The sequence below is a fragment of the Melopsittacus undulatus genome, chromosome 2 (assembly GCF_012275295.1).
Source record: "Melopsittacus undulatus isolate bMelUnd1 chromosome 2, bMelUnd1.mat.Z, whole genome shotgun sequence".
Taxonomy (NCBI): Eukaryota; Metazoa; Chordata; class Aves; order Psittaciformes; family Psittaculidae; genus Melopsittacus; species Melopsittacus undulatus.
In genome coordinates, this window is record NC_047528.1 from 90,660,101 (window position 1) to 90,948,458 (window position 288,358).

At 41.7% G+C, this 288,358-nt stretch overlaps 6 protein-coding genes across 6 annotated transcripts; 4 read left to right on the forward strand and 2 right to left on the reverse strand.

The window, feature by feature from the left end:
* Nucleotides 1–21,296: 21,296 nt before the first annotated feature.
* SH3BGR (SH3 domain binding glutamate rich protein) lies at nucleotides 21,297–51,127 on the reverse strand. Its single transcript, XM_034071048.1, has 7 exons — nucleotides 51,039–51,127; nucleotides 41,969–42,154; nucleotides 36,276–36,356; nucleotides 30,446–30,559; nucleotides 25,241–25,270; nucleotides 22,688–22,826; nucleotides 21,297–21,803 (listed from the first exon to the last, which is right to left on the reverse strand). Exons 1-6 carry the CDS (start codon nucleotides 51,081–51,083, stop codon nucleotides 22,725–22,727), a joined length of 558 nt encoding a protein of 185 aa, XP_033926939.1. The 5' UTR covers nucleotides 51,084–51,127; the 3' UTR covers nucleotides 21,297–21,803; nucleotides 22,688–22,724.
* Nucleotides 51,128–53,442: 2,315 nt separating this feature from the next.
* Nucleotides 53,443–70,743, forward strand: LCA5L (lebercilin LCA5 like). Its single transcript, XM_005151804.4, is given in 9 exon segments — nucleotides 53,443–53,516; nucleotides 56,447–56,628; nucleotides 60,079–60,614; nucleotides 62,060–62,197; nucleotides 64,071–64,164; nucleotides 67,716–67,825; nucleotides 68,117–68,249; nucleotides 70,058–70,546; nucleotides 70,549–70,743. Coding segments are annotated over 9 exon segments (1,800 nt in total). The 3' UTR covers nucleotides 70,593–70,743.
* A 1,505-nt stretch (nucleotides 70,744–72,248) lies between these two features.
* On the reverse strand, nucleotides 72,249–80,907 carry GET1 (guided entry of tail-anchored proteins factor 1). Its single transcript, XM_005151687.3, has 5 exons — nucleotides 80,676–80,907; nucleotides 78,254–78,419; nucleotides 76,651–76,718; nucleotides 75,646–75,760; nucleotides 72,249–73,903 (listed from the first exon to the last, which is right to left on the reverse strand). The coding sequence occupies exons 1-5, from the start codon at nucleotides 80,763–80,765 to the stop codon at nucleotides 73,830–73,832; spliced, it is 513 nt and encodes a 170-aa protein (XP_005151744.3). The 5' UTR covers nucleotides 80,766–80,907; the 3' UTR covers nucleotides 72,249–73,829.
* A 110-nt stretch (nucleotides 80,908–81,017) lies between these two features.
* Nucleotides 81,018–88,287, forward strand: HMGN1 (high mobility group nucleosome binding domain 1). Its single transcript, XM_034071035.1, has 6 exons — nucleotides 81,018–81,260; nucleotides 81,680–81,712; nucleotides 81,811–81,840; nucleotides 81,933–81,983; nucleotides 84,758–84,889; nucleotides 87,389–88,287. The coding sequence occupies exons 1-6, from the start codon at nucleotides 81,246–81,248 to the stop codon at nucleotides 87,434–87,436; spliced, it is 309 nt and encodes a 102-aa protein (XP_033926926.1). The 5' UTR covers nucleotides 81,018–81,245; the 3' UTR covers nucleotides 87,437–88,287.
* Nucleotides 88,288–94,295: 6,008 nt separating this feature from the next.
* BRWD1 (bromodomain and WD repeat domain containing 1) lies at nucleotides 94,296–149,589 on the forward strand. The gene is made up of 41 exons (XM_013129681.3): nucleotides 94,296–94,438; nucleotides 94,615–94,673; nucleotides 94,866–94,895; nucleotides 95,093–95,152; nucleotides 98,247–98,397; nucleotides 99,547–99,645; nucleotides 100,204–100,364; nucleotides 100,966–101,187; nucleotides 103,139–103,239; nucleotides 104,745–104,815; nucleotides 105,609–105,709; nucleotides 107,201–107,241; nucleotides 108,114–108,212; nucleotides 110,162–110,312; nucleotides 110,913–111,047; nucleotides 112,424–112,552; nucleotides 114,288–114,513; nucleotides 114,928–115,113; nucleotides 115,881–116,064; nucleotides 116,808–116,898; nucleotides 117,805–117,945; nucleotides 120,013–120,098; nucleotides 120,960–121,155; nucleotides 122,094–122,210; nucleotides 122,310–122,417; nucleotides 122,772–122,896; nucleotides 123,041–123,123; nucleotides 123,579–123,690; nucleotides 129,601–129,662; nucleotides 133,580–133,735; nucleotides 134,011–134,131; nucleotides 135,125–135,250; nucleotides 135,889–135,964; nucleotides 137,188–137,232; nucleotides 137,850–137,996; nucleotides 139,088–139,240; nucleotides 139,510–139,679; nucleotides 141,331–141,566; nucleotides 142,720–142,899; nucleotides 143,375–144,355; nucleotides 147,643–149,589. Exons 1-41 carry the CDS (start codon nucleotides 94,366–94,368, stop codon nucleotides 148,779–148,781), a joined length of 6,930 nt encoding a protein of 2,309 aa, XP_012985135.3. The 5' UTR covers nucleotides 94,296–94,365; the 3' UTR covers nucleotides 148,782–149,589.
* Nucleotides 149,590–151,882: 2,293 nt separating this feature from the next.
* PSMG1 (proteasome assembly chaperone 1) lies at nucleotides 151,883–159,879 on the forward strand. The gene is made up of 7 exons (XM_005151685.2): nucleotides 151,883–152,037; nucleotides 152,190–152,299; nucleotides 153,857–154,008; nucleotides 154,400–154,462; nucleotides 157,056–157,254; nucleotides 158,529–158,665; nucleotides 159,683–159,879. Exons 1-7 carry the CDS (start codon nucleotides 151,907–151,909, stop codon nucleotides 159,755–159,757), a joined length of 867 nt encoding a protein of 288 aa, XP_005151742.1. The 5' UTR covers nucleotides 151,883–151,906; the 3' UTR covers nucleotides 159,758–159,879.
* The last annotated feature ends 128,479 nt before the right edge of the window (nucleotides 159,880–288,358 follow it).

A 288,358-nucleotide genomic window follows, 5' to 3' on the forward strand; every position in this document is an offset into this window, starting at 1 on the left:
ACGAGCGACACTGCTTTGATTTGCACAGTGGGAGAGAAATCTCCCCCTGTTAAAAAGCCTGCATTGAGGCACCCTGGGGGTAACAGGATTTTCCCTGATGAGGAATGACAACCTGGGGGAAAAGGCAACGGGGAGCAAACAGCACACTCTGTGTTCCCCCAGCAGTCCTCAGTCTCCTCTTTCTGCTCCATCACTTCATTGCCCCTCTCCTCATATCCCCCTTTTTCCTTGAACACTGACACTTTGCTGTTTGGGCACCTGCCTGTGTTCAGGACAGCACTCAAGACTTTGCTCTAGGTCTGTTTGAGCCCAGGCAAAACATTTGATCCCTTTCCTGGGCCACTTCCAATACTTCTTGGTGCAAGTGGAGAAGTGCAGCATTTACCTTTGTATATATGCCAGCTCTCCCCTGGGGATAGCAATCAATGACAGTTTCACATGACAACAATTATTGAAGCAAATGGCTTCAGGGAAATACATTTCTCTCCTAAGGGTTTCAAGCTCAAGCAAAAAAGAACACTTCTGAATCAATGTTATGAATAAAGCAGCTCATTTAATAGCAAAATACCTATTAAATATTCACGGAGTTTTAATTTCTAGCAAGAAGTATTCGCTTTAATTTGTGATTGTCATTTTTGAAACAGGTTGTTCTAGCGCAGCATAAAAAACAAGAGCTGAATCAATCACTACGGGCTGCTGGCAGCTCACTTTCTCCTCCCCCTCCACGCAAAGGCTAGAGATGGATAGGTGTAGTTAAGGAGACATACAAAATGCTGTTTGCTTGTTCGACTTTGCAGGAGAAATACAAGAAAGAAGTGAGTTTCAGATCCACTTCCAGATTTGCTGCAGAGGTCTGCTCAAAAAAAGCTGCTGCACATCCCATCACTCACCCACTTCCCTCTGGGCATTCCTAGCCAAGGAGCATACTGAAATGGGATTGCTAAGGCAATCATATAAAATCTATTTCCACTCCCTTCAGCCATGGCAGAGAGAGCTTACTGCTCCCAGCTTGCTCCGTGGGTTTTAGCAGTTTGCTTCTTCCAAGCTCTTAGCCTGCCCAGCTGTTATTAAAGCCACGGAAATCTGGGAGTATTCAGCACACTGAAACGCACATACTGTGCTCAGAGATTACACAGGCTAATGTCTGGGAGGGCCGCAAGAGGAAGAAAATTCGACTCTGGAATACTTAGCCTTTGTCCTGAAAAACACCCCAACCAACTAACCAACAAAAAAAAACCCAGGCAAAATCTACTTCTTGGTACCTCTGATTCAGGACTGTGCTTGCAGCATAAGCCCACCCCTACACCAGCAAAACATTTAAGCAGAGTAATGTAAACATATGCCTATATTTCATTAGCAGTAAGTTTAAGTCAACATATTTCTACATGAAGTCAGGCCTCAAAGAGTGAGTCAGGGCCTAAATCAGTGTTATAATTGAACTAAAATAATCTGAGCCTTCTCTAAATGCACATAGCTTTAACCTGTCACATCAAATGAAAATTATATACTTAAACTATAATCTTCCTGTTCCCTTAGTCATCAAAAGAGGCTAGATAAATTAATGGATGCTGTTCAGCTGGCTGTGGAGGAGGTGGGGTTCACAAAGCAGGATATTCTGCTTGAAACAAGGGGTATTTCTGCCTTCTGAACCAGAATCACCCCCAAACTCAGCATTCCCCATCCACATCGCTCCTTTCTCCTTCAAGCAGGAAACTGGCAGCTCAAAACACCGATTGAGTTGGTGGCTCTGTCCTGTCATTTCCCCTGACAAGTAACATCGGTTGGACGTGGCCTCACTAAGTGACAATTAATATTTCCACATGAGAGCTTGTTAAGCATAAGGCAGGCAGAGATGAGGTCAGACTTCAAACACCCATCAAAAGATGCCATTGTTTGGGTTTGCGTTTGGGTTTAGGTTTGCTGCATTTTGTTTTATAGCAATATGAAAAATGTGAATAGGAGCTCTGTCCTTGGGCTTTTCTGAATGCTTGTGCTGATAAGACAGCTGTGGGGGTAGGCAGAGAAGCACTTGCAGCTGAAGAGGGTGATTCTCAAGCTGTATGCTTAGTGTGCATATAGGATGTTTAAACAGGTTCTTTACCTGACTGCACTGGAAGTTTCAAGGCTATTCATTTTAATGCAAAATTAAATCCAATTTTCATATAAAAGTTTTCAAGATTTTTCTACAGTGAATCTACACTGATTTACTTCAGTCAGGAGGACTTTTGTTGAAGTAACAGGGTCATCCCTGCAGTAAGCACAGTTTATGCTATAAAGACAGTAATAGCCACACAGGTTAATCCAATATGAGGAAAACTGTCACCCATAAAACCTACTTGTATAGTAGCAAAATACTTTCTACCCTCAGATTTACAGTATTATGATTTTGATGATGCAAAAACGTATCTTTGGTAGACAGTGCAAGCTCTGTTGGTAAAGCAGGCACACCAGATACCTCGCTATGCATGAAGCTTTATCTACATAATAGCATCCCTGCTAGGGACAAAGTGGGAATAGTGATCACTGAATTACATCAAAATATGTCCTAGAGAAGGGCAACAAAGCTGGTTAAGGACCTAGAGCCGAAGTCTTATGAGGAACGGCCGAAGGAACTGGAGTTGTTTATTCTGGAGAAGGCTCAGGGGGGACCTTATTGCTCTCTACAACAACCTGAAAGGAGGGTGGAGAGGGGAGGTGGCTGGTCTCTTTTCTCAAGTAACAAGTGATAGGACAAGAGGTAACGGCCTCAAGCTGTGCCAGGGGAGGTTTAGACTGGATATTAGGAAAATTTTTTCACAAAGAGGGTGCTCAGGCATTGGAACAGGCTGCTCAGGGCAGTGGTGGAATCACCATCCCTGGAAGTGTTCACAAACCATGTAGATGAGGCCCTCAGTGACATGGTTTGGTGGTGATCTTGGCAGTCCTGGGTAAAGGTTGGACTTGATTATCTTAAAGGTCTTTTCCAACCTAGCTGATTCTATGATTCTATGTGAAGTTCTACAATAACCTGTACAAGCAAGGCTTAAAAACCTCCTAGCATCAGCAGCTAACAGAAAGCCAGTGCTGTGTGCTATTCCCCACAGCTGACTCCTATATTTGTCAGAACTCTCAGGGCAGCATCTTGCCCTATTTTAATTTCTCAGAGCACAGAAGGGATTCTCCTACTGACATTCACACACCCTGTGACCTGTGTTTCCTCCTTACCCTACCCTACCTTACCCTACCCTACTCTACCTTACCCTACCCTACCCTACCCTACCCTACTTTACCCTACCCTACCCTACCCTACACTACCTTACCCTACCCTACCTTACCCTACCCTACCCTACACATTTCTCTGTTGTTCTTACATGAATCAGCAGGTGGGGTTTTAAACCGTATGTAGGTAAACATATTACCATTTTTTTAATCTAGAGATACTTTTTTAACCATGGCCTAAAGAGCAAAGGAAGATGAATTTGCCTGTCTTTGCACCCTGCTTCCATTCGCACAACACACTGAAGGGTGCCACTGCCCTGGGGTAGGGTCATGCCTGAGTTCACATGCAGAGGACTGGGACAAGGACAGGGATGGGGTTAGCAAAGGAGGAGACTGTTCCCTCCCTTGGCGGGGTTGGGTTTAACGCTACAATAGCAACTGCATCACCAGTCTACTGCACACCACTGAAACCAAAAAGTATTAACTGCATTTTAAAGGAAGTTTATGGAAAGCAATGCTCCCACTGGAAAAATTCATGCATGCTGGTAATGTGACTCAAGTGTTAAACTCACTTGGCTGCTTCATATTCTTCTTCACAGCAGATTGCACCTGGTTGGTGAACCTCAGTGTAGCTCACTACCTCCCAGCAAGAAGCCACTTATGAAAATGCTGGAGACCAAACGGTCATGAAAAAAGCCTCTTTGACAAACAGTTTCCCACAATAATTTCATGGGGAGGGAAAAATCTTAAGCTGCCCATAGCTGTTCACACCCTAACTTTGCATACCTGAATAAAGCCAATCAGTAAAAGGACATAAAAGTCAGTTAATGGAACCACTTAAATACACCCATCTGGCTTTAAAAGCTTCCTTAATTGATATTCACAAAGGATATGGTGTTCTTAATATTAGTTTTGTTTATTGATGCCTAATACCAGCTTCTAGCCTTCACTGGTAAAAAAACATGTTAGTAATACAGGAATAAAATTTTATTCAGAGGTTTCAAAGTGTTCTGATTTTCTTTAAGGTACATTGCTAATGATTTTTTGCTAGCTAAGCCAAACTCTTATAGTTTCTGTATACATACAATTGTAGTATAGTATGTATATAGTATTTATGCCTACTATTTTTGCTTGGGGCTATGAACAGGCCTTGCAAACTGTGAAGAACTACAATGAGCCCAGGAGTGTCTCCACTCCTGAAGATGTGAATGTATACCTTAACAAATCACAGCAGCACTAAGTCAGTGCAAGACCTGAGATGTATGCTCCGTGACTTTCCATTTCATCATGTATAAAACCTTCAAGCTATCCTCAGCCTTTTCTCATCCCAGTCATTATTATTTCCAATGCTTATTACTAATGGAGCCTGGAGCATTCCATCTGCTGAGAAAAGCCAAAGCTTCACCTTACAGTGCAGTCTCCTAAGGATGGGAGCAGAGCAGTGCACATAGCAACAGGCTCCTGGTTTGCTTCTTCCTTGGAAACTTGATGCTGTGGGCTGGGTGGATGCTGGTTGTGTGGTTGGGCTTTGAGCCATTGAGGCTTTAACTAAGATGGTAGCTTATTTAAATAAATAGTGCAGGTTATGGAACACAGGAGCCATCAGGAAGGTACAGCACAGCCTCCATCTTGCTGCCTGTGGCATTTTGCATCTCTCCTAGAAGGAGCCTATGGCACATCTCCATGGGGAAAGGCTGGGGGGGGGGGGGGGAGTGATGACCACAATTGGGGGTCACTATGTCTGCTGCAGAGACCAGTGACCCCCTGAGCTGCCCTGAAATGTCCTTTTTCACAGCAGGCACCGAGCACAGCCTTTTGACAATGATGATAATCAAATCACATGCTCCAGGGCTTCAGTCTGCAGGAATAAGGAAAACAGAGTTTTGGTCCCTGCCCACCGCACAGTTAACTGGAAGTATTTGGAAGCTTTTCAGTTTTTTGTGCTTCTTTCCCTTGTTCCTCATTTTGAAGAAAGAAAAAGAAAAAGAAAAAGAAAAAGAAAAAGAAAAAGAAAAAGAAAAAGAAAAAGAAAAAGAAAAAGAAAAAGAAAAAGAAAAAGAAAAAGAAAAAGAAAAAGAAAAAGAAAAAGAAAAAGAAAAAGAAAAAGAAAAAGAAAAAGAAAAAGAAAAAGAAAAAGAAAAAGAAAAAGAAAAAGAAAAAGAAAAAGAAAAAGAAAAAGAAAAAGAAGAAAAACAAGTACAAAAAGAAGAAAAAGAAAAAGAAAGCAAAAAGAAAAAGAAAAAGAAAGGAAAAGAAAAAGAAAAAATAGAAAAAGAAAAAGAAAAGGTAAAAAAGAAAAAAGAAAAAGAAAAAAGAAAAAGAAATAAAAGAAATAGAAAAAAGGAAAAGGAAAAGAAAAAGAAGAAAAGGAAAAAGAAAAAGAAAAAGAAAAAGGAGAAGGAAAAGGAAAAGGAAAAGCACTCACAATTGTGTGCAGGTCCCTGGGCCACAATGGCTGCAAAGCTACAAAACGTGTGCCCTGTTCATATGCCTTCATTTAGCTTCAAGAAGGGTTTTCTGCTCCGCAGCTCAGCAGCCTGACCTGGGAGAAGGAAACACGCGGGGCAGACACAGAGGGCTTGCTTTCATCCTGTACCAGGGTTTGTGGCTCAGCCACTGCCTCTGGACCCACACTTTTGAAAAAACACCAATATTTCTTAGAGAGAAAACAGTTCCCAAAACACTTCTAGCACATTAACAGAAAGCTTGCAGAATGCTTTCCCCCAGAGCATCAGCAAAGGAGAGATCTGGAGCCACCTACCCAAATTCTCCTGAGAGCACACAGCCCAGGGTCACCTCCGCAAGGCCAGTGAGGACCAGGGTAAGGGATGGCGATGCGCTGCCCTGCGTGGCAGTGTGTGCCTGCAGCAAGGCTTCACCCTGCCTCAGTGGGACCCAGGCTGGCAGATGCACCCTCAGGAGCAATGGGAGGTCCATCTTGCAAACACAGCCCTCAGTGGCAGCCTGGGTGAGCGAGATAGGCCTTACCTTGTGGGCAATTGCCTGTGCTGCCCAGCACATGTCCTGCAGAGTCCTGTGTGAAGCCAGCAAAGGCATATAACATTGTTAGACAAATTTAAAGTTCACTGATACACGCGATGCGTTGTTAAACACTCATCTTGATGGGTAAAGTGCACCTCAGCAGATAGCTCTGGCTCAAGCCTGGGGCTGCTCACTGCGGTTATGATGGATGGCTTGATTTCACCAGCCTATGAGACCACATCTGCGAGCAGAATTGCACCAGTGAAACGGAAATGAAAACCAAGCAGAGCTGCATCTCTACAAGTGTATTGTGGCTGATACAGGCTGTGGCAGCAGCTCTTAGCCCTGGTTTTTAAGAAGCATTTTCGGCACTATAACTCCAGCAGGAACAGCTCCTACACTGTTTTCTTCTTGAGCAGAAGTGCTCCAAATCCAGCTGAACACAACAAGCGCATCTGCTGTCGGGCACAGCGTGGGTATAAAATGGGATGCAGAGGAAATCTGATGTGATATTACCTACAAATAGATTGAAAATTCCAAAAAGTTCTCCTAAAAGCTCAACAGAAATACAGAAGTGAAACAATTTTTACATCCTTCCTCTTTGAAACATTTCCACTCTGTTTCAAGATGAATTCCAGGAAGTGACACATTTTTCACTAAAGAAAGGCCAATCAGTGAATGTTTATTTCCTTTGTGAAATATGAACTCACTCCTCTAAACAAAATAACAAGGTTTTATTGAGGGACAAAGTCAATAAAGCAAAACCAAACAGCGCTGGGGCGCATGACCGTAGCCAGAGGCACAAATGATTAGTATTTGTTACAGGTTTATATACTTTCAGTATTGCATTAGTCATATACATATTCATAATCCCCTTGTATAGGGGGAGAATATTATAACTAGGTCCAGGAACTTACTATCATAAGTCTCCTCCTTTTGGTGCCTGCACACTGGTCTCCGATGATTGTGGGCAGGGGTCTTGAGGATGAAGCAAGCAGTCTTCCTCTTGTGAGTAGGGGTCTTCAAGATGAAGTAAGCAGTCTTCCTCACAGTGTACTTTTCACCTTTGGCACAGTTGGACGCCCCAGTAATCACACAACTCGCTAAAACCAGCCATAGCTGTAATTATTCTGATAACTAGCAAAGATTTAAAACAGTGTGACCTTCCTGCAAAATTTATAGCAGGACGAGCAGACAAGGAGTATCCCAAGCTAGCAGAGGCTCTGTCTCTAACTGGTAAGTAGAAGGATGGTGTGAAATAACTCATTCATGTTTAGTGAGGTCACTAAATCCTGTTACCTCACCACAGACCTACAATGCAAACATTGTTCTTTAAAGCTAAAGATACTTTAGAAGACTAGTGTGACACAATTAACTCATGTTTAGTGGGGCCACTAAATTCCACAGACTTACAACATAAATTGTTCTCTTTCTACAACCTAAGTTAATCTAAAAGTACTTTAACTGTGTATTTTCCAGGCACAGCTTTTCTTATATCAAGCCCCTCCCCCTCTTTCTTTACCTTTACAGATTCTTTTACTGTGACTCCATTTTGCTCAAGAGTTCTGACCCTTTTCTTAACTTGTTGTCTAATCTTGTGTCTTTATCGAGCTTTGTTTTTGTTACTGTAAACTCATATAGTTATATCCACATAACCACACCTATGATTTGTGAAAGCCAATACATTTATGTGTTTATCACACCTTAAAAACCTTGAACTTCTGTATAACACATTGCTATGTCAGCATCTGAAATAACTATTTTACTTATGTCTTTTTCTTCCCAGGAAAACCTTGTTTATCAGTACAGTCCTCTACCCCCTGCCTGCAACCCCTCTCTACTACATGATTTTCTGTTACCTAAAAGTATTATTTGCAGTGATTTAGTAAATTGAGCGAAACCACTGATTCCACCAATATTTGTCAATGCCTTTTATACTTTCAAAAATGTACAGGGTTCTTTCCCTGTTGGGTTTTGGGGTGGGTTTGTTGGGCTTTTTTCCAGGTGAATGACAATGGATACTGGTAACCAGAAGTTCATCTTCCCCATGATTTCCTGTCTACCTAATCACATGACATCTCCTATATGGACAGCTTCCAGCTTTTCTTCTTTGGTGCTTGAGGGCTTGTCCCGCATGTGGGACAGGGAACTCATGGATGAAGATCAATTCTCTAGAGCAGGGTTTGTAAGTCCCTGCTCCCACTGGGGGGAGGCAGCTCCCCTGGGACCACCTTGCATCCTCCTGAATGCCCCCGATGCCAGTGGGTGCCCCCAGTCTGACTGGCTGAGGTTTGACCTCCCTTATTTGTGTATGCTAGGCTGGTGCTCACAGTCCCACCTTTGATACGGGGCTCCCTGAGTGTATTTAAGAGTCACTAAACAATATAAGTAGCTGTTGGGACAGGGAGCAGACCCTGCTCAAGATCCAAGCTGAAAAAGACCTCATCTTTGTCCTCTGACCTCTCAGCAGAAGCAGCTTGGCTCTGCCCAGTGGCAGCCTGGTCTCTCCGCAGCCAGGACTGACTTGTGTGTCACGTCATGACGCACTTTCTTAGATGTCTAAGGAGATTTGTAATGACCGCATATTTCAAAAATAGGCAGCTCAGCAGCTTTAAATAGGTACATACTGCACTTTTCTGCTATATTTTGAATGCTAACCCATATCCTTTGCAATGTACTTAATACACAGCACATTAATATGAAGTGACTTTTTAGGACCATCTGTCACTTTCCACCCCACTCTGCAAGGCAGCTGTTTCACTGTCTATGCTTACCTTATTCAAAACACAGCCATCCATCTTACTTTCTTATTTCCCTTGGTTTCTACCAAAAAAAATCATAGGCAGCAAGCTTTCATAGGATTACAGTCAGCCACAAAATCAAGACAGACAGAACGAGGTCTCAGGGCAGTCCCAGTGAGTTACGGGATCAGGGTACAGCAACAAACTCCAGACCAACAGCTTCAGAGATAATCTATCTCTAATAATGGTAGCGTGACAAACATAGATCAGCAGCATTATTATCCAGGCTGAAACAACAACAAACCCAGTAATTCATCAACTCTGGGTTTAAACTTTGCATTCAGGAGCGCAAAGACTTACAAGGGAGATGAAGGTGGGCACCAAGCACGGCAGGGCAGAGCAGCTCTTATGGTTTGGAGCAGGGCAGCTCAAATGGTTCGGAGGAGCCAATGGGCTCAGGGAATCCCAAATTCCCTGTCAGACAGTCCTCTTCCACTGCTGAGCTGCAGAAGTGCCATGGGGCTACATTTGGCAGCTCAGGTGCGCAGCCTTGCTTCCACTGCTATCCTGGCTGCACACAGGTGGCCCAAAATATCCCACAGGACAAAACCCACTCCACAATACAGTTAGGGTTAGAAGTTCCCAAATAATTTCTCCCAAGTAACAAGTGATAAGACAAGAGGGAAGGGCCTCAAGCTGCTCCAGGGAAGGTTTAGACCGGATATTAGGAACAAATTCTTCACTGAGAGCACACTCAGGCATCAGAACAGGCTGCCCAGGGAAGTGGTGGAATTACCAGCCCTGGAAGTGTTCACAAACCATGTAGATGAGAGCCTCAGCACATGGTATAGTGGTGGACTTGACAGTCCTGGGGTAAAGGCTGGACTTGATGATCTCAAAGGTCTTTTTCAACCTAGCTGGTTCTATTATTCCTTTTTCAAGCAGAGGGTGTCTCCAGGTTCCTGCCCACAAAGGAAAGAGAGGAAACTGTCCCGTTCAACAAAATTTCAGGCAAAATTTGCGGAAGTCACCAAGGTTTGCTTTTGGAGAACGTTTGTTTTATTAATCAAACGCCTTTGGAGGAAATGACTCATACAAAAAAAAATCATCCAACTCGTGGAACAGAATTGCTGGAGGCATTATTTTTGCTCAATAGGCAGCTAGTGGGTTTTATTCCTGCAAGCGAGCCATGTCACCAAGAGACAAAAGCCTCCCCCTGCTCCTCTGGCTATGCCATTTATGGGTAATTCCTTCTGCCAGGCTCTTGCTCTCCAGTGCCCTGCCATCTTCCATCCCAACCTAACCAGTCCCAGCAGGGTGCAGTGTTTTATGTCATTGAGTTGAGCATCTTATTGAGCTTTTCTCTTTACTGATCTCGGTGAGGTTAGGGACAGTTTACTGGGTGACACACAGTTCGAGAGTGATTTTCCATTATCCCAGTTTGAGGCATTAGCAACCATACACCCTCAGTGTCAGCAGCTGGTGGATGAGGCCTTGGAGAGAGCAACCATGCCCTGCCACCTTCCAGTATCATGAGAAAGCAAGCAGTCACAAGGCCCTGTCCTCACCCTCCAGAAGCTGTTTGTTCGGCAAAGGCTTACCCAAAGATAAGAGATAAGTGAAGCCATCTGTCTGGTAAGTCATGTCCTCATGCCATGTTGCACCAATATTTCCAAACCCGTTTCCTTCGATGCGTATATCTGCAACAGAGCCTAATTTCAACAGGTGACAAACGAGCTTCCTCCCCACTACACCCCATGACCTCTTGGTGAATAAAACATGCAAAACCAGGTATTTTACTGTTGACTTCTTGCTAGTGAGCAGAAGATGCCTTTAAGCTCACAGAGGTACTCGCTGCTGTTTCGGCACAATAGGCTGAGAAAGCCATCGGCATCACATCTAATTTGGAAGTGAAAAATACAGCCTGACAGGACACCCTGTAGAAGTCTCTGACCTTCACCTGTGGCATGTCGATAAGCCTCGCTGCCAGCTTTTGGGACTTGGATGCAGCCCACGGGTAACTGTTGGTGGGCTTGTCTGTAACCCAAAGAGGCTTCATCACCTCCCAGGGGATTATCTCAGCACATTTCTGAGTCCTGCCCGCTGACGCAGATGGGAATCAGATGTCTGCCAGGCTCTCGTGACGTTTGAATAGTAGTGGACAAGGCTTCAACACTCACCCTTAAGACACTGTGCACCAGAACACCTGTGTTTGTAGCATTAGTCATTTGAGAGAAGATGTTGATGCTGGCCTGGGGAACAGTTAACAGTCAGGCAAAGATCACTACAGATTAAAATGTACTGTGAAGAACAGGAATGCACAATACTTTGCTGAAGATAAATAGCACTGGTTGAATTCACTCTCTTCAACTATCTCTAATATACTACAGGCACCCCTAGATAGCAGATTTCCACCAGTGAAGCCCTGGTTGCTAACAGCAGACAGTTTCTCAGAGGGAAGTTCCCAACTTCCTTGTGAAGTTCTGCAAAGTCTCAGCTGTGTCACCACAGGGAAAAGCCTCACAGCAGTGTGAAGGGGACCTGCCACTCCCTCTGCTTCCTCTCTTCAGGTGAGAGACATTCCCAGATCCTGGAAATATTCCTGCTGCTGTCCTGCTTCTCAGTGTGCTCAGCAGCCTGTCCTGTACATTCAATATATGCTGCCATACAGTCATGGTCTCTCCTTGCTTTATTTTTCATGCAGTTCCTCATGGCACATAAAGTAAAACATGCAGTGTGCATCTGCTGAAGAGACATTATTTCCCCTTCCTCTGGAGTAACTTCCTTCTCCAGCTTCGTGTTTTCTCTATTTCTGAGTACAAAACAACTGTCAATTTTGGGGGAATTTTGGGAGATTTCAAGTTTGGGAATTTTGCTGGACTACACCAACCAAGGTCCTGTCACTTCCTTTTGTAAATTGGACAGTGCAAGACCTTGATACCTGGAATATTTCCATTATATCTCAGTGTGAATGCGTCCTTTTGACCAGAGGTTCAAACATTACACAGTACCTGCCCCAAAGGAGGTGCCACTGCAGTGCTTTGCAATGTTACTCGGTATTCCCTTCACTTCTGAAAATAGCTCCTTGGCACATCTACTCATCACATGTCTCTTTGCTACCAGTGCTTCACATTACAGCTCCTTGTGGCTTGGAAGCAAACCTGTGCACACAAGCCTTTCTCCCTCTGTGCCATTCCTAGGAGGATGGGATCCAAGCTTGCAGCAGAAATTCTCATTTGTCCCCAAAGCACGCAATGCTGTTACCCCATACACCAAATTTTACCTCACTTCTGTGTTTTGAGTCCTTCACTTTTTTTCTGGGACACCATTCCATTCTCCTCCACACTGGAAATGTTCCCCAGTTCTTTGACAGTGCAGAACTTCATCAGCACATACATCCTGTGCTGGGGCCACTGGTTAAACATGGTACTCAGGACCCATCCTTGGAGGTCTTCACTACCTTGGGCACAGCCCTGCCAGCGCTGTGTCTCCTTCCTCACTGCCTTCTCCTCTCCCAGTGCTGGGCATCAGGTGGAGGTGTTCTCACCACCTCCAGAGACAGCCAGGCAATACCTCACCCACCACCACAGTCAGCATGGCTGGTGTCTCCCAGTCCAGATTTCTGTCACCAGAGCCCATTCCTCTGTCCCCTGCATTGTCTGCAATGGGCTCCACCAGCAGCTGTGTTGAAACCAGCCCAAGGCTGGCCAGAAACCCAATGTAATTTTCTATTATTGCCTGTAGCTTTCATCAGAATCTGATTAGGAGCACATGGATGCCAGTATCAGATCAATTTAAGCTGGATGTAGCCAATATTAATGCAGTATGCTACATCATTAAAATCCAGCAATGCTATAATCCTTACAGAAAAATACTGGAGCACACAGAAAGCCAAAACTTCTCTAACACACTATACTCCATCACTGACTGCTGAGAAATGCTCATGTGCAACCATCAGAAGATGTTTTCTGGTCCGAAGGGGGTTTTTGCCCCCATTTTCTTTCTCACTTTTCTTGCTTTTCCTTCCCTTCACTCCAGCCTGGGTAAGGAACCAGTGAGTTAGTGCCAAGATTTCACACCTGATATGCTGCTGCTAAATTGGCTGGAAGGGCTGGAACACACCCCTTGTTGGGGAGCCCAGGAGAAGCACCCATCAGCATCCTGGCCCTTTCCAGCTGCACCCCATGCACATCCCTGCTGCCTGCGACTTGCTGTGCCTAGCACATCACCCAGGGCTGCCACTGCAGAGGTTGTTGGGCAGGGCATGGCAGGGCAGGGAAGGGAAGGGAATATAGGCTGAGCAGCAAGAAAAAGAAGGCACCTCATGTGCTTTGTGCTGCCTGGCAAGCCCTAGGGCTGCTAACTATCAGGCTAATGTGATCTTGAAGGCTAAGGCTGGCAATAGCAGGGCTCACCATTGCTCCGCATGCTGCTCTGGCTGTGCAACAAGAGAGCTCCCTGTGACCCTCTGTTACTGTGCACCTGCAGACCCCACCTCTGACAGTGTTCAAGGCCAGGTTGTATTGGGCTTTGAGCAACATAGTGGAAGGTGTCCCTGCCCATTGTAGGGGGGTTGGAGCTGGATGATCTTAATGACCTTCCAGCCCAAACCATTCTGTGATTCTATGCGGTGGGCTGACAGTGGGCCCACCCTCGCAAGCGAAGTTTCTCTCTTCCCACTCAGGTGCTAAGTTAATTAGAAGAAAACCAAAACAAAAAACAGTTCTTCTAGGTTCTTGAATTATTTTCTGCTTCTGTAGACATGGTGCTTAGGGACAAGGGTTAGTGGTAGAGTGGCAGTGTTAGGCTTACGGTTGGACTTGATGATCTGAATGGTTTTTTCCAGCCTGAGCAATCCAAAATATTCATTGATATAAAGTCATTACCACATGCAAACCCATGGTCAGTATGTTCTGAAGCAGGGGAATGCACAGCAGGTAGCCCACATCTAATCTGGATTCTAGGTGCCCTTGGTTTGTGGTATTAAGCATGTCATCCAGCCTCTGCACCTTACATCCCCATGCAAAACATGGAGACAGTAACACACTGAGAATGATTCTCAGCTGAGAATTGTTGTTTCCTCTATTCACTTTATGCATGTGTCACCCAACCACAGTCTCACTCTCACCGCCCATCCCCCTTTCTTTCCTTCCCCTCACTGCCCCCCACTCCGTGCTCCTGAAGGGATGAGGAGGAGAATCGAAAGAATGTAACTCCCATGGGTTGAGATAAGAACAGTCCAATAACTAAGGTGTAACACAAATCACTGCTGCTACCACCAATAATAATAGCAATAAGGGAAATAACAAGGGAAGAGAATACGATACCACCGGCCGAAACGAGCCTGACCCAGAAGAGAGCAAGCCCTTCCGGGTAACTCCCACTTACCTCCCCGGGCATGACGTGCTGTGGTATAGAATACCCCTTTGGCTAGCTTGGGTCAGGTGTCCTGTCGCTGCTTCCTCCCGGCCTCCCCTCCTCCCTGGCAGAACATGAGACTCACAAAGTCCTTGATCAGAGTAAACATTACTTAGCAACAACTAAAAAGCATTGGTGTTATCAGCTCTGTTCCCAGGCTGAAAGTCAAAACACAGCACTGCTCCAGCTACTGAGAAGGAGAAAAATTGACTGCTACTGGTAAACCCAGGACAGCATGGCAGTGACCTTGCAACTGGAGAAACAGAAAGCATCTTTCACGATATTTGACATCAGACCACAAACTTCCAATCTGCCTCCTAAAGAAATTACTGTCTTGAATTTTCAGCTTCCCAATGTTCCATCAAGCGTATTTCCAGCCTTCTGAAGTTGTCAGAGGACACATGTAAATAGTCTAGTCCTTTAACACTGATATTCTTGCAGTTAACAGAAGACTACTAGCAAGTTTTATTATTTGAAAGGCAGGCGAACAGATGCAGTGGCTGGAAAGGTGACCAGGAACATGGACTGGAGGCTAGCGCTTTACTGGGAAAACTACAGAACGGTTTAACTTCTCTCAATTATTTTTCCTTAGAGCTTTCTTAGGAGAAACCCTCTTATACAATTTTTTAGCTCAGACATGCTCTCATGTATGAGACAGCATGTCCCAAGTCGCCTTCTTGGACCTGTTATTCAAACCCCTGTATTAGTAGCAACTGAATAAATCTCTAGTATTTATTTTCCTAGAAAACAAAGCATTGCCTAGCCTTATCTACTTAGTTGCTTCTTTTACACATCAGCAGCCTTTTCAACTTGGCAATCAATCACTTTAAAAGTGCAAACATTCACCATCCTATGACATACATGGATCTGTAGGAAGCATAGTTTGAAGCCTTTCTACTTTTAGCTTGTGTCAGTATAGTAGAAGTTTCTAGCATCAATCACCCAAGGAAGATACTTCACATACCAGAGTGTCACAGAAAGCAACATGCTGCTTTGTGTTTAATGGGGGTGCAACCGAATGATTCTGCATCCATAGCTTCCTGAAGCTATGAAACACCGTGTACCAGGCATGCCATGTTTAACAACTTGCATATACTCTGTCCCACTAAAATATAACTTATATAAAAATGCAGACAGTATGTTTTCAAATTTAAGTCAATAGCTCACATATCTGTGTTACTGATTTTCATTCAGCTGTAATCCAAAAAGCGTTTGCCTAGTTGCACTAAATTACTGCAGAAAGTATTAAGCTTATGTAAGCAGAATTAGCATTATGGTTAAAACCATCGAGCAGCCATCAGTTTATCCTTTTGTCCTGTGTTCAGTAGTAGCAGTCAATTTTTCTCCTTCTTAGTAGCAGGAGCACAGCTGTTTTGACTTTCAGCCTGTGAACATGGCTGATAACACTGATATTTACCCTGAGAAGCAGGACCTGCTCACCCTTTAATAGCCCCATATGGCCAGTGCGAAAGTCTAACGGAGAGTGGAGACTAACAGTAGACTACTGTGGCCTGAATGAAGTCACACCACCATTGAGTGCTGCCGTACAGGACATGCTAGAACTTCAGTATGAATGAGAGTCAAAGGCAGCCAAGTGGTATGCCATGATTGATATTGCCAATGCATTTTTCTCAATTCCTTTGTCAGCAGAGTGCAGGCTACAGTTTGCTCTTACTTGGAGGGGTGTCCAGTTCACTTGGAACTGACTGCCCCAGGGGTGGAAACACAGCCCTACCATCTGCCATGGACTGATCCAGACTGCACTGGAACAGGGGAAAGCTCCAGAACGCCTGCAATACATTGATGACATTATTGTGTGGGGTGATACAGCAGAAGAAGTCTTTGAGAAAGGGAAGGAATCCAAATCCTCCTGAAAGCCGGTTTTGCCATAAAACAGAGTAAGGTCAAGGGACCTGCACAGGAGATTCAATTTTTGGGAATAAAATGGCAAGATGGACGTAGAGAGATCCCCACAGATGTGATCATCAGGATAACAGCAATGTTTCCACCAACTAATAAGAAGGAAACACAAGATTTCTTGGGTGCTGTGGGATTCTGGAGAATGCACATCCCAATTTACAGTTCAATCGTAAGTCCTCTCTAGTATGTGACCCGGAAGAAGAATGATTTCAAATGGGGTCCTGAGCAACAACAAGCCTTTGAACAAATTAAACAAGAGATAGTTCATGCAGTGGCCCTTGGACCAGTTCAGATCGGCCCAGATGTAAAAAATGTGCTCTACACCTCAGCTGGGGGAGAATGGTCCTACCTGGAGCCTCTGGCAGAAAACTCCAGAGGAGACTCGAGGTCGACCCCTCGGCTTTTGGAGTTGGGGATACAAAGGCTCGGAGGCCAGCTATATCCCAACGGAGAAAGAGATACTGGCATCCTATGAAGGGGTTTGAGCTGTTTTGGAAGTGATTGGCACTGAAGCACAGTTCCTCCTAGCACCCCAGTTGCCTGTGCTGGGCTGGATGTTTAAATTAAGGTCTCCTCTACACACCATGCAACTGATGCTACTTGGAGTAAATGGGCTGCACTAATTACACAACAAGCTCGAATAGCAAATCCCAGTCATCCAGGCATTCTAGAAGTCATCATGGACTGGCCAGAGGGCAAAGATTTTGGAATGCCACCAGAGGAGGAAGTGATGTGTGCTGAAGAGGCCTCACCATATAATAAACTGTCAGGAAGTGAAAAGCAGTATGCCTTGTTCACTGATGGGTCCTGCCGTATTGTGGGAAAGCATTGGAGATGGAAGGCAGCTGTATGGTGTCCTCAAAGACAAGTTGCAGAAGCTGCTGAAGGAGAGAGCAAATCGAGTCAGTTTGTCGAGGTGAAAGCCATCCAGCTGGCCCTGGACATTGCTGAAGGAAAAAAGTGGCTGATACTTTATACTGACTCATGGATGGTGGCAAATGCCCTGTGGGGGTGGTTGCAGCAATGGAAGCAGAACAACTGGCAATGCAAAGGTAAACCCATCTGGGCTGCTGCACTGTGGCAAGATATCGCTGCCCAGGTGCAGAACCTAGTGGTGAAGGTACGCCATGTAGATGCCCACGTACCTAAGAGTTGGGCCACTGAGAAACACCAGAACAACCAACACATGGATAAAGCTGCTGAGATTGAAGTGGCTCAGATGGACTTAGATTGGCAACATAAAGGTGAATTATTTTTGGCCTGGTGGGCCCATGACATTCAGGCCATCAGGGCAGAGATGTAACCTACAGATGGGCTCATGATTGAGGGGTGGACTTAAATGGACACTATTGCCCAGGTTATTCACGAATGTGAAACATATGCTGCCATTAAACAAGCCAAATGGTTAAAGCCTCTTTGGTATGGAGGACAATGGTTGAAGTATAAATATGGGGAGGCCTGGCAGATTGACTATATCACACTCCCAGCAATCCGCCAAGGAAAGCGCCATGTGCTTACCATGGTGGAAGCAACCACCGGATGTCTGGAAACATACACTGTGCCCCACACCACTGCCCAGAACACTGTCCTGGGCCTTGAGAAACAGATTTTGTGGCGACATGGCACACCAGAGAGAACTGAATCAGACAATGGGACTCATTTCTGGAACAATCTTATAGACACTTGGGCCAAAGAACATGGCATTGAGTGGGTATATCACATCCCCTACCATGCACCAGCCTCTGGGAAAATCGAATGGTACAATGGGCTGTTAAAAACTACACTGAGAGCAATGGGTGGGGGAACTTTCAAGCATTGGGATACACATTTACCAAAGGCCACCTGGTTGGTCAACACCAGAGGATCTGCCAACAGGGCTGGCCCAGCCCAGTCAGAACTTTTACGTATTGTAGAAGAGGACAAAGTTCCTATGGTGCACATGAAGAATTTGCTGGGGAAGACAGTCTGGGTTATTCTTGCTTCAGGTAAAGGTAAACCCACTCGTGGGATTGCTTCTGCTCAGGGACCCGGATATACCTGGTGGGTACTGCGGGAAGATGGGGAAGTCCGATGTGTACCTCAAGGGGATTTGATTTTAGGGGAAAACAGCCAATGAACTTAATTGTGTGCTGCTGCCTGCTGTGTAATACTTTTATAGCACATCAACTTCACTCCAACCATCATCCCAACAAAGAATGAACTTTGATAGAACCAGACGAGTTCTGCGGTAAAGGAACGATCAGCATCAGCAGGCAATGATCCAACACTGCACACAGCCTCTCCTGCTCCAAAAGACTTACAAGGGATGGAACCTCACATCATGGACCGAATGGACTCAGCAGCATTATAGGGATTGGTCCATGCACTAAGAAATTATCTCTTTCTCTCTGTCTGTGTGTATGTATATGTATAAGAGCGATGGTATATTGAAAATGTGGGATCTGAGCATGATGTGAATGGTATGGAATAAGGGATGGATACTGTCCTGGGTTTAGCAGTAGCAGTCAATTTTTCTCCTTCTCAGTAGCTGGAGCAGTGCTGTGTTTTGACTTTTAGCCTGGGAACAGAGCTGATAACACCAATGCTTTTTAGTTGTTGCTAAGTAATGTTCACTCTGATCAAGGACTTTGTGAGTCTCATGTTCTGCCAGGGAGGAGGGAAGGCCGGGAGGAAGCAGCGACAGGACACCTGGCCCAAGCTAGCCAAAGGGGTATTCCGTACCACAGCACGTCATGCCCGTGGAGATTACTGGGAGTTACCCGGAAGGGCTTGCTCTCTTCTGGGTCAGGCTCGTTTCGGCAGGTAGTATTGTATTCTCTTCCCTTGTTATTTCCCTTATTGTTATTATTATTGGTGTAGTGATTTGTGTTACACCTTAGTTATTGGACTGTCCTTATCTTAACCCATGGGAGTTACATTCTTCCAATTTTCCTCCCCATCCCTTCAGGAGCAGGAGTTGGGGGGGAGGAGGAGGAAAGAAAGAGGGGCAGGGTGAGAGAGAGACTGTGTGGTTGGGTTTAAACCATGACATCTTTGCATACTCCCAACCTCCTTTTGGTCCGGCAGAGTTGATGATAGGCACATGCTAAAAGAACATTATCCCAAGGAACATACCAAAGAGCTGTGTTGTGAGGACAACCATCCACCATCCTGTTTACTTTTTCACTACACACTGAGTATAACTCAGTCACCAGCTGAAGAGCAGGGGAGTGTGTCACTCCAGTACAGTGAGCATTCCTCACATTCCCTGACAGGCTTTCCAGATTATACCCTCTTGAGAAGACAGTTGCCATATTTCTGCCTTAATGAATAATACCTGAATACACAAGGTGTGGTGGTTTTGTCTCAAACTCAAAGCCCATGGCCCTGCCTGATATACTGAGTACACTTAGGCTCTTTGCTCTGTACATCAGCAGGGGGGAAAGTGGAGTCTGTGGTTCATCAGCCATTCAGAGCTCTGGCATCCCATGAATAAGTCAAGGTAACCAAAAACATGCCAGCTCTTGCACAACACATACTCCCTGCCCTGGATTTACCGCATTTCCAGAGTAATTAACAGTTCTGTTTTCGTTTTGGTTACCATACTCCCAAGTCCAGCATTTTGCTCAGAACTACTGCAGCAACAATTGGCATCCCAGTTCAGCTGCTGGTGAGATGGAGAACAGGAAATCACCTGCAGGCACATAAGAAATGGCCAGATCATTGGCTCACCTAACCTGGCACTCAGTCTGAAAGTGGAAGTAGGCAATGATCTTCAGGGGCAGCAAGCCTTCTCTGTTCAGTTTTTCTGGTCCTGGTCAAATTTTCTGCACCCACAATTCATCGGAGTAGGGATATTGGTAGATACATCCCAGGCCATAGTATCCACTTACAAGCCTTCCATTCCTGACATTGCCTCATACCTTCTTGGCCCTGTTAACGTTGTCAGTCTCCATAACATCCTGTGACAACAAATTCGAGAGGTTCCCAACTTACCTTATAAAAAAGTACTCTCTTTTACTGCTGTTAATCTGCTCTACTAATTTCATTGTGTATACTGTGTATACTAATTTTCATTATACTATTGCAGGATTTTTTGACCAACAGCTCTGCATTCATCCTATTCACTGCCTTTATGATCTTTGTAAATGCCTTTGCTTCCTCTCCAAATCAAAGAGTCTTTTCAGTCTCGTGGAGCAGCTGCTTCATCCTCTCTTTTGTTTTCTCTGTACCTATCTTTATGCCACTAAGTCTTCCATAAGGTGCAAAGACAGAACTGCACAAAGTGCTCAAGACGTTACCTCAGCAAGTCTTTACATGGCAGCAAAGTCCTGACAGTGCCCAGCATTTTCTTGGGTCTGCATGTGACCTGTGAGTGAGGACTCCAAGGTTCTTCCCCTAGCTGGACCTGCCAGCTCTGAACTCAGCAGCACCTAAGAGTGTAAGAACAGCGCAGATAGCCCTGCTTCCCCATCCATCCCCTCCCAACAACTGCAACTTCAGATGTACCCACTCAGGACATTCCAGAAGCCTCCACAAATTTTTTGTCCACTTTACCTATTCAGCCACTGTTCAAGCACTTGTGGTATAGGAGATCTCAGTTTAAAAAGCCAACCTCTTCCCGATCAGAGTTGAACATAAACTTGTAGCTGCTTTGGAAATTGTTTAGTTTATGAAGCTATGGGCTATTTTCACAATAAGCATTTTTTATCCCCTCCTTTCCTCTACAAGGAGCTTTTATAAGTGACTGAAATCCAAGCTTCTTCCTCCTCAGCGAACCTCTAACCAGCAGTTGCAGTGTGAATGTGGATTAGTTTTCTCCACTTTCCTGTCCCAGTGAATATGTACATATCCATGAAGGCTGAAAAGGCTTCAGCAGAAGGGACTGGGACATCTCTTTCCCTTAATGAAGATTGTCATCTTTAATGCAGAAACATCAGCAGAAACATAAGGCAAGGAAAAGGACTTTGCACAGCCTCTGTAATTATGGAGACAACAGAAACTGAGAAAACTTTATAGATCTAGGGTTGAATTAATGCTTTTAAAGACAAAGAAGAAATATGACAGGAAATGCATTTATTTAAACTGCTATACAATGGAAATCCCAACCATTTTCAAAAGCCAGCTGAAGGAGAAGTGACTCACACAGCTTGCACACAGGAAGCCTCTTTGCAGTTTTCAACACTGAATTTCTTTTTCTCTAAATAGGTCACTTGTGTGAGTGCAGTTATCTGCTAAGTGGCAGCAATGTGTTTGGCAGTACATAAACATGGAGAAAGACATGGTTCCTGCCCTGAGGAGCTTACAGTCTAGAACGTGACATAGACAATACTATTCCAACATACAACAATCAACTGAAATATCATCAGTCAGATATAAGAAGACCCATTCTAACAAGCAAATGGAATACCAAATATATATATAAAGGCAACACATAGTGCAGAGTGGTATCTTGTTCTGTTATGTATTTATATGTTCATAAGCCTACAGGCGTGAAAGGTAGTGATGATTTGCTCAAAAGATCAATTTTATTTTCTTTGTCAGGGTTACTCCAGCTTTTGCTTCCTGAACAAAAATAAGGAAAATTAGATTAGAATTTAGCACTCCTTTTGTGATTTTACATGTCTGAACACTGAGCACCCTCTCTGTGAAAAATTTTTTCCTAATACCCAACCTAAACCTCCCCTAGTGCAGCTTGAGGCCATTTCCTTTTGTCCTATCACTTGTTACTCAGGAGAAGAGACCGATCCCCACCTCACTACAACCTCCTTTCAGGCTGTTGTAGAAAGCGACAAGGCTACCCCTGAGCATTCTCTTGTCCAGACTAAACAACCCCAGTTCCCTCAGCCATTGCTCATAAGACTTGGGCTCCAGACCCTTCACCAGGGTTGCTGTCCTTTTCTAGACCCGCTCCAGCACCTCCACATCTTTCTTGTAGTGAGAAGGCCAGAACTGAACATAGTATTTGAGATGCTGCCTCACCAGTCCAGAGTACTGGGGGATGATCATTGTGCTGGCCCATGCCAGGAGAGCCCTGGTCCATTCACAGAGCATGCTGCTCTCTGCATTGCTCATACTTAGGGCACACAGCACAGGAAGATGTTAAGGAATATGCCCAAAGCAGCTATCAGAAGCCTGGTACAGAAGTGAATGTTGTAAGAGCAATGGTGAATGGATGGAAGAGCCTGCAAAATATGGTGAATATTAGGGATGACAGAGACAGCTGTGCAGGAAAGTCAGATACACTGATGCCAGAGAAATGGGAAAAGTAATGGACACAATAAAGGCAATAGTTCTTACTAACTGTTATGCTTCAAATGTAAACCTTTTTGGGTTTGGTACATACCTTCCATTCTTGTCATTGCATATAACAACAATATGTACAAATTTTTCAAGTTTGTGTTACTTTAAGAACATTTAGAAACTGTGCTGAACATCTTAATGGTTACCTGAAAACCTGTTCAAGGAAGAATGTGTCACAGTGTACTAAGACTCTTCTTGCTCCTCCACCTTATCCTTTTCTTCTTCATCTTCCTTTTCTTCTCTCTCTTCCTGCTTTTCTTCTCCCTCTTCCTGCTTTACTTCTTCCTCTTCCTGCTTTTCTTCTCCCTCTTCCTGCTTTACTTCTTCCTCCTTTTTTATAGAAAACAGTTGCAATTATCGTATAGGAATTGAATAAAAAATAAACAGTCTTGAAATGCAGAGCTCTGCTTTTGCAACTTTTCTGTTTCTAGTAAATGCAATATTATTTGAGCTTTAAAAAAAAAAAAACAGAACAAAGAAGTAATGTATAGAGCTTTTAATCTTATCATGCCAGGGCTCTAGCTTTCTGGAGTTAATAGGCAAGTGCTGGAATATAAGACCCTTCTTAGAGAGGCTAGAATATGGTACATGGTTAAGTTGTAAAAAAATATTCAAGATCAAAATGAGGATATGAAATATATGCAAATATGAAAAAAGTTTAGTATTTTTAATAATACATTTTCTTGGAGAAGTAAACAAGTCAAGATTCATGGCACGTGAACTAGGCTCCTGAATAATCAAAAGATCATTCAGAATCAGATAATACAGCCTTGTCTCTGTTTCAAAGTTTTTATTTCTCTCTTTTATAGAGAAAAAAATGGTGCAATTTAAAGACAATAGCCCTTTTCTTCAATCAACCAAATGAACAGTTATCTGAAAGCTAGCATTTATGTAAGACAGACAACAATCTGCGTTTCTTGTCTTTTAAGAGCTAGTAAATGAAGCTTTGAAGTGTAGTCCTACTGTGAAAAAGAACTCAAAATTGCATTGTAAGCTTCTCTGTTCCTTCTCTTCCAGGAAATTCTTGTTCAAAGGCATTCTTTCCATGTGTATAAACAAGCTTTATCTCAAAATGTCGTAACTTCATACACTACCTAGACTACAAAAATTATGATAGTTTCTTCCTGGCATAATCAAACAGTCAATCAAAGACTATATAATTAGTATTTAGTCAGGACTGCAGGTAGTATGAGTAGCACAGCCCTTTGGTTTTCCTTTCAGATGCATACTGTTTGTACAAAAGCCACATCTGAGCCGTTGAAGTAAAATCGTGCTTAAATATGTGCTGGGGAATGGACCTGTTGTAACCAGATTCTTGGTTTGAATCATTTTTCAGAGAAAAATCATTGCACTAAGGGATCATCCCTGCAAAACCAGGAAGGTAATATGAATGTCCACACAGGTCAGCTGGATTAGAAGTTCTTGTGTCAAAGGAATATTGCCTCTTTTGGCATCATCCCTCAGGAAAGGGGTCTTTCATTAGCAGTATTTGAAACAGAGCCAGGCAAATCCACAGACAAGCAACATCTTTCAGATATTAACAACTTCAGTTCAAAATTCAAGTAAATTACCTCTTACAGAAAAAAAAATGTGTATTTTGCTTGCTTGAAGCATTAGCTAGTGGTGCCAGGGTGCACTAAGCAGCCTTAACAGCCTTTGCCAGCCTCACCAGGAGCCCCCCACACTTTGCCCATGGAGCTCCATTCCAGCTGCTAGGCCCATACTGCATAACTGACTGTGGGCATGTATATGTGTTCACATGTATGTATGCATATATATATACATATATATTGCAGTTTGGACGTGGGAAGATGTGAATGTGTTCTCTTACTAATCACTGGCCTGTAGTGGAAAATAGTCTAATCATTAGTTTTCCTGGGAATCATAGAATCATAGAATAGTTAGGGGTGGAAAGGACCTTAAGATCACCTAGTTCCAATCCCCTTGTCATGGGCAGGGACACCTCACACTAAACCATATCACCCAAGGCTCTGTCCAACCTAGCCTTGAACACTGCCAGGGATGGAGCATTCAGAATTTCCCTGGCAGCCCACTCCAATGCCTCACCACCCTTACAGTAAAGAACTTCTTACTTATAACCAATCTAAACTTCCCCTGTTTAAGTTTTAACCCATTACCCCTTGTCCTATCACTACTGTCCCTAATGAAGGGTCCCTCCCCAGCATCTTTATAGCCCCCCTTCAGATACTGGAAGGCTGTTATGAGGACTCCAATACTGAAGAAATATTCAAGACACAAACTTGAAATGCCAGGAAAAGGAGAAAACTGCGTAAGAATTTGCACCTGGGTCTTTCAAATTCTGGCAAGGAAAATATTTCCTTTACAGGCAGAACTGCCTAAATTATCAGAATGGCTCTTTTGCAATCACAACACTGAAAATGCAATCAGCGTAGTGTCAGTTAGCAATTGTTAAAGATATAGTTGTCTTGGAAATCCTTGGCACATTTTATTAAAGAATCTGTGAAAGACAATTTCTCTTCCATTTGCATTTTTTAATTATTAGAGGCCTATCTTTGTTCCCAAACAATAAGACTATGATATCACCAATAATTATCTCTAGCTGAACAGAACACTAGTATTTTTAGTTTCATGAATAAGAATTTATTAACTTTTGAGTGAAGCAGTGAGACTGAAAAGGAATTAAATGCATGCAAAGATGAAGGCAAATTATACTATACCCCTGTTGTTGCATGTTCTTCCTTGCTTTCCTACATAAGAGATAGAAAAGAACATGTTTAAAAGACAGATCGAAGAAAGAATATCAGAGGTCATGCAGGTAAAACAGCAGAAATTAAACACTGGATTTAGGAACATTATGTGGAATTCAGTGGATTTATTTTGAGATAATGTCTTTCAGATTAACTCACAATGCACATTTATCCTGAACTTTTACTCTGAAAAAGGGCTATAAAATCATTAAATACAGCTCCCTTTTTCTCAGTTACTTCCAATTAAATCTGCTTCATTGATGAGAAAGCATTGGAGGGGTTTGTTTGCTTTTCCAGGTGGGGTTTGGAGGTTGGTGTTTGTTGTGGCTTTTTTTCTTTTTTTTCTTCTTAATTAGGTGGTCTGCAAAATGAAAGTTAGATCAGAATTATGCAGAGTCTTATCTATGTTACACATCATCGCTCAGAATCTGGCTTGCAATTCTGTTAACTGTTGTAGGCTGGAACAGATGTCTTGGCTCAGCAATACTGGGGAATAAGAAATAATACAAGATGGTTTTAGACTATAGATCAAGCAAAAGTGATGAAGAGAGATAAAAGAGAAAAAATATATAAATATAAAGTGAATAGAATTTAATGTTAGATACCAAGCTGGTTATTGGAGAGAAGAGCTAATCTTATGCAAAATCACAAAGAGAAAAGGCAGATGGAATAGTACCATGCAGAAGGCATGAGTGGTTGATATGAGTTTGCATAGAATGCATTGAGATAAGGAAGTGAACTGAAGTGGCAGGGTTAAACGCGGCCTGGGGAATTGCTGAGACAGGATACAGACTTGCATTCTAATATGATTTTTGAGCATGTTTCGAAAAGAATTCTGCCCTGAAGTGAGCCTAATCTGTACTGCAAACTGACTTAACTGGGACACCACTTAAAATATTCTAAGCCACAAGCTAAAACCTGAAGTTAAAATCAGGCAGGAAAATAAAGAAAAACTATTACCAACATATCTAGTGACCAGCAGAAACCTTGCTTTTCCATATGCAGAGAAGATCACAGCCTTTTCCTCAAAAAGCTCAAAGACAAAGGGACAGACAAAGCAAGAAAAAGGGACACTATACCCCAACAAAATGGTTCCTCAACCTTATCCATCAGAGGATAGGGATTAGAATGGAAAAAAAGATTAGATAAGCCTGATGAAGTGATTAGGGAAGGAAAGTATGCAACAGGTTTAAGGTGAAAAAAAATCATAATCTAAAGAAATCTTAGCGCAGCTGTTCCTTGGTGACCAGGCTGAAAGCTATTCTGTTACTTACTACTGCATCTGTGTAAGAGACTTTCTATTTCAATATCTGCTCTGAGGTTTCCTAGGTGCTTGTTTGAATGAGGGGCTGCAGCTGCTGAAGCCTAGGCGCTCTAATGTGAGGTGCATGAAGAACAACCTTTTGCACTGCCACTTATACCCACCACTTTCAGGAGGCAGCTGCTGACTTAAGAGTTTTGTTTTTCAGAGGATTGGGGTCTCTCACTGGTTTCCTCAGGCTCACACCAGCCTGAGACAAAAAGCTGGAGCTTCTGGACTCCTGCATCTCCTAGTAAGTGTAAAAGAAGAAGTACAGGAGGGCTGCAGCCTCCACAAGTACCCATATTGACCATCAGATGCCATCCTTGCTGCTGAGGCATTAAGGAGCCTTCTGAAATCTGGGAGCCTTCATGCAGCTCCACAACTGAGACAGTCACAGTTTATTTTGTTACCTGTCATATGCTCATTGGCAAAGACTGAGATATCTTTATCTTGCCCAGACTCTTCTAGAATTTTTCCATAGCACTGGCATTTCTCCTGCAGAGTCACTGGAGAAAAGCCAGCTGGGTTACACCCGGCATGAGAGAGTAATTTTTAAGCTGGTACGAAACTGACTGCTAAACACGGCCAAAATGCCAATACTGGATTCCCACTGGTATATTAATTCAAAAATAGAACATAAAACTGTGGTGCTTAAGTTATTGTATTTTGGTTTGAGGGTCTGTCAAAAGAGTAAGTTGACACTCCAAAAGGGACATGACTACTGTTCAAAAGATGCAACTGTTCAGCTGCAAAACTAGGTGGGCCACTGATACAAAGGTCACCCTTTCAGAACTCAGTATACAGAGACCAGCTCTTACTAAGCTAGATGGAAAAAAAAACACATGGGTGGGGAGAGCACACAGAAAACATCTATACAGTATGGAAAGCAGTCAAACAAGATGTGCTGGGCTGCAGAATGAGAGGAAGAAAGGGGAATACTGAAAATACTGTGCTGATACTACATGTACCCTTCAGGATCTAACACCCAGGGGAGATACTACAACGGCAATCTGACAGTCTTCAAATGTATTTAACTTCATAAACGCCTAGCCAGGTAATGAAATGTCATTCAAGCTTTCTTTTTTTAAAGGTAAATTGGGATACAGAAACATAAAGTGGAATTCATCTCACTGGACCTGCTTCAAAGTTATTCATCCTCTGTGTGCTGTTTGTTGTGAATGAGAATAACAGGATTTCTACAGAATTAGTCATGCCATCCCAACAGAAGTGATAACTGGGATAAACTGTGGCAAGGCAGACAGATGCCACATCACCAAAGTGATTTGTCATAGGTGACAAGGGAAGAGGGTGATGGAACAGGGTGAGAAATGGGTTTTGTGCATCCGTGGCAGGAGACATTGTCACCTTGCTGCTTGCAGTGGGAAGTACCCTATATAAAAGTAAGACAGGAACAGAAACAGTGCTTTTTATACTTCCCCTAGTATACACCTGGCATGATGAAGGTGGGTATCAGAGTTGGACAATTTCAGGATGACTCTTACTCCTTAGGTAAGACCATTTCAATGTTGCCAAGATTGTGCAGGTGAAAGGGAAGGGTTCGTAAAACTAACCATATTTTATACCCTTATAACCACAGAACAATCTGTTCAAACACAGTCTTGCCTTGTGCTCTCTCCTCTGCCACTCCCCTCTCAGAAAAACTAAAGGAGAATACATTTTCCATTTACAGTTCCAGTCCAGCCAGTGAGAAATGGATCAAGGTGCTTGTTGTACAGGACTGGTATTGCATTATGTCATTATAAAACCTCTCACTCACAGCTGCTTGAAACATTTGCAGACATGTTTCAGCATTCTGCATTTAAAAAGACATTAGAGTACTCTGCCAGCCAGAATGGCAAGGTAACCTAGCCAGCCAGGGGATGCACTGCAGTTTTATGCTGGTCTTAAGAGCCAAGGAAAATGGTATTTGATGGCACTCATGTGCCAGCTGAAATTCTGAGACATTAGAAGTGTTTGGATAGAATTTAATGTGAAATTTCACTTCCCACTGAGAACTATCTCTTTTCATTGCCATTTTGAAATTTTAAATGGGACTTCCCAGCACCTGAGACTTGCATGAGGCTATGTAAAAGGGTGCTTTTCCAGCCTAACAATGACTACAGTCATTGCTAAAAAGGGTAATGGGGAAAAGTTTACAGAGAGGTGCTTCCTCTGAAAAACATTGCAGCTAGATGGAAAACAACAAAACAATGAAAATGCATCTGTTTTCCTCTTTAGTGAAAGGAATGATGCATTTGTGACAGATATTTCACTGGGACCATCTGATTTCCAAACCACAAAAAACCCAGCAAGTGTTTGATCCAGCAGTAGGCATGCCTCTTGGGGATGAGTATCACTTGACACTGTGTAAAGAACATGAGAATGATTCGTGTCAAGGACTTAGGAATCATTGTTACCAATGTACCCGTGACCAATGTACCACATGTGGAATGTATAAAAACGACTTTTATTATAATAAAAGTTGCTGTCAATGTAATGAAGGGAAAGAAGAAGAAACAAGGGAGTAGACTAGTTCCCTCTTTAATAATTTTTGACTGTTAAAATAATAAGGGTGCTTAATGGCTTTATTTTATTGCTTGAGTGCTTTAAGGAAGGGATTGGGCAACCCAGAGATACATCCTGTTACAGGGGTTTATGAAACCTATGTATTGAATAAATAACCACATAAGGAATGGAACCTATGGTAGTTAAGCTTGTGATAGACATCTTCTTGAGTTATTCCTTTTGTGTTACTGAGAAAGATTGATAACCTTTTGTAAGAAGTTTTTCAACCAAAGACAAGACACCAGCAACTATATCGACATAAAGGAGAAGAAATGATTGGCTGAGACCCAGGACCACAAACGTATAAGAGACTGAGCCCCAAAGACCCCAGCGTGCATCCTTGGTGGAGCAGAGACTCCCTGGCTTATTGCCTCTTGATATTAATTGTAAATAAAATAATTAAATCAGACCATGGCTAAGATGGAATTTTTATAACAACTGCAACATCAAAATAAACACGTCCTTAAATGCCAAACTCTCAGAGCAGCAGGAGAAATGAAGGAGCATAATCCCTGTCTCATATCTCCAGACACAGGATCCATTTCTTCTTAGTCTCCACTGGGTCTAGAACCTGGCCAGTAATATGAACACCCCCCTGAGGAAGATAGCACACAGCAGAATGGTCCCTTTTTGCAAGATTCATCTACTGTCAACCACAAGTACTTTACTGATGTTAGCTAACAGCAGGATATTATCCTAGGGAATTGAAGGAACTCAGGTGGCGTCTTCCAAGAACATTTAGCACTGCAGCTTGAGATCTGCCCATGTGACTGTAACATCAGATCATGATGCAGCAAAAGGATAACAAAGTCTCAATTTCTGCATTGCCCAGGGGTTTCTGCCTGGCCTGGAGAAGACACTGCCAGATATGGTTTGCTGCAACAGCAGTCAATACTGATACATGACAACAAACATTAACAGCTAGATTTATGAGCCCTGCAGACACTGGCCATTGATAGCAGCAATTTTTTCCACACAGACAGGACTCAGATGTCTAGTCCTAAATTATTCTCCAAAAGCAGGGTCTGGTTCAAAATGAGCATTAAAAACCAAGAGCTTACAGTAAGAATATTTAAAAGGAAACTTCAAGACAAGCACTGTTACTCAAGATTCAGAGCAAGTTCCTCAGAATTTTATCTAGGTTTCGTATCACCATGTCAAAGAAAATGCACCCAAAACTAAAACAGGACCACTCTGCAATCAGTTTTTCCATCCTGAGGCATAATAGGAAGGCCTGTGGGTTTATGCTTCATGCGCTTGGCACAGGTAAAACCCTCATTATCACAAAGGGAAAAAGGAAAAATTACCTGTTGATCTTCTGATTCTGACTGAGCAGACTGAGCCTCTTCATGAGCCCCTTCGTCTGCCTTGTCTTCTGTTTGTGCCTCAGTTCCATCCGTGGCATCAGACTTTTCAGTCTCCTGGCAGCAAAGACAACATTGTTAGTTTTGTGGCACATAATCAACAATTTCTATAACTTGACTTTATAGTTTTGGGAGGTGCTTTTCTGATTTTACTTCAGCACACAAATGAAAATATACCCTTCCGGACATTTTCCTGTGAAAGGAACACTTGTTGGCATGTTAATCTTTTGGTAAAAACATGGTGTTTGTGTAGGGAAAACATGAATTCAAGCACTTCTCCCTCTTCAGAGCATAGCAGAGTCTCTCACTTTTCTGTGGAAAGTCTAATAGAAACTGATGCTCACCCTGATTGCACATTCTAGATTCAGGAAAAAAAAAAAAAAGCCTTTCTCCAGCATGCATTCCAATTAAACTACATCAAGAAGCTACAGGAAAACAGGAGTAATGAAGGATTTCATATATAGTCTCTTAACTTTCTCATTTAAAATCATCAGGGAAACTATTCCTCAGTTCACACACTGATCTATCAAATCTATTTATTCCAGCACCATGAACAAGCACCTCTTAGAAGGCTCTTTATTTTAAGTCCTGTGGTACTTTCAGCTAGGTAACTGTGAAAGGTCACACTGAATCACACGCTGTGTCAGATAAAAGGAGAACTGTATGACCTCAACTGGAATAAGAAAAATAAGATTAAATTAAATAACATGAAGTGCAAAGTCACACTCTTTGGGACAGGCAGTTCTGGGACAGAGCTTAGAAACAGATGTTTCTACTGTACTTTGGGAGCTTGTTAGCTGATAATCATCAAAGAAGAGAAAGACAGATGTATTTAAATAATCACAGAATAACTGAGCCACGAATATGATGTATTAGTGAAAGAGGTAATAAATGTCATCCTCAAATGTATGAAGTGAGGGATAGCTGGTGGAGCTGAAAGCGAATATTAATGTCATTGTACAAGACCAAGGCACAACCTCCTCTGGATCGCTCTGTACTGTTCCAGTTACTCAGGCTCAAGAAAGAGAAATTCAGACTGGAACAGGTGCAGAGGAGGGCTTGGGAATATCTGAGGGAGTGGAGAGCCTGTCTTAGGGAAGGGTGACAAAAAAAGATTCATTACTTCAATCTATTGAAAGCAATGCTGTGAGGGGATATGATGGCTCTCTAAAAATAGATCAGAGTAAACATCAGGGAGTGGTAGGATAAGGAAGAACACTGAGATAGATGCAAAATAAGTACAAACCTGCTGTAAATAAGAATTCTAATCAGCAGCAATATGGAATTTTGGAAGAGCTTCCTAGCAGAGAAGCAGAGGAAAAGGACCTAATATGTTAAAAGGGAATTTGACCACTTCTTCAAGGTCTTATCTACTGTGGTTGCCTCCAGCAAGAGAGAATTGGGCTTAGGAAAGGTCCTGTCCTGTGTCATCCTAAATTCTACATTCTTTGGGCAGAGCAGCATGCCCCAGTAGACAACCAGATCTTTTGTCATCTCTGCCACCAAGCGCTTACAACTCATCTATCTGATTGGTTTGGGTTTTTATGTTTTTCCACATTTTCATTTTTGCTACAGTTAAACAAAAGCCCCTGTCATGACCTCCTGCACTTTAAGCTTCACAAGCCCTCCGCCAGTGTCCTCATCCATATATGCTTTCTTCAGCCAGTGTACTTAGCCTGCAGAAGCAAAACATAAGCATAGCTATCTGGCTTTTAGCCCCAGAGCAGACTTGGGAGAGTACTGATTTACGGATCTTTGTCCCATGATGTGCCCTCCTGCTGAGATGCTCTGCTGGATGGGGACAAAAGTTACAGAAGAGTGGTTATCAAGACAAAGTCAAAATGGACAAAATAATTCTGTAGTTTTATCTTTTTCCTGAAACTTCACTGTGTAAGTTTTGATGCCTTTCTGGCAATTTGCTCCTGAACCATGGAAAATATGTTTTACATCTAAGGAGCTTGCAATGACAAGAAAGGAGGCACATAAGCTCCTAAATTCCCCTTCCTCTCTGCAGAAAAAAACAACAGCAGCAAAACTATCAGCAGCAAGCCTTGCCCTCCCTGCAGTTCTTCCCAGTGCTGTGTTGCCCCTGCCCTCCTGGCAGCAAAAGCCCTTCCAGGGCTGCATGGTGAACTGGAACAGAAGGCTGATCAAGAGTAATGCTTTAAAAAGTAAAACATTTCTCTCACACACAGTTTGTGCACACTGTTACACAGCTGCATGAATATTTTTCCCAGCACATGGGGGATGCTTGAGGAGAGGAATGAGCAGCTGGGAGTAAGCAGAAGAAGCCAGAAGAAGGAGGAAGGATAAAAGACTATTTCTTCTTCTGACAGTATTGTCTCATTTCAAGCACACATAAAACTGTGGGCTCACTGCACTCTCATGCTGGTGGCATTGTTATTAAAAATGGTGATTGATTGTTAAGATCATTGTTATTAAAATCAAATCTACAGAGACATTTGGTTGGCTTAATTTATCTTGTACTTTTCCCCCACAAGCTAACAAAATATTTGAAGAATAAAATAGGTAGTAACACAGCATATATTGACATTCTCTAGTGCAACACTGTCAATACATTGTTTTCTCAAGCAAGTGATAACTTCCTTACAGATACATTCTTTGTAGCAGTTTCTAAAATGAAAAGGATAGTGTTAAAGGAAAACTAAATTGGTCATATACTTATTTTCAGCATGTATATCAGCATGTCATTTTAAAATCTATGTACTCAATATTTTTTGGAGATATATAAATTACATAAAGACTGAAGATGGCATTCTAATTAAAATTAACCTATTGTGTAAAACTCTCTCAGATGGATCCTACACCTACTCAGAACATAAGGCAAATAAAAGTTGTAGCTGAAAGAACTAAACTCTAGAAGCAGCATTTTATCAGCCAGAACACACACACACACACACAGAGTTCTTGTTAATTATATGGAGAACTGTGCTGCTTGGAATATCATCATTATGCTAGCTCTCCATAGAAACAGAAAATTTAATTTTTAACTAATTTAAAATGAAGTACCATTTATGAAGATTGGCTGACAGGCAATTTTCTCTTTAAATAAAAGGCACATACTGTAGATTTGTAATTCAAAGCAGTCTTAGTAGAAGTCTTCAACTAAAAGACTAAAGCTCAAGTATCTACAGATTTCAGGTTGTCAAGATTATGGATATTAAGAGCAATAATACTGAGATTAAGGATTAAAGTATATACAAGATTTGAAAACAGACCTTCAGCTCAAGCAAATGAGCTTCACTGAGTTCACAGAGCAATTCCAAACCTAGGTGATCTTGCTACAAGCTACAGGCTCTCTGGACTTCTGGACATACCAGACTCACCCTGTAAATGTAGATCAGCTCTTACATTAGGCTCTGGCACCATCAGAGCTCCAATACCTACCAGTATTGTTCAATGTAAATGACGAATGGGTCTGGTGAAAAATTGTAGCCACCTAACCCAGAGAGGTCAGGCCTACAAAAAACAAGAATCTGCAGAACTAAAACATGTATTTTGCACTCAGTGGGCTGATGTGACAATGGAGGCAATGGATTTAACTACAAGATTTTTGTTGGGAAGATATAATTTTTTGAGGGAATAGCAAGAAGTTCCTGTACTTGCTCTAGAAAATAGTCTCAAAACAGTCCTAGATCAGGATCCTAACAGACTGTGTTATGAAACAGAATCATGGCCATTAAAAAACTGCTCTACTTCTAATGCAATGTGAGACAAAAGATGGACGGAAAAGACACCTTCTGGGGCAAGTGTATAATACATGTATTGGCTTTATATTAATCTTTGCAATGTCTCAGTGAGGTGAAAATCCCTAGAAAGTAAATGCTTACTGGCTGTTTCATGGCATTTCCATGCTTTGTAAACTATCACCATATTCCAGAAAACAAACAAACAAAAAACAAACCACAAAAAAAAAAAACAAACAAAAAAACCCCCAACCAAACAAAAAAACAACCAACTAAACAAAAAGAAAAAAAACAACACAACCCCCCCTCCCCACCCAATTATTTAAGAAGGAATTAGTAAGAAACCCTGTCATATGTGTCATCATCACCATCTCTTCCACATGACTTATTATTCCAGTTTCACACTGCTGGAAATCAATGTCACAAGCCATCCACTGTAATTCATGCTAAGGTTGTATTGACAGCCTAATGAAAGGAAAGCAGGAGCAGTGCAGCAAGGTTATTTGTATGACAAAGCACAGCCAGACTATCATGCAGTGAAGATGCTGAGAAATTAACCCCTGCAACAAATGCTAAAACACTTGTATATGTCTCTTTCAAATTCAGGAACAGATTTTGACAGGGAGACAATGCAACTATATGTCCAGTATTTTTATGGATTTTTAAAAAACACTCTGTTATTACCACTTTCTGGGCTGAAACGATCACCACCTCCACCAATGCAGCAGCTAATAGCCATACACAGTACTTGCTTGCTACTAAATAGCACTAACACTAACCTGCTCAGCAGAACGTACAGAACATACTATTTTCAATGTTTACAAAGTTGTCACAAGCAGAAACTGCAATAGCCTCTGCTAACAGCTGGAAATTAATGAATTCTCTTGTGTTACTTCACTTCACAGACATGCTACCTAACAGAACCATGCATGAAAAAGCAGATAATATAGGAAGTGTAAAGATGGAAAAATGCAATTTTATTTATCTCATTGATTTTCCACATATCTTTTATAATGATTATAATACTTAATACCTGCAGTTCTTTAAGCCTTTCATGGCTTTGTGGATGTTAATTAAATGAATTCTCACAGACTCTTGTGAGGTAGGCGAGTAATTTTTATTTCCCTTGGTGGGAGATGGCACAGCTAAAGCAGAAAGTTTAAATCACTTGGTCTCTATCACACAGAGACTCTGTGTCAAAGACATTCATAGCAACTGTGGCTCTCCCCTGGGTATCTCATCATCTCTAGCTTTTAAAGATGAGCCTCCTTTTTATCTTTACCTTTACAGAAGAGGAAAACCAGAGATATGTATAACAGAGTCTCACTCAGTTGCTACACAGTTGGCAGCAGAGTTGGACCAGAAAGCAGATCTTATGCACCAGGGCAGTTCTTCAGCCAGGTCACAGCAATGCAGCAGAGTTCTGTCACTCTGGCTCATCACTCTCTTGATTCATTTCTTTTGTTGAACCACCCACGTTAAAGATGGTGACATTTTATTATGATCTAACATGATCTCAGGATAAGACAGGTGTAATGCTCTCAGTTATCAAACTTCTAATTAGAAATAGACTTTATCTCCTCAAGGCAGAGAGAGCGCACCCCATAATGCCAGTCTGTGTGTACACACAGAGGATGGGCTGGGTCCACACCCCAGCCCCTCTGTTGGTGGGCTACACAAACCCTGTTTGTTCAAGGCTTGATGCAATCTGGGGGAAGTGAAGGTGTCATGTAATTAATTCAACCTATAAAATGCACTAGGAAATTCTGCATAATTTAAAATCTAAACATGATAAAATACTGCTTTGTGTAAACAACATCTACCAAAAAAAATCATCAGCTGGAGGCATGGTAACAAGTCTGCAGTGAAAGAAGGGAACAGAGAAGTATTTTCTAGTATTTACTGAACCAACCACTTCCTTTTTTCCCCCTTAAGAACATTTTGCTGGACAAGCATCTATGTAATGTTTTGTCACTGCCCCTTATTTGACATGCTGAGTCACTGCCTCCCTTCATCTTTTATTAAAATCAAATAAATGCCCCCCCTGGAAGTACAGTAGCTCATACCTTTGTGCCTGGAGGAGGAGCAAGACCCAGGAATGAATAAATAATATTTTCTTCTTTAGCAGAGAAAAAGGATTCAAAATCCTAAAAAAGGAATGAACAAACAACAGAGAATTGGTAACAAAAATCAAACAAAAAGCACAGGAGGAAAAGAATAGCCCAGGCAAATCTTTCTTATATTGATGAGAATGACTATGCATTTGTACATGCACCTGCATTATCTAAGCCCCAGGAAGAAAACTCAGATAAAGGGAGTTTCATACTGTCTGGCAAAATGAACAATGGGCAAGTCTCTCCAGAGATTTACACTTTAATTATATCACATCTATGTCAGAATCAGATAAAATTAAGCATTTCATTTTAATGTGCCTCAGCTGTACACACCAAAGCAAAGCTATTACCATTTAAATGTTAAAATAAAACTTGCAGTGGGAAAGAACACAAAACAAGCCCTCAGGAGCCTGGGCAGCTTTATGTCATATGAAAGGCAACTGTCAACATAATAGCACAATGATAATGATAATGAGGAAATTTTATTTTAGAGAAAGTCACTCTGGTTAGAAAATGCAGTTACTTTTCAGACAAACTTAGCAAAGGATTGTGTTGGTCCTTCTGACATATATGTACCAACCAAAATGTCTTGTCCACATGTGAACTGAAGCTAAATAACATTAAATGCTCTATTTTCTCTTCATATATATATATACATTAGGTATATATTATATGTAAATGAATATTATAACTGAAATATGTAACTGAATACATTATATATATTAATATAACTGAAAAATCTTTCGAGATGGCTTCTATCCTACCACCTAGAACTTGCATGGTCTTTACAGTATTCACCTGTACAACTTTCCTATCAATTAAGGAAGCTCTGCTATCACTAGTTTGTTACTGACAAGTACATGACTCACATCACATGTGTGACCAGCAGGTCAAGGGAGGTGGGCCTCCCCCTGTACTCTGCTCTCATGAGACCCCACCTGCAGTACTGTATCCAGCTCTGGTGCTCCCAGCACAAGAGGGAGGTGGAACCATGGGAACAAGTCCAGAGGAGACCATGAAAGTGATCAGAGGGCTGGAGCATCTCTGCTACGGAGACAGGCTGAGAGAGCTGGGCTGTTCTCGAGAAGGCTCTGGGAAGACCTCATAGCAGCCTTCCAATGCCTGAAGGGCCAAAAAAAAGTCTGGAGAGGACTTTTTACAAGGACATGTAGTGACAGGACAAGGGCAAATGCCTTCAAGTGGAAAGAGAGTAGAATTAGATTAGATATTAGGAAAATATTCTTCACTCTGAAGGTGGTGGATAGGGGGATTGGTACAGGTTGCCCAGAGAACTTGTTCACATGCCATCTCTGAAGTGTTCAAGACCAGGTTGTAGAGGCTTTTTGCAACCTTGTCTAGTGGAAGGTGTCCCTGCCCATGGCAGGGGGGTTGAAACCAAATGATCTTTAAAGCCCCTTCCAACCCAAACCATTCTATGATTCTGTGATCTTACACAGGTAAAAATCAACATATACTTAAGATCTCAGCAGAAACTCTGGTTATAAATTACTGGCCCACAATCACACAGCAGCTCTGCATTGTGCAGAGGACATGTCCACTGGGTCCTAGACAACTGCCTTGACCTCCCTCTCTCGCCCATTCTTCCACTCATCCAAAATAACTCCAGAAATAGAAGCTTGTAAATAATAAGGTGCTGTCTCACCCTTGAGACTTATTTGTAAAGCTGGGTTAGGATCTGAGTTGTCTTACTGGACTGTTTTAGTATTTCCAGAAAATAAATTATTGACCATGGGTAATCCTAGGGAAAGGCTGGAGTGATGGTTTAGAAGTCAGTGTAATGTCAGCACGACTGGAAGCCATGACATTTCAGTCCAGTTTGGAAGAGGTAACATAGCTTAACAGTCAGGATAAATGGCAGGCCATTTTGCTGATTTATCTAAGGGACAGATCAGCTTTCACATGTACCTGGCTATAGGCGGTGGGAACTGTCCAGTGTGGGAGAGGCCCCAGAGCACATTTTGCCCTGCCTAGGCAGACTGCATGCTGCTGCTCCAGGCCACCCACTTCTCACATCACCTCTTTGCTGTTTTCATGTTGCTCTGGGTTTCTCCTTCTTACCTAACCCACGTCTGCCATAAGTATTTAAGAAACACAATGTCTCAAGTCTGACCCACGAACTCAGGATCAATATAGCAAACAAAACCACAAGGATTTTATGCAATTCAAAGGGCTAAAATTTGACATGGGCTTTTGACAGGCCATACGAAACACAGGAAGCTTGTGTTCTCCTGCATACCACATACTCACAAAACAGCCTAGCAAACTACAGCACAATATGTCAATAGCTGGGAAACAAAGACTGTAACGAGGAAAAGCCATGAAGTGAACTTAATATTTTATTTCACTGAATGACAAAAGATAACTGTTACCAAGCAGGCAGTAAGAAAAAATGAGCAGTAACAATTTTTTTCAGGTAAACAACAAAATTATACCTGTTTGAGAAGACGTGAATGGTCTAGGCAGAGGACAGTGGTGTCATTTGTCTTTGGAACTAGTCTTCAAAAAATACAGTGAAATGTATTTAAAAGAAAAGTAATACTCCATGAGTTTTTGCTTATGATATGAGCGCATATGCACATATACACTCTACACTACCAATTCTGTATAACCACTGTGGAAATGACAGACAGCAGAATAGCAAAACTAGACATCAGTGGAAAGTTCTTCCCCATATAAGTGGTACTGCGCCAGGTCACAAAAAACAGAGAGGGCATGGAAACACCATCCTCAGAGCCTTTTGAAAATCAATGGGAAAAGTCCCCAGCAACATAAGCTAACCTTAAAGCTATGCCTGCTTTAAGCATAGGGCTGGACCACAGACCTCCATAGGACCTATGATTTCCATATATTTTACTTTAGCAGGTATATGAAGCAAAAGTCTTACCTAATAATTCAGAGATTCTTTTAAAAAGTATGTACATGGGTATTTTATATTCTGCAGACTGCAGTTTACAGAGAAAAGCAGAGATTACAGCTTGCAGAGAAAACCATTCCATTTCTTTCCTAATTTTCTAGGGTTTTTTGTTAAGCAAAAACAAAGACAAGAGCAACAGAGTGCTCAATATATTTAGAAAGTGACACAGATGCAGACGCCTGTCTAGACATGAGAAAAAAAACAACTTAAGAAAAAAATCAAATAAGAACATAATTGCCAACAATGATGGCTCAGAATGGATACTTGAAATTTATGCTACAGCAAGGCATACAAAATTAATCCATTTCTAATCTGTTTCTTCAAGTGACAGTACCAAAGACATGAAAGAAAAATAAGATTCAAGCTATTTTATAAGACAGTCTTAAGCTTCTCTGACCTCAAGGAAAAGCTGCTTACAGGTGGTGTATTTCCATGAATCTGTAAGAAACCTCCATTTTCAGTACAACTTAGGAAGTGAAGCAGCTCTTCAGGGTTGGCCAAAAGATGCAGATACTATCATGTTACTGGCAGAAAAGCAGGTTAGCACAGGACTAAGGGACTTTCATGAATTCAAGATACTGGACTGGTATCCCTGACTCAGACAGGCCTTTGCAGTTCTCAGCCCTATCTTTAATAAACTGGCTGAGGACAAAGGATGAGAGGCACAGGGGAAGAATTAAGATACATCATTTAAACATTAAACAGCATAAAACAATTCTAGATTTCTATTGGACACGCACAGGTTCTGAAAAGAAGCAGAATGCAAATCCCAGCTTTATACTGTAGACATGTTGCAGAAGGCATAGCGTCAGTTTAAGGAATTTTGCATCAATCTGCCAGCCCCTCACCACGTAATCCCACTTCACACTGTGCAGCTCCCTTAAGGAACTTTTCCCTAGGAGAAGGATGAGGCTCATGTACTGATATGGATCTCCTTACCTTATTTATTTATTTGGAAATAACGATGCTATAAATTGTTATGTACTCACTGGGGGTGAGCTTTGAAAGCTGTGTACATGGGAATTCTGGAGACTTCTAGACTAACTGTAAATTTGATGTAGTTTTTCATTCAATAGCTGCAACTGCTTTCTGGACCTCTTTCCACATGGAGGTGTCTTTGCAAAGGACTCTTTCTTAAGCTTGAATTGATTCCAACATGTAGGTTATTTGGCTTCCTGAGCTAGCTTCATACATGGAATAAAATCTGTATATTAATAATTTATTGTCAAGACTGACCAGCTGCAACACTTTGTAAGGCAATTACTCTTTAATTCACTATATAATATCTCCAGGGAATATCAGAAATATTTATTGCAACATTGGCTGCTGTAAAATTCACAGTAAGATGTATCAAATTATATTTTTTATTTATGTAGATTAGATATTAAAATGAACATGAACTCTAACCTACCAAGTGCTCTTTTAAGATTCCTATGAGAAAATGAGGAAATGGTTGCACTCCATTATTCATACTATCTTTCGCTCTGAGAGCACTGAAATTAATTCTGAAAACTCAGTGGCATGTAAATCCCTTCTCTCTCAAAACAACCTTTGCAGTAGTTCACACTGGATTTGTGGAGTAACTTAAAACTGGGCTCACTATGTGATCTGCGTTTCAGAGTACTTTGCAAGTTCATTTCAACAATCATATCACAGTACTTTGCAGGCTGTGCATTTCCATCCAGACTATGAGAAAACAGCTGTCTCAGATATCTCTCTTGATTCACAATCGTAATATTCATGCTGGAACAGTATCATCTATCACCACTTTGAACAAACTCTCTCAAGAGAAGTAACCTTTTACAAGCATATATGAAAATATAAAAGCATCTGATGAGCATTACAATGTCTGTTACAAAGCGTTGGATGTTGAATAATCAACATAATTTCAATAATTCAAACATATTAGAACTATTCCAGTCAACTATAATTCCTACTTATTTATATAATATAATGGAAAAGAAAGATTCCTGTTCACAGCCCCTGGTATCTCAGACATCTAACTGACTTCCTAGCAGTCCAGATGAGTCTGTGCCAAACAAACGATATATCAACTCTCCCCATGTAAAATGAAAGTTCAAGAAGCAAAAAAATTAACTTAAAGCCAGAGATAGCAGATCAGCCTTGCTATAAATCCCACTAGTCTTGAGTAGTTTGGTATTCTCCAACCAGATTATGGAGCATTTACTACTAGAAGAGCAGCCGAGCTGTCCTCATAGTCTACATTTGGTTATCCTGATATACTGTGTGAAGAAGCCATAGCCTCACCTAAGCAGTAGCACCTTTGGTCATCATGAGCGAGAGTTCAGGCAGAAAGCCAATAGCAGGACAACTGAGTAAGCTATACAGCAGGAGGCAGGAGAATGTGACAGAAAAATACAGAGCTCCTCAGAGACAGCAAACACCATGCTTTGCAGTGGGCTCTGTCCCCTGCATAGGCTCTGGGTCTCCAGAGGATAATCCATACACTCTGTTAAGCAGAGTTTCTCTAGTCAATTTTCCCTCCATGTATATTTTTCTTTTCAAAAAGAATAGTCTTCTATTTCATTGCTTTTCTGTTCCTGAAAATTTCTTTTGAATAATTATTCTTTGAAAGTGAATCTCAAACTGCCTTAAGCAGTTTGTTTGACACTTCCTACTAATCGAAAAGAGCGCCTTTCTGTGAAAGAAGACTTTCTGAAGGTATTTAAATTTCCAAACAGCTTCTTACCCCACAGTACTGCTCCTCATTGAAGATCTGTGGAGGGAGGGGAATTCCATTTTGAGGCTTTTTTTCACCAGGGACATTCTCTCTCATCCATTTCCTGTTGTCTTCATCACCTGCTATGTCCATTTGCTGAAAATCAATCTTGTTGGCTTCTAAAAAGCCCACTACTTCTTGTTGTTTCTTTTTGATCTGGTTAGGAAAGAGGAAAAACAGAATTCCTTCTTTAAAAAGAAGCTGGGGGGTTTTTTTCCTAAAAGAAATTGCTGTTACAAGAAGAACTAATGCAAATATGTCAAGTTGGATCCACTACTACAGTAGCCCCCAAACTTTTTGAAGCTGATATTTCACACTGCTGCTCAGCACCCAGAGCATTGCTATTTTCCTATTACTTCCTCTTCTCCCACCACACCAGCTTCTCTCTTTCCTCCCTGGAAGCAATGATATTTTCATTTAAGAAACGAGGCTCAGCAGGAAGCCTCCTACTCTGTTCCCAGACCTGTGAGTGTGGTGTACAGATACCTAACATAATCCTGCCTGAAGTCAGTAAAGGCCTGAGAATGTAGATATTCTCAATATGTAACACTCTCCTTTTTCCTACTCATTATGTATGACATTTAGCTTTCTGTGAGCCACATACTTCTCTTTGTACCTGTTCTTTAATAGTAGGCATAATTAAGTATGAGTGAAAGCTCAATGAAAACCCAGTACTGTTTAACTCCTGTGCTAAGCATCAAGCTTATAACCTATCCTTTTACCCTGAAGATCCAATACTCACTATGCTTCTCTCCTAAAGGGATGCTACTCCTAAGCAACGTTTAAAGAATTTCCCATTTTGTATACGTATACACTCATTTCCCGAGGTGAGCGGATCCAGAGAGGAGCCTTCAGCACCAGAGCGAGGGGAAACGCCTCGTGCAGGAGCCTCAGCTCCGAGCGGCAAGAGCCACCGAGGGAGCCTCGAACCCCGCCAGGCCTTGCCCGGGAGCCGCAGCTCCGCTGAGGCGAGCAGGGACTCACAGGGGGCGGGGCCGTCCCTCCTGGCCCCGCCCTGAGCGGGGAGAACGCGGCCCAGGGAGCGAGCGCTCGGGTGAGGGCAGGGCCCGTTCTGGGAGCTCTGCTGTGGGAGCCCTGCTCCGGCTGCCCCGGCGGTGGCAGCGCCAGCACCAGACAGAGCCGATGGGAGGGGAGGCTGCAGCGGGGAGCTCGGGGGGCAGAAAGTGCCTGCACTGGAGTCGTGAGGGGAGGGTGCGCCATGGGCAGGGCTGCACTCGGTGCCCTGTTGGAGGCCTTCCTGCAGCAGGGGCTGAGCTGCGGGGCACTGTCAGTAGCTGAAAGGTGTCAGGGGAGCTGAGAAGGAGCTGGGCTGCTTGCTCCAGGCCCGAACTGTGCAGGGGCCGCAAGCGTCCACCATAGCGCTTACAGAAAAGGAGGAGAACAGTAACCCAAGGAGCTGGGAGCTAGGAACAAAAGAAGGAGGAAGAGGCGATTGTCCAGCTGTAATCAGTGATAGTACAGGCTCGCCTTGAGTACTGGGTGCAGTTCTAGGTCACACCATTTAAGAACATGAAGGTCCTTGAATGCATCCAGGAGGACAACAAAGATGGGGACAGGGCTGGAAGAAGTGTCCTGTGGGGAGCGGCTGAGGACACTGGGATTGTCTGGTTCGGAGAAAAGGAGGCTGAGGGGTGACCTCATTGCTCTCTACAGCTCTTGACAAGGAGGGGAAATGAAGAGGGAGTTGCTGATCTCTTCTCCCTGGGATCCATTGGTAGAACGTGGGAATGGTTCAGAGCTGTGCCCAGGGAAGTTCAGAGGAGACATTAGGAAGTCATGGGGTTTTCAGCACTTTCAAAGACACAAATCGGGTTACAAGTGGAAAGTGTATTTTATTTATTTATAAATAAAGTTATTTATTTTAGTTTAGCTTAGTTTAGTTAATTTTAGTCTAGTTTAGTTTAGATTATATGTTCTTGTTCTAAATCCCTCAGAGCTGATGCTCACAAGCATTAACACAATGCACATGCGTAGCCAGCAGCAGGCTGATGCATCCCTTGCAGCCTGACAAAGGAAAGCCGGGGCAGGAGCGGTGCCGCGGTGGTGCAAGAGGAGTGCAAGAACCCGGCCAGAAAGGGCCAGGGCAGACCTGACTCGGGTGGTGCTCAGTGCTACAGAGAACAGCAGCAAGTCCCGGGGCCAGGCTGGGGCCACCCTGGGAGTGCTGAGCGCTGCCTCCCCCCGGATGCGGGGCACGAGGGCACCTGCGTGGAGCACGAGTCGCTGCCTCTGGGCCACAGTAGCCCAAAGGAGCCCCATGAAGGGGCTGTGCTCGGCTGCGGAGGAGGCAAAAAACCCCGGGGACACTTGCTAGTCCAGCCTGGGGGCAAAAAAGCCTTCCCCCCCCAGCTGCAGGACACGAGGGGCCACCTTCGTGGTGCATGAGCACCAGGCCATAACCCAGAGCACCAGGACCAGAGGAGCCCTGACAAGTGGTCATGCTCAGTGCTCAGAGGAAGGCAAAAAACCCCCGGGGACCGGTGCCAATCTGCCCCGGGGGAAAATTCCTTCCTGACCCCAGCACTGGCGATCGGCTACTCCCTGAGCATGTGAGCAAGACCGGCTCCTGGTCCACGGGCTGGTTATGCCTCTGAGGGGACACTGGTTCTGCTTCTGCCTCCACCCGGAGCCATCTGAGGGGCTCCCAGGAACAACAAAATGCCGCTGGCCTGATCAACACGGGGTTGAATCCTTCCTGTGCCTGGCAGTTGGAGCTCCAAAGCACTGGGGGAGGGCACTGGGCCTTCTGTGGATCCTATTTCTTATGGCTACTGCCGCTATCTCCCCAGAAGATGAGGGCAGCAAGCTCCCCAAAAACTGAAGCAGGATTTCCATCCATCAGATGAGCTGTGAGTGTGGCCCCTCCAGCAGCTGGAACTGCAGCAGAGAACCTCACTCAGCTTCGGGCAGTCTTCCTGCCTCTGCCCCTCCAAGTAATTCCACCAGTGCCTCAAGGACTTCCTCTTGGATGCCTTCAGGCTGCCAGCTCTGTCCTGGTGACAAAGCCGGGCATTCTGGCAGTGGGACACGGGATGATACTGCCTTATACTGCCCCAGGGCATTGTGATGCTGTGTTGGTGGGTAGTGGCACTATGACACGGTGGTGGTGGGAACCCCACAGCCCTGCCCACTGCAGCCCTGCTGCTGCCCCTTCTCCCAGCATCCCTTGGAGAAAGGCCTTTGGGGTGCTGGCCCTGAGGCAGTGCCTGTGCCCTGGAGGCCCAGGGGAAGTCCTGCCCATGGTGGCCACACATGGCACTGCTGCTTGATGTCCCTGTAAATCAATCTCTGTGTTCAGATGTGTCAGTAAAGACTTTTATACCATGTACGGTTGTTTGACTGCGGCAATCCCAAAGGTGAAAGGAAAGGAAAGGGGTTTTGGTTCCCTCTGCATGAACTTTGCAGAAATGTAGAGAGCATACAGGATTTCCTCATCATTCCTTATCAATACACCAAGTAGCATTTGCTACTGAGCTGCTTATGGTGAGGTCTTCTTCTTGGAAAGAAGAAGAATTGAAGAAATCTCTTCTGTGTTTGTTACACAGGATGTCTATAGATATTTGTGTGTGTTTATTTACATTCATATGGCTAATTTTGGGGTTTACCATTTGTATTACTACTTGAATACAACATTTCACTGACTGCTGCCTAATTCCATGTTCTTGATAGCTCAATAAAGTGTTTTGATCCCAGTTTGGTTTAAGCCATGTGGATTGAGCAGCTTTTCCTTGCAACACTCGGGAAAAACAAGTAACTGACCCAGTTGTAGAACAGTTTTAAAACCCTCAGCTAAGTAACAGCCCGGAGAAGAGAAGGCTGTGTGGAGACCTCATAGCAGTCTTGCAGTACCTGAAGGGGACCTACAAGGATGCTGGGGAGGGACTCTTCATTAGGGACTGTAGTGAAAGGACAAGGGGTAATGGGTTCAAAGTTAAACAGTGGAAGCTTAGTTTGGATATAAGTAAGAAGTTATTTACTGTGAGGGTAGTGAGGTACTGGAACAGGTTGCCCAAGAAAGTTGTGAATGCTCCATCCCTGGCGGTGCTCAAGGCCAGGGTGGATGGAGTCTTGTGTAACATGGTACAGTGTGAGGTGTCCCTGCTCATGGCAGGGGGGTTGGAACTTGGTGTTTTAAAGGTCCTTTCAAACCTTAACGATTCTATGATTATCTGTCTCATCTAGGACCTGCAAGGCCAAACTTTAGCCCTACAAGTACTGCAGCATATGAAGCAAGCACTGTTTGCACTGATCTGTCCAAATTCTCTCAAGGTGCTCTTCAGTCACAGACAACTAAATTCCTGTCTAGCACAATCACACTCAAGACATGACTGTCTTCTCCTCCTAGTTATGCTATTCCATGCAGCAAGATAGTGTCCTATATAAACGGTAGTTAGAATGATGTATCAAAGTAAGTTTTACATACGAACCATCGTTTGATTTGAAACTGCACCTTCACAAGCCAGACATACGAACAACTGAATTTAAAGTGACACCAAGCTAGTGTAAATCAGTCTGAGACAGACAATGAAAATAATTCCTGGACTGTGTATTTTTATAATTTAATAAACCTTAAAGCTGAAGTAGAATGATAGCATATTACATTGGAAGTATGAATTTTCATTATTAAGGATTAAACTTTTTATTTGCTTAAATAAGGAAGTATCTGTCTATACATCTATGCTTGATTACAAAAAATAACATGAAATGCTGTACATTTTTATGGTAGCAACAGAGGTTTTTGGTGATCTTGAAAAAGTGCATCACTTTGAATGGGAACACTCATCCAAAGTGTTCAAAAGCCATACAGTTGACAGATCTCAAAGGTGCTTATTTATATTTTTATTTTCACTTTGTAAACAGATAATTTTCCTAATGGCTATTGAGCTGCACAGCTACTTGCAGAACACATTCAGGGGGCAGAAAGGATTGCTTGAGAGACACTTAATTGCAGGAAGTGGCAGGATAATATTTGCATAAATGATTAATAAAATCTGCATGAGCCAGTCCTAAGATTTTCATCATATGCTCTGAAAGCCAGTGTACTCAAATGCTGTCAGCAGCAATTTCAGCGTCAGCTTGTCTCTTTGGACACAGTAGATATGGCTCCTGGAATGGCTAGTGCCTGGGACAGATAGAGCCTCTGAGGAGATAATGGAAACTGAGCTATAGATTCTGTGCTCCCTTGCTTATGACTGTAGCTATAACTTTTAGAACGAAACCTGGATAAACAATATTTCTTCAGCTTGAGGCTCATAACACAAAGGAGGCTCAAACTAGTACTGTAGAGGCACCAGTACTGAAAGCAAAAGTTAGGACAGGGTTGTGTGAAAAATGAATGCTGAGGAAAAATAAAATTATGCCTGCATAAGGAAAAGGCAAGATGTTTATGAGAACAGCAACAAACTATGACAGAAGTGTACTATGCCTTAACAGTTAAAATTATTAAGGTTTAGGCAGAGTAAAAGACTTGGGACACATTCTGAGTATGAAACCATAAAGCAAGACTCGACTGTAGCTGGCACCAAGTAGCTGGACAACCAAAAGAATCTCTCCAGCAAACAGTATTGAGAGAGAGAAGTCTTCCAGGGCATAACGACACAGGGGACATGCAAAGGTTTTCCCAGAAGATATGAGATTAGAGGAGCTTGTTTGTGCCCTCACTTATGTCTGATGGCATGGCAAGAATTCACACTACTTGGGCACAGATTCCCTGTAAAGTGGTAGTGAGCAAGAGATTCTCTTACAATGTAATTTTCCCCTTCAGCAAAGCCTGAGTTCCACCTCCCTAGCTGCTAGTCCCTTAAAACAGTTCTGAATAAATATAATCTAGCTAAAGTGTAAGAGCTACAGATAATATCAGATGAGTAATTAAATATTATCATCTATATCCTTACGACCCTGAGCATTCACACTGACCAGCTGGTCACAGAATCAAGTGGTACAGTCAACAACTTAGAGCAAGACGGACATTAATGTTGGTAAGCAGAATTGCTTCAGCTTCTGGTTCTGCTACTGCATGGACAACCTACTCCTGATAATTATTGATCACATTCTTACCTCTGATTTGACTTGAACTCTATTTGCAGTTCAAGCTCTTTCTCTATGGCTAGATTCACAGCCACAGATGACAAACCTATCCTTCATTGTAGAGGACATGATTTAGTCTGCATTTTTCTCAGTCCTGAGACCTACAGATTTGACATTCATACAGTGTTACCAAAACCACTGGGAATATAAGGACTTTAGAGGTGCCCTAACCATAAGCAGCAGTAAGCAAGACTTTGGAAGACTTCCTCTGTGTAAGACACATCTCCCCTTTTCTCCTATGATTCATGGTACCGTAGAATCTTGCAGGATATTACAGATTTCTAAACACCTCTGTAGCTAGATTTATTTTTTTACTGTTTGCTTAAAGCCAAGAATTTAGTACGTTTTAGCACTATATGCATTTCCACTTCTGCTTGCCTTAATGAATAGTTCAATACCAGCTAAGCTTGGAGCAGAAAGATAATAAAGATGAAGTGGTTTAAAATTCATTTATGAATCAGTGAGGGGAAAAATAAAGACTTCAGATCTGCTCTAGAGCCACAGTGAATTATATCATTCAAGCATCTGATCCAGAGCACCAGGATGTTACTGTGTATTCCACTGCATTCACTTTTTAAAAGTACTTATTAGCATGATAACCAGTTGCAATTAGTAGTATGATTGTGTGGTACATAGAATAGAGATGGTTTTCATTCTTTACCAAATATTCTCTGGTGTAAATCATCAGAGGCTGAACCCATCTTAGTTTGAAATTCAAAATGAACACCACACATTTAATGGAGATCAGCCACATTGAAGAAAGCACCAGTGCTAGTAGGACAATTTAGTCTTCCAATTTAAGCTCTTTAGGGATTAAATTAATTCTTAGGAAAAGCTGTACAAGGCTGATACAAAATTTGTTTTTAATAAGATTTTAGTGATATATTGATGTTCATGCTGGATCCTTGCATGAATGAGTTTTATTTCATATATACCAAACTCATTAAAGGTTCGTTGAAAGGATACCTTCAATTTTAATCAGCAAATCTGCAAAACTACTCCAGCTGAACATTGTTTTTACTTGGCATTGAAATTATGTATCAGTAATATGAACACATTCTGTCTTCTGAGATTGCTACAGCTACACACAATACACCAGAAAGGAGGAAATACAGAAATATATTGCCATGCAAAGATGCCATACCCTTCCTTCTAATGTATGTCTGGGATATCACTAACAGCTTTTGTGGGCTGCTAACTTACAGGGGAGACTGGCATTAATAAGCTTAAAATCTTTATAGTTCACTGACATTAGCTATCTTTCTTAGGAGTAGTACACCACAGTAGCAATGCTTGACAGCTCAAAATGGCTGGATAAAGCTTGCATGTTACTCAGTGTTCAGTGGAGCATACCCACCCAGCCCTTCACTGAAGTCCAAGAGGAGAGGACTTAAAGCTACTAGCTGGGAGAATTTACAAGGAATGTGTATAGCAGGGGAAAGATCTCAGTTCAGCTAGTGCTAAATATGTGATATGCTTAGTTTTAATTGCATAAGTGATCTCTGAATATCACTGTTGAATCATAGCATTTGTACAATTGCCTTGTTGACTACAGCCCCAGTCCTATGGCCAGAGTGGCAACACTTCGTGCCTGAGACACACAAGACAGTGGTGGCCTCAACACACACATACAGAATGTCACTAGTGCGATTTCAGTCATGGTCACAACTTTCCCCAGAAAATGGATGAGTGATAAAGGAGTATCCTTACCAACTCTTCCTTGGTCAACCAAAGGAGACAAAAAAAACCAGGAGACCAAAGAGGAGCAAAGCACAGTGTAGGGCAATCTATAAAGCTACTTGAGCATTAACTGCTACATTACAAATTACCAAACCTGCAGTCCCCCTTTTGCCCTTGCATCTGAGGTTTCTTATTAAAAGAGGAATGCTAAAATGTCAGTAATAAATTTAGAGCATCAGGCTTAGCGATAGGCTGATGAGATAAGCTGATGAGAGAACTGCAAAATTCCTCAGTAATTCCAGTTTGAATTGTAGTGCATGACCCCCAGTTCATTTTCCAGAGGTGATGGCCCCATGAACAGGATGTGGATTTTGGAGCTGTTCTACTCTGGAAGCTTCTTAAAGACGCGGAGCTGGTGTCAGACAGAGATGTAGTTACAGCTGTGAGCAAGCACCAGCCTGTTTGTTTAGCCATGTCACTGGGAGTGAGTGACTGCCAAAGGAAAGCTGCAATCTGAGCTCATCTGGGAACTGGATATAAAAGGAAACAGTCCTTTCCTGGTTCCCACCTCCCACAGGCTTCCAACCTCCCTACTATTCACATGCCCTTCCTTTCAGTTGATACACTATGCTGACAGCTACAGCAGTATATCTCAATACTAAAAATCATCAGTATAGCATCTCAAGACACATGCACAAAAAACCCACAAGGGAAAAAAAACTCAAAATACCAGAAAATACCCTAACCAGAAAACCCAAACAACCAACCAACCTAGGGAAAGGAAGGAACATTTTTTTTCTGCATATCTTCATTCAGCTTACTCTGCCTCCGAGTTCTGTCTTAGCCAGAGTTCCCATTTTGGAGGCTCAGTGTCCTAAAGTCTCTTTTAAAAAGAAATACATTAATTTCTACTGCAAACAATCTACCTTAGCTTTTGTGCAAATAAAATACTCACTTTTCCCTTCTTCAGTGAATAGATATTGTGTATACTTTTTCAAACAGAAGTAAATCTGTTTGATAATTTTTATGCAAATGTTATAACTGTAGTAAAACCTTGCATGCAAGTGATCCTGCATTAACAGGAATTCTCTACATCTTGAGTAGCTTTCAAGATCAAGGTGGCCAGTGTGGACTAGAAGAAATCCAGTGTTATTTTCTCACAGGCAAACTCAGGCTGTCCTGGGATATTCTAGGCTAATTTACCAACCTGATCCCAGCAGAAAGAGGAGTATATTAAAAATGAGACACCTACCGCTGTAGACCCTGAAGACGTGGCTACAAAGACTTTGATCACCATGTTGACAGTGAGGGAAACGGATCAGCAGAGCACGCCCGCTATCCACAAGTCACCACAGCCCCAAGAGGAATCCAAGCGTTCGTTCAGCAGCTCCTGGACTAACCTGAGCCCTAAATGGATGCCCCCCCAACAATCCAGCAGCTTTGGCCTCTCCCCCAGGTCCTGGGTTTTCTCACCCTATTGGCTCTTAGGTATTTTGGGGTGAGGGACCGATAGAGGATTGGTTAGTAAGAGGAGCCATAGCAAGAGGTTTGCACCTGCCCCTGGCCTTATTGCATTAGATTGACAGGGTGGCAGTCCAAAAAAGGCAAAGCAAAGTAGAGCACCAATGAGACAGGGCTGGAGAAATATTTGGGAGAGGGGGAAGGGACAAGTGAGAAGGGAGAAGGGAGAGGGAGCAGGCAACTTAGTGCTGGGGGCGATCACAAAGCTACTGGGTTTAACATTTAATGTTGCATTGGGCACTGTCACAGCTACCTCCTGCATGAAATGGCTTGTGCCCTCTCCCTCACCACAGCAAGGAGGCTTCACAGTTGTAGCTGCAAATTTTACATATTAAAAGGGGAAGGAGAAAGGGGGGAGCAAGGGGAGCATAGATGCAGAAGTAATTATAGCAGAGATCATATTGAAATAAGCCTCAGTTACAAATGCTCTCAGCTTTAAAGAATTCAGATCATCATTTACACTGCAGGGCTCAGGGACTTCTCTGAAATAAATACATGTCACTACACTTCATAATACTGAGGAGGATGATTTGGCTGCTTCTGTGTATCCAGAACCTATTGCTGCATTTTCTCATTTTTTGAATCACCAGTGAAAATTGCCAGGGCATAAGGTGCTAAGATGAGGTCCTGGGTGAAAAATATACCATTCTACTGTGTGATCCAGGATGCTCTTTTTGCACTGAGTTGTTACCTTCTGCCCCAGAGATGGTCAAAGTTCAGTGGCTGCCTGTGTGTATTTGCTTAAGGAGATCTCTGAGCATGAGAAGTATTTTAAGAATGTTAAATGGTAACAGATTACCTTCAGGTTTTAAGGGCCAAGTTTGTCTCTGCTCTAGGTCAGCAACACGTCACCAGGCTCAGTAATGCTGACCTTGTGTCAGAGGTGAAGCTGGCCTAGGTTTTAGAAAGTGCTTACACACATTTCAAATGCTTAAACTGAATATAGCAGCGTCCAGTCTGGAGAAAAACTTAAAATAGAATAGAATACTTTCTTTCCAGGATTAGGTAGGGCCAAATGCTCAATAGGAAATATGTTCTTGAAAGTAAACCTTTATGTGAAGCTGGAAATGGGAGTATGCCATGTATGGAACAGGGATCCTGAAAAACCTCACAAAAACTAAAAGTAACAGTAGATGGTGTGCACTGTTTACTGCGGCTCACCATATGTCTTTTCTTTCTTCTTTTGAGAAGCAATAGGAGGCCCAGCAAAAAGAAAAGGCTCATTTAATCGTGTATTTTCGGAGTATTTGCCTGTAAAACATATATACAAGACCCTCTTAGTGCAAACCCATAAATTATTGCCAGAAGTTATTATACATACTTGTTTTTCAGGAGATTCTGTGTGCAAGCAAACTCCATGGAAATGGCTGGCCACTTGGAATATATCAACCAAACAATAGAGGCAGTGGTCATTGGCTTTGAAACATACGGGTAAACTTTGCAATGCTAATAATTAATGCTCAAAACAGGAAATATTTGCTTGATCAAATGTCCACTGTCAGGACTGAGACAAAGTGTCAGTTAACACTCTCCCATTTGACTTCACCCCTGAAGCTGACACTGAACTACACAGGGGAAAAACGGGATATAGCCAAAGCCTCTGCCCACGCAGGGCTCGGCAGGTCCCATCCAACCTGGTCTTGAACACTGCCAGGGATGGTGCATTCTCTTTCATCCCATTCTCATGGGATTTTTTCCCTCTTTTCATGGTAGAAATGTTCTGTGTAAACCCCACAGGGTGAGTTGGAGTCTGTTGTGTTTAGCATGCGCGCTCTCAGGACATTCACCACGCTGCACCACACCACACATCTTCACACAACACAACATGCTACACACAACATGAGCTGCCTCCACAGCCACCACGAGGCTCAGCAGCCTCATAGCCCAGAGGGACCCACTGCCTATACACTAAAATGTCAAATTCCCATTAAGACCCTGGTGGGGTACATAAATAAGGTGGGGTACATAAATAAGAGGTACATAAAAAACACTTTTGCAGACACCACTGCAGGGCTCGGGGGAGGAAAGGGGCCGAGGCTGACGCACCGGCTGGGACTACAGCTCCCGGGGTGCCCCGCGGCCGCCTCCTGTCCCCATGGCAACGGCGACGCGGCTGCCTGCGGAGGAGGCCGGTAATGGCGGTGGCGCTGTCAACGCCCGGGGGGCTAGGGCCGGGTGGAGAAAGATGGAGATTTCATGAGAGGGAAAGGTGGGATGTCCTGCCTGGGGGTGCGCATTAGCAAGGGGCTGCTCTCTCGCTCTGGGCACAGAGAGCAGAACAGGACGTTGTCAGGCTGGGTGGCAGGTTGTGGGGCAACTCGAAGTGGCTGTCAGAGCCTAGGGGCGGGTGTTGAGGTGCTGAGTTGGCTGTCAGGGTAGGGTGCTGACTTTGAAGCCTCTGAGGTGGCTGGGGAGAGTGGGGTGGCGGTGGGACCTCCCCAGCTCCACGGGAGCCCTGCACTGTGGAGTTTGGTGGGGTTGCTGTTGGTTGCATGGAGCACACCAGGGAGCTGCCTGTGGCCGTTGGAGGAGCCCAGGGGTAGGTGTGAGGTCCCAGGATACACCCTCACCCCCCCTGACTGAGCAGCTGGGCTCTGGCCCCAGCTTTGGAGCTGTGAGACAGAGCAGACTGCTGCACCGTGCTCCTCTGGGAAGTCAGACAGTGTTCTCCCACCTGGATTTACTTAGGTTTTGTACACAGGCTGTAATTAATTCTTCCTCATGACTGTTCTGCAGCTTCAAGAAGCTTGACATTACATTTTCATCTCTGACAGGTAGATTAGGCCCGAATCATTTTGTCTGCATCTCTTCCTCCAACACACATTCTCCTACTGTTTGGCCATTTCAGTTCCCCCTCAGCTACTGCTTTTTTTCCCTCTTAATTTCTGTAGTAATCTCTCATTTAATTTTTCTTTTTTCTTGTCCTTCACCTTTTGTTTGCCTGTCTTCTCCATTTCCATTTTATTTTCTTCTCAACATCTGCTCTTCAAGCTGGATAGTGAGATTCGGACCATGCTTCTCATCAAAACAAAATAAAGCAGTAGTTCTAAATTTAATTTAAGCTAATTTGATTTAAAAACAATTTGGCCAGAAAGCGTTGACAGTGCCAAATCAAATTTAAACAGAAATACAAATCTGTGCACCAAGATGGCCTTTGCCTAATCATCATCTTTAAATATGAGTTCTCATTTCTTAAGGGATTATTGCACTGGCTCAAATTTAGCAGGACCCTGGGCATTCCTTAGTCTTCCACAGGAAAATGTTATTCATGAAAAGGAATGAAGAGTAATGAAACCATTTTGATTCAACTTAAAACATTTTGTGTGATCCTAAATTATACTTTTTAATTTTCTTTGGGAGTTACATGATTCTCCTCTCCCCTTTAAAAAAATAATTAAAAATCAAATGCCACCACAAACCAAAATGCCAACAAAGGATTTAGTATGTTCTAAAAATACCTTCTCATTTTTTAGTAAAGGCTACTTGTTAAAATTTGTCTGAACTAAAATATCATTTTAATCTCCCTCAGATTTCTTTTAGATAATTGCTATGGCCCTTTCACACACCACCCCAGCCCCCAAATAGACAACTTATCCCAGTACTGGGTAGAATTATGCATCTATAAAGCTCTAATCTGAGTAGTGGTCTAGTCTTCATGTGATATTAAGAAAATTAAGCAGGTTGAATCATATCCCAAGAAATAATTCTTACCAGAACCACAGTGTTTAAACAATTCTGCTGGGAGTATGAACTAATCTGTTCTTGTACTCTCCAGTTGCCTCAGTAGAGAAAAAAAATGAGGTGTGACAGGTATTAACAAAGACATAGAAAATTAGTCAGCATTCTGTATTTTATGCTAAATATACGATTTTAAAAGCTAAACACTTAGGAGAGTTCATTTTGTTTGATAATTGGGCTTTTGAGGAAAGACAATTCCAGAGGAAAAAACAATGTTACTTCAAACTCAATCAGACAAAATGAGATCATCATCTCATCAGAGAACCACATTTCTGACAACAAAAGTGCATTACAGGTTATATTTTTCCAAGCTGTATGGGTGGGTAAACATGGAGATAAGTGTCTTGCTGCATTTTTGAAAGCAAACGTGTTAAGTACATTTAGGCTATGAAGAAATTGTTTTCATTTAAAAAACCACTCTGAAATCCTCCCTAATGTTTCTTCTGAAATTGTGCAGAGACATTTTGACTACATTGTGAGCTTTTATGTGCAAGCCTTTTTTTTTTTTTCCACAGTCTGATTTGAGAATAAGTAAAATAAAATACTTCCCAAAAGTTTAATAAAACCTTTGTTTCAGTCTTGAAGTCATATGCTCTGTTATGCAGCTTTAGGTGCTGCTATATCCTCTACCTGTAATGGTAATATAGCAGCTAAGTTTTGTTTTGATTTGATTTGATTTGTTTTATGCTAATTTTGTTATTTGATTCGTGATCTAATTATTAAAAAATATGACTGGTACTTTAATGACATGACTGGAAGACTAAAAATATAAAAATGCAGTTAGAAATGTCCATGTTTTAAAGACTTCTCTAATGTAGGAAAGCACTTTGTAGGTATTAAGCATAAATACAATAAAATTTCTTTTATATTACATTAATCCTGGAGAAAATGTGCACATTACATGAAACAAACAGTGGTATCTATTTCCATTTAAACAGTAGTAAATCTTTAGAAAATGCATGCAAGTGTCATAGGAAATTCTGAGACACAAACTAGTATATTTCATATTGCAGCTCATCCTTGAAACAAACTTACCCACTTCCTACAGACCACATAGACCACACAATTATTTTATGGGTTAAAGAATAATGTCTGGATTTTTTTTAAAGGTAATTCAGTGTTTCTTAGCATCATTTAATGTAATTCAATCCTGTTTAGTATTTTTATGTTAACTGCAAACAACTCACTAACCTTCTGATATCTGGTAGGTTATGGAGGTCCACTTTTAAGTCCTCTACTATTACACAGTGGTGAACTCAGATGATTGTTCCTTCCATGTTCTAATGACAGAAGACAGTAAGTCAGAACCTGGCGCAAAAGCAGGGATACTATAGATTCCCCAAAGCCCGGAAGTATTAGAAGCAGGAGCTGTAACAGAGGTAACAATTGTAAGCAACACAGTAGAGAATACAGAAGTGTGAATAGAGAAGTGAAAATTCTCACACTGACTATTCTGAAGGCTTTGCCAGTGGTGTGCTCTGAAACACCCAGAAGCAGCAAACATTTAGAAGTATCAGGAACTGAAGAGAAGAAAACAGAGGAAAAGGAAAAAAAGGAAAAGCAGCAGCAGAAGAAAGGACACTGTATCTTCCCTCAAGTTGATAAAAAATGTACTTTGTTTTCTGGTAGTAGAAAATGAGACTTGTGAGAAGTACAGCTGTTCCCTTTCTTTGGCTTCTTTTTTTTTTTCCCTATAACTAGGTAGACAGGGGAAACAGTTTTTCAGTGAAGAAAAGTAACAAATTATGTTTCAAACACTAGGAAGGGGAGGGAAGGGAGATAGAGATTCCCCATTGTGTTATCCCACAGTACCCATGATCCAAGAGAGGATAATCACTGGAGATGTGAGAGCACCTTTTCATACTGAGGACTTGGAAACTCTCACACATTTCCTGGAATTTCTGGTTTTGACCATGCATCACATGATGAGTCTGAAAAAGCCCTTCCTGAGGGAAGTTGCTCAAAAATTATAAGTCTGCACAAAAGTGTCAGCTTTGACAAAAAGAGCACTATGTTTTGGCCAGCATAGTCATGGCGTATGTGTTTGAGTGGTATGACCATATTACATGGAAATATTACTTTTACATTAATGTTAACAGTAAAGAATCTTTTCCATGTCTGCATATTTTTGTATCTACACCCATGCTTTCTTAAATCCCAGCATGACATGTCAAAAAATTACCCTTTTCCTGCTGAGCTTTAAAATTTCATCTAGATCTACCAAATCTGTAAGATACAAATCAACCAAAAAAAAAAAAAAAGAGAGAACAACAGATTACCTCTTCCATCATCTAAGTTACATGCTGCTATCAAGAAGTCGTATTGGCGTGAAACTAGCAGACCAGAAAGAATAGCCACATTTTTTCAAATCAATTTAGCAGAAGAATCTTTATTAGCTACTGCCTCTGTTAGATATTGTAAGTGGTATTTTTTGCTTGTTCATGGCTATTTGAAATGATCAGTTTCCCAGGAACACAATTATAACTTACATTTTCACCCTGTATAGACATGTGTAGTTTTTAGAGTACTTTTGTCAGCTTTTGCAGGAAGGTATTTTTGCCATTTCTTTTACATCATTGTGTTCCATTCTGGAAAAAAAAAATAGTAATGTAATGGTTGTTCTGATTTTCTTTACTGTGAGGGTGGTGAGGCACTGGAACAGGCTGCCCAAAAAGTTGTGAATGCTCCATCCCTGGCAGGGTTCAAGTCCAGGTTGGATGGGGCTTGAAGCAACCTGGTCTAGTGGAAGGTGTCCCTGCCTATGGCACAAGGATTGGAACTGGATTATCTTAAGGTCCTTTCTAAGCCAAACTGTTCTATTATTCTATGTCATAGACTTTCTGCAGTGTAATCGTATTACGGAGAACATGGGAGTGTGATTCTGCGTACTTTCCATTTGCTTTGGTTTTTACTTCTGGTGAGTTTTTTCACAGCACTGGTTAATGTGTTTACTGCAGAAGGTCTTGAATGTGTTTGACCTCAACTGGCTGCTACAGTTTCTCCTATGTTTACTCGAACCTTCACAATCATAGAATCATAGAATGGTTTGGGATGGAAAGGACCTTAAGATGATCTAGTTCCAATCCCCTGGTGTGGGCAGGGACACCTCACACTAGACCATGTCACCCAAGGCCCTGTCCAGCCTGGCCTTGAATACTGCCAGGGATGGAGCTGTGTCTAAGATTGCCCAATAAGGCAACAGTCCTTCTTAATCCAATAAATAAAAATAGATCACATTAAAATAATTAGAGCACTGACCAAATCACAGTCTCTCCTCCTTTTGACTCCTAATCTAATTCTTTCTATCCTATCATTTTGCTATCACATTGAATTTGGTAGCCTGTTCTCCCTACATGGTTCTGTATGAGCAAGGCCCTACCAGCTTGCCATCTTTCCCTCCTTCTGCTTTCTCTCCTCCACCAGCAGAACCATCAGAACAAAGACCATCTGATTTGTATTCTGAAACTGTGGAGTGTATCAGGTATTTCAGGAATAACAGCAAAGGACTCAGAGAACTGTATGTGTCACCCCCTTCATTCTTTCCTCTTACTGCCTCGCACATCACACACATGCCTGCCAGGCGTGGGCCTGACTCGAGGCACTGCTGTGGGAAAGGGAGGAGCAGAGCGGGGCTGAAGCTGTGGAGAGCTGGGGCAGCTGCTGCACTCAGGGAAGGAGAGAGAGAGCAGTAGGTTCTGCTGCTGCAGGGAATAGCCCATTCCCCCGCTGAAGCCACTGTCTTTCCAAGTAACACTTGCCATATCTTTCCACTATTCTGGCATGTGCTGTGGGAGCAGAAAGGCCATGGTGTGGTAGTGCGCTAAGCAGCATCCTTCTTTACTTTTCCTACCACTGATTCCATGTTGCTTCCCATCTGTGATGGGGTGTTCTGGTTGGGGCCTGCGCCTATAAGAGTTTGTGGCAAAACACCCATTAGATTCAACAGAAGTGCTTGAAAAGATCTGTCCTTTTCCTCTGGTGTTTTTTTAGGTTAGTAGCTTGCCTATTTTATCCATAAAATATTATGTGATCTATAAATTATCATAATAAACCTGTAGCAAAATGCTGCCTGAAATGTCTTGAGAGCCATAGTGAAATTGAATATATGCCTGAAAAGGGGGAACACACTCAGATTTACAGTCTTGATCATTTTCAAATCCTAATTATATTTCAGGAAAGGGAAATGACAGTAATTCACTCAGAATGTTGGCCATACAGAAGGGCAAATTGCAGTAATACACTTAGAATGCTAACCCATAAAGATCTTTTTCAATTGGTCTACCAAAACAGCGTACACAGCTATGTAGCTGTTCTATACTAATAAGCATCTATAGTTTTTTAGTAGGTCAAAGCTGACTTGAGAATTCTAGAAAGCTGTTTAAAATCCTAGCTGCAGAGAAATTTCATCATGTGCTGTTGTGATCACCTTGGTTTTTGAGATCTTGCATTACTATGTTGAGGGTTTTTCTGTCACATCTGTCCTGATTTCAGCTGTAACAGTTATTTTTTTCCCTAGTTATTGGCTGAGTTTAAACGATGACACATTTCTATGGCCCCCCTCTTGGGAATCAGTTCCCAGATCATGGCTACAGTGAGCTGCATGATTTACAGAGAGAAAACTTATTTCCATTGACACTGCAGTAATGTGTTAACATAAACATACTTTACTAAATTATTCCCAGAGTTTTAGTGCTGCTTGCCCTAGAAGACACTGCCTGTGTAGTTACCCTAATTAATGGAAAGTGAGCATGATGGCTGTTTGGAATGAAAATGACTTCAAAGAATGAAAGGAGGGAACCTTGACCTCCTATTGATCTAGTGCAGAAAAACAGCTGCACACACAGACATATAAAATCTTTAGTGGATTTATCTGTGAAATACTTGATTGAACTTTGGAGTCTTAGTATAGATCTTAGCCTTTTTGTCAAATACTCAGTTAAGTAGCTTAGATGAGCAGTATACGCACTCTACATGAGCAGTAAAGACATATGGTGATTTTGCTGTCTGACATGGTTGCTATATATCAATGCCAGTTTACTTTGGTCTGAATGCAGGAGGAACTAAATTGCTGGCTGAGAAGATACCACATCAAAATTCTGCATCTATAAGCATGCAGAGTAGTATGATCTCCCAGAAAAAAAACACAGTGGCTCAGCGAATATCATCAGCAAAAGTTCACAAAATTAAAGAGCTGAAGAATGAAATATTTGACTTACAATGCAAATTAGAAGCATTAAGCTTAGAAAACCGCATTTTGAAAGAGCTTCAGTATCGACACTTGAAAGCAATAGATAGATACGAAAACTTAGGAAGCAACTTGAAGTATCTCCTAGCAAGTCATTATAATGAGGTGAGAACTTTAAGGAAAAGCCTGAGGATGTCTCAGGAGGATGAGCGAAATTCATCCAGGAAGCTCAGAGAAGTTGAAACATCGCTGGTAAAAGCTAAAGGTGCTTTGCAGACTTTGCATATGCTTTCAGGAGACAAAACTCTTGCAGAGAGAGAGGAACTTGATCACAGATTGTCGGTCCTTAAAGAAAAAATTGAAGTGAATGATAAGAGAATACAGGTAATATCTGCATAGCATTGTATTTATGGAACAATAATAGGAAAGGTTTTGTGCAAGAATAGTGGAGTTTTTAGCTGCTTGTCACATTAATGATTCTAATACAGCCCTGTAACATTGAACATTCCTTTTAATCCAGTGCAGTCCTGAATATCAGATACTAAAAATGGCAGTAGTGCCTCCTTCCAGTATTTTAAAATCCGGCAGAAATTTATAAGTAGGATAAGTTTGGCAATAAAGAACTTTTAGGAATTATTTTAACTTGTATGCCTTAATACTACTAGGTGAGAAGCATAGCTTATAGCTAGAGGGCAATCTGCAGCAGTGTCTACTCTGATCCCTGCCAGCAGCATGGGGTACCCATGCTTGCATGGGCCTCTGAGCCACAACAGGGCAGACCCTAATTTACTTTGGCAAAGCACAGGGTTAGTCATACATGAAGACCACCAGGCTGCTCTGTTACTTTACATGGTGCTGGTGGGCAGTATGGACATACCTACGCCTCTTATTAACTAATTACTGTCACTGTAGCTGTCTATAGGGCAGCTGCTGAAATGGGCAATAGTCAGGTGTCCTAGGCTTTAGGTTTGGTTCTACTGTCGGTTTAGCATGCAACTGTAGTAAAAGCTTGGTGGAAGTTTAAGAGGAGGTAATTCAACTCCTTTTAATATCTTGTGCTTCTTTTCCTTTTTTTTTTACACAAAAAGGCAAGAATACAGTTTTTAATACAAAACTGGAAGAGTGAAATTTCTATTTCATTAATTTCTGTATTCCTTAGGATATATTATATATAGAATCAATAAAAAGCCAGTAATCTTAGAGGCATTTTGCCATCTGAACAACTAGGGCTGAAATACATTTATTACCTGAAAGAAAATGAAAATATGAACAGCTGAACTCAAATGGGTTTTTGAAAACTTTCTGTTCATGGAAGTCCTAGTGAGAAGATACAAAAAGCATGCAGAGCTGGGTGTCCATATTACAGTTTTAGTAATTATAATTTCAGTGCAGGGCACTGGCTTCTAATGATAAAGTACTTAATAAAGTACTCCATAAATTACCTAGTTTTCATTTACACTAAGCCTCCTTATGGTACTGCAGTTAATAGATCTCAGTGTGAACAGACATGTTGTCTTAACATTTCTCAGTGATGACTGTATTCATTAATCCACCAGACAGGCCATGTAGAGCTTTATTTTTTATGCTTGAATGCCAAATATGCTTTTTTGTTGTTCATTAAAATTAGATTTTATACCAGGTTTTGCTCATTTTAAAAGTAATTTTTCAGATACTTCATTATTTCATGCATTGTTCACAACAGACTATAATTATTAGAAGCTTACTTTCCATTACATGATCATACTTATTTTTCAGCTCTGGTAAGAACTGTTATTTTTCAGCAGTCACACTGAGCACATTCTTATATTAAAATACATAATTTTTTTAAGAGCCTGGAAAAGCAGCTGAAGTTGAACAATAGCAGCTTTAATCGTCAACTGGCAAATGAGAACAGAAAAGCTCTGGAAGCTGGGATAATTACAAAGACCTTGCAAATGGAAATTAACTCTCTTCACCAAAAAATTAAGGTATTCAAGATTTTAAACAGGTTTCTGCTCCTATGAGAAAATTCAAGTATTAAATGTTACCTATTCCTTTTGCCTCTTTTATATTATTTAGTAATGGAATTTTTATTTCCTAATTGAGTCTATAGTTTATGAAAAAAAAGGTCAACTATCAAATGATGAAATTATTGTAGGGTCTACTTGTCACAAGTTCAAAGTAGATCAATAAATATTAAAAACAGAGATGAATGCATTACAGTTTGAACAAATAAGACACCCCAATTTGCTACTGTTTTGATATATCTGGGTCAATATATTTACCTAAGTTTAAATGAGCTCCCTTACAGAAACAGTTTCAAATTAAAATTAGCCAAATATTACAATCTGAAAAACTATCCTTTAACAAAAAGCCATATATAAACCTTTCAATTGTTTGTTTAAATTCCAGCTTGGGTTTTAAGCAAATATTTTTGGGACAAATATGTCCAGTTCAACACTTACTGTAATGTCTGTAAACCAAACATACAGAAAAACCTAAAAGTGACACTAAATAGAAGTAGAAACAAAATTACCATGAATGGGATGTCATGAGCTGTAAACAAGAAAAAACAGTATATATTCCAGAAAACACAAAAGCCCTTCTGGATTTTTAGTAATTTAAACTGTTTGCTAAACAGTTAAAATACACTTTTTAATTCTGTGTAAAGTGACTGATCCACCCATTAGCCCTGCTAGGGAGCATCCTCCTTCTAAATGGAATCATAATAAATGTAAAAGATGTTGTTATGGGGAGCTTTCCCAGACATTGTGAAGGGCAGAACTGGTGACTCCTGAAGGTTCATGGAGCTTTGTGTTTCTGTACAAGGGCATTCACTGTTTGTATCAGGTGCAGAAATATTCCTCCTGTTACTTGGCAGCAGCCAGACTGCCCAGCAGCAGAAGCTGTACAGTGCTTTTCCTGGACTTGCAGTGCTATTTTCCTGCAGGAGTCTGATCTCCTCCTATATGTGCAGATCCAGGAGGCAGGAATAGTTACAGTCTCAAGAACACTAATGTAAAACTGATCCAAAATGTAAATTATTTGGAAGTACAGTTCTCACCCTAGCGCTTCTCTAAAATATTTGTTTCATTTGTTTTCCACACAGTTTTCTATGTGTGTCCAGTTTTCCCAATATTCTATTTAGATTCAGAAACCTTCTATTGTTTTACTGCAAACAAAGCCAGACATGCTTTTTAACCTTGTTTCTGTACCAGGACAGAGTTTTGGCTTCCACATTCATAGTTTTGGGCACCTGGTTCGTTCAGAGCATTGAAGGTATTTGGACACGCTATCAAGACAGCCAAAGTAAATGTAGCTGTGATTCTTCACACTAAACTCCAATACAGTGAGAGTTACTGAAATCTCTCCTCTGTGTTTCAGATAAATTTCAGTAAGGCAAGAGGACTCTTGCTAAATAAATGTTAAACGTGTGCCTCTGAAGTTTATGTCATTTCCTGGGCAATATTTTATAAAATAGAACTGAGCGTGTTCTAAGGTCACTGAGTAAAGAATTTTTATTAAAAGAAGGAAGTAAAGGCAAAAATTGCTTAGTCTGAAAAAAATAACTCAGAACAACAAATGAAGAAATCACTACAGAAGACTTCATCTGCTGAATATAGTGTTATAAAAAAGATCACATAGGTGTACAGCTGTGTTCTTAGCTTTAGAAAGGGAGAATTTTGATTTGGCTCATGAAAGCAAAGGACAGACTCCTAGTTATGCAAATGACAAAGTCACCACACAGCTTGGCACAATGCGAAAACATTGACAGTTTTTTTCCCAACACGGGAAAATTAAGTTGGCAACAAGTAATTCTTAATGCATATTATAAGTTTAATGTTGTTTATTTCTTCTTAGGAAAAAGATCGTCAACTTTTTATAAAAAATATCTATGCAAATCGGATGCCTAAAATCCCAAAAGGCAAGAGTGATGCAGTACCTCTTGGAAAAAGTATGTGTACATTCATTTTCCTTTTTTTTGGTTTAGTTGCGTGAAACTTAATTTGCTTTATAGCTTGGACATATGTTCCAAAATAAAAGCCAACATAATACTTGTGTATGGGCTAAAAATATTCTGTTACATACAATTTAAAGAGAGTGCTTGGGTTTTTTTGCTCATTTATTCTATGAATACAAATACATTACTTGTTTTAAATATTTAACCATATTTTTCATCATGAATAGTGTTTAGCATACATAATTTGAGTACAGTGCCACTGAAGTAGTGCTGCTATTTTAAGTGCATATTTGCATCAAGAGCTGTTTGCCTGTTTGTTTTTTAGCAAGGTGAAGCTATCAGTCCCCAAAGCTTTTGCAAAGTTTTGTTCAGGCTGTTCCCTTTGACTTGGCCTGGAGAAGTGGCTACCCTGGACCTAGAATTCCTGCCAGCTGGTTCACTAACTGAAAGCACCTCATAAACAACCCTTCTGTATCAAGTTCCTACTTTTAGTACAGACTTTCAAAGTGCTTTCATACAAGCAAAATTAATGAATTTAATGAGGTCTTTAAAAACTGTTTTCTCATCTTTAAAATCCTTACACTGTGTTACTTCTAGCAGAGATGCTTCAATGTCCATTATTGAAGCTCCAGCAACCTACAATTTGTTGGAGTGTAAGGAGAGGAGGAATTTTCAGATACAAGGTTTAGGAGTTTTAATAGCCACTGTGATCATTGCACGGTCAGCTTATCTGAGAGAAAAGAATGTTTATCCTTAGTAGCCCTTTGGGTATATAGTATAAGTAAATTTAAATGGGCAATAACCCTGTTATTGTCTATCCTTTCAAATGTTTCTACAGAATTGATGTTATTTAAAATAATACAGTAGAATGAGAGAAAAGAACGGTAGAAAATTAATTCCACCAAGGAAGAAAGAACTCTTTAGTAAATAGTGTTTTTTTTCACATGGGTGTTCAGTTATTGGAGAGAAATATCCATTATATACAGTCTCGTCTATCAAACATTCCAAGAGTGGGAATCCCCCTTGTGTGGGATTCAACTACTTAATTATAGGTATCCAGTGCCATTTGAGATGTTCTAGTACATTCTGCCTGGCCCTGTAGTTGTTGTTCCAGAAAGACACAGGCGTCCCATCTGTCCTATGTAGTATCAGCCAGCCTTATGTAGATATCCTGAATACTTGAGGGCATCTCGAATAGCATGAGGCGCCTGTGTTCAGACAAGTGGATCCCATCCCTTGAACTGAGCGAGCAACAGCCAAAACCAGCTACAAATCATAGAAGCCAAGAACTTAGCTGCCTGTGTGCTCACTATATTCATCAGGGCCAAAAATGTTGAAGGAGACACTGCTTAAGCACTTGCAAATTTCTGATTGTCATATTCTTTAGAAGTTATATCTAGAATTAATTAATAAATGTTTTATACAGAAACTAATAAACAGATTTCAAGTACTTCCCCCACATTGAAAGTGATATTTTGCCTCCTACTCAGGATCATAAACATTCTGTCAATACCCTGAAGGAGAGCTTCCTGCTCAACAAACTTATCCCCTTAATTTTGGATCATGATCTGAACATGACTTCCTTGGGTTAAGCCCTCTTTAAAATACTGGTCAGATATTCCTGCTCCTCAGTGGAAGAAGGGATTGGAGCTTTCTTCTTATGGGTACAGAGGACCTCTTAAAACTTACATGGTAGCAAACATATCTGCTGGAAATATTGCCCACAGAATTCTTCAAATTATGGTATTGGTACAAAATCTTATCATAGTTGCTTATGTCTTTCCCCTTCTTTACCTTTGCAAATTTATTACTCTGCCTTAACTTTTACAAGTGAAATGCAGGGAAAAGGTTGGCAATTCAACCTGTAAAATTAAGAAACACAAATTCCTACTTCTCATTCCAAGTCAGACACAGATTTTATGAAGCTCTGAATTCCAGGTTTAGTTACACCACGGAACCAGCTGTGACTTTTTTGTCATTTTAGTAACCTACGGACTTGTATGGTATTGTCATTTAAATTACAGTACTTAACTCACTGTTTATGATTTAAGTTCTTTTTTTTAAGCAAGATAAGGGGGCTTAGCTGAAGAGAGACCTAACGTTTTGCAATGAAAAGGTTCCAAGCAAAGTTACGGGATCTTTTGATATTTTTGGCCAATAAAGGTTTCATTCTCTATCAGTTAATGGAAACAGATGATTTAGAAATCTAGAACTGGAATTACTGACAATTTTTTTCCATTTCACTATTGACTCGATTCTTCGTATAGAAGATTTAGAAAGAGCTACTTCTTCAAGACGTAATTATTCCAGTAATAATTTTTATTAATTCAAGTAATAAAAAATAATTATTTAAAGTAATACGTTATTATTTTTATAGTAATTATTCAAGTAATTATTTTTAGTCTGTGTTTACAAAAATTTTCACCCAGAGGCAAAGAAGAAATGCGGGGTTGCATTTATTACCTCTCTTGATGAGCAGCTGAAGGTAGGCTGGCTTAGGTTATCAGAAAGCTCTGTGTACCTACATAAAATTGATTTATCGAATGAAGCCGTTCATTTCATGAGCTCTTGATAGAGCAGTTTGCTCAGTTGTGGGAAGGTCACAACAGCTGATCTAGAGGTACAGCTCCCTCTAGTTCTGAATCTGAGGAACGCTCCGCTGATTCCTGCTGAAGCAGCTGGTAACTGCTTGCTGGTTGCCTTTTGAAAGGGAAAACTAATGATCTCCGTATCATCGGAGCCATGCCTTCAAGAGTAATCCTCAACAGCCGTTTTACCACCAAACTGCAAACGTTTGAAAACCATTGTTTTTACAAAGTGTCCTCCTCTGATTTCAGAGATCAAAACTGGGAACAAGGTCAAATGGTGATGGAGGCAAGATCACATTTTTGCTGCTGTGCCAATAACTACTGTACTTATGTCAAAATTATTCTAAAAATAGAACAAAAGCAGAACATACCTTCCCCATCCCATCTCCATTCAGCTACTTTTTTAAAATGTCTCAGTCTCTCCTTTTGTATCCCTTTTCAAAGACCATAGATATTTCAGTGTTAAGCATTTCCTCTGGAAAATTTGGTTCCATTAACTTGAGAAAGGTGAGTAAACAAATCAGAAGATATCGAAGCAAGCATGTTTATTATACTCTTTTAAGATCTGAATTTAGAAACCTGAAAGGTGAGGCCTTATACCAGATCTCTTAAACTTTCATTGGAATGTTACCAGGCAAATGAAGCCCATATGGGTTCTAGGACACAGATGCATTTGTCTGGTCTATCTGAACAGGACTTTGCAGATCTAAAACTGAAGTATATTTATGATGGACAAATGAAAATCCTCAAAAGTCCAGGTATGTGTTCCAGTTTGAGCATTTATAGATCAGACAGAACAAAGAATTACTTTCTTAAAGGGCATTAAGACATGCAGCACAAAAAGGTTTAAATCCTAGGCCACATACCAGAATTATCAGTCATCAAAGAGATCTTTGTTTATATCAACCATATAATTCCAGAAACTATTGTATTACTAATGATTGTCCTTTTCAATAGGCTTCAGTATACACAGATCAGTACAAGTAGATAAAGACATTTTTGGACCACTGCTGCTGTCAGAGTATGAAGCCCAGGAAACAGAAACCAGCCCTCTTCAGCTTACAAAGGTATGAATGATCTGGATCCAATCCCTTGTTTAAACTCTCAGCTAAGCTGTTTGTTACTCCATATGTTTCAATAATATGCCTGAATCGCCTCATCCATCTTCGTAACATTCTAGGATGTGGATTTTGTGTGAATGTAATTATATTAAACATATAGCACAAGTAATGATACAAAATAAAAATATGATAATAATAGAGATTACAACTTTTTATAAGCGTTTCATGACTGTGTACTTTTACAAGTCATTAAACAAGCATTCCCTTATTATTTTTACCTTTAATTGCCAACTGTAGGAGGAAACAGCTCCAGAAGATAAAAGTCAAAAAGCTGAAGTAAATGAAGTATACACAGATGCTCAATGTAGAACAGAAAAACAATCAACCAAGAAAATACCAGAGCCAGAGACTTTTAATAGGACACATAGAGGTATTTTTTATCATTTTTCTCAGAAAGTCATTTGATCTCTTCAAAAGATGAATGAACCAATGGTATTGGTAGGTTACTTGGGTCTAACAGCCATTAGCTGGTATCTGACTGACAGGAGCTAGTTCAACAGAACAACATATGAAATGTCAGTGAAATATGGGTGCTGGTGGTGCTGCCCTGACAGCAGAGCGGTTGCATGGTATAAGGCATCTTCATATTCCTGTACTACTTGGGTTGCCCAGAGAAGTTGTGGCTGCCCCATCCCTGGCGGTGCTCAAGGTCAGGTTGGATGGGGCTTGGAGCAACCTGGTCTAAGTGGAAGGTGTCCCTGCCCATGGCAGGGGGATAGAACTAGCAGAGCTTTAAGTTCACTTCCAAACCAAACCATTCTATGATTCTAAAATGCAGTTGTTGGTCACAGTGGTAAAAAGTCAGTGCTTGATTGGTAAAAGTATACTTTAGTTATTGTTAATTCCACACTGATCAAATACAGAACTCACATTTTTGTTGTGAATCTTTGCCATAGCTGATGTCAACATGTATTTCTGGCTCAGGAACTATTGCTGAGAAAGAAAAAGGACTTCTTCCAGGGCTGGGAGTATCTCCGCATTGCAGTGCACAAACAGATTTTATGTACTTCTTAGCCATTGACTGTGTTCTCCTATAAAACTTACGTGCAAGGGACTCATCTACAAACACCTTTATTCTGAAGGAATTCTGTAGAAGAGAAGAAAGAAGGAACCAGCGCATCTATTCCTTTATCCGAGTTTTTCCTTCTAAAAATACTCATGTTAATTTCATTACAGTATGGCTTGTAGAAAGAACTGAGATCTGAAAACCATCATGCACTTATGGTAGGAGACGTTACATGACCTAAAGGTCACACAGTCACAAAGGTGAAACAGGTTGTTGAGGTCACTTACTAGATCAGTAACAGAGCTGGTAATCTGGAATGTGTTAACCCCTGTGGTTTGTACTCTGCCTTTTCAGTTGCAGCCTTCCAAGACCCCATCAGATAACCCAGTCACCACTGTCTTTGAAAACCCCCTTACAGAAAACACTGGTCATCTGATTCTGCATGTGAATGTCTCTCCTAACTGTTTGCCAGACTCCTCCAGTTTTCACTCACTGCCAGCATTAGATTACTTAACTATTTTAGTTTTTGCAAATCTATACACTCCTCCTTTAACCTCAGTCTAGAGGTACTATTTGAGTCTCTCCAAAGCACAGAACCTATTAGAATTTGTCCCCTGCAGCAGACAAATGTATTTGCTGTAGGCATTCAATACACACATACCTTTTCCTACTAGAAAGTGGAGGCAACTCATTTATAGGTGAGAGGCTTGCCATTTAACCTGCTCCATGTGATAAGCAGCTGTGTTGACAGTTAAGGGAAAGAAAACCATAAATATATTGAAGTTCCATTTAAAAGCAAGAAAATTACAATTAAGGAGTTCAGATCTCATGTGGTTTTTCTCTTGCATTGTACATGACTTTTCTGGTCCTATATTTAGCCATTACTGATCATGTTTGCATAATAATTCATTTAATGAAATTGAACATAATAAAAAAGAGAAATATATTTACCTGGATTTAATGGCATAGTAATCTTGTTTAAATCTTGCCACATCCTGTTATATTTGTTAGTAAATAGCATTGTCACAGTCCTCAGGACTGAAATACCATTAACAACTTAAGCAGTAAGGAAGTGAAACTTAAGAAATAAGGAAGTGAAACTTTCATTAATGCTTCATGACTCTTTATGTTCCTAGGAAACTTACCCTAAACACCTCCATATTTCATTTTAGACTATTTACAGGAGGGCAGACTCCTGATGGAAGAACACATTTGTTTGGGATTTATGAAAGAAGAAAAAGAGACAGATTTGCTTAAACAGGAGCTGAAAGAAGTGATGAAAACTGAACAAACTCCTCTAAGTGACAGTATGAAGGAGAACAATCAAGAGGAAGATGCAGTGAAAGAACATGAGAAAGAAGAAAACAAGCCAGACAAAGAGCTAAATAACAGTGAGCAGCCACAGAGTAACGGTGCAATTTCAGGTCCAAGAAACAAAACAACCATTAGGCTGAACAAAAAATACATATTCTCAGAAGCCACTGAGAATTTGCATCTTGGGCTTCTTACATCAGGTACAAGATCAAAACACAGCAGGCTCTGCAAGCACAGGCAGGATTGCAGTGGAACAGCTGAATCAAAAGTGAAAAATTCCTTTGGGCTGTATGAACCATCTCGTGGTAAAGGCACCCAAAGAAGGCAGAAGGACAGTTTCACTGAAGCAGAGGCTGTGCTCATGTAACATTTGCTGAAAGGAAACCATCTTAAGAAATGACTCTTTGGACCAGGCTGGTTTTGAATATACAACCCTTCCAGTTCTAACATGGGAAGAAGGAAGAATTGAAAGGATGCAGGATTACATAAGCCAGATTTCAAACCACCACTACTAGTTCATCACATAAAGCATCTAACACCAATCATTATGAATAACCTCATGAGAATATACAAACTATTTTATTTGCTAGTTACATACATCAACTTAGCTTTACTCTAGAAATAGGGATCCTTAAAAACTTTTTGAAAAGGCAATGTTTTTACCTTAATTAAATGCATATTAAATCTTATAAATACTGACAATGTCCTTCAATGATTTTTCCATAATGGTCAGTTGTCACAAAAGAACACTCTCCCATTCCTGGTCTGTGTGCATGCATGCACATGTGTATTCACCTTACAAAGAGAGCCTAACAATGCACACACATTTGTACCTGTTACCAGGAGTCCAAGTTAGCCCTTATTTTGCAACTTCCAAGTTTTGCATTCTCTCTGCAGTTTGAATTTTGAAGCTGATTATTCGTTAGGCAGCCAAAGTGAGCAATCTGCTTTTGTAAGGTTCAATGTTGGGCAAGTAACAACGATGCTGTAAAAGAAAGTTTTTATTTTCTTCACTCCTGAAATAGCTTCCAGAATTCACACACAATAAAAATAATTTGCTATTGCTGTGTTTTCACTACCATTATAAAGCTCTAAAGCTTCATTCTTTTCCACTGTTGGAACTTACCAAAGCAGTTTGCCTGGTAACTTCCACAGCTGACATCCAAAGATGAATGTGCAAGAGCAAACCATTGTTTTGGAGAAGTCAGGCATATCCAGTTCTCCAAAGCCTTTAAAAATCCCATGTTTAAAGTTATGTAAGCAAGGGTAGGAGGATTATGTTTTGTTCCTCACAGTAATTCATGAAGCTCTTGCTAAAATGATGTGAAGTTATGGAAAATTATGTGTATTAGCTTTAAAAGGCACTTAAAAAAACCCTTCAAAATGATACTGCAAAAGCTGCTCAGTGATTGAGACATTCAGATCGGAACTTACTTGTAGTGTATTTTTCAAACTTTGGAAAGCTCTTCTTGAAACGGTGCTGCAGCTGTACAGGGGGCAGGTTTCAAAGCACAGCTTCTGGTGTCTGAAAAGCAGCTTGTTTCTCCTCTACGAACTCTTACCAGATCTAGTGCTTTCACTGCTGTCCCAAAGCCAAGAGCAGACAAGCTAACATAATCCAACACTCCTCTGTGCTGACCAGGTAACTGAAGGCCTTTTTGCCCTCACTCACCCAAATGTTTGACTGGAGCCGCCAACAGAGCATTGAGCATTGGGTGACCCTGTGCTATACATGTATAAACACCAGACACCACTGTGAAGGTTTTAAGTGGTGCTGCTTTCCCTGATTTTGCTGCGCTAAACTGTGTAACAAGCAAAGTGGAAATACCATTGGCCACGTCTTTAGACTCAGAAATAGGTCAATGTCACAGATAAATAACATCCCAAATACTTTAGAAAAATAATAAATAAATTAATCCTGTTGATTCCAATAGTTATCTCCTTGTACAAAAAGTGTGTATGCATTGGGGGTGTTGCTGGTTTAAGTATGGGTTTTTTTCATTTTAGGAAAACTGCAGTTAACACTGAAAAAAGGGTTGGAAAACCTCAGACAGATCAAAAAGCTTTATTTTATTAATAAAACCACAATTATACATAACATTCAACCACAACATTTTTTTTCTTGCTATTTAATGCATCTATTTTCACCTTGACTAAATGTAATCCTAATGTAAAACCTTTTTTTTTTAAATTACCACTTAAAATCCAAACCAAACCCAAACAAAACCAAAGCCTCACAAACATTTCATGCATATATACACGGAATGTATCACGACCTTTTGAACTGATTTCTCAATGCAGTGGCAATTATAGAGGGGCCCTAGGCAAAAGGCCTGGAATAACAGAGCAGATGCATTTCACTGTATAGAGCAGGAAGCTGAATCAGAATCACCAAAGCCCAGAGGAGGAAAGAAAGATGCCCCCAAGGGCTCTGTTCAGGCTCATGTCAAAAACCAAAGAGGTGTGGAACAACAACTTTATAAACCCATGCGTTTATCTTGCATGGCAGCAGTGACAGGGTTGCATGGAAGATAACACAACTTTGTCACTCTTCTATAGGCACAGTACTGGAATAATTCTGTCCTCCCTTAAATGTAAAATACTGTGGCTGTTTCCTGTACCTAAATACCACAAGAAAGTTTTACTCTGAAACAGAAAACTGTTTTCCCCCCTCCTCTGGCCTGCTACCACTCTGTTATCGCTTTACACATATAAATCACCAATGTGCCTTTTTACACTTACACAGCTATTTTGGGCTACCCTGGACTGTCATTAATGTATGCTAAAGCCCTTAGAAACACAGCCCTCTGAAGGAACAGCACACTCGTCTGCTTTCTCTTTATTAACACGGAGCTTGAGCAGGCTGACCAGACCCTTCCCCCTCCAAACATGGAAGAAAATAGTTTCAGTGATAATCAGTTTTGGAAGCAGAAAAAAATACCAAGGGAGGAAAGGTCAGTTATCAATAAAAGTAGGAAAAAATACAAGTATTCAATGAACTTCAAAAGTCAGGGAGGAAAAATACATCCAGCCATGCTGTACTGAGCAACTGAGTGAGCTTCTTGAGAGATAAAAAGTTGATTCTGCACATATATCAATAATGTATTTTCCAAGACAACCCAAGAACGCCCCAATTCTAGTGTAAAAAAATAACAAGGAGGTAACTGTGTTTTACCTCTAAGTCAACCAAACCACCTTCCTCTGTATCTTCTAGTATCACTTTGTCATCACAGTCCCATCTCTGGGTGAAACTACCATGTCATACAGCAAAGCAGTAGCAAAGCTCCCAGATGAACTCCTACTGCCAGTGCATTTCCAATTTAAAATATACAAGTCCAACACTTGCAGGTTTTGGTGAGTATATGCCATGACAAAGTCTTACAGTTCTGCCATGAATCAGTGTTCACACTTATCAAAGCAGACACAAAATGAGGCTTTATAAAAACAGCAATGCTATTCTTTGAAAACTGACCACCAAATGGAAAAGCAAACTAAGGAAAGATAAAATACATCAAAAGGAATACTGGCTGATATGCAAATGAAGTAACAAAGGTTATCTCAGACCTAGTCTCATTCAAAACAGTGATAATGAAAGTGTAGTTGAGGACTCCATGGATTACTGGGATTCCTTCAGCTGAAAGGGTGTAGCAAAATAGCTACAACTTTATTACAAACCACAAGCCAACATGTAATTCCAACACCACCTGAAAGACATAAAACACGATTTAAGTCATGTCAATAACCATGACGCACACAGGCTTTTGAAAAATAGCTTTGGATGCATAAAAACCTGAAACTTAAAGAGTTACAAGGTGAACAGGAACAAAAGCCCATGGCAGGGGGGTTGGAACTAGATGATCTTGAGGTCCTTTCCAAACCTAACTATTCTATGATTCTATAATTCTAAAACACCTTTTTATACACAAATGTCTCTCCTCAAGGAATGGCAGCTACCTACATGCTGGTCCTGAGACCTCTGAATATTGTCTGCAGAAAAGAGTACCAAATAACAATAGTAGGAGCTGAAGTCTGGTACATATAACCCACAGCTAAAAACATCCGCTAACAGAAAAAGTCTGAGGTGCTGAAGTCAAAGGCTTTGTCAGTAACAGAATACTTTGGTAGACCTAAATTCAGGACTTGAGAGGTAAAAAACAAACCAATTTCCTCTGAAACTAAAATCAGTTTTTTTTAACAAGTATTAAACCTGTACTCCTTTCCCCTGCCTCCCCATACAGCTATGTAGAAAAGTACTACAGAGACCTTTGCTACTGCTGTTTGAAAGGGTCAGGTCATTCCAACTGGCAGCACAGGAATTTGTATTGGTGTGGTGGAAAAAAGGGTGTGCCTTGACTGTAATGCACAGCACATCCATACTGCAGACAACATGGAACTAAGCTACACAGTATCACAGAATTCATACGTGTGCTATGCATAGCACACATGAAGAAACTACCTTTTGGGGCACTTTTAGACAATTTTGTGTTTATCACCTAGAACTCAAAGTGATCTCTTCAGTGTGATTATCAGCCAGGACAAAAAAGGAGATTTGAATGCAGACATGGGTGTGAACTTCAAATCCCTCAAAATGCTGTTCAAATAAACATCTTCCAAGGACTATGCCCCTACCCTGTACTGCAGCAGACTTCTCTTGTCCAGAAAGTATGCTGGATACAAACTGTTCTCTAGACAGCTATTAAAAATACCACAACATAAAATTCCAACAACACATTTTGGAATTCCTTCTGCAGCAGTTAGGGCTTACAAAACTAATATGAAGATTCACCAGCAGCATTTTAGCTTGACAGTAAATTTCCGCACTCTATCGTCCTGTCACTCTCTCATGTAGCATGAAGTCCGCACACTCTTCTCTCAGGAACAGGTGTGTGCAACTTGTGGCATCATTCTGATTATTAATTTGTTAAACTGCCCAAAAGAAAAGGATTTAAGTAGGCAAAAATGCAATAAAGTGTGACAGGAAAAAGGGTGGGAACAGGCACAGCAAAACGCCAAGAGAGAATGCCTAAAATCACTCTGGAGTTACACTAACACAAAACTCCAGCAACTGTAAGAAATACACATAAACGATACGGACCTATGAAGTATTTTCCCATTTTTAAATGCAACTCTACTTAATTTCAGTGGATCCTTAATATAAAAATATTTCTGATTTCAAATCTCCTCCAGGGTCAATTCCATCCAGATGCAGATAAAGCTGCTCTGACTGAGAAGAAATAAAAATTACAAAGAACCCATTTTATTGTCAGTTAAACTGACAAGATTTGAATACATAAGAAACAGCTACGAATGTTTTAAAACTCCTCCCTGTTTCAAGGGAGTCAGAAGAACTGTTATGGAAGTGCTTCCGATCTGTATGCTCTTGGTCCACACGTTAGCATCCACATGGGCTTGGGAAATGTGTGTGTTTCCAGCATGCGATCCTTACCTGTCACCCCTGTAGGAAAGGCTACCAAGCGCTCCAGCGGAGCAAGCCATTTGCCTGGAAGCACTGTAACTGGCTCAGCATAGTACCTCCAAATCAGAGAGACCATCAAGGTAGCCTAGAATTGAAATTGTTATTAGCTTGGATAAAACCACACACTGAAGTACATTTCTACCTCTACTTTGAAACAGTAAATGACAAATTCTAATTAAAGGGAACAGTTGCTTTGTTATTTTACATTTTTCTTAAGCAAGTTTAAAATATTTTTAAACTCCATATGACCTTAAAGTTACACACAATATTAAGAGCTAGCAGAGAGACACGACAATACTGCGTTCGAGAGCCTGGTTCTAATCTAACACAGACAAACACAGCACCTGTTAAATTCTGATGACTGTTTTTAGCCATAACCCTTGCTTGCCAGGAACTCAACTCACTTTAACATTACCCTAAGGACATCTCCAGGTTGATCACTGTCAACCTTATTAGCAAACAACTCTTTGGCATCAAGTCTGAATGACAAAGACAATCTGATGAGGCACAGTGGGGAAGTGTGTGGCAGCTGTCAGTGAGATTTGCATCCTAGGCAAAAACATATTTTGTTTTCAATAACAGAAGTAATATATTTGCATGTGTTGGAACCTGTCTGGGTCCAGTGCCATACAGAAGTGGGAAAAAAAAAGAAAAAATAAAACCCAAACAAACCAAAAACCCCCAAACCAAAACCTAGTGATTAAAGAGCTAAGACAAACTCCTATCACGTCATCTCAAAACCAGAAACACAGAGCTACAGTGAAACTCAAACCTCCTTCCATCCGCAACTACCAGACCTTATCAGCAACATCTCTCCACTGTATTTCAAGAAACTCTTCTAGTTTGGCATGCACTGTGGCACTGGAATGTCAAACACCTGTGTGACTAATATCAGTCAATAACTGCAGGAGAGAACTGTAACACTATTGAGGATTCAGTTTAGTTATCTGTGTTCATAATAAAGTATTTACTTACTTGTAAGATGTAGAATACAATATTTATAACCCACTTTATTTTGGCTAACTGGGCAGTTCGTGCTTTCACTGTTAAAAGAGAAAATATTACTCCATATTATTTATAACACTGAATTATACTTAGATAAAACTTGTTACTTCTTAAAATTTCACTCTCAGAATATGACACTGTTTAAAAATCTCTTTTCAAACGACTCACAGCTGTACTGAAGGTATCCTTCTGCAATAAAGTGCTTGGTCCATATCATGCTGTAGTTTCTTATTAATGTTACTATGAAAAGTTGCAAAATGGCAATATCCTAGACAGAGAAATGTTGCATGCAATCAAGAATACTATTCCCAAACAAGAGTAAGTATTCTCAAATGAGAATAATAACAGCCACTGTGGTTCTTACTTTAAGAGAGGCATAAAGTAAGTTTTTCCCTTTTAGTCAAGAGAATGCTGGCTTCAGTAGATGCACTTTTTTGCCTTGTTTCATCCAAGAACACAGGTAAGCCTATTCCTTCACTGTGAACCAATTTTGGTCAGGTTCAGGATTAAAACTTGCTGTGCTTATTTTTCTCCTGCTACAGTACTTCAGGCCAGTATAAAGAAGCCCAGTGAAGACAGCACATCTTCGAACTAAGTGGTCTGAAGTTTTCAAAAATTACATTGTTTGTTGCTAAATAAACTACTCAAAACTAATTAATTGAAATTATCAGGTAAGAATGATACTACTGAGAGCAATCCAGACTGCCAGTTATAAATACTGTTCTTTCTCCAAGCAAGGAACCTATAAACATTCAGAAGGCAGATGAACGAAGTAGTCTCCCATCCCGTTAGGGTCAGTTAGTGAGTTTGGGCAAAGACAAGAGCAAGTGTACTCTTTACCATGAGATGGTGAACTATACTGCTATAAAATCCTAGTGAAGGCAAATCACTAGAGCTTTATCATAAAGCTGCTGTATAAAATCAGTGTCACAAAGTGACAGGAAAGACCTCCTCTGGTTACTCTATAGATCAATGTTTTCTCTCTAGCATTTTGTAGCACAGTAACCAAATAGACCCAACCAAGCAATACACCATTTTGTATGAATAGACGCAGCAGAGGACTCCCTTGTCTTATTCAAAATGTGATTCAGTGACAAGCATCATGGAGAAAGAGTAAAGAATTGCACACTGAAGCGCAGGAAAATTCCTTTAAGAAAAGTGGTGAGGCACAGGTTGCCCAGAGAAGCTGTGGCTGCCCCATCCCTGGCAGTGTTCAAGGTCAGGTTTGACGAGGTTTTGAGCAACCTAGCCTAGTGGAAAGTGACCCTGGCCATGACAGGGGGTTGAAACTAAGTGATTTTTAAGTTCCTTTCAAACCCAAACCATCCTGTGATATGAGTCTAAATTACTCTGTTACAGAATGTAAGGGGAATATGCAGAATTATGCACAACTGAAAGACATAAGCAAGGTCTCCAAAAAGAAGGAAGGAAGGAAGGAAGAGAGGGAGGGAGGAAGGGAGGAACACTGGAAATGGCTAAAAGGAGCAGAAAAAAAAAGTTGAAGACATATTTAAAATTGAAAACACTTGACAAAATGCTTTTCACAAACTAGAAGTAAACATTGCAACTCTACCATGAGTTTTAAGCTTGTCAGTCATTTTGTTAATCCTTCTTTCCAGACGGGCATATCTAGCAAACTCATCCATCATACTAATGGTTGACAGTTCTTGCTTCATGTTCTGAATTTCAGCTCTCATTTGGGATTCCTGCTCTGCATCCTTTTGTAACAATCTGGATATCTAAAAGGTAAAGAAATAGTATCAGTTATCCACCCAGAGTTCCACTTATTTCCTTCAACATATGTGAAGTATTATCTTTTGCTTACATGCTCAACAGCCTCCCATTAAAAAAAAAAAAAGGTCATTTCATCAAGACATGGGAAAACCTTGTCTTAATGTCACAATGTATTCTAAAAGCCAAGGAAGCTTTACTCTCTGGTTCTGACAAAACCAAACCAAAAAGGGTTTTACCATCCCTGTAGCGCAGTGATTTTCAACTCTTCTACTTATGGCTAACTGCCTTTTCCTTCTTGATTTCTGCTTTCATCTCATTTCCTCACTCTAGATGCTGCTGCCTCGATACCTCTCAGATCCTGCTGTCACTACATCCTAGACTAGAGGGAGGGTTGCCCTCCCTCCCCTGCAATTCCCATCAGGCACTGCTTGGATGAACAGCACCAGACACGTGCAGGAGAGGAAGAGACAGAAAAGTGCTCCTTTTCAGCACTACCCTTTTCAGCTCTAGCAATGCCCCTTACTCATTCTTTATTCCCATTTCCAGCTCCAGCAGCCTCAGGAAGGGTCCAAACAGCCCAGTTTTAGACCTCTCTATTAATGCATAGCTCACAAATTGGGAATCTCTCCTCCAGGTTACAGATTGTCTAGTCTGAGCTGTTAGAAACACACAAACTGCCACACTGGCTGAGAGTTGGGATCCACCCACTGCAGTATCTCATCACTGCCTCAAAACCGGAAACATAAATTTGCATTACTTTCCTTATGTTTTATTTGTGTGTTTAAGAGGTCTTTTTTACAACTTATTACTATTTTCTTGGTTAAAATGATTTCCTGCTGACAGAAATGTAAAAAGGTAATCTCATTTTGTGTTAGCCAGCATTTTCACATCTTTTATTTTTCTACTTCCTTTTCATGAGGTACCACCTGCCTGTCAGGTCATAAAACTCCTTTTACCTTAGAAATGAAGGTACAAAGGACTTAAAATCTTTTTCTTGCTGTCCCTTAGTAAATCTTTCTAGTTTTCCTCAAGAAAAGTTCTTCCCTGTGAGGGTGGTGAGGCACCGGAATGGGTTGCCTAAAGAAGTTGTGGCTGCCCCATCCTTGGCAGGGTTCAAGGCCAGGTTAGATGGGGCTTCAAGCAAGCTGCTCTAGTGGAAGGTGTCTCTGCCTGTGGCAGGGGGGTTGGAGCTGGATGATCATTAAGGTCCCTTCCAATCCAAACCATTCCATGATTCTAGTAAGACGTGCAAGTTTTCCACCACAAATTATGTTCTCAGTACTGCAATGAGAACATGACATTGGTTTCTATCATGACAACAGCAGAAAGTTGATCAGAGACTTGCCTTCTTTAGCAACACCAAGTTCAGTTTCCACATTGGTAAGAGTAATTTATGTTTTAGAGGATTTCTGTCCATTGTTGACCAGTGTGCACCAATCTGTACTCTAGTGAAGTTGTGTACAGGAAAGAGCAGAATGGTTGGTGCTTGCTCATGCATTGGTTTATCTGCCAGTCACAGAATCCATTGGTCCATAATGCCATTATCCACACTTCCACAGAAATGCTTAAGATCAGAGCAAGAGGCTCTGATTCATGACTGTGACTCAAAGTTTTCTCCTGTGATGTCTAATTCCTTAATCCCTATACTCACCCATCTCCCTTCTCAACACAAAGATGTCCATCTGTTGGAAACACGGGAGACTGAGCTTTGCTGTCCTTTAAGTCCCATGACATGCCCCAAGAGCTATAGCTCCAGGAGTATCCTTTAAAACACTGATAACTCATCACCTAAGAGACTCACTTCAAAGACCTGCTTAACTGGGGCTACTGAAGTGTCCCATGACCACGCTGATGGGCTTCACCACCTCCAACTCTTCCCAGCATCATTCCCTCCACCTTCTCCTCTCCCTAGGGGAGGAGCAGGACCAAGCCGAGCTGCACACAGCAAGAACGCGATACGGTACCGCCGAGCACTGGGAACCCTCCGCAGCTCCTCGCCACCTCCCACTTTACCTCAGCCCTCAAGTGGGTGTGACACCATGACTAAACACCGGGCACTTCGTAAAGCCCTGAGACCCGCGACCTCACACCCACCCCACCCCATTCCATCCACCTGCGCAACCGGTGCCCCCCACCCGCCGCTCAAAGGCGAGTGCCAGCTCACAGCCCCGCTACCAGAGTAGAGGGGAGAGAAGAGGTAGGCGCTTTTCTCAGCCCCCATTTAGTAACGTCCGCCGGGGCGGGGCAATGACGTCACTTACGATGGAGGAGCAAGAGGGCAGGAGGATCTTGAATGCGTTGCAGACGAAAACGGAGCTCAGCACCAGCAGCCAGGCGCCGCTCTCCGCCATGCCGCCCGCCTCCCCACAGGGCGGGCACGCTCCCTGCCCTTCCTTCCCCCCACCGCTAATGCGCCGCTCGGACGAACGCCGCCGCTCACATGGGATGGCAGCGGGCCCCTGCGTGAGGGGAAACTGGGACAGGGCGATCACGTGACGGGGCATAACCAATCAGGAGACCGCCTACCCTCTCTCCCCCCTTTTCCGGCGGGGCGGGTGCTAGGTGAGAGCCGGGGAGGGGGCGTGGCCTGGGAGCGTCCCCCGCCGTCGCCCCCCCGCCCAATCCGGCTGGATCCTGTTGCGGTGCCGCTGGCGCTGCTGGGATGGATGGGGGGTGGGGGGGCGGTTTCCCTGCGCAGCGAGCCTGTCTCGCAGGCAGCCGCTCAGCCGTAAGGCACACAGTGCGCGCAGCAGCCGGGCACCAGCAGCAGTAGCCGCCGCCGCAGCTCCGGGGGTCGCGGCCGGGAGCCGCTGCCTCGCAGCCTCGCCGCCATGCCGAAGAGAAAGGTGAAACGAGTGGAACCGACGACGGGGAAAAAGCGCTGCCCAAGGCGGCACCGCGCCACAGGGGCCGGGCTGGTGTGGGGTGTATGTGTATGTGTGAAGGGGTAGGAGGACGGCGGTCTGGCAGCGCGGGGACGGGGTCCGGAGAGAAACGGGCGCTCCGCGGTCACCGGCGCGGGGGCCACCAGCGCTCGCTGTCTGTGGCCGTCGCCTTCCTTTGCCCCCCTGCCGGGGGCCCGCTGGGGGTGGCTCGGCGGCGGCGGCGGCGCGTAGAAGGTTCGGCAGGGACTCGCCGGCCGCCTCTCCGCTCAGGGACTCGAACTCTGAAAGCGGCGGGAAGGGGCGGGCGAGCGGCGGCGTCACGCGCCGGGCCGCCCTCCCTCCCTCCTGCCCCGCCTTACTCGTGGTGTTTGTGTTGGCAGGTGGCGGCGGCGGACGGGGAGGCCCCCGAGGAGGTAGGTGTAGCGGTGGTGGCGGGACGGAGCAGGCCAGGGCCGCTGCCGCCCAGCACTCTGCTTATGGAGTTTCTCTTCTCTTTCTTCCCGGTTCATAGCCGAAGAGGCGATCGGCGCGGCTATCTTCTGTGAGTACGGGAGCGGGGTGTGCGCGCTTTCCTGTACCGGAAAGGGGATTACTGAGAGGTGAATCTCGACCTTATTTATGCTTTCTTCGCAGAAACCTGCTCCTGCCAAAGCAGAGCCGAAACCAAAAAAGCTGGCGGCCAAGGTGAGAGTGGCAGGGGAGAAGGAGAGGAGGTGGTTGAGTTCTTGTGCAAGTGCCCAGTGGCATCCAATTTCGTGGTGGCGCTGCACAGTGTCCCAGAGTGTCTTCGCATGTTACTTGTGTGAACGCTCACTTCTCTGAAACATCGTTTTTCAGGTGCTTCTGCAAGTATCCACTGGTACTGTTCACGTAGATCTTGCTAAGCACTCACAGTAGTGCATAGAAATATGGACACCAATTCCTGGGTGGTAATTTAGTACTGAGTAGAACTACTGGAGCATCAAAGCAACTGTACATAGGATTGTATTTCATTACTGGAACAAAAGGGGGTAAAATACACGTAAAATTTAAGGCAGTGTGTTAGGACAGGAAAAAATACTTGAATTATTTAGGTAGCTACTTAGGTTTCACTCATGTAGTCTAGCTTTCAGATATTTGTGTGCATAAACAAGGGTGGGATAGCATGATCTTTTCCAACATAGCGTTCACACTGCTAATAACAGGTGCAAAGTACTTTGTTTTGTGGGAGAAATAAAAGAAGCTGTATGTCTGTTGGCTTTTCGGTATATGTGGTTTGAAGTGTTCCTTTGCAAGTATAAGCTTTTCTTCTTAATGTATGGATGAAGATAATTTCAAATACACTAACACAGAACTCTGGAGGCTTTTTGATGTTCTCATTAATTGTACTGAACAGTTACTTCTCAGTAATGCACCTTTATTCCAGTAGTTTGAATATCAGTGAATTCCTATTTTCAAAGTTGTAAGCCTAAAGAATTGGGGGAAGTTTCCCAATTTTGCTTCAGTTCTGATTCTCTTTTTTTTCAGTGTCTTTTGTGTGGTGCATCTAATTCTTAATGCTGCTGGTTGGTGCTGACTGATATGCATGGTATGGCTTCCTGCATGTAACTACTTTACTTGTAGAAAGAAATATTTCTACAGTTCGTAGCAGGGAGCATACTCATGCAAACAAAGTACATCACAAGCAGTTGTCAGAATATCAAGTAGAACACGTTGCATGAGGCCCCCTTGGAATGCTGCTGTAATGTGAATATGTCAACAATCTTTTTTTTTTTCCTCTTTTTTTTTAACTGCTGTTGTCATTGGCAATTTAAATAGATGTGTAACTTGTTTTACGTGTGATCCTCTGTTCTAGAACTTGTGCTGTCACTTAACTCTTGCTGTTTGGAAACTTTATTATTGTTAATGTAAGAATCTTTGTACTTTTCAGTCTCTGTAGTTTACTTCTCTAGCTTCAATACTTTCTTATTTTAGCTATCTCTGGACTTTTCTTTAAATGGTTGCAGAAATATTTCTCTTACCAGCAAAATGACAGATTTTTAAGTTTTAAATTATATTTTTTCTGTATTTGATCCATAGAAAGATATTTCTTTATATCAACTTTATAACTTTTAAAAACTTCCCTGACAGTATTTTTCTGGTTGAAGACGTTTGCTCATACAGAGTTACTTGGTGAGTTTAAAAAAAAATAAATAGCAGGGGAGAAAAATATATTTTGACAATCAAACTACAGAAGTCATGTTATGAAACTGTCTGTTACCTCAATATTTAAGACTGAGTGTAGCCTTTAGCTTTTTCATTGTTTTCTTTTTTCCATTAGCTTGTTACAACTGCGTTCACTGTGCTCTTTGATTTCAGAAACTATCTTTGCTAAAAATAGGAGCAAAGTATTTAAAAAATTTTGTGAATATTGACAATTTAGTTACCTGAATAAGATGCTTCAGCATTCACTGTTACCACTTTTCCATCTCTTGTGTATGTAATGTAACTTACTGCATGTTTGTATCCAGTGGTGTAAAAACACTTAGAACTTTTGTTCAGTAGTTGCAATTCATTGGCAAAACCGTATTTTTATAAAGACAGAATTTTACATGAGCATTCATGTGTATTCAGATAGCTATTAGAAAGTTGCATGTGTGAAGTAAGAAAGTTGTATGGGTCTTGTAGGGAAGAATGCTTGGAGTGAAGATAGGACAGAATGCTTCTGACCAAATGGTTTCTAATCCGAGATACATGTCTACATTACTTTAAATATGCAAAAATAAGAACGCTATTTCTTGGAATGAATTTTAGGTCAGAGGCAACAAATTAGGACATAATTTGGAGAAAATACTTGTGAAATGCACACAGGATTTTTAATGAGATCTTCTGCTTAGAGGTTATGTTCTATTGCCATTTACTCACATTGTACCTTCCAGAAAAAGTGTTACAGTTCGTAATTTCTTGAAAAATTTTGCTGTAGAGAATGTCTGGGATGATGTATTATGTGTTTATATGAAAGTAGCTCTTGAATAAATACTTTACCTACTCATTTAACAAGTCATGTGGGTACAGAGGATGTGACTGAAACAGTGATAAAGGAGCACTGGAAATGATACTTCTAGGTGATGCATTTGTTTAGGTTAGATTATGGAAATTGCCCTGTTGATATCAGAGGGAAAAAGAGTGTTTGAAGTGCTTTGTATTTACACAGCAGAAGGACCACACTGTTACTTTTTATGTGCCACAAGGCTAAATCATATATATTGCAAATGTGTCTAGCTGCTAGAATCTAATCATCTTCTTACCCTAGTTTGATTCTCTAATTTTATGTCTGGAACTGTGATTGTTGGTCTCTATATAGTTTGAAAAACTTTTTTGACAGTTGAATTATATATTCACTCATTGGTTGTTGGTAGCAGCTCCCTCTGATTAGCAAGTCGATCTTGGTTTTGTGTGGGTTTTAGGAACTTAGGTACTGGAAATTTATTTCATTGCAGGATAAATCTGAGGACAAGAAGGTTCAAACAAAGGGGAAAAAGGGGCCTAAAGGAAAACAGACAGAAGAGACAAACCAAGAACAGACAAAGGACAACTTGCCTGCAGAAAATGGAGAAGCTAAAACTGAGGAGGTAAAGTTGACTGTATTTGCTGCAAAGCAGCTGGATAACTTCCTGTACTGGTTTATCCAAATATCTATCAGAAACATACACAGTTCTCAGAATCTATTTCTGAAAAACAAACAAACAAAAAAACAAAACAAAAAAAAACCTACCAAAAAAAACACAAGAAAAGAAAGTAGGCTATTGAAATGTTAGTAGGTACACCTGGAAAATTCTAGTTGCCCCCCAGAAAGTTGTTGTAATGTGGTAACAGTCCCCGAAATAGAGAAAAAAGGTGAGAAATTTGCCATGGGATAGTGTCCCTCTGAGAGGAGCTGGTTTCCCTGCAGGAAGGTATTGCCAAAATGATACATTCAGGATGTACAGAGAGTATACTGCTGTGTTCATGTGTGTTGTCTGTCTTCATAGAGTTTGGTTTGGGTTGTAGTCTGCCTTTGCTGTTACCAGACAACAGGTTCATTCTTGATACAAAAGTTTTTTTCACAAATGCAGTGTTAATTTTCTTGGGACTGGAAGGATTTTTCATTGAAAAGCCAAAGTTTAAATTATTTAATCAAAGTTAAAGTAACATTTATAGGAGTCCTAGATCAGCCACTGCTGGTAGAAGGGATAGGTGTGTGCAGGGGTGGAAGAGTACAAGAAGCAGTAATAGTTGTTGCTGAAAAAATGAACATGCTAAATCAGTCTTGGCTGTAATACTGTGCTAAAATGGCTGTGTTGCTGAAGTTTTTGGAATCACTGATCAGGTAATTTAAAGCATCCTCCACACTGTATTTTTTTCTCTGGAATGTAGACGTTTAATTTCGTTTTAAATGTAGGACAAGATCTGTAGGGAGAAGCAGTACCTCCTACTAGGACAGCTGTTAACAGCTGGATGAAACAAGTTTTCATGTGGCAATAAGCCTAGAATAAGTCTCATGTTTCTGCAATACTGAATGCCTCACTCAATGAGTTCAGTGGAGTTTGCTGGTCAGATAGTCAGATGATTTTTATTTATTTATTTTTTTTATGTAAAGGTGTGATTTGTGCTTCCTGTCTGTTTGTTGCACTGGGAAGTAATTTTTTTTTTTAAGAAAGAAAAAGTATCTGAATTCTGTCTTACCAGTGCACAGATCAATCTTCAAGTTGAGGAAAAGAGTATTTGCTGTAGGTGGTGTGGCTTGGTGAAGAAGGTACAGGATGGTACTTGAGCATACAAGACACTTACTTTGGGGTAACAGTTTTTCATTTGCAAGCTTCCAGTGTGATCTTTGTGAAAAAGTTGTGCTGTAGCTATGAATTCTGTAGTTGCCTTACCCTTCTGCACAGTTCTGGCTCTGTATTACTATAATGTAATTTGGTCTTATAATTTGTGCATGTAGTGTTTCAGCAATACCACTGACTGTTAAATTTGTCAGTATTTCTCAACTGGAGTCCATTTAGTACACTCGTGCAGAGATTATGTAAATTTGAAAGGAGTGGATGATGGCTTCTGGAGCACATCTTCCTGCTGGTCTCATATTGGTCATGCCAGCCAAAACTGCCAATTTAATACAATATTGAAGTCTATAAGAGACAGGAGTGTAGCCTGTCCTGTTGGACATTACTGTTTTCAGTTGAGACAGAGGTGTCAGAGATGCCACAGTTGATACATGCCGGCTGATGAAAGTCCCTTGAGGGCTTCTGGTGACATTCACTGAGACCTAGCCCTGCAAATGGAAATGGTTTCCGTACTTCATCCTTCAGAAGCTTCCCCCAGGTGGCAGTAAAGGCTGAGCGGGTGTTGGGGTTCCTGTTTGGGTGCTACAGTGATTTATTCTGCTGGTGGTGCTGCAAAGCTTTGGAATAATTCATTATCATTTTTATGTTAATAGATATGCCACATTCATTTTCTTAATCTACATTGCAAATGCAATGAGTTTTCTGATCTAAATGGAGTTTGCAGTTTCAGTCAGTTAAGATGGTATAAATTTGCTCTGAAGCTGAGATATACAGCATATAGAATTTCAAAAATAGTATAGCTCTGCTGCTGCCATTCAGTTTCACTGAATGTATTTCTACAAAATTATGTTTAATACAGTACTGTGTTTCTAAGTCTCACTAAGTTACCGCAGAACTTTGAGAAGACATTAACAGTGCTGCACTGAAGTTTAAATGCATTAAGTGTACCTGTAGTGTCTTTCCTAAACACTCTATATGCAGGAATTTTAGCTTGGTAGGTTAAAAAGCCCCATCTTCATGTCATAAAGGCAGTAATGGGATTTTTTCTTTCAAAAAAAATTGAAAGTCCTTTGCAGTGTGTATTAAGTAGTAACGGTAGCAACACTCTGAAATTCAGCCTGATGCATCTGAGGAGACAGAAGTTTTTTCAAAACAGCTTGTTTTCAATCGGTCATTATCCAAGAGAAATAAGCAGATTGTCACAGCATGTGGTCTGTAGAACCAAGTCATGGTTGTTCTGCTTGTCAGGTTAGCGAACCTGTGCATTAAAAATACTACAAGTGTTCTGTTTCTTTGTCTTCTTTTCAGACCCCAGCATCTGACGCAGCAGCAGAGAAAGAAGCAAAGGCCGAGTAACATCTGGTGCCAGGTCTTTAATTGGTGGTCCTTATACCTTTCTTCTTGTACAATTCAGAGGAATATTTTTATCAACTATTTTGTAAATGCAAGTTTTTTAGTAGTTCTAGAAAACATGTTTTTAAAAAGGAGAGAATCCCAACTCAGTCCATTTTTTTACATATTTAGATAAGTGTAAATGCTTTTTTTAAGTGGTAAAGTCATGTACTGGTTGTCTGTTTTCTATGAAACCAGAAATAAATGGGATGTTACATTAAGGAGAGGGCTTTGAAGCCTCAATTGGGCTTTATGTTCCATAGACTGAGAGGGACAGTTTGTCTATCCTATTAAATGAAGCATAACATGGATCAGACTTTGGAATTCATAACGGTATGTTGAGAATGTCTTAGCATTTTAGTTACTTATCTTTATCTATGGTTGTACCATCAGTAGAATTGCTTATCTAATGAAACTGCTCCCTAGTGTTGGATTTCTCGCTGAGTGATATATGTCTGTGACAAAGTTATTTTTGGTAGTTGCAGCTTTATTTTTTCCAACAACTTTGTAGCTGTGATGAGAAAAATTGGAAACTCGTATTATATCTTTAAATACTAAGTAAAAGTTGCTGCTTGGCAGACATGTTATGTCAGTATTCGAGATACTGGAACTTCATATCCAGTTTTAAAGAACATCTTGCCTACAAAGATAAATTGAAGAATATGTGAAGTAGTCCTTGGATTAAAAAAAATCCCCAACAAAGAGAATTACGGTTTTTAGATTTAAAAAACTATGTGAATAAAAACAATTGTGAAACTGTTCAGTGTGTCTGTGATCACCAAACAAAAGTCAAATAAATCTTGATTATGAAAGGATGTTTCCGTAGCCCTTGCGTTGACTATGACAATTCCCAGTCTAAGTGGTGTAGTTTTTGATTTTTAGCTGTGTTCTTAACTATTGCTAAAAATGTACTTTTTCAAGAGGCAGGGGAGGGAGTAGCAAGTAGGAAACCGTAGTTGGAGGCTTAGTGCTGCTTCTGTTACCTAAAAAAATACAATAATTAGAACACAACAGCTGTTACCTGCTATGTAAGGCCACAGGTTGGGAAAGCATTGTTTCAAATGTAACTAATTCATGTGGTAACAAAACTGGCCTGATTCTTTCTTGCTGTATTTGAAAAAAATGTATCAATTTTGTTGAGGATGTAAGAGCCTTTCATCAGAAGGGGCTGTAGGAAAAAGGGAAATGGATTCACACTAAACCAGGGGAAGCTCAGGTTAGATATAAGGAAGAAGTTGTTTACTGCGAAGGTGGTGAGATGCTGGAACAGGTTGCCCAGAGAAGTGGAAAATGCTCCACCCCTGGCAGTGTTCAAGGCCAGGTTGGACAGAGCCTTGGGTGACATGGTCTAGTCATGGCAAGAGGATTGGAACTAGGTGATCTTTAGGTCCTTTCCAACCCAAGCCATTCCATGATTCTATAGGATTAGGTATGTGTTACTTAAGAACTCAAATCCAGTACAGCATTACTTCAGTTCTCCCATGGAGTGAAGGGCTGATTTGTTATGGGTTGTTGTCCTGGGTTTAGCAGTAGCAGACAATTTTTTTCCTTCTTAGTAGCTGGAGCAGCGCTGTTTTGACTTTCAGCCTGGGAACAGAGCTGATAACACTGATGTTTACTCTGACCAAGGACTTTGTGAGTCTCATGTTCTGCCAGGGAGGAGGGAAGGCTGGGAGGAAGCAGGGACAGGACACTTGACCAAGCTAGCCAAAGGGGTATTCCATACCACCGCAAGTCATGGCTGGGGAGGTAACTGGAAGTTACCTGGAAGGGCTTGCTTTCTTCTGGGTCAGGCTCATTTCAGCGGGTGGTATTGTATTCTCTTCCCTTGTTATTTCCCTTATCATTATTATTGGTGGTAGCAGCAGTGGTTTGTGTTATACCTTAGTTACTGGACTGTTATCTCAGCCTGTGGGAGTTATATTCTTTCAATTCTCCTCCCCATACCTCCGGGGGGGGGGGTGGGGGGGGGGGAGAGAAACTGTGTGGCTGACTGGGTTTAAACCAGGACAGTTCTTTTTGGTGCCCAATGTGGGGCATGAAAGTTTGAGATAACGACAGATCTGACCAGAGTGTGTCTAATCGTATATTTGATAAGCATTCATTGTTTTGGATTAATAGTCACTCATCACAATGCTGATATATTGGCTCTCAAAGTTGTTTCTATTGATCTCACAGTTTGAGTATATCATACCTTACTTACAGCCGGTATTTGCTGTGTTAGTGTTTATGAGCTGGGGGCCTTGGGCTAAAGTTCTTGTCTCATTGTCCTTTATGGTAATGATCTGGCTTATGTTCCCAGTGTGGTCACCACCTTTATACTTTGGGAGGTATATAATAGAAGTGCTTAGCAATTACACATCTTTTTTTCTCCTTCTCGGGTGGTCAACCTGTGAAGGAGACATTCTCTTACCTTCCAACCCATACCCCCCACACCCCCTCCAGACCATTTACAGCATAGTTTGAGAGTTTTGAAGCTTTTGAATGGCCTTTTAATACTGTTGAGTCCTGTTTGCTGATTGTGATGGGGATCACCCTGTTGGCACAAATACAGAGTGTGTTTTGCCCATGACCATTTCGTCTGATTTCAAGAGTTAAGCAGAGTCAGGTCTGGGTCTTGTCTGGGGTTAGACGAGGGTATAGGAGGACCAAGAGATTTTCCAGGAGGCTGGACAGCCATGAGTGGCAGGGTGTGTGCGATAGTATGGGCAAGTATCTAGGTCAGTGGGCCCCTCCAGTACTTCGGAATTTCACCACCAAACAAATGCAAAATCCGGAAAAATTAGTAAAACATTTAAATGAGGCGTGTTGTCATTCTGGTCATACCAGAGACGGGCGAATCATGGCAATGTGCTGGGGCTTGGCCTACGCTTACAGGTCCTTGTTCAACACTATCCAGCACCTTCAAAAGGAAAAAAAATGTCCCTGGATCTGAGGGCAAAGCAACAGACAGCTTATTGGTTGGTTGGTTGTGGGTTTTTTTTTGTGTTGTTGGGGGTTGTGTTTTTTTTGGTTTTTTTTTTTTTTGTGTTCTTCCCACTTCTGTTATTTTGCTGAGTTGCAGCAGGTAGTAGCATGTTTTTATCCTACCAGTTTATTTAATATCAGTGGGACAGCTGCCAGCCTTATCTTGGGAGAAGTCAAGGTCAACAAGTAACTGTTTCTTTTTTTTCCCCCTTGACTGAGAACTTTATGCTCTCAAGCAACACCTGCAAGGACAGTTATGTGCTTCTTTTCCATTTTTTGTGCCATTTTTCAAATTCTCATGCAGTTACTTCTAAAAAACACTAGTTTTACCTCTTCACTAATTTTCTTAAACCATGCTTAAATTCAAAAAAGCATTTTACCCTTTCTACCCTTGACTGTTCAAGCAATGTTCAACTTTTCTTTAACACTGGACCCCAGTACGTTTCTGGTCCATTTCCAGCACAGCTGCGTTCCTAGCAGAGCGCACCTGGCTTTGACAGTGGCTTTGAGTTCTTGGATATTCAAAAAACTTCATGGCACTTTTTCTAATCCCCTGCCCTTCCCCCCAACCCCTCCAGCTATCTTATTTGTTGGTTTAATTTAGTAGTAGCATAACATAGCTACATGACATTCTTTACCTTCTGTTTTTAGCAAGAGAAAAACCCCAGTTAAATGACTAACAAACTTGCAGGTAAATACCCTGAAATAACGCCTTACTTAATTTTACAGAATGCCTGATTCTCATGTTTTGAGTCTGATGTTGAGATCCTGTTGACTTTCAATATCTTCTCTCAGACACATGTGATCCACTTGTCTTTCTAATCTTTGTATCTGCATATCTGTTGTAACTGCTTCCTATTTTTTGTCCCTTTGGGGACAAAGTTACTTCTTACTTTATTATAGAAATGAAAGGGCTTAGCAAGGGTAAATCAGTGACACCTGCTCTCTCAGGACAGAGGCATTTTCATGCTGGAAAAAGGGAAGAACAGACATAGTTCCACCAGGAGCACAGGAGCCCTACATCTATTCTGGGCAGCACAACCGACTTGATGGGGTCAAGAATGAAACAGGCTTTCCTAATTGCATAAAGCATGCCTAGTAAATATGTGGGTGAATCAGCTATGAATTTTAATTGATTTTGCAGTAGACAGGTACTGTAGCATGAAAGGTCAGCATACAACCATAAAAACACCCACCAGTTTGGCTACTGAGAAAATGAGGAATTGTATACATCAGCACCAGGTGTCAGTTCTGCTTGTGGAGAACTGGAGTGGAAGACAGTAATTTCCACAGGCATGCTCTAAAAAGGCATTATTTCTTGAATGATGCCAGATACATTTGCTCTGAGCAACTGTCCTGGTTTCAGCTGCAACAGTTACTTTTTTCCTTCCTAGTAGCTGATGCAGCACTGTGTTTTGGCTTTAGTCTGGGAACAATGCTGATAACACAGGGATGCTTTAGCTGTTGCTAAGTAGCACTTACTCAGATCAAGGACTTTGCAGCTTCCCATGCTCTGTGATGAGGGGCACAGGAAGCTGGGAGGAGCAGACAGGACACTTGACCCAGAGTAGCCAAAGAGGTATTCCATATTGCAGCACGTCATGGCCAGTACATAAACTGGGAAGAATTACCCAGAAGGGATGATTGCTGATATAATCAGGTTGAGTATTGGTCAGTTGGTGGTGAGCAATTGTGTTGTGCATCACTTACGTTTTCTAAGCCTTAATTTCTTCTAATTTCCCATTATTATTAGTATTCCTTCATCACTATATTCTATTTTAGTTATTGGCTTGTTTTTATCTCAACCTGTGGGGTCTACATTCTTTCAATTCTCCCCATCTTGCCTGGAGAAGGAGAGGAGGGAGTGAGCAAATGGCTAGTGCTGAGTTAGCAGCTGGGTCTAAACCACAACAGCAGCTAAGGGACAGAGTGGCAGCTAATGCAGATTTACATACAGCACTGTGGAATACATAAGTAACAGAAAACCTCCACTTCTAAGTACAATGTGCAGAGAATAAAATATGTTTTCTTAAAGTTCCTTGATGGTACTTGCACACTGCTACTAGTTATTCTGGTTCAGTGTGCCATGTTATATGTGGTTACACTGCATCACTCTGGAATTCATTTTCTAGAGTCAACTAGATTGCAGCTCCTTAAAACACAAACACAGCGAGGATGCTGAAGTGCATCCAAGTTTAGCTGAACATGCATTTGTCTGGCAGTGAGATATACAGGAACACAGGAGGCCTTTAAGAATGATGTGGCTGAAGCTTGCAAGAATACTGGAAGCAGAAAACTGTGGATCTCGTTTAAACAAAGGTTTTAAAAGGACAGAATGCTGGGGGGTTTTTGTGGGCTTTTTGTTTGTTTGTACCTGACCTGTGCACTAACCCATCAGGAAGCAGGGCAGGACTCTGCCTTCTGGGATGCCTCTGGGGCAACTGCCCACTGCTGAGCCTGCTCCTCAGGTGTACAAAAGCTCTTTGTCAGAAGTTGAAAGCACATCGAGGGTTGAGACATTAATAAAATACACACCTATTTCTACAATGATCCATAAAAATACTTCAAGAGTTCCAAAGACGCCTACCAAGCCACCAGAGGTGGGGAATGGGAAAAACAAAGGAAGGGCTTGGATGTAAAATGCAGCAAAAGCACAGCTATTGCTACATTTACACTAGAATTCATGCTAGGCAGAGGTGAGAAGCAACTGTAAGAAGTGAAAAAGCACCCTATAAATAAGCTCCCAAAGCCAGGGTGGGATGGAGGCGCTGCTGGCACTAGTTTGCAGAGTCGGGGTTGGGGAGCGGCACTCGGGCAAAGCTGCTGGTTTCGGAAAGGCAACGGGAGGAACACGATCTCCGGGAGGCACTGAAGTGAGGTTTAGGGGAGCCGGGGTGCCTCCGAGCATTGCACCCACAGAGCTTCAGTGACACAGGCATGTGGAGTCAGGAGATCCGCCTCAAGGAGCGGACAAGAGCAGAAACACAACCGATGCCGTGTAAAAACATTTGGCGATGAGGTGGCTGCAAACGCGCTTGTACTGCCCGCTGCCTGAGCCGGGAGGCGCACACCGCTGGGCCCAGCTCTCTGGCGACCCGAGGCACGCCCGGGAATGAGCACGGTAACGGGCTTTCAGGCGGAGATGTGGGCCCCGAAGCGGGCCGCAGCCTCTCTCTGCCGGTAGGGACACGGCCTGTACCTGTCGTAACCGGCAACAGCAGCGGCGGGGCTCGCACGCTCCCAACCCTCAACCGTAACCCAACCGCCACTCCCCACGCACCCTGAACCACCCCATGCCACCTCCCCCTACCTCAGAGCGGGCCCGCCCACTGCTGCTCTCCGTCACTATCGCCTTCCTCTCGCAATCCTTCCGCGCCCGCGCGTCTCGTTTCCTCACGGGGCTGCTTCCCCTTTCCTTCCCCGTCCTCCCTCCCTCTGCTCTTCCCCGCACGTATTCCGCGGACACATGCGCACCCCCCTGTCCAGCCGCGTACCGCTCCCAGAGCTCCCGGGACAGGGACTACTTTTTCTTCCCCTCCTCCCCTCCTTTCCGCCCCGCCCTCTCGCGGGCGTGCCCGGCGCAGGTGTCAGCGGCGGCGGTGCCGTGGCTGGTTGCGCGGCAGCGATGGCGGCGGCGCAGAGGCTGTACTAAGGAGGGGGGGGCGGGGAGGGGAGAGCAGCCGGAGCGCGAGCACGACGTCCGGCGGCGGGCGGGGGAGGCTCGCTCCCGCGCGCGGAGGAGAGGGGAGGGGGGGTGCTTGGCGGTGGGGGAGGGGCGGCGCTGACAGGGCTATGCCGAGCCGGGCCCTGCCCGCGCTAGGCGCTGACTGAGCCCTGAGCCCTAAGCCCTACTCTGGCAGCAACGGCCGCCGCCAGCAGCGACTGTACAGAGCAAGCGTGTGGCAGCCGCCGGGGCCGGAACCGCTATGGCCGAACCCCCGGCCTCTTCTAACTCCGGCGGCGGTGGCGGCGGCGTGTCCCTGCCGCTCATTGAATCAGGTAAAACCGTCGGGGAGCGAGCGGCCGCAGGCCAGGGCGAGAGCTACTGCCGGTGCCGCCGCTCCCTGCCGCCATCTTCCTGAACGTGATTATGAATTACAGTCACCCCGGGGGCTCCCCCCCTCCCCCGTTCCAGCGCCGGCCTCACCCCCGGTCTCTCCCCGTGTCTTTTGCAGAGCTCTATTTCCTCATAGCTCGCTTCCTGACCACCGGGCCCTGCAGGAGGGCGCTGAAGGTGAGTACAGGGGTGCCGCACATAAACCAGGGCTCACGGGCTCAGACCCCTCGGCTGCTCGCTGCAGTAGGGAGCATCGAAGGGGAGCTGTGAACAGATCCCCCCCCCCCCCCCAGCTCCCCCTCCTCAGTCCTTGAGAAGCCGGAGGCTTGCTCGTCCCTAAATCAGTGTTTTTTTCCCCTTTTTCTGCAGGTGCTGGTGCAGGAGCTGGAGCAGCACCAGGTCTGTGTGGGCTCTGATGAAATAACCTCTCGCGCTGTAGTCAAAAGTTTCCCTTACTTTACGAGTCATTCAAGTTTCTTCCACCCTACTGTCTCAACTTTTCCGCCTCAACGCACATTGTTTTGGATGTAATATCTCCTTTCTTCCCTTTTAACCACTCACTTTTTTTTCCCTTTTTTTTCCCCTCCTCCATTTAGTTGCTTCCTAAAAGGTTGGATTGGCAAGGAAATGAGCATTATAGAAGTTATGAAGAATTGGTGAGATTTTTTTTCTTTTTAAACTTTTAATTAGGGTGGTAACGTTGATGTTAGACCCTTTTGCTTTCAAAGTAGGCCGAAAACTTTACATTCCAGTTTCATTCAGGGTCTGCTAAGACATTATAAATATTTTAAAAGGGCCTTTAAGTTCTTTACATTAGACTAACAAAAACACAAGTGGTGGTTTAAATTGGGGATATTGTTTACATAGCAGAGGTGGAGCTTGGCGTTGTGCTTTGGTACATGCCACTGCCTACATACAGGGAAGAACCAATCTGAAGCAAGGTTTCATTTCAGAGCTTCACCAGTGAGTTTGTTAAGTGCGTTTTGATTTGACGGTATTTATTTTCTGTTTGGCTTCCGCAGTCCCCTTCAACAGATTAGGAAACTAAATCGCTGTTCAGAAATTAAGGGCTGGCAGCTCTGCTGCCTAGGAGTATGCGCTAAATCTCAGCCTACTCACTGGTCGTAGCTTTGTTTGTGAATGCTAGGATGATACAAGTGATCTCTCAACAGCATGTTGAGAAGGACCTTCTATGCCTTCTACAGCTGATGTTTGTGCTGTTTTAACTTATATCCGTTTCAGAATGGAAAGCTGTCTTTCTCTTGGTGTTTTATTATACTGGTTCTTAAGTGGCAGAGTATATTTGGTAGTTGAATCTTGTGTAGTGATGGCCTGATGATGTATGCTCAGTGTAGCTTTATCCTGCTTTATTGGAGTTGATCTTGTTTCCTTTAAACAGATGCTTATTCTCACCTTTTTGCCCTTAAGATTCAGGCATTCCAGGTTGATTGACTGACTTTCCCCTTACCATCAGCTTGTATAATATTATAGGTAAATTCCCTTGTTCCTCTTGTGTAGCTCTTGAACATCTCAGAATCATGTTTGCATAGGGAAGAAAGAAAATTTTGCTTAAAGCATTTAATTATTTAAATGCTACTTAAAATGATAAACTGGGTTCTACTTCTGCTTGTCAGTGTGGTCAGTTGAGCAAATGAGGTTTTAGATTAATGCTTTAAGTCATTGAAAAGCCTAGTCTTGCTAAACAGGAATACTTGCAAGCTCTGACTTGAATTTAGCAAACATTAAAAGTACTATTAAGTTTAAAAAGGATTGAATGGTTTTATATTTGTTGGTTGTATTTCTTTGGCCAAAAAAGGTAGTGGTGTTGGGAGATGTCGTGGATTCTTCTGACTTTGCTAAGGTTTTTTTTAACTGTGTTTATTATGCATATACAGTTGTCACATTAATTCTTTAATGTGTTAAAGATACTAATACTTCTTCTTTTTTCCCTACAAAACTTAAGTCTCTACACAGGATAATAGTATTTCACAATATCAAGTTAATATTGTGAAGGTTTTAGTGTCTGCTTTTGAGGGTCTTTGGGCACCGCTTGCTGCCTCGCTGGTCTCACTCTGAATTTGCAGAGACCACAGACAAATGCAACCATACGGTGCAATTATTTATTTTCCCCTTTGTTCATCATGGAATTGGAACAGGACTTCAAAATGCCTGGTCCTTCCAAAATCTGAGGAAAACTACTTGAAAAGGAAATGAATTACAAGGTTGTGTATGCATACTTCCATCAGGGATTGCTTTTGGAATATATACTTCCTGATAATGGCATGCAAACGAAATGGTTTATAATGCTTGGCCTAAAGTGTGCTGAGCTTTCTGTCCTGAATGTTGTGGCTGGTGCTGCTCTGTACCAGTTCAAGAGGCAAAAATTACAAACATATGATAAAAAAGTGCATTTTGTAATCTTTTGGACTATCAGATGTATTTCTCATAATCAACCAAATATCTCCTGAGCTATATGGTAATGTTAACAATTTTACTTATATTGCCACCTCCCCACTCCCCCAGCAATACATCCAGTATCCCCAGAGATTTTATACCTTACTTGGATTTTTAATATCAAAGCAAATAATAGGCTGTGGCTTAAATTGTACTTTCTCCATACTCGGTGTACATTTGAGCAACTTTTTGTTACATGACAGCATGTGGTATTTTTATTCCCACTGTTCTGATGACAAGATCAGCCTTGTCAGGATTTCCCTCATCCAAATTCTGTTGTTAGGCTAAGGGAATAGCATCATAAGCACAAGCTGGTTCTGCTTGTGTTCTGAGCTACATGGGCAAGAGGCCACATACCTGTGTTGGTGTGGCCTGCTGCCTTTCTTGGATGTATTGGCTGGGAATAATCTGGCTGCTGAAGTAGCAGTGTGGCTTCTGGGTCCAACTGGTTTTGACGTGGCAAGATCAGAGAGGGCAGTTTGTGCCGGCTGATTCAGGCCTCCCCAGTAGCCTAAATTTATGATTCTGATGGTTTGGTTTACTCAAGTCTATGTAAAAGCTACTTCGTGTATTTGACTTCTGCAGTATTGTGATTGACTTTATAGTTAGATAAAGATTATTTTTCACTGAAATCCCAGAATGGAAAGGGGGAAAAAATCAAAACCCACTTACATCTGTTCTTGACTGAAATATCAGTGTGTATGTATTTTTTTCCAACTCTTAGATGTAGGTAGTACGAGTTCCTTCCTGTATGGATGTATGACTGTTTTGAAGGAAGTAGGGCAGTCTTAGGCTGTGTAGTACTGTCTCTTCAAGGAAACTATTTCCAGAGAGATTGTGCTCAAGCCTACTGTGTTGCAGTTTACTGAACAAGTACTATGTGACCGAAGTACTAGTTGCATAAATTCTCATTCTTGATTACAGCAAAATTTCCCATGATCTTGAGTTATGGGGGTTTGAATTTTATTTTTTATATTTTAATAATTGGGTGAATGGGGCAAAGACACTTATTGTGGGGTGCTGCATGAATGGGTGCCGTACGTATGAATATGGCAAGCTTTCAGAAGTAAAATACTAAAAAGCAGTAAGCGAGTTTACTGCAGTTATTTTTACTATGGCTCTCCCATTTTTGGAGAGTACTGGCTGAATTTACTGGATTAGAGCTTAGCAGAATTCATTTTCTTTTGCAAGTTAAACAATATTTATTATACTAATATTGAAGCTTTTAGAGTCATCTGTTCTGAATGTACCATATATATATATACATATAGATATTTAAACTTTTATTTCTGCCAGGTGCTGTCCAACAAACATGTGGCTCCAGACCATTTGTTACAAATTTGCAAACGTATTGGCCCTATATTGGATAAGGAAATACCACCCAGCATTTCTAGAGTGAATTCCTTGCTTGGTGCAGGAAGACAGTCATTGTTACGTACAGCGAAAGGTATGGTCTGTTTGTTATTTGATATGGGTATGATACATTTTCATAAGTATATGGTGAAGACTTGGAATTTTTAAAAGGGGTGAGCTTTCACGACAATTGGGCCCCTATTTCAGTACTGTGTTTAAACACCGGGATTTTATGTCAAAACTATATATTGGCTGTTACAAAGTGATGGTTTTAAGTTTTATCACAAGAATTACTGTTACTCTGAGTGCTGAGCCTGCTGAACATGACTAGTTTTCAGTGTTACTGCAGTAAATGAATCATCAGGACACAGGTGCTGTTTCTCTAACATATTCCCAGTAGTATATTGGCCCATGGGGGTTCTGAATGCAGCAGCTGTTGTATTCAATTCAGTGCAAATGTGAGACAGTTAACACCAGCCTTCTGAAAGTTTTTGTGGTTAATGCAAATAGCATCAAAATTAGTATCTGTGAATCCTCTAGATAAGGAGGAAGAAAGTCCTCGCCTGTAACTTAAAGGGAATGGTTGGCAGTGCATAAGCAACAAATGTTGATAGAGTAGATTTCAGCTTTAGACTTACCTCCCTGTTTCTGGGAAGTTCATGTGTTTGTCTGAAGTTCCGCTGGGTAGCTAGATGCTATGATGTGGCAGTGATTTGTGGGGTACTGTTGCATTTTCAGTTAACTGTCCTAACTGCTTTAAAGGATGTGCAGTGAATGACAGTGACTCCTCTATCCTGAAAATCAGGATAGAACAGTTATTTCAGTGTGAGGGTAGCAAAGTAATTATCATACTAATAAACTTTCAATAAGTTCCTTTGAACAAACATGCATTAAAATGTCAAAAGTCTTGAATGCTTTGCACTGGGGATGAGTAGGAAAAATTCCTTTGAAAGGTTAACTTTGTGTCATGTGAACTGCAGGGGCATCTCCACTTAAGAGTGGTTTCAGAGATTGGTGGTTGGTTGTATTGTTGTTTATTTTTTTTTTTAACTCCTGTTACCATACTGAGTGGAATTTTCTCTGATGCTACACTGTTTGTAAAAAGTTTTGGGGCATTTGGTGTTCCTGGTTTTTCAGTTGTTTTAGTACTGTGTTTGAGACCACCTATAGGTTCTGTACTATCTTTTGGCATTTAAACATTTACTTTTTTTGTTGTTTTAAACATGTATAATTGGTTTTAAAGATTGCAGGAACACAGTTTGGAAGAGCTCTGCATTTGCTGCTCTTCATAGAGGAAGACCTCCTGAATTTCCTGTGAACTATGGCACACCACCAAATCTTGGTAAGCTCTTTGCAACACTCACCACTGCTGCTGTGAACACACAGTGTGTGTCTTGAGACTGGCCTTGCTGTGATTCTGAAAACTGCACCTCAGAACCACATCTGGAGGCTCATCTGGAGAACTTTCTGTGACTTCACTAGAGTTATGTATTGGGTACAAACATTGGCTCAGCACTAGTGAGATGATGGCCTCTAGATGACTTTTTTTTTTTAAGTTCCTGTATTAAGGTAGCTAAACGTACAGGAGACAGAAGTGCTTCTCCTTTGGATAGAAGAACTCTTGTATAGTTTAAGGTATGGATGCCATAGAGAGCCATGGGAAAATAAAGATAACAGCACTTCTTTTTTAGAGACTGTTTTGATTTTACTTTTTTGATAGGAACAAGTTTAAAATACAGTCTTGGTTTTATATGTAGAAAAAATTGCAAATACAAAAAAATGTTACTTTATAAATTCTAGTAAGTTGCTAAGTAGTAGTGCCAGTTAAATAAAATCCTGTTCTAGAATAGACCTGTTTTAAATATCAGTACATTCATTCTTTGATTTCTTTGTGTTCTAGTGGAAGTACATCGAGCAAAACAATTAACTGGATATGCAAAGTTCAGTACTTCATTTCCAGGAAGTATGTATCAGCATGTCAAGATGCACAGACGGATTCTTGGCCATCTTTCTTCTGTATATTGTGTTGCATTTGATAGGACTGGACATAGAATATTTACTGTAAGTTCATGAAATGGATCCAGATCTGATTATAGCTCTAGACAGATGCAAGGAAGAGAATTTTGAAATGCATGTTATGCTAAAACTTCTGGAGGTGAATATCAGGAGTGCTACAGTGTAGTTGATGAGCTCCATTGCTGTGCTTAAGTAGAACAATTTGATGTAATTTGATGTAAATTGTAAGGTTGGAAGCATGTAAGAAGTGGGGTATGTAATAATATGGTCAGGTGTTGACATTGATGAAGGAGCTTTATTCAGTGATGTAGTTCGATGTTAAGCATGTTTCATGTTCTTTATGAAGTGGCAGGGGAGAGATGGATTTTGCAGAATGGTACTTTCATTGGCCCCTTCGTGTAAGGAATTCCCTTAAACTTTTTCCAGACTTTTTGCATTATATGGGGTAGATCTGTGGTGACTGCACTGTAATTCTGAACCATAAGTGAGCACTTTGACGTTACTTTTTTAAGCTCATACATAGTTTTACATAGAAGTGTAATTTACCAAGCTGTGGAAAAACATAGGTTCTTTAAGGGAAACCTAAAACTTTTATTCTGAGTGTCTTTGAAAATCCTTGCTGAGTTTCATAACTGTTTCTTTCTAGGGCTCAGATGACTGTTTGGTGAAGATTTGGTCAACTCATAATGGCAGGTTATTTGCCACTTTACGAGGCCATTCAGCAGAGATTTCTGATATGGCTGTCAATTATGAAAACACTATGATTGCAGCTGGAAGCTGTGATAAAATGATCAGAGTGTGGTGTCTTAGAACTTGTGCACCAGTTGCGGTCCTCCATGGACACACAGGGTCCATTACCTCATTACAGGTAGGTTTTGGGGTTTTTCTAGGTATGTCTACATATTGGAGCACAAGTAGTGTAAATGGATTGTGAGAAGCAGCCAGTCCATGAAACTCGGCTAAATTTCATGTGACAGCATGGTCTGGAAAGTTTAAAGGTATTTTAGTCAAATAGTAGGCAATGAGGAATAATTCTGGGGAGAGGAGAGGAAAATGCTGTTGCACCTGATTTGAAAAGGTATGAGTCTGCTTTAGTAATAGGATTTAGATTAATGGGACACCCTATGGTTAGGTAGCTATCATGTTGGTTAGAAATAACCAGTTTCCATGGTTGCTTATTGCAATTCAGGAACATAGTTACAGGAATGTTCTACACCAACAGAATCTTCCATATTTGTTTTACAACTTCTTGTAAAGAAAGATTAGTGCCTCATTTTCTGTTTGTGGAGAAAAGTACTTTGTGATTGCTGTTACTACGTGGAGAAGTAACTTACCAAGTGTCCATCTTACTTTTTCACATCTAAGTGCAATGAACTTACACTGTGCCTGTCACTATGATTTTTACATGACTGAAATTATTTCTTGGGGAATATTAAAATGTGAACATTTAAATACTAATGTAAAAAAATCAGTCAACCTACACAATAAAACCCTGTTCCCTACCCCCTGGAATTCCTCAGTACTTAACTGAAAATAATGACAGAAATCCTTTTGAAGTTAAGAAAGATCACTACCTCTAATATTTGAACTCTTGGAACTGAAGAGAATTTCTGGGAAATACTGTGTCTTCCTTGTGTCTGTTCCTGGAGACATGATATACTGGTTTATGTGAATGAGTGTTTGGATCCAGTATGTGATTCTTACAACTTCTGTGATATGGACATTTCTTTTAATCTCAAAAATGTGAGTTATTTCAAAAGTGCAATGATGTTCAGTGTAGTATTTTGTATTAATTTGAAGATGTTATTATACTTTATGAGCTATTGGTAGTCCTTTGGATTCAGTCTTGGTTTGGCCTTTGTAATTCCTTATTTAACACATAAGTAGCTCATTATCCAGATTTGTTGTGTTATCCAGTGAGACAAACAGGGTGATGTTGAGGGGTGAAGTGCTGCCTGCCAACTTAGGAAGCTCAGTGCAGAAAATAATTTTGCTGTTTTCTCAAAAATGCTGCCTCTCAAAGTAGTTTTCATATTTTGGAGAATTTCTGTGGCATTTGTTGCATTTTTTGTTTTTCCTCTTTCTTAGATTTTTTTTTTTAATGGGAAAGAAGTTATTCATGGTGTTTATTTTATTGGAGTGTAGTGGATTTCTTCTATTTAAGCATCTTGTCATAGAATCCAAGGCTGGAAGGGACCTCAAGGCTCATCTTGTCCAAGTTTCTTGGCAAAGCATGATCGAGACTAGATGTCCCAGTACTGTAATTGCAATATATGCAATTTATATGTCCCTTTCTGACAGTAGTAGTAGTAACGGATGAACCATTTAAATCAACTTGTGTAACTTGAGTTCTTTAAACTTCAGGTTTTCTGAAGGGTAGTTCTATACATACCAATAAATCCATGTTTAAATAAGTATGTGTGAGGATGTGCTATAAATTCATTTGTGATGCTGGGTTAAAAAAATACGCCTGTCTAGTGAAACTACCTCTTTTTTTTTTTTATTTCCAGTCTGCTCTGCTCATTACCTCAGTCATTGACACAATTTTTAGTGAACAAATGTGGTTAGTTAAGACCTCAAAGAGGTGAATAAATTGGTTTTATATAGTGCAATAATTGAAATGTAGACCACAACTTATTTTAAAATATAGGAGATGTTCTTTTGTAAACGTTTAAAATAAGTTATCAACAGCTGCTTTAGCGATTTTAGTGGAAAATTCAAAGTAAATAATGGTTTTACATTAAGGTTTTTAGAAGCTTATGAACAGTTTTTAGATATCTCTTTTTTGTTTGTGTCTGACTTTACTTTCTTCTCTTTAGTTTAGTCCAATGGTGAAAGGCTCCATGCGATACATGGTCTCTACTGGTGCAGATGGAACTGTTTGCTTTTGGCAATGGGATACAGATTCAATGAAATTCAAGTATGTAAATGGATTGCTGATTACATCTGTTCTGTGCTATATTTTAATAAGTCAGTTGTTTTTAACTAGCTAAAATGGTTTTGTTGTGATAATAAAGACATTGTGAAAGTAATCTATTATGTAATTATTTTAAAGCACCATTGCTAACTATACAATTTTATATTATTCTGTTGTCCTTGGAGGTTAGCTGGAAAATAAATTTCTTGCTACACTGAAAGTATATATAGAACAACTAAAATTGTTGCTAAGGTAAATATGTTGGGACAGCATAATAAAGCTTTTTATTTGTGTTGAGGTTTCAACAGTCCTGTAGTTTTAGGATGTCTCTTAAAGAAATTGCATGCAGAATATGTTGAAGGTAGGTTTAATGCTCTGTATGTGATTGTTGTTTATTTGAACAAATAAACAATTGGATTATTACCAGAAAAGAGAGATCTGGGATGATCAGTGTGTATCTAGTATTGTGCCATATGATGGTAGTTGGTATAAAATTATCAATTTTACATTAAAGCAGCTATAAAAAATAAAAACCAATCAGTACTTTAGAAAGCAGACAGTTGTTTTGCCTTTTAATTCCTACCTATGATCTTAAGGTAATCGAATTGCAGCAAAAACTATCAAAGACATAGCTTCATGTGAAGAACCTTTTAGGGCTGTAAGTTGTAGGAGGAGTGTGTTTAAACTGGATCCTTAATTATTCTCCTAAAATTAATTTAGAGGCCTGTAAGAGATTTAAACATTAGTTAAAGTAGTTTAAGCATGGACTTAAATTGAATTTGGCATTGCTAGGTCTCAAAGCAGCATTCTTAGGATTTGAATCTCTGTACTGTGTATCATTGAAACAAGGAAATGTTCTTTTATTGAAGGTGTCAACATTTCCTTTGATAAACAGAAAACGCTTGAACAGAAAAACGGTAGAATAATAAGTAGAAACTTAAAATGTCTGTAAGTGGTACAGTTTGCTGGATTTCTCCTCAGTGTAGTTCTTATTATCTACTTTCAGTGAGATTATGGCCATGTCAACTGGAAGAGTTTGTATGTGACTTGCAGAACAAGAAACCAGTCTTTTAAGTCATCACGTGTGCTTTGCTGCACACTTTTGTTTACTTTTATAAAAGGTTACGATTAAGCATAGCGTTCTGCAGTTATGCTGTTTGGTAGGCCTTATTTAATGTACTGTTGATTGACTGTAATTTGAGGTCAAGAGTTCCGTACTTCGTGGATATGTTGTGCAGGGTGTAAATCATGGATGAGTGAGAACTTTGACTGTCATGTTATCCTTGTGAGGTAATAGCATCTTGCAGAAAATGTCATAAGTTGTGTGGACTTCAAATACTGTTTGTGTATGTGTGTACACTAGTTTTGAAAAGTAAATCTTATTGCTTATCCTCCTGCACAAGCTTTACGGAAGTTACTGCATGTATTTAAGAAGTACCTTTTATATAGATGCTTGAAGAAGCATACCTTTATTTTGTCCTGTTTCAAACACATCTTTTCTTTTTAAGCAATCGGCCAGTGAAATTCACAGAGAAACCTAGACCAGGTGTTCAGATGCTTTGCTCTTCATTCAGTGTAGGTAAGTCACATACAATTTGAGTTTAGCATTGTGGTTTCTCATCTTTCACCATAAGCAGTTGTAATACTCTGGTGGTGACAGCTTTAAAATACAGAAAACCATCAGCTGTGTAGTAAGCAATTGTATATATATGTACTGTTAGCCAGTTACATTAAATAGTGTTACTTGCCTTAGCCAACAGTTGAAGTCTGTTGAACTAAGTGATATTATTTCCCTTTTGTCATTGGTGATTTTACAGAAGTCACCTGGTGCTTGATTACTTTGCATTCATCTTTACTGGCTTTGGGTGTGAGGTTTTGGTTTGGTTTTTTTTGGGTGTTGTTTGTTGTTTTTTGGTTTGTTGTTTTTTTTTTAAACCCTTTGCATAGTGTCAGGGGCAAAATTAGTTCTCTAAGATACCACAATGAACAGCAGTGGAAGTGGTTACCACCAGTAGCAGGAGATCCTGATTCTGTGCCATTTGTATGCAGGGATGTTCATAAAGATCCATTCTTAAGAATCCACAAAAATACTTATAAATGTGCTTCACTCCTGGTTTGTAGTCTGCCTTCTTTCTAATCATGTGGGTGGCTTGTGGGAAGGCTTGCTGGTCCTGGACACTAGGAACGTTAGAACAAACTTGGCAATTGCAGAAATAAAATAGAAATCGAACTGTAGCTTGTTAATGTTGTCAGGGAATAGCCCTGAGTTTTTAAACTCTTCAGTTTACTTTTGTTAAACCAAGCATCTGAGAAATGTTGGTGATGTGTTTAATTTCTTATACTGTTGCTTAATTATTGCATTTTTTTTACAGGTGGTATGTTTTTAGCAACTGGTAGCACTGACCATGTCATCAGGATGTACTTTTTTGGCTCTGAAACACCTGAGAAAATAGCTGAATTGGAAAGTCACGCTGTAAGTAAGATTGCTAAATCCAATAATCAGTTATTTCGAGCAGTACTGAAGTTACAAGTTAATCACAGAATGGTTTTGGTTGGAAGAGACATAAACGATCATCTGGTTCCAACCCGCCTGCCATGGGCAGGGACACCTTCCACTAGACCAGGTTGCTCAGAGCCTTGTTCAGCCAACTAATGCTGTTAGTGGGTTTGTAGTAATGTTATTTTATTGAGTACTTTTAGAACTTACTCAGAATTTCAGCCAGTCATGTCAATGTGATGACCGTATAAAAGGCTGGAATGTGTCAAGATGATACTTAGAATTCTGTCTTTCCAACTGGATGTCATATATTTACCTAATTCTAAACTGGGTGGTTAGTTCTGTTGCTTCCCTCTGATGCAAGTGTGCTTAGCCACCTATATATTATATGCTGTATACAGGCAGTAGATAGGATGAGAATGTGGTTTTCATTACTCAGATTATTATTACCTGAAACCTTTTGTATCAAATGTTTATATGGGATTGAGGTTCTCTAATTTTGCTTGTGTTCATCTTGACCTTTACTCATGATTTCAGTGGCTATGCAAGCTACTTTATGCTTCTTACATAATAAGTCGGTTTTCAGGTTTAGTGTTATTTTGCCATGTGCTTTATGTAGTATGTGCTGTCTGTCTTTACTTGCTTTTTGATATAACTGATACCTGTTAGGAAAATAACTTCTTGGATAAAATGCTTTTATTTTTTGTGTACCTTAGTCTTGTGTACCTCAGACTTCCCCTGCTGCGGAGTCTTTACTTATGTTTGTGTGCTGAAGGTTGGGTCATTTTTTTTTTTTTCAGCATTTGATACACAAAGAATCTTTAGTTTTACTGGGGGGAATTCAGTTTTCGTTGAACCCTTACAGGTCTTTCAAGGGCAGCTCTTCAAATACTCATCTTAATTTTGTTTGCCTTAATGAGTTTTCTCTAGTACTGAATCTGACTTTAACCATTTATGTTACAGTGGTAAGGCTTAATCAATATGTATTTTTGATGTAGAGAAGACTTTAAGATCTGAAGATACCTGAGTGTGCCATTTACTTTTCCTGTAGTTCGTATTGTGATTATAAAAAAAAAAAGGTCATTAATTGTATATTTCTTAAGGAGTGTGTAAGTAGGAATGGGAACAACAGATTCCTCTCAATTTAGTTGGCTTAAGGTATTGGAAATATATAGTCAAATATTAGTTAATTGGCTGCCAGGTTATTAATGGACAGTTACTTCATCTGTCAATAATTCATATTTAATTGGGGCTTTTAAAAAAATTACATTTTAAATGCATTAACAGTTAGTGAATTCTGGTACTTGTTGGACTTGTTTCACCTTGCAGTTAAAACTTAGAAATTATACAATCTGCAATTTTTTCATTGTTTCAGATTTTGATAAACTCAGATTTGTGAATATGAAAAAATATGAAGTAATTTTCTGTTTAAAAATAGAATTTCTAACAAACTGTATTTTTTTACAGGATAAAGTTGACAGCATTCAGTTTTCTAACAGTGGTGATAGGTATGTTGAAAAGATGATCAAATGTGAATAAATAATGCATTATTTGGAATTAAAAATGTATTATTATTCTCACCTGTAGTTTTCCAGTAAAACTTTTTTCTACTTGAAACTTAGAGGGGAAATTTGGGACTAATGCAGGAGAAGACAATTTTCAGCTTTCTTAGCTTTCTATTAATCTTTATTTGACAATGTCTTTGGACTGGCTGGGTTTTTATTTACCTAGAGGAGTACTTTTTAACATACCCAGTATACTTGTGGCTTCAAAAACCTTTTCTTTCCCCTTCTTTCAGTATTGGACCAAATTAGGAAATGGAACAATGCAATGTAAATGATCTAAAATCAGTTTTAATTCTTTTCATTTTTTCCGAGCCTGCTATTAATTTTTAAGAAAATTGATGTAACAGTTTTGCAACTGTTGAGGGGGGGAGGGGAGGAGAAAAAGGGGGGTAAAGGTGGAATGTATAAATTTTATTTGTAAAACTTCACCCATCTTTCCAGCACAGAATGGAATCAAAATTGATCTCTGATTTGTCTATCACTAATGAAGATGTGGATTTTAGCCTTCCGGGTAGACTTACACTTGTAACCCTAAGTTGCAGCTTTTGTTATTATTTCTTTTTTAATTGGGATTTTTCTCTTCTTGAAAGCCAGATAACTGTTACCAAGAACACTGCAGTTCAGAAAAACTTTCCTGGGCTACTGGAAAGTTAATGGACTGGTAACAGTAAGGAATTCTCTTGCACAGAAACCTAAGATTTCAATTCTAACAGTCTTTCACTGTAATGTTTTAAATTGTGGTGGTGTGTAATTAAATATACTTAAAAGCAAATTCATTTGAAGATGAATTAACAGTCTTTTAAAATTTCTTCAAGGTTCATAAGTGGCAGTAGAGATGGAACAGCTCGAATCTGGCATTTTGAGCAAGCAGAATGGAGGAGTATATTGTTGGATATGTCTGATCGATTACCAGGGTATGTGAAGAGTTGCCTTTTTTTTTTCATCCATTGTACTAAGCCAGAAAGTTTGAAAAACTTATCAATATTAAGATGAAGTAGTGTGGTCTTTGGGGGGGATGAAATGAGTGTTCTGGTCATTTAACAATTAATTGTATTTTCTTTGTTATGGGAAAAAAGTTACTGGAAAGTGCAATGGATCTCTATCTGGATTTCAGTCAGACACCTGACTGGAGAAACATGTTTAAGATTAGTAAAAATAGAGTAGATCATAACCTCTTTCTTGAGACGTCATGATGGATAATAGGTGGGTTTCATCAAGAACTGATCTTGCTGAATATTATTGATTCTTTTGTACTTTTTAAAATGTATATTAATGAAATACACAGGTGGCACGCAGTTTGAAAAGTGTTATTCCAATTTAAGATCAGAATATTGCATGGCACTGGATAAGTGTGAAGGATGGTTGACTTACAGAATGCTCAGTCAGCATTTGTAGACACTAACCAGAAATTAATTTGTAGGTGATTGAGAGGGGGGAACTAACACAAAAACCCTTTGGGTATAATAGGTGATTGAAGGGTGGTTGAAAGCTCCTCTTGTGATGCAGCCATGAAAAAAATAATGAAGTGGTAAAGTGGTTTTACCAAGTGGTGTTAATATGTGAGATCTTACTGGCATCTTTCTGGGTTAATATGCACAGTTGTAGTTGTATGTCATTTTAGAGAGTGTCTTTTTTAAAACAGGCTACTGGTTGATGTGGAATATAGATAATACTGTGTGAAGCTGTGTTTCAAAGAAAACTTGTTCTTTCAGTTGACTGATGCTGAGAGGGAGTGTTATGCATCTTATAAATGTATTTTGGGGAGAGAAACAAGAGGATAGATTGACATTAATGGATTAGTCATGTAATAAGTATTTAACATATATACCCTGGGAGTCAGAAAAAAATGCTTTATTGTAGAGATTAGCTCCTGAAACAGTTTCAAAGCTCTTGATGGTAAAAAGTCACAACTTTTCAAAGAAATTATGTCAGCCAGTAACTCAGAACCACGCAGCCGCTTGCTTGCTCCCCTGCGCCCCCTGGAGGGATAGGGAGGAGGATGTGCATCCTGGAGGGATGGGGAGGAGAATCAAAAGAATGTAACTCCCACAGGTTGAGATAAGAACAGCCCAGTAACTAAGGTATAACACAAACCCGCTAATGCTACCACCAATAATAATAATGATAAGGAAAATAGCAAGGGAAAAGAATACAATTCCTCACCACCCGCCAACCAATACCCTGCCTGACCAGAGCAGTGATCTAGCCCTTCTGAGTAACTGCCTCTAGTTTATGTAGTGGGCATACTGTGCTATGGTATGGAATACCCCTTTGGCTAGTTTGGGTCAGGTGCCCTTTCTCTGCTTCCTCCTGACTTCCCTGGCAGAGCATGAGACTCACAAAGTCCTTGGTCAGAGTAAACATTACTTATCAACAATTAAAAACATCAGTGTTATCAGTGGTGTTCCCAGGCTGAAAGTCAAAAACATAGCACTGCACCAGCTACTAAGAAGGAGAAAAATGGCTGCTACTGCTGAACCCAGGACAATGTTTTATTGTAGAGGGTAGCTTCTGAAAGAGTTTCAAAGCTCTTGATGGTAAGAAGTCCAGCTTTTTAAAGAAATTATGTTAACACTTTTGATTGTAGAAGAGACAAGGCTCTAAAAAACCTTTTTGCCTTGCATCTGAAATGGGAAAGAGGTTAGCATGTCCTGTGAAACAAGTGTGCTAGAAATCCAGATCTACTTTATAGTTGATTGCTCCAAAAAGAAAATGAAGTTTATGGGCAAGAGTTTCAAAATTAATTCTTAACTTCCTTATCCTTGTCTGGTTTTTAACATGGGGAAAGGGGTTATTTTCCTGTGCTTTGAGATTGAAATGGGCACATTAAAAATATCTCATCTTCTTTAATTCTTTAAAATAGTGATGCATGTTCAGAGGAAGACAAATTCATGAAGCCTAAAGTAACCATGATAGCTTGGAACCAAAATGATAACTATGTTGTTACGGCTGTGAACAACCATCTGCTCAAAGTTTGGAATTCCTGTACAGGGCAATTACTTCATGACTTGGTGGTATGTAATTTTACTTGCTTTTTGAAGTAGATGGTCTTCCTGGAGTTGAAATGATGTGTGCACACCAAGTTTGTAATTAGATCTGATTTGTCTTCAAAGCTTTGTATGAATGGTAAAGTAGGTATAGTGTTTGTTAGATTATTTATTTTTACTTTTTTTTTAATAACCAAAACTAGCTGCTTCCTCCTGGATTTGAACAATCATTTTCCTAGCTGCTGTGTTGAACTTGCTTCTCGAATTGAATAAATAAGTTTTTTATGCAGTAACATACTTGTCCATTGAATAGTTCGCTCTCCTTTGGCAAAATATCCATATTTCTAGAGTTCCTGCTTGAATCTAGAAAATGAGTAAATTTCAAATTATAGTCTTTTTGACTACTTGGAGGTTTGCTCTACTTAGGTGCCACAAGTAGCAGTCAATATAGATGGAATATGAATTTGGAAAAGTCCATATATTCTTGGGTGCAGCATGTAGGGTTCTAATTTCCAAAAGTCTGAGTGTCAGAAGAGGACAGTACAGTGCTTTGGACTCTACTGTAAATATCCTGTTGATGTGAATTTATGTCCATGTTTGCATACAATATGCAATTTTAAATTCTAGGGGCATGCGGATGAAGTATTTGTCTTGGAGACCCATCCTTTTGATTCCAGGATAATGCTGTCTGCAGGTCATGACGGCAACATCTTTATATGGGACATTACCAGAGGCACAAAAACAAAGCATTATTTTAACATGGTAAGAACTTCTATAAGTACCATTTCTTTTCTCAGTGCACAGTAGTGTGTTTGCATATTAATTTAAAGAATTGCACCACCACACACACGCACTGCGCTGTTTTGTAAAAAAGACACCAAAAACCAACTATCAAAAAAAATCCAAACCAATCCATCATAATTTATGATTTTTTTTTTTCCCTGGAGCTTTTACCACTGAATATCTTGGTTACTGTAACTGTAGAAGCAAAGTGATCAGGAGCTAGTTTTAACAGTTCAGTGTGACAGAAAAGGCCCAACATTGCCTCCCTTCTCTGCTCTCAGCTGGCCACTTCTGTTCTCTAACTTGAATGAAGTGCCTCTCACTGAACCTTACACTAACCTGAGCCAGTTCACTGATTTTCTACAAACGTACTCTTCAGGTCCTTCCACTGCTCCTTTCCTGTAGGGTTTCCAAGTAGAATTTGGTCAGGGAGGTCTTAATAAGCTTCTGAGCCAAGGAAGATGAATTGTAAGAATTTGCCATTAGGTGTGAGGATTGTGAAGTGTAGGGGAACAGAACAGGACTTTACTTACATCACAGCCAACATCTGAGCTTTTCTGACTTGAACTTTGGTCTGTGAGATGTGGTGAATAGTGACACCAGGGCTTTTCTGCTCATTGTTACTAAAGATCCTTGTGCACCTCATTCGCAGTAGCTGTTTCCCTTAATGAGATGAGGTGTCATCTAAAAGAGTGGAAAAGATGGTCTAAACCAAGACCTTTAAGTGTCTAATGGGCAAATATTTGCCTTCTCAACAGCCTTAAAAATTGTAATATAATTACCATAAGTGTTAGTGGATTGGTGCAGTTCTTGAGAGCTCCCATGACATTTGCTCCATTTGACAACTCGTGATTAACACTTTATAAAGGTTATTTTCCTTGAGACTTAAGTTATGATCCAATGTTCATATTAATTTTTTAATATTTTTTTTTCTGGTTACAGTCAATAGTGAAGTGATTTTTTTTTTCTTTAGCTTTAAGATTCCTTGTGCTTTTCTTGCAATTGGTTTAGCAAAATCAGTATACATTTAGCTGCAATTAATTTTTATACAGTATATTAACAGCTAAAAAGCCTCCAGAAGCCTTTTTTTTCTTCTTTTTTTCATAATACTAAGTTGCCATACTTTTTAATGCATCTTTTAAAATTGAATGCTATATATTTTTAAAACTATGACTTAGGAGCTTGCATGTCAAGGGGAAAAGAAATAAACTGAAGTAATTAGATTGTTTTTTTAATGGAGATATTTAAGAGGTGCATGACGGCTTTTGATAAAATAATTGATTTTTGATGTTGCACTACAATTTATTCAGAAAAAAAATGGTCAAATAATCTTGAGTTTCTTTCCTTCAATCTAGATTGAAGGCCAGGGACATGGTGCTGTTTTTGACTGTAAATTTTCACCAGATGGGCAGCATTTTGCATGTACAGATTCTCACGGGCATCTACTGATATTTGGTTTTGGCTGTAGCAGGCCTTATGAAAAGGTAAGTTTAGTCTTCTATTGGAATTGTTTATTCAAGTTTCTAACTGAAATTAGGTTAAGTAAATTTGTTCCTTTAAAACATTATATGTAAAAAAAGGGTTTTGTATGAGTATGGGATTAAAATATAACAGGTTCCTTGATGACTAAGTTCTCTTGTATGTATGGTCCTGGCACTGCAGAAATAATCAGTGTCTTAACATTCCCTTTGGAGTAGCTCCCAAGAACTTTTCTGTAATACACCTTCCAGCCAGCTAATTGCATGTTAATTATTCAGCCTCAAAATTACTTTTATTTCTATTTTCTGAAAATAGTTTGGTGTTGAAAGATTGAAATATGTCACTGTCCTGGGTTCAGCAGTAGCAGTCATTTTTCTCCTTCTTAGTAGCTGTTGCAGCGCTGTGTTTTTGACCTTAGTCTGAGAACAGTGCTGATAACACACTGATGTTTTTAGTTGTTGCTAAATAACGTTTACCCCTATCAAGAGCTTTCTGAGTCTCATGATCTGCCAGGGAGGAGGGGAGGATGGGAGGAAGCACAGACAGCGACACCTGACCCTGAGTAGCTAAAGGGGTATTCCATACCACAGCGTATCATGCACAGTATATTAACTGGGTGGAGTTATCCGGAAGGGCCAGATTGCTGCTTGGATTGGGCTGGATATCTGTCAGCGGGTGGTGAGCACTACTACCTGATTGACAAAAAAGTATGCTGGTTGTATATTAAGAATAATTTACTGGTTTATTTCAGTTAGTAGAATTTACAGTTCTTAGGCCTTTCCTTATTCAAACCCAAATTTGCTGCAGTATTTTGATGAAAATAAGCAAAAATAAGTATTCTTCCAACACTGTGGATGTTGAAATGTTAGAAAAATGTTCATGGCATAAATGTTACACTTTTTTGAATCCATCAGTATGTTTCATTTTTGTTTTGGTAAATACATGTGTTTGTTTTTTTTGAAATGGCTCTTAAAAGTGCGGTTCTTGACCTATGCTTTTCTTCACTTCTCTCTTAATTTGCAACAGTAATTCCATGTTTGGCATTTTAAAGATTTTTTCTTGCTCTGTATTCTTTGCTGAATTTTTTTGAAAAAGCCACGTTGAACGGGGCTTTGAACAGCCTGGTCTAGTGGAAGGTGTGCCTGCCTGTGGCAGGTGGGTGGAACTAGATGATCCTTAAGGTCCCTTCCAACTCAAACCATTCTATGATGAAATTAAAACTTGCACTTTTTGTCTTGCTCATCACTGCTGGAGGAAACATACTATGGTCTAATATGTATGTAACCATTTTCCTTCATCTGCATGAATTTAACAGACTGTTTCAGTTACAGCAAAAAATTACTGGTGGACATTGCATAATTAAGAAAGAACTTTATTTTGAGAGTTTATGATGAACTTCTGACAATGATTTTCTTGCATGGAAACCAGGGAAACTTTTTCTGAGTGTGGAGCTTTAAAAAATAGAATGAAATGTAAAATACTTGAGTGTAAAGCAGTGCTTCTGCTTTCAGTTACCTTAGTTTGTTGTTTTCTAAAAGCATTTTGCTGCTTGCCAAAGCACTAGCAAAAAATGAGAGTACTACAACACACATACAGGTTAATTGTAGCTCTGCGTATCTCTTCGTATTGTGAACTTGCCCTTTCTTTTAAGGAGATTCTGGATATTTTACTGTCACTTGTTCTTTGTTTTTTAGCGTACTCTTTTTCAAATTGATAACATAAAACTTAATTTCTTTCTAGATTCCTGATCAGATGTTCTTCCACACTGACTATCGGCCACTTATTCGAGACTCTAACAACTATGTTCTAGATGAGCAGACTCAACAGGCTCCTCATCTCATGCCCCCTCCCTTCTTGGTAGATGTGGATGGAAACCCTCATCCAACAAAATACCAAAGATTGGTGCCAGGAAGAGAGAACTGTGCAGATGAACATTTGATTCCTCAACTTGGTTATGTAGCAACAAGTAAGAACAGTATCACTGAGGTCTTAAACCTGGAAGTGGGAGTTACTGTAGTAATTCTCAATGGAAACTGAGTAGATATGACATGGGTGATCTAAAAATGCCTGTATTTTCCCATATGCTATCTTATCATGTTCACTAAAGATGCTGAAAGGTCTCATAGTGAATATGATTTTAAACAAGCGGAAAAAAAAATAGATTGTTCGAATGGGTGTCTTAATTCTGCCTGCAGGCACTGACATGCACAAACTGTTTAAGTTGTGAACTCTGTAAATGTCTTATTTGGAATAAGCAATTGGAATAATTTCATTGTGTTTAGTTGCAGAACATCTCATGGTGATGTGAACAGTGAGATTAAATCGTTTACAGGAGTCAGTTAATTGTACCCATTCATTTTATTTGTATTACACTTGCAAGGTGACGGAGAAGTGGTTGAACAAGTTATAGGCCAACAGACAGTTGATCAAGATGAGCAAGGCTTGGAACCCAGCATTCTTGATGGCATGATTAGACAGTTGCAACTACAACAAGATCAAAGAATTGGTGCAGATCAAGAATCTGCTTCAAGTGTTCCACAAAATGGGGAAGGAACGCCTAGAAGAGGTTAGTACTGGCTGGTAAATTCTTAGGTAACCTTAGTATTTTTGTTATGCTGTGTGAAATATTTCAAATGGGTTTTAACTTTGTTGTATCCTGGACTAAGATTCCCTTAAAATAGTGATAGCTGATTAAGATCTTTTTATTCATTAAAACACTGCTACTCCTGTGATTAAATCACAAAACAAAGTTGCTTTGCTTTTCCTTTTAAAGAGTTTTCCCTTTTAATTGTATTCCTTGTAAAGTCTCTCATGCTCAATAGTATTTTTAAAGAATGCAAATAAAATTTATAGGAGCTACACTTAACTCTTCTCTAAAGTTTGCAGAATAAATATTTTACTGTATTATTCAATAATAATATGATACAGTATTATTCAAACTGGATTCCCCTCTCCCTTCTTTACAGACTTAAACCAGACACTCTTCTGATCTGTGTCCTTGTAGCTTTAATTATGTAAGCTTATCTCCAGAAAAAGTACTCTTTAAAGACTTTGCAAACCTCAGAGCTGCCAGAAATAATACAGAAAAACACCTGTCACATTATACTTCCTTTCGCTGTATTAAAATAGTAGTATAAATAACTGTTTTATAAGTAGATGTGTAATCTCACAGTAATTTTCTGAAGGTGATAATCGGTCCTATATTTAGGCTTATAGAGCTAAAAGTATGTAAAGTGCGAAATTTTTATCTTGTAGAAGGAAGAAACAAGGTTCTAATTCTCTGTGGTCTGCAAAACAAAAAAAATGCTGTTTGGGATTTTTTTTATATTTTAGCTTTTAGAAGACCAAGTTTAGACATCCAGTCTCCTCCCAATATTGGCCTGCGACGTAGTGGGCAAGTTGAAGGTGTGCGTCAGATGCATCAGAATGCTCCACGAAGTCAGATGGCTACTGAACGAGACCTTCAGGCTTGGAGACGAAGAGTTGTTGTACCAGAAATACCACCAAGCTTACTCAGGTCTGTAGGCAGCTTACAGGGCTGCAGATGTGACCAGGGAGAACACATCATGTTCTTTCTAAACCTAGACTTAAGCTAACAAGGATACATGGTACAGATTGAAATAGTTCAGTGTTGTGGTCAGCTGTGCTTAAGAACTTTTTCATTGTGAAGTCTGTTCAACAGTAATAGATGGAGTTCTCTAGTTTAATAGAGAACTATTATCCCACATTTCAATGTTTTAAGTCATCTTGAGGCTGGCTAGATTACTTTGATTCTTGCCAAAGTAAAGTGATATAGGTTAAATTCATTTAGATGAAAGTGTATACTGAAGGATTGTGCTTTTGTGAGGATTGTGGGGGTGATGTGTTAACAACCAGCACTGAGCACTTGAAATGCTATAGCAGTTAGCTGCTTTCGAATGTGTTTTCAGTATGCATCTGTGAAAAGAAGAATTAATATTGATAGCTAAATAATTCCCTTTAACAGTACAACCATATGTGCTGCCACATCTCTGAAGTATCTAAAAAGCTGTCTTGGTGTTGGGAGATAGAGTAATTGAAGAGAAAAATGTGGACTGAAAATGCAGTTGAAAAGGTTTTATTACATTCTGGTATTTTCAAGGAAGACTTTCTTAATATCCTTTATCTGGAAAGGAGAATGTGGTATAGGTGTTTGGGTCCTTTAAAGAGAACAGGTAATTTTACTTTTTTTTAACATTGCCAGAACAGATGTAGAATTAGATTTTCATTGCTTTCTCTTAGGAAGCAGGAAGAATATCGAATTGCTAAAGGGGAAGAGGAGAGAGATCTCTATGCAACAGAAAAGAAAAAGTCATTCGAGTCACTGGAAAAGGTATGTGGCAGCTTTCAGGAAAATGGACATTCTGTGCCCAGGGATAAATCATGGTTTAAAAAATGAAAGCAGGTATTTCTGAAGGTATGGTCTTCAAAGATTCCTGCTGGTTCAACTTCTGCTTATTGCAGGACAAGGTTGGATTTATTTTTATGAATGCGTATAATTCTTTTTTCTTTCAACCTTTCCTCCTTCCATCTAAGTTAATCTTAAAGTTAGGTTTGATTTCAGCCCATTCTGGTTTCACTGTAGTTAAAGTTTCAAAGAGCTCTTGCAGGTCCATGCTAAAGCACTGAGGTGCAGATGAAAGAGTTCAAGGTGCCATATTTGAAGAAGTGTAGGCTATATTGCTATTCCCTTGTCACTTAAGATGGCAATGTTCTGTGTGTGGGGCAACTTTTTCAGACTTGCTCAGTTTTTAACATTTTTTTCACTAGCCATTTTCTGGAAAAGGTCAGTAAGAAGGAAAAATTGTTTATTATAAAATTTCCATACTGTAGTAGCCTGATATGCTGTGTCTTGCAGTACAAAACAATTTAATGCAAGAATTCTCCTACACCCTTCCCCTAACTGGGGGAGTTGAGGATTTCTGGCCCTCTAAGAATTGCATGTTTGTAGGCAGTTAATGTTTTCATTCTGTAAATATATTTATGAAGTAATTTGAATGTCCCTGTCATAGTAGCTTATAAAGAGTAATTGCTTAGGATGGCTACTAAATCTGGAATCATGAATAGCAAATTTAAAATTATTGGCTTACAGGAAAATTACTTCTGGTGAAAAGGAGTCTTGACATCAGGCTGGGATGTGATTCTGTTTCCATTCAGCTTTTGCCCACCCTTTCACCTCCTAAGTTTGCGACATACATACTTGTATGTAACCTCTTTTTTTACTTCCTATATAAATTAGAGTGACTCGGAGTCTTCGTTAATACAATCTAAGCGTAGACTACATAGACGGAAATATCCCAGTTACCGAACACGGAATAACATTGACCAGCTGGAGTCCTCTGATGAAGAAAGAGATAACTGCTTTGGCTTGATAGAGCAGGTAAGTTCTCTTCTGAGTTAGGTATTTTCAACCACGTACCCCAATAAGTGAAGTTCCATGTAAATGTGTGTTTTCTTTCTTAAAACAAATGAGCAAAAAGAAGAAATAAAATCTTTTAGCAGGCAAAGTGTTGCTATCATACCATCATTGTTAGCGCTTCTCAGACCTAGGTATCTTGCTTTAATAATGGCAGTATTTCCTTCATTTTATAAACAGCTGAACTGGTTTTGCTGAGAATCTTCTAAACCAAATGCATAACCCAAGGCAAAAAAACAATATAAAATGCCAAGCTTGGCTTAGTCACATTAGGATTTTAGATGTTCTGCTGTTTCTCTACAAAAACCTTCCAAATTTGTGCGCACACCTAAAATTGGGAATTTTGAAGGCTCTTCAGAAAGCATTGTTTTGCCAGGTAACGTGATTCTTCCACAGTCTGATTATCCTGCTGAGTCCTGGCTTGTGGTGAAACAGGACTTTGCTGTAGGTAGCAGGAGCTTTTGACTGTTGTGTTCTCAAATGCTGTAAATCAGTGGGAGGACTGCTTGGATTACAGTTGTCTTGACTTGCACACAAGGAAATTGTCTCAAACTGGGAAAGGGGGAAGAAGTGGAAGGAGTAGAGAAGGTTGGACTTGTTGGACCAGTTGCTTTCTTAAGGAAGAATCGTGAACAGAATGGGCGATATGTGGGAGATAAGAAAATTTCTTAAAGTAAGATTAAGAATTATATTCTTTGGAAATAAACTCTCTTCTCCTAGCCTCATAATAAAGAATTCTGATTTTTTTTAAACACAAAAAGAATTACTTTAATGAAAAGTTCATGTTTTTCTTATTTTGGGAATAGGGTGGAAGGGGAGTTGCAGGAGACTTTTGGAACTTCATAAATTCAAAGTACACAGAGCACAGTAGAGTTATGAACACTGTCCTGTAGATACTACATATACTGAAATATTTTTGAAGAGATGTTAGTTCCAATAGTACTCAATAATATAAAAAGCTGAGCTTTGATGTAGATGGTTTTATTTTTTGTTGTTTGTTTTTTTGTTTGTTTTAATCCTACAAATGGTAGGATGAAAGGAAGAAATAACTCAGTATTGTTCATCCTGTACACTGTGTAAACAGGTTTTAGGGGTAAGACTTAACATTGTTACTCTGAAAATAACAATTAGTTGGACTAACTCAAACAGTATCGAACTGGGAGTTGCAAGTTAAATCTTGGGGGTTTTTTGTTTGGTTGATTTCTTTGCTTGACAGTATGTAACTTGAGACATGAGTAATGTATTATACTTGGTAATTTCAGCTATGGAAAACAAGTAAAACATGATGCAAATAAACTGTTAAACAACAATCAGGAAACTACTTAGGTTGTAATATATTTTGACGTATCTTGACTGTTTAGTTTAGCATCTTGATACATGCATAACAACACCCAGTTAGTACTTGGTCAATCAGGTGATACTATAATCAGAAAAATCACATGATTTTAGCTTGCATAACTAATAAAAAAAAAGTACTACTCCTGTAACAAGATAAATGCTATGTTGTGTGCAAATGGGAGACATGATTGCTTTCTTATCTTGTGCCTTTTGCAATCTTTAAAGTCTTCCTTTGCATTTTAGTGAGCTAGATTTTACTGTGTACTTTACATGACCTAATTACAGCATCATAAGTCTGGAATTTGAAGGAATCAAAATCACCTTCCACTTTGTCCTGATGAATGATGTGACCTTATTATTAGACTAGAAAAAGTAGAACTGTCATATGGTAGGGGGATAGGAGTATTGCTTTGCCAAGAGCGAATACAGCAGGTGGGCCCACATGGCTAATACAATGTGAGTGAACATACAGAAGTTATTGATTAATAGTGTGCTTGTGGGGTTAATAGGGTAATTTGAAATCTGCTCAAAAAAAGAACTACTTTCATTTCCATTTCAGCAACTCTTTTTACCAGGTTTCTTGCGAACTTATTAATATGCAGACATGAATAGAGGATGTGTTCTATGTTTCAAACCCTTAAAACATGTGGTGTGAGAAAGCTCTGGATTGACTCTGCGTATTTTTTAAATCAGGAAGCTGAAGAAAGTGAGGGCTCTGGCTCATCTGATGAAGAGGAAGAGTGGAGAAGTGACAAGAAAAGCAACAGTAATAGTTCTAGGTAAAAGTGAACAAATCCTGGCTTTAACTGTAACAAGTTTTAGAAAAGTTGCATGGAAGTTCTGTCATGCTTAATATGTAATAATTTTGGAGGGTACTGCACTGAGAAAATTATATTTTTATTTGGAGTTCCATTTCACCAAAACATTGTCTTTTTATATAGTTTCAAATACTTTTACTGTTTTTCTAGATGGCAAGCAGAAAGATGGAATGGTTTTTATAGTGAGTTTTGTTCTATTGGGTTTTTGAAGGGTGTGGGGTTTTGTTTGGTTGAGGGGAGGTTTTGTTAACAATGCAGCAACTGCCAGTTTCTGTTACAAAATGGTTGGTTGGAAAGAATTATTTTGATAAGGCTATAATTCTGTTTAGAACTGAAGTTATAGATAACTTTTTAATCCCTCTGCTGTGGCTTTTTTAGATATTCTTTCTAGAACTCTATAGTAGTAGAATAAGGAAGGAGAGAGAGAGGTATAAGAAAGGCAAATGTGTATCCCTGAGATTTATTTAACTATCTTTTTAAAGAATGTAGATAGTTTTTGGCTAATGTCTTCTTTAGGGAGGGCTCCCAACTAGTCCAGAATCTCATTGCACAGCTTTCTTGAATAAATTACTTATTTTGGAATTCACCAGCCTTGATTTCTTAAAAAGCCCCATGGTTTTAAGTATGGTGTTCCCCAAAATTTATGAGAAGCATCAAGTGAAGTAATTGTTACAACAGGTCAAAGTAATTTTAGTTCTTCTGTTAGAACTTTCAACAGCAATCTGCATCTGCAGTTATTTGTCTAAAAGAATTTAGCATTCTGAAATACTGACAGCTTTGTTCTGTGTTTGTATTTTCCCTGACTCTATCCACTATGGACAGTGATTCTTCAAGTAGATACTCCGACTGGATAGCTGATGCAGGGATTAATTTGCAACCTCCAGTACGGACTTCTCGACGGAAAGCTATCAGGTATTGCAGTACTTCAGAAGAGGAAGTATCAGCAGAGAAATCATCTCCTCCAAAGAGAAGAAGAAGAAAAAGGAGAAAAAAACCTAAACCAAAAAAGCAGGAGGAGGTATACAGTTAACTTCTAATTACTCTAATAAATTACTCTCTTAGGTTTTCAGACCTCTTAACTGGCACCTGTTAAAGTAATTTTTATTGCCATTGGACAAGGATATTGGTATCACTACATACAGTGTACTTTTAAATTAAATTGAGACTATTCCAAGTGCAAAGTGTCTGCAGATCTGTACGGACAAATATACATTCCAAGTGAAGTCATTCTCACTTTTCAAATAAAAAGGGTTCTCAAGGTTGCTGGTATCAAAGGGGAAATATGATAATTAAAAGCAGAGTTAAATAAATTAAACCAGGTTTTTAACAGTGTTTTAATCTAATAATCTGTAGAATTATTTAAGTAACATCTTTTTGAAAACTTAAGCAAAATAGTCACTGTATTCTTATGTTTGGGATTTTATTCTTGAACTTTATTTTTTTTGCAAGTTACAATACTTCTCTGCATGAAAATTTTCAAGTTAATTTAAATAATTATATTTTTTTAAATTACAGTAGCTGTGATTTGCTGTTTTCTACTAAAAAGGGACAAATACAGATTTTTAATACTTGGGGTAATTTTGGTATGTTTTTCTCTCAGTTGTTCTGCTTTCTTCCAAGTATTCTCAATATGACAATTTTGGAACTGTTTAGTATGAATATTTACTGTGTGATACAGTTTTAATCTCAAATAGTTTCTTGCAGCCTAATAGATAATAGTAATCTTGTTCACTTAAATCTTCATAAAGGGAAAGAATGCTTAGTATTAGTACTACAAATACAGTTAGAACTCAATGAAAGCCTTGGAGTTTTTCTGCTAATACTTTCTGGAAAAGTACTTTAGTCTCGTTATAAGTTAAGGTTTTTATCTACAAAATTATAATGGAATAAGTTGTTTTGATTTCATGTCAGGAATATGTCCATTATGCCTGATTTTGTTCTCTATTAAATGTGAAGGTGAATTCTGAAACACAGCCAATGAACTTGGAATTGTCATACGATTTGCATCCTCCTGTTTGGATAACAGACACAGCTCTTCGAAGATCCCCTTTTGTCCCTCAGATGGGTGATGAGGTAGGAATATCGATAGAAATCTTTAAATGCTTATGTTACCTAACATAATTACTTAATATAGGAAAACATTTACCATTTGGGGTTTGTTTTTTTTCTCAGGTAATATATTTCCGACAAGGGCATGAAGCTTACATTGAAGCAGTTAGAAGAAATAACATTTATGAATTGAATCCACACAAGGAGCCATGGAGAAAAGTAGACCTTAGGGTAGGTTTTCATTGAAGATACAGTGGGTTCAATACTAGTAGTATGTGAAAGAAGAGTTGTGTTACATGGTTCACAGAACATTGATTTGTGACATTATGCTATTTCTTACAATGTTTCCCTATGGAAACAATACAGGAAAGTGACTTCAATTACCAGAGTGGAAAGCCCAAATAACCTGTGTTAAAATTGCCAAGTCTGGTGGACTGTCTTCCATTGAACTCTTTCACAGTTCAATGGTTTTGCCTTTTTGCATGGGGGTACAATTCATGTGCTTGGTTAACTAATGTTAAATTGATAGTTCTGTGCATATTCCAGAAAGTAGAACTTGCTGAAACTCTTTGTTCTCACCTGTAGGATCAGGAATTAGTAAAAATTGTTGGAATTAGATATGAAGTTGGGCCTCCCACATTGTGTTGCCTCAAGCTTGCCTTTATAGATCATGCCACTGGAAAACATACAGACAAATCATTTTCCATCAGGTATGTGCATCTCTGTTTTTCTGAACAGTATTTAAAACTGCATTTCTTTTTAAGCTGCTTCCTAAAGCCCTAAAGTGCACACATGAAATAGTGGTGGGATTTTTTTTGTTTGTTTTTTTTTTTGTTTGTTTTTTTCTAACCTAGATACCACGACATGCCAGATGTTATTGATTTCCTTATATTACGTCAGTTCTATGATGAAGCACGGCAGAGGAACTGGCAAGCTTGTAAGTGTGTGTACTAAATATTTTACCAAATGATTTTGAAATCAGAAATTTATCCTTGGCTAATTGCTACATATGCTAAATGCTATCTGCTTCTAACTTCAGAGGGCTCTCTGGTATGTGGGGTCTCTCTGCCCCTTAGAAATATGAGCCTAATAACTGCTGTATTGAGCCTTTTGGAGGGATTACTGTAGATCTGAGGTGCAATCTTCAAAACATATTGAGGCCTTGGTGTCCCCCTTTTCTTACTTTTAGCTACTAGCAAACTTACTCAAATTTTAGCACTCATATTCTTTTGGCATAATAGCAGTTTCATCTTTCATTGAATATCAGTGGGTTTAGATCTTCAAACTGAAATACATTAATCAAAAGTTTTTCTCATTGCATGTAGAAGAAGCATAGTTAAATAACTTTTCTTAGTAAAATATCTGAGCAGATTTTTTTTTTTTTTGCGCTAGCTGATAGGTTCCGATCCATTATTGATGATGCATGGTGGTTTGGAACAGTGCTGGGTCAAGAACCATATCAGCCTCAATATCCAGATAGTCATTTTCAGTGTTACAGTGTTAAGTAAGTATGAAAAGATTTTGCACTTCTAATGTGAGTAGTGTGGATTGCCTCTTACATAGCTGGTTCATTTGGTATGAGAATGTATTGTTCAAATGATTTCACTGGTCATATTATCCCTTCTTAGTGATTTCAAGTGATTATCAGTTCTTAGTGGTTTCTAGTGATTATCAGTTCTTAGTGGTTTCAAGTTGCTAATCTAACACAGTGTGAATAGGTAATAACTTCTGGCAAATTTTCAGTGAATAATATGGTAAAAAGTTATTGATATCTTTCACATTTGTAAATAATTTTCTGTATTGACTAGTGGTAGACCTCTTTCACAAATCAAGCAGTGCAATTTTCTGTGTATGTTAATTATAATTTGTTTTGGATGGGGCATTCTAAATCTGTTACTGATATATTCGTTATGCTTCAAGTTCTTGAACTTCTGTCTTTCATGTTGTAGTCCACATGAGCAAGTAAGTTGATCTCATACTGTCATTTGAGACTCTTGTAGAGGATGTTTCCAAATGTTGCTCTCATCATGCTTGACACATGAATGTTGTCAGACAGAAGAATGTTCTATCTTGACAGAACTTTAGTCTCTTCACTGCCTAGTGATGTTCTGCCATATTTCTTATTTTGCAGATCCCACTTGTAATTTCACCTTTTGATTTCTTCTTTGGGTGATATTTAGCTAGGTAACTGGCAGATAATGTGACCCTGTAACAGGCAAGTCCCTTTGCCTAGAGTACTTGGCAGGAGATAATACCACCTGGATGAAGGCATATAGTATCAAGTGCATTGTTCAAAGCATGGAATACCAATTAAGTAAAGGATATTGGAGTAGAAAAAAAAACCTGTTTAAATGAAGGCCAAGAACATCTGGGTCAAACTAGTAACAAGATAGATGAACCATTACCTTCTTTACCACTGCAGGTTCTGAAAAATTACTTCGTATTATCCCCCCATGACAGGTTGACAGTAGAGGTGATCCTATGCACCCTCTTTATATTGACAAAGTATCTCCTTCACACAAAGTAGAAGAAATGTGAACAAAGGTAACTTTGGCCCTCAGTGCTCAGAATCAGGATATTGTCAACAGCACTGTACCAGTAACTATGAAGAAAATTAACTCTATCCCACCTGAAATGAAGACACTTACCAAGTTGTCTGGAATGGTTCTGGGATCTTCCTTGCTTTGGATTCTTCCAGCAAGGGGGAATTGCCAGGAGAATAATCATTAAATACATAATATTCCAATTTCTGTCATGACCAGGGATTCTTTTCATGTCTTTTACAGTATATTTGATATTCAGAGCTACATTGTTAGAAGGCTTTCCCTACCCCCCACTGTCTTTCTGACAGTTACTTACTCACCCATGATGAGAAAGTACATACAGACAAAAACCTGAGATCCAGACTCAGTACATTGATCTCATTCTGCTTTGGACTTTTGTCTTGGCCAAAGAGAGTATCTTGACAAGCTAAAATGGTACTGATGCTTACTGACATCTTATCCATGTCCCAGGATAGATACACAGGAGTGCATGTCTCCTGCAGGTGATGTAGGGGTAAATTATTCAAGTTACTAGCTAGTATATTTTCCCTTGTTTTGTAAAATGATGTCCAGACTAAAAGTCCACTGAGTCCAGATACCAGTGTGAAAATACAACTGAATCCTGTTTCAAAGTGCTAAATTTTACCAGTTAAGTAGCTCAAACCATGGAGAATATATGTTACCTTCTGAATCTTATCCCTTTCCTATGTTTTGTTAGGCTACCAGTTGTTCCCTCAGAGTAAGTTCAGATGGGGTTATTAGTTGTTTTCTTGGCCAATTAAAACTCAAGATTCCAGTTATGAAAAAGAGCCTGTAGTCAGTTTCTTAGACTTCTTTCTTCTGTGAATTCTAAAGGGTGTTCCAATATTTCAATAAACCAGCATTTACCAGGGTAAAGTCTAGAACTGCTTTGAAGTTAGCTTAATAACTGAATAGGTAAGGAATGCAATGCTCTTTAAAGACCACTTTCAAAAGAGAGCTCTTTAAAGATTTGTGCTGCTTTTGTAGAGAATGTGACTTTGTTCTACCTTGACTCACAAACAGCTCCTCTAGAGAAGATTCCTAAAATATGTATATGAAAATACTTTAAGTGTTTTGCAGGTATAGTTAGGTTTTACAATGCGGCTAGGTGCTTCACTCTTAAGTACAGGCCTTTGTTCAAGAATCTAAAGTCTTGTCTACCCAAGAATCTGCATGTGGTTCAGCAGCAGTAGCTTCATAATTTGCATTCATATACTCTATACATTGCATACAAAGATATTTTTAAATACAAATTTTTAAAAACAAGTTTTACATTTATTTAAATGAGGAAAAGTAAACATAAATGGTTGTGACTCTTTCTTGGCAAAACCGCACTGTGCTGGCTGTTTTCTTCAATCAGGATTTGAGTTACTCTACTCCTTTAGATGGTAGAATTCTGCTAATCCAGCTCAGTTTGACCATCTGCAATTGTTCTTTGCCACTTCTGAGACAAAGAGCTTTATTAGAATAGAAGTGCTTTTATATTATACCAGAAACAACCTTTGAAAGCTGGCTTCAAAACTCAGTGATGGAGAGTGTGGGGAAACCACATTTGAATAAAATGAAGGGGAGTAATTGCCATGTAACTTAAAAGTCTTATCAGTAACCAGGTTGTCACGCTTGAGAATCATCTCAAATTATCAACACCACTGTTGTATAGATAATAAATAAATAGAAGATGTGTGAATAGAATGTTTTGTTATATTATTGGCCAGACAAAAATAGGTATTTATGTAGTAGAAGCAGTTTTATATATCCTCAAGTTGCGTTACTGTTACTTAAGTTGTGTGGATGAGTGGAGCTTCAGAGAAACTAAATGGGTCTTATGCTGTACTAAACTGTACTGTTAAAATCTTTCATACAGTATTATGATATGTTTATGAATACTAACAACTTTTGAAGTATTGTACATGCATTAACTGTGGAGGAGAACCAAACAGATGAACCTTCAGAACTCTGTTAGTTCATAAATGTCAAACAGGCTGAATGTGGCTGGATCGATTTTCTTTTTTTTTTTTTTTTTTTTTCCCCTAGAGTCAGTGGGTAATCCAATATAATTGAGAAGTGCTCTTGCCTGAGCAGAATTCTAGTAATAAAATATTATAAGAATTATCATCTCAATTTTCAGTTTGTTTGAGGTAAATACACAGGAGGTATTAAATCAAATACCTAAGTTTATTAAGTCATAAGAAGTAGATGGCACTCAACCAGGCATTTGAAGAACTCTGATATGAAACTCCTGGCAGAGTTGCAAACTATCCTACAGTTGGACCCTGTACTAGAGGACTGTCAGATTGCTATTGTAACTCCTGCCAACAGAGAAGGCTCTGGAGGAAAATTGGTGAGCTGTAAGCTGATCTATTTGACTTCAGTTTCTGGTATATGCCTATAATAAAGACTTATGCTAGTGAACACAAGGATAAACCCTGCTGTAGGAAAGAGCCGTCACTGCATCTATACAGGGAAGTTCTAACTCTACCCCTTTTGAATTTCTGTGGCTCTGTTGGTAAGCATATGAATGAAGTGGACAGTAGACAGCATGTATTTGGTATGCTTGATACACTTGTGAAGTAGGCTGATGCCAGCCTTATGAAGTTTACTCATGACAAGTGCAAGGTCCTGCACCTGGGTTGGGGCAATCCCAGGCACAGCTACAGGTTGGACAGAGAAGAGATTCAGAGCAGCCCTGTGGAGAAGCACATGGGGGTGTTGGTCAATGAGAAAATGAACATGAGTCAGCTTCAGTGTGAGCTTGCAGCCCAGAAAGCCAACTGTATCCTGGGCTGCATCAAAAGGAGTGTGACCAGCAGGTCAAAAGAGGTGATCCTGCCCCTCTATTCTGCTCTCGTGAGACCTCACCTGGAGTATTGTGTGCAGTTCTGGTGTCCTCAACATAAAAAGGACATGGAACTGCTGGAACAAGTCCAGAGGAGGGCCATGAGGATGATCAGGGGACTAGAGCACCTCCCGTATGAAGGCAGGCTGAGAAAGTTGGGGCTGTTCAGGCTCGAGAAGGCTGCATGGAGACCTCATAGCAGCCTTCCAGTATCTGGAAGGGGCCTACAGGGATGCTGAGGAAGGACTCTTCGTTAGGGACTGTAAAGATAGGACAAGGGGTAACAGGTTAAAACTTAGACAGGGGAACTTTAGATTAGATTATAAGGTAGGAGTCCTTTATTGTGAGGGTGGTGAGGCACTGGAACGTGTTGCCCGAGATAGCTGTGAATGCTCCATCCGTGTCAGTGTTCAAGGCTGGGTTGGAAAAGAGCCTTGGGTGACATGGTTTAGTGTGAGATGTGCCTGCCCGTGGCAGAGGGGGTGGAACTAGATGATCTTAAGGTGCCTTTCAACCTTAACTATTCTATGACTCTATGTACCAGATACTTCATGGGTAAAGACCCCAAAAAGTTGTCTCTTCAGATAGAAATGATGCTGAAAGCGGTGTGTTCATAGTTCATGAAGTCATAAAGGTGACAGGCATGGTGAATAGAGAATTAGTCACCAGATTCTGTAATGACAGAACTAGAGGTGCATGTTGAAATCTGTAGGGGACTTGTTTAAAATTTGGACATATATTTTACACAGAAAGCTGTGGAAACAGTGTTAGCAGGGTCAAAAATGTGTTACACAAGAGTAAACATGTACTAATGGAAGTATGCTGGGGTGTGTTCACAAACATGCCTAGAGGTATACAGTGATCACGAATGATGAAGTATGAGTAGAAGTGTTTACAAATATGTAAAGGGTGGGTGTCAGGATGATGGAGATAGGCTTTTTTCAGTGATAGCCAGTGATAGGACAAGGGGCAATGGGTGTAAACTGGAGCATAGGAGGTTCCATGTTAACATCAGGAAGAACTTCTTTACTGTGAGAGTGACAGAGCACTGGAGCAGGTTGCCCAGGGGGGTTGTGGAGTCTCCTACGTTGGAGATATTCAAGGCCTGCCTGGACAAGTTCCTGTGTGATGTACTCTAGGTTTCCCTGCTCTTGCAGGGGGGTTGGACTAGATCTTTCAAGGTCCCTTCCAACCCTTGGGATTCTGTACCAGGATCTTATAGTCTCTGTAAATAGCATCTCCCAGCAATAGTTTCGAAGACACATTACTTGTCTAGCTGGACCAGTAGGGCGTTAAGCTGATTAATCAGGTATTTTGTATCTTTGAAATACCAAAAATAATTGATACTTTTTGTGTTGTTAAAAATGTGTAAAAATCTGCCTAAATGTAGAAGGATTTGGAGATGTCTCAAAATTATATTCATAAGTAATAGATAAGCGCACTGTCAATATCAGTTCTATTTGCCTTTGCTTCCTCTTGGTTGTTTCTTCAGTTTCTTCATTTCATATTTAATCTTTTCTTTGTCATAATGTGATGTGCCTTATGAAATATTAATCTACCAAATACATCACTTACTGTTCTTTCTCTGAAACATTCCACAGACTTGCACAACTACTGTTGTGGTTAGCAGAATGAAAAATCCTTTCCTCTGTGTGCTTTTATTATATCAGCCCCTTGATGATGTTATTTTTCCAAGTGTATGGCTTATTTGTTTTTTAGAACTTCCTTATATGCCTTTTGTAAAATCGATTTCTATATCAAGTTGCATACAGCCAAATCAGGAGCATGGGAGCATTAAGCCAAATCTTAATTTGAAATTCATTATGAAGAATGTTTCCTTTTTGCACTGTGACAGCTAATTGCTAGCTAATGTTTTTGTTTATTTGCACGTTTATACAGCATATTTGTATTAATACCTAAATATAGCTGTGATTTAAATCTGTTTGGAGGAATACCTCTGAGTCAAGATAACCTTACCTTTTTTTTTTTTTTTTTTTAACTTGGTGACCATCAGATGGGACAATGGTGAAATTGAAAAACTTAGCCCATGGGACATGGAACCAGTTCCTGATAATGGTAGGTAGAAACTCACTAAAACAGTTTAATGTGTTTCTTCCTCTTTCTAGTTCCTTCATTCTGTGCAGGTAGTGGACCTTCCTATCTTTCTTGTGACTCTTGCCACTAAGTCATCCAAATACAGTGCATATCTACTTAACAGGTGGAATTGATGAGGTAATAGTTATCCTTTAAATTACAGAGAATGTCAACAGGGTGGTTTTGTGCATTCAGGCAAGAAAGTTCTTGAAAACAGTCTTGCTTCGGATTTGCTGAAACACCTTGAATATACCTATTTATTTTATTTTTTTCCCCTTTACATCTTCCAGAGCAATTTTGAAGGAAATAGTTTAAATGTGTATAAAACCTGCTACTTCCAAATGTCAAGTTTCAAATACATCTTAAGTTTCAAAAAAACTGGTTTGTAATACATTATGGTATAAGGGGGTGGGTGAAGAATGCATAAAAAGAATGTATAAAATAATTTCCTTTCAGTCAGTCCTTCCTGCATGTAGTTTAAACTCAGCAATTTATAAAGCTTGCTGGTCAAATCCAAATTAACTGTAAATGAAACAGTTGCATTCCTGGTTTGTCTTATTCAACTCAGTTTTCCAGTGCTTGTTGGTACCAGCTAGGTGGAGGAGGGGAAGTTTGTGGTTTGTGAAGCAGTGAGAGAGTAGTTACTGAATAAACTGTCAAAGTTACTAATTTTCTTAATAGTCTTTGCTAGGAGTTGGCTTGTTTCCCAGACACCAGGAAGGCTTACACTGTATTTTTTTATTTCTTAAATATGAGTATATTGTATACATGTGGATGTTCTCCGGAGCCACCTGTCTGATCTTCAAAGTGTTAGATGGCTGCTTCAGTCGTATCTTGCGATGGCAAATTCTGCAAAACAGTCTTAAATCAAAATCTTATATTGAAATCATTTTACGTTTTAATTTATAGAAGACAAATAATCAGCAGGGTTTTGGTTTTATGCACATGCACATTTAATTGGAACATTCAGTTTTCTCATTACCAACATCTGTCTCCTCCTAACATACAGAAGTTTTTCTTATTCATTGTGAACTGGTTAATGCTTCCCATATATGTCACTGAGTGACTGTCATATTACCAGAGGCTCACATGCCTTATGTATGAACTTAAGCCAGGATTTATTTTGCTAGCAGGCCAAATTGTATCCATTTCTTGTGAGCATTGTGTACTAACTATGGCTTAAGTTGCTGTTTTTATCAGTTTTTCCTCCTAGGGATTGGCATGTAAAGAGTAGCATTCTTAACCACTTACATTTGATAGCATGAAGAACTAGGATTCTTGAAATTGCTATGCTGGCAATGTAATGACAGACATCCTACAGATGCTAATTTAAATCTGGATAGTATTAAATGTGTAAGTCATCCTTTACTGGCTATATCAGAGAAATTGTAACTTCTTTCTTTGATCTAGTAAGTTACTACTTTATGTTAAGAGCTTAAGGTTTGATCGATCTGAGGAGCTGCGACTTTACTGTGCAAAAACTGGGGGCACACACATACACAGAAAAAAACAACCCCCCCCCCAAAAAAAAACCCCACAAAAAACCAACCCCGAAACACAGCTCTAAAAGCTAGTGTGTCTTTTGTTGAGAAGGTCAAAGAATTGAGAAGAACATCCTCTGAGCAGGTCAAGGATAAGCACCACAGCAGCCACTAGGCTAGAGGAATAATAAAAAAAGAAATTGCTTGAAGACGATTCGTAACTCCTTGTTTTTGCCAGAAAATGGCACTGTAAGGAAGTAAAGCTTCTTGCAGAAAGGTTTTGGGCATTTATGGAAAGCATTATTATGTTAACAGTATAGTATAAAGCAGGAGTTAGCTCCCTTCTCCTTTGCTTTTTCTTTCTTCTGTTGAATGACTTGCAGACCAAATTAAAATTGTACCTCATGTTTGCCACTCTTAAAGCATTTTTTTTTATTCATTTTACTAAGATAGATGTGTGGGAGAAGAATAGCACTGAAGTTGGACTAACTAGCAGGTCACAACTTTAATTTGTTACCTTTTCTATCTTGTAAACATGAGTTTTGTCTTATGATTATGAAGATACAGTATTAGGTGTCAAACTCTTGTCACAGACAATGCTGTCAAGATGAGGAAAATCTGGTGCATACGGACCTGAAAATTCAGTTTCAGCAGCCTGCTTGGTAGTCCGGTATTAGTGTGAACTGGCTGTTGCATGTATTAACTGTCAGTAGCAGTACTGTAAGTACTGCAACCCTCCTTCTGGGGGTGCAGACTTGTGACCTGTTTACTCTATCAGATTACATTAGGCCATATGGTCATACTATGAAAATATACAGAAAATGCCAGGAGTTGTGACAAGTCTTCTGTGACACATGTACCAGGGTGCTGCAAAGAACGTGAAGCAGAGATATTTGTGCTGCTTGAGAAGGACAGTCTTGTTTGTTTTAGTCTGTCATTCTGCTTTAGTTGTTACTCCTGCAGGAGAAAATCCCTCTTGAGCGCTTATGCAATGGAGTGCCAGATACCATGTTGAGTTCTTCTTGACACAACCCTATGTAAGTGTAGAAGCATTACTTGCTGCTTTCTCTTAGTGTTGTCTTCAGGAAGTTCGGTTGCAGAATTTGTTTTAGCTTGAAGATGAGTTATAAGGATCATTTAAGTGAGTCACCTCTGTCCCTTCAGCTTTTCCTAGCACCTTTTTGTATTTTATCCTTTTTTTTTCCTTGAAGAGCTGCTTCATCTCTAGTACTATTTCAGTGGATAACAAATACTTAGGCCTCCATCAGTGTAATATTGAACAGCGGTTATTAAGACTAACCCTATTCAGCTGAAGGAAAAAATAGTCCTTTTCATAAACTTACAAGATTCCCCACTAAAGCCTGGGGTATTTTTTTGTTTTTCAGTTGGTTTAGTTTTCTGAGCTGGTGTTTTTTGGTTTTTTTTTTTCCTTCTTCTTGCTACAGTATTTGTAGCTGAAATGTATTTTAGAATTTGTATATAACATATTAATGGATTACAGTCATCGTAACACTGAAAAGGACTCTACCCTCTTTCTTGCTTTCATTTTTAATGGACAGACTCTCAGATGCTAATGGAAGTTCTTATTGTTAGCCTGCATGTTTTATACTGTTGGATTTATCTTCTAATAAAAAGAATTTATCTGCTAATTCCAGTTGTCCTAATCAGTGCAAAGAAATGCTATTGCCTACCCACGGTGTCTGATAGGAATCTTCATATGTTTGTTCCTCTTCAAGAGCTCAAATGAAATGAGGAACTTAGCTTTTCAAAAACAATGAAAGTGCAGAAACTGCAGATGTAGTAAAAAAAATAAATCTGTGGAGTTAATAAGGAGATAACCAGGGATGACATATTATCTACTCAGTCATTCTGCATTGGCCAGATTGCATTAGTCTTTGTAAGTGGACTCTTTCCACAGAACCATACATTACAGCTTGATACTTCTACTAGTTCTTACTGCCTTGAATCATTAATCTGCCATGTTCAAAACATTTTCTTAAAGGTCCAAACGATCACTCTTGTTAATACCAGGAAAAATGGCACAAAGTATATTGCCTGTCTTGCATGTGGTTAAGGTTGGGGCACAAATAAACTTATTAAGGTAAAACCATGTGCAGGTTAGGATATGCATTAAAAAAAAAAAGCATATGAACAGCTCTTCTAAGTCCAGTGCTTAGACAGAGAGGAAAGAGACTTCTGGAAATTCAGAGCTGCAGAAGAGGTGAATAAGGGATATCTTTGCTTTCGTATGCCTTTTGTGTACTTCTTTTCCCTTTAGTCTTGGCTTCAAACTCCACTTTAAGGCAACTTTTTTGTCAGTTTTGAGCATGTGAGCATTTAATATGTGCAAGTGCTTAACAATTTATCTTGTTTTGTGTTCTCACTCCTTACCCTCTGCTGTTTGCTATCACTCTTCAGTCGATCAGCCTGAAGAATTAGGAGCTAGTGTTTCTGTGACATTTGAAGAGGTGGAGAAGCTACTATACAAACCACAAGAAGGAGAGTGGGGGATGAGATCTCGTGATGAAGCATGTGAGCGGATTATCAGTGGTATTGATCAGCTTATGACTCTTGGTAAGCGTGTCATCTAAACTTTATGTAGTTTTCTCCTAGTGTTACATTTATAAATAGAATATCCACCGTAGAATATCCATGGCATCCTTTAAAAATTCCCTATGATGAAGTACTAGAAATGTTCATACATTACGTGCAGTTCTTCCTGTTTGTACTGAGATTTTTATATTTTTATACATCATTGGTTTTATCAAGAAGCAGTTCAACACCTGGCTTGATTGTCACATGCATGCAAGCCTTGAAATATTTAAATTAATCTTGCTGTTCCTTAACAGACATTTCAGCAGCTTTTGCTGCTCCAGTTGACCTGTGTACATATCCCAAGTACTGTACCGTGATTGCTTATCCAACTGACCTGAACACCATCCGGACAAGACTGGCTAACAGATTTTACAGGTCAGTGCTAGCAGTTGAAACAAGGGCAAATGTGGCCCTGAGTATCTGTTGTGGGAAGATTAAACTTTTTTAGTAAGACCAACTGTTCTTTTTACAAACATTCTGAAAACCAGTAGTCCAGTACCTGAATTCAACATTACTGGTGCTTTGTAGCAGGGCTCTGATGGTTGGTATAACTGCAATGTTGTGTTCATTTTTAATGAATAATTTTGATAAATATTCAATTTTAATGAATAATTTTCTTAGTTTGTAAGGAAATTGATATCAGCCTACACTGGCACTATTTCCAGAATCACACTGACAGTTACCTGAACACTGACACTCTCTGAGAAATTTGTAAATCAGTAAATATTTTTAATAAAACAAACGATAAAGTTAAGTCAGTGCTGAGGGCTTAAATCAGATTTTGAAGTGCTGTGCTTCAGTTGCTTTGAACTTCAAGAGATCTTAAGGACTTACTACTTTCAGAAATAGGCTTAAACACTGAGATGACATGTTAAATATTAATAGCAGCTTTTTAAATGATAAACACTTATGGTAGAGAAAGAGGGAAGAAACTTAAGTGTGATGGAGTTCTGATTTGCTGAATATGCTGGATATAGTTCTAAAAGAAATTTTGTGTTCATCTGGACTTGCAGTCAGTTTGTCTATAAGTACAGCATAGAGTCATTAGTAGTTTTTTTCCTCCTTCATAAGACTGAAATAAAGTCTTGGGAAATAGTTTGAAGTTTGTAGGCAAAGAGCTGCAAACTTGGGGTATCACTGCTTCACAATTATAAGGAATTGGAAAAATGAATGTTATAAATGAAATTACATAGTTGTGCTAGCTCGTTTCTATGAAGTTAAAACTTCAATTTGTAGAATTTTCTACTGGTCTAATGAGATTTAAAACAGAAGATACCTATCTTAAACTGGACAGAAAATTGCTAAATTTTTTGCCGTTTTTAAGCTTTTTGGCTTAGTATTAAAGGTGAAATATTTTTTAATTTTAAGGAGAATCTCTGCATTGGTTTGGGAAGTAAGATATATTGAAAGCAATGCTAGGACCTTCAATGAACCTGGGAGTGCTATTGCTAGAGCTGCAAAAAAGATCACTACCCAGCTCTTAAAGTTTATCAAGTAAGTGGTATTTTAATCTATTTATTGTTTGAATATTTGTGCTCTGAAATGGTGGGAGAATATCTTAACATCACTTTGTTGTGAATACTCCTTCTTTTGTTTTCTTACTATTCTTCAGTGCCCTGCAGCACAAGTGAATAATTCTGAGTATGATCTTAACCAGGGAAATGCTTAAACGTTCAGCATAGAGACATTTTAACTTTTTCCCTGAGTAGTATTCACTGGTATTTATAGCATTGAAGTGTTGCTTGACATGAAAGTAGCTCAACCTATGAAGTTAAGTTCTGTACTGTCTAGCACGTGTAGAAGTTGTTGTGGTAGCTTGTCTGACTCAGTTAATGTCAAGAGGATTATTTTGAAAGAAGCTAGCATAGGCAATCTTTCTGCAGGTAGATCCAGACGTGAAGGCCCCTTTCAAATCCCTAATGCTAACTTCACCGTCTTCCCCTCACTACTTCTGAAATGCACACTATAGCAGTTTTTCAGATGTAACATTATAATCATCTTGAGTTTTGTTTTTAATTTAATTCTTAGTTACTGTTTTCTAGTAGAAATACAACTTTTGTGTCTGGGTTTAATCTAGGAAATGATAGCTATGGTTTTGCTATTGCAGTAACAGAGATTTTATTGCATTTCAGTGATCAGAACTGTACAAACATTTTTGAACTATGTAGCACAACAGATGATGAACAAGATTGTCTTGATGCTGATCTGGTAAGCTTTTTTGTGGATAATTCCAGTAATGTGTGGTGGCAAGAAAATGCCACTAGCCTTCAAATATTTTGGTAAAATTGTCATTTTTACAGGGATGTTTGTATTTATTCATTTACATAGTTAAATGTGGATTATATTATATATGTGAGGAATTATGTGAGAAGATGGTTTATTAAAGTAATTTTGAGTTGTCAGTTTTAAGAAATAAATATGTATTTTGTACTGTGACTGTGCTATTAACTAAAGCAGTTCTGTGTTTTGTGAGTGGCACTGTATTTCTGAAGCATGTTAATGTTCAGAAACATGATATAAATATTTCAAGAGTATATGAGTAGCTGTTTTCATTGTGTTTTAATTATATGTGTCTGGTTATTTCTAAAATAAAAACTGTCATTCATACAGTCACAAATGCTAAAAGCTGAAAAGTTGTATAACTATTGCAGTGATGCTTTGGCTCTCAGTTTCTCTGTATACCACAATATGAATTCTGCATCAGATTTCTATTCCTCATTGAGAATTTAATAACATGCATTTATGAATTTCATAAAGGTAAATATGCAGAATTGTTACACAATGAATGTTACCTGCAGTGCTGTATGCTTATTAACAGTGTATCCAAAGCTGCCCAAACTGATGTCTTTTTCACATTTTGACTTCTAATTTGGCATTTACTAGTAAGACTTTGTAAAGTTGCAAAGTAGTTGTTCCTCCTTGCAGATTAATAAGTAGAGAACAAATTGTACTCAGTTATTTTAGTTCTTTATCTCACTACTACAGCATTGCCATAGTACTTCCATGTTGTAATGTTTTTTTTACCAAAAGTAACTTGATCATAAGATGTCATTTCCTAAACTCGGGACAAACAAAAATCAAAGTTTCATGACATCTATTACCAGTGAATTGAATTACTGATCAACTTTAGTCATTGAGGCACAAAGCTGATGTATTATCTTTTCATTGCAATTTCTGGCAGTGGTTTTTCCCTTGTATGAAGGATAAGAGTTGGAGTTGGGAATCTTCAGTGGTCATATCTAGGGTTTTGCTTTTCAAGCCTTTCAAATGCTATGTTATATATTTTTAATATGCTCACCTTCTGTCTTATTGGGAAAAATTAGAATAAAAATATATTTTTACCACAGTATCGAACTTTAATGGCACTTTGAGCACCCATTAGCTGTTTTTTCATACATAATTTTTAAGATTATTGATTTTATTTTGTGCAGGATGATGAAAAATGTCTTCCAAGAACATCATACAGAAGAAGAAAAGTGAGTTGGCTAGTCTTTACCATATATACCTAAATCGAGTCTGGCAGGAAAAACTGGTTAATGGGACTGTATTGAAATTTTGTGGGAATGATGCTTGGGTTTAAAACACTCATAGAACAGGATTTTTCTGATGTTAAAGAAGTACAAGGTTTGCTTAAATAGGCGTTTGCTGTGCTAATGCTTTGCAGTTGTTCTGTGTGGTTGTATAGGAATATCTTTCTTACAAGTTAGATACCAGTGCTGTTTAGTGTAACAGTTTTCACTTGCCTGTGTGATACAGAAATAAAAGCATTATTCACTGAGGTGCTTGGAAAAAATACTCTGAGTGATGGATATTACTCAAATCTTTTGAGAATAAATTGGTATCAAAAGGTGTATTTTTTGTGACTTAGTGTTAAAAATCAATACCTTGAAAAACAGCAAAAGAAAATTATATAATTTGTCAGAGATTATTAATATTAGGGAAAAATATCTGCTAGTAATGCCCTTTTTTGCCATAAACCAATATGATTGGAAATGTGCTTTTCTGCTCCAGAAATAATCCCAGAGAGATTATCAGGTTTACTTTTTGTTGCTACATTTCAGTGATGTTTTCCTCTGACATTTTTTTTCTCAAGGGCCGGGGCTTTAAAAAAGGAAAAAGCATGAAAGCTGGCTATGATGAAACCTGCTGGAAGAAGCAGTGTATGGAGCTGGTGAATTTAATTTTTCAGTGTGAAGATTCTGAACCTTTCAGACAGCCAGTTGATTTGGATCAGTATCCTGTAAGTTGTTCTTATTAACTTTGTAAGATATAAATATTATTTGGGTTTTATTGGGGTTTTTTGGAGGTGGAGGCGGAGGGGGGCATTCCTTCTAACATTTGGTGCCATAATAAAATCTGCATATTGCTCTTGGTGCTATTTGTTCTCTCCATGGCTTTAGTCCCAAACCACTGAAAGAAACTTGCTCTGCTTTGGGTTTAGAACTAGCAGCTGTGTACTCAATGCATTAAGGTAACATTCATCAAAATGTTGACACAGAACACAAAACAGTTGTAGAGCAGTGGTGGCATCTACAAATACTTTTTTTGTTTGTTTTCTTACTGTTCCTTAAAGGGGAGTAAAGGATTTTAGATAAATCTGTATGTTCTTAATTAAAAGTAGTTTCTTGATGAACTACCTAAAAAACCTGTTTACTGAGCCTGAGCTGTGAACTTGACTTATTCCTTCTCTTTATCTTAGTTTACATTGTGTTCTTGTTAACAACTTGGTCCCTTATTGCCTAAAAACCCAAAAGACTTTCAAAGAAAAAAAAAAAAAACAAGCATGGAGCTGTTTTTCTGTGGACTTCACATCTTGAGTTTGAGTCTTCAGGTTTTAAAAACATCTTGAGGATCTCTAGAACTCATTAACAGGAGAGAAAGGTGTTTTGGTTTGCTTTGGTTTTTTTGTTTTGTTTTTTAAACCAGATCAGTTTTTCTTATAGTAAAATGCACCAAGGAGAGGATTACATGACAATTTACAGCAGTCTGATTTCTCATTTTGATTAACAATAAAAGCATTGAGTTGCATGTAATTGTTACTGAGTAGTTTTTATTGAGGAAACTCAGGAGAATTGAAACTGGACATCAGCATGTGACATTGTATCAGCTCATGAACTCTCGGGAATTCTGAGGATTGCCTTGTAAATGGGCAAGAGTTTATATGAGATAATGTAGTTGAGACTTTAAACAGCTAGTCAGCAAAAGCATTGCTTTTGAAAACAGAAGCTGATTAAGATAATCTGTGGTCATGAGATTATAGAAATAAAATTTGAAAGTGTTATTTTTCTGTTGTACCTTCTTAAATCTTTTTTTTCACATGTTTTTTTCTAGGATTACAGACATATTATAGACACTCCAATGGACTTTGGTACAGTGAAAGAAACTCTGGAAGCTGGAAATTATGACACTCCAATGGAACTGTGCAAAGATATAAGGCTAATATTTAGTAATGCAAAATCTTATACTCCAAACAAAAAGTCAAAGGTAGCTGTTAATATTTGGAGGGGGCTATGCCTGTCTTAATGAAATTAATTTGGAATTAGTTTGTGTATCAGTATTTTTGATAAAGCTGCTGGCTGAATAAGTGGTGGGAGAAATATGATAAACTATTAGAGATGTTCACTTCTTTATCTAGCATTACATGAGATTATGTGCCATGCTTTTTCTGTTTCCTTTCTGTACAGTTTTTAATTTTGAAAGTGTTATTTTTGATGAAAAGTTCTGGTTTTAATATAAGCCACTTTTTTATCTAGATTTATAGCATGACCTTGAGATTGTCAGCACTATTTGAAGAGAAAATAAGAAGAATTGTTTCAGATTTCAAAAATGGTCAGAAACAGAATGAAAAGCTACAAAGAAACCAGAGGTATACTAGACGGTTGCATAATCAAAGCTCAGTGCAGCAACCTACCAAGATGCTCAGGTAACCAATTTATGAAGATGTAGGGATGCATCACAGCTGATTAATATTCATACTGACTGTCATATTTAGTCTATGAAGAAAATAATAATGGTTTATTAAATGGTTAGCTCAAAAAGTGAGACTTTTTATAACTCCCCTTGCAGTGGTATACTTTTTGTAGTTTAGAAAGAGCTGTGAAAGAGTGAAGGGACCAAAGAGCAGAAAAAGATTGGGTTTCTTGCATTTGGGGGGTTTTCTGTGTTGGCATTTTAATTTTTTTTTTAATATTTCAGTCAGGAAATCAATATTTAATTTGACTGAAATAATGAGGAATGAAACAAAGATTTACTTGTATATGTTACAAAGATTGCAAAGCTGCATGCACTTTGTGTTTTATCATGCACAGGAGAAAGTTCTGTGGAATTCATAGAAATTTGTACTTACTGTAGCATTCTTTGGGTTGGTAAATAATGTCTTTTCTTTTTTGAAGGTAAACAACCTTTTGACACAAGTAGTGGTTGACATTATTAACTCTGCATCCTTAATTTGCATACAAGACGAAAAAGCTTAACTGGTGAAACTGTGTTTATACCTTTCTGCTACTGTCCAGCCTTTCTTCCCTGACAGTGGAAGGATAGAAATCAGAGTTCTAAGGGAGAAGGAGAAAAAAAGCAAACCAAAAAAAACCCCATTTCTTTGCCATATTTGGCTTTCTCATCTTAAAATTTCAGTGGATTATTTGTACATTTTCAGATGTACCCATACATGTTGGGTTATGCTACAGGCATACCCGGCAATGAGCTTTAAGCTTTCCTGGGAGTTTTCCTTGAGTTCCCACTTCTTCACAGAGGAATAAACAGGCATATCAGGATAGAAAGAAATTTTCCTTTGAAACAACACTTCTGCTCTTATCTGAGGATTTGTATATAACTTGTTTACAAGTCGGTGCTTAGTAGGGCTGAGATGTGGGACTGTTTGTGAGAGTGCTTGGATAGCAAAAAGAGCATATACAGATTGTGAACTTCGATGAATATATGAAAACCTGTGACTGTAAGGGAGCCATCGATAAAGTAGTACTTCTGAATGTGAAAACAAGTTATTTTCCAGAACTGCATGTTGAACTTTTAACACATACAGTAAAGAAGAATCAAATCAGTGCGTTTCTCTACAAACACTGTTCTAGACTGTAAATTTTCTCTAAAGACACACCTTCCTTGTGTCTTTGAAACTCAGTTTTTTTGTGGAATAATGTTTGTATGCATAGCACTTAGTTTAAGGCTTTTGTACAATTAACAAGAGACTGGGAATTCAAGAGAAATTGAGGCTGCTGTTACAATTTCCTGGTAAACAATAAAAGGATATTGCTGTCTAGAAGGCATTATTAGTTCCTTTGTTTCTCAGAGCAGAGAAAGAATGTCTTCTCTCACATAACAGCACAAGGAGTATAGACTATTATTTTAGTTAAAATACTTGAAGCATATCCTTGTCAAAGTTAAAATTGTCAAACATCATGTTGGTTCACAAATGTAACTACTTTTCCATAAATCTAAAATTATATGGCATACAGTTAGTTAAGCTTTCAGAGAGAAGTATTGTTAAAGTACATAATTGTCATTATTTCTCATAGTTTAACAACTTGTGTTGCTTTTTTACTTCTTTCCTCTTTCATTAGAAATCTGAAGCAGAAACCGTTAAAGTCTCAGGCAAAAATTGAATCTGAGCAGGAAGATTCTTCTACTCAACCTACCTCAAGCAGAGCTGCCTGTGTTGTGAGCCATAAATCAAATGCTGGCAATTACAACCATAGCTCTTCTGGTGAATCCTCTGATTCTGCATGCCTGGCATCCTTTGAAAGGAATGGAAAAGCTAGATCCACAACACTAACAAATTGTTCTGCATTATCATCAGGTCAGAAAAGGCATCTGTTTCAGATGAGGCTTTTCATCTTGGTCTTACCAATGAATTGTCTGCAAATCTTTCCTTTCCTTTATAATTTCTATAATTTGCAATTGCATTCTAAATTGTTGTGAGGTTTGCATTTGTAACATGAATTTTTTTAGACAAGGTCCCTATGCAGTGTTTTCTGGGTAATACAGAATTTTGTGTATTTTAATGAATTGTGGACGCTAGCTATGTTATTAAATATTATAAAAAGATCTGTGTACTAAACATGGAAATTTCTGCCTTAAAATCCCATAGAATGCAGTAAGCTTATATAACTTCTGTTAATGGAAAAACTTGCATGTAATTGGAAGTCTGTCAGTTAGGATAGTTTGCTTCTTGGAGGCAGAGCTGCCTTGATTGTATATCCATTTTGCAGTCAAGTGGGTGGTTGTGTTTCGCTTCAGTTTTTTTGGTGGGGTTTTTAATTTGGTTTGTTTTCAGCTTTTATATGGGGATTCACAGCAAAGGTGAATTGAGTAAGATAAGAAAAAGTTAATCTGCTAACCACATGGTTACTTGATGCTGTTAAGTTTCATCAATTAGAATAATAAAATTTCTTAATTTCAAGCAGCTCTTCTAGGAAGGTGGTTGTAGTGAATGGATATAGAGGAAGGTGTAGTGTGTTTGATAAATGGTCCTATATGAAGTACAGGATATACACCCGTGTATGTTACATAAGAATTGTCATCCAAAGTTAGCAAATTAAGTAAGTTCCACAAGACATAACTGCTTCCCTATCCTTTCCTTCTGCCCCTACACCTCAGCTTGACAAAAAATCAGCAAGAAACGTTAGTCCTGTGATCTGTCAGATCTCTTTTGTTGCTTTTTAACATGCTTTTTTTCAATTCTGTTATTTGGAAACAGCCGAGTTATTTTACTTCAAACTTATATACAGGTTAAAGAAGCCTCCTATCACTGAACACTGTATCAGTAGGGAGTGGTAGATTTTGTAGAGCTATCAGTTGCATACATGTAAGACATTAAGGCCTGATAGTGTATTGTAAGATAATATCATGAGGCAATTTTGAAGATTTCCTGGGTCAGCAAAATGTCGCTCTTAACTGGAAGCTAGCCATATGTATAGAATTCTAATTGACTGTTATTTTATTTCTAACAGAAAGTGAAATAGAAGGTTCTTTGGCTTCTTCATCTACTTCATCTTCTACAAGTAGCTCAGAAGACAGCAAAGAAAGCTCTACAGCTCTTGTGTCACCTCCTCTACACAATGGTATATGTAGAAGAAAGAACAGCAATCGTAGAATAACTAGAAATCGAGCTGCACAGAGAAAGCAAACAGGTAAGAGCTGAGTAGTTTTCTCATGAATGGCAAGTGACACAAGAGTGTATGTATACGTAACTATGTGTAATTAGTATTTTTTTTGAATTGTTGTTTATGTCAGATACCGTTTGATAGTTGGTAGTTCTGAAACCCTCGAAATACAACACTCAGCTTTTAAAAAGATACATTTTTATTAGTACTTAGGGGAGGAGAGTAGAAAGCAAGAGCCTGGTGAAAGGGAAAGTCTCACAACAGTCTATATCTTCATGAAGTAAAAGCAGTAATTCATGAAGTTCTAATTTTCACTAAACTAGAATGAATCTGAAATTTATGACATAGCTAAGTAATTTCTCGTGGCAGACAACAAAAGCATATAACTCACCAGGAGTGTTTCACATTTGTTGTGTGTCGGCTGTACCTCTTCCAGATTTGACAAGACTTAAGAAGCTGCTATTTTTATATTTATGATATTAATATCTCATTTTCTTTACAGGAGCACCTCTTCAGGAGAATGGAAATACAAGGAAAACTGTCAGAAAAAGGTTATATGGAAGTGATTCTGAAAATACTTCAGTGGTGACATCCAAGTCACACAGTAACAGTACTGGTAGACATAGAAAAACTCCACGCAGAAGTGCTGCTGTGGCTGCTAATAAGTTAAGGCTAATGAGTGATGTGGAGGAAGAGGTTTCAAGCTCAGAAAGTATTGGCATAGGGTGCAAAAACAGAAAACTGCCTCACCGAAATGCCTCAGCTGCAGCCAGGCGAATGTTACTGGAGGGGTCTGAGGATGATGTAGGCCTAAAGTCTGAAAGTGAGAAAGAAATAGAAGAGCAGCTTACTAAGAAGAAAAGCCTTTCTCAACCTGGTTCATCAGCTCCACGAAGAAGATTTGTTAGTGAATCTGATAATGGAACTTCAGATTCTGAGACAGACATACAGATGAAACAGAAAAACTGGCAGAGCAATGGTCATAAACAGTTACGTGGGACAGTCCATTCTGTATCTCCCAGAATGAAAAGTCCCACTCTAGACTTTTCGGAGGATGACTCCAAAAGCCGTAATTCAGAGGATGAGAGCAGTCAGAAAGTTTCTGACCAGTCAACCTCTGCACATAATAAGCCTGCAGTGAGCAACTCTGAGGATGAAGTGGATTCTGAATTGGATAGATGGAGTGGCACAACAGCAACTGGTCTGCAGTTTATTGCGCCTTTAAAAAAAGCAAAAGTCTTGAGTGACTTAGAGGACACAGGAGAATCTGAAACAGAAGACAAAGAGGACAGGAGAAGTTTTGTCTCTGAGAACTTGGTGCCAACTAGAATTGTAAGGAGTTCAAAATCTGGAGCTTGTGCCAGTTTCAGTCAAGTTTCTGGTACAGAATCTGAGACAGATTCCAAAAATAGTAATTACTGTGAAACTTCTTCAAAAACAAGAAAAAGGAAGAGAAAAGGAAAAACAAAAATAATTAGAAAAGGTAAATTTTTTATGTTAATAGATCTAACTCTTGATATTCACTAGATGAAGGGGATAACAAGATTGACTGGACAATGACTGGGAGGATTTGGACTACACATAGTTTTCCTTGTTTTAAAATAACTATGTGGGAAGGAGAACTGTAAGGTAGGATGTTGACAACAGTGTCTAGAAGTCTAGACATGTTTGGAACTGGGAGGTTACCAAATGCAGTACAGAAAGAAAACTATTAACTCTTTGGTGTAGCTGTGTGGTATTTAGAATTCTTGCACAATTCTTGTGCTGGCTGTTGTTCTACATTTCAGGCAATATGTTTCTCCATGAAAACCCTGTCATTAAATCATGATCGTTCTTTCAATACTTAACTTGCATTTGCTTAGCTATGTAGTGTATCTGTCCTGAATTAAGATTGCTCTGTGTGTGTATGTTGTGACAGTTAAATTTGAGAAATGCTGGCTTTCAGTTTGTTGGCAGGAAACTAAGCAATATTCTAAAGGGTGCTGTGAATGAGTTCTGTGGTATGCAGCTCAAGGGAGCAGAAAATCTCCAAAGGAGCAGTGCCTTCTCTTTCTTTGGCCTGCTCCTTGTTTTGAGGATTTTGGAATTAGCTACTGAACTGTAGACTTGTCAGAACTGTTTCCATAGTCACTTTCTAAAACTCAGAAAAACTGAGGACAATCTTCTAATAGCTTTCTAGAACTGAAATTTTTACTTGAATGTGCTTCATATGTCAAAACTCCTGTGCACAGCAGAATGTCATTTTTCTGTTTTACCAAAATTTTTAAGCTGGTGCCCTTTTAAAACACTTAATTCAAATGAAGAGACTCCATATAAAGGAAACTCTTAAGTATGGAGAAAGCTGAAGTATCAGTATATTTCTACAAGGCCATGAAATATTCTTTAAAAGTCACTAAGGAAGAAATACCTTAGTGAATACTTACATCATTTGGTTCTCATTGCAAAGTCACCTGCGGAGAAGGCTCAGTGTACTGTTAACTTAGTAAAAAGCCTTAATGTAAATTTCCAGTATGTCCAGAACCAGGACAGTTAAAGAGATAGGGCCAAGTCTGAGACTTCTTTCACATGAAAGGGGAATATACCATTGTCCTATACAGTGTTCCTTAAAGGCAAGTAAATTTCAGGCATTTTGTTTTCTTTATATTGTGAGTTATTCCCCTGATGTTTTCTTGAAATGAAATGGCAGATAACTTTGGACACTAGTTATTGTAGAATAACAGAATGGCTTGGGTTAGAATGTACCTTAAAGAGCATCTAATTCCACCCCACTGCCATGGGCAGGGACACCTCTGCTGGAATAGGTTGCTTCAAGCCCCTATGTCCAGCCTGGCCTTGTACACTGCCAGGGATGGGTCAGCCACAACTTCTCTGGGCAACCTGTGCCAGTGCCTCACCACCCTCACAGTGAAGAATTTTTTCTTCATATCTGATTTCAATCTTCCTTTTTTCGGTTTAAAGCCATTCCCCCTTGTCCTTATTTTCCATTTCAATTTCTTAATCTTTAAGCTAATTTGGTGTATTACCAAATTATATGACCATTATGTGGTCACATAATTATTGTTAAATTAGCAGATTCCCTTTCTGGCTCATTTTTCTCCTCAGCAGTCAATAGGTGCAACACCTGGCTTTCATCGTTAAGTACTGCTGGAGTATGTGCATGCTTCTATATAAATATATGCGTAGAGACATATATTAGTATGTATTTATGTGTTTACATAACATTCATTTTCAAGTAAATATAACTGCATATCTACTACACAATTAACCAGGTAAGCTGTGTGAACTTTGCCTTGGTTATTTTTTAATATATATAATATATATGCACTACATGTAAAATATAGTATGTTTTACTATATAAATCATAGCATGTATAGTACTATGGTGTATATTCTATTTTATGTAATGTATGTTACAGATATATAGTGTATAGAATGCTTCTGTATAGATTTAAAAAGTTGTGTAGCCTGCTAGTAGGGGATGGGAAATACTTTGTGGACAGTAGTACACTCTGCAGATTACCTGACTAGAGGTATGGCTGGATATACCTAGCCAGAGTTGCAGCAGGGACTTCCAGGTTTAGAGTTTGATGGCATGAGCTCTAGGGAAGCTTGTCACAATGGTAAACTCGATGAACAATGCCTTCATATCTTACTGCCTTTCTTCTAAATGCTCTCCCAGTTTTTGTGGGTGGTGGAGTTTGTTCAGTCCTCCTTCTTCCTGCCTATGCAGTTTGTTTGTACTTTTGGAGAATTTAGTTTAGGATGTTCATTGCGTAGTTCTAGTAAGTTTTAATTAAATCTTTAATTAAAAACAAAAAGATGAGTTTTATACAAATTTGTGCCCTATTTTAAGATTCTGAATACAAAGTATAGACTTAATATCCTAGTAGTGTGTTGCAGAAAAGCTGGACTTGTATATCATATAGTCTTGCATTTAATCTTATGGATTCTGAAATTTTGAAAATACACATAATGCCTTTATTATGATAAAGGGTTTGGGGTTTTTTTTATCAAAACACACAGCTATACTGAGCACCTGTGTGTGAAAACCTGGCTAAAAGCATTGTGTACATTCTTACTCCTTGGTTTGGTTTGGTTTTTTTTTTTACTGCCTTTCTTGGAATAGTTCCAGATGTCTTTAAGTTTTAAGCATTCTTTTCTTCAGATAGACAAAGGGGATTAAGTTAGCACTTGGTATTAAGGCTGGGTAGTCTTTTCCACCTTTCCAAATTGCCTTTCTGGAATGCAAGTAACCAAGGAATTGAAGAGTTTAAATGTTCTCTGTGTATGTGAAACAACTGTGAAATCCATCCAGAGCCTGTGTCTACATAAAATACTATAATCTCTTTTTTTAGAATAAGAAGGCTTAAAATGTGCAATAATTAATTCTAAGAGTTCATTCTAGGAGGAAAATGATTGCTTTTAATGACAGAAGTATTAGTAATATGGCAGCATTTCTTTGCAGAGTTAGGTAATTTGAAACTTCTAAGGTAATTACTAGATTGAATGCTAAATAATGTTACTTTGAAACCATTTCATTAACTCAAAGTAAAAGAGTAATCCTGAGAGTCAAGAGTAAGTTAAAAATACAGTCAACCTGTGACCAGCTGACTGTATTTTTAGTAAAGGCTTAAGGCAAATTGCATGTAACAGCTGAAGTAAACAAGAAAAAGGTTTTGTGTATTTTATAAGAGGCGATACTGTTGTGCTTAGTAAACAAATTATTTCAGCAATGCAAATTACTAAAAACTTTTAAACCTTTATTTTGCAGAATCAGTATCTGAGGAGACCGGACAAAGTGCGAAAGTGCTCAGGAGCAGGACATGTATCATTAACTACAAGAAGCACATAAAGCTGTCTAATGAGAAGAAGAATCCACGCAGATGTGCCACTTTGGCAGCTAATAAAATTAAGATAATGAGTGATACAAAGGAGGAATTATCAAGCTCAGAAAGTGTTTGCACAGTAAAAAAGAACAGAATGCACCTTCATGGCAGTGTGTCCACAGCATCCAGAAAAAAAGTGATCAGCAGCTCAGAGGTAGATGGTTGCTTAAAGTCTGAAAATGAAAAAGAACAGCTTTCTGGCAGAAAAAAACTTTCCTGCCCTGAATCATCTGCTCCTAAAAGAAAATACATTAGTGAGTCTGAGAATGAAAAAACAGAGTCTGAAGCAGAGATAAAAGTAACTCGGCACCAGAATGCTAACTGCAAGAAGGCATGCAAAACTGTCTGTTCTGTAGCTCTTGAAAATCTTGAATTCGACTCTTTAAAGGGCAATTCCATAAACCACAAGATGGAAAATGGGAGAAACTGGAGAAGTTCTAATCAGTCAGCTTCAGCCCACAACCATTGTACAAGCAATTCTGAAGAGGAGGTTGATGCTGACTTAGCTAAACACGAAACTAAAAATATCGAAGTATCAAATAAAAGAACTGGAGCTTCCTTCAAAAGATCAAAATTATTGGAAGACTTCAAAGAATCATCAGAATCTGAAACAGGGGGGAAGAAAGATGAAAAAAGCTCAGCATCAGAAAATGTGGAAGCACCTGGGACTGCAGGGATTTCAAAAGCCAGTTTCAGTTGTTCTTCTGATTCAGATTCTGGAACTGATAACAGTATCTACAGTGATGCCACAGAAACAAAAAAGAGGAAAAGGAAATTGGAAGGGATTAGAAAAGAGATTACTAGTTCCAACTCAGTGAAGCCTTCCAGGAGACCACAGAGAAGGAAACGTTGGAAACCTAACAAAGAAAATGACTCTGAAGATCTGGATTACACCAAATATAGAAGAGCTAATCGGCGCTCTAAGATAAGAACTCGGAATGGAGGTAGACGGACTGTGAGATACAATGACTGTGATGACGATGATGATGACAGAGGTTTAGATGATGTAGATTGTGAAACGTAACCTTAAAAGGAAAAGCCAGCCCACTTTTTTTTTGTCTTTTTTGTTTTTTTTTTTTTTTTGTAATAGCACTAGAACTCATGATGGATGCTGGCTCTTCTTTGTCCTACATTTCAGGGAATATATTTATATTTTTCTATGAAAAAGTTATGAATGTGATTAGATGATGACTTTCTCCTTTTCATATTTTGACTTGCACTTGCCTGCCCATGTAGCAGCATTTAGCACAGATGCCAAAATGTGCCTCATTATAGGGGCAATTTTTTGTCTTTACTGGTATTTTATTACATATAACAAGAGTTTAAAAAAAAATTAAAACACTGCGCAACAGGTTAATAGCAGTATGTTGAGTATTATTGTTATGGGTGCTGCAATGGAATACTACCTAGGTCATGCAACATTCAAGAACAGATTTCAAACATCTCTAATGCTGTATGAAATCATATACAATAGGAACAGGCTTATACATAATGCTATACACTATAAAAATCTAGTGGATGCTGGCATTGCATCTAAAAAGTAACGAATGGTCACTAGGCTAGTAACTTTACAACTTGTGTTAGTACAGACGTTAAATGTTCTGTATGTGCATTATTGGTAACTGCAACCAGAACCAGTTACCAGTGAAAAAGCATAGTTGCTGGTTGCAGAGGCATGTTATTGGCACTGGTGAAGAGAGGGTTTCTGCTGACAGGTAGTACTATCATCATCAATGTGACTTCTATACTGTAAAATTAAGAATATGAAATGCAGGTGAACTCTTGGCCTAAGGGTTTTTGTGTTTTCTTTATAAAATAGAAAAACAAACAAACACTTGTTCTGTTTTCTTTATGCATGAAAAACTGGAGGTGCAGGATTCTTACATTCCAGACCTTTTTGCTACATTTCTGTTGTTCTTCCAGATTAAAACTTCTAGGTGCTTTAATGTTAGACTTCTCACTGATTAAACCTCACCAGTTTCTGATTATTAATTACTGATAATAATACATCTCCTGTTTTTTAAACATTTGAGGTGGCTGTTATTGATAGAAATAGTTCTTGTGTAGAGGGCATGAGAAAATTTCTCCAGGAAAGATGTGCCAATTCTTGGTTGGCCACATACCGACTACAAGAATATGTGGCACTTCTGAATGTCTTGCTTTTTCCTGGAGCTGTGCTGGTGGAACTCCCAGTTTGCTGCTCAGCCCCAAGCCCTTAGTGATCCCACTCCTTTCCCACTCCCCACTGTGGGTTTCCTCCCTCTGCTGCAGTGGCTCCCTTGCTCACACTCAGCAATACCTAGTAATTTCTGAGGTCATCGCTCAGCAGGAGATGCGTTAGAGTATTAGGTACGTCCTCACCCAGTTCATTTTAACTGAAATAGCAAGTTTGTGAACTGGTTTTCCAGTGGATTGGACTGAAGTAACTTCTGGAGGGGGGGGGGAGGAGCGTTGGGGGGTCGGGGGGAGCTAGTGCAGCTGCGCAGTCACAATCATTAGTGCCATTAATGCTTGTGCAAATGGGAGTGATGGAAAAGGGAGGCCCACCCGCAACTTACCAGCACGTGGTGAGAACCACTTCAACAACATTGCTGGTGTTATGTGCCAAAAGGTTATTTATTGCTATCTAAAATGTTATCTAAGTATAGAGAGGATTTTTTTTTCACCCTTAAAGCTTCTATATGAACTCTAAAAACAACCTATTTTTTTATCATTCTCACCCTAGGAATTTTATTCAGAGCATAGTCCTTACTGTGATACAACAGAGTTTTGTAAATTAAAGATAGATGTTTATCTGAATTCATTAAGTTGGTTTCTAAAATATGAACACAGTTGTGTTTAGTGATGAAACTTGAAGGTGGTTTTGTGTATCTGACCTTTTAGGGGCAGCTTTGTTAAAAGAGAGTAGGTCAACTGATATTTTTATATTCACCATAAACCAAATGCATTGTTCAGCAGCTGTTTATGATCCATGTTTTACATACGGAGTATAACCTCCAGTGCAGGAATAAATGCTGGTGTAATAGCTCTTAAGTGAACGTCAAGAGTGTTTATTAAGTTTAAAATTGGGCTGGTAGGTTTGTATTTCCAGGTCGGGCTTAAATAGTTTCCTTTCTCACCGATTTTAGTTGCTGTGTTCACTGTCATACCCCACTTGGGCACTGCATTTTCATGGTGGCCCTGAAGGCTAGGGGAAAGGTTTGGCTTCAGTATTTCAGTATCCGAGAGGGAATTACAGGAGGAGGAGGCATGATTAAACTGGAAAAAGGACTTTTACTCTTTTGCCTTCTTGGGAGTTTTATGTATGGTGTTTTGTGGGTTTCTTCTTATTTTGGGCAGTGTTTTTAATTATTTATTTAAATGTGCATGCTTAGCCTCAGAACTGGCTATTATAAACCTTTAAGAAACCTGTTATTTCATCTGCCCGATAATTTTAAACAGCATTCTTTATTTGCTTTTGTTGCACTCCGGGAATTAAAATCAGGGAGTAGTCATGCAAACTAGTGTCTTTAAAGCTGGTTCGTGCAATGGATTGGAGAGGGGGGGCGGGGGGGGGTTGGTGGGGTTTGTTTGGTTTGGCTTTTTTCTTGTTTTGTTTGGGGTCTTTTTTAGTGTTTTTTCTTTTGGGTGGGGGGTGTTTGCTTGTTCTAAATCAGGACCTGAATCTAGAGTAGTGACAACAGGCATAGGAAAACATTAAAAGTCCAGGAAAGCAGCGTCAGAGAATCAAGTTCGTTAAATACTTTGAGGTACCTGTAGAATCGGACCAAAGTAAAGCTGTACATTGTACCGGCACTGTATTATTTGCCCACGACTGGCACTTTTAACCTGGCTGTAGTTGGGTTCCGGCCCCTGTGCCGCAGCCCGGTGGCCGGCGGGGTCTCCCATCCGGAGGCCGGTATCTGAGGAGGTGGGCTTCCCCACCAGACCGCAGAGTGGTGGCTGGCATGGCGGCTTCGCAAGAGGGACGGGGACGAGCCGTGCTCTGATGCGGCGGCTGCAGCCTCCCCCGAGGGCCCGACGGTAGAAGCATCCCCTTCGGGCAACCCTTAGAGAGCTTCCACCTCCCTTTTATGGTCTGCGGAGCCACAGCGGGCGGAGCGGAACTCGGTAGTGCCGCGCAGGCGCGCTGACCGCCAAGCGGCAACTATGGCGACCTTCTTCGGGGAGGTGGTGGTGGCGCCGTCCCGTGCCGGCGTGGACGATGAGGAGTCGGCGGAGGAGGGTTGCGAGGAGACGCCCGAGGACCGAGAGATCCGCAGGGAGCTGGAGAAGAAAAGGTAGCGGCCAAGGGGCGGGCGCGGCCCGTGGGGCACAGCGGCCGCGGTGGTTCGGCCTCCCCCGGCATGGTCCTCCAGGGGTGGCCGGGCCTGAGCCTGTGACTGGCCAGGGCAGGGGGAGCGCTGCGCCACTTGCACCTCATCTTTTCCAGGGAGATCGACGTCTGCTGGACACTGAAGTCGGGCGTGCCTACGGAAAGCTCTGCCGACGAGCTGTTTGTCTGCTCTAAACTTATACTTGCAATAGGACATAATGCTGCAGGTAAGTGGTGCAGGCTGCAGAAGCAAACCGTCTGAGACTCTCAAATCCTGTTGCCCTTCGATGACTAAATTTGAGGAGGCGGGAGGTTGGAAGAAAGCTTTAAGTGTGTCAGGACGCTCCCTTTGACATATTTAATGTTGGTCTCTGCTAAGAGGATGGTCCTTAAGGGTGTCCATCTCTTGGTTTAGGGAGTGGAGTTTTAACCCTGAGACAGCTGAGCTGTCCAGAGAAACCAGTTAATGTGTAAGCGTAAAACACAAAACACAGTTTTTGTTACATCTTACTATTTCTCCTGTCAGATCATGGTAAAATAATGTATCTTCAGTTGAAGGGCTGAAGCAAAGTATGGTTTGACTTTGGATTTTAGTTGGGACACCCCCCCTGTTCATTCATCTGACTTTGGTAGACTCTCCTGGACTGTTTATTAGTAGGCAAAAGTTGTCTTCTAATAGTAGCAGGTTGCTCAGTGCAGTTTAGTGTTTTAAATAGGGATCTGTCAAATACGTAAAATTGTGCATCAAGTAAGCTTTAATTTCCAATAAACATTTCATTTTACTTTTTTTTCTAGGTCAGTCCCTTTTCCACATTCTAATTCCTCACTTGTTCAAAATGTCCTCTTTTGAGGTGGCTATTTACTCATTAGGCCTACAGTCTTGAAACACCTTCACCCTTTCCCACATGTACTGAACAAGGTTTTGAGTGTGTTAATAGCTTTTTCCCTGTGGATATAAAGAGCTTTCAAGTCTTCCTTACATTTGGGCCATATCTAGATGACACTTAAATGGTATCTAAGTTAGCTTTGCTAACTTGTTTTCCCTTTGTTCAGGTTTTTCTTTGAAAATCAGTTATAGGTATTTTAGATCAGCCTTCTGTTGAAGGGTGACTTTTGACAGGAATTTGATTTATGAACACTTGATTTAGGATCCCTTTTTGCCACTAAGTCATGCATTCTCTTGTCTCTGCTTCCTAGAGCCAGTGTAATAGTTCTGCCTTTCTGATTCTGTGATTTTTATTATTTATTTATTTTTTAGAAATCTGTTATATCTGGTATGTCAAGAAGTATTAGAGACTTAATAGGTATTAGAGACTTAAGAAGTATTAGACACTTAATAGTGCTCAAGACCAGATTGGATGGGGCTTTGAGCAGCCTGGTCTGGTGGGAGGTGTCCTTGCCCACTTGCAGGGGGGTTCAAACCAGATGATCTCTTGAGGTCCCCTCCAGTCCAAGCATTCTGTGATTGTAGTATTTACATTCTTAGTGTAAATACTAAAGGAATCAAAGTTGACCATGATGATGTAATTCCTGAGAATGTATGGTTTTGATGTTAGGAATCTATATTTAGAACTGCTCTTTACCTTTTAAATCTTGATACGGTAAGTTTACTCACATTCTTGATATTTTCTGGATTTGGTCAATAAATGCTTATTAAAAGTTAATTACTATGTTTTTCTGTTAAGCTTGAGATTGCAAAGAAATAATCTAACTCAGTTTGGGTATTTATTTGTAGAACAAAAATTTATTCTTGATAAATTAATGGCATTTATTCTTCCTTGCAGCTTTCTTGTCTTCTTTTATCCTGGATTCTGTATGTTGGGAAGTAATTGGAGCTGTGAAGCTGTGGAATGAGTGGTGTCGAACATCCAGCACAACAAATGTCCTCCCAACAGATTCTTTCTGTTTGTTTTATCGCTTAATATCAGATCCAACAGTAAGTGGCTTATGCATTAATTCCTCTATATTTTAGCTTTCTGTAAAAGAGAGCAACTTCATCCACCCTTTGCCCTGCCCACGTCAAAGCAAGCACTGGAACTGTGGTATTTTGGATTAATATAATAAAAAATCTGAAGGGTCATTAAGCTTATGAGAACTATTTCAAGTTCTAGTATGTGAAGCTCAGTACAAAGAAGACATTTGACAGCACAATTGCTTCTCATCAGTTGTAAATGAAAAACTCTTGTGAAAATGAAGTTGAAGAAGCCCAAGGAAGCCATCAAGTTGTTTGCTGCAGTCATGTTATCTCTACACGTGATTATGAGCTTGTTTGTGCCCTTTAAACCACTTGCTTACACAACTTTGGTTGTTGTTGTTTTTTTTTTAAGGTTTGGTTATGCCAGTGCAGTTGTTATGTGGCTGAGGATCAGCAGTTCCAGTGGCTTGAAAAGGTAAAACTGGCAAGACAACAAATTGAGTAATGAAACTGTAGGGGTGGGGATCTTCAGCTTGATGCAAGTGGCTCTTCCTCTCTGATATTCTCAACATGACAGCATTGTAAATGAATGTTTTCCCTGTGCCTCTCTTAGATATCCTACAGATTTACTATCAGCATATTCTGTGAAATTCCTTTCTAGATGCTTCCCATTGTAATTTACCTACTTTGTGCAGTTAATTCTTTTGGAGAGTTTCAGTTTTGTTACCCTTAACTACTTTCCAAGCCTTTTTCCTGTTTGGGTTAAATTTCCTGTGGCTTACTGCAACTCTGGAGAATCCTTCTTTAAAAAACAGTAACATAACTGTATTTGTGCATCTGCCAAAGAATCACCAGACAAACCTGTTGTGAAACTTAAGATGGATGATACCTTGACAAATGGATGTGTTTGATATATGAGTGCTGCTGGATCATTCAGATCCCTCCAAATATCATCCTGTTGATTTTAGTAAGATGAACCCAGGGGAGTATGTTCTGGCTTTTGATTTTCTTTATGGATTTGGGTCACTGCTTAGCCTTTAGGAAGTATAGCTTATTTTGCGTTACTGTCTGTCTGCTAACCTACCTTCCTTTAAATCTCTGCTCGTGGTTCAAGCAGAGATTCTGAAGCTGTTACATTATGCTGAAGCTGAGTAGGACTTTGGTAGAGATACAGAGTGAGGTAAAAAGCAGTGCATCCACTGAGAGGAAGTCCTCAGCCTAAGCTGAGTGGTACCTGCTCAGTCCAGCTGCCCCAGCTAGCACGTGAGAAGGACTACTTGGTTGCAAGGGAGAACCATACAAGCAGCTCAGTGTGAGTGGCCAGAGAGGTTACAGGAACGCAAAGAAGGTGGAAAACTGGGGTAACTTCACTGAATGATACAAGGGGTTTCACATACAAGTTTGGAAAACTAGACTCTTGTGGTTCCTTGTTTTTTGAAGACTTTTCATTCACTTTGCTGGAGGTAATGGTTCTCTTTGAAGTTTAGAAGCCTGAAGACCTAAACCATTTTGGGTTTGCTGTATTCCACACATTCTTGCACATCATTTAAACTAGGATTACAAAAGAAAGATGATGGTGGGTTTTCTGTCTTCCCATTTTTGTTTTTCCAGCTGTTTGTTCATATGTGTTACTTCAGATGTGGGTGTTCATGAGCAGTAGGAGTGTGCAGTTTTACCAAGTCAGTGTTCTTGAGTATTTTTAGACTTCATAGTTACTGATATTTTTAAATGTACAGCAGAAGCACTGTGCTGGTAATCTTTTGCTTTTAGTCTGTGTTACAGACCTGTTCTATATGCTTCATAAATCCTGATGTGCTAAGCATCCTTACAGTCCCATTCAGTCAGTTTTTTACGTTTCTATGTTTTCTCAGTATAAAATGAGCACTCACAGGCTGAAGTTTTGCAGTAATGCTTATCAGGCAGCATTTCCAGCAAAGTAAATTGAAAATATATGTGCTTCGGAAAAGTTAGTTCAGTTTTCTATTACAGTGGTAACGCACTGATCTGAGGGAACAGTCGGCTTCCCTTCTGTGATTGTTATCATATACAGCAACAGGCAAGTTTCTGTAATGTTTACCAAATCCCATATTTCTTTACTGGTCATAAATCTGAAGAGGATAATGTGAAAGGAAGGTGCAGGTTTATCATGCTTCTGCTCATTCTGACATACGACATTCTGTCATATTTGACATTGTTCTTTGAAAACAATGGGAGACTGTGCAGTGTGTTGGTGTTTTGTGGTGGCATGCAGTGGATCTGAAAGTGTGCTTTGTACAATGTTTCTGAAACTGTTTGCTTTGAATTTGAGGAGGACTGTGAAAAAATGAAGGTTCTCTTCCTTCAATTCATAGAATCATAAAATAGTTAGGGTTGGAAAGGACCTTAAGATCATCTAGTTCCAGCCCCCCTGCCATGGGCAGGGACACCTCACACTAAACCATGTCACCCAAGGCTTCATCCAACCTGGTCTTGAACACCACCAGGGATGGAGCATTCACAACCTCCCTAGGCAAGCCATTCCAGTACCTCACCACCCTAAAAGTAAAAAATTTCTTCCTTATATCCAGTCTAAACCCCTGCTTAAGTTTCAACCTGTTACCCCTTGTAATATAAAATCTGAGTATTTAAAATGAAGACTCTTCTTAAGTACTATAGAACATCTGGGGAGCACAATTTCAATTTCAAATGTCTGTAGCATAGCATAGCTCTCCTGTCACAAGCAGCCTAGTTTTATTTGGAGTCCTTTTTCCTTCTACAATCACCATTAGTAAAAATAACAAGGCTTAATATATTTGCAGGTGAACAGAAATGCTGAAAACCTAAAGCCTCTCAAGAAAATCACTAGGCTTGGTAAATACGTTAGCTGTTCTTTTGGGGTTTTTTGTCTCCATCCCAAGATCAGTGCATGTGAAATTTCTACCTGAAGGCTGCAATTCAAATTTTAGTCCAGGGAACCTGAATTAAGCTGCCATTTGCCGTCTCCATTGAAATGAAAATAAATCTTTCTGGGTTTATTCTGTTACTGTGAGAAGGTAAATGTTGCTTATCTATTAACATTTTTATTTCAGGTTTTTGGTTGTATGCGAAAGGAGGGCTTGCAAGTAACCATTCTTTCAACGTGTCCTGTAGCTGATTACAAAACTCAGGAATCCACTTTAACACTTCCATCTCCCTTTCTGAAAGCCTTGAAGACAAAAGAATTCAAAGAGCAGGTCTGCTGCCCACTGCTGGAACAACCCAACATTGTGCGAGATCTTCCTGCTGCTGGTATTTTGCAGTTCCAATAATAACAATTGCTGCTGGTTCAGCAGTTCACTTTGAAAAGAATCCCAATGTGATAAGAATTTATGCTTAATTGTGTAAACTGGCTGACAAGTTAGCTTTTTGAAAAATAATTCCTAACAGTTTCACATCTTACATATTGTCTTGTGAAATAAGGACAAATTTCAAAACCACCCTCAAATTCTTTTACCCTTTATGTGTGGGATATAAGTACTAGCAAATGCTTCCATAGAGTCTCACAAAGCAAATTGCATGCTTTGTAGGGCTTTGGGGGGCATTTTGCTCACAAACTAAGTATGTTTTAGTAAGAGTTGGTTTTATCTGAGCACCTGAACTGATGTTCGTAGCATTCTTTTTGCAAATTACAGGTAACAGATTTGACAGTACTACTGCTTGACCTCATGTGAAAGTTAGATTCACTTTTATTATGTAATGTCATAAACCTGGCCAGGCTTTTCATTGTAGGGGACCAAATTAGTGGTAGCATCATGATGAAAAGCTTTATGGCAAGAGCTCAAAGTGGATGATTTGTCTAGAAAATGTTTATCTTGTTCACACTTTGAGTTGTTTGGGGTTTTGGGTTTTGTTTGTTGGTTTTACAGAATCTCATTTTTGTTTACCAGCAATATAGTTTCCAGCTACTTTATTTGCCAGAGAGAAGTACCAGCAATGTTTTACTAAATTTTGGTGGTTTATTTTCTCATGTACCTGTGGAATGAAGAGTAGCTGATCCAGCAGTTAAGATACTGAGTAGATAGTTCATAAATTTTCAAGCATTGCTTCCCGTGAAAATATATGGAATATGTAGACAGCAGCCTTCCAGTACCTAAGGGGGGCCTACAAGAAAGCTGGAGAAGGGCTTTTTACAGGGGCATGTAGTAATAGGACAAGGGGCAATGGCTTTAAACTAGAAGAAGGTGGATTCAAATTAGATATTAGAAAGAAATTCTTCACTGTGAGGGTGATCAGACAATGGAGCAGTTTGCGCAGAGATGCTGTGGCAGCCCTATCTCCCAGCAGTGTTCAAAGCCAGATTGGATGGAGCTTTGAGCAACCTGGTCTAGTGGAAGGTGTCCCTGCCCATGGCAGGTGAGTTTGAACTAGGTAATCTTTAAGGTCCATTCTAATCCAAACCATTCTGTGATTCTGTGCTTTTATGCTTTTGAAGTTCTGGCCAGAACAAATGTGATACTGTAACACAGAACTTAGATTCCTTCTCTGGTGAATGTAACACACATTTTCTTTTGGCTTGTATTTAGTTTTGAGTTATTGTCAAGTGTGGCAGATTCCTGCAGTATTGTATCAGTGTTACACTGATATCATCAAACTGGACACTGTTACAATTGAAGCGTTCAAGCCTCTGCTTTCTTCTAAAGTCCTGAAGAGTTTAGTCAAGGTAAAATTTCATATTTAAAAATTAATGAGAGGTTTTGTCTATTCTTGTCTGTCACCTCTTGTGTTCTGCTGTTGAGGTATTCCTGTGAGGATTCCACCTAAAAAGGCAGTAAAATACAGATTTTAATGACAGAGGACAGTGATTTCTGGTATGGTCCCTGCTCTAACATCTGTTTGGAAGTTGCTTAGAAATAATGAATCTGCAACTCCTGTCAGAACTTCATTTTGACTTTTCAGGCTCTTATGAATCAAGGAATGATTTCTTGTGATCATTTAAGCTGCAGTTTCCTTGGAGGTGTCTCATGTTAAAACCTTTAAAGCATATTATTTTTTACATTCACATTCATATGCACAATGTCTCTTTCCTAGCTCTGTATCTCCTGTCTTAACCACACATGCCAGCTTCTTAAGAGATTTATTTTGGCCTGAAACTTCTTAAAAGACTGAATTTCTAAAGATGACTCTTAAGAATTTTGCACTAATCAAACAGCTGTGAAATCATGACATTATAGCTACTAAATCAAACATTTTGCGTCTTCCTGAAATGTTTTTAATTGAAGTATAGTTGGTTTAAAACAGTCCTCAGTTTTGCCCGTTGAACTTGCATCTAAACGCCAGAAGAGATTTATGGGTACCAAAGTAATTATTTTAACTCTCAGTTCCTGCATGCTTTTCATTATAGCTTTTACTGGTCTGCTAGATAGACTAATAGAGCAGTATGTAAATGTTTAAACTCTTATGGAAAACAGCAAATCTACTGGCTCTTCCTCTCATACACAAGCAAGGAGGAATGCAAAACAACAAATCAATCCCTTTCTGTAGTTGAAGTGCAAATTTCTTTGAGGCCTTTAGCAGGTCTCTGAAAACCTTCATTCAGAAGACCTGAATTTTGCTCAGAGTTAGCATTTTAATAAAACTGGTGTTTAGAGTAATAAAACTTGAAATAGAGGACAGTGAGGCTGTTTTGTTTTGTTACCAGCAATGTAGCTAATGCTAATCATCTCTTCCTTTTTCCTAGGATGTATCTGAAAGCACGAAGATCTTGAAGAAGTTACTGATAACCAGTGAAAGTCACAATAATATCTACATCTAAAGAGGATATTTATGTTGCAGACTGCACTTTCATAAACTCCAGTTTCTTCTGTCTACAGAAGAACATTTTGGAATTGTAGTTGTTCCCTTAAAAGTGGAATAAATTCCAGTAGATTTTTTTACTTCTGCACTCATTTTTGTTACTTCCAAATTCATCGCTACAAACATACACATTTCTTTTGCATGCTTGGGAGACTTTCTTCTGGAGCAATCTTAGGAAAGATACCTTGAATATGAAAACAAGCTTTTTTTTCCTCCTCCTGAAGGGGTTCTCTCGTCCAAATGTATACCTTTTATATTTAAAAGAGGAAATGCAATTAAGGAATTCTGTTCAGCTCTAATGAGAACACTTTGTTTTTTTTTTTTTTTACTTTGATTTGAGACACAGAAATTTCGATAATATTCGGTCCTCTTTAGAGACTTGTCTGTGATGAAGAAAACACACTCTGCATCTTTTTGCATACATCTATGTATGTGATTTTGTTTGTGTCTGTGTATGAATGATACATATATGTGTGTGCACATACTTTAATACATGTGTTGATATAAAATTAAGTAGGGTAAATGCCTTTAACAAACTTACTAATGGAAAGTAAGCTTGCTTTGCAAGTTAGGAGGCAGGAATGTGGAGCTGTTTTGAATTTCATGGGACTTGGATTCACTGAGTTGATCATCACTGGTGTGAATGCTTCTGCTTCCTGCAGCTCTGGCAGGCAGAGTGATGTGCCCACATTCAGATGCTGTAGCTCCCATCTGCAGAACCTTGCTGAGAGCCTTGTTGGCAACTTCAGCCTCAGACGTTGACCAGGAGCTGTAGAGGCACAGGAGCATTCCCTGCTGTTGGATCTCTCTCAGTGCTGGGAATCTCTCCTGCTGAAACAGGCTGGTAGGCTTGCAAGCTGCTTCAGCCAGACTTCCCAGGGCAAACTGATTTAATCTATCCACTTCAAAAGTCCATATTTCTGGCAACAGCAGGAATAGTACAAGATCTGTTATGCAGAGTATGTAGTAGGAAAGCAAAAACTCAAGTTTTAGGGTGTCTCAAAAAATGCTCTGAAAGTTGGTAGCAATTTCAGCAGTGTATTTAAAATATTAGGATTGGCGTGCAGTTCTGACTCCCTCTGTTAAACGTTTTGGTTGAGGAAATGGTGTTAAGAGTATTTCTGTTGCTACTGATGTAATCCATACGGAGCCTCATGAATATGTATGTATGCCCAGGGACTATATAAGGATGGCTTGTGTAGTAATAGAGAGACACACGTTAGGAGGAGCTATCCCCCGTGTCTCCCGGCGCCGCAATAAAGAATACCTGCTTGTCAGCTTGAAAACTTTGTTGGCAAGTTTGTTCCTGGAGTTTTCTCCGAATCAATTTGGCGACCCAGATGGGACCCTCTCTGCTCGGCTGCAGGACCCGCTGAGGACAGGGCTCCCTAGGGCCCTCGGGAGTTTTTCCCGGAGGGACCCCTCGACTCATTCGGATCACTGCGGGAGCAGACAAGGACCATCTTCAGAAAAGGTATTCTTTTCTTTTCTATAGTCTGTAAGGTGCAGGGGGCATCTTGCATAAAGACTGCATTGGTAATTGGGTTGGTTTGGTAAGCGTACGCAAGGTTTGGAAGCCTTCCGTAAATCGAGATAAGAAATCTCGTAGGTAAAGGCGTATACCCGGCTGCTAGCGTCCGTTTGGTATACACCCACAAGAAGCAGGGGGCTTCTTGTGGTTTGGGTTGTACAAGACGCAGTGGGAGTCTTGTAGAAAAGGTTTTGGATTTTACTGGTATACACCCTCAAGAAGCAGGGGGCTTCTTGTGGTTTGGGTCCTGCAAGATGCAGGGGATGTCTCGTGGAAATGGTTTTGGATCTTGTTGTGGCTTGTGACATTAAGGATTTTGGTCTTGTGATTTTGGTATTGGTGACAGGATATTATAACTGTGTTATTAACTGTGGTTTGTTTGATAGAATTTTAGTCTCTGTCTGTTTCAAGTGTTGTAACTGTGTGGAGTGTGTCTGTGGGATCCCGTGTGTGTGTGAGTGAGAGATTGATAATGGAAAATCAGCAGAGTGAAGAGATCATGCAAAAGAGTCCTTTAGGGTGCATTTTGGCACACTGGAAAGAACTGGGAGGGTCTCCTGGGGGCTCAGTAAATAAGAAAATGTTGTCCAGCTGTTTTGAAAAATTTTGTAACCGATGGTGGCCTTTGTATACTTTGGAAGATCAGGAAAAATGGTCTAAAAATGGAACCTGAACTATAATACATTGTTACAATTAATGTTGTTTTGAGGCTGCAAGGAAAATGGCATGAAGTAATGTATGCCGATATGTTCTTCACTTTAAGAGACCACGTGGAGTGACAGATGCAATGCAAAATTAATATGGCTCCACCAGATCCCTTAATTTTGGCTTTGGAAAAGGACAGGGAAAAACTGAAAGTTAAGATGGAGAGATGTTGTTCAGCCTGTGATACTGGGGAAAGATGTTTAAAGTTAAAAAACAGTAATCAGGAAGATAGGCTGTAAAATTATCTATCACAGGTACCTCCGAGAGGAGCACACTCTGCATCTCTCCTCTCTGATATTCGTAAGGAGCGAGAGATCACTGTCACTGGCACCAAGCGGCAGATGCACATTCCCAGTTCAGAAAGGGTTAAACCAGCAGTGCTGTTGCAGAGGCATCTGCAGCCCCTGCAGAGCAGGGTGAGCAGCTGTGAGGAAAAAAAAGGAAAACCAAGGGGGAAAGGAGGGGAGGTCGCGCAGCTCCTCTGTTTGAGCGTGGGATGCTGGGTGCTGGCGCAGGCAAACAAGTGGGAACAGACATGTGCACGGACGGGACTGAGGGGTTGTTGAATAAATGTGGACAGGAGGAAGCATGGAGAGTGTATAGGAATCAGGAACGAGTAGAAAAGAAAAAGCCGGGTCGTGCTATAGCCACGGCTGCGGTGGTTGCTTTGAAACTGCGGGGGGAGAGTTCGGACGCTGGAAGCGAGACTGCCCTGGGGGGGGGTAGTGCCATAGTGTGGCTCCAGCGACTGAATTGGAACCAGACTGACAGGGACCTGGGGAATCTACCCTGGCAGATCCACTCGTTAAATTAAAAGTAGAAACTAAAGGAAGTAAAGTGGAATTCTAGTGGATAGAGGAGCAACTTATTTGGTGTTAAATCTGAGAGAAAGGAATTTGTTACAGATGTGGGAGCTACTGGCCACCAAGAAAAACAGAAAAAAAAAAACAACTCACAAACAACCCGAGGCATCTTTCTGAAACCCTTAAAGTACAAATTGGGGAAAAAAAAATAGGAATGCATAAATTTTTATGCATGCCAAATTCTCTAAAATATTTCTTAGGGTGAGAAGCAACATTTAAAGAAGGCAGAATGGAATTTAGAGTTAAAAACAAACAGTTAATTGCAGTTTTGAGTTTATCTTTAATTCAACAGAAAAGCAAACACGAGAACCTCTCTGAAATAGAAGAAATCCTTAATCAGGTATGTCTGGGAGTATGGGCATCTGAAATTCCAGGTAAGGTGAAAAACGCTTTGCCTGTTAAAGTGGAAATAAAAAGGGGGGCCTGCCCAATTAGAATAAAACAATATCCCTGAAAATTAGAAGATCAAAGGGAATTAAAAAAAAAAAAGTCATTGATAAATTTTAAAATATACATTATTAATTGAATGTGAATTGGAATATAATATTCTGGACAGTAAAGAAATAGGATGATAAAAGTTGTAGATTGATTCAAGATCTCAAAGCAGTCAACAAAACTGCAGAGGATGTTTGTCCAGTAGTAGCTAATTTGTATGAATTATTGACTAAATTGAATAATAATCAGAAATGTTTTGCCATCTTGGATTTAAAGGATGCTTTCTTTTGCTTACCATTGGCCAAAGAAAGCCAAAATTTATTTGCTTTTAAATGGGAAAATACTGACACAGGAAGGGAAACTCAGTTAACTTAGACAGTATTACCTAAAGGATTTAAAACAGTCCAGCAATTTCTGGAAATCAGCACGAGAACTAGGATCATGGAAGCCACCTGCTCAGATGGGGACTCTGTTACAATATGTGGATGACCTATTAATTGCTACAGAAATAAAGGAAGAATGTATCCAGTGGACAGTGGAATTATTAACTTTTCTGGGACTGAATGGTTATTGGGTATCCAGGCAAAAGGCCCAACTAATCCAAACCCTAGTTTCCTACCTAGGATATGAAATAACAGGAGGACAGAGAGAACTTGAAGCTTCTAGAAAAGAAGCCATCTGTCAGACTCCACAACCATCAACTGGCAAGGAGCTCCAGACATTACTGGGAATGACTGGATGGTGCAGACTTTGGATCCATGATTACGGTGTTCTGGTAAGACCACTATATGAACTGTTGAAGGGAAATCCTCCCTCTTTAGAATGGACTAATTCAGCAGAGGGGGATTTTAGAAATTTAAAAACAGAGCTAATGAGAGCTGCAGCTCTGTGACTTCTGGATGTAACTAAATCCTTTTGGCTATATTCCTATGAAGAACAGGGAATAGCTTTGGGGGTCCTTGCTCGAAATCTAGGACCCTACAGAAGGGCAGTGACGTTTTTCAAAACAGCTGGATGAAGCAAGCAAAGGATGGCCCAGATGCCTAAGGGCTGTGGCAGCAGTTGTCATGAATATTGAAGAAGCTCGCAAATTCACCTTGGGACAAAAATTACTGTGCTAATGTCCCATGTTGTATCAGCAGTCCTGGAACAGAAAGTAGCCCACTGGTTATCTCCTTCATGTTTTTTTAAATACCAGGCCACCCTTGTGGAACAAGATGATATAGAAAGTGTGGTCACTAATGTTGTCAATCCAGCATCCTTTTGCAGGAACAATCGACAGAACCACTAACACAAGACTGCTTGGCCACCATAGTGACTGTATATTTGAGCCGACCAGACTTGAAAGAAAAACCTCTGGAAGATGCTGATTCTTGGTTTACTGATGGTAGTAGCTTCATGAAGAATGGTAAACGAAAGGCAGGATATGCTATTAACACCACTTCACAGGTAACAGGGGCTAAACCTTTACCCTCGAACACTTCTGCCCAGAAGGCAGAAATAATAGCATTAATGAGAGCCCTGGAATTGGCTAAAGACAAAAGGATAAATATTTGGACTGATTATGTACATGGTGCTATCTGAAAAGAATGAGGACTTTTGAACAAACATGCTGCAGAAATTCTACAATTACTGGAGGCTGTTCAGCTACCTGAAGAAGTAGCTGTTATGTACTGTAAAGGACATCAACAAGGTGACTCTGATCAGGAAATTGGAAATAATTTGGCCAATTCTGAAGCCAAACAAGCAGTTGAACAATCACAAATCATGTCCTTAATCCGTGATGGCAAACTAACAATTGAAAAATCTAAACCTAGGTATTCAAAAGGGGATAAAAATTGATTGAGGATCTAAAAGGACATGAAAATAAAGAGGATTGGGTTCAGATACCTGATGGGTGAATTGTAATTTCCTATAACCAACTCTGGAAGTTAGTTCAGGGAGAACATAATAAAACTCATTGGGGTAGCAACTCTTTATATAAATATTTAGACAAACAAATTGTAGGAAGAAATCTATACAACACAGTTCAATCAGTGACAAAACAATGTCAGCTATGTCTTAAGAATAAGCATAAAACTGAAAATAGAAATCAAATTGGGACAATTGTAAGAGGAAGTTTCCTGGGACAGCAGCGGCAAATAGATTTTTCTGAATTATCAAGAAAAGGGGGTTATCAATATTTGTTGGAGTTAACAGATACTTTTTCTGGCTGGCCAGAAGCATTCCCTTGTAGGATAAATAATGCAAGACAACTCATTAAAACATTATTTAATGAGATAATACCTTGCTTTGGAGTACCAGCAGCAATTTCTTCCAACCGAGGTTTGCAGTTTAGTGCAAAATTGTTATGAGAAATTAGCAAAAATTGGAAATTGATTGGCAAGTACATGCTCCATACAGGCCTCAGGCCAGTGGGCATGTAGAAAAGATAAACCATCTGATCAAACAACAAATTAGGAAAATATGTTAGGAAATGAAATTATATTGGCACCAAGGTTTACCACTGGCTCTATTAAGAATTCGAATTAAACCTCGGTGGAAAGAAGAGGTTATCCCATTTGTAATTTTATATGAAAGACCATAACAGTCCCAAGTTAAAGGAGAAAGTCTGCAGGAAGTGGGGGAAGGCTATCTCTGACAGTTTTTGGTCAATCTGGGAAAAGAATTGGAAGAGATAAATAAGAGAGTAGCAGGGACAAGAGCAAGAGGTTTGGATTATCTGATTCACCCTTTCAGATCTAGAGACTGGGCTTATGTTAAGAATTTTTCAGGAGATCCTCTACAGGACAACTTGAGTGGACTGTACCAGATATTACTGACCACCTTTACAGCAGTGAAGATAAAGGAACAACCTGCTTGGATACATTATTCAAGAATAAAGAAAGCACCAGAACCAGAGATGTGGCAGATGGAACCTTCAGTACTCTTACGTATGAAATTGCGTCGGTGATAATTTGGACTCATATGATAACTGGTGCATAAGCTTGAGACCAGAATTTATACCTGAAATTAATGCAAAATGTTACTGAAGTTTTAATCATAGTGACTGTTGGGTGTGTGCACAGTTGCCTAAATCAAGAGAAAGCCTGGAACTGCCATTAATTGGAGTTCCAATTCCTAACCCTGTTTCATGGACAAATCTGTGGGTGAACACTAGCAATTTGTATTCAAATGAAAGGTTAAAATTTGGAATAGTTAATCCTAATCCAGACAATAAATATTACACCTGTGCACAAAGATGTATTACACCAGGAACCAGGGTAGGAGACTATACTTGCTTAAATGCCACAGATGTAGGTCACCATTCAAATTGCAATTACACTATTAATATAGATGGTATCGTAGTTCAGTGGTGGCCCGTTCCTAAAGGGAAAGGATGGTATTGGTTATGTGGAGAAAATGCTTATAAAACTTTACCCCCAACTGGAAGGGGGCATGCACCTTAGGTGCTATAATACCCAATTTTACTATTATCAACAGGTATCCTTCCGGAACCTGGATTAGAAGTTTTGTTAAACGGATTAAGCAAAGGTTTAACCCTATTATTGAACGGCACACTGCATTTCATAGTTTTGTGAGAGGGCTAATTCCATCTTTGGGAGTAAGTGAATTAGAGAAAGCAATTGTAAATATCTCAGCAACCATAGAGGAAATGGAAAGTAAAGATATTGATATAATGCAGGCAGAACAACAAAACATAACGAGCCTATCTAAAGTGGTATAAAACCGAATGGCTCCAGACATGTTATTGGCATCAGAAGGAGGAGTTTGTTCCATAATCAATGAAAGCTGTTGTTCCTACATAGACCAAAGTGGCAGAATTGAAACATATCTGGAGGAAATTTGGAAACAAACTAAGATATTTCATGGGACAGCCATGGATGACACCTCCTATGGTTTCAAAGAAATATGGAAAAACTACATGGTTACCTAATCTCTCCTGGTTGAGGCAACTGATTGCAAGAATATGGATGTTAATTATTTTAATATTGTTTACTTGTGGTATGATACAATGTTCCCTCTGGTGTTGTAAACTATCTATGATAAATTATGAAGATTGAAAAAGGAAATCAGGCACCGAGTAGAAATGGGAAATTATTTCAAAGGACTTTGGATGGTAATGGTAATATATAAGATGTTGCAAAAGAATTTGCAAAAGGACAGAAAAAGGGGGGAATTGAAACAAGGGGAACAGAAAATCACAAAATGGAATTTATAAACCTTTAGAATTAGTTTTAAGCAATGTTAAGTTCAATGGCTTTGTAACAGTAGCAGTGGAAAATTACTGAGGTGCATAATACATAGAAAAAAATAGAGTACAGCTAGAGAACATACTGGCACAAGATAAATCGTTATAGTTGATGTGGTCTTAAGAAAAACAGTCTAGAAAAACAGGACACAGGGATAAGGAGTATCTGGGAATAGCAGGTGTCCAGGATAGGCTGTGGGTAAACTAACTGATAAGTAGGAGGATAGGGGGATTATTATGTCTCTGGTGCTAGTGAACCAATTAAACTGGTATGAGCATCTACTGCGCGTGCTTCAAAGGCTGCCAGAAGTGATGAAGATTGTTGGAAGAAGTAAACGACCCTCAGAGACCACCACCACAGTTCTATACGCATGCGGGGAGCTTTCTGGAAAATGATGTAATCCATACGGAGCCTCATGAATATGTATGTATGCCCAGGGACTATATAAGGATGGCTTGTGTAGTAATAGAGAGACACACGTTAGGAGGAGCTATCCCCCGTGTCTCCCGGCGCCGCAATAAAGAATACCTGCTTGTCAGCTTGAAAACTTTGTTGGCAAGTTTGTTCCTGGAGTTTTCTCCGAATCACTACCAGGTAATTTGCTGGTGTTGTCACTGCAGAGAGATCTTTAAACTGCATGCCACTTACCCTTTTGGAGCAGAAGGGTAAAAGTTTTCTACTAAATTTAACTCGGGCTTACAGTAGATGTCCAGTGGGCATTTTTGAACAGTGTATTCCTGCAACAGAAGTGTCATCCCTTCAGATTTGAAAGTGGTCAGCTTAGTCAACATCCACAGAAGCAAGTAACCCCAAGCCTAGTAACCCCACTGTACACTGTGTCACAGTTTCAATGGGCGTAGAATGTTCTTGATGAAGAGATCAAGTTACGTATCAGTTAAGACACTGATTTAAAATTCTGTTAATATAATTACAGATAAGTTGCTTTAAGTGGTACTGTATTTTGGATAAAACTGAAGCATGATGTGCAGGACATGGTTCCTGCTGTTTGGTTTTTGGGTTTTTTTCTTGGGTTTTTTTCCCATTTCTGTGCAACATTTGAATTAAAACCTGTTTGTGATTTGAGCTGAGAATTCTGTTGCTTTGAAAGAGTTGTATGTTTCCTGCACCGTTTTCTTATTTGCAAACTGAACGTTTGATTCATAATAAATAAAGTACATAACAAGAAATACCTTTAATAATAAATATGCAGGCTCTTACAGGAACTGTAAATAGGCTTCTAGTATTGGTTTTATCACCCTTGCAGTTTGCAATATTTCAGACCAGTTCTTCAGTGAAATATGGTGTAGTTTTCACTGCCTGGTTTTACGCTGAGGTGTGAGAATACTATTAAACAGCTTGAATAAAAGTGGCAGACAAAACACTGGCAACTTGAATGATGAAATTAGACTGAAAGCTGGTGTATTTGCAGTATGCTCCAAAGGCTGATTATCGCTTCAAAAGGTGTGATGGCTCTCCAGGGTTCAGGAAATGTTTATGCAGGATGTGGTGCTTTTTCTGTTGGATGCTATTGAGCTAGGGGTTTCACCCTGCATATCCAGATATATTTCTGTGATCCACATCACAGATGAGGTCAAGTTTTGCACAGTAATAGTTCTCTCTGCTGTGAAACTATATATGTTAGGGAAGGCATGTACACACTCTATAGTCAGTAAGACTCAGTGTGTCAACTGGGTTGTGCTGTATAAGCTTGAAATGCCAACATTTTCCAGTACACGGTAAGCATCATAGGACAATGAAAGAAGATACTTTAATTTACAGTTCCTTTCTGTCTCTCTCCATAATTGATGTATGAAGTGGCTCATATTTCTTCCTCTAGATAGTTCTGGAAGCATCAGAAATAATGAGGCCTAATTATCTCCAAAGGTAGGAGCACTGGCTGAAGGATTTTTCATACATAAACATTGCTAAGTTGGGGTTCGTTTGTGGTTTTGTTTAATTCTTTTGTGCTCTCCAGTATCTAGCAGGAGCCTGCAATAAGGTTTTCTTTGTTTCTAACAGCTGCTGGATTTTGTTATACTTTTATACTTACAGGAGTGTATAAGCGCTTTCATCAAATGTGGCAGGTGGCTTCAAAAGCTTTGGGGAAAGAAGTATATTCTTGCTTGCGTGTCTGAAATGTGATTGTACAAGATTTCTTCTCTTAATGTTTTGGGCTAATTGCAAATGCTGAAACCAGACAACAGTATTAAACTGGAAGAGTTTTCTTCTTCCAATTTTCCATCTAAGCCACATGTCCTCTGGCCCTTTGTGGGTTTTTTGTGTCCAGATAACACCCCACTATCTTCTGCTCCTTGGTGAGGCTCCTTAGCTTTTGGTTTGCAACATTTTGGTGTCTGTGCAGTGCAGGTCATAGGTTTGTAAGTACAGGACTGAACAGATATAGTTAGAAGGTAATGTCCAAATCTGTGGCTTATTTGAACTTACTACAAACCCTACACATTTGAATACCCAAAACAGCAATGGTGCTGTTCTGCTTTTCCCTATGGTTTTTGTGGTCATATACAGTGCAATGACTCTCCAGTAATGAAATTCTTGCAGTCTGTTGAAAATGCAGCATGAAAACGTTATGCTCTGCTCTGCTTCCTGGGCACTTAGTATCCCATTATGTTCCTTCTGGATTGTACATGTACCAGTTCTCTTCCCTGTACAGTTTCTCCTTCCTGTGTGCTATCAGCAGGAGCACTGGTACCATGCATAAAAGCATGAGCCCAAATACTCCTGTTGGGCTGCCTGTGGCACTAAAGCAGGGGAACTTGTGTCCTTGAAAGTCACTTTCAGCTGCTGCCTGTCTTCTAGCGAGCAACATGCTCCCTGAACCTTATTCATGTGTGCCCGTTGCACTAAGGAGATGAGACAGAAAAGTGCTTTATTCTTTTGTCGGTCTATCCTTGACGCCAGTGCATGTTGCACATCCCTTCCCTGTTCCTGTGTAAAGGTCTCCTCAGCTTATTGCATGGCTCTATCAAACAATTTAAGTCTTCCTTTGTCTCCAGCCTTCTCATACCGAAAGCAAGTATCTTGGGCTTCATCCTGCAAACTGCTTTATTGTTACAGCCTCAGAGGAAGAACTTCACTTACGATACATGATTTTACAACTTCTGTGCCAAAAACTATTAAAACACTTGGGAAGTCAAGTAGGCAAAATTCAGGGAAATTCTGTGAGTTTGCCTTGCAAATTGTAATTTGGTCACCAACCCCATTCCTGAGGACATTTGCATCTTCACAATGTTAGGTGCTTCTTCCCAGACAAAGCAACCTTTCTGAAGGGCAGCACTCGATTATGGCTATGCGGAAGGAAGAAATCTTAGGGTGAGATTGCTGTTTTCATTTCTGCTCCATGTTGGAGGGTGTGATGACCGAGGCAAGTGAGTGCCATTAAGGCTCATAAAGGAGGAATTTGTTTCTGCCTCAACTTCAGGCAAGAGTTACTTCAGTAATGCTAAGCAAGCCCTGTAAATGACAATTTGATGCACAGTTGGTAGCCGTATATTCTGTGGGTGAGCAAGGTGAAGTACCTGGAACCTGACTTGCTGGTGAGTTGGAAGAACAAAGCTGGATGAGGATGCTGAAAGTAGGGATAGAATTATTACATGAAAATTTAAAATGCTTGAAATGCTGCAGGTAATGAAAAAGAATTTTTTAAAAGCCAAGCATTTTGTTTTCAACCTCAGGTGTCCTTTCTGACTTTTTATGTGTTCTTTTTTGTGTCTAAACCAGTGAAAAATCTAAACAAGCCAAGAATGAAATGAAAGTAGGAGAGATAAATTATTGCTTTTTTTTTCAGTGTGGTCAGGTCTGCATTCTTTTCCCCTTTAAATGTGTTAAACTAAAGACACTACTGCACATGACAGCAACCAACATTAATGGGCACTCTATCTAGCCCAGTGAGATCGGAGCTGTGAGGCAAGACTTTCTTGCTTTATAGGAAACACTGAGATGCTGTTGATGTGTCATAGAATAGTTGATGGGCAAAAGTACTTGAGAATTCCATACAATAAATACTGTGGGAAGCCATTAACTTGCAGGAGTAAAAATGAAAGCACTTGTTTTGCTTAGATAGCAACACATCCTGAGATGTCTTCAGTGAGAGAAGAACACCATAGACACCAAATAGTACATATGTGAAAGAAAACTAAAGGTAAATTGGCAGGCCACAGTCTCAACGTTTTTGCTTTCAAATAATTGTATAATCAAATGTTTTAATGTTCTTTCTGTGGATGTTATGCCCTTGCCTGGGTAATTGCTTTAAAGTAGAAAATGTTTTGTAAGAATAGTGATGTACCTTCAAAGGGCAGTTTCTTAACATAAGCCTTACTGAAAAGATCATGGGTTCTTCCCTTGTGCTTTAATCAAAAGATTACAGTGTGCTTTCATGCACTAAATCCATTATATTTCTTCTGTTCGGAACTGATTCTTGAATTCTTCCCTTAGGTCTGATTTAGGCTTAGAACCTTTTTCATGGTCTACTGAAATGAAAGCTAACTTTTTTCCCATCATCTCTATAGACTTTAAAATCCAATCTGCTGCTTCACAGGGAATTAACAAAAAGGGGATTGAACATAATAGAGTCACTATCACTGAAGGCAGCAATTCGATTACTGAACAGATGAATGGTGAATGTACAGCCTCACTTTAAAAAAAGAAATAAATCAAAACCCTGTGTGTAGGAAGGTTGTAGCTGGAAGGTTGTGTGAGAACAGAGGCAGCCAGTGTGGAAAGGTTGGGAGCACAGTCGAGAAAACCTTAGCACTGACCGTCCTATAAAATTAATGTTTGCGACTACTGTGAAATGAAAGTAGGTTGCAAGGTGGGTTAGCTGTTCTCTGCTGGCCTGAGTAACACCCTCACAAGTCACAAAGAATCCCTTTGTGCTGCTTCACATAATTCACTTCCAAATTGGATTGAAAAGCACAGTGAGCAAGCACTGATACTGTGCCTGGCTATTTCCATCCTTAAGCCCTGGAGGACACTTACAAGAAACCCTGTGGATGCTGTCAGAAGCAAGCAGTTCTTTTGTTTATTACCTAGAAAGTGCTGGTGCAAATGTTCTCAGCCAGAAATTAACAATCCCCAGCATAGCTCCATCAGGTTGCTGCGTTGTTGTTGCAGTTTTCTTCCAAGCGTCAGGACACAAGCACATCTGAGATCACCTTGCAGTGCCATGTGTGAAGAGATGCTCTGCAGTAGTGGATTCAGCAGAAAAGGCAATTCAGCACCTGCTCTTACAGTTTTTACTTTATGTTCTTCCACTCCTCTAGGAGCTGTATGAGAGTGTATGTGGGGAACATTTATTCTTAACAACTATTTAAAAATGTCATTATTTTTAAACAAAATTCAATCTGTGGGGAGGGTGTGGGGGTGGTGAGGTACAGGAGGGGATGTCATGGTTAATAAACTGACTTATACCCAGATGCTGTGGTAAGCACATTTTCTGTCTTTATGAACATGAATGTCATCTCATACAAGACTTGTTCCAGGGATCTTATGAGTAAAAGCCAAGTATGAATCCCCAAAGCTCCCATCTGGCACATAAAGAAGTTCTATGCGGTGCAGGTTTGCCTAGCATAATTTTCAGTGAAACTTTTGTTAGCTCCAACTGCAAATGGTTTGGTTTATGTCTGATCGGACAGTTCTGTGGGGCTCGTTCATGGAGATCCTGCATTCTAAGCTCATGAATATTTTAGCTTTCATCTCTTTCAGTTTTTCATTTAATTGATTTTTCATTTAATTTTTAAGGGAAATTGTAATTGTGCTTAAAAAATAAATCTGGATGGAAATATTTCCCAAACTCAGTGCTGGAGAATGAATTTCTCATCGACTCAGTTCTGAAATGTTTTTTGACTCTGCTCTCATTCAGGTTCAGCTGTAGCTGATGTTATTCTACATAAAGCAGTAAGAGTCCTGTATTTGATGTGGTGACTTTGAGTGTGTTCAAAACTATGTGTGTTGGAAGGTAAAACGTGAAGAGGATGGCTTGCAGCAGGTGGGCCTACAGCACCCCCTTCATTGAGTATCACCTCAGCTCCCCTTTGCACATGTGCTATTCCCTTTCCCAGTTGTGGATCATGCCTTCACAGGGATTGCCCAGGAGCACAAAGATGTGCTGGCTATTAGGGTGTATAACAGCAGATGTGCTAGCTGAGAGCTCAGACTCAAGGAGCTCAGGTGGTGTTGTAGTCTGCTTCTTGAGGTAATGACATCCACTTCTACACCATGGGACTGAGGGAATCAAGTATGGCATCTCTTCTCCCTCACAGCAGTTTAGTGCTTCCCCCAAAGAAGGTGCAGAAGTTCCTGCACTAAAAACCACTTTCTGTGATCTTCAGAGCAGCCCAGTAAAACCACAGGCTGCAGAAGTGGGTTTTCGTGTTTCACATGCTCGTGTGAATCATGTGCTTCTTCCAGCCAGGACCCTGTACCACATCACTGCATCAGGCAAGAGGTTTGTGTTTATTCATTACAAAACAACTCTCTCAGAATACAAATAACTACCGAGTCTTACTCAGAGTAAGTAGGGTCTCTACTACCAATTTTATTTAGCTTTTCCCTCATTGAGCTTCCGCGGTACTTTGTGAACAAAGAAACAGGATTAAAAGCAGTTACGTGACTTTGTATAACTCAGTTTTCGCTCTGCATTACACTTGTAGCATGCATTTCAAGTTACATGCTAAAATTGAGAAGGGTTGGTAAAGGTCTTGACTGAATCAGTATGGGGTAGAGAAAGTAATGCTGTAATGCTCCTAGGAACAGTCACTTCTCTGAAAGGAAAGGAGCTTGCCTTAACGTTTTACAGCACCCCTGTAGCAGCAGGGGCTGCTGCTAAGTGTTTCTGCAGAGCAGTCTGCTGCCCCAGCTGTGATGCTGCATAGCAAGTCTAATGTTTTGAAAGTGGCTTTTAATGTTTGAACTTCCAGCAAGCCAGCCTAGTGTTTGCCAGTGTTGACATGTGGCTTCCAGACTTTAAAATCCAATGCATGTTATGAAAGCACATGAGTGTTGAATTTAAACCATGCTTTAATAATTTGGCCACCTGTACAATATCCTAATAATCTTAGAGAACTTGAGATCCTCTGTGAAATTATTTGTAGCAGATGTTAAATCTTTGGTGCATTCTACGCATTTACACACTGGGGGACAGATATTAAACATTGCCCCTTCAAAAATAACCCAAACCATATTTATTTCAAAGAATTAGAAAGGTTCATAGCAGGAAGTGGATGCAGGAAGCCTCATCCACTGTTGTGGTTTGTTTTAAAGGTGTGCCCAAAATGAGATGAAAAAAGTTACTGCAGTTGGACAAAATTAGTTGAGTGTTTAAAAGATAAAAAGCCTTTTTTTTTTGTATTTTGTTCCAGCAGCTTTCTCAGCTATTGTTCTTTTAGTTCAGCTGTCTTTTTTCAATATTTTATTTTAGTACTGTTCAGCTCTCTGACCTTGAAGCTGTAATTATGGGGCACTAAGTCCTGAGCATCCAACTCATTCTCTGATGATTGAAAAATTACTCCTGTGGTCAGAACTTGAGAGGCAGAAATGAAAAGCTTGCTGGCAAGAGGCAAACATTCCAGTCTGACGTGACTAGGTAACGAGTGACTTTAGGAGCAAAGTGAAATCCTGCTTTTAAAGACTTTGCTGACAAGCAAACACACACACACACATATATATATGTATATATATATACACACTCTCCATTGATGTAGCTAGCTCCCAGTGTGCAAACTCTGGATCAGCTTTAGAAACCATGAGAGTTTTAACATCTGAGCATGGTTTGTGATGGTTTAATCTGCCTTCTGAGATGTTGATTTTACCCTATGAGGGTTGAACTTTTCCTTTCTTTCTTAGTGATGAAAGTTCAGGTTATGGCAAAGTCACGTGTTTTCAGGAGCCAAGGCTTTAGGAAGATCAGTAAATGTGTCTAACTCAGCAATAAATGGAGGACAAGCCCCTACCCCTTCCCTCAGCTTCTTCCTTTTCCTTTGTAGGAAGCATCACCTCCAGCTTCTTCTGTCTGGGATAAATACCACTTCATACACTTGCCCAACTCTTCCATTTTTCATTCTCCAGTTGTGTCTTTTGTCTACCTTTCACCCTGCCCTTCCTCCTGTCCTTGCATTTCAGGTGCTGTCCAGTCTCAGGTGCTGTAGAGGCAACCTTCAGACTCTGCTGTTTTGTGAGAAGACCCCCAGCCTTTCCCCGGGATTTATTTGTGCTGGTAGCAGTGGCAGGTAAGTGCAAATTCTGGAAATAAGAAGTTGGTGGGGTGCTGTTAAATGCAAAGAACAAATGCTAGATTGACAGCAACTGGCAGAGCAGACATGGACAGTGGGATTGAGTGCACCCTCAGCAAAGCTGCCAGTGTCACCAAGCTGTGTGTTGTAGTTAACACACTGGAGGGAAGGAATGCCATCCAGAGGGACCTTGACATGCTTGTGAGGTGGGCTGATGCCAACCTCATGAAGTTTAACCATGACAAGTGCAAGGTCCTACACTTGGATTGGAGCAATCCCAGGCACAGCTACAGGTTGGGCAGAGAAGAGATTCAGAGCAGCCCTGTGGAGAAGGACTTGGGGGTGTTGGTCAATGAGAAAATTAACATGAGCCAGCTTCAGTGTGTGCTCACAGCCCAGAAAGCCAACCGTATCCTGGGCTCCGTCAAAAGGAGCGTGACCAGCAGGTCGAAGGAGGTGATCCTGCCCCTCTACTCTGCTCTCGTGAGACCTCACTTGGAGTATTGTGTGCAGTTCTGATGTCCTCAACATAAAAAGGACATGGAACTGTTGGAACAAGTCCAGAGGAGGGCCACGAGGATGATCAAGGACTGAAGCACCTCCCACATGAAGACAGGCTGAGAAAGTTGGGTCTGTTCAGCCTGGAGAAGAGAAGGCTGTGTGGAGACCTCATAGCAGCCTTCCAGTATCTGAAGGGGGCCTATAAGGATGCTGGTGAGGGACTATTCACTAGGGACTGTAGTGACAGGAAAAGGGCTAGCATGTTCAAACTTTAATTGGGAAAGTTCAGGTTAGATACAAAGAAATTTTTTACTGTAAGGGTGGTGAGGTACTGGAATGGGTTGCCCAAGGAAGTTGTGAATGCTCCATCCCTGGCAGTGTTCAAGGCCAGGTTGGATGAAGCCTTGGGTGACATGGTTTAGTGTGAGGTGTCCCTGTCCATGGCAGGTGGGCTGGAACTTGATGATCTTAAGGTCCTTTCCAACTCAAACTATTCTATGATTCTACCAGTATTTCCTGATATGGTCTTCAGTTTTGCCTCTATTTGTGCAAAGGCAATTTGGCCATAGCTTTTGGAAAAGCAGAGCATGCACAGGTCCAACTGGATTGTCCCACCTGCTTTAATCTCAAGGAGCTCACCCAGGGGAAGAATGTAAAGGCAGGTGCTCAACCTTCGGCCAGAGTTGATGTGCTTTGCTTAAAGAGCAGAGTGGAATACTCTAGAGCCTTTTGACTAATTAAAACTTGGAATTTTGCTATATTTTCTGAGTTCACAAAGAAAATAGGAGCATCAGCCAGTGAGCTGTGCTGACTGGTGTGCTTAAGGTTTGCCACTGAAAATCTGCCTCAGGGAGTGAAAGCGTGAGTGCTGCTGCTGTATCCCATAAAGGTACGTCTGGTTGGCTTTTTCTGCAGCAGGTGTAGTGTCAGCCAGGATGTGACCTTTCTGTTTCTGGAGGAGATGTATCACGGGTGTTACACAGGCAAAAATTACTTGCAGCTGGAGACAAGGATGGGGCAAACTTTTCCTCTTTTATAGTAAATCAGTGCAAAACTTTCCTTGTGACTGGAATAAAAGAGCATTATCCTATAGCATTGTGGTGCATGAGGTGATGTTGAAATATGTGATAACCTTTGCTTTGTCCTAAAATAAGCTAAAACTCATCCCAAAGGTATTTTGTGTTCCCAGTTATAGTGAATGTAAACGTGCATGTGTATCTATAGACTTACATAATCGTTTACAGACTTTTAAAGCATAAATATGAATTTAAGTTTGCTGAGTTTGTATTGACAGGCTGTTGGAAACTTAGAGCTTCTGATTTTTTGCACGAAACAAGTGTTATTTTCCTCTCAAATGCTAGTTTATTTAACCAGGTAGATCATCATAAGCAACAATTGAGATCTCTATTTTGATTTCTTGGCTTTACAGTTTATTGTTAAATGTGCTTGTTGGGATCTGATAAATGTAGCTGTAATTGCATGATTTATTTGCATATGTATGCAACTGATGATCTTCAAGTCACTACTGTGCATAACCTGCTCCCCGCATCTCCAGACTGGTAGCTAACCAACTCAAACAGCAACTAGAAAGGAAAATATAGGAGAGGTCCATGGAAATGGCACACAGACAAGGACAGTGGATGAGTGGTACTACTATTCCTTTAAAATGAGAGGACAAAAAAGGAAACTGTGTGATTCAAACATCAGTTCCTGTCCTGATCAAGAACCACCCGCCTTCTTCCTGGTTCAGACAAGAATCAGGAGTTACTCCATCTCTGATGTGTGTGGTGTGTTTGGGTTTCTCTGGACATCTCTCTCACCCCCTCTACCTTTGATGTTTCTCAGAGGTTTTGGATTTGGCATTCAGGCTCAGATCCTCCAAGTGGGACATGTGCAGGCACCTGTATCCCAATGATTCAGGACCCAAAACATCAGGGCCTGGACCTCACCAACAGCACATCTGTGAGCCAGGGCGATGGTGTCTGTTAGGGACTTTGTAACTCAGGTAGCACCAACCCCAGTGCTGGCAATAAGAATCATAGAATGGTTTAGGCTGGAAGAGACCTTAAGATCACCCAGTTCCAACACCCTGCCATGGGCAGACACCTTTCACTGGATCAGGTCACTCAAAGCCCCATCCAGCCTGGCCTTGAACACTGCCAGGGATGGGGCAGCCATAGCTTCTCTGGGCAACCTGTGCCAGTGCCTCACTCACCTCACAGAGAAGAGCTTCTTCCTAATGTCTAATCTAAGTCTACCCTCTTCTAGTTTAAAGCCACCCCTGTTGTCCTGTCACTTCATGCCCTTGTGAAAAGCCCCTCTCCAGCTTTCTTGTAGGCCCCCTTTAGGTACTGGAAGCTCCTCTAAGGTCTCCTCAGACCTCTTTTCCAGCTGTCCTCCCCAGCTGTCTCAGCCTGTCTTCATAAGTTATGCAGGGTAGGAGCATGCGGCAGTCATCCTACAACGGTCTTCCAGGAAGAGTGAATGGAGTGTTTGGGACCAGTCAAAGCTGTAGTGAAATATGTTCTTTTCCCGAGAGAGTTTTTTTCAGTCAGCGTAAATGCTGTTGATTTCTGTGGCCTTTGGAGCAGTCTTCCTTGTGCATACACCAGATATTAATTTAACAAACACAAAATCACTGATTTGGTCCTAATATTACTGAGGACATGAGCTGAATACATAGAAGTAAGCAGAATTGGTAAAACAGCTCCTGAACTGTCATTGGCAAAATGGAAAGCTGTAAGTCTTGAAGTGTTAATGTGGAAAAGCTAATGCCTTTTCCATGGACAAAGGTTTAAAGTATTTTGTTCCCTGTATTTTTGAAATCATAAAATAAAGAAATGAAAAATCAGCCAGTAGCTCTAGAAATGAGAAAAGAGGAGATGTTATTCCTAACAGACCATAGTAGCGTAACCTATATATAGTCATGCATTTTAGCTCTCTGGATACTGCTTTTGCACAGAATACTTCTGTCCCAGAAACATTGCAGCAGCTAATGATCAGCACGAAACGTGGCCTTGGTGACTGTCAGGTTGCTGATGGACTGTGCTTCCGTGTGTTCAGCTATTTCCTTCTCTTGTTTTTACCCTCAGAGTTGAAATAACATGGGTATTTCTTCTTCACTGACTGAAGCAAGGTAACCTTGGAAAAGTTATTTTGGGTCCAGAAAAGCATGAAAAAAAATTACATTTTCAGAACAAAATGAAAAGAAAAAAAAAGAATTTAAAGGGTTTTTTGGTTATTCTGTGGAAAGTTTAATTTGTTTTGAGATTAAGTATCCATTTTATTTCTTTAATATTATTGTTGTTGTTATTATTATCACTGTCATTATTATTGTTACTAAATCCATGCAAAGTTGACTTAGTATTTTTCTCAAGAGAAAAAGTACAGGTATGCATCATTCCCAGATGTGGGGAGAGGGTTAACTCCTCCTCATTCCTCTGTCAAGATGATGAGCAAATTCGCCCTAAATTTAAGGAATCGCTTTGTTTTCATCCCAGCGTGCCTTTGCTCCTGCTCTCCCAAGCCCCCCTCTTAGAGGAGCGCGGCTGGGGAGGGGCTTGGATCAGGAGGGGGCGTGGCCTCGGGGGGGGCGTGGCCTGATGCCGCAGCTGCTGTGCTGCGGTGGGTCCGCACGGGGGCGCTGTGGTGCAGCGGCAGGCGGCTGCTCCGCCGTGCGGCAGCGGGCGGGGCTGGGGCCGGGGCCGGGGCCGGGGCCGGGACTGGGTGAGTCGCGGGCTCTCCAGCCCTCGGAGTCGGTTTGCCCACATGTAAATATTTACACTTTCGGCCTGTTTGATGTGTCGGCTCTGAAGAGACAAGGCGATAATAGGTACCTGCGTGAGGTCACAGCCGCTTGGGATTGGTTTTTCCTCCCTTTCTCAGGATTTTAGGAGCCTTTGGCTGTGTGATATCTGCCCCCGTGTCAAGCCCCGAGGGCTGTGCCCATGCACCGGGCTGGCAGTGCCCAAGGGATTTCTTCCCCTGTGCGCCCTTTCCCTCTCCAGCTCCTGAGGCGCTTTATCTAAACCCTGCTGGCATTTCAGCTATTTTAGTTAGTTATCAGCGCCATCCGTCAGCAATTTGCTGTTGTGATTGGCACTGCTTTTTTACAGCGCTCTGCTTTTTCTGTTGCCATGATAACATATATTGTGCCATGTTTTCAGATCCCGACCGATTTCACCATATGGTTTCCATATGGAAACATGCTGCTCTTGTTAGCCACCTTCGAAGCAGCCTGTCAGCCAGGTCCCTGCTCAGAAACAAATAAATTGTCTAGTGTCTACTGTATTTCCTTTCAGGCCGCACTCTCCACTTTAAACTTGGCAGGGTTTCAGAACAATCAAAATCCAATCAGCGGCCGTGCTAACTCCATATGTTTTATTTCCAGACGACGCGAGGTGGAGGAAGCTGGAACTATTCTCGGCATGTAGCAGCGTTCAGGGTGACATGCCACAGATCACGGCGGTACCCAAGGCCCCATTCAGTGCAGAGAGGTGGTCAGGTTTCCTGCAGAAAGCTGCGGCCGGCCAAGCACTGCAGATCAAATTAGTTTTCCTGGAAAGTGGAGCACCTCTAATAGAGAGTGAAACAAATGTAAACTACAATTAGTTGGATGTGTTGGAAGTACGCTGGAGTCCTCTGGGGCTGAGCCTTACAACATAAGCAAACTTGACAGGTTACCTTTCTTTAAATGGTGTTTTAAACGCGGTCATTACTCCTGTCATGGGTCTGTTGGCATGTTCTGCTGGGCTGTGTGCTGGAGTCCATCCGTCAGTCTCCTGCCTCTGGAAATGGTGCAGCCTCCATCTGAATGTAAAGCAACGTGTCAGCAGGAACGCATGTACACAGGCAACAGCAGTTTCTCCTACAGAGCTGGTTGACATCCCCTGGGATTAGGCCTCTCCCTGCAAGTTTGAGCTAGGTCTAACTTATTGTAGTCTATTTTTTTCCTACTCTATGTTAATAGGTGCAGGTGATGGCTGCAGTGCATGACCTGTGTTGGCAGGATCACTGGCATTCACCGCAGCCCACCTGCCTGTGCGTTATGAAGGAGAGAGATGGATGTAAAAGGGTGAGGTTAGTGCCTGTGGTCTTGTAGCACTCACACCAGTGGCAGGTTTGATCCTAGGCAAGGCACCTGACCCAGCAGCACGCAGGCATGGGGAGCACAGAGCTGAGGAAGCTACTTGGTTAAAAGTAGGCAGGAGGCACAAGGCAATATTGGGACTTGTGCTTGTATCAGTTGAGTGCAGACACTGGGAACCACCCAGCAAACTGTTCCTGCTTGGAGAAATGCTCATGTTATGGTGCGCAGGAAGAAAAAAGTCAAACAAGCACACAGGAAGCTCAGTCCTGATCCCAAAGGGACTGCAGTTCTCAGAAGAATGCAAGGAGAAGAATTAATCAAAACTAATGTGAGAGGGTAGGTTTGGGTTGGTGGCAGCTTGAACACAAGCCTAGGCCAGCCATGCAAATAAAGAAAGAGTTGCAGACTGGTTTCATGGAGGCTGAAGAGCAGCAGCAGTCTCCCAGCCTGTGGTCCTGTTGCGTTGCTCCCTCTGGCTGCATGTTGGAGTCCAGCACAGTGCAAGCGAAGCCCTCCATTTTGAGACTTTTCCTGAAAGTGAGTTGTAGCCCATTCCGTGAGCCTACGACAGAGTGAGGAAAGCTCTCTGCCAAAGTGCAGGAAGCACCAGCAGAGCTGTTGAATGTTAATCCAATATTTAATGTTCAGTCGGTTGCCAGTAGTTATAAAACCGGTCGTATGGTTTGATGGCTGTATACAGCTCTCTGTGGTTACTTTACATCTGGCTTCAGGAGTGATGGATTTGAGAATACCACTAGGATGTCTGTTAGGAAACACTGTGAGGCCTTAGGAAAGGCAATAAACCAAGATCTGTCATTGTCAGGGAGCTGGCTTGAAGGATGCTTTGAAAAAGCATTCTGCGTGACCTTTGAGTGCAGAACAAAGTCAAGCTCCCAAGCATCAAAGTAATGCCACATGTCAGGAAGACCCGACATGTATGGAAAGCCTAGAAGGTGATAGCCAGCATGAGACAAACGTGCAGATCAATGCTAATTAAGTGAGTGGTAATGTCTGAGTGAAAATAGCTGTTGGAGCGTTTAGCTGTGGTGTTTGACAATGCAAAATGCTGGTGAGTGTGGCGGAAGCGATGCACAAGCAGGACTCCCAGAGCCTGCCTCTCTTCCCCAGGCTCTCTGGAAGGAAAACACAGTGCTACACACATGGCTTTCCCTTTGGGAGACCGACAGAGGGATGAGAGGTGTTGGTGATGTCTGTATGGTGCTCCTAGGGGGAGCTGGGGCTGCACTTGCAGAGAGCGTGGCTGTGATGATTCAAGACTGTGCTCATTGCCAAAAAAGCTTTGGTCAGGTTGATGATGGTGGAGGGTAAAGGGCGTATGGGAGTGAGTGCTGGAATGGATAGTTTGGAGATCCACAGATTGGTGAAGTTTTGGGTTCAGATCAGAAACTCATAGGGCTTTGAGTCAGTGAAGTGAGCAAACTAGTGCCTATATCTGCTTTTTCTAGTATTCTTCTTTCCCTTGGAAGTGGAAACATCCTTCCTAAGGCATACAGCACACAGACAACCTTTACCTTTCAAGAGTGAATGTTTATGTGATGAACCTAGCGGAGAGCTTTGCACTCTGGAAGGAGGTCAGAAGGCTGGGGGAGTTTGGGACACATGGGCATGAGGGTCTCAGGTTTGTCAACAGCAATACCCAGGGCCTGATCTACAGGAACTTGGAAACAGGGGTTCTTTTCTTTGTAAATATCCTTTCTTTTATTCTGTTATTCAGTCTTGTTCACCTCCTGGGTTCAATATCCTCTTTCAAGCTTTTTGTTTTCCTGCATCTTTTGAGTCTTTCCAACCTTTCCTAAATCCTGACCCATGTCCTCTCTTTGTGAAGCATTTTCTTTTCCTTCCTCATTACCTCATTATTTGTTTTTCACAATTGCCTTGCAAGCTGGTCCTTCCTTCCCTCCAGTTTGCTTGGTTTATTTGCACATCCCAGTTTGTTTTTCTTTCTAGAAGGAGAAAATGCAGAGGCTCACATAAAGTATTGTGCAGAATAAAAGGTACGGCTTTCATCATTGTTTTACTTTACAGTAGTTAACTTCTTCATATGCTTAAATTAACCATGTTGATGTGCTCAGGCTTTGCCCCTTCCCTGAAGCAGTATCAGGGGCTGCAAGTGGCTACAGGGCCTGTCCTCGGATGGAGCAGGGAGCGGAACATGTCCTCTCTTCTTTCTCTTGCTTTCCTCTGTAGGATGCTTGCTTTTGTCTAGATGACAGTTATTTCAATAGGAGCAGAGAGGAACAGGTCACAGGGATTAATATTTTCAATTTAATTTTAATTATTATTTTTTTTAATTTTCTTCTGGCCAGGGTTGGAGTATTGGGTCTTTGCCTTCCTGCCATCCTTCAAACACTGAATGCAGAAATAGCAGGATTAGTCTAATCCAACCCAATCATCTATTTCCCCCATTTTTGTCATTTTTCATTGCATTTCACCAGATGAAAAGAACAGACATAAACCATTTTCAATTCTAAGGTGGAACAATTATAATTTTATTATTTGTTATTAATTCAGTTATAAAGCCTGAAGCTGAACCCAGAAATCAAACAGCGGGTTTTGAGATGGTTTTTATAGCTGCCTGTATTCCCCCTGAGAAAACCATGAAATTAAAGTTTTGGGCTTTTATTATCCTGTTTTCCCTAATGAGATGCATCTTTGCTGCCTGCACAAAGAGATGTGAATAGACTGAAGGAAACACAGAGTAAGTCCTTCAGCACTTTTGTGGTGGCAGAAGCTGCTCGGGACAGTTCTTGATCCAATGTACATTGAACGCAAGGGCAGGAATTACTAGGAAGCAGGAGGGCAGTGTTGCTACGTCGTATGAGTTCGAGTGCTCTGGTACTCGCTGCTTTCCTTTAAACCCCCGCTGCCCTCTAAGCGGCGATATTTAATGTGATGGAGCCCGGCGTCGGGGAAACCGCACTGCTGAGTGAGACCCCGGTGTTTGCTCCCTGCTCCTCTGCTCCAAGTTCAGTTTTGGGTCCCTACCGGGGCAGTTTCTTTGTGAAGTGAATTCGTGGCTTACGATGCCATGAGTCAAAGTTTTCTTTTGTCTGTAGTACTGAATGCTGCTTAGACCAACGATGTTCACATTGGGTGTTTGGTTTTACAGGTTATGCTTTGGAGCAACCTGCTGCTAGCATAACTGCTCTATTTCTGATTGCGCTCAAAGTGAATTTGGTGAGTTCCTGCAGAAAACGCATTTTTAATAGAAAACAAATAACCAGGACCTTGTTCATTTATATGCTTCTGTAACAGGCTTCATTTGAGGAGAGGGAGAACAAATAACCTGCTGTTAAGTGACAGCCTTTTAACTCACACTAAAAATAATATACAAAATCAAATAGCTGGCCTCCAGCCTGTGCACAAGCATGTACATAAGACTGCTTGTGCGTATCTATTATGATAAAGCATATTAGGCTGATTTATGGAATTATTTTTCCTGCTGCAAAGTGTTGATTTTACAGTGATTCACAGAAAGCCAGCCAGTGTTTGAAATTATTGTTGCTGTCTTCCTGCTTGAATTCCTTTCAGTATCAGTGGAATCAGTAAGAGTTTTGTCTTTGATCAAATGATCTGGGGCTGGGCACTCTAGGTTGCATTGGCTTTTAGCTGTATTTTCCTTTTTCAGGTGGGTCTGTGATATATTTAATGTTTAACTTGAACGTTCCACACATTTAGGCACAGAGCAAAATGCACATGCAAATGAGATAACAGTACAGTAAAACCTGGGGAACATTTACAGTGTATTCAATGCCTTCCAAGTATGTGAGCAAGTTACACACTGTGTAGAAACAAAAAACTACCAAGTGAACCTGCTTGGAGCCCACCTCTGCAGTAGGATGCATCTTGATGCTTGAGGAGGTAGCTGCTGCTCTCACACCACAAGGGCAAACCAGCCCTGCACCTGGTGAGTGCATTTTGTGGTGGGCACAAGGAATGGACTAAGTTGAAGTGGCAAAAGGGGATTTTCAGCACCAGCTTTTTCCTTCTGCAGGTGCTGTCCTTCTGGGCTTGGAGGGGGTGTTTGCATCTCCAGAGGCTGCTTGAGTTCAGGACTTCTGGTCCTTGCTTTTCCAGGTGTGGTGAAAACTTAGTAGTGGCTAGCCTGGTGCCAGGGGCTGTTAGCAGAGATCAGTGAAGGCTGTGGCAGAATGTGGCTGTCTGGGGAATTGAGAAATTTATGCTCTTCATGTAGAGAAAGAGACCAGAAGTCCATTAAAGTGACAGCATGCAGATAGGCAGAGAAGAGGTGGGGGAGAGCCATCCATAGGAGCTGGATTTTATGGCCAGGACTTTTCCAGCCAGAAGGGGATCTAATGGGAAGGGCAGGATCAGCAGCTGAGCTTCAGCCTTTGCTGACCAGGCACTTGTGCTGTACGTACCACCTTTCCCTACAGACCCGCAGACAAGATGGTTCATCTTAATTTTTTCCTGATTGTGTCCTTCATTATAAGAGCACAGGCTCTGTGGTAACCCCATGTCTTCCTGCTCCCCTTGGGTCCCTCCATCTCTTCCCATCTCCCCTGGCTGCTGTCCACTATAAACACAAATGGTTTGCTGAGCTGGACCGTGCCATGGTGGAGATGTGGGATGGCTCCACAGAGCTGAAGGAATGACTTTTGCAAGAAAGGGTGTGATCTGAGACGTGGCAGATGGCACTGTGTGTTTGTGTAGCCCTTCCTTATTCTCTAAGCTGGAGTAAAGCACAAGTTACATGTCTCTTTCCTGTGAAAGTTTAACCAGCAACAAGTAACATGGGAATGAACAAGGGTAAGGGAAGGAAAGTGACTCAGGTTGTCTGTCCTTCAATAAAAGGATGGAGTTCAACAAGGCAAAGTGCAAGATCCTGCGCTTAGTTTTGGGCAGCCACCAGCACAACTACAGGCTAGGTTAAGAATGGATTGAGAGCAGCCCTGAGGAGAAAGACTTGGGGGTGTTTGTTAACAAGAATCTCAACATGAGTTAGCAGTCCAGAAAGCAAATGGTATCCTTGGCTGCGTCAAAAGGAGTTTGACCAGCAGGTCAAGGGAGGTGATTCTGCCCATCTATTCTACTCTGGTGAGACCCTATCTGCAGTCCGCCATACAGCTCTGGAACCTCCGGCACAAGAGGGACATGCAGCTGTTGGACCAAGTCCAGAGGAGGGCCATGAAGACGATCAGAGGGCTGGAGCAGCTCTCCTATAGAGGCAGGGTGAGAGTTGGTCTTGATCATCCACATGAAGAAAAGGCTCCAGGGAGACCTTACAGCAGCTTCCAGTGCCTAAAGGGAGCCTACAAGAAAGCTGGAGAGGGACCCTTTACAAGGGCCTGTAGTGGCAGGACAAAGGGGAATGGCTTCAAGATGAAAGAACATAAATTTAGATTAGATATTAGGAAGAAGTTCTTCACTGTGAGGGTGCTGAGGCCCTGGCACAGGTTGCCCAGAGAAGTTGTGGCTGCCCCACCCCTGGCAGTGTTCAAGGCCAGGTTGGACGGGGCTTTGAGCAACCTGATCTAGTGGAAGGTGTCCCTGCCCATTGCAGGGGGTTGGAACTGAATGATGTTTAAGGTCCCTTCCAACCCAAACCATTCCATGACGTAGCAGCTGCACTTAGTGAACCCAAACTGTAAGAAATGGGTGAGTCAGTCACACAGTTTTTGAATTGTTCCTTCTAACATTTGCAAGTGAGTGAAAAGCTGTGGGAAACCAGGGCTCAGTCTGGTCCTTTAGACATCTGCAAAAAGCACTGAAGTGGACTGGCACCCCTGAGAGAAGGTAAACCTTCATCCTGGAAGTTGCTCTTTGTGCCTCCTTGGTGGAAGCATTTGAAGGGGATCCTTAAGAACACAAGCTGGTTTCAGAAGCCAGGAGGAAGGTGTCTGTGGGTGTCTCAGCAGGCTATTTGGTAGCCTGTCCTGATGGGGAAGAAGAGCTGAACTCCCTTGGAGGGGCTCAGTGTTCAGCACCTTCCTTATGCTTGTCTCTGTGAGACCAGGACAGGACAAATAATGAGAAGATGGTTCTGAAACTATATTTTCAAGCTTTGTTTTGTACATGGTTGTGTTTCTGTGGCTTCTGGTCACAGCACCTCCTTACACAAGCTAAAGTGATGAATGAGCCAGGGCTGCTTTAATGAAAGTGCAGTTAAGGATCTGTTTTGTTGGTATGTTTTCCAAAGGACGTTCAGCTGTTAGGGCAGACAGACAAACTTCGCCAAGGGATCCTAGCAGGCTCGTGTCACATCAAAGGTCCTTATTGTCTGTCTCCTTTGCAGCCAGTTATGCCACTGACAAGCGAGCAGCAGAGGCTGGGTGTCCCTGGCACCACTGAAAACAAGGGGGGGATGACTGGCTGCTTTCCCAAGCCCCTGCAGGGCCTGCAGTAGCTGGGATGCAGGGAGCATCCATAGGACCTCAAAGGATGCTGATGGGGGTGCAAAGCTGAGCTTGCTGGGGAGGCTGCCAGTGGTGTGCTGGTGTTGACGGGCCCCCAGGGAGCTGTGGGATAACTGTAAGAAGTAACTTGTGAAAAGTGACTGAGGAAAGGAAGCCCTGTGTTCCCTGAATGGAGGAATGAATCAACAAATGAACACATAAATAAGTGAATGAATGAAGAGGGTGAGTAGCGGCTGCAGCCACAGGGGTCTGAGCCTGATCTCTGTGAATTGGTTCAGTCACTGCTGCCTGGGCTGAATGCTTCAGCAGTGTCTTGGTGGAAAGCTATGGCCAAACTGTCTCAGAATTACTACCTCTGTAGTTTTTACATTAGAGATGCTTGGTAAGGAATTACTTGGGCTTTTGTATTCTGTACCCATGTGGTTTAGAGAAAAGAGGGTAGAGCCAAGGGGATGCACCCAGCAGGGGGATGCTTTTGTCCCTGCAGCTGCCAGCTTTGAGGATGCTGCCAGGTCAAGGGGGAAGCATCCAAGCCAGGGGGTGGACTCCCAGCCCAGGAAAGGTTACACTGCAAAGGTTACACATTGTCAGCCCTCCACCCTCAGCCCAGAAGGGGAGAATCAGCAGTGCAGCCATTGACTGGTGCATCCTGTACCTTTTGAGGGCAGAGAAACACATGGCAGTGGGAATGAAGTGGCTCTGAGGGCAGGAGGGTACGTGACCCTGCCTGCCCTGGGGTATAAGCCTCCTCTCAGTGACATTCCTGGCCACCTTTTCCCCCATCCCCTTTCTTGGTTCCCCATCTATTCCAGATCTTTACAGCTACCCTTTTGCCTTGTCTTTTTCAGCCCTGCTACTAGGCCTGGTGAATGGCAGTGCTTGCCCTGTCTCATCTTCAGAGCCTTGCAGGGCTGCTAGGGGCTTACAGCCTCTCTGATGGTTTTGCTGTGATTCTGTGTCCCCAGTTTGGTGTGAGCAGCACTGGGCCCATGTGCTGTAAAAATTTGAAGGAAAGAATGTGTTCCATGTTGCTGATTATTGTTATATTTTAGTGCTTAACATACGCTGTTTTGCATAGGAGCAGTGTTTTTTAAAGTGTATGCAAAGTGGGCAGGGAGACATCTCAGTGCTGTAAATTTGCCTTTCTGCATATAGAGAAGAACAGACAGCAAAACCCTCACTGGCTGCACTTTATCAGTGCAACTTTCTGGCATCTGTCAACTCTTCTTCCACCAGAATTTGTACTACAGCCCTAGGTATAAATACAGCAGCACAGGACAGGCATAGCATGAAGCATGTGTATTCAACATGGTAAGTACCGAGACTTAGCCAAATAGAGCTCGATGTATTGTTTGGGTGGCTTTCAACATCCCAACCAAAAATAAACATCAGTTGTGCTTCTCTCTTCTGTGTTGAAAAGCAACCTGTGGACAGGAGAAAGAAACCCCAACACTTGCCATGCTGTACCGCGGTGGCACACGATCTGTGAGTCAGAGACGCTACCTCATGGTACAGGGGTCAGTGGCAGTAAATCCACTGCAGACGTGATGAGTGATGGCTCTGAAGGGAGAGCGAGTTGGCTGCCCCGACCCTGGCGGCTGGCAGCTTGGCTAGCAGGGCCACGGCTGTGCCAGCCAGCTGCAGCCACGCACAGCCAGCATGAAGCCAAGTCCCTTGGCACGGGAGGAGGACGGGGTGGCTCCACCTTGCAGCTGTGGAGGGCAGTGGAGATGGCAGCCTGGAGTAGGAGGAGGATGGGATGTGCTGTGCAGTGAGGTGTGGGCTGATGTTATGTGTCCAGATGTGGGGACATAGGGAAGGAGAGGTGAGAAACCCTGCAGCTGGGAGGGTTTGTGAGTGCTGCTGCATGGTGCTTGGGGGTTTAGGCCCAGCTCAAGGACCGTGCACAGAGTTTTGCTGCCTCAGTGTTCCCAGTGAGTGTGGTGAGATTGGTCATGAAGCCTACAACTCATCTGTGATCAGCCCTTTGTGTCCTTTAGGGTACTTTCCTAGGAAATGGATGAAGTGTCCGAAGAGCTTCTTCATTCAGATGAAATTCAGAAACAGAGACTAAAAAACTGATGTGATAAGAAACTGAAAGAAGGAACTGGGAGTGTTACGTTATTATGTTATTTTATGAATGTGAAGCATCAGCCAGGAAATCACTGAGGTTGAGGGATGGATTTTAACCGCACAGAATCATCCTCCCAAAATGCGGTCTGTCCTGACAGCAAAAGAGCATTTAATATTTTACAGATAGATCTTGTCAGTGAAGAATTTCGAAGACCCTACCCTGAACCCAGCTGAGGGATTATGCTGTTTCTTTTTGTAATTGCCACTCTTCTCAGTTATGTACTCATTTACTGGGTGTTGTTAAAACCCCAGTCCTTATTCTCAATCCTCCTAAGGCCTGACCTTATCTTATGCTTCTGCAAAGTCACAGGAGTGGCATAAAATCATTCCAAGCTCTAAAAATTAGGCTCCAAAGGGGACTCCATGTCTGTGTGACAAGAGCAAGGTTGTGCCCCCAAGTCTCCTGTCTTCTAATTGTTAATGGATGACTTTTCCAGAGACTATTTTATGAGACTCAGGATTTGGGTATGCGATGGAAGAACAAAAGTTGCAAAAAACCTGTAAGTACTCAGAGACAGCAAATAACATGTTGTAGACTGGTTGATTATTTGTCACACAAGCAGTCTGTATTTATAGAGTTAGTTACATAAAAAATATAGTTTCCATAGCAAGAAGTGAGAACACCCACTAGTGTTAGGCAGTTGGGAACAAGCAGTTTATATGTGAGCTAGAAGGAGGAGGAACATAAAGAATACCCTTCAGCTTTCCCAACTGCTGTTTTACTTGGATCGCAAAAGTACCCTAAACATTGCTGAGAACACTTAAAACTTTCTCCAATGTGCTCAAGAGCTCAGACCCACATCTTTCATTGTCACTGGCTGAGTGCACATATTTACTTGTAGGGCACTTTTATGCAGTGTGATGGAGACATTAAGCTTGAGCCTGGTCTAGTATTCTGAAAATAACTCACCATTTGGGAGGGGAATAAAGGGTGTTAATCTCAGCTCCTTGGCTGAAATTCCTAGTAAATTTTTTACTTCTCCATTCCCAAGAATAGGCACAGTGTTCCTCAAGAAATAATTCATATTCAGACTGTTACTCTGTATATAAAATTTCAGTGCACCAGTGCACAACTAATCCTTAGAAGGGAAAGTTGCCCTCAAAACCTAGCCAGCTCTGCAGTACTTAATGGACTTGAATGATAGGCAAAACGTTGAAAGAATTAAGTTAAATGTATTTCATGGGGAAAGGAAAAAACTTGGGAAAACTCTTGGGCAAATCTTTTACAGATGGCAGACAGCTTAATTGCTGTGGTAAACTTGTCTGATATTTCTGGTCAAATCTGGGTGCTACGGTAATCCAGAGAACCCAGTGGATGGAGGTTGGAATGGCTTGAAACAGAGACGGGCATGTCTTTATTTTAGCTGGCTTGCTAAAGTTTCACCCAGGTTTTGGGGGGTGAGTTTTTCCTTCCTGATTTTTTTCCATGCAACTCCTTTTACTAATTAAGTTGTACACGTATTATTTGGACAGGAAAGCAACAGAGGCTTTAAATGGAGTGAATGAGGTTACAGTATTCCCCTCTACCAAATGTCTTCGTGGAAAGTTTTATGCTGTACACAGCTGGACAAACTTCAGGAAAAAGAAAAAGGGTTTCTTTTCTGCATGGAGCATTGTGCAGGACACAGCACTGACTGCAGGGACACAGCCTCTGGCTGTTGGTGGAAGTGTAAGGGCTCAGGTGTGACTTCTTACTCTGCGCCCACCAGTCTGGTGACCCAATCTGCATCTGATGCCAGTGTGCAACATATTGCTTTTAAAGCTGATAAAGTGCTGAGTATGCTGCTGCTTTACAGGCGGGTCTTGTTCTGGTCTCTTTCCCTGCACATTTTTCTCCTTTAAGGACAGTCTTCCCAGCAGTGAGCAATCCCCCAAAGCATAATATAATTTCAAGACAAAAATAAACCTGGCAGGGAAGATTATAGATAAGTGTAATTCCTCAAAGTATTTAAAGAAATCCTGGAATATCTCATTACCTGCCTAGGTAGACCCCTTTCAGGGCTTTCCTCAGCAAGGTGAGCAGTTGGCACACTGGTTGTTTGCCAGTCAGTGACTCCGCAGGCCATGGGAACGTTCAGTATCCAAGGCAGGTGTGCCCCAGCAATGGTGAATCGATGCTGAGGCACACCAGAAGAGGGTCTGTGCTACTTTGTCATTTCCTAAAGGAGACTTTCTGGAGCCCAAGGGGGCAGAGGCACAATGAGAGGGCTGGATGGTCTGTGAGGGGTCACTGAGAAAGAGGCCTGGATGATGGAGAGAGGGCAGAGTGTGCTGGGGAAACTGGGTTTTCTTTGGGGCAGACAGTGACAAACCCCTCTGTGATGTGGGTTGAGGAGCTTTGGGAGCTCAGGCTGAGGAGGAGAAAGTGCTGCCTATGGAGACCCTGCAATGGTGGTATGTGCTGTGGGCTGGGGAGAGATCAGCATGGGCACAGTTTCTGGAGGAGACTAAGGTGAGTCACCAGCCTGACAGGAGCCTTATGTGAATCACATTGTGTGAGGGACTAACGTGACAGAGAGGCAAGCTGGGGAAATGGGTCCCCAACACTCCCTGAGGAGGCTCTTCCTCACCGGGTTTGATGGTTGCCCTGGGGAAATCCCTCCAAGGTGCCAGTGCTTTGGTTGTGGTGCAGTCTGAGCTCCACTGACAAACCTACAACGCCTTTCATTAAAAAGCACAGCAAACAAACAGAAAGGATAACAAAAAAGAGAAGGTTCAGGACAGGTGCTGCTGCCGATTACTTCCTGGTTGAACTGGTAGGAGAATATGAGAGGTTTTTTCTGTCTCTCCTCTCTTTACCTGCCTCTGTGTGCATACTCCCCTGCCAAAGACACTGGTCTGGTCTTCTTGCACACTGCCATGTGCTGCACGTTTTGCTTTCCCCACAGAGTGTGTCATGATGCACTTGGAGGAAGTGGAGGATTGTGGTCAGCAAGTTCAGTGCAGCTTATAGGCTTTGGGAGCAGTGTTATTCTTTTCTTTATGAACAATCTCAAATAACCATCACCTTTCTGGATTTGTTTGTTAAACATCTTAACAGCCTGCTGTTACATCTGCTAACATGTTTTCAGATGCTCTTTGTAAGGCTGACTGTCCCTGCTAACAAGTTTCAGCTTCCTCACATTCAGTGAGGAGAATGGCCTGGGAGATTCTGTGTTCCTATGGAAAACAGGTATTTCTATTTGAACATGCTTGCATTTTTCTTCCATTTTTTCCCTTAATACAAACCACAACCTTCTGCAGAGTGGCTTCCATCAGCATCTCTACCCAAGAGTGGAGGAATTCTTCTGGCTGGCATTTCTCTCTCTTCCCTGCATGCTCAAAGGCAGCACTGCTACTGAGCTTGTGGGTGGTGTGAGCGCCACACATCCTGCCTAGGAAGGTCCAGGGAGAGTGGGATGGGAAATGCAGGTTATACTCAGAAAAGGATGAGGAAAGTGCCTCTCTGGCCATCAGGTTGTAGGGGAACCACTGGATGAGCAGCTCTGACTCAGCTGGAGCAGTTCCTGCAGAACTGGGGCCATCTAACCCTCCTTCAGGATCAGACATGACATACATCCATGGTTTTCCTAGCAAAACTGGGTGAAACCTTCTAGTTCATACAGTAAATGGATGTTTTGGGAGTGTCTTGAATGGGATTATTGTTGCAACAAAAGACTGTTGTTTACCATGATGCTTCACATGAACCCCCTTTCTAGTCAATGGAGAAAGACAGGAATTTCCAGGGAGTGATTAATCCCAGGTATTTTAAACACTGACTTCAGGATGGAATGGTTCACCGGCTACAATTTTTTTATCTTTCTCCATTGACAGGTCTGCTATCAACATCTCCAACTTTCAAGAGATGAGATGAGGTAGATTGGTTGCTGTATCCCACAAATGTGGGACCAGAAAGATCTCTCTATGAGACAATTTTATGTCTTCCTGTTTTATGTCAATGTAATAATTTGCTCAATGGGATGTACAATGAGAAGTTTATTGTCTCCTTGAGGGAATCTGGTCCCATGTTTGTGGAGCAAGTAACAAAACCTTAATAACTGTCTCTGTTCATCATTCTTCTTGAAAACAGAGGCAGGTACCTACAGAAGAGTGCATTTGTGTTTAAAATGGGTATGGAGTCCATGAAATAACCTGGGAAGGGTGGGTTCCTCTTCTTTGTGCAGATTAGCAGAATTCACATAGTTGTGATGGTTTGGTTTTGGGTTTGTTATTTTTTGCTTGGTTTGATTTTCTTCTTTTTTTTTCCTTCTTTTTTAGGGAGGTAAAAGAATGTGGGAAATGTAAGATAAATAAGGAGGTAATTCCACCTGATTTTTAAAAGTTTACTTTGAGATTTGAAAGGAAAAAAAAAGGCAACATCTCTTTTCCTTCCTCTTGTAACATGGCAGAAAGTTCACCCAAGTGCTTCTTAAGTGTTGTTTGAGAGTTTCAGTAACTAAGACATCAGAGCTCTCCAGGATCACGGTATTTATCTCAAAGAAAAAGGGAAGACCTGTGCTGTGTGAGCCAGGTCTTCCTACAGTGCCCTCTGATCTTCCTCTTTTCTGCTTACAGACTGGCTGATTTACACAGCCTGCTTTAATTCAGTGTTTTGGTTTGCATGGAACACATGTAAATGCAATACACGGTGCCTGGACAGTATTTACCTGCAAAAGATGGCAGAAACCTCTTTGCATCCCCTTTCAGAAATGCAGTGTAGACCCCGTCAAGAAGCTGGCTGCCCAGTGGTGGGGTGAGTGAAAATTGAGACATGATGTGTGTTTAAGGACCAGCAGGTTTGGCCTAGTAATCAGAGAGCCTTGACCACCCTGTTCTGGCCTGGCTACAGTGGCAGCCCTGGGGATGTCAGTCCTCCCAGCACTTGCAGGTTCTTCTCTTCCCCCAACATTTAGAAACGGTCAGGGATGTAAACTGCTGCTTAATAAATGGATTAATTTTCTCATGTGGTGTTGTAGGTGAAAAACTGCACTGAATAATACATACATTTATGGTCTGTTAGTTTCATCTGCTAAGGAAGGTCTTTGCAGCAGGTGATGCAGTGTACGTCATTCCTGCTCCCTGAGCATGTTACAAAGCCAGATTTGCTTGAATCTGGAAAATGCTGTATTTCAAACCTGACTGCTGAGCATCTATCTGCTGCTCAGGGGGACTGAAAGTGTTCTCGATCCAGAGACCTGCAAGCATTTCACAGAGAAAACCCATGCTTTACTCCCTCTTTCCAGCAAGGATATGGGGGTATAGGCAGGCATCCTGGGAGCATGGCCGTGGAGCCACCTCAGTCCTGACCCTGTTCTGCAAGTCACTTGGCACAAGCACACCCTGCTTTAATAGTGATATGACGAATAACCTTGTCATCCTAACAAGGCCATAGGCATGGTACAGGGATACTGGTAACCAGAAATAATACCTTTCATTAGAGAGATAATAGGAGAAAAGCCTAGAGGCTTTCCAAGCATGACATCTTCTTCCCTTGGTTATATCCTACCATGTGCCTGTCCCATGGCATTTATGCCTGAAGCCTTTTGCAGACTGTTGCTACAATATCTGTAGTTATGAAACAAACCCCAGAAATAGAACTGCTGTTCTGCCACTGAACCCAGGCCAGGGCAAAGTGGGAGGCAGTGTCTGCTGGCAAGAGGTGCTTTCATCAGCACTTCAGAGGGAATCTGAATGCTTACCAGTGAGGAAGCTGTGAGATTAGTTGTGCTAAAACCAAAGCTGACTCACCCACATTTAATACCTTGTGGGAGAAATGTAATTCTTTACTTCTGTATTTATGAGATGAATTTGATTTAATATTGAGGAGATTATGGACAGGTGGAAACTGGCATGTGGTCTACCATAATATCCAAATAGAAATACGAGTGTAGTGTGCTTAATTTACCAGCGGTGGTAAAAATAACGTATCTGAATGTATTTCTGTTGCAGAAGCTTTTAAAGAAAGCTAAACCAAACCACCAAAGCAGAAGACTGTGGCAGAAGGTTCAAGTTCTCTATTGCTCTTTCCTTTGATGCTACATTCATTATGGTCTCCAGTCCACCTCACTCTGCTCTACCGGCAAGTAGCAAAATGACAGCATTTTATCCTGCTGTTTGCCTAGCAAAAGCTCCTTTCTTTTCAGATGTGCAGCTCCCGAGCATACTTGGCTACTGAAGTGAATAGGAGCTTTGTAATAGGAAGCACAATATGATTCAGCTCTCAAAGGTGTGGAAATTTCATCTTTAGATACTCCGAGGGGTATGTTCTGAGTTGTTTTTTCCTGTATGTACCCAAGTCACATTAAGTTGACAGCTAATGTTTCTAGCTAGATAATGAGTGTATTTCTCAGAAACTGTACACAGAGGATTTCTTAAGGGTTTTCTTCATTCACTTCCTATTTGTAGAGTTGCACGTAATTTGCAGTGCTTCTCTCTACATCATAATAAGGCAGCAGGTGTTCGGTTAAACTAAATAATTGTCAAATGTTGTTTTCCTCTTCTTTACAAGTAGGGCTGAGAGATAATTTTTTAGGGTTGATTTGGGGTAAAAAAAAAAAAAGTTTGGCATAATGGAAACTTCCTTTGAATAGCGGTCAAATGGATTCAATGGAAAAAAATGCAAGGTTTTCATGGAACTGTGGGAAAATTTGGCTTTGAAGGGACTTCTGGATATTCCTAGTCCTGTCCCCACATCCCAGATTAGAATCAGAATCACAGAATAGTCAGGGTTGGAAAGGACCTTAAGATCATCTAGTTCCAACTCCCCTGCCATGAGCAGGGACACCTCACACTAAACCATGTCACCCAAAGCTCTGTCCAACCTGGCCTTGAACACTTCCTGGGATGGAGCATTCACAGCTTCCTGAGGCAACCTGTGTCAGTGCATCACCGCCCTTGCAGTGAAGAACTTCTTCCTTATATCTGACCTAAATCTCCCCTGTTTAACTTTAAACTCACTGCCCCTCGTCCTATCACAGTCCATGATGAATAGTCCCTCCCCAGCATCCCTGTAGGCCCCCCTTCAGATACTGGAAAGCTGCTATGAGGTCTCCACGCAGCCTTTTCTTCTCCAGGCTGAACAGCCCCAACGTTCTCAGCCTGCCTTTGTATGGGAGGTGCTGGGTAACTGTGAAGCCAGATGGCTCTAGCAGTTCTCCAGTTGGGTTTTGCCACTGCAGATTGGAGACTGCTGGTGGCTGCAGAGGAGTTTGTTGCAGCTGCCCAAAATTAATCCAAGATAAAACATCAGGTGAGTGAATGCTGTCCCTGGATGGATGCCTGGTGTGATGCAGACTCCAGACCAAGGACTGGCCTGCCATGGGTAGCTGCACCCAGACCCTTTTATGGCACTGTTTGTCTCTTTTAATGTGGGGGTTTCAGGAGCAATTTCTTTGGCGACTCCATTCTTTTTCATGGCTTTGGATTGGCAAAGTCATTGTACTTTGCTGTGTATTCAGGCTTAAGGTTCAGTACTCCATCAAATTATTAAAATGCTAAGAAATGTGGGCTTTTTCTTTTTATACCACATGGACAATAGAAAATGCTTTCCAGCAGGATTTCAGCAGCTTTCTTGCTTTGACATTAAAAACATTCTTGTGCAGCGCAACAATCACACAAATTGCTGTAATAAACTGTTCCATTTATAGCAATGTGAACAATATTTATCTGCTATTGGTAGTATTTTGGACAAAATCCGTGTGTGGGCTTGTGTTTAAAAAAGAAACAGTGGAGGAAGAACACAACACAGAGGAAGAATAAGCAGTTGACTAAAAATTAGCCTGTTGCAGTGGCCACAATAAACCCATGCACTAATTTTAACTTGGTTTTGAGAATGCAGAAGAGCTGATTTTTTAGCAACTTCTAATCACCTGTTTACTTCCTGAGACTGATTTTATTAAAGCATCTTATGTTGATCACCTCAAAACCAGTGATGTTTGAAACTGTCGGGTAACAACAGGATGTTAGCCATCACTCTGTGTCGTAAGTCTTGGGTTTGCTATGGAATGAGTAAGTGAGTGTTTGAAATACAGCCCATAGAAACTGTTACTGAATTTGCACTTGCACACTTACCATCTCAGTGAGTGGAATCTTTCAGGTTTGTGAGGACTGGCAAAGGCGTAGGAACAGGATTTTCTCATTTATCTTTCAGTAGGTTCTTTTCATGTTCTGGAAGTAAACCAATTGTTTGTTATCCCACCTGGCATGCTTGACGTGTGAAAGTCTCCAGAATGATGGAGATGAATGTAGACAGTCAGTTATGACTGCTGCTGTCAAGCTATGCAGGTGATAGGGTGCTGTGCAGTTTTTCTGAGAACCTGAGGAAAATACGATGTGTCGGTCTGACTTTATTTCATGGAACAACACTCCCCATGTCATGGTTGGCCCTGGGTGATGTGTTCACAAGCGTAATGGAGAGAGCCTAACCAGCCTTCACACAAAGTCTTTGCAAGAGGCATTGGGGGTGGGAGACAGCCAGGCTTGGATACTTTTGAAATGCTTTTTGGTGCTGGTTGTAAAACAGGGGATGAATACAACTTTCACAGCCTGTACAGGGAAGGGAACCTGTTACAGCCTTTGCTCTAATCTGGCACATAACACACACCATTAAATTTCACCCTGACTACAGTCTGGAGCCTGTAAATGCTTTCCCCAAATGCAATCTTTTTTCCCCACTTCTTCCTGCCTGCCTGTTCGAGCAACCTGCCACTGTTTGTCAGCACGCTCTTAACATATGCCATTGTGGAAAAGAAGGCGACATGTTGCTGAGGTAAAGTTTCCTTTATTAAACCCTTTAGCACACAGCCCCCTCTCCCTTGGGTGCTAACACCAAGGGAGGGCATGGACAAAGAGCTGAAAATAAGCCAGAGCCATGGCAGCAGGTATCGGATGACTTCCTTGTCTCTGGCTTGCTGAAGCGGAGGCATCGGCTGCTGTTGAAGTGCTGACTCTTTGTGAGTGAACTCCACGAAAGTGTAATAGTAGGTACTGTATGCTAACTCAAAACCTAATGTGTTATTCCTGGCTTTTATATACCTGATTACCCGTGGGTAAAGCTACATGATATTTATTATAGCAGGGCAGGTCTGCTTTGTAATCTGAATATGCTGCATTCACACCACTGACTTGAACAAAGTGTTTCTTCATTTCTCTAGCCATTAATGGTTTTCTCATAAGAAACCATGAAGTCAGTTTTGTTGTGTTTGTCAGCTGGGTTTAGACTGTGTGTATTTTGTTCCACAAAGGGGTTATTCAAAAACTCCCCTTCAGTCTTAATTAATTGCAGACCTGATGGAAGGCGAACCCAGTGGGGCTGGAGAGGTTCCCGTCTAGTTTCCATTTCGCCTGCAGGCTGTGTGTGGAAGCACAGCTGGCTCCTGGTGCTGGGACCTCAGTTGCTCGGCACAGCCTCACCAGTCTGCCACAGTGAGGGGTGAGTGCTGGTACTGACAGACATCACCTACTTATTGATCGGCCTGCAGCTTGTTGGGGTTGTCTGTAGGTAGAAAGTAGCTGTGTGCTGGCAAAAGAGCATGAAAGCCCCAAACAACCTCACCACTTCCAACCTTATCTCCTTCAGGTAAAGGCCTGTGTGACTCTTTTGGAGGCAAACTCCCTATTCACAGCAATTAAATCTTATTACATTTAGCTGTGCTTTCTTTCAGTTCTCAGTCTGTTCCAGGATTTCCTCCCTGCCGTCTCCCAGTGCCAAGGTCTCCTACTAGGGAACCACTCAAAGTGAGGGGTTTCACAGCGGTCACACCACCTTAAAGTGCCAATGTGTGTTTTACCACAACTGTGAAAGCCAGATGTGAAGCAGTAATGCTCCCTGTGAGAAAAACCTTATCCTTAATAAATGTACGCAGTCTGTGAATACCCTGGCTGGCTTAAACTCCTCAGGGCCTCTACCTACCCTTTTAATTTATGCCTGCTGTAAGCATACACAAAGCCCAGAGATTACTTCTCTTTCCCCAGGAGAATATTTTCTATTGAGTTTGGCTGTGCAGAGCTCTCTTTTGCAGATGAGTTACGAAGCGCAGACCAATAAAAGCAGGAGGCTTCTCCAAACATTGCACAACAGCATGTCGGGATGAAAGGTGGATCCGCGGTCACGTTGCCCTCCAGGAAACTGCATCTCATTGCAAAGCATTACAGTTTTTGAAAGCACTACACAAACAAGTCCCATCCAAAGAAAAGTCGTGTGTAAATACCATCTCCCTTGGGCAGAAAGAGGGTCTCTCTGAATGAAGTTTGAGCTTGCATCTGCCTGCTGGGTAGTACCCATGGGGAAAGCAGGGTGTGGGGAGACACCTGCTGCCAAATGAGGAGGTGAGAAATCCTGCTCTCACCATGCACAGCCCCTCATGTTACACAAAGGCTTGTGCTGGGTTGGCTACCAGGGTGAGAAACGAGGGCAAATGTGCTTTGTGCTTCAAGCAGCTTTAAGTTTAGTAAATTAAAAGTGAGACATAAAAATGCCTCAGGAAATGCCAAGGGTGGTCCTGGCATAGCGCATAACAACAATTTGTTACTTGGCATTTTAGTGTCTTCTGCACAGACAGACAGGGATTTCTGAGCTTAGGAAAAGTGGATGCTGTAAGAAGAATGGAACTGCTAAAAGGACTAGAAATTATCTCGGCAGGCAAGTAGACAGCAGATGCAGAGTGCAGAAATGAGGCAAGATTTACTGACTGGTGAGTTCAATAATGATGTTGCAGTAGGGTATACCAGGTCAGAACACTTATTCCAGTACCTTCCTTTGATAAGTGATTTCAGATGCTTTCAAGGATAGAGTGAGAAACCCCATGGTAAAATGGAGTGAAATGGGAAAGAAGTGAAGGTATTAAGGAACCCTGGAACAGGGTAAGAAGCTTCAGGGTGCTGCACAGGACATGGGAAAACTGCACATGCTGAGTAGGATACAGCTGTCTCACATCTCACCCTGTGCAGCTGGGTGGGTAGGTGACACACGGGGCAGAGGGCTCTCGCACCAAGGGTGGCACAGGTAACCCAAGGCAGTGAAAGCTGGTCTGTATCAGTAACGTGCACACTGTGAAGACCTAAGGAGATCATCTCTTCACGTGTGAAAACAGATTATTCCTGCCTGTGGCATGGTTACTGAGGGAAGCTGGCACCCACAGCTGTTAGGGAGCTGTGCCTGCACTGTCTTGCCATTCATCGAGGGTACTGAGCAAGAAAAGCTGGGAGAAGGATGCTCAGCTGTACATTGCTGTGGCTGGTGGAGGTTGCTGAGCTGAGCATAGAAGTGATGTAGCCAAGAAAATTGTGCTGATGCCATGAGTAAGAATACATTCCTGTGGCCAGGACCTGTGTTTTAGGGCCTTTTGGATCCTTATGTACATTTCTCATGGCATTCCCAACTGCTCTGAATGCTGTCTGTGCTACTGGAGGAAGTTGGGTCCCATCACACTGGTGCTCCATGACGAACTGCTTGCTGATCTGTTTGTTGGCTTTTGAGATTAAAAGGATTTCTAAGATAAAAGGGCTTTCCATATAAAATTGCCACACAGGTCTAATTAATTATTAGCCAATCTATTACACAAACACCTATTATCACAAACTGATAAAAATTACAGAAAATCTTTCAACTAAAAAGAAAGAAGGGATACAGTCCCTCAGTGCAAAAGGAGGGCAAACCCCTAGAAATCATGGCACAAACAATGTGAATGTAGTGAACAAGCATGCAGGAACCTCTCCTTTGAAAGGGCTATAATGAATGTCTGACACTTGGTACAAAAACACCTAAAGGCTAGGCACTTTAGAAAAGATGAACCTGCTGCTTTCCACTTTTACATTTCCCCAAAAAAAAGAAAGGGAAAAACAAGCAGGGAAAATTACAGTCTTCAGCAAAAGTGTGCTGTTTGTCTTTTACATGTGCTGCAGAAAAATGTTGAGTATTCACTTGAAATTACTAAATCCAGAGGGGAAAAGAAACTTCTGATCACCTTCCCTTTTTGAAAACACCCACCTACAGAGTTCAGGCATGTGAGCTCTGTTGACTCCATCAAATGATTATGGGAATTGAGGGATTTGGGCATCACTTAGACATAAAAGTTCTGCCGGAGTAATGGTCAGCTCTCTGGCTGTAGGCAACGCACACAGGCAAAAATGCTTTGCCAATATGTATTGCAGGCATGGTGACCAGTGGAAGATACACAAAAGCAAATCTTCTGTATGCTTGACGGGTTGAGTCTATATTAAGGCTTTTGCTGTCATAAAAGCATTGTAACAACAACAGCAACAAAATCACAGCAGCTATATCTGACTACAATAATTAGGCAAAAGTTTCATGTGACCATTTAGCTTAAAAAAACATGTCTTTCAACCTCAGCATCAACTTTTGGGATGTGTTTACAAAAGAGTTGTGGCAGGCGAGTTGCAAGTCAGTAGAGCTCAAAGGATTGACGTGACAAACATGAAAAAAGAAGAAAGTTGGAATGATGCTTTTCAGTCAGGTGAAATATGGGTTCAGTGTTGCAAGATTTTAGGAGTGATTAATAGAAATCTTACTCCTAGGTTTTTTGGGGAACTAATTGCGTCTGTTATTTTGTATATCTTGCACTGAGGCAGAAAGACACAGGCTTGAGGGGTCTCTTTTCCACATCTGACTTGGCTGGGCTGGAGTTGTTAGAGCATAATAACTTCTGAAGCTGCTCTTCCCATCAGCTTTCCTGTTCGTTGATAACAGCCTTGAACAGCTGCTGACGTACTGCTGCAGAAGAAATGTTTTCTATCTGAAGGGCAGTTTAATCAGATGTGTGGCACTGCTCTCATCAGTGCTGCTTGATCAGTGTTTTTAATGCAGTTAACTTCACTAGGTATGGGGCAAGCTTTTACTACAGACCACAGCACCCAGAAGGCAGGACCAAGGAACTCTTACAAGCAAGATAAAGTTCATGGACATTAGTTTCAGGGAAGAAGAAGAAAGTCCAGCTAGAAAACTGTTAAAGCAAAATAGTTGCCTATAAATAGGACAACCCAGATTATCAAAAGCAGTTAAACTTCTGTAATCATGACTGTAAGCTATTTGCCAAAGGTAGTAAAAAAACAGAATTACCCTTTCAGGTCTGCGGTTTAGACCGCAGTGTCACTGATAATGCCCAGCAGGAGGAAGAACAAAATGATGGAGCTGAGATGCTGAACTAAAAACATGGTCCCATCTGTCTGACCCAGTAATCGGTGAAGGATCTGTCCTTCTCTAATGCCTGAGAAGTGTCAGCACAAGCTGAACCTGAAGCCTGAGTGATGTTTTTCTTGCCAACCTGTGTTAATGTCTCTTTCTTTAAGACAAGTTTAATCATGCTCCCAGGCATGGCTGTGCAGAGACAGCACTGAAAGCCAGCAAGAGATTTCTGTAGCAAGCTACCCTTGAACTGGAACTGTCCTTGTGCTATGGCACCAAGACTTTCTCAGGTATTCTCAGAAGCTGATAAGACATGGAAGACCCTCAACTGCTCACCCAAAGACCTCCACAAAGTCAGGGCAGTCACAGTATTCCCCTTATGACTTTCCTGGTCATTGCTGATGTGTTGCAAAAGTATTTGTGTGTAAATGCTCAGTTTGCCATGCTAGGTCCACCTATCTCCTCCCACCAACTGTGTGCCACTGCTGTGGTTATAACTCTTCATGTCACCTGCAGAACAGATTGTGCAGCATCTCTGGTTTAATTGGGCAGAGGGATAAATCTGATTGAGAAAAGAGAGAAACTTTATTTCCACACAAATCCTTTTGGAAGCAGAGATGATGGATGGAAAAAACCCATCAGCGGGACTTTAGGAAAATTTATATTTCAAAGCTTGCCAGTGTGTGGCAGTGGTCCTTTAGTAATGGCAGTCACACAAAGTGAAACACAGTTAAGTTGAATGCCTTGCAGTGAAGGTCAGCTAGAAAGAGGGTCCAGACAGCTGCTCACAGGGCACACACAGGATTCAAAGACACCAATTTTCAAGACTCCAATTAAATAAAACATGTGTTTTTAAAACAAATCGCTGCAAGATCTACCGTAGCTTAACCTGAGGTGTGACAGAAATGGATTGCCAATAAAACCTTCCAAGGAGGAGCAGTTTAAAGGATGCCTTTAACACTTTTCACAATAAAATAGTTTTCATAAGCAGCTCATATATCTCCCAGCCTCCCTTGGAAGTGCTGCTGCTGAGTGATTCTGCAGTCATTAATGGATTGCAAACTCCCCTTTCCCTGCAACCAATGCCAAATAATTAACAACTTAGTACCTTTCCGGGACAATAGCCTCCTTTGAAATATGCTTTGAAATGCACCATGTTTGAGTAATGGGCACAGCTGAAAACCACAGAGGGTTGGATATCTCACTGTTTTTAGGACCTCTGGGAAACTCCCTTGTAAAATCTGCCTTGTTTACAACTTGAGCTCTCAACTGTGGGGCATTGCTTTGGCAGCAGCCTGTAGAGCTGAGAGGCAAGCACAAGGACAAGCCCAGATCCTTTTAAGGACTAAGTTTGAAGCTGTGATCTCACAAATGTCCAATCAGCTTCTGCCTCAGCCTGGAAGCACATATTCTGCACCATTCACAGGGCCCAAGAAGTGGGGCAATGCCCTGCACAGGAGCCACTGTGGCTTCTTCTTGCATTTGGGTCATCCCTTTGCTGACCCAAATGTTTCCTCTGGATTTAATCCAAAGGCTGTTGCATGTAAAACAGAGACACCTCTGAGATCGGGGAGTAGGTGCTCCTTTACACGATTGTCCTAACTGCTGGGAAACGGAGAAGGAAGAAGAAGTAAGGAAGAAGAAGTAGTGAGATCAAGCTGTTTGCAAACAAAGAATTGCCAGTAGAGTGAGATGGAAGAGGAGAGATCTTCTTGGAGCATGGGAGTGATGGGTGACTGGTTCATTTGGCCCTTACTGGCCCTTCTAGGTGGCGCCTGTGTTGGATGCCAAGGTGTGAATGAGCCACAATGTAACAGTAAACATGCTGAAGCCAATTTACTTTACATTTTGTTCTCCATTTTGTCCGTACTCTCAAAAACTCATGGGTGTCACTGCAGGGTGGTAGTGAAGGGGACATGGCTTCCATGGTCATAAACTAGAGCTTTGTATGCACTCCTAACAGGTGCTGTTACTGCACAGGGGCTGTACAAGGCAAAAGGGAGAGTGCTGAAGGCACAGCATCAGAGGCAAAGAAAATGAATCTCTGAATTCTGAGCCAGGTTCATGCTCAGCCTGCTAATTTGAAGGCAAAACGGTGGCTAGTTGTGTGAATGATATTTACAAACTTTGGGGTGTATGCAGAACTCCTCTTGCCTCAGACAATGAGCTACTCTGCTGAGTGCAAGTTCAGCAATTGTATTTTCAAATAGTTACCTTGGCATTTGGGTGGTATATGCCTGTAAGAGACTCTGTGCACATTTAAAATGCCTTGGCAGGCAGCATGACCTGAATCACCTCTTTTTTAGGGTGAAAACTCAGTGGAAAGCTTTTCTAAGAGGTAAATATCAGAAATGCTTCTGTCAAAACCCTTTCCCCCCTCCCCAATCATCTGATTGGAGGGACAGCATAACAGTGCTGACACAGTGTCATGGTTTAACCCCAGCCAGCATCTAAGCCCCACACAGGCACTTGCTCACTCCCCCTCAGTGAGAATAGGGGCAGAGAATCTGAAGGGTAGAAGTGAGAAACTTGTGGGTTGAGATAAAGACAGTTTTATAGGTAAAGCAAAAAGTTGTGCATGCAGGCAAAGCGAAACAAGGCATTAATTCACCACATCCCATGGGCAGGCAGGTATTCAGCCATCCCCAGGAAGGCGTCACGTGTAATGGTTACTTGGGAAGACAAATGCCATCACTCTGGACATCCCCCACTTCCTTCTTCCCCCAGCTTTACAATGCTGAGCATGACCCCCTGTGGTATCCCTTGGATCAGCTGGGGTCAGCTGTCCTGGCTGTGCTCCTTCCCAGCTCCTTGTGCACCCCCAGCTCTTGCTGATGGGGTGGTGTGAGGAGCAGGAAAGGCCTTGGCTCTGTAAGCAACTGCTCAGCAACAAATGAAACATCTCTGTGTTGTCAACACTGTTTCCGGCACATATCCAAACTAGAGCCCTGTACCAGTTACTGTGAAGAGAATTAACTCCACCCCAGCCAAAACCACCACAGGCAGTGATTCCATTGTCTTTGACACAGCTTTATTGCAGTGATACAAGTTCATCTGTGAGGAGGACAGTGTAGAGGGGGGGCAGTAAGGAAAAGAGCTGGACTTCAAAAATAAGGACACCTGACCCTGCAGTGCCTGGCACTTTAGAGAAGGGAACATGGAACCATGGTGCTTTAAAAAGCAAGTGGTGAGAAGGGTGGTGGTTTGAGGAATAAAAAAAGGAGATGCATTCGGGTGTCTCTGGGCTTTGAGGAATGACGAACTGCTTCTCCTGCCAGCCACAGCCAGAGCTCCCTCAGCCTGTTGTGAACTTTACCTTCATAGACCAGGCTGTATTGTTTCTATCTTGCAGATAACCAGACGTGGAGCATCATGGACCTTCCCTCATGTTGGTAGAGGCATTTGAATGAAAATCAGTGTTAATGATTCTAAACTTGCAAGTTTGCTAACACAAGTCTGAATACAGCTGAAGTACAAGGAAGATGCCCCACATGGGTGTTACCCCCTGTGCTGCGCGGTTGTGGTTGGTGCCTGTGGCTGAGAACATGAACTTTGGTGGGAAGTATCTGGCTGTGCCATTTCAGGGGTGATTGAGCACATGATTAACTCAAGGCGTATCTAAACATAGATGGCAGAACAGTTTAACTAATCATTAAACTGTACATTTTATAGCTGTGGCTCTAAAGCTCTACAGGCTGCTCTCCTTAAACTGTGTCTGTGGCAGCACAACCACCCCAGTTTGAAAAGAGTGGCAAGCAGCTGGGGAGTAAGATCACTTCTAAATCCACAGTATCTCAAATCAAAACTGTGTCTAGCCATGCCCTGAGAGAGGAGGCTCTGCCTGACCACAAGCCTCTTAGTCTGTCCTGCACCTGCAGATACAGTAGTGAAATCAATGTTTAAAATACAGTGAGAGGTTGCCAGAGCTCTCAGAACTTATAAATCCTTACAGCAATTAAGGGATTTTGCCTTCATAATCACCCTCTGATAGGGAAAGCATGCATTCTCCTTCTACCAACTGTAAACAGATCTACAGGATTAAGTGGCTGCAGTAAGGTCATGCAGGAAGCTCTGTTTGCACTGGAAGTCTTGGTGCAGGCCTTTGAACCCTGGCTGGATCCCTAGTAGCTGGCTGCTTGCCTGAGGGAATAAAAGGTGAATTTGCATCTTCTAAGTGCTTATTGTATTACTGAGTTCAAGGATTTGCATTGCTGTCTCAAGTTCCTGATTTCTATTATTAGGTCTATTATATATTTCTGTGTGTTGAGTTTGCCATATTAGGAGATAATAAAAGATATAAAGACATAATGTTGTATCTCCAGACACCATTTCAATGTGACTGTGACAGTAAGGAAGTGAAAACTGTGCTTAAACCAGACTACTATTTTAACACATCCACCTTACCAAGCTCTAAAATCCAGAAAGGAACTATAACTAGGGCCTGTTACAGTCTTGAGTTTCACTGCAATGTGTTGGTAGAAAATTGTGTAGGAGCATGGCTGAATGAATGAAGATAAATACTGTTGGGCAATTTAATTTTTATTTCCTTCCATTTCGTTGATGTGTGTTTCTTTAGCTGCACGTCAACGTCAAGTATTTCACAATGAAATTCTTTACTGGTGTGTGTGCAGATCGTTCTCTTTTGATAGCATGGCATAGAGGTTTGCTTGCCTCATTAAGTTTATTTTAAGAGTGTCCCATTTGAATGAAGTGGAGTATGCCACAAGCTCTCACTTGTTGTATGGGCAGAAAATGTAATTCTGCTGGGGTGGGGCATGCCAGGAAGAAACAGCAGTGTGCACTGATAGCTCATCACACTGGTGTTTATCTGAAAGGCATACATTCTGCAAGTCACACCTCCTCCCCTAAGAAAAAGAGATGTTTCCTCTGTAGTCATGTTTAACTCTTAAGATTCCACACTGCAGTTGTCCAGGAAAATTTGCCCATCTTATCTTTAGAACAGACTCCTGTGAAAAGGACAAAGTGATCACAGATGTGGACACATCAGATGAATGACATCAAAAGAGCAACATGACTGCTGCTGCAATGCTGAGAGCAGATGTCAAGTCCACTGCAAATAGCTGGCCAGGCTGTGCAGAGGTTACTCAGGTGGCAGTGTGGATTATTTGGTTACATACCATATACCCCTTCTGCCCTGCTTCCAAACCTCGCAAAAGCAGAACGGGCAGTGTAACAGGTTTGCTATGTTACCTTTAATAATAGTTTTCTTCCTTTCCAATCTCTGATTTTGTTATTGCGGCTGCTGTCCTATTTTAGAGAGAGTTTTCAGCTGAGGTCTTTCACAACTATTTAAAATTTTTTGCTAAAAATTGTGCAAAGCAAATCCCAAGGGAAAAGCAAGATCTGTCCCAAACAAATTTTGCTAAAGAGGAGATTAGATTTCAAGTAATACTAGAGTTTGTAACAGAGAACATTTGCTTAAAGAGTTGCTGAAGATAAGCTGTTTCAGGAAGGAGAAAGGCTCACTAGCTAGCAGAATGAATAGAGAGGGAGATCTCAGGAATGTGGTAAGAAAAGGAAATGACCAAGAAAGAGAACAAAAAGATGGAAAACAGGTTAACAATTGTGATGGAGAACTGGGAAAGCAGTATTAAACCAAAAATCCACTCATATTTGCGCATATAATTAAGGAAATTTGCTTAATCATTCTTTCCTTCCATTTGAATGTGCTTGTCACGACCGTTAGGTCAACTGAACTGTTCTGCCACAGTGGTTCATAGAATGATTGTTTCAAAGCTGCAGGTACAAGTGTTTGCAAAGCAAATGGAAAATCACGCCATGTTAATGTTAGCACTGAAATGACTTGCCTTGTCCTCTAGTCAGGAAATGGAAACAATGGCACTCAGCTTTATGTGACCAACAAAACTTAATTGCCAATAACAAATAGTCCCAAGGAACTGTTGAAGAACAATTGATGGATGCTAACTGGGAGATTGCATCACTTTGAATCATGAAAGCATGTATGGAAATAGACGTGTTGTTGGGTATTCCAAAGATAGAAGATTGTGGTGTCACTGGGTAAGCTGTTTGACACAAACATGCAAACATCTTCAGTTAGGGGAAGTGGGCTTAAAGTTGATGTTGGAGGGAAGAAGAACCAGAATCTGAAGTGTAGTGTGAAGGCAAAATGATTGATTGGGAGGAAATAAGGGAATTTGGAAATCTGATAAGAAATCTGTCAGCAGAGTTTTGGCTGTTCTCTTTATAATCTTGGAAGTGCTTAGAAATTGAATAGCTTTTAACTCTGACAGTCTTAGTATTAAGCTAACTGGCCTGCCCCTTCCTCCCTGATAGATGAACTTTTAATGATGTTTGCTTTTTTCCAGCTCTGCTACATCACTGCATCATTTTCTCTGCCTCCTCAGATGATGGGTAACTAAAGATAGTAACTCTTCCTTATATAGTTTCTTGTCAGCTGGCAGTAAACGACCCATGTCCCTGCAGATATATTTTTGGTTGTTATTCCATCATTTGTGTTTCAGTAATCCTAATTCTCGTTATCTCCCAGGCTCCTGCTCCCTTCACCTGTGCAGTGACTGTAACTGCTTAGGATTGCCCTCACAACCTAACTTGGACAGAGCTCTTGTGCTTTTCTCTCTGTCTACACTCCATTTCTCCCACTTCTGTGTATTTGTGTTGAATTTCTAAGGCCTCTGAAAAGCTCCTCTTTGTGATCTCCCCTGCAGCACTCCTTGCCAGCCCTGCTTTGGAGGTGATGGAAAGAAATGCTGCTCCTGGGGAGTTTTTTGGATTGGTTCTGCATGAAACCTTCAAGAACACCTGGTAGGTGTAGGCAAAATGGTGCCATTTATTGGTGGTGAGTGCATACCATCAAAACATGTGTGATGCCTCCTGCTGGTGGCAGAAAAAAGGAAAACCACTTTGATGATGTATTAAAAGATTATTTTACTTTCACAGATTCCACAGAAAATTCAGTAAAGCCAGAAACTAAAATACCACTCTGTATACAATGGCACTATTGACACTGTTTTGCTTCAGGCATGTAATGTAGGCACTTTGGATCACACCCCCATCTTTCCTGGTCTCTTTCTTGACTATATAGGGAAATTGGTCAGCTAACTTTGGTCTTGATTCACACCCACAGCAGATGACTAACGCTGCCCTAAACATATTTTGTAGTATAAACCCTCATCATTTCCACTAAATGGAATCATGCAGGTGACCTTGGCCAGGCAAGGTGGCTCCCATCCATCCCTACCACTGCAGAAGGAATGGCCAGGTGAGGAAAGCTCTCCTATCCTAGGACAGCATGGCCGGCCAGGAGGCCACAATGCCAACTACTTGTCTTCTTGGATTGTTTACTGATGCCCTCCCCATTCAGTGGTTCCCCACATGGCTGGTGCTTGTGGGAGCTGCCTACAGCATGGCTTCTCCCCTTTGCCCCCATGTTTTTTTTCTGGGTACCAAGTGATGCAGAACAGGAGTGGTTCCCTGCCAGAGAGAGGAGAGGGAGGGGAAGGAGCAGCAGGACTTTCTGGGGCTCCCCCATGTGCTGTGCACAGCCTGTGGGCAGCACCTGCTGCAGAGCTCATGCCTTCCCTGTGCCACCTGAGCTAGTATTTTCCCCAGGTTTTTTCAAGATCTCCCTCATTATTTCCATTTTCCTTGCATCCACATCTTTGTCTTTTGCTTATTTGTCCAGTTTTACATAACAAGATTAATGCTTGTGAAGTCACATCCTTGGTGAGGGGGAAACCTCCTCTCTTCAGTCTCCCCAGGATGGGCACAGCCCTGCCCAAGCACTCACCATCCCTTTCCAAGCTCTGAGCACTCTTCCTAAAGAGGAACCAGGTGTGATAAGGGGTTTCTTCATGGACAGTGCAATCAGTGAGCCTGTTCAGTGCTGAGGCTGCCTGACTCCTGCCAGTATCAGTGGGGAGGTATTCAGATACCTGCTGTGGACACAGACAAAGCAAGATGCCTGTTCACCAAAGATCCCAAGCAGTTCTCCACCAAGGATGTCTCCCACTCCCTTCTGGCCCACTTCCCTGGCTGATCGCTTTTCCAGCAGTGCTGTCACACCTTCCCATTCGCTTTTGCCCAGCCGTGTAGGTTTCCAAGCTCTTTGTGGCAAGGATGTAATTATTTAAATTGCTCTCTGTAGTTATAAGCAGGCTATAAAACTAATAACTTGAAACAGTGCCCTAGCCTAGATAATATGACCTGGAATCTGAAACGCTAAACTCCAGTGCAGGTAAATGTGTAGCTGGTGTGGGTGTGCTACCAAATTTCTGCTGAACCATCAGAATGCCTGAAATGCTCCTGAAAAACTTCCTAATGCACTTGGGCCCACCTCCCTCTTTCTCATTTTATTTTAATGGACATGGCTCTGGAGTGCTGCAGCAACACATCCAAAACCTGTGTCTGACCTGGGGTGGGTGCTGCAGGGGGTGATGTGAAGAAGGGTGTGATTGTTGCTCATTAAGCACTTCCTTGATACATACAGACCAAGCTTTTGGATCGAAAATGAACTCAGTGTAAGTTAGCATGTTCAGTCAAATCTCATGTGAAGAGGTCAAACCCTAGAAAGTCATTGAAGTGTGGTCCAATCAGACTTCCCAGCTGTAAACCACTTGAGTTCAGTGCGTGACAGGACTCAAAGCCATAGGTGGTGCTGCCGGATGGCACACCTTGCACCAGCCAAGCTCTGCTCACCTGCGCCAGCCCAGAGGCAAAGGAGTTTGCCAGAAGTAAAAACCTTCATATTTTACCAGCTTGTGTAAGCGCTGGTCCCTACAGCAAAGGAATAAAGTTGTCCTTTCCCCAAACCTGTGAGCCTTTTGGGAAAGCCAGAGGAGCTCCTTTTAAAGCTATTGAAGCTGTGCTTCCCTTTGATGGCTACCTGCCTTATCAGCCCAGCTCTGCAGAAACTATACTCAGTGTTTTTAGTGTTCAAGCCTCTAGGCAGTGAGATCACAGAGCTGAGAAATAAATGCGAGTGTATAAGAATAGGCGGGATGGAAACTGCGGCTTTCTTCTTGTTTCATTGAGTCACAGGGTACCTGGCCCTTACGGCAATGAGAATTAAAGGTACAGATGGAAATATAAAGTGGAAAACCCCATCCATTTTGCGTAATAGCAATCAGAGACCTGGCTTTGTGGACTAGAGAGATCTAATGCTTTGAGGCAGGAATGGAGATGGGGAGGTTGTAAATCCCCCGTCCTGCTCCCATAACTCAACCTCACTGTCTGTGCCTGCATGGCAGCTGAACCGCCCAGGAGCTCTGGAAAGTGCTCTCACATTTTTTACGCTCGCCTTTTTAAGAAGGTGAACTCCAGCACTGACAGCCTGGCCAGCAGAGAAGGTCGGGGCTGCCCTCAGGAGCTGGGTGTTTCCTCATCATGGATGTGAAAACAGCAGCCCTAACCCAATTCCCCAGCAGGAAACATTTCTTACTCCTACTCTGCTCACCTGATGCTCTGCCCCAGCAGCCAAGCTGATGGAGAGCAAACACCTCTGCCAGACATCGGGAAGGGCTCCTGGTGTGAGAAGGTCTGTGGGCTGTGTGGAACACAATGCTCTCGCAAAGGGGAAGGAGGCTCGGGAGCTACCTGGTTTGTCTGGGGAGGCTCAGCCGTGTGGTCTGAGACAAGCTGCTTTCACTTTGTTTCAGTCCTCCCACCCAAGAAAAGGGAATAATATTTGCATGCCGACCCTGCCAGGGTGTTGGGAGGTGGCAATGAATGTCTGCACAGTGCTGCAAACATAGAAGGTGTTATAAAAATGTGAAACCTTTAGGTGCCAAACAGTGTATTTGAACATTGCAGGAAAGGGAAATACGGCGCTCAGACGGTTGTGGGGTGAGCAAGACAGGTTTATTGCAGAAGGGAATGTTTAAACTCGCAAATAGACGGGGTGCCAAAATGTATTTATTAGGAGGTGATGGACTGCAGGCAGTCCATAAAGTATACGCCTGCTGACCAGGCAGTGGATACAGAGGGGTGAATGGCTTAAGCCGTGCAGGTTGCCACATCGATAACCTGGCCAGCACAGTGATCTGAGGCACCCAGTGTCTGGGAGGGTTCAGAGCAGAGGTGAAGGAGTGTGGGAAGGTGCCTGACATTTCCTACAAGCCACGTATGAATAGAGTCAGAGCGGTAAAAGTGAGCACTGCAAGCCCTTGCCTGCAGATACTTGTCAATGCTGTTATCAGACACACGAGAAGCATTTGTGTTGCTGCAAGGGTGATGAGTGCTGGAAGTGCCACCACTTCACTGCCAAACACCGTGCCCTATGGGGCAGGCATGTCTCTGCTCCCATGGGTGCCCTGGCTGCTGTGCTGTGCCTCCATCCTGCCCTGAGGGGTGCAGAGAGGGGAAAGGCATTGTTCCCCTGCACTGCTTTCCCTGGCAGAGCTGGATCTGAGGGATCAGGGTACCAGCACACTCAGCCTGAACAGCAGAATTTGGCCCAGCGTATTTCTCAGGGTTGCATGTGGCCAAGGGAATGTTTTCCTCCTGCAAGGAGTAATGGGGTGTTAAAGAGAAACTTCGTGGGGTGGATGGTACTCATTGCAGGGAGCACCCCAACAGCAGTTCATTGATATGAACATGCCTTCCACAGCCACCACAGCTCTTTTAAAATGGCAGAAAACACATTGTGAGGAGGGGTGATATGGTGGTGCTTTATTGCATCAAGATACACTAAGCCAGATGCTCAAAGGGAGAGAGAGAAAGTCTGAGTTAATGTCGTTACAGAGCTGTGAGCCCTGGGCTGGCTCCTCAGTGGAAGGAACGAGCTGGGCAGCACGGCCTCCCCATAGCAACTGACACAAACAAACCCTGGGGCTGCTGGGGAGTGATGGCTGAAAGGAAAGGGTAAGGGAACAGCCAAACTATTTTTGTATTTCCGAACTACGCAGCAGCTATTTTTTACTTCTGCATGCTAAATTCTCATTGTGCTGCATTTGCTTGCTGAGTGATATCCCTTCATTTCTTTTAGCTGAAGTCCCACCTATTCGACTGAAGAGCTTCACACTTCTGAGTGAATGCATGTCTTTATAAATACATGGAATGCTCCAGTCCCTCAGTGTTTGCCAGGTGCCTCCTGGCAGAGCTGGGATGTGTGTTGTGTAGGTGTGGGCACTCTCCCTGGGTTATTACATCCCTCCAAGTGCTAGAGACAGCCTTCTAGCCACCAGGCTGCAGGAGATCCTGTGTGGCTCCGTGACACCAGGTGCCATCTTGGACATCCCTGGTTCTTATGCGCCTTGGAGGACTTCTCCCCATGACCAAACTTGGGTGCAGGCAGTGAGGATAGTGGAGGGGAGGAAGGAAGGGCATTGCTTTGCCCTATACCAGGCTGCAGGGGACAGAGGATGATTAGCATCTGTGCTGGCTTATCTGGGGTGCAAGGGTTGCTGTTAACCCTAATAGCAGTTGCGGTAGTAATTAGGTGTAATAGCCCTGATTCATGAGACGTTGAAAGCTGAGAAGAACAAGCCCCTGGACTCAAGTGATGACCTCAAGTGAGGTCATCAAATGTCCAGTTTGGAGAGGTGCAGGCGTGAACTAACAACTGCAAGCATGTGTACCCGAAATTCTGGTGGTAAGACTGGTACTTTATGCCAGCAGGGAGGCACTGAAGAGCACCTCAGCCAACTCTTCAATGAAACAGGTCTTCTTCACATATGAAAGGCAATGACGGCCTCAGTTATGAGTAGCAAGAGCTTGGGTAGGAAACATCTCTCCTCTCCATATATCTCCTGGAAGTGAAGGAAGTGCTTTCTTTGAGAAACAAAGACCCTGTGGCTGCTTACATCACCCAAGGCTCCCTTTACTGTCAGTGGCAGAAATAGGTGTATTTTGGGCATGACTCAACTGTCCTATTTTTGCTTTCTGTCTGAGAGTAAGGTGAATTGCTCTGGATTTTCCTCTTCCTTTCTGTTGGCTGTAAAAGGGGAGTTAGCCCAGATGATCCCTGTGCCTCCAGTGGGTCAGATGAATTGCCATCCCAAGTGAGTTACTGAGCATTAGTTGGTGATGTGCCCTCTCCTAGCCCGGGCAATCATAAGGCAATTTCAGTTAGCTTCACTCATACTGCAAGAAAGCATACTGGGATCCCTGTGTGAAGTGTGAAGAAAGGAATTCAGTGGCTCAGCAACCAAAGGCCAGCTGTGAGGAAAACAATGCTGCCATGTTTTCTCCTATTAATTTGACTTTTCTGTTAAAAGATTCTTCAAGTATTTTGGTGGAAAGAGTTTCACAGAACCACAAAGGAATTTACTTCAGAGGTAGTTATCTTTTTTCTGCTTCCAATTGCTTTTACTTTCCCACTAGCTTTGAACATCAGGTTGAAGGGCATAGCTATAGTACAAAGAAAAGAGGATGGATCCATGCATACCAGAGTTGTGAGTTCCCATCTGGTAAGCTTGGGTTAGGACACCACTGTGTCAGGCAGCATGCAGCCATTTCCATACTAAAAGCAGTAGCAGTTGCTGGTGGTCATCATACTTTTGACATTTTTCTCCTGGAAATTGCTATAGGATCAACAGCTTCCTTCAGTAAGCAGCCACTGGGGCCCTGACCTGGAAAGGAGCCCTTGCTGGATGGTAAGCTTGTACAGCCATCAGCAGTGTGACGGACGTCATATCAGCTCCAGCTACAGTCATCTTGCAGAAATCCTTCTTCTTACTGGAAATTTGTTGTTTATGGAGATGCTAATCAAGCCTGTACTTTTCTCTGGGCTTGTAACACACTCGGAGGTCAAGTTTCAGCATGCAGTATGTTACATGCTAACGTATGAATGAATCAACAGAAAAAAATAAAGAGATTTCAAACATGGAGACAAGTTAGAGCCACTTCTTTAGACCTATATGCAAATTTGGCTTAAAAAAATCCCCAAACCTAGGTACTTGCCAGGGGTTATAGCTGCTTGCTCAGTGCTTGTTAAGCAATTCGGTAAAGTACTTTGTGTTCCTGCCTGTCATGGCAGAGACCTATCAGCTGAGACATCCACAGAGTGTCTGCAGCCTGGTGTTTGGAGGAAGGGCTCATTTCTATTTGGGTGTGTATGTGTAGGAAATAAAGGAACAATAACACCATTCTTTAAATGCCTGATAAGTTGGTCCTTTGTTCTCTCCTCCTTGATGTGCTGGAGGAAAGTTGCTGCAAGTGCCATTGTCTTCCCAGAGTGTTTTTGAAGGCCTTTAGTGTGATTCTTTCCTCTGCTTAATTCAATGGATTTACTTGTTTTCAGAATATTTCAGACAGAACTATTCCAGGAGAAAGATAAGGTCCTAATTCTGTTTTGCTGCTTGCACTAGGAACCAACTCTGGAAGCTTTCTAGGCTCATTTGTTTGCGTAGTAAGACATGTCTGAAAATGCTTTGTTAATGATTTCAAACTAGTGAGTCTATAAAGAGGTTGAAGCAGTTGGATGGGGAAAACCATCCCTTATGCCTATTAGCCCTTGCTCTGCAGGCCAGGCTGGGGCAGATCATCTGCCCACTCTCCCCTTGGCACAGTTCAAATGATCAGCACCATTCAAGCAGGCTATAATTAAGCAGTTCCTAATTTCAACAGAAGAGTACCACAGAAGTGAAAAGGGTGGTCCTGCTGCCAAGCTCTCATTCATACTAATAGTGTTGAAGTGAACTTTTCTTTTTTGCCTAATGTGTGCTGTACATCCGTTACACATCCTAAAGCAATTATGTGAGAAAGGAGCCATAAAAAGGGCTGTGTGCCCAAAACCTCACCTGTGTTTTCCAGCTATGTTAGGGAATCTAAGAAAAACCATTTCCTCTTTCCACAAACCATCTTTCTTTGAAGGAAGCTATGTGTGGAATAAAAGATATTTTTTTCAGTGCCACTGCATAGTATTTAAGGAAAGTATTAATAAGACCAGTCTCCTTCAGAGGCCAGCTGAAGAACTGTTCAAGAAACATCTGCCCTCCACCCTCCCCACACCATGGTATTTCAGGAAAAGGTGAGGTGCTGTTTCCCTAGCACAAAAGCCATCTGTGTGCAGAGGATCACGAAGGATGAGAACTTCACACCTCTGACAATGTTCCTTTTGGCACTGTCACTGCAGTGCACTCTTGCTTTCCTAGCTAGTCTCACCTGGGGCAAATTTCTTTTCACCTCAGTGGCAGAAAGACAGAAGGGTGTTTCAGAGAGAGAAAAGCATCCAGGACATACTTACCGCTCTGTGGAACACTGGAATGAGTAGGAAAAACTGATTTAGTATCTGGAAAGTGATGGATCCCTCTGTCTACCCACATAACCCCTGCCTCTCAGCATATAACATAGAATTTTTTTCTCTGTAAGATGAACAGGATTGGCAAAGTGGTGGTTACATGTGAAGCTCATGGGGCACAGCAAAAGAAACAAAATCTGAACTAAGTCTTTTGGGAAAGTGTGGCTTTGCGCTTAGAGCTTGGAGTCATAAACATGTGTGGGCATGTTGGGATGTGATGAAAGCCATGTGAAAATACACCTAAGGTATTCCCCGGGAGTTTTTTAATTGTTTATTGTTCTCAGCTATGGTCTCGAGCAGCAAGGTCTGCAAAGAAAAGCTTGCTTCCAAGAGAGCTGAGTGAAGAGCATGAATAAGAATGTGTTTCAAGAAGTCATTGACGTATCCAGTCAAAAGCTGCAGCTCTTGGAGTGCCAAAGCCTTGGCAAGCTGCTAGCCTAATGAGAGTAGGCCTGGAGGCTATTGTATGGGTGTAGGAAAGTCTTCTGAGATGACGTATCAGAACCGAACCCAGCCCAGAGTGAAAGAGGGGATGTCTTGGGGGAGGGAAAGAAAAATGAGACCTATGACTAGGGATGACTGGAAGGAGAAACAGCTTGCATGGGAGTAGTATGTAGGTAACAGGAGGCAGATTTCCAGGGTAGGTCTGTGAATGGGACTTGAGTGGATACAAGAGCTGTGTGGCTGAGCTGGTCACACAGAAACAACCCTTAGCTAGGGGCAGTGCACAACCTACTAGTTGGTCTTCTGCTGTATAACTTTTACAAGGCTGCAGAGGGACAGGGTGGGCTGTGATGCAGGGAAGCAGAACCATATGCAGAAAATGTGATAGAAAACAGGAGCCCACGGGGTGGACGATGCTCAGATGGACATGGTACTCTGCCTACTTCTCTTTTTTGATTTACTAGGAAAGTGGGAAAATATGAGCAGGGAGGCATTAGTCATACCTTTCCGTGTAGTCTCCAAATACATTGGGTTACTGGAAAATTCACTAATAGATGAGTGATGACTTAAAAACAAAGAGCTTTTAGGGAAGGAAGTCCCAGTTGTTAAGTGACAGTAATTCATTAGTTTTGTGATTACACGTTATAAATAGAACACTGTGAAAGACGTGCCCTGAGAAACTGCAATTCCATCATGTTGGATGGTGTAGGCATCAAAAAATGAATGCTGCACAAGGAAAAGTGCCTTCCCTGCCAAACCTGCCAACCCAAGAACCTCAGTGTTTGTGAGGCCAGGTGAAAATTCCTAAAAATCAAGTGGCATATATATTTATTATCACCACTGTGGGTCTGTAGGTCCCCGTGGAACTGCAGTGATCCAACAGATGGGAACCATCTTCTGAGCCTCTTGGAAGTTCTTCAAGGGGGATTGGTAAACAGGAAAAATCTGTTTGCTGTGGAAAAGACAAAAGATAGCATGGAAAATAGAAATACTCAGTCTCTACTGCTTCCAATTCTTTCAATGGGGGTGTTAAAAGACCTTGATGTAGTCAGATTTTTCTTTTCTTCTGAACAAGTGATTTGGACACATCTTTAAAAATCTAATTTTTATATTCTGTGTTGCTGCTTCATACCTAAAAACCTGAGTCCACACTGTCTTACTGGAATACTTTGCAAGCAGAACGTATTGTGTGGCTTTTGAACACCTTCGATTCAAAATCTTTAGAAACCTGAGTTAAAGTTGGAGTTTCAAAGCTATCCATACATCTCTATGTTTTACCACTTATGCTATGATGGATACCACTAAGGAAGCATGCTAGGATAGGACAAATGATTAGAAAGGGCTTGTTGACTCTCCCAAGTCCAGGTATATGCTCCTTTTTCTAACTAACTCATCAAACTCCACATTAAGGGTAGGTGGATTATTCGACTCCATGATCCCCTAGGAAGCCTTTTCCAGACTCTGGCTATCCCAGTGGTCTAAACCAATTTCATTTATTCTAAATCTCATTTAATTTGCAGTCTACACATGTGTATTCTTATGTTCTTATGATGAAACTGTCCTGGTGCTTAAATAGGTCTTCTTCTCTGGTATTTGTGCCCAGCACACTTAACAGCTGATTTTCTTCCGAGCATTTGTTCTAGTTTCCCAAGCCAAAGCTTTTAGCAAAAGTATTCGGTTAATACAGCCTTTTTTCTTCTGATTATACTAATAACTATTCTCCATCCTTATTTGGTGTCCCTTGGGAATCTGTGTTGGGAACTGGAAGCAAGAATTGTACCTGCTATTGCAAGTAAGAGCTGACCAAAAGTTTGTACAGTGGCATTAATATAATCCTTCCTAAGGTACTGTTAACAGAAATACCTCTTTGGAAGTATTTTAAGGCTGAAGTTCCCTCTTCACAGCTGCATCAAGTTATCATTTATAACTGCCCTTTGCTCAGGGGAAAAATCTTTGTTGCTGCTAGCTGATGCATTCCTTCCTTATAGCAAAAAATGAGTAGTTCCAAATGTATGACCTTTTTTTTGTGTGCTACTGAATTTCCTCCCTTTTCTGTTACTTTCTAGGTTCATGAGGTCCCCCTATGACATGTCCTAACACTCCGATTTTATGCTGCTTCCCAGTTTTGTGTCATCAGCAAATTTTAGTATCACATGATGATGTTTGAGTCAAGGTTATGACAAAAATATTGACTAAGATCAGTGTTGGAAACAGCCCTGGGGCAGGAGCCTTTGTTGCTCTGACTCTTCTCCCTGGGGTCTGAGGCCCTATCACTTTAGCTAGGGTTTTGCCCATCTCAACCTCTTCCTTCTCCAGGTAAACTTGTACCTTGCCCTGCAGACTTTATAGAACTCAGAGAGGAAAGGGTAACCCCAGGTCTGATATCTAGAATATCAGACATCAAATTTAACAAGAATAATCTATCCTATGGTGAGCCTGTCTTGCATCTTACATATCCCCCTCCATGTCTTAAGCTGCTTGGTATTTTTCCCCCTCCAAAAACACATGCAGAGGACTTACTTGCAAGAAGGTAAGTCCAGCAGACTCACAGCTGGACATGTGTGTATTTTTACCTAGGAGGGAGGATGAGGACCAGCTTGGGAATCAGCTTCCCACTTCCTTCCCTGTCCTTCCCAAAGGACTTCATTTTCCTCTGTTTAATCACACATCTCTATCCCTGACTAGGTGGGCATACTCAAAATAAGTACTGAAACACGGTTTAAGCGATGTCTGTATGAAAATGTGCTTTGCTAGTGCCTGTAACTTCACAAACCACACAATTTCTCCTTCATCATTGAGAGTCTAGGAAAACTTCAGGTAAGAGCTGACTTTTTAGTCTTTAAAAACAAGCAGAAATGAGACAATTAAATAAGTAACTGCCATTTGTTTCCTAGAAGACACAGAAAATAGCACCACAGGTTTTTCAGGTAACATCTGGCAGTGATGTATTTCTGCATCAGCTTTCGTCACAAGCAATCCATCCAGAGGAGATTCTGAGAATCTTCAGAATTCTTTTGATTCAAAAGAAAAAAGATGCGGACCCAACCTCCAGCCCCAGTCTTCATCGTAACATGAAATAGAGAACAAGCAGCACATTGAAAGTCTCCTTGTGGCACGTGATTTTACATTACAGCATCTTTTGCCACAAGTAGGGGCACTAATCTCCTTCCAGTAGCAGCCTACCCATCACGATATTCACTTCAAAGTGTTTTGTGCTGCTGCAAAGACAGATTTAACCTTTCCCAGATGTATTTTCCAGCATGCAAACACACACAAAAGGTTTGCCATTTCCTAAATTATCGTCATCACCCTGTTGCTCAGTGACAGCCTTGGGTTGCTTGTCTGTCAGAGCAGATGCAGAACAGGGCTGGCACAAACCCTGGGGCACACAAATACACAAGTGCCCCCACGGCCAGCCTGACTGCCCCAGCAAGCCCCATGGCACACAGCAGGCTGGCAGAGATCAAAGTGGGCTTTGGAGCCAATGAGTCTTGCACTTGCCCTCCCATCCCTGTAGCACCACCCTGGATTGCAGGAGGTCCTGATCAGACAGGGTGATTGCAGCCCTGCCTCTGAGTGGGGAAGCCATCTGGATGGTGACACTGCAGGCTTTGGACTATGCCCAGGGAAAATAGCCCATAGGCATGCCTAGAGGGCTGGCATTAGTATGCCAGTGCTATAGGTCATTCTGCTGCATGAGAAGCATCCCCATTGTCTGGGTACCTGCTTATCTCAGGCTTCCCAGTTGGTGAAGCTGTGAATGGCTTTATCTTTTACAAAACTGAATACTGTAAAGTTATGGTTAATGGGTAAAAGCTTCATTGGCATAGCTGTCAGGAGCATGGAGAAAAGTCACTCTTCCACTTAGCAAAGTGGTAGCCAAGAAAGGCCATCAGAGATGCAAGTATAACCATAGTAGGTATATATGTTATATCCTACCCAAGTTATCTAAGGCTGTCTAAGCTGTATAAGGCATAACCTACCTTGTCTGAGGGCCCATACTTGGCTATCCCGACACTTTCTGGCACAAACAAGCACTTGCTGTGTCAAAAAGTCCTGTGATGTCCCAGGGCAAAACACCAACAGCAGCTGTGTTACCAGGCACACAGACCTCTTCTCCCACCACCATCACCCCAAGTTGGCACCAGCCAAGCCCTATTCATGAAGGCTTGCACCCCCTGCACAGCTAGAGGGGCCCTTGCCTTCCCAACCCCAAATGGACTAGCAGTGAAACAGTGAAAAGATGTGACTTGCCACTTTCCAAGCAGTCGGCATCTTCTTGAGGCTTGGTGGCAACAGCATGTCACGCCTCTGCCAATCCAGGCATGGCACAGCATGCCATGACCACCACTGTCCCTGCAGTTACATGCTCAGCACCACTGCCAGCCTTCACCTCCCTGCTCACAAACTTGGTATCATACCAACCTGCCACGGATCAAGCTGATCCCCACAGAGCACTTCCAGCAGTGCAGTTAGCTTGGTTAGTGATGAGTTGTCCTCTGCATGTGTGTGCAGGTGTGTGCCTATGCACATGTGCTGCCTGCTGCTCTCTGCAAGGAGCAAGGGAACTCCAGCCTCAAGGTGCCAGGCTGCGATGACTGGGGCTACAAGTAGCACAGCTTTGCACTGCTGACTGGCTGAGAAACAGCAGGGTAACCTGCAGGGTGAGTGGACCCTTGCCCATCCTTCAGTTGTGGATCTATACCCAAACAGTGCGGACAACCCGAATTAGTGCTTGCTGAATCACACTCACCAGGTCCTCTTCCTATAATCACTGTTCACCAAGAGGTTAACATATCCTCGGTCAAAGGAACTGAAGCAAAACCATTTGTTTCAGCACCACTTACTTCTGATTGCTCTCTATTCATGTTAGGTAAGAGGGATGCAATTTGTTTAAACCTTCACATAGAAGGAGGGCTCTCTGATTAAGAAAAAGGGAGGAGAAGTACATGGGATAAAAGCATCAGGCCTAGCTGGCCGTATGGTACAAGTCTAAAATAATTTCCAATTACTTAAATCAGTCAGGAATGAAGAGAAGTAGGAAAAGCTGCTTATGTCAATGAAACAGGAGTACAAACAACTATGGTTTTGGATAGACAGAAAGTAAACACTTTGCTTCTGATACTTCTAATTTGCTTCTTTGTAATAAATCTGTCATAGACAAAACATTTAGTACATATACAGTCCTTTTATATGTACTATTTCCAAATGAACACATCTATGTATCTCCCTCTCCTTGTGTCCCCATTAACAGGTTATTTATGAGTATGTGGTGTATTACCTAATTAGGTATATTTTCTGGTAGCTGAAAGGAGCGAGAACAGCTTTATTTAGTAGATGGCATTTAAAAGTGAGTGTTTCTTTGAGGAGAAAGAGGGTCCCCTTGAGCACCATTGCTTATTTTTAAAGAAGCAATAAGGAAAGGCGCAGTGAGAGGAGGCAGCTCTTGCTAACACCAGCTATAATGTTCTTAGAGCACACTGAAAGTTAGATGTGTAAGTCAGCTAATGGAAACCACAGTGGTTCCAAAAGCCAAGATAAGCTACCTGCATTGCACATGGGCTCAGGTCTGCCAAGGCAGCATATTGCTGTGGTTTGAATGATATGTTGGCGATGATATTTGCTAAAGTAAGATGACAATCTGAGGCAGGTGGCTTGAAAGACTTAGCCCCCAAAATACAAAGTCCTGAAAACAAGCAGGTTTCACAATTGCTTTCTCTAGCAAGAATGACTCCCAGCTGGCTGTAGCTGTCAAGCATTAACCTACTATTCCCAAATCTCTGAAGTAAAATCCAACGGGAGGGATCAGGAATGCAGACTTTCCATGGTCCTCTTCCAGCTGGAGATTCTGGCCCCTGTGACTCAAAGTCCTTTGATCATGACTGAGGATGGAGTGAGGTGTGCCAGGAATTATTTATCCCATCCTCTTTTGGGATTGTTAACCAAATCAGTATCAAAGGAAGCTAATAGCCACTCATCTGTGGCTTGGGCAAGTTGAGAGGCTTCGACTGTACACTGAGGAACCTGGAATAAGGGAGATACACAGTATTCACAGCAACTTCTGTTTGAAGTGGCTCACTTCTTATCTTTAGTAACTTTCTAATTCTGAGGAAAGAGGCAGCTTCCTGCAGAAGAAATAATGGGATTTACAGCAGTGTTTAGAGAAATCCTTTATCTACTGATATTTCTGAGTGGAGGTTTTAGTCAAAGTGTAAAGTGAAAGTCTGCTCCTAAAAAAATTATCTTCTCTAGTACTGGAGAATATGGAGACTTAGTTTGGTTAGCATGCACAAAGGTTACCTATACTTTAGTCAATGCTTAAGTTAGATACCATAAAAGATGTCATATAGCAGCAGCACTAGCACACTTACCAGTCAGATATTATACGTCATAATTTGAAGACATAGTGTAAGCTATAAAACAAGAGATAGCACCTAAGCGGTCATAATAGGAAGCCAAAAGTCTAACAAGAAATGATAATCCATTCAGTCTTCCAAGCCTGCTAACTCTCTATCAATTATACCCAAACCTAATACAATTTTAGTGTCTCTTCCTTACTCACCTGCTCCTTCTTGAGAGTAGGTGTGGTAAAATTCTCCTACTGCACTTTATAGCTATCTGCCAACAGCTCAGCACAGCAGGAATGAGCTGAGTTGATGCCTAAATTAATCACTTGTTCAGGTGCTGAAGCTGTTTGTTACCATTCCAGTCTCAAACAAAAAGAGGTCTTGAGAGTTTGCCTGTTGAAGTTAAATTAGAGCTGGTTTTTCTGACATTCGTGTGTCCAGTTGTGGAGTGCTCTGGCCGCTATTAAGTCAGGTAAGTTATTTGAACACTTATTCACTGAAGGAGAAGAGGGGATGGATATCTCTGCTTTTCTTCTGACCCATTGCAAGTTTATTTGGTTTATAACTTCTTTTTTTTTTTCCTAAATTCTGAGCATAAGCGTTGTCACTGGGCCCGCTGAACGTGAGCGTGTTCCATTGTGCTGCTCCCCTCCTGTCACTGAGAAACAAACCATTTGCTTTGTTGTTTCAATTTGCACTGAATCCCAGGATTTACCTCGTGGTGCTGCTGAAGCAGAATATTCATGGGGCAAATTCTTCTTTGGAAAAGCTAAACCTATTTGTATGATTGATAGCTGGAAATAACAATTTGGGTGTATTGAAGAGTTTTTAGAGCTTGGATAGCTGTCCTACTGCGAAGTAGTGACCTTAGGAGGTTGCATTGTCTAGCTGAGAAGTCTTAAGAAAAAAGTACTGCAGCAAACAAGTCTGACTTGAACATCTGGAGGACGAGGAATAGAAAAACAAATTGAAAGGGACTGCTGTATTCTGTGCCAGTAGGACTTGCAATCCAGAAAGAGATGCAAATGACTAAGGCTGAGTGTTCTACTTTCTGTAAGCAATCAGCGTGACAGACTTAACCCCTTTTCTTGTTTGCAAATCATCCTGAAGTAAGTGCTGCTGCTTACAGATGTGTTTGCTATTTGCATACACTTTGTGAATAAACTCCTGCTTGTGGGTTAGTCATGTGCTATTCAGCATGACTGTTGCTTGAGTGGTGTTGTTTGTGGGGTGTGATTCATCAGACCTGCAAGAGAGCTTTAAGGAGGGCTGTGTGAGCATTACTAGAAATATGTATGTGAATGCACATTCACAAATTGTGAGCATGTTTGTGATGCTTTTCATCCCTCTGCAAATAATCTTATTTCTGAAGAAAATCTTGTTTGCACCAAAAACACACTGTAATTAGTAACTTTTGGAATGGAAATGGGCATGGAAAACATCTTGAAGCCTATTACATCTGTCTAGTAATCTGGCTTATATTGAGCAAAATAGCAAGTGGTCAGCCAAAGGCAGAAAGGTGTATGACAGTGAGTGCAAGCTAGTAATATGCCTACACAGTTCCCTGTGTTGGCCCCTGAGACAAGTTCTTGATCCTCAGTCACAAGATGTTTCCCTGTGGGATCCATTATTTTGAACTTACTGCTGCAGACATGCCTTTAGCCTGAGCAGTACACTGTCCTGTCATGGTCCTGCTCTCCAGAGCCATCTCTGCCCTCAGGGTTGCTGCGGCAGGGTCTGCTGCCCTCCTGAGCCCCTGGCGTAGGGGGCAGAGGCTGTAGGACTGCTGGGCTTGCCACTCTATGGGACTGGGAGGCTTTGGTGAAGGCTGCAAGAGCAGTGTAGACGTGGAAAGCTTTGGGTCATGTGGTATCAGGTATCACAGGACATGTAGGTGCTTCAATGTGAGTGCATTAAAAAACCTGACTGCTTCAGGTCTAGCTGTCATTTGGTTGTCCACATACTATGTTCTCAAAAGGACCCCCAACCCCTAAAAAACACTAATGCCCCAAATGTGAAATGAAAGCTTGTCCCAGACTATCAAAATCACAGGATCACAGAATGGTTTGGGTTGGAAAGGACCTTGAAGATCCAGTAGCTCCAACCCCCCTTCCATGAGCAGGGACACCTTCCACTAGACCAGGTTACTCAAAACCCCATCCAGCTTGGCCTTAAACACTTCCAGGGATGGGACATCCTGTCATCCCCATCTGTCATGGCCCAGACCAAGTTACTGATGAGTACAAAGCTTCAACTATTTGAGTATAAAATAGTGACAAAATGACATTTTGCTTCCTCTTTCTTGGAGCTGCTGAGGCAGAACACCTCTGGCCTGGTGAGGAAGGGGATGGAGAAACTGTGGGGTGCAGGTGTCCCCTGCGCAGCTGTACCTGCCAGGAGGGAGGAACGTGTCCAGGCCTGATTTCCCCAATGGGGTGGGGGGATGGCATTTTGCACAGATGGTGCTGTTTTGGGTGACAGGTACCAGTGTCAAAGGGGGACCAGCACCAAGCAGCCACCCCAGAAAGGACCAGGTCCCCTCTGACCTCACAAGTGTGAAAGTAGATGCAGTTCCCAACCCCCAAGAGTTTTCCACCTGGTTGGAGATCTCATGTAACCTTGGATACCAGGCCATTTGCGAATTTAATGAGCACTTAAAAATATATACTTTATATCAAATGTGAACTGTCTGTACTCCACAGCTGCCTCCCTTCCTTTTGCCTAACTTTCATTAGGAAAACATAATGAGCTGTGCTTGAGGATGTCTTTTCTGGGGCAAAGAGAGAGGGGAAAAGGAAACCAAGGAAGATCCTTTCTTCTTCAGTTTTGAAGCATGAGAAGGCAAGAAAACAAAACACATGGTAGGGATTTGTCCTAGCCCCAGCAGTCCCCTTATCTTTCTTTTTTTTTCTGCTGACTTCCTGCTCTGAATGCTTTGGCAGCTTATAGGACAGAGCCTAAACTTTGCAAACATGAAGGAATTCAAATGGAACCCTGAACGTCATTGCATTTTCCAAGTTGGCCATAAATCACTGGTTTGTTATGGTTATTCTCTTGTGAGGCAGAACATGTGCAAGGAGATAAGAGCTTGGAGGAAGGAGAGGCAGAGGGTATCTCAGCAGAAAAGGAACACCAGTAGGAAAGACCTAATAAGAAATGTTTTGACAGTCTTGATAAGGCTGAGCAGCCATTAAGGAGCTGGTGTGAGTTCTCATTGTTGTAGGGATGTTGCCCCACCTAATTATAAGAGAGTTTGCTTTGGAACTGGAAGAGAGCTCTTTCCCTCGCCATTCAGATTTTGTGTCACTGAAAGTGGGATTTTCCCGGTGAGGCAGTATTTTCCAGCCGCAGCAATACAGTGATTCATCATCCAGATCCTCAAGTGATATAAATAGACATAGCCTCCACCAGCTTCAGTGGTCTTGCGCTGACTTACATCAGCACAAGCAGCTTGGGATGGAAAGTTCCCATCAGTTTGCCCAATCTCTATCCCAGCCCTGCCTGCTGGTCTCTCACTGTACATCAGTCCTAGCTAGAATTAGGAAGAGCTAGAAAGCTTTCCCAAACTGAGTGGAAAACTCACTTTCTCTTAGTGAGCATAAGGCATAGGTTACTTTCTTCTCAGGAAGGTTTCTCTTACATCCATCCTGTATTTTGCCTTGCTTTGCTCTTGGTTTGATCTTATTGTTGGTTGCTGGTGATGTTTTAGGATACAAGATGTTCTGCCTGTCCTCTACAACAAAACTGGGCATGGAGGGGGTCCGCTGAGGGGGATTGCTCCGAAGATCTGAACCCTGGATTTAGACATGGGTTTAATGTTTTTAAATATTAATATTTTTAACAGAGGAGGTGGCTGCTTGGCTGGTGAGAGGTTAACCTGAGGAGCAGCTCCGCACAAGGAGCTAATTATATTTATTCCTTGGCTGCATTGTGTGGAATGCAGATGAGGGTTAAGTGGCTGTAATTACCTATGCAGTGTGCAACATGTCACTCATAGGAGTGATTCACAGCAACAGGAGCAAGGTTGGCCAAGCCTGGACCTATTGCTTTGGCTTTCCTTGGGTTTTCAAGCAGCTTCCACCCTGCCACTTTTCTCCTCTTGGCCAGCATATTTCATAAGAATAATACCCAATCCCTGTGTTAAATAGTGTTCAGAGGTGTTTTTACTTCCCCTGGTATGCTATTATTTGCTCCGTTATGATGCCACATAATGGACAAGGATGAATGACTGGTTAGGAGGTGTTCGTTATTTTCAGGCATATTCAGTGAGGCATTTTTTTGCATCTCTTATAGTTGGACCTCTCAGTACAGGAGGAATACCTATAATTTGGCTGAACTTGTTTCTTTCCAGTGAAGGATGTCTTCAGTAAACTCCACAAATTCCAGAAATAAAATACAGTGAGACCTGTTCTCTTTATGCTGGGTTTGGAGAAAAAAAAAAAAAAGAAAAAAGAAAAATAAGAAGATCCTTGGATCACCAGCAGGAATTTAGACTTGGAGAGGGCAGGCAACCACCACCTGTTCTAACTATAGCCAGCCTGTGATTAGTATCAGGAATCCATATCAAGAATGCAGTGGTTATATTAGATGTGGCTTCATCAAGCATCTCACGTCCCTTCATTTGCTCAGAGTTAGCAGCCTGCTGCAGCCTGGCTTTTCACCACCTGCCCTGGGTGTACTGATGTGCTGCCTCCTTACTTTGGGCTTTCTGGGCTTGACAGAGAAGCCAGTGACAAATGTGAGGCTGTCCCAAGGCCTGGCCACACAAGAGGAGCTTATGAGTGATGCAGCAGAGTCTTCAGCCCTACATGGTCTCTGCTCTGCACTGGGGTTGGTTCTCTGGGTGAATATCCTTCATTAAATATCTTCAGGTTCCCCATACCAGTGGCATTCCTGTGCTACTTTTTTACTCTCATTCGCTTCTCTGCCAAAACCCTGCTATGAATCAATGGGGATGCCACTTTAAAGGGGTTCAATTGCCCTGTGGTGCTTCCTTGGCCTGTGTCCTGGGTTTGCCTTGCTCAGTGAGGTTGCCTACTCTGTGTGATGGAGACAGAGCAGTGATCTGGACAAGTTGAGCCAAAATGAACATCACAGAGTTGTGAACAGCTCCTGGGCAAGTAGCAGTGACTTCCTGCAGTGGTGTGAACCTGGAGGTTGGCTCATGAGCTGGAAAATTTGGGAGCTGCTGACAAAGCCATAACACGCATGGGGACACAGTACAGCTGCCATGGGTCCCCCAGCAGTGGGGCAGGGTCAGAAACTTGAGGTGTTCAGGGGAGGAGAAAGAGGAAGAGGAGGGAGAAGGAGGAAGAGTGGTTCACTAGATGGCAGTCTGTCCTCTGACTGCTGGTAGCAACATGGGCAAGTGGATTATAAAAGGGCCCAGGAGCAGCTTTGCACAAGAGTCGTGTGGCTAGAGGGCCAGCACTCCTGGTCATCCTGTGAGCTGTGGTGTAGCTGGTCTTGTTTGCCAGAAGCTCATGCAAGTGACTGAGTGCACAGAGGCCTCTGCTCTGTTTTTGTAAGAGAAAGCTCAAACTGGTGACCAGAATATGCCTGCAGAGTTAATAAACCAAATTAACTGAACAGTATTAAGTTTTGGAAAACTCAAGATTTGAGCTGTGGGTCATGATTTTTTCGGTATTACTGCATATTTTCATAGCTGGCATATCTGCCAACATTAGTCCTCACCTCAGGCCTAGCTGGTTATATTGCTGCTTTCAGACTTTCTGGTTGCCTACATCTCTGTTATTTCAGTTGGACCACTTTCACCTCTGGTTCTGCACTGCTGCACAGGGCAGCTGTGCTGTTTAAAGGCTGTCAGGCCTGATTCTCATTTACACTCTAGCAGCATGAACCTTCACACTTCACACTTCACACTTGTGGGTCCTTTTCCTCTGCTGGAGTATTGGAAGGAGGATTTATCTCTACAAAGCATGGATTCAGGAGGCAGCCATCCGCATCATATGGGGCTGTGTGTGTTATGGGATTTCTGTGGTCTTGAGTCGGCTTGTGGAGTGCTCTGTGATCCTGCTGGATGAAGATCTAGTTAGAAAAAGTCAGCTGGGGTTTATTTTTGCAGTTGCTAAAGCCATAGGCCCACCGACTGCTCCCATCTGCCACAGGACTCCTACCAATGCAAGAGGTGCTCACGTGCTCTGGCTGAGGGTAGCACCTGCTTGCAGGTTAGCAGCGGATACTGCATCAGTTGAAGATCTGATAGAAAACTTTCATGTGTGCTTTCTCTCCATCTTTGAGCAGCAGTCTAATAGCATGATAAGCGTCTGTCCCTGAGAGTGCCAAGGAAATGTATGATCGATTAATCAAATTGCATTATGTGCAAGGCTGGTGCTTCCAATGTTCATCACGTGCCTGTGGTTCATGATGAACACCTGCATCCAGTGTAGAATTAGTAGGTGTGTCTTATAAACAAAAGACAATAATCCTGTGAGTCAGAGTTAAATTTTTTTTCCTTCTGTGTGAAGTGCTCATTAATGTGGAATTTTAAGTGAGGGGAAGGGCGGCCTCGAGATGGTTTGTGCTCAGTTGCTGCTTCTTCCGGCAGCTGGCAACGTGGCTGGCAGTGGCACTTCTGATGCACCATCTTCTGCACACGTGTGTGCCGGGGCCACCGGCTGGTCTCTATGCCTGCTTCAGTGCCAACTACCCACGAGGGGGCTGGTAGGGTTGTTTGTGATATTATAAACAACAGTGAGTTATAGACAACTTTTAGGGCTGCTGCTCCCATGTTAAGGTGGCAAATTCACTTCCTGAATATGAGGCTGGGGGTAAATGGTTTCACTGAGACTTTTTTTGTTGGTTTTGCACAACTTCATTTTTAAGTGCATCTGAAAAAAAAACACAGTTTAATAGTAAACATATTTGCCCTGAGAAGTTGTCATGATGTTTAGGCTTATGTCTATATGACAGGCTTCAAATACCTCTCTGCTTCTGAGGATGCTCTGTTCTGGAGCCCAGACTGGCATATGTATATTTGACCCTTAGTTCTGCTATTCCCCTGAGGGAAGGTGCTATGTCTTTATTCCACACAGGTAAATAGTTGCAGCAGGTCAGTATCTAAGTGAGAGAAGAATCCCTTTTATAATCCCGATAAAGAGATGTCACACTATCAGTCCTCCACAAAAGGATCTGGCAGACAAGATGGCAATAACTTCCTTGCCAGTTCTACCAGAAGACCCATGGGGTTTGATAGAGTCCTGATGTGGTAGACCTGAAATGCCAGAAACATCACTGCATGCTTTTAGGCTTTTTGTCAGCTGCAAGTCTCTGCCAGATCTCCAGTGTGGCAAGGAGGCTGCTTCTCATCTCCTCACATCTGGACCCAATGAAATTAATGGCAAAAGCAACTTTCTCTTGCAACTCCATCCAAAAACTGCAAGCATCAGCCCTCCACATCTCCTAATGAGGACTGAGCTGGGGGAGCATGTTTCTCTTACAGTACCCCGTGACAAGTCAGCTGCATGCCTCTTGATACATTTAATTATACTTCTTATGGAGACCTCACATAAGCAAAAGTACAGAGATTTGAAAATAGTGTTACTCTTGCTTATTTATCTTGCAGTAAATTCAATGTACTAAATCACTGCCCTCCTAAAAGCCTGTCTTTCTCCAAGATCACTTCCTATGAGGTCAACTTCAGCAATTAAAATGGCTACTAAATCTTTGGTTGTCATTACAGCACTTTAAAAAAACCCAAAATGAAACAAACAACAAAACACAGCAGTGTTCATTTTAGTGCCACAAACACACTAAGTAATTGAGTACTTATCTGAACAGAATAAGAAATGTGGAATTTATTTTATAAACTTGAGCTTTAAATAAAGAGGACACTTTTAAACATAACTCTATTTCAGATAATGAGATGTTTTCATGGACATAATGGCTATTTTCAGTATGTTCTCCCAAGGCTCTTATTTTAAAATGTGGCAATCTAAATTGGAGTAGTACAGAATATTTGTACATTAAGAGAGGTCATCTCTTCTTGAGAGTAAATATTTGTATATATGTGGGTGTGGGTGCTATGTCTCATGCAAGAACAGTGTGTAACAGTAGGAGTTAATTTGGTTTAATAATCAAGCTGTAAAAAGCTAACAGATTGATTAAACTCATAGATTGGTTGCCTAGTGTAAAAGGCATTACTTAAGTACATTTCCCTACGGCTATGAAATGTTCTTTATGTAAATATGTATGTACACCTAAGGCAACGTTCGTTGTTGTGTATGGCACCAAACTGCTGTTGTCCCCTTCCTTTGTACAAAAATTTGATGCTGTTCAGTGAAAGTAATACGACATACATAGACATCAGTATTTCCATGCTGTTGTGTGGTACTTTCTAATTAACACAGACTACATGATTGACCCCAGCACCAGAGGAAGCAACAGCTTGTTACAGCAATAAGCAGAACCACTTTATGTGTTAATGTAAGCATGAAAAGGGAGATTTCAGTAACCTGGGTAAAAAGGTGTATACAACATTTCTGTTTTCCATAAGCATGGTACATTTTCAGCCATGCATGCTTCTCTGCTGAATCATCCCTGACACACCTACACAGGGCTGTGATTTGCCTCGAATAAGTACTGATGCCTGAAATAGATCTGAGCAGACATGTGCAGCAGTGTTTGTCAAAAGAGAGAAAGACATTTTATGTTTCATTTTATATATAGTGCGAGCTGCCAAGCTAGTCCATGTCAGGAAAGAAAAGTTTCAGCTCTTGTTTTCCAAGAACTTGTTCTTTTTATCCTTGTGTTTGTCCCTTGCAAGGGACCTGAAGAGAGGTCACAGCAGTGTTTCTCCATCCTATATGCTTTGATGCATGTGACCTGGTGCAGTTGAATGAGAAGGAATCAAAGGAGGATGAGCGAGGAGAGAGATTTTTATTTCTTTATTGGGGGGGGGGGGGGGTGCGTTAAAGTGTGGAATGGAGGTAGATAGGGTGGCTTTATTCACATCAGACATAAATCAAACAGAATCGAGCCCTGGCATTTGTGTGCTCCTGTTCGGCAAGCGCTCCTGCTGCTGCTCCTTGGTATAAAGAGTGTCCTATCTTGGACTTCGTATGCTGAAAGATGCCCAACAGCACCATGTCTGTGCAGCAGACTCTTCTCACTGGAGATGAGTGGCCTGGTCCATTTCCCCATATTAAATATCTGTTACACTGGGCTTTACCTCTTGCATGCTGTGACTGACCTTGCCCAGTTACAACTGCTGGGTGAGTTTTTGTTTTTGTAAGGGCCTAACTCCTCCCCACCCTTTTGCTAACCCACTTATGGACAAAGCTTCCCACTTGGAAATCGGGCTGTCCTATTAACCTTTGCAATCAAGGTGATGATTTCAAATGGTGGAGTGTTTGGGAGACACTCCCAGCTGATAGCAATGCCTACTACTTCAGAGAACATCTCTCTAGAGCTCAAAGCAGGCAGTGAGGGAAAAAAAACAGCCTGGACACAAAGAGGGTTTACTGCCGCCTGCTCTGGCCTCCCGCAGCAGTAGAAACATGGTTTGATTTCCAGCCAAGTATCCTGGTCTCCAGGATGGAGAGCAGAATGCTGGGAGCAGAGGACACTGAATTTGTTCCACATGTGGTGCTGGTGGCACACTCCTGGATTATTGACTTTGCTCATTATGTGTGCTCTGTGTTTTGAGGTGATAATGGCACACACGTTCAGGTCCAATATATTCCCACTTCTTACTTTCTGGTTTAGTGATGCAGTTGTACAAATAGAATTATATCCTAGAATGGTTTGGGATGGAAAGGACCTTTAAGATTGTCTAGTTCCAACCCCCCTGCCATGGCCAGGGACACTTCACCCTAGATCATGTCTCCCAAGGCCCTTTCCAGCCTGGCCTTGAACAGTGACAGGGATGGGGCATTTACCACTTCTTTGGGCAGCCTGTTCCAGTGCCTCACCACCCTCACAGTAAAGAACTTCTTCCTTACATCTAACCTGAACTTCCTCTATTTAAGTTTGAACTTGTTACCCCTTGCCCTGTTGCTGCAGTCCCTGATGAAGAGTCCCTCCCCAGCATCCCTATGGGCCCCCTTCAAATATTGGAAGACTGCTATGAGGTCTGCATGCAGTCTTCTCCAGGCTGAACAGCCCCAACTTTCTCATCCTGTCTTCATAGGGGAGGTGCTCCAGTCCCCTTGCAAACCTTCACAGTTGCAAGTTCACTTTTTAAAGTGTGTAAGTTCATTCGGTCACTGGAGTCACTCTGTAGGCTCAGTAAATCTGTGCCAAAAAACATGCCAGATCCACATTGCTCAGGAAAATCCCCACTAGAATAGGAGCAGAACATGCTGGTGGTGATGGGATTGTGTCATCCTCGAAGATGAAAGAGAAACATCAGAAGTAGATTGAATCCCTTACAATACTTGTATGTGTGTGTATCTGGTATTTGTTTATACTGTCATCTATATACAACCAGGCAAATAAAATGAAATAATTTAGGACATATTTGACATGACCACGCACTTTTAGAACACAAGATTAACAATAGATGATTGCACATTTAAAGCATTTTCCTTGATAACAGATTGAATAATTTACTGGTAATGACAGGGAATGATAGAGCGGTCAGTGAACTGCATTGCACTACAGCTGAACTATATGAACTGCATCCATGCTGTTTGTGCTATGTTGTTTGTTTTGATTTGGTTTGTTTTTTTTGGCAACCATCTGTTGCCTTCACAACAGAACAGATCCTGTGGAAAATGCCTCTGGGGTAACATGGGATGGAGTGAGCATGTAAAAGTGGCATGAGGGAAATCTGAAGATTTATTTTCTGCCTGCTTAAAGGAGGTATGCTGAACCTGAGAATGTCAACAGGCACATCTGGCAGAAATGGACTCAGGAGCAGGATTATTCTACCCAATCCCAGCAACATGTTTATTAAGCAGGAAGCAGAGGAAAAAAAGAGCTGTAAAGTCACTGTTTTCTTCCCACTCAGGATCATGTAGCCTATTTTCTGCATATCTGCTAGTTCTTCTCATGTTGCATTCTGCTGCTCCTTCTCTCTCACTGTATTTCAGCATCTCAATCTTCCTTGTGACTTCACATCTGCAAGATGATCCAAAATGTAGCCATCATTGCAGTGATATGGTAGGGAACAAAACCTTTCTTGCAGGTACTCTTTTCTCACCTTGAAGTCTTGCCATGCTCAGGACCAATACCTTGACTTCATCCCCCCTTCCCAAGTGCCTGCTGCTCTTCTATTTCTTCAGCTTTTTGTTGCCATAGATGAAACAGAGGGCACCATGAATTCATTGATTTGGTGCTGTCAGCTTATGATGCTAAGTTATGTGAGCTCATGGGTTCAACACCTTCAGCTTGCTGGAGGTGATAGAAAATCACTAGCTTTGCCTAAATTACAACTTGGCCCTTGGTTAAGTGTCAGGGAGTCAGGTCACCGTGTGGGTGCCACTGTGTGACCTGGGTCAGTGGCTGCCTGCACTCTCCAGAGCTCAGTGACATGCATTTGGGATCCTCCCTTGCGGCCAGGCTCCAGGCTTGAACTTCAGTGACCCAGTTTTCAAGGGGTTTCCTTTTGATGGACACCGTGTGAGCAAGCCTGACCTCCTGATTCAGGAAAGTTCTTCACAGACAGGCCAGACTTGCCAAATACCCACTTGCAAAAGGGATTTATAGCATATCAGATGTATGTAGAACTGGTTTTATTCATGATTGGTTTGATTTGGTTCGGTTTGCCTTGACTCTTCATTTGCTTCTTTCTGGTTTTCTCTGTCTTTGAGAGCATCCTGCTCCAGTTCCAAGTTGCTTCGGCAGAGAAATCAGGATTTCCCAGCTTTCCTCACCTGTCCTGTCTGGGCTTTTCAAATCCTGCCCAGAGACACCTTCCCCCCATCCTTGCCTGAAAGACAGTTCAGCAGCCCCTGAGTGGGGCAAATGGGCCAGCAGGCAATGCCAGTTTTTGTCCAGGCCCCCTCTGACCATTGCGGGGTGCAGCACCATGCACAGGACAGGCATGACACCCTTTTTGCATTTCCTGGTCCTCCCATTACCCACCCTGTTCCCCTTTGTTCCAAGTTGTTCCAATTTTGTTCCATCACTGTACATGCTCACCCTGAGGCCCAGTGCCATGTGAGAGAAAGTGGCTGAGACATCAGCTAACCCTCCTGCCACACTAGCATGGGCTGGACCATGGCACCACGTTTCAGCCTATATGTGATTTTTAATGGGGATCCTCTGGTAGGCTTTGGCTATGCAACAAAGAGGTAATTTTACTGTACACAGCCTCATGCAAACCTATTTTCCCATCTGTTTACAGAGACCATGTGTGGGAGGAAGAATTTAAATGATGGGGAATTTTAAGAGGGAAAATGTTTCTGTGGCTTTTAAAGCTGAGATTACAGATAAAGAAGGGAAAGGCAACCCAATGCTGCAGGAGATGAGCAAGCGCATTGAGAAATACATGCATGTGAGAGCAGGAAGGTGCATGAACAAGTCTGAGATCTTTCATTTCTTTCTTCCTTTTTGAAGAGAAGATGTTTTTGAATTACACCCTGCCCTCAATCCATCTCACATGGGATTTCAGAGTGAGTTTGCATTTTCTTACTGGTATAATAAAACATGAAGGCCTCTATTCAGTCTAACTGCATTAGTCCAAGAAGTTGCTTGCTGCTTCACCAAAAGTTACTATTCCCGTATGTGGGCTTATGACTCACCATTCAAGCTTACGTATTAAATAATAAACTGGACTTTGACCTGTAGTAGGTGAGAGGCAGCACGTGTTTGCCTCTTCCAGCTCTGTTACAGGTGTGCTAGCCTGGGGCCAGAGGTGGGGGGACCAGTACATGTCAGTCAGAGCCCCGTGCAGCAAAGCTGTCCATATACACAGTAACTGGTGGAGTAAGATAAAAGCCTCACCTTCAGCAGGAGCTGGGAAGCCTAGCTTAGCTCATTATGCAAAATCATTGTGTTAACGTTAAAGAGCAGTCATAAACTGGGAGATCTGAAGGCACCTGACAGTGTTCGTGCTGACCTGTGGTTCATTCTGCATGTGAGAGGGAAAGAGAAATCCACTAGATGGACAAAATGTCAGTTGCAGAGCAAGTGTGGTGAGGACCACTGCTCCACTGTCCTGGTCTAGGTTTAGTTAGGTTGGGCAAAAAGGAAATTCATGGTAGTCCTGCGGAGAAGGACTTGGGGTGTTAGTCAATGAGAAAATGAACATGAGCCAGCAGTGTGCACTCACAGCCCAGAAAGCCAACCGTATTCTGGGCTACATCAAAAGGAGCGTGACCAGCAGGTCAAAGGAGGTGATCCTGCCCCTCTACTCTGCTCTCATGAGACCTCACTTGAAGTACTGTGTTCAGTTCTGGTGTCCTCAACATAGAAAGGACATGGTACTGTTAGAACAAATCCAGAGGAGGACCATGAGGATGATCAGGGGACTGGAGCACCTTCCATATGAAGATAGGCAGAGAAAGGTGGGGCTGTTCAGCCTGGAGAAGAGAAGGCTGTGTGGAGACCTCCTAGCAGCCTTCCAGTATCTGAAGGGGGCCTACAGGGATGCTGGGGAGGGACTATTCATTAGGGACTCTAGTGGTAGGACAAGGGGTAACGGGTTGAAACTTAAACAGCAGAGGTTTAGACTGGATATAAGGAAGAAATTCTTTCCTGTTAGGATGGTGAGGTACTGGAATGGGTTGCCCAGGGAGGCTGTGAATGCTCCATCCCTGGCAGTGTTCAAGACCAGGTTGGATGAAGCCTTGGGTGGTATGGTTTAGTGTGGGGTGTCCCTGCCCATGGCAGGGGGGTTGGAACTAGATGATCTTGAGGTCCTTTCCAATCCTAACTATTCTATGATTCTATGATTCAGGCATATTTGTTTCTGGCAGATCTGTCTTCACCCACAGCAGATTCAGCTGTTCTACTGTGGCTTACAAGCAGGGGTTTTTCAAGCTTACATTTCACATTTTTTGTGTGGACCTTTTGCGGTGGCTCGGATGTTTCCCATAGTCATGTGGCATGCAGTCGGTACAGCAACAATGACCTTCACTGCTGTGGGCCTGTTGATGGTTTAGGGTTAATTTGTACTGGAAAGCAGTTACAAAATCAACCAGTGCATGAATTTATAATGCAAGAGTGCTTCAGCTTCAGTGTACAACATGGGCATGCCAGGCTAACATTCCTATGCTGCAGACAGATCCAATTTGAAGTAAAGTTAAACCAACAGTGAAGACAAAAGAGCCTCAAATTTAACATTTTAAGATAAAGGGATTGAACTCGAGTTTATTAACCAGTCTTTTTTATCTCCCTTTTTACTTCAAATAAATTCTGGCTATCCAGATGCATTCTGAGCATGCATGAGTGGTGGGGTTTCCTGTTATGGTATTGAAACTAGATCAGCAAGAAGGGGAGAAAAGTTAGTGTCATGATGTCCCTTTTTGCCTACCTTTTTGCCCTTTGTAAGGAAGAAAAAAAATGTGTGCTACGACTGCTGAAGTTGATGATTTGCCCCAATGACTTGGTGGCATGTGATGCATTTTGAGCGAGTATTCACTGCTGCATGGCAGCTGCGGCTAAATAGTTCAGGATGGTGCTTTCTTTCTAACTTGTGTCTGAGACACATGTTGGCTAAGGATGGTTCCTTGTATACACATCTGCACTGCTGCGCGTCAGTCACGAGATCTGCTAGGCTTGTGTGAGCATGTGGTGAGCTCTTCTGGCATTGGATTTTCTATGTGCAGATCATTGCCAAGTATTTCAGCAAGAATGAGGACTCTACATTTTGACAGACTGTTCCCCACTGCTCACACATATGGTTCCAAAATCATCGGCACAGGTTATTTTCCTCCTTTGACAAAGCCAAGTGTCATTATACCATGGTACTGGTACATTTTCAGTGGAAGATTGTTTTAAAAATATATCTCAGTGTTCTTTATTCACTAGTTGCTTTTGAAAAGAAACTAAAATTTCTCTCAGAGTTTTGTTTACCTAGAATTTACTTTATAAAGCTGCAGCAGAGAGGAGAAGTATTATCATAAAATCATGTTTATTAGTGAACTCGGTGACCTGCATTGGCAAAACTCCCATACCAAAATTCCATCCTGTTACTTGGCAATAGGTGCAACCAGCGAGTGACGTTAGTTTTGCAGTTTGAGGCTTAAAAAGATCCCAAAACAAAACCAACATGTAATAATTTGCAGATGTTGGCAACCGGCAGTGATGCATGAGCTGAAGCTCTCTTTGGGTGCCAAACCACAAATATATATAATTTTTTTATAGTCTACCATTCCTGGAACTGAAAAAGGCTTCAAAACAATCAATATGTAAACATGAATACAGAGCACTCCCTTCTGAGCATCACCAGGGCTGCTACTGCTATGAGCTGTCTGCTAGATACAGAGGGCTTTTTCTTATGAAATATGTCCTTCTCCAAGACAGGTTTGATTTTTGTCCTCTATTTAGAGATATATGTGTGGAAGACTAGTACAGCTGCTACAAGAGGAGGGGAAGTATTCATACTTTCCAAAATGTTTAAGTTACTGACTAATGCAGACTGTTTCAAGCTTAAACCAGAAAAGGGTTAAATATGATATATTGCTGTATTTCTTTACATGCTTTCTATTTGACAGTACCATTTCCAATGGCTTTGAAAACTGAAGTTTTCTCTTTATCCCTTCTACAAGACTTCCTCTTCCCCTCCACAGGTATTTCTAAACCAAAGAGGCCACCTTAGAAAATGAGTTTTCCTTTGACTTCCTTTCACAGGGTCATGCAGCAAATGCCATGAAACTTGCTTTGAGAGCTGCTTTCAGTGTCTTTTGAACAGATTTGCTCACTGAGAAATGAAGTGATACCATCACTGTGCTAAACTAGGGAGTGCCAAGTTGTGGTCAAATGCAAACAACTTGCAGCCAGTTGCTATCAAGGTTAACTTCCCACTATGACTGGTCATGACTCGGGGGTGTTTGTTGTTAGATTGTGTCTAGGACACCAGTCAGAAACTGGGACAGCACTGGGCTAGGTCTTGTACAACTATGTATTAGAGAAAGAGTCCCGTTCCCCAAAAATGTGTGACAGAAATGCAGGACAGCAGCCAGTGGGTGATGGAGTGAAATGAGAGGGCAGTAAAGCAGCACAAGGACACCGTAAGTCAGGGAGGTATTTGGTGTTCTCAGTGTACCAAGCATTTACTGTTGTACTCAATTCTGCATTTATTTATTACGTCCTTCCTGACAAAGTTAAGAAGAGTTTGAAGAGGGTAATGAAGTTCCTGGGAGTTTTTTTGCTGTTTCTGGAAATCTGTTCTAAAGCATAAAGGGAACTTAGGAGAAAATCCAGAAGTTCGTGTTCGTAATGTGGCAAGCTGAAGACAGAAGGGACACTGCTGGCCAAACACAGTAGGCTGGCAGCTCAGCAGTGAACGAGGGATGATGTGTGAAGTGGTGACAAGCTGCTGATGGTTTCATATGGCAGAGAAGGTGGGGGAACTTACGATGCACAGGGTGTACCAAGGTGAGAGTGTTGGTGAGAAAAAACATCTCTGGCAATATCTGGGATGTGTGAAAGTAGAAGTTGTTTTTATTTATTAAGGCTAAGGGAAAAGTTGCTGTCTGAACAAAGACAGGAGGTGTTGAAAGCCCACAGATGACATTTTTAGCTTCCTGGGTAGGTTAGAGACCACATAATTGAGAGAGATGAGAGAGAGATAGTCGGTATAAACTGGACATAGCAAGAGGTCTCAGTAGGCTATAGGGACCTGTAATCATATTGGCTAAATCCCCAATGATACCATGTTGGAGAAACAAGGCAAAAAATGAGATGCTATTCAAGGAAATCTAGTGTAAAGTACTGGACTTGGCTGAGAATAAAGCAACCATGTAGCACTGCTGTCTGGTAATTCTTCAGAAAATGGCTCTGGAAGTTAAAGTGGAAGAAAGTAAGGCAACATCATGCTATTCTGGAAAAGGCAAGCATCCACATACTGGGCTGTGTGGATAAAAAGACAGTCTGCAGGACATTTGAATTAATCCATTTTGCTCTAGTGAGCACTAGTAAAGCTGTGTCTGAATTGTGATTTGAGAAAGAAAAGCTACTGGAGCGGAGACCAGAGGACAGCAACCTCAGTGAGCGGGGTTAGATGAACATGGTCGTGTATGAACTGTGGCTGCTTAGTTTAGAGAAGGATGAGAGAGAATATTGTAACACAAAAGGGTGCTTCAAAGTTTAAAAGAATAATTAATTCTCCTTATCTGTGGTCATCAGGGCAAGAAGTCCCAGGCTTAAACTGAGGCAAGAATAACTCAAGCCAGACATCAGGAAAGAACTTTCTACCAGTCTGAATAGCAAAATCAGACAAAAATTGGCTGAAGAACCTCTGCAGTATCTGTTGTTGGAGGTTGTCAAAACCTTTCGTAAATGACAGCTGGGCCTGCCCTGTTCCCAGGGATGGACCAGATATCTGCCTGAGGTCTCTTTCAGCCCTTGAGGTTCTGCTTCCTGAAGATGAGGTCTTTCACAAGAATTAAGATGAAGAAGAATTAAAGACAAGGCTACATATAAGAGGGGTTCTTCTTTCATATGCTAAAAGAAATTTAAAATCTAGGGAATGAACCAACAGAGACCTACAGCTTGAAATAAAGGGAGGTATAGGAAAAAATGATGGCTGGATAAAGACTTGGAAGAGCTTATTTAATAAGACTGGGAAGCATATTATTCTATGATTCTACATCCAATGAGTTACCATGGCAGAAAATTGTTATAAGAGGGTCTAAAATGATATTGGAAGAAAGAAAACACTGAAAATGGGGAATTCAATGGACTTGGAGATGTAAGAAGAAAAGAGACCAGTCAACAGTTGGAGAGGGAGATAGGTTTAAAAAAGCAGTAGCAGTGGAAAGATTAAAGTGCATTTATAATGTGAAAAGAAAGATGTTGGTAGAGGCATGACTGTTTTCAAAGGAAATCATTAAATAATGTAAAGGAGGGGCCACATACAGATAAGATCAATAAATCTTATCTTCCTTGTACTCCATCTCACTGTGCAGTCGCAGAAGAAGTGGAAACAAGAGTGGCAGAAGGGTATGTGGGCTTCTTGTTCATCTTCTGTCATGGGAAACTGGTGCACTTCTCTGTAGAGAGAGAGAAGTGGAAACAGATGGAAGAGTGTAGTGGTGAGTCAGAGGTGATGAGAAGAAAGCTGGGCTTTCTGGTATGGGATCTGGAGCTAGAGATGCTGTGTTCTCCTAGGTAGGAAGCTGTCAGGATAGCTGGAGGGTAGGACTGTTTAATAGTGGAGGGAAGTAAGCGGAGTCATGGGAGCACCCCAAGTTATGAGTAGTATAAGCAAGGGAACAGAGAAAAGAGGTGTCAGATGTTAGCCAGGGCTGATAGTGGGTAGGGTAGGCCTCATGCTGGAAGGGGGAGCCAGCAAGAGTATGGTTTGGAGGCATGTGTGAAAGAATCTTAGCCATGCCGTTGAATTAAGAAAGGAAGGAACTCAGAGTGGGTCCCAGCAAAATAAAAGTAGTCAGTGATGACAAGTTGGAAACTGTAAAAACACATCCAGGGAATTACAGAGCAGTCAGTCTCACCTCTGTGCCTGGCAAAATCTGGGAGCAGATTCTCCTGGAAGGCATGCCAGGGCACATGAAAAGCAACCAGGTGCTTGGTGACAGCCAGCAGGGCTTCACTAGGGGAAAATCCTGCCTGACCAATAGGGTGGCCTTCTATGATGGGGCTACAGAACGAATGGACAGGGTAGAGCAGTTGATGTCACCGACCTGGACTTGTGCAAAGCATTTGACACTGTCCCACATGACATCCTTGTCTTTAAATTGGAGAGACATCAGTTTGATGGATGGACCACTCTGTGGGTAAAGAACTGGCTGGATGGCTGCACGCAAAGAGTTGTGGTCAATGGCTCATTGTCCAGCTGGAGACCAGTAATGAGTGGTGTTCCTCAGGGATTGGTGTTGGGACCAGTCTTGTTCAACATCTTTGTCAGTAACATGGACAGTGGGATTGAGTGCACCCTCAGCAAGTTTGCCAATGACACCAAGCTGTGTGGTTCGGCTGATCCACCGGAGGGAAGGAATGCCATCCAGAGGGACCTTGACACACTTGTGAGGTGGGCTGATGCTAACCTCATGAAGTTTAACCATGACAAGTGCAAGGTCCTACACTTGGATTGGAGCAATCGCAGGCACAGCTACAGGTTGAGCAGAGAAGAGATTCAGAGCAGCCCTGTGGAGAAGGACTTGGGGGTGTTGGTCAATGAGAAAATGAACATGAGCCGGCTTCAGTGTGCGCTTACAGCCCAGAAACCAACCGTATTCTGGGCTACATCAAAAGGAGCGTGACCAGCAGGTCAAAGGAGATGATCCTGCCCCTCTGCTCTGCTCTTGTGAGACCTCACTTGGAGTATTGTGTGCAGTTCTGGTGTCCTCAACATAAAAAGGACATGGAGCTGTTGGAACAAGTCCAGAGGAGGGCCACGAGGATGATCAGGGGACTGGAGCACCTCCTGTATGAAGACAGGCTGAGAAAGTTGGGGCTGTTCAGCCTGGAGAAGAGAAGGCTGTGTGGAGACCTCATAGCAGCCTTCCAGTATCTGAAGGGGGCCTACAGGGATGCTGGGGAGGGACTATTCATTAGGGACTGTATTGTTAGGGCAAGGGGTAACGGGTTGAAACTTAAACAGCAGGGGTTTAGACTGTATATAAAGAAGAAATTCTTTCCTGTTAGGATGGTGAGGTACTGGAATGCGTTGCCCAGGGAGGTTGTGAATGCTCCATCCCTGGCAGTGTTCAAGACCAGGTTGGATGAAGCCTTGGGTGATATGGTTTAGTGTGAGGTGTCCCTGCCCATGGCAGGGGGGTTGGAACTAGATGATCTTGAGGTCCTTTCCAATCCTAACTATTCATGATTCTATACATACAGTGACTGGGTGTGAAAACAAGGAGTAAAAGATGATGCATAAAGGAACTGGGAAACAGATGGGAAGCTTATGATCTGGGGAAAGAGACTGGAGAGGACAAAGAGAAATGCCCAGCCTCTGAATGAATGGGATAATAGAGCCAGGAGTAGGGTGTGATGGTAACGGCAGATGAAGGAGATAAAGGACCAGGAAAAGAGCAAGGGTGAGGGATGAAGCAGTGGGGATGTAGTCTCTGTAATGATGGTGAAAGCAGGTGAGAAAGGGAGGGCCAGTGTGAAGAGATTCATACCTGCAGAGATGAAGGTAACCATGAGAGGCCTGTCAATTAATGGGCTCTGCTCAGTAGTAAGTCTACAGAGACTTGTAACTTTGCAATCAGTCTCCTCCAATATGTATCCCTTACAACTCCTTTACTTTCCTCTCCAGCTGCTAATCAGCCTCTGAAATCCAGACTAGAAACTTATCCAGTGGGAGCAGCCAGCCCCCTCCCCACCTGGCAGCAGTGCTAGATGTTGCTGGAGGAGACTGAAAGACACTTTGCCTTTTGAACTGAAACTGTATCACTTGTCCCCAAGGTGGATCAGGGGACTCCTGTATTTTAGACAGAAAAATTTGAGTCAGCTATTTAAATTATGTGCATTCCTCAAGACACCTGTACCTCTCTGTGTATTAATGTGAGCCCAAATACTGCATGTATTTGAGCAAAAGCCCATAAAGGCTTTCTGGGTAAATACTACATTCTTTATAGTAAGTTTCAATGGCTACTGTGTTACACTCCAGCTGGTGGGTGAAGGCATCCCTCTGTACATTCTGGGTTCATTGCCTGGAATCTCCTGGCACCTGGATTAACCTTTATATGGCTGTACCTAAGAGCTGAGCTCCAGCCCCAGAGGTGCAGAGAGCTGTCTGTGATGCCCAGAGGGTGGCACTTCTTTGGCAGGTCTTCCACACTGCTCATGGGTCTGTGGAAAGCCTGGGCAAGCTGCAGCACTTCTCCACTGGCTACACCACAGCCCTGCCTCCAGGAAAGCAGTATCACCTAGTTGCCGGGGTGAACACCAGTGCCATCGCCTCTCTCCTTTCCTCCAGCTTACTCTGGAGGGAAGAAGCTCACTCGAAAAAAAAGTGCCCCATTTAAGGGATAAACAAGGAATCCCGCTGAAAACTGGGTCCTCTAGGGATGAACCTGACTGAAGTTTACAGCACCCAAGGGCAGTGATGTATAAGTAAGAGCCAGAGAATTCATATCCAACAGACATTGCCATGCGGTGCTTGCTGCAGATGCTTTTGAAAGAATGGGAAGCATTCTAAGCCTGAATCCCTTTCTCATGTCCTACTTCTAAGAAAGACTATGGAATCTCAGGCATCACCAGCAGTGGTGCTCTTCATAAACATCAGGCTGATTTTATTTCCATTGAAGCTGTGTTATTAGGACTTCTCTTCATGCTCAGGAATTGTATCACATCAGATCAGCGGTGTCTGAACTGTGCAGTGATAATGCATCATCTTACACAATGATCTCTTGTTCTGGGACTAAAAACAGTTTGTTTACATAACATAAGATGGCCTTTCAGAAACACAATGTTGGTTCAGTTTAATGATACTTCTGAATTTCGTAAGATCATGATGCAGGAGAGTGGTGACATTGTGTAACCAAGAGAAAAGTTTCCCATGCCTGCTGTGACTCAGTGTGTTACTGATGTCTTAGAAACAGGAGAGCAAGGCATGAAATCCTAGGGCTAAGTAAGGCAGGGTTTGTGGGTTTTAGTTTGTTTGGGTTTTGTTTTGTTTTTTAAATTATCCTCTCCCACAGGCCCAACAACCTGCTAATTCTGATGCAGAACAGGAGTGCTCTGTGTTTCCAGAGAGCAGCACCAGGAGACTTATCAGGCAGGATTCCTCTGAACTAGTCACTCTTAATCCCTTTTACAGGAGAGAAACAAATGCAAATAAGATGCAATTCCCCTCTTCTGGAGTGTCTGCAAGATGGTCTGCCATTAAGTTCAATTACAGAGAGGAGCTCAAACCCAGCAGTTTACACTGCCAGTAAGATGCCATGCTTTACAAAGTAGGACACGGAGCTCAAAGATCACCTGCAATTGTCTGCTTGCTTCTCGGTTATACTGAAGACTAAAATGCCTCCTATATGCAAATACCTTATGTGACCTGGTTCATATTGCCTGGTTCCTCCCCATGCCTTGCATCTGGGTGTGGAGGGGTGGTGGGGTAGCTCTCCTGAGCCTTGGCTTCTTCTGACACAGAGGCTGCTCGAAGACAGCTCTGAGAGCTCTCTCCCTTGCTTTCTTCAGAGCATTTGCCCCCTAGGCCTGCTCCAATGTGGGGCACTGGGAGATGTAGGACAGGGGTGGGAATGTGGCTTTTCAGAAGAGTGTCACATGACTGTTTCTGCACTGGCCTGCAAGGGAGGGATGAGATGCTATTTTGGCTAGTGTGTTTTCAATTTACATTGCAAATAGCTTATTTTAACAAAAAGCCATATTGTCTCAAAATGTGTTTTGGTTTATTTGGTTATTGTTTTAACGTCTATGTAACAATACAGACCATGGATGAAGTGCATTTAATGAGTTGCCATTAATCATAAGGATTCTGCACAATAAGTCTGTGTATTTACAGTACTTGTGTCACAAGGGTGTCACATGGAGAAAGCACTTGCAAAAAGGTTGAGAGCTAAATAGACAAAAGAAACATTATTATCACCATTTTAGCAAAGCAAAGCAAGCCTCTGAGATACTGTTTACTCAAAAGTCTGTGTCAGAGCTAGGAACTGAAGGAAAAAAAAACCCCTTCTCCAGTTTTAGTGAATTCAGGCCATTATATTAATTACAATTTTGTCTTAAACACCTGTGATACTAACATCTAATTTACTCAAAAAGAAAGACAGTTGGTTCTCAGAGCTGTGATTAATGTTTCCGTCCTAAATTTCCATCTTTGCTTGGACTACTACAAACTTCTGAAGGCTGGAGTTTCATCTAATTGTGACAGTTTCTTCTCAGCTCCCTCCACTGTAGGCAGGTATTTAGTTACTGTGTGCCTACACAAGGGAGCTGGGTGTGGGTGTCATTTCATTTTCTCTTTTTTCTTTTTCATTTTTAATAAAATTTGATGGATTTCCCTAAATGAAATTCACTCTGAATAATCACGCTGCAGTCCTACAAGCTGTTTGAGCCAAATAATAATGTAAATAAACCAAGTTAATTCTGTAGCAGCCTTCTCAGTGGGTTGGCATTGATGCTTGAAAGCGCATTTCCCTTTTGTTTTTTATTCTTTCTTTAAATAATTGTCTATTTAAAACATTCTCCTGTACATATATTTGTGGGTTGGGTTTTTTTTTTTTCCACAGTGCAAACGCCAGAGCTCTATTACAATTTAATCTAGCTGCTCTTTTCGAGTACATGTCTTGGCGTCACAACCCCACTCCCTGGAGATCCTTTATTGTAATTGTGTAAAATGTTATTAAGTGTGGGAAAAATCTTGATCTGCTGCTATTGTGTTTCTTTGTGGAGGGGTTTCTTTTTCTCCTCCCCACCCTGAGAGAATTGATTTATGGGAGAGTCCTCAGCCAGCCCTTCTCATTAACTCACTGTTCTTTTATGCTTCAATATGAAATACAATCAGCATTTAAAAATCTCTTGTCAGCTCTCCACCCAATGGTACTCCCTGTGCTGGGGGACGTTTGCTCTTCCCTCCTCTTCTTTCCTTGGGATGCTTGCTTTCAGGCTTGTTGCTGGCCAGGGAGTTGCTCCTCTGTGACTATGAATAAGGTTCGCCTGGCTTCACTCACTCTCATACACTGATGTTGCTGTTCTCTTCCTTGTTTTGCTTCTTGCATTTCTACCTCTCCTGCTGTTTCACCTCTCATATGATTTTCCTTCTCTCTTTTTATGCCTCTGAAAACATATTCCTGACTATTGGAGAGAGTCAAAATGCCATGCTATCATTTTTCTCGCACACATATTTTTCTTCCAGAGGTCATGACTTTTTGACTCTATGAGCTGAATAACAAAGTCAAAATGGGATATGGGAGAATATACTGGGCTGGGGTTAGGGAGTTGTGTTTCCTCTCTTGACGAGTTGTCTGGTAGAACTGCAACTGCACATATAACAGGCTAGGTACTGCTGAATGTCTAAAGACTATAAAATTCTGTTCAGACAGGTTAATGTAGAGAGATAAACTAGCAAGGGAAGTCTCACCAGCTGAGACAGTGAGAGCATATAGTGCTTTTCAGAAGAACATTTAAAAACTAGGCTTCAAATGCTCATTTGAGAGGTGATATATGAACACTCAACCTTCTTAAAGAAAAAAAAAATGTTGCAGTGATCATAGAATAGTATTTTAAACTGGTAATACTGGAGACGCCATATGATAATCTCATGTGCAAGGCCAAAGTGAATGTTATCACACTACAGCACTGCAAGTTGTCAGAGATTAAATTAGGTCTGAACTTGGCTTCATGAGACTGAGGAGTATAAACTGGGATACCCTTATCAAAACCTTTCTGGATGCACAGAGTTGGGTAGACAGAAGAGCTCATCAACATATTTCAGTTCACTGAGGGTTGGGTCCCTCTCCATTCCTGGGGGAGATTGAGTAGAAGATGACTGCAATTGGCAGAAGAGCCATTGCAGTTTTAAAGTGTGATTCCAGCTGCAAAACAGCTGTCAGCTCAGCCAGGCTGTGCCACAGCATCAGGGCAGGTTGAGTGGTGCTATCCTGCAGAACAAGGCAGAAGCGAGGCAGCTTGGGACAAGCTGACCTGGGGTTTGCCATGTGTTTATGGTGTTATTCGTTGTCATGGTTTGAGCATGTTTTGAGAGTGTTTTTTGTTCAAGGTTTTTTTCCAGCCAGGTGGAGGAGGGGAGTCCGGGAGGAAGGAGAGACAGAACACCTGACCCAGGCTAGGCAATGAGGTATTCCATACCATAGCACGTGATGCCCAGGATGCATACTGAGAAAGAGAAGGCTGGAGGGGGAGCTCTGGAGGAAAATGGAGGAGGGAGCACATGGTGCTCGGCCAGGCAGGGTGGAGTGAGTTTATGGGTTGGTGGCTGGTGGGGTATTGTATTCTTTTAACTTGCTGTTTGCTGTATCATTATTATTTGTAGTAGTAAATGGCAGTAGGGGTTTTGTGTTATGCCTTAGCAATTAAACCGTTCTTATCTCAATCCGTGGGGGCTACATTCTTTGGATTTTCCTTCCTAACTCTCCAGGAGTAGGGTGACTTGGTTTAAACCACGACATTTGTGCACATGCCATCCCAGCCATGGTGTTGCAGTATGCCAGGGGCACAGCTGATCTAGATTTGTCCTGATAGGTGTTTATGGGATGGGGAATGTATTTTCTTTTACTGAGTGTCTTCACTCCTTGTCCAGTGCAGGGACACCTGTGGCAGAGGGTGTGTAAGTCTGTGTGTGAGTAAAAGCTCAGTTCAACATCACTCTTCTGATATTCCTGATTACAAGGCTGACTGGAAGACCCTGACTGCCCTCTGAGGGGTAACACTGAGCACAAAGATGAGCTTACCCACCCTGTGAATTTCATCAACCTATCCCTTTCTTTCTGACGTGTTAATACACCGAGTGTGCTTATCAGTCTCAATTTTCAGACATAATCACTGAAAGCAGATCAACCAGCTGGCTAAATGCCCCTTATCACTCACTAGTCTGGTCCCTGATGACTTTCTGCTCTCCCTGGCTTGTGCCCAACAGGGAGACCCATCCTTTCAGGGCTGGATCCTCATGGTTCCGATACCCTAGACCACTGCTTGTCTTTAAAATACAACTAAGTTCTAATTTAATTTATTTTCTTTTTTTCCTTAATTTTGAATTTCCACAGGTTTTGCAAATTCTGTATTTGAGGAGAAGGGAATGTCCCAGGGGAATAAACTTCATATTTGTGCCGAACCTCCAAATTCCCCTACAGACATTTGATGTAGTATTTCTGACAGACGATAGGATGAACTCACACAAGTTAAATATAGATATGTGCTGCTGTAAAAAGAGGCACTAAATGTCTAAAAGGCCTGTGAAGCTTGGCTTTTCATTCTTGTAAAAGTTACCTGAGATATTTAAGAAGATGGAGTGATTCAGAGTGAAATTCAAACCTGAGTCTGAATTTTCAAGTTTAACCACTGACAACAAGATCCACTTCCATTTGTCCACGCTCAGCACAGAAAGCCTGTTTTTTTCCCTGAACTACTAATGAAAAGTTGCAAGCAAGCATGGTTTCTGGTTCATGGGAAATCTTGTGAAAGTTTTGATTTAATTTAATTTTATTCTTATTTCCCAGAAACTGGAAATTTACTTTTTAAAAGTACCGAAGCACAATGTTTTCTAATGAAATAAATAACAGCAGCTGGGAGACTGAGGACAGTGCCAGTTTCACAAAGAGCTGCCAGGACAGCGGGGAGCTGTGGCTCAGGAGCAAACCCATTGCCAATGCTCACAGGGATATGGGCTGTCGGAGTTGCTGCTGCTGGCTCCAGCTGGCACAATGCAGCAGGGAGCCTAGGAGCTCTTGACACCCTGTTTTTATCTTGAAAGTCAGGATTTCCAGGTTCTGTAGGAGAAAAAATTCCAGCCCTAAGTAGATCTGGATCTTGCTAGGGTTGGGAGTTTCAGTGTGACAGCAGAAATTGTGGCTATTTTGGTCCCTCTGATTGCCCCTGGGTGTGGAATCCTGCATCCTGGACCCTGGACCCTAGAGGGCTTCCCATGTTTAAGGAAGCTAGACAAGTCACACATCTGGTTGTGGGATCACCATCTTTGGCCTTGGGCACCCCAGGCTCTCAGGGTTGCATTTCTGCTGGGACTTCGCACTGAGTGTCTTGAATCTTAGCTACATTCACCCTTCTGGTGCTCAAGGATTTGACTTCTTGTCTGTTGTAACCAAGGTAACTCTGTTCTGAATTATGTGGTATGGCAGGTTGCAGTCTTTTATAAAAATTAGTGTAGTTCGATTCACAACATTGTACAAATACAGCTCAGGGAAGACTATGGCAAATTTTAATCTCACTTTTGTCTCTTGTCTTGCTTTAATTTTACTTATAACATTTTGAGGGGGGAGGGGAGGTTCCCCTCTTAATGAGTGTGCTTATTTCAGCTTCAGGACAGCTTTTTGACATCCTAAATGGTTGTGCCAATCAGTCTCTCCCCATGGGGACTTGGAAAAATCAAGAGAAAATGCCTTTTTACAAAAACCCTGAGCTTGAGCTAAAATCTCATGGCCGTTTGGCAGAATTGTGTTATCCTCTGTAATCTTACACTATTGCATGCTTTTATCCACCCAAATTCAACTCACAGTTTTAACTATAGACACTTTTCCCCTTTTATTGGCTTATTTACTTTTTATCAGGCTGTCTTCCATGGGGATTTTTATCAAATTTTGCCTTTAGTTCTTTGAGAAATAAAGAGGGCTGATAGCCAAAAACATCACTCCTGACATGGCCAATTTCTGTGAAATGAGTGGTTTACAGTTTGTTATGACTTCCTTCAATTTTTCTGATGGTTCATGGCTTAGCAACAAACTGCTTCAAGTCTTGCTCCTTGCTCTCCTTTCTTATACCTAATATATGTTAATTTTTGACTGTGTCTCCCTGACTCCTCCTAATGGCCCATAAAAAGATGAGCCAGATAAACCAAAGTGTCCCATACAGTGGTGCCAAATGTTGATAACTGAATCTGCAGCAATGGAAGTATAAGGATACTTCTTAGAACATGTAAGAGATAATGCTTTCATTTCATGGGGCTGGAACAACAATATATCACTTCCTGCTAAGGGCTCTTCAACACAGATGGGGTTTTCTTTATTTACATGAATTTGTGTAATTTACAGACCAAGAATCATCTGATGGAATGATAAATGATTAAAATCAGATTAGTTGAAGCAAAACTGTGGTTAAACTCATAGCTATTCTTGAGCAGACAAAGGCAGAATTTGCTGTATTTTAAATATTTGTTTCAAATTATTCCTATAGCTCTCTTCAATGTGTGCCATGTTTCCTATCTGTCCTTGGTGTCCAACACTTCCAGACAGATCTGTCCCAGTACAGAGAACAAGGTGGGTTATAGCTCTTTTTAATTAAGCAGGCAGTGTGAGCATGTGTTGGTAAATTTTGGCTTTAAAGGTACTGTGGCACTGTTTGACTTTTCGAGGTGGAATGCAGTCCTGCTTTGCTTCTGTCCCACTCAGGGCAGGTTAATGCTCTGGAGGCTTCTCTGCTTAGATTTCCCTTCGTTACCAAAGCCCTGCCTCTGGTGTGAAGTGATGGATGCCTGGAAATGAACTGTGTGGGGATTTATTCCGGGAGAGGGGATAAAAATAATTTAACATGTTTCTCTTTGTCATGAAACATTGAACATTTACATGAATTATGAGCAGCCAATACGTCTTGTTCTTAAGAGAATCAGTTAGGAAAAGAGTTTATAGCTGGTGAGATAAGCCTTCCCCAGAAGTTGTTGTTGACCTACGCATCCAGAAATAACCCAGAGTTTTCAAAGGTGAGGGGGCTGTCCAGTGGTTTCTGAAAAAAAACTCCAAACCTGGCAATGTTTCAGCACAGCTAGACTGAGAAACAAAGAGAAAGGAACAGGAAGGGCTATTATAAAATAGTGCCATTGAAATTAAAAAGATAACTTGTGAGATGGGGATTTTCCCCAGATAGGATCTGGCTGCATGCCTGCTCCAGTTAAGCACTTTCTGAAATTAAGGCAACAGCAGAGAGAAACTGGGACTTTCAAAGAAAGTTTATCTCTAGTTGTTCCAGTCTTATTCTCTAATTGGTCTGGATTCTGTACCATTAAAAGAGCTGTCAAATGCTACAGGACTAAGAGTATTAGTAACTAATGCAGTTAATGGTTTTGAATAGGCTTATTACATGAGTGATGAATTCTCCTTTATTTTACAGGAATGTAAGGGAACCTTGCCACAGGCATTAATTGCATTTAATCCCATATTAGGGCCCATTCATCCTAACAGCATCTTGGATAACAGCCTGAGAGTAAATGTGATTCTCTCTGGAAGTGTTTCTTCTGCTGAAGTACTTCAGATACACAAAACTGAAAACATTTTTGTGACATTGCTTTAAGGATTATTTTTAATGTAATATTAAAATAATCTACTTTCATGAGTTTAGAAATTGGCCAGCAAAAGCGTGTAACAGTACAGATGGGTGCAATATTTTTATTTTGTGCTTCAGATGATACCATATGCCAAGCCTTAGGAGGTGTCCTGTTGCCAGCAAGCTACAACTAGAGATTTAGAAAAGGTGAAACTGAAGGTTGTCTCCTCGCCATATTTTCACACAGCATGCCCTGGTGAAATTTCAGCCTGTACTGAGAGAAATAGCAACTTCTGGGTTCAGAAATTCTAGTTTCAGTATTTAGCAGAGCATTTTCTCTTGAATTACCTTCTCCACCATCCTTCAAGATAACTGTGAACACTGTGCCCAGTTCTAGATGAGGGAGGAAGTGGGTAATATTTTTGAAGGTGAGTAATGTTGCTCATTTCTGGTGTTTGAGAAGAGAGCAGGAGGCTGAGGATTCAGAAGGAATTTAAGGACCTTCATTGTCTTTTTTAGAGTACATCTCCTATCAATTAGTAGTCATGCACTCAGCTACCATAAGATATTCACCTCTGATATCAAACCCATAGGCAGCATACATTGTGCCATATCCCAAAGCAGTCTCCAAGCTGTTAGCATAGAAATGCTGTTCGGAAAGCAGAGGGGGTGAGATGATCTCTTTTGTGGCTAGAGCACTTACTCAGCTTTCACATAAGAGAAGCCACAGATAGCTGAGCTATTTCCACAGCGCTTACCTCCATCTTGCCAGCATTCACCTACATTGTTGTTTTGTGGGATTTGTTTGTGTCTGTTTCCCATGGTGGCGATGATGATGGCATGGCTTGGGAAGGCAGCTAGCCTACTCTTTAGTGCACCTTGACCAGCCTTATGTGTCCTTTAAAAATAAAACCAAACTTGTGAGCTCCTTCAGCCTCTCCACTCCCTCTGCATTTTTTTGCAATGAGTTCACGTGCCTCAGACTGTGCCCTCCACTGGTGTAAACCAGTGTGGTTCCACTGGTACCAGTAATGCTGCCCTAATTTACATGCAACGTGGGCCTGTCTGTCTTTGACAGCAATAGTGGAGTGTTACAGACATTGTGCACCAAACAGCATGATTTAAAAGGCTGTTACATCACTGAGCACTTTTCCTGATTGATCCCAGACCTAGGGTACGTGGATCCTGATATCTGCTCCTCCTTGTTTCGGGATGTTACTTAAATACTGAGCTCCTTCAGCACCAGGAGAGGTTGTCAAATCCTGTCATAGTTGAGTTTCCATCACAGCAACCTACTGCTTTGTGAATAAGGTTGGAAGGGACTGAGATTTCCATTCTGGGGAGAATTGTGAGGTTTCATACCTGGTTCCATTTGCTTTTTGGGAAAATAAAAATATGTCTCATCTTCAGAAAATAAACCCCTAAAAAACTGAATTGAAAGCCCTGCGGTCACGGCTCTCTAAGTCAGTGAGGATCCCCAGCAACTGCTGCTAGCACAGGGCAGGGGACAGAGCCTTGGTTGGCCTGAGAAGATTTCCTAGCAGTGATGCATTTTTTATGTAGAGGTTTGTTTGTTTGTAGCATTTCTGTTTGTTTGTTTTTCCTCCCCCCCCCCAAGTTAATTAATTTAATTTAATTTGTTTTTTTATAGGCATTATCAAAAAAATTACCCTAACCAAAGAAACAATCACATTCTAGTTTCCAGCTTACCAGGTCAGGGAAAATGCCAGACTATCAAAACGCATGACAAAGTTCAAACAGCAATGTCATCTTAGCCTCTGTTTTCAAACATTATACTTCCATGCTTTTTCTTCATCTTACTTTCAAATAGATTCAAACTATATTAGATCATTAATTAATAGTTCTTACAGCAAACTGGTTTTCTCCCACCTCTTCAATATTCACTTCGTTCACTGAATTTTTTGCATAATGCCTCTTCAGTTTGTTGACAGGTTGTCTTTGGATTGGTCTAGAACGGAAATAAAGAAGTTAGAATTGTAAGTTGAACAATTTTACCCTAGATTATTCCAGAAAGTGTTGAGAAACACAAGAGAAGTAGTGCTATTTCCTAAAATACAACTTAGGGAAACTTGAGCAAATGTCAGCCTGACTAGACAAGTAAGAAGGACCTGACCTTTCATAAAGTCCTTGGCGATATCATAGTTATTAATTAGGAAGGATATGCTATTCACAGACAAAATATTTCCATGGTTTGTGATTTTAAAGCGACATGCAGGAAACCGCATTAGATGGTTGGACCAGCGCCACGGAGACGCAGCAATGCAGTGTTTTAGGGCTGTCTGGTGCCAGTGACCAGGAGGACTCTGATGCTGACTGCTCTCATATGCAATTTGGGAGGGGAGGGGAGTTGATAAATGTCAGTTGCCATGCTGAGCCCCACTGCCCACCAGGAGGGCAAGCTGCGTGTTGACCTACTCCAGGTAAGTCGTGCCAGCTAAAGCTGTAACATTCCAGTCTATCAGTGTTGGGACCAGTCTTGTTTAATATCTTTGTCGCTGACATGGACAATGGAATTGAGTGTGCCCTCAGCAAGTTTGCCAATGACACCAAGCTGTGTGGTTCTGTTGATACGCTAGGGGGAAGGAATGCCATTCAGAAGGGACATTGACACACTTGTGAGGTGGGCTGATGCCAACCCCATGAAGTTTAACCATGACAAGTGCAAGGTCCTACACCTGGGTCGGAGCAATCCCAGGCACAGCTACAGGTTGGGCAAAAAGGAAATTCATGGTAGTCCTGCGGAGAAGGACTTGGGGGTGTTAGTCAATGAGAAAATGAACATGAGCTGGCTTCAGTGTGTGCTTACAGCCCAGAAACCAACTGTATTCTGGACTGCATCAAAAGGAGCGTGACCAGCAGGTCAAAGGAGGTGATCCTGCCCGTCTACTCTGCTCTTGTGAGACCTCACTTGGAGTATTGTGTGCAGTTCTGGTGTCCTCAACATAGAAAGGACATGGAACTGTTAGAACAAGTCCAGAGGAGGGCCACGAGGATGATCAGGGGACTGGAGCACCTCCTGTATGAAGACAGGCTGAGAAAGTTGGGGCTGTTCAGGCTGGAGAAGAGAAGGCTGTGTGGAGACCTCATAGCAGCCTTCCAGTATCTGAAGGGGGCCTACAGGGATGCTGGGGAGGGACTATTCATTAGGGACTGTATTGTTAGGGCAAGGGGTAACGGGTTGAAACTTAAACAGCAGGGGTTTAGACTGTATATAAGGAAGAAATTCTTTCCTGTTAGGATGGTGAGGTACTGGAATGCGTTGCCCAGGGAGATTGTGAATGCTCCATCCCTGGCGGTGTTCAAGACCAGGTTGGATGAAGCCGTGGGTGATATGGTTTAGTGTGAGGTGTCCCTGCCCATGGCAGGGGGGTTGGAACTAGATGATCTTGAGGTCCTTTCCAATCCTAACTATTCTATGATTCTATGATTCTATGACTCTACATGAGGAAGTTGTAGTAGGCAGAGGAAACGAATATCCTCCATGAATTATTTTGTGTTTGTTTGGTGTTATCCTCAGAACAAGCCAGTCTGTAGCTTTGTGGCTTTGCTGGACAATTTGTTTCCAGAAAAGATGAAAGAATAATTGTGGTCACCCACAGAATCATTTGATGGTACACTTAATGCTCTGGCTGCTCGTTGTGGGTATTTTCCTTGTTCACCACAATTTAACAATTATTCATTTCAGCCATTTAAACGCAGACCAGACAATGGGCTTTCTGGTGATATGAGCAATTACTGCATCTTCCCAGGCCCTACCATGGTGGTGAGTGGGGACCTACCCCAGAGGCTTCCGACAGGCAATGGATAGATTTGAGATGAATTGGCCATTCTCCTGGCTGATGTCGCCGCTTAGCCTCGGAGATTTGTGGTACGAGTGATTGCTTCCTCTCCTGTTACCTATTTATAACCTGTGTTACTCCTGAGCTTAAAAATGCAAACCCAGACAGAGAGACAGAGGCTGGGACCCTGCAGCTCAACCCCTGGAGCAGGGTTGAAATGCTATAGGGAGCACAGGGAGAATAAACGGCTTGCTGGGGGGTAGGAACCTCACCAGGACCCACAGACAGGCTGATGTCCATGCTGGAAAACACCTTTTTCCCCTGAACCTGTGCAACCACACAGCTGAAGCACATCCTTCTGCTGCTGGCTGGATATACAGTCATCCTTGTCTGGTGACCCATCTGCTCCCAGCAAAGCCAGCGTGTCCTCTCTGTAGCAATGGGAGCAGAGAGAGGCATGGGCATCTTCAGTCTTCATTGCAGTCATCAGTGCTTTGTCAATGTGTTATTTGTTCCTTGAACTTACAGTATCTCTCATGTTAAAGTTAGCCAAAATGCTTCCCAGTGTCTTTTAGAAAATAAAAAGAGGATGAAAAAAAACCCCAAACAAACTCAAAACTAAAAAAAAAAAAACCAAAACCCAACTCAAAATGTTCTTGCAGCAGTGTAAGAGGAAATGCTAATACTGCTCGAAGACAGTATCCAAACGAGATCCACAGCAAGACTTGATGCTGCAGGTTACATCTCCAGTAACAAACAAAAATGGACCGGTGCTTGTTTCCCAGGGCCAAGGGCAAGACTTCTGCTTGCGCAGCTTAACTTTCTTCCCTGCACCCTTGCAAAACAGGGTTGCCTTGTTTCTGCTGTGTCCTGGGAGTCCCTGGCCAGCGCTCTTCTCATCAGGAGCAGTTGGCTCAGGCCACAGCTGGCCAAGGCACAGGCAACCAACAGTGAACACAATGAGAGAACCCCACAGACAGTGCTGGGGGCCACCTCTCCTCAGGGAGGAGCAGCCTCTGATTCCCAAGTCACTTGTCACTGATAATGAGTGAAAAAGGTGCCCAAATAAAATGCCCTTACTGGTGGTCCCTATGTCACCTGCATTTGGCTATAAAATCCTGGGAAATGAGGAAACAACCCTGAGGACTACATAAGGTTCTCACTTAGGTTTGTTTCTTACATCTACAAGCAGGTTGATGCTTTACATTAGGTGCTTTTTAGACTAAGTAGGACAATTCTGGATTCTCTTTTGTAGGCGGTGACCCTCACACTGGCCACAGGCTGCCATGCCAGCCCCATGCCCTTTCTTCTGTCTGCCTGTCCCTATTTTTTTTCTGCAAGGCAACAGGCTTGAAGTTTAGAAGTACTTCATGGCAGCAATGTAATTCAGTTAACAGCAGTAGCTGTAAATGCCCTGATAAAGCAGAGCAGATGTCAAAGTGCAAACACTGTTTCTGGACATGCGTGCACAGCTTTCCCCAAAGTGGCCTTGCAAGCCGGAATTGCTATCAATTCAGTGACATTGAGCTGAGTGAAGAAATTCTCTTGTAATCAGATAGCTGAGAAATGTGACTGGCTTTTTGTCACTTGAATGTTTGTCATCAGCATCTCCTGCTGGATATTCATTTGTACATAAATTAATTCCAAAAATAATCTGTCATGAACACGATGCCCACATTTTCCAGTCTCCAAACTTCTCTTCAAGAGAAAAAAACCCAACCCCTATGTTGGAGCACAACGATATGTTGTGCACAAATTTGTGTAATGTATATTCTCAGCTTGGTGCACCGAGTGGCCTTCCTCCATGGGGTTCAGGCACAGCAAACAGAATGTGTGATGAATGGCTGGGAGATATTGTTAGCACATGTGCCTGGCATACGGGAAAGAAAAGATGAAATATCTGACTTGTATTTTGCAGTCATTTTCATCCTACATCAAAACAAACTTTTCCTTATGTAAACAGAGATAATTAGCTAATCCATATACTGCCAGTATCTGCTTTGCTACAAAATCAAACACTGCCCTGCATTCAGGATATTTTTCCTGCAACAAAACAACAGAAGTGATATATTCAAGTCTCGTGAAATGGACTGTAACATTTGGCAACGCATGCAGGTCTTGGAATATGTGTTTTGCTAAGACTAAGCTGTGCTGAATATAATCCTTTGAATTCCCAATCTCACACACACTAAAAAAAATAAATTAAATAAACAGCAGAGTGTTTGTTGAGCAACTGTCTTTGCCCCTCAGCTCAAAGGAGGCATTGTGCTGTCCACCTGCAGATCTTCTTAACTTTCCTCCTGCTTTCTCCTCTTTTGTAATAAAGAAAGCTTTCCCACTTGAAATGACAAAAAGGCATTTATTGTTTTTGCAGTGAATTGCAGACCTTCATATGTGGAATTTCCAGGCAATACAGTTAAGATACAGAAGGCCTTCAATCTTAAAAATAAATAGCAGACCCCTTTCTTTAACACAAGAGAGTAATCTCAGAAAAGCTGAAGGAGGAAATCACTCAGTGTCTCTACCCTTTGGTGTCTCATTCCTATGCAAATACATGATGCTGCATGTTAACACCATGGTGTAGCACTTCTTGCCCACACTGCGTGGTTGTGTACACCTCCTGCCATCGTAATGTGTTGCTCAAACACAAACCTTATTATCCATATGCTCATCAAGTCTGAGATGCAGCAATGATGTATGGTACTCAAATGGTTCTTGCCACTTTGGTAAAGTAACTGGGGATTACTCAGCTGTACTTTAGTAGCTGTGATGGTTTAATATAACTCTTTCATTTAAACTCTCCCACTTTTGTTGCTCTGTTTGTAGTAGAAACAGTGACTACTTTGAAAAGGTTAGAATAAGCCTGTTAAAGGAATTTCTTGCAAAAATGCAGGGCCTAAGTGAGCTCATTGCTTGATCTTGGGTTGCCATAAGCACTGAGGGATGCTGAGGTTTTGCCACTGGCCCGTGGGTGGTATGTATGCTTAGCCAGAAAATCGCTGGGGTAATGCAAACTTCAGTGAGTCATATAAGCTACTTCTTAAGAAGATCTGAAGTCTTTCAAGCGTCTCTGGCTAATTAAAATACAAACTAAATGGGCAGGACCCAGGCTTGACAGCTCAATGAGTCGTATGAATTCTTACGACATTTATTTTGATACCATAAAAACCTATGTCCAGAAAGTGTCACCGAATCTCAATCTAGAGCTATTTGGGGATATTTGACCTCATTTCATTTCAGTAACCACTAAAACCAAATATGAATGAAACTTGTCCTCCCACTGTAGTACTGCCTGCATGTCCCTCTGTTGGCCAGCAGTCTGGACGCAAACCATGTATATTAACTGAAATCTTATCAACAGGTTTAGAAAGTCTGCTGCTCCTATAACTTTTTTTTTTTATAGGTGTTAATGTTTCTGGATACACTTTAAAGGATACTTTGCAGATGTGTATGGATAATACTCACCAGTAATGTATTGTAAACCAGGCATGCACTGCAAATTGCACAATATATCACTGCTATTACTAAGCTCTGATAAAATGTCTGCTTCTGTGATAAGTGTTCTAGCCCTTTCATATGTTACTTGAGTAAATGATAAAAGATGCAGTTAAATTTTAATAGGGTATGTTTACAAAAGCATTCTTTAACTTATGCCAAAATATACATTCTGTAGTCTGTACTTTTATACACCCCAAGGTGGAGTCTAAGTTGTTTTTATGGTAAACATATGGAAACTTGTTTTATTTTCTATTTTTTTCCAAATAAAGTTTGTTTTTTTATTAGACTGGGCCTTTTTGTTGATGTATTCAGGCTGTTGGAAGAATTGGGAATGATGAATGTATCACATTTTGGGGGAGTATAAAGGGCTGGCAGACATTCATGGCTTTCTTTCAGTTAAAAACAAACAAAATATAGAAGAAAAATGAGAAAATTTGGGCATATTGCTAATGATCTGAATCTGATGATCTTTTTGATGGACAAGCCACTGTTACTTTCTGAAGATCTTCTGAATCTTCATCCCAAAATAAAAATGACAGGTCCTTTCCTAGGAGCATTGCAATGGGGTAATACTGTCCTGGCATGCTATTCCTGTAGCTTTTTTTTTTTTTTAATGTTTTTATCCACAAAAATGTTCCAAAAAATACCTTCTCCTAGGGCTCAGTCCAATGTTTACTTCATCTGAGGGAGGTCTCTTTTTGACTTCAACAGACTGGATCAGGACTGAACTCCTGCAAAAGCAAAACTGTTTGAAACTCTTTATAGCTGTAGAAATGGGAAGAGCTGTTCTATGAAAATGAGGAAAACTGTTCACTGGGAAGTGAATGGTTGCATTAGATGCTTTGGCTCTCATTTCAGTCTCACTCAGCTGTATCAGACCTCAGTGAGGCAGCAGCACCCAAAATAGATACCTACATTAAGCAATGTCTAACCCTGTCTCAGTATTTCGACTGTCCTTACAAAGAGTGGGTAAAACTTTGTTTCCTGCCTGATATGTAAACGTATATGCATGGTTTATCGTAACAAGTAATTATAATAGTTTGTAGTTGAGTAAATTAGTTCACAGGAGATACCATTAAGTCAGAAGAAAGTGTTGTCTGTCCTAAATGCCATGAAATGTTACAGCTCAGTCCTAGCTAATAATTGTGGTAATGGATGAATGTTAATATGCAGGTACAAGCACTAGGATTTACTTTTAACTTGATCCCATACTTTGTATAAGCCACTTCTTTTGCACGAGGATGAGACTGGGAGACATCTGGCTGCTGTATTTTACAGCTGTGCTCTCCATTCCTTTCTCATTTTGAGGGACAGTCCCCTGTGCCAGCCCTGTATTGCAGCTTTGGGGCCATGGGACCCTACCTATTTTTTTGTTTTGCAGAACCCACTTCTGGGATGTAGAAAGCCTCCAGGCCCAGCCTCAGTCAAAAGAACTCTAACCAGCCCCTTCCCTTTCTGTGGCTGTGAGCCTCTGTGCTTGTGGGCACGTGCTTTTCTTCACACATGGGCATAGTCCCAGTGCAAGCAGCACCACAACTCATGCATGCAATTAAACAAGTATGTGCGTGCTCATAGGGTTGAGGCCAAAAATCAGATCATACTGGCTTAGCAAGAGGCAAATTTGACCAGCGGTTTTCCAACCTGGTGACATCACATTTGCTTGACCTACCGTGAGTAATGTAATTACGACCGTGAATGAGCAAGACATAAAAAATAGGATACGAGAAGAAAGAAATTACAAGGTAGTGACAAGACAGAAAAGTTAATTTTGGAGGAAGGTCCAGAAGAAGTGAAGTCCGGACACCTGGGGACATGGTTGAAAGCATATATGAGCTGAGTTATCCAGATGGGTTTCTTTTCCCTTAACACCAGCAGTCACCAAGTGAGCAGCCCACACCAAGCTCCTCCTGCCAAGCATGGGGGGAAACAGGTACCTCCAGGCACCTGCTCATCCTACCAGTCCTAGATGACTATCTATTGATTTTAAGGAGAGTCTGGGTTGCTGAGCTACGAGTCTTGTTAGGTGATGAAATGATTTAGGTGAGATAAATTCCATACAAAATCGTATAGCACAGGAGAGAGGCAGCAGTTGAGATTAAGATCTGAATCTAAAGTTTCTGGACTTCCTCAAACAAAAGGCACTTGGGATTGGACTCCAGAGGTGCAGGAGAAGAAGCGAAGGGGGAATGAATAAGGCCATATTTGATATAGACAGCAGTTAGTCATGTAATGCCCAGGGTTGTTTTGTGTAGGCAGGAGGATGATGGTCATCTGGAGAAGGAGGTTGCAACAGCAGGAAGGAGGAGGTTTTTGGACCAAGAAAGGTGGAGTGGAGATAGTATCTCGCCTAGTTAAACTGTAAGGATCTGCAGGGAGGCAGATGTGGGCTTCTGGGGAAGGAGAAACATAGAATTACAGAATGGTTAGTGTTGAAAAGGACCTTAAGATCATCTAGTTCAAATCCCTCTACCATGGGCAGGGATGCCTCACACTAGCCCATGTCGCCCAAGGCTCTGTCCAACCTGGCCTTGAACACTGCCAAGGATGGAGCATTTACCACTTCTTTGAGCAATCAGTCCCAGTGCCTCAACACCCTCACAGTAGAGAACCTTTTCCTTATACCTAACATGAACTTCCTTTATTAAGTTTAAACCTGTTATCCTTTGTCCTATCACTACAGCCCCTGATGAAGAATCCAACCTCAAGGCCTGGGGGTAGCAGTGGTGATGCAGAGGGTATTGGAAAACCTGAGTGAGAGGGAGGATGGAACAAAGTCCCAGCTGTGTTCTGGGATGAGAGGAGATACTGAGCTGGAGGGAGACTGCTGGACAAGGGCTTATTTCTTCCCCAGGTAGGACAGAGGTGTTTACAGGTGTCCCTTAACAAAGGTCCTCTTCAGGACCTGGTAGTCTGGCAGCTCATGCTCACTAACTGCATCCCAGAAACCACCTGGTTCCTGAGCATGCATGAGAGGAATCCACTGAGAGGATTCACAAAGATTTACAAGAGGTTGAAAATTAATCAGTTTGGGGCCAAGAGTGTGGAATTATTTGTTCTGCCCACAAGTGAAATAAAGCTGACCAAATACCTTCCCTCCTCATCACTGAGAACTGTGGACTCACGCACATGTTGGATCCTTCTTTTGTCTGTGCCACCATCACTTCAGCTAATTTCTTACTTGAAGGGACAGGAATCCCCAGAGCTCCCTTTTGGGATGTGTATCTAAGATGGAAGGAACCATTAACAGCAAAGCAGATCCCAAAAGGCAAGGGAAGACCCCAGACCACTCTCCCCTGCACTGCCATCAGAAGGTAAGTATTTTTAAGAATATCCAGCCAATTACCTTTAATTTATGTTGGTTTGGGGTGGACCTGGCCTGAAAAGAATTCAGCAGTTTTGAGGATGCTGGGAAAAGTATGTAGATGAGGATTTAGGCACAAATCACTGATATTATTGCATCTGTTGATTATGTGGCAGTATTTCAGAATATGTATCATATATTATATGGATAAAAACTCAGGGGTATGTTATATATCCTTATGAATTAACCTTTTTTTATGAATGTGTAAATAATGCTTTGGTGACCAGAGATAGGTCTGAAGCTGTGAAACCCATAAGTGAGCCCATAGAAATACTACAGCTTCAGAGGATCCTAGGGTTGTCTGCTTCACTTGCCTTAAGAAACCTTAGCATCAAGTCCTGGAAGAATTGAACTGAGTGAAGTTACCTGTCTTGGTATCTTGGTGAATATATAAGCAAAGAAAGCTGTCCCACAGAGACCGAAAGCCACAGACTGAGAGTTGCTGTGAGTGAACTTCAGGATGCCTCCCTTTGCAAAGATGATTTCATGCAAGTGGGATGATTTGGTACAACTCCCACTAGTTAGTTCTTCATTAGCAGTCATTACACACCCGATAAAATCATCTTACACTGCCTGTAGCAGGACGTGGCCTTAAGTGTCACTGAACGGGCTAGGTTACATTGACACCCCTGCGTAGTGGAAGTAGCATGTGCTCTGGAAAAACGATGCAATCACTGTCCACCGATTACTCGTAGGCAGCACTGATGGGATGTCAAACATGATGAAGCCACAATACCGCTCGATATGTTGAAAAGGATGTTGTGGTGAGCAACACAGTCTTCAGTTTGCTATGTAAATGTAATCATAGTTGTTAGACCTGGGGAGGTGGGCATGGCCAAAACAAAGTTGCGTACAGTCTCAGGAAGATGCTTGCCTTGGAAATAAGAGGGCATGGTCCTTTCTTGGCATTGTGTCAGCCTCCAGGGGCTCAAGTGAAGGCTCAGAATGTCATTGTGCCAGTGGTAGGGCAAGCATGGATGAGGGTGGCATAGCTGGTGTAAGTTTCCCCAACTAGTGTGAAAGATGTTTATACCTGGCAGTTGGTACCTGAACGCAGATGAGCTGGCCAGAAAGCAAATACTTAAAGCAACATTTTTTTTTGCTAAATAATATCTATACATTTGGATTTGAGTTAGCAAATGGGCTTTGTGTTACTCTGAAGATTACTGCAGTGGCAATGAATGATGAAGGTACATATGGGTCACCTATAAAATGTACCTGTGGCACACAGGGTTCCTAACTGGTTAAACCCCAAAATGCAAACTGACTAAAATGTTGAATGCAGACTCCCAGCAGGTGCCAGTCTTTCAGTGGACAGATGATGCATCAAAATAGTGCCGTGAAGATATCAGGTCAAGCTGCTGCTCCTCTTCAGTATGGTACATCCAGGACCAGATGCTACTGCTTGCTGAAGCAGCAGTCCCACAGATGTTACCTTCTGAAATGACAGAGTGGCCATTGACTTAGTCAAGCTCGGGACTGGACTTTGCATCTTCCTGCATTCCAGCTGCAGTATGTGTGTGGCAGCTACAGTTAAAAGTTGTTTTTACAGGTGCCAGCTACCCATGCTTTTTGCTTTGGAGGGTCTCAGGTTAGTCTTCAACATGTTGGATGGGATGCCAGGTACAACAAATTATTGTGACTTCTCTTGGCTCTTGCAAAATTGTATTTTTTTTCGTTTTTCTTTTATTTTTTTCTTTTTTTCCCTGTAGTGCTCAGGTTCCAGATATAGGTAGAAATTTCATATGTGTGTGTGTGTCTGTGGGGGGGTGGGTTAAATATACGGTAAAGTTGCTGGTCTTCATGAGGTCAGAGAAAACAGGGAAGTACACACCCAGAAGACCAGAAAAACAGAAGGCAAACAGAAGGAACATTATGTTAATATGAAAATTAAAAAGTTCTTGAAAGAAGAAAAAATATTTTGATGTTGGAGCTTTCCAGTACATGATTTTTTCTGTAGGCTTGCAATTGACCATAATGGTCTTGTCTAATGTAAAATTGAGTGATATGGGCCTTTTCCAGTTGTTTTTCCTTCTGAGTGACGAGAAGCAGTTTCCAGTAAATGAACAGCAATCAACTGCTGAATCATCGCTGTTGAGCAGAGGTTTCAAAACCTGAGCCAGATAATTGTGTGAGTGCTGTTGGCACCGTGTCCCTCCTCTCTGATTGACAGAGACAACCTTGGGCTCACCTTACCCGGGCACGTGGTTTCTTTGGCTTCAGGCTTGCTCTGGTGAGTGAAGGCTGCCAGAGCCGGCCCCAGGAGGTCAGGATCGAGGGATCTGTAGGTATTTGTCAGCGCATTTGGTGAGGCAGTTCAGCTAATGTTCCCCTCACTTGGCAGCCTTTCCTTCCATATGCCAAAAATATTTACTCTAAAAAGAGAACTTCAGGCTGGGTTTGGTGCCTGCTGGCTCTGCAGTCAAAAAAAACCCAGACCTTGATTTCAGTTGTGCATTCCTAAAATGTGCAAATATGTGACTAACAGAGAAATAATGATACCTAACACTAAAACACATGCATTTAAGACTTTTCCTTTAGGCTTACCTAGTTTTGGACAAGACGGAGGATTTGTCCTGCCTGACCCTTCCACTGTAAGTGTCTCCAGCTCAGCTACTCACCCAGGCTCACTTCACAGGCAATGGAAGGAGAGAATACACTCCTGGAGCAAGGTGCACCCCATCCTAAGAGCAAACAGATAAAACAGAGCAGAGGAGCTGGCTGCAGAGGGGATTTATCTCCACACTGACTCACACCTGGTGGGCATCTAAAATCTGGGGAGAGGAATCCCACCTTCAGCCACTAGGAAATAAGTCAACCTGAGGATCAGTTCCCACCAGCCTTACCTGGGTGGGAGCTGTGGAAACCACAAGCTGGTGTGCAGTGTCCCTCTGAAGACCAAGGGAATGACAGAAGAGACTCCTGAGTTGTGTTCCTAGGACCTATGCATATCCTGCTTTGCCTTTGTCACCTATGTGTGCCTGGAGTGGTCTGCTCACAAGCACTGTCACCGCATCATTCTGGACCACTTGCTAAGCAACTCCTTAGTCATGGCTATGAGCTTTTCCAATAGGTGTGAAATAGCCTTCTGCTGCCAGAGCATTGTTAGTAGTGTCCTGAGGTGAGCAGGGACAAATGTTGTGTGCTTGGTTTGATGGATCAGCCATACAACTTGTGCCAGCAGTGGTGAAAAATGAGTTGGAAATGGCATCAGAAAGCATCTGCCAAAGCTCTCTTGTCAGGCTTGGAGATAATGTTTTGCTGAACACAGGATCTACCTCTTTCTGTTGAAAGATAATTTTACTTTAGCAACACTGAAGCACATTTTTATGGGGGTCCCTTTTCCAGCAACAACAGTGGGAAGAACACTGTATCTGATTTCCTGGGTTTTATTTGTCTTCAAGGTCTATAGCAGGAAGGTCAGAAATGTGACTCAGGAAAAGAATTTTCCCTTAGAAAGTCTGCTTAAGTGGAATACCAAGGTGTATTTGTTTATTCATTACAATGACTTGGTACTTTTATTCAACCGCCTTTAAAAGTTACGTTTTGTAAGCTGTTATCCACCCACAGGACCAGCATGATTGCTTTAGATTCAAATTGTAGCATGCTGTACACACCTGTGACTAAGCAGCAGCTGGTTTTCATACCTAATTTTTCTGTGCGTCTCCTGTAGAAGACCGAATGGAAAGGAAGAGAATTGATAAAAATAAGACACACTCTGTTATTTTGAATAGTTTGGATTCCTTGAGGTTTTGCCAGAAGTAATGTAGAAACATAGAAATAAAGAAGAAAGTTGCAATAACCCAAGTTAAAAATGGTAAGGTAGAATAGGGATTTCCAGTTGTGGTAGCCAGCAAGCAAAAATAATAGTAGTTCCAACATAACACTATGGACAGAGAGACCTAAAAAGCCAAGGAATATAGAAAGAAAAATTATGTGAGTAAGGGTGACTCTAAAACTTACGGCTTAAGCAGAAATGCAAGCAGTAGAAATGCTTATGATACTGGGCGTATGAGAGAAGCGTAATAAAGTGGCTTTGGCCACAGGGCAATGGGCTGGTCAAGCACATGAGAGTTGTGCAAGACGTGAAAAGTCTAAGAGATGGCTGTAATAGGAGAAACACACCAAAACTTCTGTGAGTGATGGAGGGAGAGGCTTAACTGAGCGCAGAATCCTAGAATCATTTAGCTTGGCAAAGACCTTTAAGATCATTAAGTCCAATTGTTAAGCTAACACTTCCAAGTTCACCACTAACCACGTCCATCAGTGCCACATCCACAAGCCTTTTAAATAGCTCCAGAGTGGTGACTCAATCAACCCTGTCAGAATTTTAGATTTTAATAACTTATCCTTGGAAATATTTTTTATGTTGTGGGTCAGGGTGTTTTTCAAGCTCAACTTTTTAATATACAGGAAAAGTGGGCAAACTTCTTACTGCCAAATTAGAAACATCATTTACTCTTCACTGCTTCATTTGGCAGAGGTGAAACATGTATTAATGAATGGAGATACTTCTTCAGGCTGGCAAAATTTATTGAGACTTATGTGTCAGGACAACATATCTAGATCTTTTACTGATTGCAGAAAGTTTGAATTAATTTGCTATGAGAAACAACAGCAAAAAGACCCCCAACCAAACCCAAAACCAGAAAAACAAACAAACAAAAACCACCTTCAATGGCAAAAAACCAAACCCAGGGTTTGGCAATATTGTGGTAAATGTTAGAGGTAGTGATGTCACGGCTGTAGAGCTGTTGGTGCCTTTTGCACATGCGAGGTGATGTCAATAGCAGAAGGAGGTGGAACAATTAAGTGGAAAAATGGGTGATAGAGATAAGTGAGGATTTAAAGCATGCGCTGGATATGACCTCTGCCTTCAGTAATGGCTTATGAACCAAATGTGTATGTTTAGACAGACATGACACCATGTACACTGGTAGAGAAAAATACATATCTGTGAGGGGTGTTGCATGCAATTTCCATGAATTGTAGTAGCATCCTTACTCATGAACATCATTGACAGGGATGAATAAAGTGATCTTAATGAGTGAAAAAGCCAGCAGGCAGTTCACCGCGCCCTCAAAGGCATGTGGCTGCCTTGCTTCACAAGGGAGGAGCACCCTGGGATTGCAGTTTCCATTTCAGTGGCACGAGATCCATACAAAGTGGGAAAGGGTTGTGGGTTTGGCATGAAAGAGCATGTGCTAATGAGGCAAGGAAAGCAGCTGAACGTCTCTGGAGTGTGTGTGTGTAGACCTCTCACTTGCTGCAGCAGAGAGGCAGTGAGTTCTGGGAGGTCTCACACTCAGAGGCATGCGATCATGTAGGCTGGAAGGGACCTCTGAGGTTCTCTGGTCAACCTCCTCCCTGCCTTCCCCCCTGGAGCATGGCCCTGTAGTGTAATGTCAGGCTCAAAGAATGTGCAGACATTCTGTGTAGCAGAATTAGGGATAAACCCTGTGATGCCAGCTGTATTTGTTTATCTCTTTTGAGCCTCCATTTAAGGGGATATCCCCTCCCAAGACATCCCCAGTCAGCTGTGCTGGTTGCTCAACTCATTTCACTGCCACTAGCAGATCTGAGACCAGCACCCACCTCTGGCTGGTTCACCCAGGGCTGTCCCTGGTAACTGCCTTGTTGCCTGCCCACCTCTGTCTGTCCCTTTTGTGGCTGTTGGCCTGTGGGAAGGGGCTGGGGTCCTCCTACGCATCATCTCAGCCCCACCTAAGGAGTAGGCTGGGAGGGACAGGGTCTCCATGTGCCATCTGGTTAAATTATATTATGGTGGTCTCTCTGTGTGAGGTCCTCAGCATGCACCACAGGGGCTCTTTGTCCTAAATTCAGCAGTAGCAGTCATTTTTCTCCTTAGGATCTGGTGCAGTGCTGTGGTTTTGACTTTCAACCTGGGAACAACGCTGATAACACTGATGTCTTTAGTTGTTGCTCAGCAATGTTTACTCTGACCAAGGACTTTCTCAGTCTCCTGCTCTGCCAGGGAGGAGGGGAAGCCAGGAGGAAGCAGACACAGAACACCTGATCCAAACTAGCCAAAGGGACCTACGGCCACACCACCCTGAAAACTCTTGATCTCGTCCCCAATCTCTCCTTTTTCCTCCCTCCTCCCGAAGGGATGGGGAGGAGAGTGGAAAGAATGTAAATCCCACAGGTTGAGATAAGGACAGTCCAGTAACTAAGGTATAACACAAACCATTGCTGCTACCATAAATAATAATAATAATGATAAGGAAAATAACAAGGGAAGAGAATACAACACCTCACCACCTGCCAACCGATACCCAGCCCAACCCAAGAGTGATCTAGCCCTTCTGGGTAACTGCCCCCAGTTTATGTACTGGACATGACGTGTTGTGGTATGGAATACCCCTTTGGCTAGTTTGGGTCAGGTGTCCTGTCCCTGCTTCCTCCCTGCTTCCCCTCTTCCCTGGCAGAGCATGAGACTGAGAAAGTCCTTGGTCAGAGTAAACATTACTGAGCAGCAACTAAAAGCATCAGTGTTATCAGCATTGTTCCCAGGTTGAAAGTCAAAACCACAACACTGCACCAGCTCCTAAGAAGGAGAAAAATTACTGCTACTGCTGAACCCAGGACACTGGTGCACATCATCCTTCCGTGTCACCATCAGGCAGTCCCAGAAAGCTGTGACAGTCAGCTTGAAATTGGGGAAAGCTGTGGTTTTGTTTGTGAATGTTTGTTCCCTGAGCCTTTGGGTGAGCTCAGGTCACATAATCTGTGCAGATACCTGAGAAACAGATTTGTTTTTCTTTGCCCTGCGCTCTTCTTTTGTTTTAAACAAAATCTTACATTCTTCTGCTACCCCCTAATTCTAAGACCTGGGGCTTCATGGTAGAAATCGTGGGTCTGGGAGTTCATGATAAGATCAAGCTGTTAGAGGCCTTTTCAAATAATTTCCCACTCTGATCACTACAGAGCCCTTTCTAAGTGGTCTTTTTAAAAAAAACATGGTCTCCCTTGCCACCACAGAAATTCAGCCACATTTCTCTACTCATCTGGCAAACACTGTTTACATCTTCCAATGTTTTGAAAGGAATGGCAATTAACAAAGCTATTCATGTTCCTAAGTAAATTTTAAAAAAGCTATGTCATAACATATTTGTTGTATCAGCATCATCTGCTTAGATGAGATTTTTGAATAGCATTTGCTGGGAGTGTATTTTGAAAGATCTCCAAAAGACGTGGCGGTGTCATCCAGAAGCACAGGAGATCTTCCTTTCCCGGTGCCATGGCAATGGGCTGAGGCAATTCTGCTGCCTTCTGCGTTAAATTACTTTTATCTGATCTGCCCACCCTTGTAAATGGCTCAAGTGCCTTTTCAGCCCTATCTGGATGGAGATAAACTAGTCCTGGGTGGAGCGCTGGTAGGGAGAGTTCCTCCCCTCCATAGATGGCTGAATTGTATAATCTCTGGAAATTAAAGGCTCTAATTACCTTGCAGAAAGCAGTGTACCCAGGAGCACTGCCCGCCACGGCAAAGGGGTAAAGGAGAGCCAGCAACGCCTTGCCAGGGATGTCTCCTCTCTGGGTTGTGGCCTGGGTGCCTGCACAAGGGCCAAAACTCAGGGAAAAAGAGGGAACAACAGGGTTTCATAGGAAAATAATGGAAATCACCTGGAAAAGGCAATGCAGTTTCCCTTTCTTATTTTTTTTCAGCATGTCCCACTGCTAGAAGGCTGCACCACCCAAGCTGATGGGAAAGGCACAGCTCTTGTGGGTTTCAACATTTGTTCACCTGAGCTGTGAACGAAAGGGTGGCACCTGAAATCTTCTGCAGCAAAAACTGATCTTTGCCTTGGCAGGCTAGCTGAACAGCTGACATCCCTACACTCATTCCCATCCCAGTGTCTTCCCTAATGGTCTACAGGTCAAGGTTGCAGTGGATCCCAGCCCACCAAGGCAATCTTGATGCTTTTCCTCTCAGGTCCTCTCTCAGGTGCATGCTTGTGGGAGGTCATGGAGGCTGTTGTTAGCTTATTTGTTATTGGAACTTTCATTTGTCATCGAAGCTTTTATTTGTCATCACTTAGAATGTATTACTAAAGGCAAAGAGCACTTGCAAGCTGCCCAAAGTGGGCAAATTGTGGTGAGCTTCATGGGAGATCTGAACCGCTGTTGAACCTGAAGTACAAACCTGCCCTTTGGCAGACTTCAGGAAGGTGGACCCGTGCAGGCTGAGGATGGATACACAAACCAGAGTCCCAACAAACTGCAGCAGTGCTCGCACAGCATGAATACTAGTGTGTCTCCTATGCAAAAATTTAATTAATAGAAAAGGAAAGAAATCCCCAGCCCATGCAGGGTATAGCACAATCATGTCTTCGGGGTTTTGACCAGGACTGTGGACATACTGGTATGTTTATTCATCGAGTGTCTATTCTTCAACAGCCATCCTCCAGCTGAGTGACTCTAGCCCACCTGCTTCTCCCACCCCCCCTGGACCAGATCACCAACATTCCAGCAATCTTCTTCTCCAGGCTTTTAGCATCTATAAAGCACCACTTCTGGCAACCCAAAGGCAGGGCTCTGCTTTGAGTTCAGTGCACCAGGTGCATGTGACCGAAGAGAAGAAAGGGATTCCTACTTAGAAAAATCAGCCAAGGGGAAAAAAAACCCTCCACATTGCAAAGCAAGGCTGAAAGGAAAGCATCACCCATGTAGTGCTGTGGGTTGTAACTCACTGTGGCTGACCAAATGGGCAGGAGAGGCCAGTCTCGGGGTGCTGGGCACTTGTGCACACTTCTCCCAGTAAAGGGAGATTGTGGGCCTCCTGGAAGCACTAATGTTTCTACCAATTTAGGTGGTGAATTCAAAACTGGCAAAAAAAGCAAGTGCTGGTTTCCTGAGTCTAGTGCAGGCACTGGCCAGTCAGTGCTGCTCACATGAAAGCTGTTTTGCAGGAAGCTGAAAATGCCAAGAATAGCAGTGTTTGGGTAAACCTTTGTATTTGCCTATAGATGTGTGGGTGCCTTTAAAGCCTCAAGAAAATGCATATGGTCATTTTTTCATTAGAACTGAGCTTACAGTAGCCAGGATGAGAACTGCAACAAGATGACCAGGCTTTGTATTGTGCTGGACAAATAGTTTGCTCCCTTCATCTTCAGCTGAGTCTGTGAAAAATGTAAACAAGCACCCAAAACATAAAATGTTTTGTGCATGGATATTTTCAACACTCACAATTTTTTCTGTGTTCCTCCCAGGCCTCCCTTTAGCCCTTCTGGCAGGTCTTTTCGGAGTTCACCCAAGCTTATTTAAGGACAGGCTATTTTTCCCCTGGAGTAGCTGAAGCACAAAGGCCACTTGGCATTTTTTTTTCTTTTAAAAGGACACAGTGTCCATTCTTAGAGTGCTAAAGAGTACTTGTTAAGCACTTGCTGGTTATGGCTTTCCAAGAAAAAAAAAATCACTTATGAGCTAAAATTAATCCTGGGAAATTTCAAACCAACAGGGACATAAACAGGGGGGGAGAAAACAAACATTGCTTTGAAAGCCACCACTTGTGATGTTGCTCCGACAGAAGGAAACAGACTCGGACTTTAATGGATCAAAGAAACAAAGGACTGGCTCAGCTTCACTCACTATGCCCAGCAAGCTGTATATGCTCAGTAACAGCTAGAAATAGATTATTTTTTTTTTCCTACAAGTAAAAAGAATGTCTTGACCAGCTATCATTTATAAACCATGGTATGTAATAGTTTCTGAATCAGGGGGCAGGTTCTTTGCTGCAGATAATTGTTAGCAGGTGTTTTCATTCTGTGGCAGGTTTAGTAAAATACTGTGGGACAGTAGATGAAACTAATTCAAACTTACATTTAACAGAGTCATAGGAGCACAGAAAGTGCATGATGAAGGGACTCTGTTTGTTAAAAGGGCATCAAAGTAAGTTCTGTGGACTGTAGTACCAGCACATCTTCCCAAATATTTTATTTGAATACAAAGACATAAATGTATTGTAGTAGTACGGCACATATAACATGAGAGAAACATATATATATCGCCTAAGAAAAAACTGATAGTTTACAAATGTTACAGCTCCATGTGCAGCATAAATTTGAATAATTTTTCTGTAATTAAAGAGCATTACCATAAATACATTGGGGTTTTCCATAGCCTGGGTCTAACTCAGTGCATGGCACGGTTGGTGGTCTTAAAAGATTCAAAGCTGATCTTTAAGACTGAAGTCCAATTGTAATATTAATTTTACAACTAACACAGTCAAAACACCAACTGCTGCTAAGCATGGTTGCACAAGCTCAAATTAAAGAGCACTCTAATTTACCCACAGCTATGCAATATATCATGTTTTATACTGGTTATCATCAACTACCCAGTTTGTCCAAGACTTTAGATGTTATTACTTCAAGGAGGGGTTGCCGTGCTCAGTGCCAAAATTGCCAGTTGCACTTGGTTGAGACAACCATTAAACTCCTGTAGACTGAAGCCAATTTCATTATGAATCATGGATTTTGTGGATTACCACATGCTTACTTAAAAGGACAAATAGCTTTGCTACTACAGGAATAACAGTCTCGGTGAGATCAAAAGCAAGAAGGAAAAAAAAATGCCTCCAGTCATGAAGAACGCTCAAAGCAAGTAGTGGCACAAGGATTATATATTACCCATGCACGCAGAGCAAAGCAATCTGTCATTAAATGTTCCCAGGAAGGCAGCTGAGGAGTGCTGGCAAACTCTTTTAGACAGTGGGGATCTAGAGGCCAGCATTTTGATTTTTCAAATGGGTGCTTTTGTTAAGCTCCTTCCTGCAGCTGAAAGATGTCAGGCTTGCCTTGGACTTTCATGAACAAGTCTGAAAATCAGGGCCAGGGCCGATGATCTGGAGCTTGAGGAGTTAGGAACTCAGCATTGCATAGGAGCAGAAGAAGATGGCTGGAGTTCTGGTTAACGTTTTTGAAAATCTACTTACCGGTACTTACCCTGTTTTAGACGTACAAGTCCTGTTCAGAACTGCAATTACTGAAATGTTGCATAGAGTCTACTACTGTGTGTGCAGGAGAAGAAACTGAAGAAACAGCTATTTTGACCTAATAGCAGTATACCCTGCACAAAAACCTCTCTGATGTGTTTGCAAGCTTCCTTTAAAAAAACAGTATCTGTACAGCACATTGTCCCTTATGTGCTACCCACCTGGCTGCAGGGATAGCTCTTCCTGGCTGCAGAGTCTCTAGGAGCAATGCAGGAGTCTCAGGCAGCAGCTATTTTTCTTTCAAGGATCTATTTTTAGAAGATTTAAAAAAAAATAAAATCAAAGAGCAAAATAACAAGTGTGGCAATTGAGCCACAGGTTACTTGAAGGCATTCTTCAACTGCAGTAGGCTTCTCAGCAGCCTCTTGAGCTACATGTGCTGAAGGAGAACAGACCCTGACAAGTGAGATGTGATTTCAGTCCAGAGAGTGCCAGCCCCTTTATTTCTTTGGACTGTATGTGTAAGCTGTCTCCATGGGCTTTGTGTAGCTCCTCTGAGAGCTTTGTTTCCCACTATCATGAGCTGCCAGGCATGTGGCTGGCCACTATTATTCACATGTGTGTACAGAGACAGTCTGTCAGGAGTTTTGGGTGATGGGCTCATGCTGCACTGTGACCTGAGGGAGGAAAGCAGCATAGTGCTTGGTGCTGCAGTCATAAGCTGTGGAGTAAGTGTGTAGCACAACTGTTTGGGATTTTTCATTTCAGCTTTGTTTCATGGCAGATACATGTGTTTTCATTGACCCCGACCAAATCTGTGCTCAGCAAATTAAAATGCTGGGGACTTTAAAGCATCACTCAGTTTCAGGATGAAGCAAATATTTTTTTACATGGGAGCTGGAGCTCCCCTCTGCCAAAGACATGGAGAACGAAACTTGGGTTGTTGTAGTTCAGAGTTATGAGGAGACAGAACCAAACTGTCCCCATGTCCCTGGCATGGACAGGGACTCCCCATGCATCCCAAATCATGGATGCTTCAAGAGGTAATGGCCTCAAGCTGTGCCAGCGGAGGTTTAGACTGGATAATAGGAAAAATGTCTTCACCAAGAGGATGGTCAGGCATTGGAACAGGCTGCCCAGGGAAGTGTTGGAATCACCATCCTTGGAAGTGTTTAAAAACCACGTAGATGAGGCCCTCAGTGACATGGTTTAGAGGTGGACTCAGCAGTCCTGGGGTGAAGGTTGGATTTGATGATCTTAAATGTCTTTTCCAACCTAGTTGTTCCTATGATTCTGACTCTAGTCCCATGGATGTGTCTGTGTCTGAGATATGAATCTAATAGGAGACACATGAGGAAGAGCTACCAGGTAACTGAGGAATAATGATATGTGGTGTGAAGCTAGCCCTTGGTGGACCACCCCAGGTGTCCACAGTGAACAACCTGAGCCAGCTGCAGGAAGATTCAACTCCTTTTCATTCCAGTGCCTTCCTACCCATCCTGTTGCATCTGCTTTGCATAGATTCATCTTGAATTTTATACATGTAAATTGTCTGGTCAGCTGAAAATACTGTGCTGCATCTCATAGAGAACACTTTCCTTTTGCAATGTGTAAAGAGCAGTGAGCATTTACACAGGCCTCCATGGGAGTGAGTGAATCGCAGGAGATGACTGAAATGACACAGCCCCTACAACTTGCTGCAGTCTCATGACGAGTGCAGAGCATGTTAGGTCACAGTTTCACCTCCTTCAAATCCAGAAAAGGTGTAGATGGTACTTCTCCTGTACACTTTGGCATGACCAGCAGGATCATAGTTCAGTTTTCTTTGCAAATTTTCAGTTTTCTTTACAACTTTTCATTTTTGTTTGCATTGTGTGGCAGAGAATTTCTTCCTCAGAAAAACCCTTCTACATGCAGCACTGGGATGGTGTAACGTAACACTTAGTGATCTGTTGGTATTGCACCATCAGCATGAACAGTACAAAATGCACCAAAGAGAAGCTTTGAGGCCTTGCTAACAAGCTCTTAGCTTGTCCTCCCTAGCTGCAGCAAACCAAGTGTAGGACAGCCACCTTCACTTGGACTGCATCATTGCTTCAAGGCAAATAAACCTAGACAGAGAGCTGGGAGGGGAGAAGATGTGTGAATCTGAGCAGCTGTACAGTCAAACAGGGCTTGGAGCTGAAATGATTTATGCCCCACTACCTTAGGGCATGGCTATCATCCCTTGAGTCTGGCCGTCCTATAGGCAGTACTAGTGAGCATTATGTTGCCAAGTTGAACGCAAACCCCTCTAGGCTGTGCTCCCAAATGGCTGTTACCCATCTGCCCACTTCTACAGTCGATTTCTGTTGCCTCTGGGCACCCCTCGGCCTGCCCCAGCCCTCCCATGACATTGGGGCACCTCAGTCCTCCACCTGGGATGGAAATTAATGTCATTCCCTGTCAGGGTGAGCTGCACAGGCAGCTCCTTGCTTTTTGCTTTATAAGGGCTCAGCCAGGACAGCTCTGCTTGCTGGAGTAGCTTGTGGCTGGAAGGACAAAGTTCCTCCGGTAGGTGATAGGGCTCACCTGGCAGCCTGAACTCTTGTACAGAGCACACCACCTACACAGCCGGGCAGCCAGCCTGGAGCTGCGCCCAACAAGGAGCCCGTCCTACCAGGATGAAAGAAACCAGCTTTCTGCCGGCATGTGGCTTCTATGGGTTGAAGGGTCATGTCGTCCCCCCTCCCCCCCCCCCCTTTCTCTTTCTTGTTAAAGCAGTTTAATATTGCTGCCAGATCTCTTTCTTACTCCTTTTCCCTCTGCCAGAAACCTGTCCACATCCTTCGCAATTGTATTTAAAACCTTCTCTAGCCTGTAAACAAACATCGAGAAAAGCTGAAGCTCTAATGATAGCTGTTAGCGTTTGATTACAAAGCATCCACCAGGCAACACGCAGGTGCTGACAGCAGCTAAATGCCAGCTTGGATGGCCTTTGCACTGCTTTCTACGATGTTCTTAACACCTTATCGGTATTAACGTGTTGCTACACTGCTGTGATTGACCTGGAAGTCCCAGGATGAGCAGAAGGAGACCATACAGCTCAGGTACACCACTCCCTCTGTGCAGCCCATCTTTGCCCAGATCCTGCCTTTTAGGACACAGGGCAGGGTGGCCATCTCTCACCTCTCTCTGCACCTGTTTCCACACCTTGGTCTCCCCTGGTGTGCTCAGAGGGATAGTGAGGAAGGGAGTTCAAAGGGGCAGTGAGCCAGCTGCACGCAACTGGCTGGAGATAAGAGCCCAGACAGGGATAGTGTTATGATTCAGGTGATGAATGAGGGCTGCTCCCTCTTGGACTGCTGAAACCTTTGCTCTTTCAGACAGAGAAATGGAAAGCTGGCACACTTTGTTCTCCCAACTGCCCTCAATCACACTGAGGACAAGGCTGCTCCCTGTCCTGAATTTACTCACAGATCAGGACCTCAGGTGCTAAGCTCCACTTCTAAGGCAACTCATAACATCTATTTATGAAAGCCAGGGAGTATTATAAAAGCTGACACACCCTTGCCTGTATTTTATGCATCTACAAGTAGGTGCTGTTTAAGTAATTTCTGCCTCGTAAAGGGATCTGGCTCCAGCTGCCATCCTCTGCATGTCCCCTGCTATCCTTGGCACAGGTGCTACCACCACGCGCTTCTTAGTTGCTCACCCTGTGAGCATTTCCTCGGTGCACTGCCAGCAATAGAACTTGCTCTACTTTACCACCCGTGTGCCTGCATCACATGAGTGGTAAGGAGCTAGTCCTGACTGAGGAGACCACAAATAGGCTCAACTGGATTTTGACGTAAGGCTAGGTTTGAATGGGTTGCAGAATCCTGAGCCAATGAAAGGCAAACAGTTCTACAGTGGATGGACAGTACCTAACTGTACTCCTCAAAGCAAAACACAGTCACCTTCTCTTTGTTGTGTTGGAAAATGTGCTGGGGGGAGGGTAGCTCAGCTGAAGTGACCTGGTGGTGTGAACTCTCTTTGCAAACCCTGGCCAGTCCCAGCCATCGCCAGGGTTTGCAAAGCTCAGCTGCTGCCAGCATAAGATCAGCCTCCAAAACTGGAGGCAAAGGTTTATTAGGCTGCCCTGGTACCCTCATTCTTGCTGACCTCTTTTTGGTGCATGATCTGTGGGTGTTAATCAAGGGAGATGCTCAGAGGGCAGAAATCCCAGTCTGGGAACTGGCAAAAAGGACTTCCAGTGGGCAACTGAAATCTCGTTTTGCAACACTCCATCCTGTTTGCTGGTAAAGCAGAAGAAGAATAACTGCAGAGTGGAGCAGCTGGAGCTAACACTGCTGGCCAAGCATGCCAGATTGGCTTTGGGGACATCAGTGCAGCAGGAGAGGGGATACCATGCCTGGTACCCAGGGGGTCAGCCCTTGGCCACATCAGCTCTCAGCAATGGGTTGCTTCAGGAGGTCAGTGCTGGGCATCTTCCTTGCAGGCTCCTGCCTCTCCTCCCCCATTGCAAATTTAAGCATACCTCTGGACATTATAAGCAGCCTGTAACAAGTTTTGTCAGGTTTTAACTGCCTTCCAGGGCTTAGCTGAGCAGATAGGCTGGCAAAGATGCAGTGCATCTCCTTACACACACGTGCGAACATTGCTTCTGCAGGTTATGTTTCAAGTCTCCAGGGAACTCTGATTAGGAGGGATACTATTCTTAGAGGGCAAGGAACAGGCTTTGCATGCTCCAGAAAGGCTATAGCTTGCAAAGGCTTGTCCCTCCATCCCCGCTCTCAAGTAAGTTAAGGGCTGATTTAACTGTCAAAGATAATTACTGGATTGGGATTGCTTTTCCCAGAAAGATTATATTCACTCAAAATCAACTTTTTCTGAAAACCCTTAGCACACAATAAAAGGTTATTTGCAATATTAAGTCCTGAACATTGTTTATCAGCTGCGGTGCTGCAGGACACAGGAGCAACAGTTTCAAATTCCATGGCAGGGACATGGGCTGTATTTCTCATGCCTACCTCTGGTTCACATGGAGAGCACACATGGGCCCCTCACCAGCCCAAATTCCACTCAAGACAGGGCTTCACCAGGCTGCCTTCTGCTCCCCCATGGCATGGCAGCTGCTAGATCCCAGGGTGCTTTCCTTTATGATCACTTTCCAAAGGAGCCTACCCAGCTCCATTGTTTCCTCGATGTCCTTTTTTGAAGGATAAGAATGAAATCATCAAATTGTTGCAGAATGAACAATTTTTAGGGAAAAAAAATAGGAACTTGAGGTTTTCCTTGTAATTAGGATGAAACCATCATTCCCAATGCTGAAATCCCACACAGTATGGGGTAACTTTATGTTAGATGTAAACCTATATACTGTTGTAGAGGTGTTCATATTGTATTTCCTGCATGACTTTCTAGTTAGACTAGACTACACTAGATTATTTCAGTGGATAGGACCTACAATGACCATCTAGTCCAATTGCCTGACCAATTCAGGGCTGACTAAAGGCTAAGGCATGTTATTAAGGGCGTGGGGCATTGGTCACCTCTCTAGGGTACCTGTTCCAGTGTTTTACCACCCTCTTAGTAAAGAAATGCTTCCTGCATATCAAGTCTGAACCTCACCTAAAGCAGCTTTGAATAGGAGACATTCACAGGTGTGCATACATCTCTTCCACCAAAACCTCATCATATTTCTTCTTCCAAATTACTTCAGGCTGATCTATTTCATACACATTTTTGTGTGTGTTTTTAGTCCTCATACATGATGTTCCTCAGGTACATCCTGAATTTCAAAGGGCCCTCTCAGGTGTGTGAATACTGGCTTTGTCCAAACATGGTGGTTTATAGGACTGGCATCCCTTGGAAGCTTTGTGCTGTGACTTCAGAAATGTAACAGTCCTCTGCAAAAAGTCCTCTCAGACTTCTTTTGCTAATCCAGAGAACTCACTGAAGTTCATAAATAAAGTAGTTTCTAGAAATCTTTGTGTAAGTCTACATTTGCATCACATGTGCTATTCCTACTGACTTTGGTTTATGAAACAGAAACATGGTCTAAAAGTCTTGATTTGGCATCCTGTCCTGGTTTGAGCAGTAGCAGTCATTTTTCTCCTTCTTGGTAGCTGGTGCAGTGCTGTGTTTTGACTTTCGGGCTGAGAACGGTTGCTGATAGCAAGGATGTTTTGAGTTACTGCTCGGGTGTTTGGTTTGTTCAAGGCCTTTTTCTGAGCTCATGCTCTGCCAGGGAGGAGGGGAGGCTGGGAGGAAGGAGAGACAGGACACCTGACCCAGGCTAGCCAAAGAGGTATTCCATACCATAGCACGTCATACCCAGGATGTAACCAGGAGAGACCTGGAAGGGCTGGAGCTCTGGGGGATGGAGGAGGTATCGGTTGGTGCTCTGTCAGGCAGGGTGGGGTGAGTTACGGGTCGGTGGCTGGTGAGGTGTTGTATTCTCTTCACTTGTTATTTGCTTTATCATTATTATTTGTAGTAGTAGTGGCAGTAGTGATTTATGTTATACCTTAGCAATTAAACCGTTCTTATCTCAACCCGTGGGGGCTACATTCTTTGGATTCTCCTTCCTAACTCTCCAGGGGTCGGGGGAGGAAGGGGGGGAGTGAGTGAACGAACTGTGCAGATGTGGTTTAAATCCCGACACATCCTAATGCAATTTAAAAGAGCTTTATAATGTTTTATTTCAAATAAAAATAAAACACAGTCAGACATAAATATGGAAGATGTGCATATATATTTACTTACATACACACTATATATCTTCTTTTGTTATCAAGGCTATTAGGCAGGTTTATTAATGTTGATAAAGATTCAGTCCTTGTGTTTAGTCACTCCTACACCCTTCTGCAATGGCTAAATGAAAAAAGTCTGATTTCAATTACAAGAAAGCTCCCAAAAGACAGGAAGAAGTTATCCCATTTACTGTAGGTCCTTGTAGGCTGGTTGGATTTCAGTGCCAAATTACTTTTTTTTTTAGCTAACATGGAATTTAGGGTTTTTTTTTGGCAATGGGTTGGGTGAAACTTTGGCTTTGCTAGGGGAATTAACTGTGCAAACTCAGCTGCCATAAACATTTATCTCAGCTGCTCTTCTCCCTACAAAACAACAGACTACTTTGTGTTTGACACTAGCACCATGCTTATGGAAGAATTGAACTCACTTCTAAGCCTGTTTTAACAAAGGAACAACATAGACTAAATCTATACTGGCAAATTGAGCATGACCAAGAATACTGTCAAGCACTGATGCCAGAAGACAGAGACCAGTCCATGTCTGAACTGGTAACCTGGCTCACCATCTGAAACAAGGTGGCTTTGTGCAAGGCACCTCTTGGAAATGGTCCCTGAAATGTTCTACCTGCCAAATCATGCCCCAGAGTTATTTAGGGATAGTGCTAACAACAGTACCAGGAAGTATCCCTATAGTTTACCAACCTAAATGATTGTGTTGCATGGCCTGGTAATGCTTAAGGGCTTTGTCATAATATTGTATTTTCTGACAGCTTAAGTCTTCAGCTGATGGGCAGTATATGGAGCATTTAAGTCAATTTTCCAAAGCCAACTCAAGAATACCATCACATCAGAAAATCTATACATGGCTAGACAGTGAGTTTTGCTCATCCATCTGAAAAGCCGAAACACACACAGTTCATAAAGTTTATGTGAAAGGCAAATTATTGCTAGTGCATATCTTCATGATCTGCACTGAGGGTGATATCGCTTGCAGTGCTCTCACTGCAGCATGAATACTTGGCATTACGTGGAGCCCCCTTAAGAAAGAACACATTTTTCCTGACCTCTGCAAAAATTTGCTACTCTGTGTTAGCCACTTCCTTACAGCCATTATATCCCCAGAAGCTCATCTCCATGATGTATTTGTTGAATGAGTGCAAAAGAGACCCTAAAAATTAAAGGAATGTGCTTCTGATTCACTCCTCTATCATACTGCTTCATACTCATAAACCGAGAGGTCAAAAAAAAGACTCATTTGGGTGTACATATGTCTAAGAAAGAAGAATGTAGTGCAGATGGCAGCACATACTCTCTTCAGCCCTGCAGGGAGTTAAGTGACTGAAGGGAAGCTAGCGTGGGCACAGAAACGAATGCATCCAAACTTGCCTTTATTGCATTTGAGCAGGAAACAGTCTACTTCTGCTCCATCAAAACAGTGAGGTACAAAGACAGTTTTCAGAATGAGTACTGGGACAACTTCCTTCCAACCCTGAATAGTTTCTAAGTAAAGTTTATTATTATTCCTAAATGATATTCTTTGAAATGGTAGCAAGAGAACACATACTAAACAGTCTGTGGACCTCCAGTCATAAGTTCCTACTGGCAAGCCACAGATGATACGCTTAAAAATCTGTCCCTGTACTGCTTTCTGGATTGCTTTGGCACCAAGACAATTCAGCTGGGAAAGTCAAGATTTTTACTGAATAGCTTTATAGCAAGCTGCTGGAAGCACTTAGCTGTCAAAAGCCCTGCTTCAGTTATCAGGCTCTATAGTTTAATGGGCATCATTGGAAAAGCAAAGCAGAAATTAAACAAAAGCAAAATAGGATGCCCTGACCAGAGATTCAACTCTGCCCCATAACAGTTTGGTATTATATATACAGCTAACTTCTGCAGTTAAACTGCATGCCACATTTTACCTCTAACTCATATGTCAACACAATTTACTAAGCATTAAATGTAGGAACACTTCTCACTTCTGCGTGGGTCTGTGAAAGTAAAGTGAAGTTTGCAAGGGAAAGAAGCTGCCTCTTGTTCTTTAAACTTTATTACTTTTACAAATTTTTTTTTGGAGTTGTGTAAGATTCTTTTTACTTCAAAAGTAACCATTTGATAAAAAAGACCCTAGCACCATTTGCTTTCTAAAACCATACATTTCTAACCATAAGGCCACATCACGCTATATGAAAGCAACTCCTAGTAACATCAATTCATGCAAATTGCATGCAGAAAAAATCAGAAAGCATTAGCTCCCCCTTGCCTGCACTCCACACAGCTTGACATTTGTCAATGCTATTTTTTTTTTGACTGAGAACTTCTCTTAGGCAGTCTTGGAAGAGTTTCAGCTTTGTCCTCCTCTGTGCCCACACAACGCCTCTTGGAGGTGCTTGGATGAAAGAGGAAGGAGCTCTTCGAGGGGCAGAGAGGCTGATCCGTCTGAGTTGGATTCTATAGCCTGACACTAGCTAAGTCAAGTGTCCAGGGACCCTTTGGGGAAGCAGCCTTGCAGGTAGTTGTTTCTGAAAGGTTTTGGAGACTCTTGGTTTCATTTCAATGACAAAAGTGTTTGTGGTATTTTTATGACCTTGGTTTCTGGTCACTGGTTGACACATCAGATGTTCTTGGCTTCCACCTAAGCTGGCTACCTGAGTGATGACTCACAATCTACTTCCACCTGAGGGCAGGATTCAAAAAAAGTCCCTTGTGCGTTGGTGGTTTGGTTTTTATTCATTCTCAGTTATCACAGTGAGAAAGGAGTTCTCGCTGAGTTATACCACAGAAAGCCACTGTAATCCTCTACATGCTGAACATTGTGTCTTGTGGTTGTTAAAGAAGATTAGTACTCACTATGAGGGACACTGAGACAGGGAAGAGGTTTATTTCCTAAAGACTTTTTGTATGGTTTTGTTGGGGTTTTTTTCCTCTTGACACACTTAAAGTTAGTTCAAACCGTTTGTGAGAGATTGCTTTCCTTGAGACATCATATTTATGGCCCAGCTCACAGGCAGCTAGTTTGCCTGCTGTTTCACAGTTAAATACTCCTGTTTCACAATGTTTTAACTCATAGGGCTTGAAATGACTGGTAATTTGTCTTCGGCAGTATTTCAGTCAAGTTCCTCTCTCTGGACAATCCAGATCTGCAGCCAAGAGAAAAGCACAAATGTGCCCCCCTCAAATAGTATTAGCAATTTTTGGTGACAAAGCTCTGTAATGAGATTCAGTGCACAGGCAAATCTGTCTTTGCTTTCCTCTGTAGGAAGTGTTTGTGACTTGGTAATCTGTTTGATTGGTGATCCTTAACTGAAATGAAACAGACCATGCAACCCCCAAGCTGCTGTTTTTATTTGCTTGTCCTCCCAATTTTGCATTGGGAGAACATGAGTTTGCCGCTGCAAGAGCTTGTGACATGTGTCGTGTGCTGCTCTGACAGATACATCTGTAATAAATGTGTGTCTAATCTTCGTAACAACAGCTGATTACAATTTATCCCATATCATGAGGGATTTGTCAACCTTTTGGATCCCTGGCCAGCAGGGGTCCGTGAATGATGAATCACAGTGGCTGTCTATGGCCGATTCAGACAGACATGTTGACACACATTCTTGTTTTCTGAGAAAAGTAGATTTTTATAGGACACAGAATCATATTACCTTACTGTATCCTTCAGTCTTGTGATAGAAATAATCCAGCATCCTTTTGATAAAGGGTTCAGATTCAAAGTGCAGTACAGATACTCTTGCTGCACATTTTACTGCCCCAGGCTTGAAAAACTGGTACAAGAATGAAACCACAGAGTGCTCCTGCATTTGTGTTGTGGCTTCTGCTGGATGCTCAGCCCTGTTCAGATTGATCCAAGCTGAAGGTATGTACAACTGTGCTCATCTGTAAGTTTCATCTTTGCTGGTATTTTTCCTCTTCTCTCCATGATCAGAAAAAAGAGGGCTTGATCTTTGATTAGGTGTCTTTACTGTCTTCATATTTCTTGTCCAGGTGAGGCTGGTCTTGAATTGGACAACAGTGCAGATACCCAAATGTCTAGACCAGGCAAGCTGCCTGGTACTTACAGCACCTGCAGCCCCACTTCCTCAAGCACCTAGCAAGTGAATAATTCACTGGGGTGATATGGAGCTGGGGAGCTGGAAAAGGGGGTTTCTGCACATCAGCATCGTTCGGTGCAGCTTTGTGTCCATCAGTGGCACCACTGCTCACACAGCAACCACATCCACCTTAAGGTCACAGGGGTACCTGCTTGCCAGGCTGGGGCATGCTGCATTAATGCCAGTTGCTTTTTTACATCAACCACCAAGTTCTGAATTTGCCTTCTGCAGGTGTGGGAAACCTGATTTTGTTTTATAACCAATGGCTTTCATTATCCCACTTACAGTTTTGCCCACATTAAATTGCTGTCTGTTACAAGTGCTAGCCATGCAGTTCTGTTCTAAGCATGCAGCTTAGATCATGCATCAGGCTCCTAGTCTCTAGCTCTTCTACTCCACTGCATCCAGGGCGTGGAAGATGAGCTAATGCACCTGTGGTCTCACACTGGCATAGTGTCAAGAGCACTCCCATGTCCACTGGTTCTGCTATAGTTATAATTGTGTGATACACACCCAGCGCAGAGAAATACAATGCTGCAGGCATAGTTATGCAGTCTCAAAATTGCACCTATTAAGGGTGAGACTGCCATGAAACTGAACAGGAAACTGAAGGTTACAAGCACTTCCAGAAAGAAAACCTACCCCTTTTCTTGAAATGTCATTCTTTTCAAAACATGGAAAGAATGAGGATTAAGCAGAGATGTCTCTTTAATGACACGTCAAATGATCTTGAGCAACACCAAGAAACTGCCTGCATGTTCGGGCATTACTTTGAATATTTGGTAAGAACAGTTTATAGAAGGTCTTTCCAGGCATTTGTACAAACAAAGCTCCATTAAACTGCATACCAAACTGAAGCCTCTGTTTTTTGAGCAAAAGAATGGGAATTTAGAGGGATCCAAGGAGCTGTGATGGGTTGGAGAGAGAACAGCTAAAAAAGAAAGGATGAGGAGGTATTTCTTCCTCACTTCCTATTGCTCCTGCAGTACAAGCTCCTGTTGAAGGGTTGTAGGTTTTATCACTGTCACTCCATAAAAGGCTAGAGCTTAGAGACAGAGTGCAAGTTGGAGATACAGAGATTTCCTGCTGAAAGTGGTCATGGAGTCAACCTGATCACAGAGTCTGATCTCCGATGTCTCACGTCATCTTGGATTTCCTTGAACTGACTTTTCCTTGAACTGATTCTCATCTGAACCTAAGCACATCAGCTGAAAAACCCCTTTCCTGTCTTGATGATGACATTTCTAGAGATGAAAAATCCAGTACACAACATGAAATAATATTTCCATTGGTTAATTCCCTCCACTATGAAAAATGTGTTTATTTTCTATAGACCACTCAGATCTGGCTTTAATTTTGAGACACTGAGTTTTATTGTATTTTCATCAGATATGCTATCATCGTAGTTGTATTTTCCAGGGATGCATTATTCAGCCTAAGGCTCTGTCTTTTTCTTTTTGTTAAGGCTGGGTGCTTGAACTTCTTAAAGAAAATACCTGTTTTATTGTAAAAGTTTTGGGTGTTCTTTTTCTTATCTGATATCACAGTTCTACTGTAAAGTATTTCCTAGAAAGCTGGACAGAACTGATACACTTTTCTGCCATTACTATGTTTGTTTGCTGTACCAAAAGCTGTACCTGCACCTGCCAAAGCTGCTGTACATGAGAATGCAACAGCATTCCCGATGGTCCCAGCTGAGGGCTTAGCCATGATATGTAGCTGTGGTGGTCCACAAATTATAAAGGGTAGCTAGTATCTACCACCTTCTCTGCACTGCATTTGGTCATGGGTGATGCTTACATCCGGACCCACAAACTCAGAAGCATTCTCCAAGCCACCTCTCATTTAGACATAGCCACTGCACTTATGGAACCAAGCGGAACCTAGGACATCATTGTGCTTCATGCTGTACAGATGCTAACCATGGCCAGGGATAAACCAAGGAGACAAGAGGTATCAGCATTGCTAATATGGCAGGTGTCACTGCAGCGACCAGGACATGACAGGAGCTGGACCTTTCTCCAGCTGTTTGGCAGATGACACAGTGGAGGAAAGTCTTACTGTGGGACACTGGATGAGGTAGAAGAGAAAATGTGTGAATGTTTATGGGAAGTTAATCCTGTGCACACAAGAACTGAGGTGTAGAGGAAAATGTGTTTCAAGCTTGAGTGTTATAGTAATGGGGTTAGGTACAGAGGCATGACCACAGGCAGGGTATGCGCTCTGAGCTGTAGGTCAGCACATTCTCAGCCTCAGGACCCTGGAGGCTGCTGTACCACAACTCTAGCATGTGCACTGTTTACTCCCTTGGTACAGATGTGTCATCAGCTCTGGAGGTCTCTGCATAACCCCAGGTAAAATGTTTGCCATGGCTGTTAATACATCTTCAGTCCTGTCTTCCAACATCTTCCAGAACAAGGACAAGTCAGTTTCACAAATATTTCCAAGTAGTAGTTGTGTTTGGTCACAGCATGTTTCATTTCAGGAATGGAATATGTTTTTTGAGATAATAAACTTCCAAAACCTGGAAAACACTTAAAATGTTTGCAGTTGTGAATCTGCCCTTGTCTTTGCATCCAAATACAGGTGGTTTTCCTGTTGGCAATGCTTTGTGTATTGTCATTGAAGTAATGGATAAAAATTAGATTTCTTCATGATTCCACCTTAAGTTTCAAATATGACAAGACTAATAATAAAATTATCACAAACCTAATTCACAAGGCTAAAAAGCAGATTTAGTGCTCTCCAGATCTAAGAAGAAGAAACAATTAGAATCCTTCTGCTAGTCATCTGTTGAAT

Excerpts from the sequence above, each read along its gene's own strand:
- SH3BGR (XM_034071048.1), bottom strand. The coding sequence starts at position 51,083 with ATGGTGATCAAAGTCTTTGTAGCCACGTCTTCAGGGTCTACAGCG. Across the intron at positions 36,357-41,968 it reads ATGAGGAGCAGTACTGTGGG|GATTTTGAATCCTTTTTCTC; the intron begins GTAAGAAGCTGT and ends TTCCTTTTTTAG. Across the intron at positions 22,827-25,240 it reads AAGAACATGCAACAACAGGG|GAAGAAGTAAAGCAGGAAGA; the intron begins GTATAGTATAAT and ends AAGCAGGAAGAG.
- GET1 (XM_005151687.3), bottom strand. The coding sequence starts at position 80,765 with ATGGCGGAGAGCGGCGCCTGGCTGCTGGTGCTGAGCTCCGTTTTCGTC. Across the intron at positions 76,719-78,253 it reads TGACAAGCTTAAAACTCATG|TGAAAGCACGAACTGCCCAG; the intron begins GTAGAGTTGCAA and ends CTCTTTTAACAG. Across the intron at positions 73,904-75,645 it reads CTTTCCTACAGGGGTGACAG|GTGGTGTTGGAATTACATGT; the intron begins GTAAGGATCGCA and ends TATGTCTTTCAG.
- BRWD1 (XM_013129681.3), top strand. The coding sequence starts at position 94,366 with ATGGCCGAACCCCCGGCCTCTTCTAACTCCGGCGGCGGTGGCGGCGGC. Across the intron at positions 108,213-110,161 it reads ATGTCTGATCGATTACCAGG|TGATGCATGTTCAGAGGAAG; the intron begins GTATGTGAAGAG and ends TCTTTAAAATAG. Across the intron at positions 122,211-122,309 it reads TCCCTCAGATGGGTGATGAG|GTAATATATTTCCGACAAGG; the intron begins GTAGGAATATCG and ends TTTTTTTCTCAG.
- HMGN1 (XM_034071035.1), top strand. Across the intron at positions 81,984-84,757 it reads CAAAAAAGCTGGCGGCCAAG|GATAAATCTGAGGACAAGAA; the intron begins GTGAGAGTGGCA and ends ATTTCATTGCAG. Across the intron at positions 84,890-87,388 it reads GAGAAGCTAAAACTGAGGAG|ACCCCAGCATCTGACGCAGC; the intron begins GTAAAGTTGACT and ends TCTTCTTTTCAG.
- PSMG1 (XM_005151685.2), top strand. The coding sequence starts at position 151,907 with ATGGCGACCTTCTTCGGGGAGGTGGTGGTGGCGCCGTCCCGTGCCGGC. Across the intron at positions 152,038-152,189 it reads AGGGAGCTGGAGAAGAAAAG|GGAGATCGACGTCTGCTGGA; the intron begins GTAGCGGCCAAG and ends CATCTTTTCCAG. Across the intron at positions 154,009-154,399 it reads GCTTAATATCAGATCCAACA|GTTTGGTTATGCCAGTGCAG; the intron begins GTAAGTGGCTTA and ends TTTTTTTTTAAG.